Source organism: Polypterus senegalus, chromosome 10 (genome assembly GCF_016835505.1).
Source record: "Polypterus senegalus isolate Bchr_013 chromosome 10, ASM1683550v1, whole genome shotgun sequence".
NCBI classification, from domain to species: domain Eukaryota; kingdom Metazoa; phylum Chordata; class Cladistia; order Polypteriformes; family Polypteridae; genus Polypterus; species Polypterus senegalus.
The window spans coordinates 168622866-168911223 of NC_053163.1; the positions used below are offsets into that span (position 1 = coordinate 168622866).

Sequence of the window (288358 nt, forward strand, 5' to 3'; positions counted from 1 at the left end):
CAGGATTCTCATTGACGCGCTACTACTGTATTATCAGGTGGAAAGGGTGCAACAAAACTCCTTCATACACGACCAACGTGCAACACATCCCCACGTGTTGGCGCCACAAGAAACAAAAATGTAGTTGACAGAACTTTAGTAAAATGAACACAAAGCACAAATCCCCTTACCTGATGTGCTCTTTGTGCTCAGGGTTCCTGTAATAATAAAATTATCAAAGACGGAAGGTGCCCCACTATTTTAGAGGTGAAATGTGTGTGTGCAGACAAACAAACCACTTATAACAGGGGTCACCAGCTCCCGTCCTGGAGGACCACCGTGCCTGCAGGTTTTCATTCTAACCCTTTTCTTAATGAGTGTCCAGTATTTGCTGCTAATTAACTTCTTTTGAACTCATTTTAATTGATTTGCTCTTGAAGACTCAGACCCCTTAATTGTTTCTTTTTCCTTAATTAGCAGCCAAACAATCATGAAATCCAAAATGAGCCAAAACAACTGGTGACCAAGTACAGTATTTGAAAATAGAGAAAGATGAGGGTCTCGGGAATGTCGATCTGCTCAGGTCCCCAAAACATTTTAACATAAAAAAGCAAATCAACAACGTCAGAAATGTCTGCTAAAGCACCACGAGAGCAGCAACAAGCCATGGAATTAAAGAACAGGTTTAATTAACGTCAGGAATCGTCACCTCATTAAGTAGCTGGTTGGAGTGAAATTGGTGTGAGTTTGAGGCCCTCACTGAGTTGGTCTTCTGCTGGCTCCCTCACTTCGCATTTGATTTCTGTTTGGGTGCCATTTAAGGAAAGAAATGAAACAATTCAGAGGAACGATGATGAAATTCAGGAGAACAAATCTTAAAAAAGCAATTCAATTAAAACAAATTCACAAAAAGTTAATTAACAGCTGTGGAGCCGACCCGGACACAGACAGGCGGACATGTTGTTACTCACCACCACATGTTTATTATGTACAATATTTACAATTAAATGGTCACTCAGACCCAGTTCAAATAAGTGCACAAACCCCAAACGCAGTCCTGGCCACACAATGCCTTCTCTTCGGGCCGCCTCCACACTCTCTTCTGCCTCGTCCTGCTTCCACCCGACTCCAGCCCTGAATGAAGGGAGACGGCCCGGACGAGCTCCAGGCGATTCCCGGCATTCCCCTCTTGGCCACGCCCCAGCGTGGCGGAAGTGCCGGCTGTTCTACCGGCAGCTCTCCGGGTGTCCTTATAAATCTTCCCCCCAGCACTTCCTGGTGTGGCGGAAGTGCTGAGGTCACAAGTCCCCAAGGCATTGGGGCGCCTCCTGGCGGAGACCACGGGCCCCTACAGGGTGGGGCTTCCATGCCCTGAACCTGTGGCCCCCAAAGCAACCAGGAAGGCGGCCCCCCACGTGATCCCAGATGGGCGCACGCCCACATCCGGTCCTTCAAGGCGTCCTGGCATCCTCGACACAGCACAAACAGGGCACTCATTTAAAAAAAAAGGGTTAGAATGAAAACCTGCAGCCACGGTGGTCCTCCAGGACCGGACTTGGCGACCCCTGACCTATAAAGACTGGGTGTTTTAGACACTTCGTTTAGGTCACATCACTTCTTCAAGACACAAACGATACGAACCAAAAACATTCATGATGCGAATCTAGAGAGCCAGCTTGGCCACAGAAACTCTTTTTGAGCGCTTTACTGCATGGTTCGCACCGTCGACATTCCCAGTGCCATATCATGTCTTCCTTCCTTCAGATATTCAATAGATAACCTAAACCGAGGGCGTCACTTATCTGTGCTCACAGTCAGGAACGGCGTGAGCTTGCTGGTGGCTGCAGAGCACACTTTCAATCCGAAAAGGAAAGCTCTCGGCTCCCTAATGCGCCACTCGGGCCGCAGACAGATTAATAATATTTGCTTAATCAAAACGTGCTCGTCACTCGGCACGGCGTGGCTCCCCCGATCAAGGCCCGTGCTCGTCGGCTCATTCCCAAGGCAGCCCCTGTCACTTCAGAGACTCCTTTAATGATCACGACGTGCGCAGTCCTGTCAGGCTCACTCTGACATCCCACAGTGAGGAAGCGATTACTGGCAGAAACTCTCCATAGCGAGTCTTGCTGAGTAACAAGAAGCTTAAGGGGTCAGCTGACATTTGTCCCTCCATTCATCAGCATGCCGCCTCCAGTAACGACGCGGCACTCTTTTAACTGCTCTGCTGCGCTCAAGGGAAGCATCCTGACACTAATCCACTGACTGCCTTTCACACACACACACACTCACACAAAAGAGCATCGCGAGGAGAGCGATCGTTACCGTAGTAAACGATCCATGCGTGCAGCAAGAGTAACTGAGCCGTCAAAAATGAACTGGATACGTGACTCGGCGAACTGCTTGTGAGGACAAGGACACCTCCACGCACCTCTCTATTAACGCTCCCAGAAAACCGTGGGAAAGGCTGGCAGCCAGCAGACAGAGGAAGACCCTGGATCCGCGCTCAATGAACGATGGAGCTGCCGCACCAAGGGTGGCGCAGTGGATAGCTCGGCTGCTTCATGCTACTGTACCTTTCTGGAGTTTTCCACACTCTCTTCCTGAAGGCACGTTTTATTCTCCAGGTGGTCTGCCTTTCCTCCCACCAGGCCCGCACCTAGGAAATTCTGGGCCCCAGGCAGCTGACAGAGTTCGGGCCCCTCTTGTGTTTCCAATATGTGCGTATATTTTAAAACGCCACTTATTTTTGAAAAAAGGCGGGCCCCTATCTAGCTCGGGTCCCTGACAAGTGTCATGGTTGTCCCCCCCACTCCCCCCAGGTGCGAGCCTGCTACCGCTTCCCCAAGGACATGCATTGAAGGTCAGCATCACACTACACGTCTTTGAGTCGGAGATCAGGTCAAACTTAACTGCAGTGGCTGGATCTCGTTGCCTTCGTGACTGCCTCACAGTTCTGGATTTCCAAAGTACAGTAGTCCCCCCCAAACCCGTGTCCATGAGGGGAAACATCCCACACCCCACTAGGGACGAGTGAAATCTGCAGGTAATACCAGACCCAATATATAAAGTCAATCCACGGGAGATACGCTCCATCAACCCCTACACATAAGGGAAATCTTCCAATCATACCGAACCCTACATTTACAGTCAATCCAAGGAAGATACGCTCCATGCCCTTCCGCAGAGAACTGAAATCCGTGGATACTACTGAACTGGACATGTACAATCACAATCGATCTACAGGGGGTTATGTTCCTGAAAAACGTCCCAGATACGGAAACCGCATGTGGATACTGAAGAAGCATTTTAGATTCTGGCAGCCCACTGCAAATGAAAGCTATGGCTGAAAATCACCGGAAAAGTTAGGGTCAACTGGCACATGTGGGTATCCAACAGACTGGTGCCCTGCTTAGGACCAAGTGCTGCCCGAAGCGGCTCTGGCGCTCCACAACACAGAACTAGACTAGACTGGAGCAATGTATTACTGTACCTTGTCTAATCTCGGGATGAACATTCCCACAATTTCCCTTCCCAACTCGTCCCGTAGGAAACTTGTACTTCTTAAAGGCTGATCTTTGATGGCTCTCAACACGTAAATGAGACTCTTTTTCAACTTTACCACAGATGCTACTCCTAGAATTCCTTAGAAGAAACATCTTCAGACAAAAAGGAGAAACAACGGAGGTAAAAGGTGATGCTGATTTGAAAAGCATGGAATATTTAGACTTTGTATTTCTGTTTATTATTGAAACTGATGCCTTTGTTAACCCGGGGCTCAACCGATCCGGTGCGGAAATTTGTATTATTGTCCGCATAGAGTGAAAGGGAAGGTCCACAGGATGGTAGTTAGAGCAGCTTTGTTATATGGGCTGGAGACGGTGGCACAGGAGACAGAGCTGGAGGTGGCAGAGTTAAAGGTGCTAAGGAGGATGGACAGGATTAGAAATGAAGACATTAGAGGGTCAGCTCAGGTTGGACGGTAGGGAGACAAAGTCAGAGAGGCGAGATTGCGTTGGTTTGAGGAGAGGAGAGATGAGGGGTATAATGAGAGAAGGGTGATAAGGATAGAGCTGCCAGGGAAGAGGAGAAGAGGAAGACCTAAGAGAAGGTTTATGGGTGTGGTGAGAGAGGACATGCAGGTGACGGGTGTGACAGAACAAGATGACGAGGACAGGAAGATATGGACGAAGATGATCAACTGTGATAACCCCTAACGGGAGCAGCTGAAAGAAGAAGAAGAGGATTGGACAGATGCCTTTATCCAACTGACTTAACGAAATTTGAAACATGATTGGTTACATCTCTTCTGTTCTGCCCATTGGATTACAGGCAGGCAAAGTGACTTTGTTGTGGTCACACAGGTGTCAGCGGTGGGATTTGAATCCACAATCTCAGGATTTGAAATCCACACTCTTCAGCACTGCGCCGCACTGCCTGCCTTATCTTCCAGAATGAGTCTCGCCTAACTGGAGCACAGCAATAGAAATTAGAGACGCCAATCGTATTATTCAGAAGCGGGAACTACAGCTTTGAAATCCTTTTTTTTTTTTTATTACTGCCGCCCATACATTTCACCAGATACTAATGAGCACACAATGCGAATACCGTATTTAAGTTTTCCTGCGGATAAGTCAGGGTTTGATTTTATCGCATCATTTCCGGTATTTTATAATGACGGTCGTATGAATCAAATGCGGCAAACTCACTCTATTGGTCCAAGAGATTACGATATTTTAACACCCACCTGAGAGAGTCACCACGGGGCACACAGCCTACGTGACAACACGGCGATACCCGAACTATTCCAAAGCGATGTTTGCACTGATTTGTGTTTTTTGTATCTAAACCCTTAACACATTTATCGTAAGATGGAGCGTGCGATCAGAAGAAAATACGAAGCTGGTTTTAAAGTAAACGTCATTGAAGTAGCGAAAGAAATCGGTGACTGCGCTGCTGCAACAAAATTCAATGTGTCTGAGAAACTGATGAGCGAGATTCGAGGAGGCAAGAAGATGTAAAAAAAAAAAAAAATGAAGTGTCGTATGTTTGAACGGGCGTACAAGTCGGGGTCTGATTTTATGATCGACTTTTCAGGTTTCAAGACCCGACTTATGCGCCAGTATATATACGGTACTTTCAAAATGTTAAGACACTGCTTGGAAGATCTGAGCCCACCGGGTGAGTTGGCCGAGATTTCTGGTGAAATTGAAGGAGACCCCTTGTGAGAATTCCGGGGTAAAATATTCAGGAGAAAAATGTGAGAAGCAGGAGACCAAAGACAAGGTCTCCATTTTATTTCCTTCTGATCTCATTGTCGCTGAGGAGACACCAAAAAGATATTTTCTAATTATTGTCAATATTTGGGGGAAGCACAACTTGATGCCAACTGACAATTTCAAACTCCTTCTACCCCAGGAACTCACAGCTACATTGATGGCTTTTATATTTCCGACATGAGGGCAATCAAACTAATCCCAGATTATGGAGACTTCCTTTTTACTTCAAGGACATGGGACCCCCCGCCACCCCCCATGAGATGTCACTTGTCATTACGTGAACATCGTCAAATGGAAATAAAAGAGGGAGACGGGAACACCGGCTGTGAGTTCGGATGGCGCGCCTCTTCTCTCTTTTCAACAAGCGCCTAAGCGTGCCAGACTGGCCCTTCCTCTTTTGCACCTCACAAACAGCATCGTCATTTTCTCACCTTCACAGAATAAACGGGGAGGCGACTTCATAACTTTACCCACAGCAGAGTGTAAAATAAAAAAAAAAAAGAAGAGAAGAGAGAGATGAAGAGGACCACAAGAACCAAGAACTGCTGCTCTGGGTCGGCCGTCTTCCTGCAAGACTAGCATGGCTGGCTGGTGAACAATCTCATAACACCTCACTCCTTCTTCACTCAGAGGCATAACAAACAGGGACCAATGGGGATTTCCCCAAATCTGTTGCTGCCTCCATGTGTTCATCTACCAGAGCGGGGGAATAAAACCGATTGTCTCGGATTTCTCAGCGGCACCCCCACCAGGTCAGCAACGGCATAGGCCCACTTTTACAAGAAAGGTAGCAGACAATGGAGCCCCCCCCCCAGGAGGCGTTGAATCTGTTAGGCAATATATGGGGCTGCCTAGGGAGCCGTCATCTGAAGGGTGAGCACTACAAACCCCCCGCCATCATTTGAAAGGTGTGCTACAGTCCCTGCCGACATCATTTGAAGAGACCCCCCGCCATCATTTGAAATTTGAGCACTCCAGACCCCCCTACGTCGTCATCTGAAGGGTGTGCGCTACAGACCCCCCCGCCATCATCAGAAGGGTGTGCTACAGACCATGCCGACATCATTTGAAGAGACCCCCCCCTGCCATCATTAGAAGGGTGCACTACAGACCACCATCATCTACACACCACCATCATCTGAAGGGTGCGCCAGACAGATTACCCCCATCACCTGAAGGGTGCGTGAGCAAGCCCCCCCCCGCCGTCATCTGAAGGGTGTGCTACAGACCCTCCCGCAATCATTTGAAGAGACCCCCACTGTCATCTGGAGGGTGCATGTGCCAGATAAAAAGTCATCAAACTGTGCTGATACTAAGTGGGCACTGTTACACACTGGGCAACATTTATAAAAGTGTGCCAACTCTGCACACAGCAGGACGTGCTCTTAAAAGTCTGTGCCGTACACATTCGAGCTTGTGGTATACACAGCACACAAAGGGGCGCCGTTTGTACTACTGAAGGGGCGCACACTCCTGGGAAGTCGTGGAACTCTGATGATAACCGAGTGGGCCGTTGTTACCCAAGCAATGCACACCAAAGGGCACGCACTCCTGAAAACTTTGTGGTAAACACAAAACCTAAAAAGGGGCGCAGGTTAGATGAACTGGTGATCTTAAATTGGCTACTCGTGTGTGCCCTGCGATGGACTGGTGCCCTGTCCAGTGATTGTTCCTGCCTTGCTCCCCCATGCTAGCAGGGACAGGCTCCAGCAGATCCCCCCCGTGTCCCCATTCAGGACAAAGCCGGTTAGAAAACGACCAACTGTAATACCATCTGAATGCCATTTCACATGTAGAGCCGATATTTTCCCCGACGCTGATACGGATCCGCAAGTTACGCAACAAAAACAAAGCAGATCTGCAGGCAGGAAAGCCTTAGATATTCTGAATCAATTTCAGGAAATGTAGTTAAGTTAAACAATGTGACCCTGCATATCTTATGTTTCCAGGAGCGGGCGAATTTATAAAAACCTAAGGTGGGGGGGGCTATAGAGGGCGATGTTTCTTGTTCCAAGAAGTAGCTCACACACTCGACCTTCGGCCCAGGCCACCTCGAGACTTTTAGCGTCGTTCAGTGTGACTTCCACTTGGCTCCCTCTTAGAGGGACGTCAACTCCTATGTCGTTTTCTTTAGTACTGTTAAGGAACTTCAAGAACGTTCTGAAGGAAAAATAAAAAAATGAATATGCAAAAGCACACACACACACACACACACACATCCCGGGTACAGAAGACAAACGTTTCTCACATTTGTACACACGTGAACTCGCGGATCTATGCCTGGCGATCACAGATTCCTCTCACAATGGATGGTGCTCGTCTTGCAAGGCTGTGCAGCGCCACCTTTTTTTTGCTTTGAACATATTATGGTACGAGAGTCATCCCCTTTCATTCTGAGGACTGCCTGCCTCTTTGTTAAAAGTTTCTGTTTCTTCATTGACTTGCTAATACTGTATTACCAGGTGGAAGGAGTGCAGCGAAACTCCTACATACGCGACCAACCTGCAACACATCCCCACGTGTTGGCGCCACAAGAAACAAGAATGCAGTGGATGGAACTTTAGTAAAATGAACACAAAGCACAAATCTCCTTACCTGATGTGCTCTTCATGCTCGGGGTTCCTGTAATCCTTATATATAATTTAATACTATCCGTATGTATGGTGGTCGTGTCAATACCTCGACTCAATACAAGTCAGAACCATGCAATGGGACTCTGCCTCTGTAGTTAGAACATCACGTGGCACACGCGGGCACAGTATCACATGATTGGCTAAGAATGTACGAATACTTCAGTGACGCCGCTGGACGGCCGAGTATAGTAAGTCGGTGTTGGTTCGAGCAGATAACAGTAAGTTCGGTTGCTTTTTTGGAACGTTGATTTGGTGGGGCGTCCTTTCCAGGACTAACATCATCGACAGCTCTGGAACCGTAACTAATTTAGAACGTATCGCCATTTGCTTGGTACGTCGAAATCTATCTTTGGGCAGTTCGGTTTTGGCATCCGTCCTTCTGACATCTATTGGCAAACTGAGTAATGAGGACTGGGTATTAGTAACGGTCATTGTTTAAATTTTCGCCGATCTCAGATCTAAAATGACTCACGCCAACGTAATTATTACTCCGACTCTGATTAGAGTCGTAAAATACGGTTTGTTTTGAAAATTTGTTTGCCGGACAAAAAATCAAATGAGGTGCGCCGAAGAGTTGAGTTCACGTCTTGCAGCCCCGTTTAAACAGGAAGCTCTCCAGTACATCGACCGAAAAGGTCTATTTGAAGGACAAGTCAGTGCCATGATAACAAAATCATTTTCAAATACTTCAAAAACAAATAATTCTTTGCAAAGAAAGTATGGATTTGACAAACGTAGAATTTGTAGCCCGATCCGATCGGGCTCCCAGTCGCTAGTAGTAAGATGATCAAAGATGGAAGGTGAAATGTGTGTGTGCAGACAAATAAACCCCCTGTAAAGACCGGGTGCTTTTAGACTCCCGAAGACACTTAAAAAGACGCGTTCGTCCAGGTCACATCACTCCTTAAAGACACAAACGATACAAACCAATGTATGCATTTCAGAATATTCACGATGCAAATCTTCACACGGCTTCTAGACAGCCAGCTTGGCCACAGAAATTCGTTTTGAGCGCTTTACTGCATGGTTCGCGCCGTCGACATTCCCAGTGCCATACCATGTCTTCCTTCCTTCAAATGTTAAATAGATAACCTAAACCGAGAGCGTCACTTATCTGTGCTCATAGTCACAAACGGCAAGAGCTTGCTGGTGGCTGCAGAGCTCACACACTCGACTTTCATTCCGCCCCAGTAAAGAAAAATGAAATAAACGTTGGGGGAAAAAGATTAACAAAGTGAACGTTTTAGTTGAAATCTCCTAACAGTAAATGCTGGGAACTGCTGCAAAACAAGACGGAATGGGAAAGACGCGCGGGCACTGGGTGTTAAGAGGGTCCATGTGGTTGGCACGCATAACTCGTCTTTGGGAGAGCAGGCCCGCTTGCCGTACCTTAACTTAAAACTGCCCACTAGTTCAAGGCGTCACCCCCCAACGAGCCTCTCGACCTGCCTGCGGTGGGAGAATGGGCCGACTTGTGCGCCACGTTGACCTGCTATTCGCACTCCCTGACGTACTCCACGGTCCGAGACCCCACGGACACCCTCCAAAAGGTCTAGTTCGGGCGTGTGAATGTCTAGTGGGGGCCGTTGACCAACATTGGGTCGTGCCAAAGGGCTCAGTGTGTCTTGTCAGTGAGTGCCATCCCTGCGGCAAATCTCCCAACAGACTCCAGCTGCGGACCCCCACAGCTCCTCTCCATTGAGACGGCTGTCGTGTCAGTGATAACACCTGGTCACACTGAGGTGAGGGTTATCCAACTCCAGTCAAGTAAACCAAGTGACCTAAACCCTGCAATCCGATTGGCTGTCCAGTGGAGCTCCTGGACTGCTGAGGTTAGGAGGTCTGCAGCAGGACCCATCTCGAAAATGTCCGCTCTGCCCTCAACTGTTAAGTGCTGCTATCGTGAGGTGGTGGCCGATAGAAGCAACGAGAGCTCAGCCACTAAGTGGAAGATCACACAAACTCAAACTTGGACTACTCTGTGTGGCATCCCTGGTAACAGGGGTCCAAACTACCTCTGGAAGCAACATCAGCTGACACACACTTGACATTAGGGGGAGCAACGTCACAGCTCGGCCGATTGTAACCGTTACGACTTTTGGAAAATGGCCGATAACCGATAAAGCACATTTCAAAGCAACAGCGCGTCACCTAAAGTGCCATGCATTGTCACATGTGTGTGAGCTCGGAGTCAGGTGACAGGCAGTGCCCACCAGACCAGGGGCTGGCACCGTCACTTAACACCTCTTCTCTTCCTCCCGTCTGCAGAAAGGAAGGCCGACAGACCAACCACCGATGGCCTTGCTTCCCGTTTCCATTCCTCTTCAGACTCCGCCATCTTGCAGCGCGACAATTGTGACTCCCATCTGAGAAGACGTTCTTGGGATTTTTTTCTTTTTGGATTTTCTTTTGTTTTGAGATCTTTCAAGTAAACGGAGATCACTTTAGCAACCCAAACCTTCCTAACACCTCTGGTTTTTATTCTTGCACAGTGCAAGGACCGTGTGATGGGAGCTTCATGAAATGGGTTTTCCAAGGCCGAACCTGAGATGACTACACGCAGTGCTAAGCCGTGTGAAAGCACATCCGCCATTGGACTCTGGAGCAGTAGAAACATGGAGTGGCAGTCTCATGGACCCATCTGGGTTTGGCAGATGCCAGGAGAGCGCTACTTTCTGGAATGCATAGTGCCTACTAGAGGAGGGAGGGATGGATGGCAGGGATTGGGCTCGGCACCTTGGCTCCAATGACGGGTACTGTTAATGTTAGGGTATACCACGACATTTTAGACAATCGTGTCCTCCCACGGTTCTGATGAAGGACATTTTCTGTTCCAACGTGACTGTGGGCCTGTGCAGAAAGTCAGGTCCACAAAGTCACTGAGGAGCTCAAATGACCTCTGGGATGAACTGCAGCACCGATTGTGAGCCTGGTCTTCTCATCCAACATCAGGACCTGACCTCACAAATGCTCTTTGGGATGAACGGGCACAAAGTCCACACAGACCTGTTGTTGTTGGAATGGCATGTCCAGCAGGCTCATACAGGTGTGATGGTCAGGTCGTCCATCAATGTTTGGCCATCTAGTGAACCATCAGCCCCCTTAGTCGTACGCCAGCCAGTAAAAGATTCAAGTCTCTGCTGGAATGAAGCGCACCTGAACTTGAAACAAACCGGAAAACCCAAGTGTGGTGGGTGACCAACCGTATGCAGCAGCAAAACAATGGCTGGCGAGCTGGTTGCAGGTATGCTATTTTTATTCTTTTTTAAAAAACAAAAAACAAAAAAAAAAAAACTTTGCAGCCAAACGCATTTCTTTTCTTTTTTTTTTCTTTTAAAACGTTCTTTAGCAAAAAGGTCATTCAAGTCAGCAGGCTTGCAAACACCCACACAGCAAATGTAAGAAGAGTAGAGAGCAACAGAGAGCGGCAAAGCCAAAAAAAACTGAGAAATCGGGACCGACAGCCCCTCTGATCTCCCCCCAAACTTTGTATTTGATTTTCTAAAGGATGGCGGCAGGGACCCTCTGTGCTCAGGTCTGAAGGCAACTTGAAGATCAATTCAAACTGAACGTCCATCCTCTCTAACATCTGGGAAGAACACCACCTCAAACCTCCGAGGGCCATCTGTGCTTGGAGCCTCCCACACGGCATCTCCACATAAAAATAAAAATCATTTATATTCTCATGTTGGTTTAATCCCACTCCTCAATTCAAATCCTGTGCCCAGCGCCCAGTTTGGGTGGGCTTTCCTCCCATAAACCCACAAGGTGTTCACATTATGTTAACTGGAGATTCTCAAGTGCATTATGATAGATAGATAGATAGATAGATAGATAGATAGATAGATAGATAGATAGATAGATAGATAGATAGATAGATAGATAGATAGATAGAAGGCACTAAATGATAGATAGCTCTTGTAAAGACGCTATATGATAGATAGATAGATAGATAGATAGATGTGAAAGGCACTATATAATAGATAGATAGATTTGAAAGGCACTATATAATAGATAGATAGATAGATAGATAGATATATTTGAAAGGCACTATATAATAGATAGATAGATAGATAGATAGATAGATAGATAGATAGATAAATTTGAAAGGCACTATATAATAGATAGATAGATAGATAGATAGATAGATAGATAGATAGATAGATAGATAAATTTGAAAGGCACTATATAGATAGATAGATAGATAGATAGATAGATAGATAGATAGATAGATAGATAGATAGATAGATAGATAGATAGATAGATAGATAGATAGATAGATAGATAGATGTGAAAGGCACTATATAATAATTGCGCTAAACGGTAACCAAAGGAGCAATTAAGGTGACGGAGATGGCGCATTGCTTGAGGGGCCTATAAGTAGCCTTGATGTCCCCCTGATGGCTCTACTCCCTTGATCAATGCAGATTAAAGTACGTCACTCTGTCTTCAAGGGGGATCCCTCCTGCCTAAAGGGGCTTAGCTGTGAGTTACCTGCTGCCTGAGGTACATCGGTACGGGATGCTGCACCTCTGATGGGTATAAATGTGTGGTGATTGTGGCACAGAATAGTGAAACATGTGAGGCCTTCATAAAGACCCATAGAAACAGGCCAGAACCTCAAGGCTACCCTATGGAGCTGGGAGGCTTTGGACCTCTCCAGGCCCCCTATTAAAGAACAGGCTTTTCAAGTTTAAAAAATAAAAAGAATATCAGACATCTCAAAAGAGAGAGAGAACCGTAAAACTCTGGCTTGTATTGAGATAAGTCCCAGAGTGATTTTCTCCTCTCGTGTTCTCGAAGTGCTTTTCCTGGTGAGGGTCACGGTGGCAGCAGGCTAGACAGGTCAGCCTCGACTTGCCTGAGCCCAGCTGTTCCTGGGGAATTCTGAGGATTTTAGAGGTTGCCGAGAGATGTAATCACTCCAGTTTTGTCCTTGATTTTCCACGGGGGTCTTTCTCCGCCCAGGATGGATTTGCCTGGAGCAGCACTAGGGGGAGTCACCGAGAGGGGGTACCCTTCCGACATGCCCAAACTGACTCAGCTGCCTCCTCTAGTGACTCTCCTCTGTGGTTTTCCCAAAACACTCCGCTTCTCAGCGTACCATGGAGTGTCAGTCCAGACGCACCACAAACAGACTTTGACTTCTGGCACTTATACTCTCGATCACATTCTGTTGGTCATTGGGAAATACAAGAAAATACTCAAAAGAGTATAAAAAAAAAAATATATGAGTTGCCTGAAAGGCAAACAAGTTCCAGTACACCATCGAGAAAACAAAATCCAAAAATAAACCAAAGAAAACAAACGATAAAAAGTAAAGAAATGGCAAGACTCACAAAACACTCCGACCACTCACTCAATGAACTGCTAAGAGACTCACTTCCCAGCCTGCCTTTACAAGTAGGGGGCGGTCCCTTAGCAGTGATGCAAAGGAGGGTGGCCCCGCCTCCCAGGGATTCACTCACAAAATGCAACCAACGCAGGAGGTCACAGAAAACAAAAACAAAACGATGACAGAGCAGAGCACTGGAAACAAACAATATATGAATAGAATAAATAAGTACAGACGTGAACAGATAAATGAATAAAAACGAAAATTATTTCTCTGTGAAATAATGGAACAATGAAAAGAGACTGAATATATTGTTCAGATTTAAACTTTCAGTCGGAGACTTGTAGATCGTCTAATTCGTGTTGTCAGCGAGAATTAAAAGATTCCAAGTCACTTACAACTATTTTCAAACAAGACCACCGTCATCTAACCTCAGTGGTGTGAATGCTTTTGGCAGACATACTTCCTGCGCTCTCAGCTCTTTATCAGGACAATAATTTTATACGTTCTAGATGACACGTCAACGACAAAGTGAAGAAGAAAGAGCATGGACCAACATCCGAGAAAGTCATTTTATTTATTAGAGAGAAAGAAACGATATTCACTCACAGGCAGTCATACGTCGCGTTGTAAGTTCAAACACGGAATCAGAACAATGCAATCTTGAAGAAAAGTTAATTCCAAATATTGTTTTTACTAAAGTTTTAAAGTTAAACTGAAAATAATGCATATGTAACAATTCCCATGAAAATAACAATCTCTTTAAATTGCATATCCGGTAAACCGAACCTGGGGGTGGGCAAGCGAAGCGAGCAGGGGGCGGAGCTCCCTAGTTTTTATTATAACAGGGAGATTATTATTCCAGACACCATCAGACCCCTTGGGTCCCGGGTCTCTTCAGAACTTTATTATTGTGCCTGAGACATTTTTGCCCGTTTTTTGGGTATAGCTCTTCTGATCTCCCCTTTCAAACCACAGTTGGAGAAGTTTGCTCAGGACGGGTGGGCCAGACAACTGGTGGACGGGTGCAGGAGTCTCATGGAGACCTCCAGGAATCGCTTGTGTGCAGGGAGTGCAAACTCCAAAGGCTGCGCCACCAAATCTGAGAGGTGAAGGGTCCCATCAATTGAAATATTCTGTGGAATCAAAACTCTAAAGCCAAGCTTGAATTTTGTTGAATTCTGAATCGACAATAATGGGTACCCATGACTTGGGTCAATTGTGGGTTCTTCTTTATGAGTGGAAGGGGGACCCACAAAACTGTCCACATGTGGAGCGTGTAATGAACCAAGAAGACATCCATCCATTATCCATCCCGCTACAGGGTCACAGGGGTCTGCTGGAGCCAATCCCAGCCAACACAGGGCACAAGGCAGGAAACAAACCCCGCGGCAGCCAAGAAGACATCTAAAATAAAAATAAATATGAACCTGGGAGCTCGTCCCGTCTATACATCACAACACGTACGTACAAGCCTCTTAATCCAATTCAGATTGGACGGGCGGCCTGTCCAGGGCGTGTTCCTACCTGGCACCCTATGCCTCCCGTGGATTAGAACGGGACATGACTTTCAGGAGGTGCTGGCCAAATTTCCTTTCTACCAAATCCATAACACGCCCTTTTTTCCAACTTCTTGTTTGGTTGATGTGGCCTTCCTAGGGTTGGTAGAAGCTGGCAGGATCAGGGCAAGAAAGTGGGAAGGACTGGACGGTGTTAACGGTCCTCGAGACCTCAGCTCCTTCTTCTCATGTGTGTTAAATGGCAACTCTTCTTTTTTTAAGGCATGTGGCCCAGTGGCTAAGTCGTTGCACTGTAAACCACAATGCTGATACGATCTCCTTTGCTGACTAAACCTGAGCAAGCCACTTCTTCTGTAGAAATAATTCCACCCTAAAGTTGCAATTTAAAAAAAAAAAAATCTAACATCACCACAGAGAGATCAGAAGTGCTATACCTGGTAACGGGCAAAAAAAATCTCTCATACACAATAATAAATTCTGAAGAGACTCGGGACCCTAGGGGTCCGATAGTGTCTGGAATAATAATAACGATGGCAACTTAGCCCCCAATCATGTGTACAGTGACGCCAGCTGTTGGCAGCTCTCAAAGTTGTTAGTACCACTCTTCAAATGGTCAGCCCTCAGGAAGCAGGCGGACAATACGAGAAGGTAACGCAAGCCCCCTTCTTGCACTGTTTTTAAAGAGCGGACACAAAAACTGCAAGCGCCCAGAGTCGGTTGACCGGTCGTAAATTAGAGCTCTAAATATAACAGACTAAATACACCATGCAGTCCCGCCACGGAGTTGTCTAAAAACGGCAGGTCTTAACCACAAGAGACCATTAAAAACTGACACTCTATATAACTAAATTTGGCTTCCGAGTCGCAGAGAATTCAAATGCTCATCACGCACTGCTGGAGACAACTGGAAGTCAGCGGCGTGTCTGTCAGCCTCCTCCTGGCAGATCTAACATCCCTGTTAACTGCACAGGAGCAACGTGCGGGCCTGCACATCAGGAAGACATGAGCCCGAGCTGTGAAAAGGCTCATCGTATGGCAATCCACAAGTGGAGCTCACTCTTGACGCGTATGCATTGCTCAGCAGAAGCAAAGAAGAAAAGCACAGGAATGAACCCCAGCTGACAGAAAATACCTTCCTGCATCAGCCTGAACTGGCATTGGGGCCAAAGGATTATCAAGCCCACTTCATCTACTTCAGGGAATTGCAGTGAGTCGAGATCGGAAGAGATAATCAAAAAAACGGTAAAAATAGACAGCCTCCCGCGAAATGAGACCGACAAGACAAAACACAGTTCATGATCAGCCATCAAGCCTCCAGTATAAAACAATAATTAAGCATTCATCTCCGCAAATAACAATGACATTTACACTGCCAAGTATGAACCGATCCCAGAAAACGGGAGAATAACGGGGAGAAGGAAAACCTGACGACTAAAGACAAACAGGTGCGCTCACTAAATAAATTCCTCAGGGGGACAAAACCCCAACCCAAAACCCACCAATAAGGAGCAACTCTGGATACGAGCGGAAATTCCTCCTAGAGATTCCTCATTCCTGGGCATTCCCTAAATTATGTTCCCCAAGGGGAAGTTTTTCGGACCGGAACAGAGCCTACGATCAAACCGGGTAATCTGTACAAAGTCTGGCAGGGACTGGCACAATGGTGTGGATTCGCATTTTGGGTACAGATGCGCGCGACTAGGGGCCAACTGAGATTTGGGCAATTCCACCTCTGAGCGTGAGAGAGCACTGTTGGCAATACCTTCTCTTCGTCAACCTCCAGGACAGATCCAGCACCGCGTTGACATCACGTCCTCTACTCGAAACCCGGAAGTCCCGCCCTCACCTGCTTTAAATGGACTATGAAGGACGTCTGCACAGAACATCGGCGTTCGAACCCGTGTCTGCATACGAGCAACACACCAGGATCGATCTTCACTCCTGAAGGAAGACACTGGATGTCGATGGATTCTGCGTTTTTTTGTTTGTTTGTTTCATTTTGCTTATTGCACCAGGCTTACCTCCGGTGGTCCTGCCACCCGGACTTTCATCAAGAACACGGCGACACAGTTGGAAACTTGTGAAGGGGAAATTTCGCACAAACATTATGAAGTTTTTCTTCACACAAAGAACGATAGACACTTGGAATAAGTAGTGTGGTAGACAGTAAGACTTTACGACTTTCAAACTCGAAATGTTTCATCGAGTCCCGCGGTTTTCACTTCCGTAAAGAGCCCAACATCCTTCGATGAATTTCAGCAGCTCGGCCCAAAGAAATCTCACGATGGTGCGTTGTTCAGCAACGGTGTGATCCCACAGCGGAGCGTCCATTGCCATATAACCTTGGCTTCAACTAGACTATCGGGAGACCGCCGTGCCGGGCATGTTCGAATTTCCCATAATTCATCACATAACACGTTGTATTGCTCCTATCTGCCGTTGTTAATTTTCAAATTGCCTCGACTTTTCTGACTTACTCTCGTATTAGTGTGCAATATTCCCTCTCCCTTCAAGCCTCCGCTTTTGCTGTTGGGCCGACGGTGAAAAAGAGGAGTCGGAAAATTCCACGTGAACGCTCTACGAACTCGGAGCTACAAGACTGGACGATTCAGCGAAAGCAATGCCGCGCCAAATTCTCCGCGTTTGTGAATGTGTGAATGCGCCCCGGAGTTGGTGAGTTCTGCTGGCCCTGTTTTGATTTTTGATTTGTTTTTTGGTGAGTTTTCTGGATTGTTGACCACGTCGCCCTGCTGTTTTGGACTCAACTCGAAATTTGGGTATCCGTTTGGTTTGGACCACCTTGCTGCTACTGGCAGTTCCACTTTGTATTTTGTTCTCCATAGGGCTTTCACTTGTGAATCTGGGTGGTTTTTGGGAATAAACCTTTTCATTTATATAAAGATTCTGTGAGACCCTTCTTTTTAAAAAGTAATAATAATTAATAATTCTTTATATTTATATAGCACTTTACACAGTGAGCGGGGAGCCACTTCAACCACCACCAATATGCAGCACCCACCTGGATGATGCAACGGCAGCCACTTTTGTGCCCGTGTGCTCAGCACATGTGAGCTGTTAGGTGGTGAAGTGGTGAGCGAGAGAGAGACAATTAAAGGGGGTGCAGAATGACTAGACCATGGTGGGCAGTTTAACCAGGACATTGGGATAAACCCAAGTCTTTACAAAAGATACGGCCACAGAGAGTCAGGGCCTCACTTTCACGTCTTACCTGAAGGACGACGCCATTTCTACACCACAGCGACAGATACTGGGAGACACTGGAAGATTAGGGGGACAGAATGCACGAGGTCATTGTGGGACATTGTTGAAGGATTCCCAGAGATGTTTCAAGATCACAGAGAAAGTCAAGACCTCAGTTTTACATCTCACCTGAAGGACGGCGCTATTTTTATAGCACTGGGATGTTGGGATCCACACACAGACCAACAGCATATGGCCCCCCCAGCTCCACACTGACCTCACCAACACCTCTTCCAGCACAAACCCAAGCTTCTTCCCAGTACTGGCCGGCCCTGAACATGCTTAGTTGCAGGTAGGTGACCTGTTCAGGATTTTTCTGTCTAGCCAGGGTTTTTGACAGGATTTCCCCCTCCAGTTAGGCTCTTTTTTTTTCTGTTGGAACTCATTGGGTGCTTTCAACTCCCAGTTAATGACAGGGATCCTTAAATCTTCAAGGGATGTAGCAAACTACAAAATGATGGCACACCAACCCAACTTTCTCTGACTGCCCATCCACGTTTGGTTAAAGGTGGGACGGCGCGCACAAAAAGCAGCACACGAAGGCCTGCGCGCTCCTTCGCCTCTGCTTGCACAAACAGTGCAGCCTGAACGATGCTTTTGGAAGTCTTATCAGAGTTCCTGTGTGAAGGTTTCATTTCACACTTGTTTGCTTTGTACCTTGCAGTTTGTTGTTTTTTTTAAATATTGGTTGAGGCCCAGGTGAGACACTGATCTTTATTTAAGTCACCACCGTGTGTTAACTCTGCAAGACCCCCAAGTGGGGCTATTATATAAACATTACAAAAGCAATTGAGTCCCCCCACCACCACCCCCTCGTCACACTCGCTGCTTATTTTATAACCAAACCATCAAAGCCCCCCCTGGTCATCTGAGTTTTGTAAAGATCCCCACCCCCACACTCCGGCAGGCAGCGCGCTGATTGGCTGTCACTCAGAGACGGGAGGGAAAAAAAAAAAAAGACGCGGCGGCCGCTGCTGCTGCTGCTGCACAATTAACTCGAGTACACTCGGCGATTGAAGACCACCCACCCCCCCGATCCCCCCACCCTTGATGGTCGACGTCTTCCTCCGCCAGTCCAGTCTTCAGCCGACAAATCTCATCCCCCAAAGCTGCGTTTTCACCCTCTCATGTCTGCGGCGGATAAAAATGCCATTTTTCAGCACTTATTTACATTTGGCTTTTCCACCGTCATGGCCTATTAAAATAAAGCCCCTCCCCTTTTTTGTTCCTGGGTGGGAAGGTGCTGTTATTTTTAACTTAATGAACAATGGTAAAGTTAAAATAAGAATTCTTGGCAGGGAGAAACAAAAAAAAAAAAAAAAAGAAAAGCAAAATGGTTAAATAAATAGAGCGGCCATACAATAACATTTTTTCCCCTCCCCTGAACAATCTGTACATTTAGAACCAGCTGAACGTCTCCCCCCAAACGCCCCCCTTTCTCTCTCCGGTGCCTTTTAGTTTAACTAGTGCCGTAATTACGGCTTACAACACTTTAGAAAGCAAACGGGTGGGTGGAAGAAAAAGCAGGTTTGCAGGCACCGATCTGAACATCCATGGAGCTGCATTACCAGCCCACCCAAGCTCCCCACTCCCCCCCCAGCTATGTGTGTCGCTGCCTAACGTTTACTTCTGCGCGTTTTTTACATCAACAATGAGGCGGTGCGTGCGGCGAGAAGGCAAAACACTCCGATGTTGTGACGATGCCGTTAAAGGCAGGGATGGCGGGTGGGAAATTTAACACGTCGTTCAACGTCGAGCGGGACCCTTACCCGGGTGTGACGTTAACTTGCACCCAGCCCTGCAAAGGGGGGCCTCCAATCCGCAGGGAAAATATAGGGGCTGGTGGCAGGATTGGCACTCCAGCCCCCCTTAAAAAAAAAAAAACATTCCGTCTGAACTGGGGTGGGCGCTGGGGGTCCTAATCTGGGATCCAGAGGTGGTTTGTCAAGTGGTGGGTGTGGCTGCGTGCTGTACCAGCGGGTGCTCCTAACCTCCTCCAGTCTCGTCTCACAGCTCCGGTTATCGGGGGGTCCGGATCCGTGGGGTCTTCATATTCACCTTCAGTCTGGGCTCTCTCTGGTATGGGGGGCTCGGCCCGGCACCAGCACTTGGATGGGACACCCACCAGCAAAAGCTTGGGTTGCCGCTGGAAGAGATGATGGTGAGACCAGGAGGGGGCACTGAGTGTAGTGACGGGGGGCACTCTGCGTCAAATGAGATGTGAAACTGAGGTCTTGACCCTCTCTGTGGTCATAAAACATCCCAGGGCATCCTGTACAGGTGTCCACTCTGCCCCCCCTAATGATCCTGTTAGTCACATGCGAAAGGTTCTATAGAAATAAAATGTATTATTATATTATTATTTATTACTATCTCTCATTGTCCTACAACGGCCTTGTCCATTCTGTCCCCCCAATGACCCTCTGTTAAGCACCTTTTACTTGGGAAAGGCACCATATAAATAAAATGTATTCTTCTTCTTATTATTATCCAACCCGCTATATCTTAACTACAGGGTCAGGTGGTCTGCTGGAGCCAATCCCAGCCAACACAAGGCGCACGGCAGGAAATTAATAATAATATATTATTATTATTATTATTGCCCCACAGTGACCTTGTCCATTCTGCCCCCCACTGAACCACAGTTAAGTGCCTTTAGCATGGGAATGGCACCAGATAAATAAAATGTATTCTTCTTATTATTTACTGCTATCTCTCATTGTCCCCCAATGACCTGGTGCACTCTGCCCCCCTACTCACCCCCTGTCTATCATTGTCCCCCAATGGACCATCACCTACCTGCAGCCCCTACTGCCCCCACAGGTTTTGGGGATTCTCGTGCCTGTCTGCATTTACTGGGGTGACGTGGCATGGCTTCTAAAGTGACACTTCAATGAGCAGAGTAGGCAGAAAAAATACGACGATGGACGATTCAACTTTATACATTTCATCTTTAAGAGATGCTGCTGGGTGCATTCTGGCTGAAAGGCGTACAAAGCACCTTTGTGAAGAGGCACGTCGGAGGGAGCAGCAGCGAAGTCAACTACTACACTCTCTGTGTTCTCCGGTATCCACATCTCCAATCTAATATTTACATTGGGAGTACAAAACCAAACCAACGATCGTCCACACAGGTCAACTGTAACCTCAACAAGGAAATGTTGAACAAGAGCCCTCACTGGCACCAGCGTCACGGCGGACTGCACTGGCAGTGTGGCAGGCTGGGTAAAGCTCTGGACTTCATACTCTGAGGTGGGGGGTTCTGATCCCCCCACTGACACTGTGTGACCCTGAGCAGGTCACTTCACCTGCCTGTGCTCCAACAATAAAAAAAGAAATGCCCCCGAGTGAATTTTAAAATGTTGGACGTCTCCTTGGATAAAGCGTCACTCAAATATTAAGTAACTATCTGTGCTGCCCATCTAAGAAGAGTTCATATCTAAGTAATCAACATGGACCTCAGCGTCAACGCTTCCAGTACATCATATTAGGCATATGTCTCTGTTATATGCCATTTAGTATGGGATGTGTGAAAGCAGTGTTGATGTTTGTGAAGCCCCAACTGCTGGAATGAAAAATGCAATGCATTTTATTAGTAAAAATGTTTGTGATGCGCCGTCTGTTAGAATGAAAACTGCAATGCATATGTCCCTGTTATATGTCATTTTGCATGGGATTGGTAAAAGCAGTGTTAATGTTTGTGGTGCACCATCTGTTGGAATACAAAATGCAAAACATATGTCTCTGTTATATGCCATTTGGAATGAGATTTAAAAAGGCAGTTTTAATGTGTGCGGTGCACCATCTGTTGTAATGACAAATGTAATGCATTTTATTACTAAAAATGTTTGTGATGCGCCATCTGTTGAAATGCCATATGAAATGGACATGCCTCTGTTAAATGCCATTTAGTATGGGATTTTGTAAAAGCAAAAAATGTTTGTGATGCGCCATCTGTTGAAATGGCATATGAAATGGACATGCCTCTGTTAAATGCCATTTAGTATGGGATTTGTAAAAGCAGTATTAATGTCTGTGATGCTTCACCTATTGGAATGACAAATGTAATGCACCTGTCTTTGCTATATGCCAGTTGGGATGGGATGTGTGAAAGCAGTGTTAATGTTTGTGATGCACCATCAGTTGGAATGACAAATGCAATGCATTTTATTACTAAAAATATTTGTGATGCGCCATCTGTTGAAATGACATATGCAATGAACATGCCTCTGTTAAATGCCATTTAGTATGGGATTTGCAAAAACAGTTTTAATGTTTGTGATGCGCTATTTTGTAAAAATGACAAATATAATGCAGTTTATTACTAAAAATGTTTGTGATGCACCATTTGTTGGAAATTACAAATGTAATGCCTATGTCTCTGTTATATGCTATTTGGTATGGGATTTATATTTTTGTGATGTGCCATTTGTTGGAATGACAAATACACTGTACTATACTACTAAAAATGTTTGTGACGCATCACCTGCTGGAATGACGGAGACACAGACCAACCTACAGACACTTGTCTCTTTCTTCAGGAGGATTTCATGCCACTTGATTGTATTGTACTGTAAGGTAATAAACCCTACGCTAAATAAAATAACGGTCAGCATCATTCCAAACGGAGGCGGCTAAAATCAAACAGATATTCATTTGCTCTGAACGCAGCTAAAAAAATCCCCACGTACACAAGTAAAATGTCGATGCGGCCTGACATTCACCTAGTGGAGCGAACCCGTTAGTCCAAATGAGCTGAGCAACCTTCCAAGGCAGACAAATCCAAACCTTTAAGGCCTTGCACATCTCAGTAATCCCCCCAATACCACGGGGCCATTTGCCCACGAGTGCAGCTCCATACAGTTAACCCTAAAGCTCCAGAAAAGAGAGCTGAGCCTTTCGTGGCGTGTCGGGGGGGTGGTGGGATATTTAATTAAATAAACGTGTGTCTGTTACATGACCCTTAACCACGATAATCAAGAAGAATGAACTGGGCCCAGGTACAGGATGTGTGACGTGTCTGTTTATTCTAGCGTGCATATGATAGCAGAGCGTGCAGATCGTATGTCTACTTTAACGTTATTAAAAGCCATTAAAAAAAAAAAAAAGAAAAGAAAGAAAAGAAATTGCAGGTTCAGCGCTCTGCTCTGCTCTGCTCTGCCTGCCTGCCTGCCTCAGATTGCAGCCTTCATTTGCTTTATTTTGTTTTGACAGCAGGATTAGCGAGTGTTTAAGCGAGGACGGCTCCGTCAAACACACAGCACTTAACTCAGATATGCAACATCTGAACCAAAAAAGAAATAAAAAATTACAAAAAAGGGTGGTCTCACGGGCCCGCCTGACACAAGCCATCTGTCGGATCACCTGGCTCTGATTCGTGTACCCCGTGCCCTTACCGTAAGGGCGCAAATGAGGCTGAAGTTGAATTTTTTTTAAAAGAGACCCTGAACCTCTGCCAACAGTTTCGTCAACACTGCGCCCCTCAAAAAGCTTTCGTTCAAACTGCTGATCCTGTCCATTTAAGGAGACTCCATCCTCTCACATCAGCCCCCAGGTCAGGTTTGCTCTGTTCCAGTCCCGCCTTGAGGACCCCCACGGGCGACTCAGTGCACACATCACTGGTCCAGGGGTTGTTCCTGCCTTACACCCGATGCTTGCTGGGATTGGCTCCAGCCACAGCGTCAGCCTGCTCGGGACATAGCAAGTTTGGAAAATGGATGTGAATTTTATCAATACAGCTCATAAAAACAACACCGCGTTACCCAAAGTGACCCTCCGAACCAGGGGTCGGTGCTGTTTGCTGATCTGCCTTCTCTTGTCCTCCCTCTGCAGAACAGAAGATTGACAGCCACTCCCCTGCTGACATCACTTCCGCCCTCCTGGACCCGCCCCCTCTTCTGAATGTTCTGCACACATATTTGTATTATTCCGGAGGTCACAGGCACCACCACCACCGCCCCCCCCAAACCTGTTATCGTGTCTTACGACATATAAAAGATAAAAGGCAAGGAACAACAAAGTTACAAACCTTATAATCATCAGACCTGTTAAGACATAAACCAAAAATGTCCAGAATCATGAAGCTGGACCGGGGGTCTCCAAGTCTGGTCCTAGAAGGCTACTGAGGTTTTCAGCCTAACCCTTTTTCTTAGAGGTTTTCATTCCAACCCGTTTCTTAATCAGCAATCACTATTTGGACTTCTTTTACCTTCATTTTAAATCAACTTGCCATTTAACACTTTGCTTTTCCTTAATCGGCAGCCAAAAAAATAATGACATGGAAACGGGGCCAATGAGACCAGCTAACCTGCGTCCATCACACGATATCCAAAAAAATAAAGAAAGGCAAAGGTCTCAGTTAGGTTGATCCCCTCAGGCCCACCAAACATCTAGAAAAGAGAAAAATCAAACCATTTTGGAAACCAGCAGCAACCAGCCACGGAGTTAGTTAGATTAACGGGGTTTAATTAACAACGGGAATCGACTTCTAATTAAGAAACTGGTTGGAGTTGGAGACCCTGACTTAGCCGGTCACTAACTTCACGTCTCATTTCCAAGAGGGCTGAATCTTAAAAAAAAAAAAAAACAAGCCAATTAAAATGAAGGGAAAAGAAGCCAGTTAGCAGCACGGATTAAGGAAAGGGTCAGTTGGAGACCCCCGATCTGGACGGACATGAACGTTAGTGAGATTAGGTGCGTTTCGAATCTGCTTTTAAGTTCTAACACCGAGTGCGTTTACGGTAGGGTTACACCGTACGCCGGAAGTGGAAGAGTACCGAAAAACCCAAAATTTTGAAAACAGTGCGGTACCAGCATTTTGAGGATTTTCGGTTCATCAGCTTTCCCCTCAACTCCCATCCCACTTCCCTCGAAACTCGCCACTGCAGTTGTGGAAAAACATCTCGCTTTGTAGACTTCACGATACGAAACTACGCGCTTTGACGTGTACAAAACTTTACAGGGGGGGGACCCTCCAACTTATTGCTTCAACGTGACCGGGACTTCAAGACTATCAAGAGGTGAGTGGCGCGGTGCGATGGCACGGGGAGGCAAGCTAACTGTGCATCTCACCTGGGAGGATGGAGTAACATGGGGGGCGGTTTGAAGTTATCCGTTAGTCGCTTTGGAGCCGTTCTGATCACCAGTAAGCTGGTATCGATGCCAAAGTCAAAATCTTCCTACCGTTGCAAGTTGAGTTTTCATGAACACGCACAACGGGCACAAGGTGAGTAACCCGGCTAAGGCAGAAACCCCCGTTTACTCGCACGAGTCCAACCTATGGAGTTCTCCTGTTTGTCAAAACGCTCCAAAGTCATAAAAAGACCAAACATAATTAATCCGAAAACAAGCATGGAGCCTGTGTCTCCCGAAATTGTGCTGCTGAGCTCAGCGCTGCACGTTCAGCTCATTCACAAAAACTTAGAATAATCTGTCTCAGAATTTCAGAACTCCCTTTCTCCTGGTTGAAATAACGTGATCGCCCAAACATTCGCCTCAGGCAATTTCTCTTTGTGGACGTTCCCATCGTTTCCTACCCCTGGCTGCTGGATGTTTATACGAAACAGAAAAAAAAAAAGACATACACAGACTAACAGAGTGCAGCGGACATGTGCAGACTATGAAATTCTTAATTGAAACCCTAGTCAAGGGTTTACATGGCCACATAGCCGGGTTACTCACAGAGTTAAGTTTCAACAGATGGCGCCAAACCAACATTTCTAGTAATAAAATGCAATGAATTTGTCATTCCAACCGATGTCGCATCACAAATATTAATGCTGCTTTTACAAATCCTATACGACACGACATATGATGGAGACACGTGCATGTTATTCCATTCCAACAGATGGTGATACACAAACAGTTTTAATAATAAAATGCATTACATTTGTCATTCCAACCGATGTCGCATCACAAATTTTAATACTGTTTTTACAAATTCTATACTACATGGCATATAACAGAGACACATGCATTGCACTTGTCATTCCAACAGATGGCGCCTCACATACATTTTTAGTAATAAAATGCAATGAATTTGTCATACCAACCGACGTCACATCACAAATATTAATACCGTTTTTACAAATCCTATACTACATGGCATATAACAGAGACACATGCATTGCATTCCATTCCAACAGATGGCGCCACACAAACATTTTTAGTAATCAAATGCATTACATTTGTCATTCCAACTGATGTAGCATCACAAATTTTAATACTGTTTTTACAAATCCTATACTACATGGCATATAACAGAGACATATGCATTGCACTTGTCATTCCAACTGATGGCGCCTCACATACATTTTAGAAATGAAATGCATTGTATTTGTCATTCCAACTGATGTCACATCACAAACATTAACACTGCTTTTACTAAATGGCATATGACAGAGATATATGCATTGCATTTATCATTCCAATAGATGGCACCTAGCAAACCATTTTAGTAATGAAATGCATTGCTTTTCTCATTCCAGCTGATGTCACGTCACAAACATTACCTCTGTTTTTAAAAGTCTCAGACTAAACGGCATAACACAAACATATACATTGCATTTGTCATTCCAACTGATGGCGCATCACAAACATTAACACTGTTTTTAAAACATGCCGTAACAAAATGGTATATAACCGAGATATATACATTGCATTTTTCACTCCAACAAATGGCGCATCACAAACACTTTTAGTAATAAAATGCATCGCCTTTGTCATTCCAACTGACGGCAATTACAATCATTAACCCCATGTTTTCAGAGACCAATGCCCTGGTTTCTCTAATCGGAATAAGCGTATGAGTTGTGCTTCAGCCAGGGTCCCTGGCTGTGTCTCAGATGTCTCATTTGAGTCTATTTTGTACGCTTATTTTTTTGATTTATTGGTTTAGATTGCTTATTTTGTAAGTATCAAATACCTTCTCTTATGTTCAGTGGCACCCCCTTGTGGTCACACCAGGTTATTAAGGCACATTAGACACACTCTTTGAGAAGCAGACTGTTCCACAATCTCGGGGAAGCGACTGCGAAGGCACAATCCACCTCAAGAGGCACATCTAATAATGGCGGACACGTAAACGAGTCTTGGCTGAGTGGGAGTAAAGCAAGTCAAACACAGAAGGTGGGGCGCAGCAATTTAAAGCTTAAAAAATTAAAATGTGAATCCTAACATGAACTGGGAGCCAAAGAAAGGAGGAATGCGACTTCTTTTCTCAGTGTCAGTGAATAATCTCGCAGCGGCAGCACTCAATTACCAACTACAGACATTAAACGACCGACATCCCGACACACAGAATAACAAGAGTTGAAACGGGAAGATGGAAATGCATTCCCGATTCCTAAATCGGGAAACGATAACAGAGACGTTACCTTGGAAATCATTCAAACGACTCATTAAGGTCCGACTCGAAAATCCCCTCCGATCTGTAATCTGTCATTTCACATCTATTGAAGAGGCGGTCACAGTACTTTTAGGTGGGCCGGAGAAGACCCCCTCAGACTTGCTTTCATTCACACAGAGAAAACGTTGTGCCAGCCAGACTTTAAACGCCACCAAGCAGTCCAGAAAGGCCAACTTGTGAGGTTTCACAGATAAATAAAGCTGCATGTCATCAGCCCGAAAATGAAAGGAAATAATAATAACAGATGGACGGTGTGGGATATGGCCGGCCATTCATCCCGGCCAATACCCCCATGCCGCCAGATGGACCCCTCCCGGAAACATGGAGGTACCCCGAATTCCAGCAGGGCATCATGAACATTGGAGTTTTCCTTCACAACACTGCTGGATACCACAGGGGCCACCAGGGGTCGCTGCAGGGAGGCTCAGAGACTGGTCACAGGGACAGAGGAAATGACGTACTTCCGGGAGGAAGAAAAGGAGTTTTAACCCAACCCGGAAGTGTCATAAAGTCACATGGACTGAGGGACAGAAACACTTCCGGGTCAAGAAGTATAAAAGGACGATGGGAAACCCAGGCAGATTGAGCCGAGTTGGGAGGAAGGGAGACTGAGCTGCTGGGAGGTGTGGAGGATTATTGTTTATGATAATTGTGGAGTGGAGGGAGCTTTGTGCACATTTGAAAATATTAAAATCAAATTATTGGACTTTAATCTGGTGTCTGGCATTTGATCTGAGGGTTCAAAGGGGACACAGCGCCCCCTATCTGTCACAACGGATAAATGAATGGATGGATGGATGGATGGATGGATAGGCAGACTAATGGGGGTAGGTGTGTGGGTGTTAAGCGTTCTAACAAAAATCCAATCTGAAGAATAAAGACCCGCACAATTTGGAAGTGAACTGCAGTTGAGCTGCGGCTGGTAGCACAGCCAGCCACCCAGGGCTAATCGCTGGCATCGACGTGACGCCCGCACTCTCTTTGCTTTGTATGCCAGCGCACTTGCTTTATAATTGTGAGGGCAGTGCTGGCAAGTCAACAGTGAAACGAGAGAGCGCCGCCACGATTGCTTTTTATTTTTTGTTTTGTCGTGTTTAGTGCGACCACCCGAAGGCCCCTAACTCACAACACGTCCCTCTTTCTTATCATTTAATGCCATTTTTCACCGTCGTCCTTCCAAGTAGCGCGCTGCATTGAAGACAACTACAGCGGCGGCCCCACAAGCTTCCAGCCGTTTCCATGAGTGGTTTGCTGGCCAAAACCTGAGGCCACATCAGTCAGCATCGAAATCCCAGTTAGATTTACTGGCCAAGTGTGTTTGCGTACAAGGAATCTGACTCCACACAGGACTTAATTGTCAAAAAATATGAACACTAGGGGTCGCTGTTGCCCCTTTAAGCACCAAGAACTTGTTTATAAATATTTCTTCTGCCACGGTGCTCCCAAAGCACCACCACCACCACAATAAACAAATAATAAGAACAACAGCAATAATAATAATAATCACCATTCTCTCCTCCACACCTCCCAGTAAGCTCTGTCCTCTACCCCTTCCCAACTCCGGCTCGCTTGCTGGGTTCCCATCAATCCTTTATATGGTCCTTGACCTGGAACTGCTTCTTTCCTTCCGGCCATGTGACTGGCTGGTACTGACAACTGACATTTTCTTCCGTCCTTGTACTTCCGGGCTATAAGAAAAGAATGAGTCCCCACGTCATCTGACTGCTCACCCTGGCGGCACCCACAATGCACCCAACAGGGCTGAGAAGTCCCAGGATGTCCTGTGGGAATTCGGGGCACTGCTACACTCTAGGATTTTTTTTTGGGGGGAGGGCAGTGGCCAAAAATATCTACCACATTCCTTCCCTCCTTTGGGCGTCCCGGCCAGGTAGATCCGTCTGTCGTGGAGGGCTGGTGCAGCAGCAGGTTTTTGTTCCAACCTGATTGGTTCATTAGAAACCAATGACAGTTCTAGTTTCATTTCAGGGCCTGCCAGGTCAGGTCAGGTGACTCTTCTGGTGCCCATTATTCTCCTCTCCAAGGGCAAGTCATGGGGTGCAACCGGAAAACAAAAACCTAAAAAAACTTACTGAAAACATCCAAATCCTATTATGGGATATCATCTACTGTTGAATTCTACTCTGTACTTGTCATATTTCTATTGCACTATTATATTGTATTGTATTGTATTGTATTGAGGAAGACTTCTGTTCTGTTCTGTGTATTGTGTTGTATTGACCCCCTTTTTTGACACCCACTGCTCACCCAACCTACCTGGAAAGGGGTCTCTCTTTGATTTGCCTTTCCCGAGGTTTCTTCCAATTTGTTATTTTTCTTCTTTGACAGTCATGGCTCTGCTGTCAAGAGGCGGGGCCTGTTAAAGCCCATTGCAGCACTTCTTGTGTGATTCTGGGCTCTACAAAAATAAATTGTATCGTATCGCATATTGTATGTGCCTTGTATTGTATTGTATCGCATTCTATTGTATAAATTGTATCGCATTGTATATTGTATGTGCCTTGTATTGTATTGTATCGCATTCTATTGTATAAATTATATTGTATTGTATATTGTATGTGCCTCATATTGTATCACATTCTATTGTATAAATTCTATTGTATTTTATTGCATATTGTATGTGCCTCGTATTGTATCACATTCTATTGCATAAATTGTATTGTATTTTATTGCATATTGTATGTGCCTCATATTCTATTGTATTGTTTCGTATTGTAAACATTATATTATATCGTATCGTATATTGTATGTGCCTCGCATTGTATTGTATAAATTGTATCGTATCTTCCAAATGATGTGTAGCTTGGAGTGGACGAGTAATTCTCTGCCAATTGCTTTTCCTCTCCTAAGGTTTCCATTAAACCAGTCACTTCATGATGAATACACACAGGTGGAAATGGAGACACGTCACACCGGATGACCTTTCCTGTCACAGCCTTCATTTACATAACCAGTTAGAGGCGGTCTAATGTGGCAAACCCAGCAACTGAGGCCTACTAGCCTGTGATTGGCTGCGATCAAATCAAACGGGTTTGACTTTCTCGTTAGTCATTGGGCGGGGGCACTGTGTGCACGAGAGCTGGCAACCAATGAATGCTCATCTGAAGGTATCGATTCATACAATGCAGTGACGAGGAACAGAAGAGAAGAGAAGCTTGTCTGTCTGATATCTCGTATTTTAGACACCATAAAAGAATGGAGAAAAGAAATAAAGGCAGAGATGCTGCTACCCTTTGGAGTCTGCAGTGGCCATTGTTCAAACATGAGGACAAGGGCTGTGCCAATGAAAGTCAAAGAAGCCATTATGAGGCTGAAAAACAAGAATTAAACCATTAGAGACATCAGTGAAACCTTAGGATGACTGAAATCAGTCAGTCATTATCCAACTTACTATATCCTAACTACAAGGTCACGGGGGTCTGCTGGAGCCAATCCCCTGCCAGCACAGGGTTCAAGGCAGGAAACAAACCCCGAGCAGGGCACCAGCCCACTACAGGGCACACACCAGGGTCAATTTAGAATCGCCAATGCACCTAACCTGCATGTCTTTGGACTGTGGGAGGAAACCCACGCAGACATGGGGAGAACCCAGGTCTCCTTACTGCGAGGCTGCAGCGCTACCCACTATGCCACCGTGCCACCCTGACTGAAATCAACTGTCTGGAATATCATGAAGAAGAAAGAACACACTGGTGGGCTCAGTGATCACAAGGCCAAGGAAGACCACCACTGCTGATGACAGAAGAATCCTGATTATGGTCATGTAAACGCTCCAAATGCCCATCTGACAGATCAGAGACAGTCTTCAGGGGGCCGGCGTGTGTGTGTGTGTGTGTGTGTGTGTCAGAGACGACTATCAGCAGACGACTATCAGCAGAAACACCGAGGAGGCCACACTGCAAGATGGAAACCACAAAAACAGGACGGCCAGATTACAGTTTGTGAAAAAGGACTTCAAAGAGCCAGCAGAATTCTGGGTAAAGGTCATGTGGACAGCCGAGACAAAGATGAACCCGCATTAGAAAAATGGTAAAGTGTGGAGATGACAAGGAACTGCCCGAGAGCCAAAGCAGACCACCTCATCTGTTAAACATGGCGGTGCTGGGGGTGTTATGGCGTGGGCATGTATGGCTGCCACAGGTCCTGGCACACTTCTCTTCATTGATGATGGAACTGCTGACAGCAAAATTAATTCTGAGGTGTGTAGAAACATCTGATCTGCTCGAGTTTCAGTCAATGCCTCCAAACTCAATGCACGGCACTTCACCCTACAACAAGGTAAAGAGCCAAACAAACTGCTGAGGCAACACAGGAGCTACACAGAGCTAAAAAATGGAAAATTCTGGAATGGCCAAGTCAGTCACCTGAGCAGACCTTCTATATGCTGAAGAGAAAACCTGAGGGGACAAACCTCAAGGGGACAAGCCCACCCCAAAACAAGCAGGACCTGAAGATGGCTGAATTAGAGGCTTGGCAGAGCATCACCAGAGAAGACCCATCAGCAACCTGGTAAGGCCTGTGAATCACACACTTCAAGCACTCGTTGCATGCTGGGATATGTGACAAAGTCCTAAATATGCCAAGGGCTTTAGTAGACCTGCCATCACTGTGTCCCAAACATTATGGTGCCCTGAAATGGGGTTGGGGGTCCGTATAGAAAAAGTGCTGTGTGACCCAAATGTCGGCCAATCCCCTTCCACGAAAGTCTGCCACGTGCCCTGTGATCGCGGCGTCTGAATGGGATGATTTGTCGTTTTAAACTGTGGAGCAGAGGGGCGAATCAAAGAACAAATGAGTCTTTGTCCTAAACATTATGGAGGGCACTGGATGTTCAGGTTTGGAAATCTTAATGGCAGCAACAAAAGCAGAAGAAATCAAATTGTAAACTGGAGCGATGGAGTCCCCGCTTAACAAGCAAGTGTTACGGAAATCCGAGTGTATTTGGTCAGAGAGGACTCACCCCCTACCGTACATTCTCGGTTTCCGTTGAATCTTCTCAATAAGCTCATCCACCCATCAAACCCGCTATATCCTAACTACAGGGTTACAGGGGTCTTCTGGAGCCAATCCCAGCCAACACAGGGCACAAGGCAGGAAACAAACCCCAGGCAGGGCGCCAGCCCACCGCAGTCAATAAGCTCCAAACATAAACAGGCTTAAAGGGTACGTTTGGTATTTTTCAAGTCAACGTTATTTCCCCACAGACATGACGCACATGTATTTGTGTTCTAAACTTAAACATTTTCTATAAATTAATTCAAAAACACACAGCCTGTCCTTAAATATTCTATAATGTAAGTCACGGGGTACAACCGGAAAACAATAGCCTAAAAAAAACTTACCAGAAACGTCCAAGAAAGTGATGGAGCGTCAGTCCGTGTCTTCATATCACACACACATTGTAAAGCAGCTTACTGTATGTACGTCATTTTAGAACAAAAAAAATAAAACACACCAATATTATGAGATTCGGCCATTTTGAAAGGATTCACTTCCTCTGCATTAACCTTTCACCTCTCCAAGGGGCGGGGTCTCCTCTCCAAAGACCAAGCCACAGTAAACTCTTGCTGCCGCGTGATCGGTGCCATGTTGATTTATGTGGGAACTCCTCCCACGACGGCCCGATGGCACGATGGTATCCTTACCACGAGAGAAATGGTACCAGGGATATGCGATTAGATGTTTACTCCGTGATACCTTTTGATGTCAAAGCCAAGAATTAGAAGCAATGAAGGCACGTTTCTTGTATCGTAAACTTTGTTGCTTCAACGTGGACATATTCAGTAAGTTTGTAGGCTTTCGTGCTGTGGTCGAAGCTCAGTGCCCCATGACTTCCATTATAAAGCGTAACAAGAGGCTATTACTTTTTTTAAATTGGTAGAAAATGTTTCATTTTAGAACACAATTTCACATAACAAATACACTGAGACTGCGTCTGTGAAGAAGTAACTTTGACTTAACCTCTACGTCAGTGTTTCTTAAACGTTTCCTTCTCGCAACCCAATTTTACCTTTCTTAGTGTCTTTGAGGCCCACTCCTTGACAAATGCCTGGACCGTCATCAGTGAGGGGGGATGTGGGGTCCCCCTTGGAGGATTGCGGCAGATCGTTGGGGGGTTAATCGAGGCAAATCGTCCGAGTGAAGTCAATCGATTAATTAACCCATGATGACCTCTTTTTATTAAATGCAACAGTAATTCGCAACTCAATGGAGGAAACTCAGTTTAAGAAACCCCGCTCTAGATCACAACATCTAGGAACCAAAAGAGTGGAGTCGTAACTAAAACATGTGAGAGAAACCCATAAATCAGGAGGGACGTCACTTATAAAATACGCCGAGAATCATGGACGATCATTTCGGGGTTTAACTGATGAGGATCATCAGAGCAATATCCATGACCCCCGCCATTAAATACAATAGGAACTAGCGACCCATCGGCGGAAACTCACTACCAAGTTCAATAAACACCGCTTTAGATCACAACATCTAGGAACCAAAAGAGTGGAGTCCTAACTAAAACATGTGACAGAAACCCATAAATCAGGAGGGAGGTCGCTTATGGAATACAACGAGAATCGTGGACGATCATCTGGAGGTTTAACTGAGGAGGATTGGCAAAGCAATCTCATTGACCCACTAGCATTAAATACAATAGGAACTAGCAACCCATCGGTGGAAACTCACAACCAAGGTTAATAAACCCTGCTCTAAATTATAACATCTGAACCAAAATGGTGGAATCCTAACTAAAACAAGTGACAAAGACCCATACATCAGGAGGGCGGTCACTTATAAAATACAACGAGAATCGTGGACGATCATCTGGAGGTTTAACTGATGAGGATCATCAGAGCAATATCCATGACCCCCTGCCATTAAATACAACAGGAACTAGCGACCCATCAGCGGAAACTCACAACCAAGTTTAATAAACACCGCTTTAGATCACAACATCTAGGAACCAAAAGAGTTGAGTCATAACTAAATCATGTGACAGAAACCCATAAATCAGGAGGGAGGTCGCTTATAAAAATGGACGATCATCTGGAGGTTTAACTGAGGAGGATTGGCAAAGCAATCTCATTGACCCACTAGCATTAAACACAATAGGAACTAGCAACCCATCGGTGGAAACTCACAACCAAGGTTAATAAACCCTGCTCTAAATCATAACATCGGAACCAAAACGGTGGAATCCAAACTAAAACAAGTGACAAAGACCCATAAATCAGGAGGGCGGTCACTTATAAAATACGACGAGAATCGTGGACGATCATCTGGAGGTTTAACCGATGAGGATCATCAGAGCAATATCTATAACCCCCTGCCATTAAATACAATAGGAACTAGCGACCCATCGGCGGAAACTCACTACCAAGTTCAATAAACACCGCTTTAGATCACAAAATCTAGGAACCAAAAGAGTGGAGTCCTAACTAAAACATGTGACAGAAACCCATAAATCAGGATGGAGGTCGCTTATGGAATGCAAGGAGAATCGTGGATGATCATCTGGGGGTTTAACTGATGAGGATTATCACAGCAATATCCATGACCCACTACCATTAAATACAATAGGAACTAGCAACCTAACAGCGGGAACTCACAACCAAGATTAATAAACCCCGGCTCTAAATCATAACATCGGAACCAAAATGGTGGAATCCAAACTAAAACAAGTGACAAAGACCCATAAATCAGGTGGGAGGTCACTTATGGAATACAACGAGAATCATGGATGATCATCTGGGGGTTTAACTGAGAAGGATTGTCAAAGCAATATCCATGACCCACTACCATTAAATACAATAGTAACTAGCAACCCATCAGCGGAAATTCACAACCAAATTTAATAAACCCCGCTCTAGATCACAACATCTAGGAACTGAAAAGGGTGGAGTCTTAACTAAAACCGTTGATAGAGACCCGTAAATCAGGATGGAGGTCGTTTATGGAATACGATGAGAATCGTGGATGACCATCTGACCTTTTTCTCCCTTGGAGGACTAAGGAGGATCGTCAGAGCAAGTCCACAGAAACCCACTTTATAAACCATCTGTAACCCATCAGCATCAAATACAACAACAATTTGCGACCCAATGCTGGCAACTTGCGACTCGGTTTAATAAACCCTGCTTTAAATTACAACATCAAGGAACCAAAATGGTGGGGTCGTAACTAAAACAAGTGAGAGAAACCCATAAATTGGAAGGGAGGAGCTAATGGAATACGTTGAATATCATGGATGATTGTCTGAGGGTTTAACCAAGGAGGATCACCAGAGCAATATCCATGACTCTCTGCCATTAACTACGTGTCTAACGACCCATCAGCAGAAACTAACAATCAAGTTTATCAAACCCAGCTCTACATCACAACATCTAGGAACCAAAAGAGTGGAGCCATAACTTAAACAAGTGAAAGAACCCCATAAATCAGGAGGGAGGAGCTTATGGAATAGGATGAGAATCTTGGACGATCATCAGAGCTTTTCCCCCTTGGAGAATCATGACCGTTCATCAGACCCGTAATGAAGGAGGATCATCTGAGCAATATCTCCAACCCTAAAACAGGCAACCTGTGACTCCCTGCTTTAAATCACAGCATCTAGGAACCAAAAGGGTGGAGTCGTAACTAAACGCAAGTAACAGAAACCCATAAATCAGGAGGGAGGAGCTTATGGCATAGGATTTTCATGGGGGTAATCGAGGAGGACCAACGGGGCAGTGTCTGTGGTGATCCATTTCTATCAAATGCTAAAGTAATTAAGAACTCAACTTTGCTGACCTGTGACCCATAGTTTAAGATCCTGTGTTTCAAGTCATAGGTTGAGCAGGTAGCACTTGCTTCACACATTAGTTGAATCTAAATGTTGGTTTAGTATTTACGTCCAATAGTTCTGATCCAATGTTTCACAATGTATTTTATGCTTATTGCTATATTTATTTATTTATTTTTTTACTTGATGGCTGTGTTCGTTGTTGGTGCGTCTTTACTTGACACATTAGTTACCCAGGAATGTGGTAGACAGTAGGACTTTGGGGAAACCTTTAAAACTTGACTTGATGTTATCTTGGATAGGGCTGGCGAGCTTTGTTGGGCTGAAAGGCCAGTTCTCCGTCTAAAGCTTTCTAATGTTATGTTGTGGTCTCAGCATAAAACCTGCAGTCAAACCAAATGACCCCCTTGGAACAATAAAACTGAATTGAACAGAATTGTTATTTAGTTGTTGATCCAAACCACACTGTAATGGAAGCAGAACCCTCCCGAACCCCTAAGAGGTATGTATGTGGGTGAGACATCGGGCAGCTTAGCTATTAGCTAAACAAACGGGCCGTGAAATGGACTGAGTGGTCTGCTCTCTTTTGTCAGATTTTGGATGTTCTAGGAGCTCGATGATTGCTCTGCAGCTCTTTGGTTGACTGAACTCGCTCAGCTGTCGCAGGAAGCACATGAAACCCTTTTCGAAGTGATCTGAAGACGACGTATACGGCACCATTCTGAAGTACAGCCGAAACGTTTTCATTTGACAGGCACACGTGTAGCTTTTGCGGCGACACCCAGCCAGGCTCCTTTGGCAGTTAATGTCGACCGAGCACCCGGCTGCGCGCGTGTGCAGCTCCTTGGTCCGTCCGAACAAGCCGCTTAGCGCGCACTCCCGCACACCACTGCGCATGCGTATGTCAACAAGACGCGGGCAAGCGCCACAAGGAGAAAACATCTTTGTGTCCACCCGGGTTGAGGAGGGAGATGTCCGTCTTATGTATCGGTCGGTCGGTCCCACTCGCTAGTTAGTAGTGCTGCCCCCGGCTCCGGGATAGACGTTCACATCTTTATAAAAGCGGAGTCGCAGCAGGCTCTCGATTACTTTTTTTTTTCTTCAATAAACACAAACAAGAGCTGAGCTGAGCTGAGGCGAGTCGGTAGAGAAAGGGCGGACAGAAGCGCGACGTTAAAAAGCTGACGGACTGCTACAGCGCACACGGCAGTTACGGGTCTCGAAGAAAGAAAACAAAAAAAATAAATAAATAAATTAGGGCGAGTGAGCCGTCCAGCCGGGGGCTTCAGCGCTGCGCGGATATTCCTTTCATTTTATGGATTTACTTAATTTGTTCGCGTTTCGTACGCTATTGTGCAATCAGACGCTATTAGCGCTAATGAAGCAGCCTTTGAAGTTTGTGTCGGAGCGCGGGCCACACACGGCACGGGGAGGGGGGGGGTCTTGGTGTAAGTGCAGGTGACGCAGCTTCTGGGTTTAACCCTTGCCCCCCTTCGACTGCCCTGTGTGGCTGTCCCCGGACCGAGACTTTCACCATTGGGGGTGGGGGCGCTTAATTCAAGCTGTCAACTTGAACGGAGTTGCGAAGGGGGCGCATCGTCTCAAAACTTTTAAGCAACCGCCTTTTTCCCGGGACAAGGAGACTGACTGACCGACCGACGAAAGCAGGCAGGCAGACAGACAGGCAGGCGCGCGCGAGTGGACACAGGTGACAAGAGGCGAGGCGAAATAGACAGACTGACGGACCGGCGGGAGGACGGACACCTGCTCTCTTACCTTATTGCAGTGGTAATAGTCCAAGGGGCTTAAGCAAGCAGGATCCGCCGCCAAAGAACCCACGCTCGCCGGGGCTGCGGGATAAAACCTCACGTCCATTTCAGAGTCCGTAAGACTGACGGCATGAAAGCAGCAGGTTCAGTGCGCCTGTGACACCCACCCTCCCGCTCCCCTGTCTCTCTCTCTCTCTCTTTTCTTCTTCTCTCCTCTCGCTCGCTCGCTCTCTCTCTCTCTCTCGCCCCGTGTGTGTGTGTCGCGCGCACCCGCTATTGTTTAACCGAACAAAAAAGAAACCGAGGGAGAGAAAGAGAAAAGGGGGCCGAGTCTGTGACATCCGCTCGCGGTTTTAACTTGAGCAGTTAGCGGATACGCAGTGATGCTGCTTCAGCTCAGCCTATACCATCAGTACATATAGCTGTGGTGTGCACAGGGGCGTCACGTGTCTGCCGGGGAGCGAGCGAGAGAGGGGGAGAGAAAGAGCGATGGAGGGAGAGACCTTCTGTAACGACCCCCCCCTTCCAATTCGAGCTGTGCCGCCGCCGCCACCACACGCTCGCTGCACCGGACAATCCACTTCCACACTCCTTTCGCACACTTGCAATCCCAAGAAGCGCAAAAGTTGCTGCGCGATCCCCACACATGACCCCCGACCCTCGACCCCTCAATCTGCCTCTCCTCCGCCGTGCGCGTGTGTATTTTTTTTTCCCGCTGCTTCGCCTCTGCTTTGTCATCTCCGAGTATTTATCCATGGGTTCAGCGCGGGGACTTCTGGTTTGGTTTTGCTTGTTCCCCTCTCCATGATAAATGGCAGGCGACCTCTTGTGATATTAATAATAACAATAATAAGGAGATGTGGGGGATGGGGGGTTTTGCGCTTACTTGGCAAGCGCTCCTCTCGTTGGAAATGTGCGAGTCAGCTTCCTGTGACGGATCAGATTGGCACTCATTGGCCAGGCTTCGGGAACTTCTTATTGCCATTTGCCCCATCCGAGAATACAACCCACTTGACGTGAAGCCAGATGTGGTGTGCCACGCTCGTCCTGGCATCCTGGTACGTCGTATAAATTACCCGTCGCGACTCTCCGATAATTCACCATGACCCTCTTCCCCCACACCGGATTCCAAACGATTCGTGCCCAGTTGATATGAAGTTGGCATACTGGCTGGGTATTAGCCCACAAATAACACAATATGACAAATCTAAAAATTGCCAGTGGGGAGACTTTGACATGGGTAATTAAAAAAACGGACGGATTGTTTTCTGGTTACGCTATAAATGCTTAAACATAATCAAAAAAAAAAACGATTTGAGGCTTCGTTCGACTGTAATCGTGTAGCGTCTTTCTGTAGCCGCGCAATGACAAAAACTCTTTACAAAGCAGCTATTGAACTAATTGGGAACGCGGAATGTCGCAGCGCCAATGTCACAATGTCACTTTTACAGTATAGTAGAGAACAGGTGCGCATTTAACGAGAAAGGGGGAGGAGCTGAGCGTGGAACAGCGATGGGGGTGCGTGTAAACATGACGAGTGGGCGGGGCTTCAGAAATGATTCGCGTGCGGGGAGTGTCTGAGTTGCTTAATGAGGAGTACAGAACGAGGGCGGGCCCAAAACGTGTGGGCGGGACTCCAAGACAGGTGCTGCCCGGCATCCAGTTTAACCCATACGTGCCATGCGGAGGTCACACTGAACTTGTACGTTATGTAGACTGTAATGCCACGGTGTGGGAGCCCCGTCCACGCTGTGGTTCAATGTGATTTTTTTTTCCCCATGCTGTAAACGTAATGAGTTAATTCTGCTTGCCAATCGTCCATCTTGTTTCTACAGATTACATTTCAAGGTGAAAAGTCATTTCACTGCGCGTCATCAACACAATGAACATACAGGACAGCACTTGCAGCTCAAATGACTTGGTCTGGCTTTCAGTTTCAAACCCTCAGCTCCATCCATTTTCTGAACTCACCCATGTGCAGTGAAGCCACAGCCAATCCCACAGCACTGAGTGCCTGGCAGGAAGCAGCCCTGAATGTGATGCCAGTCACCTTGGTGTTTGTTACAAGCTTCAAGCTGCCAGTCCACCACAGTAAGGTGGTACTGTAGGAAAAAAGGCGCGAAGAGGGGATGTGGACAAACCTAACGTCCTGAAACCATTTTTAAAATAGATTTTCCCTTTCATTGCTACCATCTTCCAATGACCAGTCCCCACCATACCATCCCTACAATGTCCACATCTACTACCACATCCACTGGAATGTCCAGTGATCAGTAATGGGCTGTCCATAACCAAGTGAGGAGACACCTGAGTAGGCTACAAATAGAAAAAGCCACAGGACCTGATGGAGTCAGTCCTGGAGTTCTTAAGGCCCATGCTGACCAACTTTATGGTGTCTTTTATCACCTGTTCAGTTTGTCCCTAAGGCTCGAGAAAGTGTCTCTTTTGTGGAGAACATCCTGCATTGTTCCTGTTCCAAAGAAGGCAGGCACATCTTCACCTAATGATGACAGACCAGTGGCACTAAGGTCTCAAATGATGAAGACCTCTGAGGGGCTAACCCTTTGACTTTATGAGTCCTGTTGTGGTAGACCACCTGGACCCACTGCAGTGTGTCTATCAGATAAAGATTGGAGCGGAGAATGCAATTACCTGTCTTCTCCACAAGGCTGGACAAAGCTGGCTACACTGTGAGGATGAGGTGTTTTGATTTCTCTGGGGTCTTCAGCACCATCCAGCCTTCCCTGTTAAGGGGTCGTCTCAGAGATATGGAGGTGGTGTCCTGGATGGTGGACTATCTGTCAGGCAGAGCACCAGTTGGTGAGGCTCAAGGATTGTGGGGCACCACCAGGAACAGGCCTGTCACCTTTTGTTTTCACTCTTTGCACACCTCAGACTATGAATAATAATATAACAGCAGGTCACATCACTTGCAGAAATTCTCAGCACTTGTGGGGTGTATTGATAAGGGCGGCGGGAGACAAAAGAGAGGAGACCGGTGGAGAACTTTGTGAATTGACCATTTAGGCAGCACTCCATCAATCAGGAGTTAATGGTGGGGTGCGACAGTTTAAAGGAGGAGCAGGAGGAGAAAGAGACAAAAACTGAACTCCTTGGGCAGAACTCCAAGCGATGCTCATCACTTGTCACTTTCTCACCAACCGCCCCCCAGTCTGTCAGGATGGGCAAACACACATCCTCCACCCTTACCCTGAGCACTGGTGTGCCGCAAGGATGTGTCCTAAGTCCCCTTCTCTATGCACTCTTCAACCCATGACTGTCAACCCATCCACCAATCAAACATTATTGTTAAATTTGCGGATACAACTGTCATTGGGCTTGAAACAGACAACAATGAAGCTCCATATACAACAACAACAACAGCATTTATTTCTATAGCACATTTTCATACACATAATGGAGCTCCAAGTCCTTTACATCCATCCATTATCCAACCCGCTCCATCCTAACTACAGGGTCACGGGGGTCTGCTGGAGCCAGTCCCAGCCAACACAGGGCGCAAGGCAGGAAACAAACCCTGGGCAGGGTGCCAACCCACTGCAGGGCACACACACATACATCAAGGACAATGTAGAATTGCCAGTGCACCTAACCTGCATGTCTTTGGACTGTGGGAAGAAATCCACGCAGACACGGGGAGAACATGCAAACTCCACACAGGGAGAACCCAGGAAGCGAACCCGGGTCTCCTAACTGTGAGGCGGCAGTGCTACCACTGCGCCACCGTGCCGCCCTAGTGCTTTACATGATGAAGAAAAAAAAGACAAAGTAAGAATTAAAATAAGACAACACTAATTAACATGGAATAAGAGTAAGGTCCGATGGCCAGGGAGGACAGAAAAAACTAAAAAAAACTCCAGACGGCTGGAGAGAAAAAATAAAATCTGCAGGGGGTCCCGAGGCCATGAGACCACCCAGCCCCCTCTGGGCATTCCACCTAACATCAATGATCTGTCCTCTTTGTGTTTAGGGTTCTCTTGGAAGGACTTGACGATGATGGTCATGTAGACTTCTGGCTTTTAATCCATCAATGCCATCACGGGGCATTTTATTAGGTCGCCACCACAGAAAACTGGGAAAAGAAACAGAAGAGAGAGTAGGGGTCAGTACGGATTTTAGAGCCACCATGAATAGTTATGATAATTAATTGAATATACAGAGCATCAGGATTAAATTAAAAGTTCTGAGAAGGCCGTGTTAAAGTTAGGTGTTTTTAGCAGTTCTTTAAAGTGCTCCACCGTATCAGCCTGGTGAATTCCTATTGGCAGGCTATTCCAGATTTGAGGTGCAGAACAGCAGAAGGCCGCCCGCCTCGCCACTTCTTTTAAGTTTAGCTCTTGGAATTCTAAGCAGACTCTCATTTGAGGATCTAAGGTTACGATTTGGAATATAAGGTGTCAGACACTCCGATATATAAGATGGAGCAGATTATTTAAGGCTTTATAAACCATCAGCAGTATTTTAAAGTCAATTCTGAATGACACAGGGAGGAGGTTCAGAATCTGACAGCATGGTGCAACACCAACAACCTGGTCTTAAATACCAAAAAGACCAAAGAAGTTATTCTGGATTTTAGGACCACTGAAAAGACCAGTCGCAGTCCGATAACAATCAATGCAGATGCTGTGGAGAGAGTTTCCAGCTTTAAGTTTCTAGGAGTCGCCATCTCAGAGGACCTTGTCCTGGGCTGGAATAGGCAAAGCACAACGACGCCTCGATTTGCTCAGGAAGCCAAGGAGAGCTGACCTCCAACAGAAGCTGCACTATAGAGAGACAGCATCTTAACTAACTGCATGATGGCCTGCAGGTACAACAGCTGCACCAAGGCTGCTAAAGAAGCACTGCAGCGGGTCGTAAAAACAGCAGAGGCCATTACTGGGACTCGAACTCTCGTATAAGACCAAAAACATTCTCAAGGACAAAACTCATCCTGGAAATTCTTTGTCTGAGCTCCTCCCGTCAGGCAGACACTTTCGGTCAATCCGTGGACGCGCAAACAGACTGAAAAAGAGCTTTTTCCCATCTGCCATAAACTTTCTGAACTCTGAATCTCCTCAGTCTGAGATCATTTGTAATTGAACAAGTGCAATATGCTTTATTGGTAATGTGCAGTATACTAATGTAATACAATATAGAATATGTAATGCACTATTCATTAACAGCTGCAATAACAATTTATGCTGCTGTGCTTTGAGCAATAATAATTTGCTCTGGTTACTTGATCACCTGATACTGTTGTGACAGATAGGGGGCGCTGTCGTCCCCTTGATCCCTCTGATCAGACACCAGTCCCCAGGTCCAATAATTGAATTTATTTGAACTAAACAGTGCACAAAGCACCCTCCTCTCCACAATACTCATATAAATTCACAATAATTAATGAACAAACAATTCTCCACTCCCAGACGCGTTACTACCCTGCCACCGCGCTCAGCTCAACGACTGGGATATCCCACAGTCCTTTTATATTCCCTGACCCGGAAGTGTTTCCGTACGCTCAGTCCGTGTGACTTCCTATCACTTCCGGGTCAGATCAAAAGTCTTCTTTTCATCCCGGAAGTACGTCATTCCTCCTGTCGCCGTGACTAAGACGTACTTCCGGGTTATAGGGCACGTAAGAGTCTCTGGGCCTCCCTGCAGCGTCCTCTGTTGGCCCCCAAGGTATCCAGCAGGGCTGTAAAGGAAAACTCCATTGTCCACGATTCCCATTTGGGGCACCTCCATGCACCTGGCAGCCTGGGGGTATTGGCCGGGATGACTGGCCGGCCATAGTCCACACTGTATACGACATATTTGGAATTGTTTGACTTTTCTTTAAATGCACCTTGGGGCTGTCACAAAAAGTCATTACGTCGTGTTACACAATGACAATAAAGTGCTTGAACTTGAACTAATGCCGTCCTTACAGAGAAGCATAGTGGTGGTGGCATCGTGTCATGGGGGTACAGGGACAGGGTGACTGGTCAGAATGGAGGGAAGGACGAATGCAGCCAAATATGGAGAGGTCCATGTGGAAAAGCTGGTCCAGAATACATGCAACCTTCGATTCAGAGGTGATCGTTCACCTTTCAGCACCACAATGCTGGAGTGGCTTTGGGGACAAATCCCTCACTGTCACTTGAGTAGCCCAGACTTAAACCCCATAGAAGATGCGAGGAGAGACCTGAAGATGGCAGTTTAGAGGACACTTCACATCCAGTCTCATGGAGATCCTGCCTGGAGGACTGGGACAAACTGCCCAAGTGCAGGTGTGCAGAGCTCGTAGAGACTTACCCAAAAAAGACTCAAAGGGGGAATCGCTGCCAAAGGGGCTTCTAATAAAGTACCAGACAATTCAATCCCTGTGGTCTACAGAGAGCTCCTTGGACTTCATGGCTTGGTTTATGTCCCAACATGCACCCTCGATGTCCCAATCAAGTCGGCTTGCCATAGGTGGACTCCAGTCAAGTTCTGGACACATCTCAAAGAGAATGAAAGCAAATTGCTCTCGGGTCCCTTCTGTTTGGATTGCCACAGCAAAGGGTCCGAATTACTTGTAGGAATGAAAAATTCCAGTTGTTGAGTTTTAATAAATTTGTAAACCTTCTTGAGAACACATTTTCACTTTGCCATTGTTGAATGGAAATGAATCCAATTAAAGTGTGCAGAAAGTGAGGCGGGGTGGTGGTCCCAAAGAGTTTCACCAGAGACATCCATCTCTCCATGTCGGGTCCTGATGACCTGTTAGCCCCTCGTCTCCTCTTGTTATTAAGCTCCTCCCTCTGGATTTCCATGCTCCACTTCCTTGCGTTTATTAAGCTCCCTGGCTTGATCTCCATATTCATGTTGTTTTTATTAAGACTCCTACCTCCTTAATTTCCAGCTCCTTTTGCTACATTCACATGCAGTGACAAATATTAATTTCCCAGTGGGAAGTTTCATCTAAACTGCTTTTCCAGTGCTTGCTCAAAGTGGAGCCGATGACCCTACTAGCTGAATTCCCTGACTTGTGATGTAACGGCAGCATTTCAAATGGTAATACGGACGTTTCTCCTGAGTTCACGTCATCCTCATATGTCCCAAGTGTCCCTGGGCTCATGCCATTTATTTTGCCAGCTCTGTTCCCTCCTGATTTCCATCTTCTCGTCCCTGATGTTTATTAGGCTTCTCCTTCTCCTTGTGTTTGTTAAGTTCTTCCACCCTGATGTCCAGGTTGTTCTCAATTGTTCTCCTTCCTTCTGGTCCCCAGTGTTGTGTTGCAGTGTCTTTAGATGCGGCTCCTTTCACCTGTGCTTTGTGAGTGGAGCCCCAGGAGGCGGGGCCACCCTTATGTCACTCGTGCCAGCTCCTCCCACTGTGTTTATATTCGGTCAGGGAGAAGAAGAAGCCAGCAGTGGACCATTGAGTGTGATTGGGAGGCACTCCAAGGGCTTGTGTGTTGACTGTGATTCCACCCCGAGTCGAGATGGGGGCGCTGCTATTCCCGTATTGTTCTCTGTCACCTGCAGACCAGAAGCTCAGAATGTTGAGGACCCATGATGTCATTTCCATTTCCTATCCAGAAACCTTATGAAGCCCAGCAGTCGGTCAACATACGGATTTGCGACAGAGAAGACATCATCATCATTATCTTGCCAACAATATACTGGGATCACCGGCTGGTGCCCCAAATCTTTTTCTGTCTCCTACATTCTGGTTTATGGTACTCGGTATTGGCGTTTTTTTAAATCTTTTTCTGGATTCTGACTTATCGGATTTCATGTTGGGACTTGGATGCCTCACATTGTCTTTTAGGCACATCCTCTTTCCCTCTTTTTTGGGTTTTGTGCTAATTTTTACGTTTTCATCCATTCATCCATCCTTCCACATATCCTGATCAGGGTTGTGGGGACGCTGGAGCCCAGCCGGTTTCAAGCATCGGTTTCAGGGCAGGAACAGTCCCTGGACGGGGTGCCATCCCATCTCAGGGTGAACACACTGACCCTCATTTAGACTCCTCATTTGTGGACTTAATCTCACCAAGCCAGAGGTTTTATTGGTTCCTCTCTTCCAACACCTCTTTCAGGCCCGTGTAGGCCACAGCTTGCAGACAGCAATTGGGGGCTGGCTGACTGGGGGGTGAGCTTTTTCTGGACTGGCTAGTAAAGCCCCTGGCTTGTTTTGTGGAGCCTCACAGTCTTTCATCACGTCTGCATCGCCAAATCACAACAGCCAGTCCCCCCCTCCCAATCTCTGTTGTCCCAATCTCAGCTGTTTCCTGTCTGTGTTGTTATTAGGCTCCTCCTTCCTATTTCCCAAGTCCTTCCCTCCTGATCTCCAAGTTTATTGATTTATTTGCTCCTGTCACTCATTTTTGTTAAGAGTCCACTTGTTGGGCTCCTGGACCCCTCCCTTCTGATTACCATCATCCCATATCTGTTTTTAGACTCCCCCCCCTATTCCCCAAGCCCCTCCCTTCTGATTACCAGCATCCCATATCTGTTTTTAGACTCCTCCCCCTATTCCCCAAGCCCCTCCCTTCTGATTACCAGCATCCCATATCTGTTTTTAGACTCCTCCCCTATTCCCGGGTGGGCTATAAGAGGAGCCTGCAGCCACCACTCGAGGTCCAGAGTCGGGAGGAGGGAGACGAAGCTGCCAAGAGGAGTGGAGGAAAGGAAGAGTGTTGTTGTTGTTGTTGTGGTGGCGTTTTGTTTGGTGTTCTGTTGTGCCCCACAGGTGAAGAAAATATAAAGTTTATTTATTTTACGTGTGCCTCACGGTGTCAGGTCGGCGCCCATATAGCGCCTTTTAACGCTAGTCAATGCCAGCTGTAAGGAGGTGACAATGAAGGAATCCCCCGAATGGTGAATTTGATGTTAAACTCCACCACTGTGTCAGGCTGGCGTATGTTTTATTTTTTATTTACTGTTGTTTTTGAATTTGTATTTGTGTTATGTGATTTTGTCATTGATACGTATGTTTATGCACACTTTAATATTTATGCATTGTGTGTTTATGTTTTAGCAGTGATCCGTGTCTTCTGTGAGTGGAACCCCCAGAGGCGGGGCCACCGTGACATCACTGCTGAGGGACTGCCCACCACCTTTCTTTTTCGGGCTGGCCAGAAGGTCTCTCAGGGGTTTGGTGTGATCGCCGTGGAGTGTGCAGTGGGAATGACAGCTCAGGGTGCAACATGGAAATTTTTGGAGTGCCAACCGCGGTCGTCCCTTTAATTGCCCAGAGACAGAAAAATAAACAAAAAAACCAAACAAAATAACACTTGTCAGCGTGCATCCTTTCAATAGGGAATTCAAAGTAATTAGAAGATGTAGTCGCTCCAGTGGAGCTCCGTGTGGCCGGTCACTCTGCCCAGTAATGACACCCGGGATTTAATGGCGGCTGGACTTCACACAGAGGCTACTCGGCACTGCGGGTAAAGAAGGAGAGGACAGCGTTAACAGGGTTATTACATACCTCGACTGAGCCTGCGAGGAGGCAGTGCTCCATCTTGGGAGTATTGGTTTCTTTGGAGTTCCCTGGGTTATTGAATGTTTCTGTCATGTTGGACTTCTCAGTTGTAATTTTTCTACGTTTACCTGATTTATTTGGTGTAATCTCACACCCTACTTGGGAATCGTGCATTTTTGTTGAACTTCGAAGCACCCGCCCCACAAAAAAAAAAACCTCAAAAATACACACTAGAGGGAGGGAAACCATCAAACCCAACCTAGTACTGTAGGGTCATCTCAAAAAAAGCGCTGAACAAAAAACCTTCACATGGCCGAAAAGGTATAGCTGGAGTTGTTGCAATTGGGCAATCCTCAGAAAGCAAGTCCAAAAAACACAAATCCAGGGAGAACGGTCAAAAAACAGAAGAAGGGTTCAGAATCCAGTAAAATACAGAAATGCAAAATAATTCACCATGAGTCACAAAAACCACCAATGCCAGTGCATTCAATGAACCACAGGGGACTGTGGGCTTTCCTCAGTCTATATAAGGCTAACTGCAGTCCAATGACAGTGATGGACCATCCACAAAACACATGGCAGATAAAAAAACACCTCAACATAAAGAAATGAAAGGAATAACAATGCAGATTTAATTTTAAACCGACAAATGTGCAATCTACAGTTGGTAACCCATAATGACAAAGCGAAACCTTATTTATAAAAAAGTTTGTGTATTACATATAGTGCCTTTAAATCCAGTAGCATTAGTGCTACTGTCTATCTGTTTGTGTATTATATGGTACCTTTTGCATCCAGTGATATTAGCAATTCTATCTATCTATCTAATGTAAAAGAGAGCCTGACTACAGTCAGACACGACAACGTAGTGTCCAACACACACACATTTATTTACAGAAATATATACAAATATAGAAATATATTATTTGCAGTCCACAGTTCTTGGTTCTCTCGGCCGCCTCCACACTCTGAATGGAGTGAGGCGGCCCCTTTTATCCAGCCCTGGATGTGCTCCAGGTGCCTGATGACGGACTTCTGGTACCACTCACCAGTGTCCCGGAAGTGCTGCCCTTGCACCCGGAATCACTCCGGGCATAAACCATCCCTGGTCTGTCAGCACTTCCTGGGGTCCCGGAAGCACTGTACCCCAGGGATCAAGGACCAGCTGGGTACCCTGGGGAAAGTAGTGCCGCTGTCCCTGTCCCTCCTTCCTCCAGGCATCCCGGTGGAGCAGGGTTCCTGGCCATCTATCTATCTATCTATCTATCTATCTATCTATCTATCTATCTATCTATCTATCTATCTTTCATGCAGTATATAATAGTACTGTATATAACACTATATACTAATATATGAGAAACAATAACGACTTCCGGCCTGTCGCTCTCACGTCACATGTGATGAAGACCATGGAGCGGCTGCTCCTTCATCACCTGAGGCCACAGGTCTGTTCGCATACCAGGAGAAGGTGGGAGCGGAGGATGACATCATCTACATGCTACACTGATCCCTCTCCCACTTGGACAGAGGCAGTGGTGCAGTAAGAATTATGTCTCTGGACTTCTCTAGCGTTGTCAACACCATCCAACCTCTGCTCCTAAGGGACAAGCTGACAGAGATGGGAGTCAATTCATACCTGGTGCCATCAGTGGAGTGTGGACTATCTTACAGACAGACCTCAGTATGTGCGTCTTGGGAACTGCAGGTCTGACATTGTGGTCAGCGGCACAGGAGCGCCGCAGGGGACTGGACTTTCTCTGGTCCTGTTCAGCCAACATACATCGGACTTCCAATACAACTCGGAGTCCTGCCATGTGCAAAAGTTCACCGACGACACTGCTATGGTGGGCTGCATCAGGAGTGGGCAAGAGGAGGAGTATAGGAATCTAATCAAGGACTTTGTTAAATGGTGCGACTCAAACCACCTACAACTGAACACCAGCAAAACTAAGGAGCTAGTGGTGGATTTTAGGAGGACCAGGCCCCTCATGGACCCCATGATCATCAGAGGTGACTGTGCAGAGGGTACAGACCTCTAAATACCTGGGAGTGCAGCTGGATGATAAACTGGACTGGACTGCCAATACTGATGATCTGTGCAAGAGAGGACAGAGCCGACTATACTTCATTAGAAGGCTGGCATCCTTCAACATCCCCAATAAGATGCTGCAGATGTTCTATCAGATGGTTGTGGTGAACACCCTCTTCAACACGGTGGTGTGCTGGGGAGGCAGCATAAAGAAGAGGGACACCTCACGCCTGGACAAACTGGTGAGGAAGGCAGGCTCTATTGTAGGCACTGAGCTGGACAGTCCGACATCTGTATTATCGTAGTATTTCCCTCTACTTACCCTTTACCTGTTTTCTCAAGGCTAAGTGTTCTCGTCAAGTTCGTTATCGGGTTGGTCTACTGTTGCACTTTAAGATGAACACACACACACACACACACACCCTAACCACAACAGTGCCCTATGAATGACACACACACACACACACCTGATTAACCCTTAGCACTTTAAATCACACAACAGCCTGTCACTGAGCACTTCAAGAGACTTACTTATTTTCGGCACAAACAACATACGATGTTTTAGTGATATCTCAGACCTAAATATTACTTTTGGTCTACAAGAATACATTTAAACATACAAAGACTCCGCACTCTTGACTATAGGCCATTTATCAGCCAAGAAGACCTTCTTTATCGTATTGTCCCTGACTACTGAGTGGCGCCCTCACTCTCAGCCTTATAAACCTCGCAGCACAGAAATAATGGCTGTCACCAGGTGCTCAAAGAAATCTAACTTATTACTTCAATCACTCCAGACATTAAGACAAAGCCTACAAAGTTAAAAGCAGCATGGTATTTATTACAAGAATAATAATAATACCACTGGAACAAAGAATACTAGAAAACAGTTACTGATAGGAAAGTCTGAATATATACAGTCTTTAGAAAAAGTTACAGATGACAAGGATGAATGTCCCAAGGAGGCGTTTGATTTGGCAATCGATGTTCATGATGCCTTTCTGACGACCAGTGCCAGTTTCACCCGCTCCTCTTCTTCTCCTTCTTCTCTTTGCTTCTGATGTTGCTTTCAAAATGAGGCATATTTATTATAAAGTTCCATGCCGTGATTTCACAACACATGAATGTCCCATGCACCTGATTGGCTGGCTGTCAATATGATGAATGAATGTTGCTCCCCAGGTAATAAAGATATTGCCTCAGTTTTTCCTTTCCCAGGCTGTAAACCAAATTAGCACTAAGCTATGAACAACTGTTATAAAACTGAGGTACAAGGAAGAGGATAATGCCTCCTACATCTTAATTCATGTTGCTGGGATTGAGCAAAATATGATACAGAATAAGATGTAGATTTTATACAATATAACAACATCTGTGGCAGAGCGACGGGCGCTGAGCAGACTCCTGTCAATCATGGAGAATCCACTGAACAGGATCATCTCCAGACAGAGGAGCAGCTTCAGCGACAGACTGAGGAGACCCCACACTATGCGACTCTTCAGTTCCACCCGGGGGGGGTAAACGCTAACATTATTTAAAGTTATTGTCTGTTTTTACATGCATTTTTATTACTTTTTAATTTAATATTGTTTTTTGTATCAGTATACTGCAGCTGGATTATGTGAATTTCCCCTTGGGATTAATAAAGTATCTATCTATCTATCTATCTATCTATCTATCTATCTATCTATCTATCTATCTATCTATCTATCTATCTATCTATCTATCTATCTATCTATCTATCTATCTATCTATCTATCATACAGTATATAATAGTATATAGCACTATACACTGATATATGAGACATAATCCTTTAATCAATATCAAAGGTGCTATATAAGAGGTACACGTGAAAGGCACTATATAACAGAAAGATAAATAAGAGAGAAGTTCTATAAATTTCAAATGAAACATTGACTTTGCAGTGTACTTTTTGGACTGACCGACTCGTGCCGCTGTCTCTAACTGGGCCTTATCAATAACTCCTAAAGACTTTATGTAAAGCAGCCGTTTAGATACACGTATGTGAAAGGCACTACATAAGTGCACATTCAAGCTGCCATATTGCAGTTATGAGGCTAAGCCCCCTACTAGTAAAAGTGTCTCTGTGTAGGCATCGAGATGGAGAGTAGCCTGGCTTGTTAATTCACGTGCCCACTCAGATTCTGTCATGTACCCTGAGTTAAAGCAGGGCCCGGTCTCTTTTGCTTGCTGTTTATAGTGAGCCTTGTCACAGTAACTTTGCCCTTTCTTGGTTCTGTGCCCACTTTTGCGTGGCTTTGTCTGAAGTAAGTTGACCGTGCAGAGGCCAGCAGCTCCTCCTGTTCTCTCAGCACCTCACTTGATATTTAAGGGTAACTAATTTGAGGCACAGGTGGGCGCTGACCTCACTCCTCAAATCGACAGCTTCATGGACTGAGTGAGCTCATTGGTTGTCCCACAAACAGATCCCACCCCTAATACTTAAGATCAAATCATACCTGGCCTGACCGAGTCACTGGAGATGTCAGACTACATGACCGGAGGCCACAGGGTGGGCTCTGAATGCTCCTGACTAGCTAATGTAAATGATGTCCATGGCTGAAAATCACCAGAAAAGTTGTGTAATTTGAATGGGGCTTGAGAGTAAAAAGACTCCAAGAGTTGGGTTCCAGTCTGAGTAAACCATCCAGATTCTGAATAGCTCATTTGCAATGACCACCTCCACCTCCCCCCACCCCACCCCAATCTGGACCCCCAGCTTTATTGAGATGCTACCGTTGGTATGGAAACGATGGCAGAAAGACACAAGCTTGGCGGTAAGTCTCTGGGATGTACAAGCCTGCCTGAATGTGCCTGCTTTGTGACTCCATCTTGTCATTGTCTGCATGGGAATGGAATGTGTAGTGCTCCTCTCCCAGGATCCTTCAGAAACAGAACTTCTCAGCGGTCGAGGCTACAATTAATTGCTCCTGAAGCCTCAGTGCTCTACAGCTCCTGAGTGGCTTAGCTAATAGTAGTCGTCAACAGCCCACAAGATAAAGAAACAGAAAAAAAGAAAACTGCTGGGACCTTCTGCATGAGTTAAGGAAGGGGGGCCTAAGTGGGTGGGGAGGTTTGGGAAAGTCCACTGATCTGGACTGTCAACAGAAACGAAGAGGAGCAATACGAGGAAGAGTCCACGCCAGAAAATAAGTATAACATTGGCACCGTCGTTTAGCTGAGAACTAACACTAAGGTGCTGACTATCTGAGGTCATAAAAGATCCTTGGGCATATTTTGAAAAGAGTAGGATGTACCCCAATGTCCTGGATAAACTGACCACCATAGTCTGATCATTCTGGCCTCCAATCATTCCCTGTCCCTTACTGGCTAACGATCTCACTCTCTCACCCCTTTACCACCTCATAGCCACTGTGTGCTGGGCGGACTGATGGCTGCCATTATACATTAGTGGTGGCTGAAGGGGCTGTCTAAGGCACTAGAAAGGCGCTGTTAAAATGTCACTATCTATCTATCTATCTATCTATCTATCTATCTATCTATCTATCTATCTATCTATCTATCTATCTATCTATCTATCTATCTATCTATCTATTATATAGTGGCTCTCATCTATCTATCTATCTATCTATCTATCTATCTATCTATCTATCTATCTAATCCTGCCAACTACACTATCTATCTATCTATCTATAATAAAGTGCCTTTCATTTCTATCTGTCTAATCCTGCCAACTACACCAACTACTGGGTGCAGGTCGTAAAGCCTGTTTCTTGACTTCCTTTCTAGGCCTCCCTAGAGTTTTAAGGTGAGTTTCATAAGCCGGGCAAATCCTAATACACCAGAATCCCCCTCCTCCCCCCTTGTTCTTGGTCTAGTTCTCTGTTACCCCCCCACTTGCCCCCCTACATCTCATCTCCTGGCCTGTTTCTCTTTCCTTTTTTCACTCCACTCACTCCGACTTGTCTTGTCGCTCATTACAGCTGAGTGAGTTGATCGTCATGTTGTTTAGCGCCACCATCAGGTGGTCAGTGTAACTGGATGACATCCGTGGGCAGTGTGTTGGTGGGGGTCTCCAGCAGTGACCTTTTTCTGCCTTTTGCAGCACTAGTGGTCTCGACCCGTGGGTGCCTCTCTTAAGGTCGTCACGACAACAAGAAGGCGAGCTGCGAGCTGGAGGCACTCGGGTGCTCCAGGTGAGGCACTGGAACAGGAGCGGAGCGTTCAGAGAGGCAAAAGTCATCTTGCGTTATGTAAAAAGACAAAGCGGCTGAGACGGACAGGAAGCTGCGTGTGTATTTTTAACAGCTTTTGTAACACCATTGCTGAGGTTCATTTGTATTTTTAGAACTCGCTTGCATTTCTTGTAAAACACAAACAACTGATTCTAAAGAAAAGTCTAAATTTATCCGACTGCCCCCTGAGTGCCCGCTGCAGGATCTGAACGCTGAGCCCGAGAGCACCAAACCACCCGAAGGAAAGGAAGGGAGGGTGGCATGAAAATCAGGAAAGTGACGACCCCAACAGTCGTGTTGCTGTTATCTGTAACAGGTTGTACAGATGGTCTTGTCTTACTATTTAGCGCCTTTCATGGTAGGCCACTTAGTGAGGGAAAACCTCAATGGCCTTTCATTTGGCTATAATGTCTTTCATGGTGAACTGCAAGCTGCAATGATGAAGCAGTCAGGCCATGAATGAGAGCGAGTTTCAGTTTATATAGTGCCTTTCATGGCAGACTGCAATTTAAAAGCAATCAGGTAAGGGGCAACAGCAATTTTTAGCTTATATAGTGCCTTTCACACTGGCCAGTATTTTGAAGTAAAGTTAAAACCAACCCTGAAAACAGAAGACAGCAATTTTTAGTTTATGCAGTGCCTTTCCTGGTAGATATATCTTATATAAAACACTGTTAACCATTAGTATCGATATAGTGCCTTTCATGGTGCAGCAAACTGCCATGTTAAAGCAGTCAGGCAGCAAGTAACATCAATGTTTAGTTTATATAGTGCCTTTCAGGGTAAACATTTTCCCAAAATTCCACTGTCAGCCTTAAATACAAATATAGTGCCTTTCATGGTGAGCTTGCAAACTAAAGTGACGAAGCATCAGGCCATGAATGGGAGCGAGTTTCAGTTGATATAGTGCCTTTCATGGCAGACTGCAATTTAAAAGCAGGCAGGCAAGAGGAGACATCAATTTTAGCTTATATAGTGCCTTTCACCATGCCCGGTCCCTTCAGTATATTTAAAGCCCAGTCTGGAAACAGAAGACAGGGGATGCACAAACCAGTGTGTTTCTTCATGCCGGTCCCAAGCCCAGATAAATGGGGAGGGTTACGTCAGTAAGGGCATCCGGTGTAAAACTTTCCCAAATCAATATGCGGACAACAATACAAATTTCCATACCGAATCGGTCGAGCCCCGGGTTAACAACAACCGCCAACAGGGTGCTGGCGGAAATTGGGCTACTGTTGGCCAAAGAAGAAGAAGGAGAAGAAGAGGAGGTTGGAGACGTGTCTGGAGGCAGGAGGAGAGGAGGAAGGAAAAGAGAGTGGAACTGAGAGTAGGAACTTTGAATGTTGGCAGGATGACTGGTAAGGGGAGAGATTTGGCAGATATGATGGAGAGAAGGAGGGTTAATATATTGTGTGTGAAGAGACTAAATGAAAGGGGAGTAAGGCTGGGTGGATCGGAGGTGGATTTAAAATGTTCTATCATGGTGTGGATAGGAGGAGAAATGGAGTACAGGTTATTCTGAAGGAACAGCACGTCAAGAGTGTTTGGAGGTGAAAAGAGTGCCAGGCAGAGTGATGATTATGAAGCTGGAAATTGGAGGTGTGATGATGAATGTTGTTAGTGCATATGCCCTGCCAGTTGGGTGTGCAGTGGGTGAGAGAAGATTTTTAGTGAGTTGGATGAAGTGATGAGCAGTGTACCCAAGGGACAGAAAGTGGTGATTGGAGCGGATTTCAATAGACGTGTTGGTGAAGGGAACAGAGGAGGTGATGGGTAGGTATGGTGTCAAGGAGAGGAATGAAGAAGGTCAGAGGATAGTGGATTTTGCCAAAAGGATGGACATGGCTGTGGGGAATACGTGTTTTAAGAAGAGGGAGGAACACAGGGTGAGGTACAAGAGTGGAGGAAGATGCACACAGGTAGATGACATCCTATGCAGAAGAGCCAATCTGAAGGAGATTGACGACTGCAAAGTGGTGGCAGGGGAAAGTGTAGTTAAACAGCATAGGGTGGTGGTCTGTAGGATGACATTGGAGATCAAGAAGAGGAAGAGAGTGAGGGCAGAGCCCAGGATCAAATGGTGGAAGTTGAAAAAGGAAGACTGCAAGGTTGAGTTTAGGGAGGAGGTGAGACTGGCACTGGGTGGCAGTGAAGAATTACCAGACAGCTGGGCAACTACAGCAGATGTAGTAAGGGTGACAGCAAGAAGGGTACTTGGCGTGACATCTGGAGAGAGGAAGGAGGAAAAGGAAACCTGGTGGTGGAATGAGGAACTACAGGAGAGTATACAGAGGAAGAGGATGGCGAAGAAGAAGTGGGATAGTCAGAGAGATGAAGAAAGTAGATAAGAGTACACGGAGATAAGGCGCAAGGTGAAGAGAGAGGTGGCGAAGGCTAAAGAAAAGGCGTATGATGAGTTGTATGAGAGGTTGGACACTAAGGAGGGAGAAAAGGACCAGTGGGGTACAGAGAGGGACCGAGCTGGGAAAGATGAGCAGCAGGTTAGGGTGATAAAGGATAAAGATGGAAACATACTCACAAGAGAGGAGAGTGTGTTGAGCAGATGGAAAGAGGACTTCCTTGAGAGGCTGATGAATGAAGAGAACGCAAGAGAGAAGAGGTTGGATGATGTGGAGATAGTGAATCAGGAAGTGCAACGGATTAGCAAGGAGGAAGTAAGGACAGCTATGAAGAGGATGAAGAATGGAAAGGCCGTTGGTCCAGATGACATACCTGTGGAAGCATGGAGGTGTTTAGGAGAGATGGCAGTGGAGTTTTTAACCAGATTGTTTAATGGAATCTTGGAAAGTGAGAGGAGGCCTGAGGAGTGGAGAAGAAGTGGACTGGTGGGCCGATATTTAAGAATAAGGGGGATGTGCAGGACTGCAGTAACTACAGGGGATAAAACTGATGAGCCACAGCATGAAGTTATGAGAAAGAGAAGTGGAAGCTCAGTTAAGAAGTGAGGTGATGATTAGTGAGCAGCAGGATGGTTTTCATGCCAAGAAAGAGCACCACGGATGAGATGTTTGCTCTGAGGATGTTGATGAAGAAGGATAGAGAAGGAGTTGCATTGCGTCTTTGTGGACCTGAAGAAAGCATAAGACAGGGTGACTGAGAGGAGCTGTGGTATTGTATGAGGAAGTCGGGAGTGGCAGAGAAGTACTTAAGAGTGGCACAGTATATGAACGAGGGAAGTGTGACCGTGGTGAGGTCTGCGGTAGGAGTGACGGAGGTGGGATTACATCAGGGATTGGCTCTGAGGCCTTTCTTATTTGTAATAGTGATGGACAGGCTGACAGACGAGATTAGACAGGAGTCCCCGTGGACTGTGATGTTTACTGATGACATTGTGATCTGTAGCGATGATAGGGAGCAGGTTGAGGAGACCCTGGAGAGGTGGAGATATGAGAGGAGAGGAATGAAGGTCAGTAGGACCACCAAGACAGAATACATGTGTGTGAATGAGAGGGAGGTCAGTGGAATGGTGAGGATGAGGGAGTAGAGTTGGCGAAGGTGGATGAGTTTAAATACTTGAGATCAACAGTACAGAGTAACGGGGAGTGTGGAAGAGAAGTGAAGAAGAGAGTGCAGGCAGGGTGGAGTGGGTGGAGAAGAGTGTCAGGAGTGATTTATGACAGATGGATATTAGCAAGAGTGAAAGAGAAGGTCTACAGGACGGTAGTGAGACCAGCTATGTTATATAAGCAGGAGATGGTGGCACAGGAGACAGAGCTGGAGGCGGCAGAGTTAAAGATGCTAAGATTTGCATTGGATGTGACGAGGATGGACAGGATTAGAAATGAGGACATTAGAGGGTCAGCTCAGGATGGATGGGTGGGAGAGAAAGTCAGAGAGGTGAGATTGTGTTGGTTTGGACTGTGCAGAGGAGAGATGAGGGGTATATTGGGAGAAGGGTGCTAAGGATAGAACTGCCAGGGCAGAGGAAAAGAGGAAGGCCTAAGAGAAGGTTTATGGATGTGGTGAGAGGGGGCATGCAGGTGACAGTTGTGACAGAGCAAGATGATGAGGACAGTAAGATATGGAAGAAGATGATCCGCTGTGGCGACCCCTAACGAGAGCAGCCGAAAGAAGAAGAAGAAGAAGACAGTGCCTTTCAGAGTACACAGCAACCCACAGTAAACATTAACTTAAAAGCAGTTGGTCAAGGAATGACAGCGATGTTTAGTTTATATAGCGCCTTACATGGTGAGTATTGTCCAAAAGCAGACTGCAGTTTAAAACGTGAATGCTAATAACATTTCATTTTTATATAGTGCCTTCCAAAAGCAGACAGGCATTGGGATGTCAGCAGGCCTCAGTTGTCTTTTTAGTAGCGCCTTTCATTGCGAATTCCAAGCCACAGTACACCACAATTCAAAAGCGGGCAGGAGATGACAGAAACGTCTAATTCCTGAACAATAAAACCCATCAACTGAATCTACCAAACAAGGCATTCCAGCAAGGTATACTTTTTATTGTGCCTTTCACAGTGGCCCACTGTTTTAAAGTAAAGTTTGAAAACAGCGGTTTATTATGTGTGTGTGACAGTGAGTATCGTCCAGTGTCAAAGGGCACTGTCAACCATTAATTTATATATAGCGCCTTTCACGGTGACCACTACTAAAATGACAACGCAGCTTGAAAAGAAAATGCCAGCAGTTTTTACTTTATATAGCACCTTTTGTGGTGAATACTGAAGTAAGCTGCAACATCATCTGAAGTAGTGCCTAATTTATATAGTGCCTTTCATAGTGACCACCGTAAAGTTCAAACAGATGGGAGAAATGTCTAGCTTAAATGGTGCCTTCCATTGTGACGCACACTGAAATACCATCAAATTCCAGTTTATATAGTGCCTTTTATGCTGCAGTAGCCCTAGTGATCTTAGTCACCCAACAGGGGTTTGGCAGTGCCCACATGTCACCTGTACAGCACCTTAAGAGCTGCCCCCATCCTACCCCCTCAAGGTTTTATAGCGCCTTATGGCTCCCTACAGTGTCCGTCATACTCTGTGATGTTCTTCTCCGTCCCACGTGACACACGTGCAGTCTCTGGCCTAAGAAGGAGCAATTCTGGAGCTGCCTTGAGATGACAAAAAAAAAAAAAAAAAAAAAGAAAAACATGGAGACGAGGAAGAGCCGCACTGTGGAATTCCTCACCTCCCACCTTCTTCTGGCCTTGAGGGTCCAGGGGGCCGTGCCAAGACTTCAGCCACTTATCTGCCTGGGAATGTGTGCTGCATTGTTGTGGCTCCTCGCTCTCCAGCGATGCGCCCATCAGCTTCACTGGGTGGTCAACGGGCTCAGTCAGAGAGAGAGTAGAGGAGGAAGAGGGGAAATACGAGGAAAAAAATAGACGGGAGAGAGCGGGACCCCCAGGATGAAGACAACACTTAACTGGCTGTGCATGGCAGCTCATCTTCACTTCCTGCACTTCCAGTCTGACTGTATAACAAGACAGAAGGAGCTATATGGGCATCGGGGGAGACATGAGGGGGAATACGAGGACGAAAGAAAAATAAGAAAGGGAGAAGAGAGACGTGAAAGGGACTGCATAGCAAGAGATAAAAGGCAGTATGTAGTAGATACGTAGACGGGCAGACACGAAAGACACTATATAACATAGAAGACACTACCTAACAGATGAGGAAAAGATGGTTCAACCATGGAAGAATTTTAAGGTGCCAACTAGGCCCCGCCTGTTTACTCTCAAAAACAAATGCCCAATGGCGTGAAAATGAGAAGAGAAACAGTCGGCACGTAAGGTGCGTGGCCGCCGTTAATCAGGCTCTTTTGTTGGGTCGCTAATCGCGGAGCTCCTGAGTTCAGGTTGTCTCCCGATCCAGGCAGATGCCCTTTTAAAGCTCAAGAGACTGGATGGAGCGGAGTCAGCTGACCTCACTGGGCGGTTTCTTGGCACAAGACGGTTAGTGGTAGCGCCCCCTCTGGGCCCAGGATGGTATCTCTGTGTGCCTGCCAGGCCAACGTCTCGTCCAGTTTTCACAAAGGGGGACTGTTAGACAGTGACGTCACTGAATTAGGAGCAGGCAGGCTGACTTAATGCATGGGCACGCTGGGCAGATGGGTCCCACAAGCATAGGGGTCCACATTCTTTCTGATGCTTATGTATGTTTCTGCTTTGCTCTACTTTGCCCGGGGGTCAATGATGCTGTTGAGATGGCCCTGGGGGGGCAAGTGAGGTACTGCTGCCATCCCTCAGCAGATGGTGCTGTTATGCAAAAATGAAATCAGGTGTGCAGATACTCTGAAGAGCTAAAACATTGTGAGCGCTCCGATATGAAGCGCATGACGTCAAATATCTCTTAATTACAGTGCGCCTTTAGCTCGGGGATATATTAGATGGGCAAGAGGTTAACGTAAGTTCTCGTAGTCCGCGTGTTGGGTGGGAGAAAATACTGAGTGACTCTGATAAAAGACAAATTGTTATAGCCAGACGACGGCTAGCATTGTGGGGTGCTCACAGTGGGCTGTGGTGAAGACCTGGTGCCAGTGGTCCAAGGAGTATGTCAACATTTGAGAGAGAGGGAGGGAGGGAGAGAAATCTGCAAAAAAGTTTTAGTTGAGAGTTGTCTGATGTGGGATCAAAATGAATTTACCGTATTTACTCGTGTTTAAGTTCTCCTGCAGATAAGTCGGGACTTGATTTTACAGTATAATGTCCGGCCTTTTATAAAGTCAGTTGTGTAAGTCGAATGCGGAATACTCACGCTATTGGTTCAAGAGATTACGATATGCTAACACCCACCTGAGAGAGTCACCTCGGATCACACGGCCTTTTTTTTCCCCTATGTATTGTGCCTACGTGACCACATGGTGATATTCCGAAGTGACGTTTGCACTGTTTTGTGTTTTTTTGTATCTCAGTCCCTCACACACCTTTATCATAAGAGCATCCCTCATCTACGATGGAGCGTTTGATCAGAAGAAAATATGAAGCTGGTTTTAAATTAAAAGTTGTTGAAGTGGCGAATGAAATCGGTAACCGCACTGCTGCCACAAAATTCAATGTGTCTGAGAAACTGATGAGCGAGATCGGAGGAGGCAAGAAGAACTCCATTTGAAATTCTGACCCCCCTTAAATGTTCAAGAAACATTCGAAGTCTCTTGATGGGTGAACTGTACCGATAACGGCTCTGATAGGTTCTTGTCATTCGCTTGGTCTTCACTTGTGGTGGTCAATTTCGTCACCTTGTCCTGTAAAACTCGTTCCTAGACATTAGTCCCCCAGACTGATGGTTACTTGATTAGGTAAGAATGGAAGAAACCTCAGGTAACATCCCATCAGAGGTCCTAGGCTGCTCCCTTCTCGACTACTCTGGTCTGCTGATGAAGGACCTCTGGTGATGGTGCATCTCAAATCCCAATCCTGTGCAGCTCCTAGATGGTGGAACAAACTGCCTGCCTCCACTTGAAATTCTGACCCCCTTAATGTGTTCAAGAAGCGTTAGAAGACTCTTGATGGGTGACCTGAACCGATAATGGCTCTGATAGGTTCTTGTCATTCGCTTGGTCTTCACTTGTGGTGGTCAGTTTCGTCACCTTCTCCTGTAACACACATTCCCAAAACACTCCCTCAGACTGAAGGTTACTTGATTATGTAAAAATGGAGGACACCAGCTGGGGATGAAACCTCAGGTAACATCCCATCAGTCCCAGCACATAACTTGGCCTGACTGATGGACACCTTCTTGCATCTTTGGTTCCAGTTTCCAGTTTTCATAGTCAGGGGGTCTGCCTCTAAGTAAATAAATAACAAACCAACAACGCAACACTCTTTTCGTCTTGGAAGGACCTACTGGACGACAGAGTAGCAACCTCCAGAACATCACGACAAGCTTACCGGAACGTTTTTATTTGACTTTATGTGGAGAATTCAAATTACGCGTTCTCCTTGGGGGAGGGGAGAGGCGCGCCAGAGGAAACAGACTCAATGCCGTCGCCTTTCGGCTTTACGTATCTTCTCGCTTTTTTATTGGTGTCCAGTGAGGCTACCAAGAGGAGCTCGCAGCCTACCCCCTCTGCCTGGTTCTTACCATTTATGGCTGCGGCTGCCAACGCATCCGTTTTCATTCGGCCTCTTCTCTTCGTGGTTTCCCCTTATCTTCGAGATGCAGTCTAATCGACAGCCATGTTTTCAGACTCTGCGAAGATAAGACTCAACCGAGGAGGCCAGGTTTATGTAACCTCATGTTCACTGTAACCAGAGCTCTGACCCCAGATGAGGCTGATAGGCACCAGACACTTCGGAATCAAGAAGTTGCTCCATCCAGCTGGGGGCTTACTCAGTCATCACATGCAATCTGACCCAGTTTGGTGTGGTTGGCTCAAATCACTTTTTCTCATTTTTGAAACACATCCTGTGCCCTACTTTCCAAACTAGAACAGTTTTCACATGTTGTGTGTCAAGTTGAAAGACATGGCAAGAGAACAAAAAAAAAAAAAGAAAAACAAAAAAAAAACTGGGTGGAGGTGACGTCTTAACCGCGTTCAGCAGGGTGACGACTCGAGAGCCGGAAAAAGATGTTCAGACCGTGCGAGGCGGAGAGCTTTAAATCAACCAACATCTGCACACTTCCCACTCGTACGGCGGGACCTCCCTGCTCAGACTCTCTTCGATAAAACGTTTGAAGTCTGACAAATGAATGAGAGGAGGCCATTCGGTCCATCAGGCTCTTTTGTTTAGCTGAAAACTCATCTGTCCCAATATCTCATCCGGAAACGTCTCAAAGGTTTCTGCTTCAACTTCTTGTTTCATTAGCTTGTTCCAGATCCCCACAACTATTTATGTAAAGAAGTGCTTCCTGATCTCAGTCCTAAATGCACTTCCACTGAATTTCCACTGTTGTCCTCCCACTTCACCATCATGGACGGGAACATCACCGGCAGAAGGGCTGCTGGACTTCAATCCACTTGTTGGTCTCGCGTTCCCTTTTTCCTTCACTTGTGACGAAGATCCGGAGATACTTGAACTCCTCCGCTTCTCCCAAGGCAGCTGTTCCTCCCTTCAGCAGGAGAGAGCAATCCTCTCTTTTTTCCATGAAGAAGATCCTGAGAGATCTGAACTCCTCCACTCCTCCAAAGACAGTCATCCCTCCATCACCTGGAGAGAGCAACCCACTCTTTTCCAAGAGAAAAAGCGAGGAGCATAATGTGTCTAATCCACCAGTGAAGACACAATGTACAGTGAAACGAGGCAGAAGAACAAAATATGTTCACATTCTCACTATGGTCAGCTGAAGTGCTCCCTAATGAAAACCTGCACCTTACAAGTGCAACAGCGAATCAGCCATCAGTGGGACAGTTAGCCCCTCGTCCCTCATCTATCTCCCCTTGGCCTATTGTAGAGTTGGATTCAAATCTCACTCGGGGAAAGAAAGAAAGAAAGAAAGAAAGAAAGAAAGAAAGAAAGAAAGAAAGAAAGAAAGAAAACCTGTCTGGAGTGCCAATCATGTAGTGAAGTCACACACATTTGTATACTTTGTAAATTATTCGTGCATGCATGAAGCAGATCGGGCAGTGATATAAAGCCGTGCTTCTCAATCTTTGATTGCAGGCTACACCTGGTGGGTATTTACAACTAATTGTGGTGATTTGCAAGTGGGTCGTGATTCACCCTGGGGGGGGGGTATACTGACAATCACGCTCAATTTGCTCTCCTCGGTGAGTCGACAAGACACGTATATGAAGAAAAAGTGGCTTGCGACACCAAAAATATTGAGAAACACTGCTGTGAAGTGTGTGGTGGAGTATGCGCTTGTGCCGTGCAAATCGGGTGGGTAGTACAGATCGGGTAGTGACATCACACATGATTGTAGACTCTATAAATTAGTTACGCAATGTGGATTAGTAAGTGTCATAAGGCAGTGTTTCCTCATCCAATTGGTAGTGGGCTGGTGCTGAAGGAGTCACAAGTTGCTGTTTCTTATATTAGTTGTGGGTCTTGGAGGTTCACAAGTGGATCCCAATTCACCAAGAGGGATGCACTGAGGAACACAAAAAAACTCAAAAACCACCTAACACATTCAATGAACCGCAAGGGACTGGGAGTTTTACTCAACCTTTATAGAGCTGAGGGCAACCCTTAACAGTGATGGGCAGGTAGCCTAACCTCTTCTGGGATCTTCCACATAACACATGGATAGCAGTGAACACCAGAAAATACACCAACCACCTAGCACATTCAATGAAACAAAAAGGACTATGGGTTTTCCTCAGTCTTTAGAGAGCTGAGGGCTGACGCATGGATAGCAATAAACACCAGAAAACTCACCAACCACCTAGGATATTAAATGAACCGCAAGGGACTGGGAGTTTTACTCTGCCCTTATAGAGCTGAGGGCAGTCCCTTAACAGTGATGGGCAGGTAGCCCTGCCTCTTCTGGGATCTTCCACATAACACATGGATAGCAGTAAACACCAGAAAACTCACCAACCACCTAGCACATTCAATGAACCGCAAGGGACTGTGGGTTTTCCTCAGTCTTTACAGAGTCCTTGATGGGTCTATTCTGGGACCACCCACAAAACTACATAGACACACAGAATCTAAATGACCAACAACATTAATGTAACCAAAAGAGTCAAAAATCAACAAAGCAGACATAAAATAAAAGTATGAACCCCAGCCGGGATGTGGGGGTTATGAATTTGCAATTCCAAAGCACAAAGAGAGTCCTGCAATTCTCCAAAATGGCCATGGGGGGAGGGATTACCATTAACCCCTGGCTAGACATAAAGGGCAAATACAGGATCTTTATAAAAAATAATAGTTTTGTTTCACAATAATTCTCTGATGCACAAAAGAAAGCTCAGGAATTGTCTACAACAATAAACATAATCAAATATGAACAAAGTCCCAACACGAATTTCAAGACAAAGTCAAAAATAGGGCAACATGGTCAAAAAGCACAAAGCATGGCAGATCTCAAGAAACACCACTCTGTTGTTATGACTGTAAGCCAAAGCATGTAAGCCCAAAATGCACTTCCAAAAATGCCCATCAAAAACCCTGGCGAGATACACAAAGGACAAACTGGAATCTTATTAAATAAAAGATTTACTACTACGACAATCCTCTCCGTGGAGGTCACAAGGCAGAAAGGAGTTGCCAACAAGATAGAATTCAAGGTGAACAAGTCCTACTACACAATCCAAAGGCAACGTCAGAACATCAGAACACAATGGTCAGAAATGCAGACAAAATCACAAAGCACAGTAGAACCTAAGAAGCCTCACCCACTCCCAAGCACATTCGACTTATAGGGTGGTGATTGGCGGGTGGCCCCACCTCTTGGGGTACCACCCATAAAATACATGGAAAATAACAAGGGCAGCTTACATATATATGACATCCTTTGTGATTCCAACCACCTTTATAGGGCTTAGGGCAGACCCTTGTGGTGATGGGCCTCTTGAGGAACCACCCCCAGAACACAAGGAACATAACACAATACACATTGACAAAGAGAAACTAAATAATCAACACTGATAACAAAGATAATGGACAATAAACAAAAAAACAGCATTTGTACCCCAGCCGGGAGGGGGGACACTTGCTGAAATATAACTGTGTTTCCTGACTGAAACATAACGTCAGGAAGATGGGGTAAGCGGTTATTCTTACTAGCTCTTCGGTAGTGAGAGCTCGGTTCACATTACCGACAGAAAGTCAGAGTCGCTCCCGGTGGGTGTGAGACTCTGCCATCGATTCTGCTCATAATTTTTATGGACAGAATTTCAAGAGGTGAAAGGGGGTCCAATGTGGTGACCTCAAGTTTGCATATCTGCTCTTTGCAGATGATGTGATCCCATTTGGCTTCATCAAATGGTGACCTCAGGTGCAGTTTACAGCCGAGTGGGAAATAATCAGGATGAGGATCAGCACCTCCAAGTCCATGGTAATGGTTCTCAGCCTGAAGAAGTTAACGTGTCCCCCCTAGGTTTGGGAAGATGGTGCTACCTCAAGCGTTGGGGCTTAAGTATCTTGAGATGTTGTTCACAAGTGGAGGAAGAAGGGAACAGGAGATCAACAGATGTTGTACCGGTCAGTTGTGGTGAAGAATGAGCTGAGCCAAAAGACAAAGATCTCCATTTACTGGTTGATCTCCATTCCTAACCTATGGCCACAAGCTGAGTCAGTGACCAAAAGAATGTGATCACGGATAGAAGAAGCGGAAAACGAGCTTCCTTCACAGGGTGTCCGGGTTCACCCTTATGGTGAGGAGCACAGACATTCTGGAGGAGCTCAGAGTAGACACGTTGCTCCTCCACATTGAAGTGGTTCTGGCATCTCATTAGGGAGCCTTCTGGTCGCCTTGCTGTAGAGATGTTTTGGGTATGTCCAACTGGGAGGAGACCTTGAACAAGACCAAGGAACACATTGGACAGATTATACTGTATCTCCCAGATTGCCAGGAAGCACCTTGGTATCCCCCTGGTGGAGTTGGAGGGAAAAAGAGTTGGCTGGGCAAACTGGACCTGGAGAACGCAGCAGAAAACTGATGGATGAATGGATGGATGGCGACCACACCTTTATGACTTCCTGATGTCATATACTGCCATTATGCCAGCCTTGATGCCCCTAATCTAAGTATACGCTCGTGTTTCCCAATAAAAAAGTACTAAATTACCTCATTTTTAAAAACTGTACTGCACAAGCATTAAGCTAAATTAGGTAAAGGCACCTCACGCTCTTACCCCCAAGAGGGACATGCAGCCCCCTAGCTCTTTGAATAAATATTTGTACATCAGAGGGAACTCCACCCCTCCATGTTGTAATACGTGTGCATCAATGCGTTCAAAACTCCACAGTCCATCCATCCATCCATTTTCCAACCGAACACAGGGTCACGGGGGTCTGCTGGAGCCAATCCCAGCCAACACAGGGCACAAGGCAGAAACCAACCCACCGCAGGACACACACAAACACACCCACACACCAAGCACACACTAGGGCCAATTTAGAATCGCCAGTCCACCTAACCTGCATGTCTTTGGACTGTGGGAGGAAGCCGGAGCGCCCGGAGGAAACCCACGCAGACACGGGGAGAACAGTCGATCACGAAATTATGAGCCCCTGACAGACCCTGGTGGAACCTGGGAATAGTACGACCATTGGGTTGCATCTGACGCCTGGCAAGTGGAGTGCAGTGCAGCCAGGTGGCACATGTGTGTTAGGGTCAGGGGGGAGGAGGGGTACTGGTACTTTGGCATTAATTTGGTACTGAGGTGTGAAAGCTGGTAGCGGTACCAAAGTCAAAATTTTACTATCAAACCAACACTAATGTACTCCTGAGCCAGTGACACATGGAGTGGGACAAGTCAAGAAGATGGAGGAGTGTCACACACCAGTTTCACTTTTGCCGCACATTTCATTGTGCCACTACATGGTCACACCAACACATAACACAGAGTGTGCCACACTTTGACTGGGTCAGGTTTTGTGGTCTTGGAGGCCCCCAAGGGTTAACCTTTGTGTGAGATGGTGCCCTCCACCGGCCCTTCAAAGCAGGTGCAGACAGCTCGCCTTCAGCTGTGTCAGGGTCTTCATCTGCTACAGAAGCAGAGGGGCAGCGACGGCCCTTTTTGTCTTTTCTCGCTCTCGGTAGGCTGCACAGGTGCAGCTTGCTTAATTCAATTGGAAAACGTTGCCATGGTTTTTACATTCCTGTATGTCGTGTTGCCAGCACAACTGTTGCCATGGCGACAGAGGACAGGCCCCCCACACCACACAAAGGAGGCAGCAGCAGCAGTAGTAGCAGCAGTAGTGTGTACTCATTTAACCCACCGTGGCTGCCAAAGTCATTCTGCTGAAGCAGCAGGCACTAAGGGGCATCGCAGCAAGACAGACACTCACAGGCAGCCACTCAGTCCATGAAGCTGTCCGTTTGGGAAGTGAGGGCAGCGCCCCCCTGTGCCTCAAATTAGTTACCCTTAAATATCAAGTGAGGTGCTGAGAGAACAGGAGGAGCTGCTGGCCTCTGCATGGGCAGCTTACTTCAGACAAAGCCACGTAAAAGTGGGCACAGAACCAAGAAAGGGCAAAGTTACTGTGACAAGGCTCACTATAAACAGCAAGCAAAAGAGACCGGGCCCTGCTTTAACTCAGGGTACATGACAGAATCCGAGTGGGCACGTGAATTAACAAGCCAGGCTACTCTCCATCTCGATGCCTACACAGAGACACTTTTACTAGTAGGGGGCTTAGCAAATACAAGTTAGCCTCATAACTGCAATATGGCAGCTTCAATGTGCATTTATGTAGTGCCTTTCACATACATGTATCTAAACGGCTGCTTTACATAAAGTCTTTAGGAGTTATTGATAAGGCCCAGTTAGAGACAGCGGCACGAGTCGGTCAGTGCAAAAAGCACACTGCAAAGTCAATGTTTCATTTGAAATTTATAGAACTTCTCTCTTATTTATCTTTCTGTTATATAGTGCCTTTCACATGTACCTCTTATATAGCACCTTTGATATTGATTAAAGGATTATGTCTCATATATCAGTGTTATGCTATATACTATTATATACTGCATGATAGATAGATAGATAGATAGATAGATAGATAGATAGATAGATAGATAGATAGATAGATAGATTGGCACTATATAATGGATAGATAGATAGATAGATAGATAGATAGATAGATAGATAGATAGATAGATAGATAGATAGATTTGAAAGGCACTATATGATAGATAGATAGATAGATAGATAGATAGATAGATAGATAGATAGATAGATAGATAGATAGATAGATAGATAGATAGATAGATAGATAGATAGATTTGAAAGGCACTTTATGATAGATAGATAGATAGACAGATCCGGCATGCCTTTTTCCATACAAACACCTGTCAAACTACTTTTGCCCTCCCTTGTATATATAAAGAGCACCTTTCACTTTTATCTTTCTATTTTATCACTTACATTTTTAAGTACTCCAGAGATCATGTCATGTATCACATGGATTTCACAATGTAATATAATAAAAACATAATTACTATTTAGTATAACTATTAGTATAATAAGTATTTATTTATTTTTCTTCTCTCCTCCACACATCCCAGCAAGCTTTGTCCTACTACCTTCCAACTCCGGCTCGCTTGCTGGGTCTTTAGTAGTTCTTTACAAAGTCCTTGAGCCAGAAATGCTTCCGTTCTTCCATCTCCGTGACTTGCAAGCACTTTCAGGTCATATGGAGGACTTGAGGTTTTCTTTAGCCCAGAAGTATTTTTGGGCTTCCGACCCTGTGACGGGAGTACTTCCGGGCTATATGGAAAATAAAAATCCCCAGATCTTCCTGCAGTGTCTCCTGGCAGCACCCATGGTACCCAGCAGGGCTGTGATGCCGAACTACAGATCCCATGAAGCCCTGTGGGAATCCAGGGCACTGCTATGCTGCAGGGAACTCGCCATCTGGCGTCTTGGGGGAGGCAGTGTCCCAAAGTAGCTGCCTTCCCCCGTTCTTCCTAATTCTTTGGGCGTCCTGGCTGGGTTGAGCAGCCGGCTGTCCACTACTATATATATATACACACACACACACACACAGTACAGGCCAAAAGTTTGGACACGCCTTCTCATTCAATGTGTTTTCTTTCTTGATTTTCATGACCATTTACATTGGTAGATTCTCACTGAAGGCATCAAAACTCTGAATGAACACATGTGGAGTTATGTACTTAACAAAAAAAGGTGAAATAACTGAAAACATGTTTTATATTCTAGTTTCTTCACAATGGCCACCCTTTGCTCCGATTGCTGCTTTGCACACTCTTGGCATTCTCTCGATGAGCTTCAACAGGTAGTCACCTGAAATGGTTTTCCAACAGTCTTGAAGGAGTTACCAGAGGGGTTTAGCACTTGTTGGCCCCTTTGCCTTCACTCTAGGGTATTTCACTATTTTGAAGAAACTAGAATATAAAACATGTTTTCAGTTATTTCACCTTTTTTTGTTAAGTACATAACTCCACATGTGTTCATTCATAGTTTTGATGCCTTCAGTGAGAATCTACCAATGTAAATGGTCATGAAAATCAAGAAAACACATTGAATGAGAAGGTGTGTCCAAACTTTCGGCCTGTACTATATATATATATATATATATATAATATATAATAAATAAATAACATATAAATAATATATAATATTTAATATATAATATATAAAATATGGCTGGGACTGAGGTAGACATCTGATTTACAGGTCAGGTCAGGTCAGGTTGGGGGGCAGGCACTGGTACAGCATGTTGCCGCACCCACCACACGACGAAACAGCTCAGGATCCTGGCTGGCACTCCCCAGGTAGACACCCAGACCAGTCCCACCCTCCAGAAATGACCCTCTATCTGTCCTCAATAATGAGCCTGATCATCCTCGGGTAATCGCGCCACATGGCCGTAGTGCTGTAACTGACGCTCCTTCACAATGCAGGTCATGTGCCACATTTAGGACTCCGTGAGCAACACAAAGTCAAACCAGCAGGACCCAAGGATTCTCTGAAGTCCAGTCTTCGTCTCAGGTCACTGGATAGCGTCCATGTCTCACAAACAGGGAGCACCAGGTCTCTAAAGACTTGGACCTTCTTCCTTTTGCAGAGATATCAGGAACGCCACACACCCCTGTCCAGTGACCTCATGAAACCCCATGCTCTCCCAATCCATCTACTGACTTCACAGGAAGAGTCACATGAATGTCACTGCCGAGGTAAGAAAACCTCTCAATGACGAGGCCGACACTCTCTCCGCAGGCAGACACACTGCTGATGGCCGTGCCCAAGACCACCCTGTCTGTCAGCAGTGTGTCTGTTTATGGAGAGAGAGTCAAATCTGATATACAGAGAAAGTAAAACATACAGAAGATGGAGTAACACAAGAGCGTCTCCTGTCTGAAGATGGATGGACAATATGTCCGTGTGCCATGTGTCTACCTCTACAGCGGGCACTGTATGCTGTTAGGTATGTGGGATCTTTCTGGGCCACAGTTGGCTGCAATGGCGTGTTGCTTTGGTCGATACACATCATCTGCCCTTGTCCTTGGCACTGATGTTGGTAATAAATATTGAGCGTGGAAAAAAAGTCCCGTAATAAAAAAGTAAAATAAACTGAGAAGTAAAAATAATGAATGAAATGAACATTTCAGTAGCCAAGGGGAGCCTGCCCATGTCACAGCTCAAATAATGACCAGGTTGACCCTAAGACTCAGCTCCCTAAAATGCAGCACTGTTGCTAAGACCTGAAAGGAGGGGCGGGACTGGGCTCTAAAGCCACACCCACCGTGACATTATAATGTTGACCCCCTATGGTCAGGAGGCGGGGTCTGACTTCACTGTTGGTGCTGGTCTGCTAACATGCATGCCCAGGAGTTGAGTGCCCCACTATTGGGTTCCATGGGACGTGGGTACATTTGAAGATGCTCTTATTGCTGCCCCCCCAACTCAAACACTTTTCTTTTGTTTTTTTTTTACTTGCAAGACACTTTGATTGGGTTCTGTAATTAAGGTGGCATTGGCGCGGACTGTGAAAGGCCCTATATAAATGGAAGTCTGGCTGGTATTTAAGCATGGGAGGCACGGTGGCACAGTGGTCATGCTGCTGGTTTGAAGCAAGAAAACTGGGGTTGTGCCCTGAGCACTCCCTGTGTGGAGTGTGCATGTCCTCCCTGTGCCCGCTTGGATTTCCTTCCACAGTCCAGAGACATGCAAGTTGGGATGCGTTGGCATTGTGTGTGTTGACCCTGTGAAGGACTAGCACCCCATTCTAGGATTGTTTCTGCCTTGTGGCCTGTGCTTCCTGGATTAGGCTCCGCCTCCCCCACAACTCCGCTCAGGGTATAGTGGGTTGGAAAATGCATGGTACCGAAGGTGGCATCCACTGCCCCTTGTGTCACTGGCATATGGACACTCACACCCTACACCCTCTTTCACAAAGCTTGTCGAATTAAAAGAATAAAAACGCTGCGGTACATAACTTTTGACTCTGGCTGAGAGGAGAACACGATACGACAAGATGGAGATAGCTCATTGTGGATGAGGAGAAATGTCACAAATGCTTAGCTGCGCTTGAGCAGAGTTAATTACGGGCCCGCGGGCAGGCCTGACTTCTGCTGCTAATGGCACTGAGCGAGAGATAAAATTCCATTTACAGAAATGATTTGAGCTACAGATCTAATTTAGTGAATATCAAATATTTACGCTCTTGCAATTAAAGTGACAATGTTTACTAGCTAAATATAGGCATGCACTCGTCATCTGGGTGGCGTTCTGTCCATCTCTCTCTCTCGCCATACTTCCAAGAAAATAGATGCCAGACTGGGGTGCCACTGTTTCCCAAAGCCCCTGAATGGCACCCTAAAGCGCTCAACGAGATTTTCGGGGAGGTGATGCGCAATAAAAACAGAACTAGGTGGCGCTATTCTCAGCCCAGGACTGGCAAATACCCGGCCGTAGATTCACTCTTGTCCACCAGAGGGCAGCCTCTTCCTCGGAGGGACGGCGGTGTAGTTCCAGTCTCATCGATGTGCCCGTCTTGAAGGGCCTCACCTTCACTCTGTCTGGATTGCTGCCTAGCCTGACCCCTAGGTGGCACCTCAACTTAGCACTGCAGCACACTGCTGGGGAGGCTTCCGCTATTTCCACTACTTCAGAACCACCGCAGTTTCCTGTGAGCAAAGCCGAAGTGTACTGACAACATCCTTTTCTGTAAATGCGAGCGTATTTATGGTAAAATAAATGTGTTTGTACAGCCACAGCAATTTATCGACGGGTAAACCCCGGCCGCAGAACCCAAGTTCTCAAGCTCCCTTGTTCTCTGAAAGAGCGGGCTCGCCAGAATCCCAATGACCCCACTTGCCCTTGAGGTGGGTAGAAACGCACAACGCAAAACAAAGGTGGCTTCCCTGCTATTAAGCCGGCTGCCGTGGCTGCTGGTGTGGATCTCACTGACCCTGAGCACCAAGACGAATGGTTCCCGTCAACAGCAAATCTACTTGGCTGTTTGCTTCCTGCCTCGCTTGGGCTTCTTTGTGGTGAACCTGGCAAGCAAAGGTTTGAGACGACGTTCCTTGGGTGGATGCGGTTTGCTGTGAAATACCAGATGCTTCCTCCTCCGTGCGCTGCACTCCTAATTGATTTCTGTCTTGTGATGTCATCTGTTGGGCGATACGACACTCGATTGACCCAGATACCCCGAGACTCTCAGGAGCAGGACTAGAAGTAGAAGGTCATGGGTTCAGATCACCTTGGGTGACCACCACATGATGCACAAAACAGCAATTATGGAAAACTTTCACCACCTTAAAGACCTCCTAGCAGTAGCTCAGTCGGTAGAGCGGGTGGTCCAGCAATCGGAGGGTCGCAGGTTCGATCCTGGCTCCCGGCATGAGAATGCAGCTGTTGTGTCCTTGGGCAAGACACTTAACCTACCTTGCCTGCTGGTGGTGGTCGGAAGGATTGGTGGCGCCAGTGTTCGGCAGCCTCACTTCTGTCAGTGTGCCCCAGGGCAGCTGTGGCTACATAGTAGCTTATCATCACCAGTGTATGAATGTGTGTGTGAATGGGTGAATGACTGTTGTGTTGTAAAGCGCCTAGGGGGGTTCTTGAACTCTAGTTAGGCGCTATATCAAATACAGGCCATTTAATTTAATTTAATGATGCTGCGCTGCCCTACAGTGCCATCTGTCTGTACCACAGGGGACTGCATAACATCAGCATTCCCATAGCATCTCGAAATAACAGCAGCCAAGCACTTATGGAATTGGCTAACGGGAATCCCTGTGAGGGATGAACTGGCGTCCCAGCCGGTGTGGACTCCATCCCCGGACCTGATAATGGAAGGTCAGGGAGGGAATGACAATGCCTTCTTTTCGTTGCCGGATCTAGATGTGGAAGAACGTTTCAGCAGGGCTGGCGTCCTAACAGTCACTGAGCGACAGCACAATGGGCGACTGCTGTTATGAGCTAAGTGTCCCCCTGTACTTACATTATGGATGCTTGCAGGGCAGCATGGGAATTGTGGTCTCATGGGCCTACCCTGTCAGGTTCAGTGGAGGCCACTAGGGGGAGCTGTAGGATAGTGATGATACAAGGACCACTGTAGTCCTGCCTGACCCAGAAGTACCTTCTGGAGGCAAATGATTAAGCAGTGGAAGGACTCCCGGGTCCGGAGCTAAAAGAGAGCCCACCACTCTGTATATAGGGAGTCAGAGCTGGCATGAAGAAGACAACACTCGCCTAGAGGAGTAAAAGAAGGTTTACAAAAGGAAGGAAGGAAGGAGGGATGGAAGGAAGGATTGTGATGATTGGAGAAATAAGACCCATGGAAAGGTACTTTGTTTAATAAAAAAACTTTCACTCGAACCCAGACTGCCTGCGTGTAGCTGTGTCCGTAGCAGTGGAGCTCAGTGACGCCCCCTACAGGCCACAGCGCTTAGGTAATGAGTGTTCAGACATTGAGTACTTAGATAGTTAGAATTTGGGAGAGGAACCCTCACGTAATCTGTGTTGGGACAAGGACAATTAACAGAGTTGGTGTTTTTGGATAAAAAGTACTCTGGTATTCCGTGATCAAATTATGTAAATTGGGACAAGTATGACATGATAATTGGCGTGCAGATAATCGCCGTTGGGCCAATCAGTGCTTGGACAAGAAACATCAGCATTCCAATAACTTTAGCTAACTTTGTGGGGCTGAATGGCCTGCTCTCGTCTAGAGGGTTCTAATGTTTTAACTGGTGTTTGATTTCGGAAGAAATGTCTTCAGACAAGGAGTTCCAAGCTAATGTGATAAGGAGAAGAAAAGTCTTGAGTTGGTGTTGTTGGACAAAACGTTCTCCGATATTCCATGTTCAGAAAGTGTAAACCTGGAAAAGGAACAGTCAGATAACTGATTTGATCATCGCTCAGGTAATCAGCATTTCGGATAAGGAATGCTGAGATAATTCACCTGCAGATAATCAGCCTGTGGATAATCGGCGTTAAGTGTTTGGACAATAAGCTATCAGTATTCCAATAATTAGTGTTTGGATAAAATGTTTTCAGACAAGGAGTTCTCGGCTACTCCTGTGTTTGGATAAGAGGAAGAATTTATAGAGTTGGTGTTATTGGATACAGAAACCTCCATTATTCCATGTTTGGATATTGCAAATCTGGAAAAAGGAAGGCTCAGATCATTGATGTTCAGATAACGAGCCCAAAGATAATCGCATATTCACCGTTTGGACAAGGAACATCGGCATTCCGATAATGTGTACTTGGATAATGGATTTGGATGAAATGCCTTCAGTCAAGAAGTTCTCAGCTAATCTGGGTTTGGATAAGGAGAAAAAAATGTATAGAGATGATGTCTTTGGACAAAACGTTCTCTGATATTCCATGTTCAGAAAGTGTAAACCTGGAAAAAGGAACACTCGGATAACTGATGTGAAGATCGAGATCCCTCAGGTAATTAGCATTTCAGATAAGGAATGGCAGGATAATTGATGTGCAGATAATCAGCATTAAGATAATCAGTGTTTGGACAATAAACATCAGCAGTCCAATAATTGGGGTTTGGATAAAATGCTTCAGACAAAGAGTTCTTAGCTGCTCTGTGTTTGGATAAAGAATTTATAGAGGTGAAAGAAATCTCCATTATTCCATATTTGGACATTGCAAATCTGGAAAAGGAAGGCTCATATCCTTGAGGTGCAGATAACGAGCCCAAAGATAATCAGAATTCACATAGTCTTTGGACAAGGAACATCGGCATTCCGATCATCTGTGGTTGGATAGTGGGCTTGGATGAAATGTCTTCAGTCAAGATGTTCTCAGCTAATCTGGGTTTGGATAAGGAGAAGAATTTATAGAGATGGTGATTTAAGACAAAACATTCTCCGATATTCCATGTTCAGACAAATCTGGATAATGAACACTCAAATAATGAGGTGAAGATCATAAACCTTTGGAAAATTAGCAGTTCGGATGCTTGTATAATCGATGTCAAAATATTGAGTCCGTCAGATAATCGACATTTGGACAAGAAGATATCAACATTCTGAGAAGTGGTGTTTGAAAAATAAGTTTGGATGAAACGTCTGCACACAAGGAGACCTCTGGTAATCTGTGTTGGGATAAGGAGGAGAATTAATAGAATTGGTGCTCGGATAAAGAGCCACGTTCAGACAATCTGGATGAAGAATGCTCGGGTAATTGATGTGCAGATGATGAACCCTTAGATAATTACTGTTCAGATGATCAGCGTTTGGACAAGAAATATCGACATTCCGATGCCTGGTGTTTGCATGATGAGTTTGGATATCTTCAGAGAAGGAGTTCTCAGGTGATCCGAGTTTGGATACAGGGAATTTATAGATTTGGCATTTGGATAAAGAGCACTCCATCATTTCGTGATCCAATAAGGAATGCTCAGATAATGAGTCCGTAGATCATCAGAATTCAGATATTCAGTGTTTGGAAAAGTAACATCGGTATTGCAATAATCCGTATATGGATAATGGGATTGGATAAAATGTCTTCAGACAAGAAGTTCTCAGCTAATTTGGGTTTGGATAAGTAGAAGAATTTAGAGAATTGGGTTTTGGATAAGGAGTCCTCGGATATTCTGTGCTCAGGTACTGTACATCTGGATAAGGAATGCTCGGGTAATTGACGTGCAGATATTGAGCTCACCAGATATTCAGTGTTTTACACAATGTGATAGGAAACTAGGCCAAACCCCAACACGAACACAGCAAGAGTCCCGGGTTCAAGTAAAGGATGGTTTTTATTCACCACAATACCTTCAGCGTAACACGAGCACAGACTTTCTGTCTCCATAATTCACCTCTCACCACCGCATGGCTCTCCTCCCATTGAGTGTTGCTATCCATCCTCCCAGCTCCGACTCACCTGGATAAGGAAGTGTGGTCCCTTTAATTAAGGACCCGGGAGACCCTGCCCGATGGAAGTACTTCCGGGTCATACAGAAGTCCCGTATTTTAGGGGGCACATCTTCCTGCAGCGCCCCCTTGCGGCACCCACAGACCCCAGCAGGGCTATGCTGCCGGACTACAACTCCCAGCATTCTCTGGTGGTTCCTGAATGGGAGCCGATACGGAGGGCTACTGCCATCTAGCATCTGGGGGGAATAAACATCTCCCAGGGACAGTCCTTCCCTGTCTTCTTCTCTCGTGGCCAAGGAAGGTATAAAATCCTTGTCCGGTCGGGATGCCTGTCCATTTATTCAGGGCCTACCATGCGGGTAAGGAATCCTTCTGGCTGAGCTGCTCGTCCGTCTTGTGTGCCTCCTACAACAAGAACTATTCCAATGACAAGTGTTTGGAAGATGTCTTCAGAAAAAGAGCCCTAAGGTGATCCATGTTTGAATACAGAGAATTTATAAGTTTGGTGCTCAGGTAAAGCTGCGGTGGGTTGGCGCCCTGCCCGGGGTTTGTTTCCTGCCTTGCGCCCTGTGTTGGCTGGGATTGGCTCCAGCAGATCCCCGTGACCCTGTAGTTAAGGATATAGCGGGGTTGGATAATGGATGGATGGATGCTCAGATAAAGAGCTCTCCGCTATTCCGTGTTGAGACACTGCAGATCTGGATAAGGAATACTCAAATGATTGATGGGCAGATAATAAGCCCGTGTTTGGACGAGTAATATTAGTATTCTGATCATTAATATTTAGACAATGACCCTATGATGCACTGGCACCCTGTCCAGGAATTATTCCTGCTTTGCCCCCTATGCTTGCGTGACCCTGATCAGGATAAAGCAGGGCTAGAAAATGGAAGAATGGATGGTTTCTGGATTATTAGTTTGGATAAAATATCTTCAGACAAGGAGTCCTCATCTAATCTGGGTCTGAATAAGAGAATAATTTATAGTACTGGTATCTGGATATAGATTCCTCTAATATTCCATGTTCAGGCTCTGTACATCTGGATAAAGAATCCTCAAGATAAATGATGTGCAGATATTAAGCCCATCAGATATTCAATGTTTGGAGAACAAATATCAGCGCTTTTGAAAACTGGTGCTTGGGTAATGAGCTCCGATAAAATGTCTACAGGCAAGGAGTTCTCCAATAATCTGTGCTGGGAGAAGGAGAAGAATTTATAAAGCTGGGGTTAAGATAAAGAGCCCTTCGATATCCCACATTCAGATACAGCGGATCTGGATAAGGAACACTGATGTGCAGATAATGAGCTTGTAGATAATTAGCATTCAGATATTCAATGTTTGGACAAGAAATATTGGCATTCCAATAATTGCTGTTAGGATAACGAGGTCGGACAAAATGTCTTCAGACGAGAAGTTCTCTGGTAATCTGTGTTTGGCTGTTAAGACCTCTGATAATCTCAAATTCAATGACAACCAATTAGTAATCGGACAAGTGATGTTTGCGAAAGGATGGAAATGATAACGTACATCTGTCAGTCAGTCAGTCAGTCAGTTCCAACCCACTATATCCTAACTACAGGGTCACAGGGTCTGCTGGAGCCAATCCCAGCCAGCACAGGGCACAAGGCAGGAACAAATCCCCAGGCAGAGCGCCAGCCCACCGCAGAGCACACACACCTCTTCACCACACTGAAGTGCGCACATCAATCCCGGAGGATCACTAGACAGTAAACAGAGACTCTGACGTCACGTTCCGACTTTTAGGACACTGTGCCCCCAGACTTTTTGCTGGTACTGCAACTCGTGCTCACGTCACGTTAATTTTTGAGGACGCGTCATATGAACGTGTGGCAGCCACGATGTGTACGTGTTCTGAGCGTGAAGTATAAATGAGCCCTAAGAAGATGGTTAGAATGAAAACCTGGAGCCACTGTGGCCCACCAGGACCGGAGTTGGACACCCCTGGCTTAACGAGTCTGCGCTGAGCCATCAGAAGACGCTTCGCAAGCCGTACGTGACCCTTTCTCATTGGGTACTATTGTGAATCAGGACTGTGCGCAACCCAAATTCAGACAACGGAGCGCTGGGATAATCTGCATTTGGAAAACCAACAGTTCCTCAGTTAAGTGATGTTTGGAAAGCGTATCTGTAAATGATCAGGATCTAGACGACAAGCTCCACGATCATCTACATTTGGGAAAGACGCAACCAGAAAATTAAGATTTCAACATCAAGAACTTGTTCTTCAGATATCCAACGTCTGGGAAACAATCGGGATCTACAAAATAAATCCCGGAATAAGCAGAGCTCAGGTAATCAGAATTTGAATCACAAATAGTGTGGGGTAAGCTAAGATTAGGGAAGGAAAAGGTAAGAGAATTAGGCCACGTCCGCAGGACTCTGTTTTCATGTAAGGATGGCGTCTCTAAACAAAAACGATCCCCCAACCACACTAGAATTCTGACATAATTTATGAAAGTATCTCGGGTCACAGAAATACAACTTAGACGTTCATGTACTGTATGTTGGGCACGCACACTTTGATAGCATTGTTCCAATGACATCTGCTAAAATTTGGAACCTTTCATTATTTTTTATCTGTTTCTCTAAATCATTTTGAATTATCAAGCACTCGTTAGGGGGCTTTTTTTGGGGGTCCTGCATTTTAACTATTGTTTCATTTCTTTGGCTGCCATTTAGTTTTCTTAGCTGTCGTCGCTTTCTTGGACATCCGTCATTAAGACAGCTGACCATGTTTCTAGGGGCGTGGCCTCTAAGGTTACGACCTGAAGAGTAACCAAGGCGACGGGCTAAAAGGTTGGCTAAAAGTTCATTTCCTTGTTTTTTACTTTCTCGTATACAATGTGTAGCGAAAGTATTGTCATTGACCAAAAATTTGATGTTGAGATGATGTCACAATAATAGTCAAATGACACCAAAGAAGGTTTGGGGCAGCAGCCACCAGTATATCGTGCCCTGGCTGCAAAAGGGTCATTCACAGGTCTGAGTCCAAACCAGAACTGATTGTAAGGTTTGAAAGGCTGAGACAGGAAGTCACGTCATCAGGACCGGAAGTGGCGTCATCAGTGGCCCAGGAACCGGAAGTGATGTCATCAATCAGGCTGAAAAATCAACAGTGATGTCATCGGGAGTGGAACAGGAAGTGATGTCATCAGGACCAGAAGTAAACGTCGTCACTGGGGCCGGAAAGCGAGCGGGATTTCCCGTGGATGGTCTGCAGAGGATTGAGAGCAAAAGTCAGTGCAGCTCGCCACCCTGTGGTCTGATATGCAACTGCAATTATTCAGGCCCTTTAGCTGCCTCCCAATCACACGTGTGTGACAAGATGTTGATGAATCTCAACGTTTTAGACCTCTCGGAGTCCAAAAATAACCATTTTTGGTATTACGTCTGTGTGTCTGTCGGTGTGTCTGTCTGTCTGTGTGTAAACACCATAACTTGAATACACTTTCACTTCGGTCAACCAAATTTTGCATACAAGTATTCGATACAAACCATCAATTTCTATCAACTCTTGGGCTATTTCCGCTAACCAGAAGTGGTACTTTACCTTTTAATTCATGCAGCTGCAGAGTCCTATTTATTCAACTTTACTTGTATAATAATTGTTCAATATATTACTAATTTGGTTCGATTTGTTGGTGATGGTTCTTTAATGTACAGTACATGATATCTTCTTATTTAATACGCTACCGTGGCTGTTCGTTTGTCTGTCCAGGATTTTAAATCACCGGTCGCTCGCAAACCGTTTGAGTTATTGACCTGAAAGTTGGTACGCATACACTACGTGACTACTGTCTACTGTCCACTTTCAGGGTGACGATTGACCTCCAAGGTTATTCCTCTTTTTATTTTTATTTTATTTTATTGTAGAATCAACTCTTGGCAGTGTCCAGCCGAACGGCCGTGTGGCGCATGCGTACGGGCGCCATTCTCATTCCTTGCCACCTTCACCGTCACTTCCCCTGCCTCTTCATATCTTAAATCATTCTTGAGGCAGATTGAAGACTTAAGTGAAAAATTAAGGAAAACGTGCTAAGTAACTGCAACACAAACACGGACTTAATCAGTTTTAACACAAAAAGATGCCGACGAAAGAAAGAGAAGAAGCAGGCGGCTAGGGTGGGGAGAAGAAGAGCTGCTCAGGGAGGAACAAGCGCATCAACCTCGGAGCAAACGAATGGTAAACGTACAGAGAAAGAGGAGGAGAACTAGGAATGATCAAGTCATGTGTATGCACTGCAGGTTATCATGCAATGCGCCATTACTGGTAAAAATACAATCCTTGTCTTGCGGTTTACTCCTCAAATATCCATCCCCATATCTGAATATACGAGAAAGTCGAGGGGCGATCTTCAGCGATTGAAACCTTTCCAGGGATGAAAAGCGAGGAGGTCACAGACCCGCAGGTATTCGGTGAATACAAACATCCAAGAAAAGCAATGGAGATGTAAAAAATGAAAACTACTCAGGTGGGCTAAGCCTTTAACATTATATACAGTCGTATGAAAGAGTTTGGGAAGCCTCTTAATTCTTTGGATTTTTGTTTCTCATTGGCTGAGCTTTCAAAGTAGCAACTTCCTTTGAATATCCGACATGCCTTATGGACACAGTAGGATTTCAGCAGTGACATTAAGTTTATTGGATTAGCAGAAAATATGAAATATGCATCATAACAAAATTAGACACGTGCATAAATATGGGCACCCCAACAGAGATATGACATCAATACTCAGTTGAGCCTCCTTTTGCTCCTTTGAGCCTCTAGACGCTGTCCTCCTGTAGCCTGTGATGAGGGTCTGGACTCTGGATGTTGGTATTTCTGACTGTTCTTCATACAAAATCAGTATCAGTATACTGCTGCTGGATTATGTGAATTTCCCCTTGGGATTAATAAAGTATCTATCTATCTATCTATCTATCTGTTATATAGTGCCTTTCAAATCTATCTATCTATCTATCTATCTATCTATCTAAATCTTTCCAGTTCAGTTCAATTTAATGGGCAGCCTGCTTCAAATCATCCCAGAGATGTCCGATGATATTCAAATCAGGGGACTGTGACGGCCATTCCAGAACGTTGTACTTCTCCCTCTGCATGAATGCCTTTGTGTTTTGGGTCATTTGTCTTGTTGGAATATCCAACCCCTGCGTAACTTCAACTTTGTGACTGATGCTTGGACATTATCTGAAGGATTCTGAGAAATTAATTCATGCATGTATCTCTAGTAGGATTGACGACTGCAATGCGGTGTTCACTGGCGGTTCAAACTGTTCTTTATTCAGCCTCCAGTTAATCCAAAATCCGGCTGCAAGAATTATTACAAAAACAAGAAAATACAAACACATAACTCCAGTCCTCACATCCTTACACTCGCACCGGTTAAGTTTAGGGCAGATTTCAAAATCCTCCTTTTAACATATAAAGCATTAAATGGCTGAGGTTTGGCTTACTTGTCTGAACTTATCGTGACTTACAAACCTGAGTGCACATTAAGTTCACAAGATGCCGGTCTGCTTAGGATTCCAAGGATTAATAAAATAACAGTGGGAGGTCGAGCTTTTATTTACAGGGCCCTTAAACTGTAGAGTGGTCTGCCTGCTACTATAAGAGATGCCCCTCCGGTGTCAGCTTTCAAATCCCAGCTGAAGACTCACTACTTCAGTTTAGTTCACCCTGACTAGAGCTGCTGATTAACTGTACAGACTGCATCTCAGTTGTTAGTCATTAGCACTAAAACATAAGTAACATGATAGTTAGAATTTGTTACTAACCCTCACCTGTTCTGTTTCTCTTCTCGGTACTCAAATGTGGCACTTGGTGCCATGGTCCACCTGCCAAGTTGTTTGCCTGCCTTACGGTAAAGTCATCCCTGATGGAAGATCGCAGGAATCATGGGAAAGAGGGGTCCTTTCATCGGATTGGCTGGCCCAGCACTGTTTCAGCTGTGGAATGGCCAAATGGGGGAGGCAGCTTGATGGATGAGGTCTCCAGGACTCTAAAAATATCCAAATCTTATTATGTGATATCATCTACTGTTAAATTCTGCTCCGTACTTCTAACATTTTTTATTTTTATGCTGCATTGAGGATTTGTTCTGTTCTGTGTATTGTATCATATTGTATTGACCCCCTTTTTCTTTTTGACACCCACTGCACGCCCAACCTACCTGGGAAGGGGTCTCTCTTTGAATTCCCTCTTCAGAGGTTTCTTCCATTTTTCCCTGCAAGGTTTTTTAGGAGTTTTTCCTTGTCTTCTTAGAGAGTCAAGCCTCGGGGGCTGTCAAGGGGCAAGGGTCAAGGCCTGTTAAAGCCCATTGCGGCACTTCCTGTGTGATTTTGGGCTCTACAAAAATAAATTGTATTGTATCGTTTTTTTGGGTTGAATTCATCCGACCCTCGACTCAAGGGCCCCAGTCCCTGAACTGGCCACACAGCCCCACAGCATGATGGGACCTCCACCACATTTGACAGCAGGTAGCAGGTGTTTTTCTTGGACTGCGGTGTTCTTCTTCCACCAAGCAAAGCGCTTTTTGTTCTGACCAAATAATTCGATTCCTTGTCTAATCAGTCAGTTGGCACTTTGTTCCCAAATGACTCTGTCTTGTCTAAATGAGCATTTGATACAACAAGCGACTGTTTGTGTCGTGAGTGCAGAAAGAGCTTCTTTCTCATCACCCTGCCATACAGATACACTGAATTGTAGGATGATGTACAGATACACCATCTGCAGCGAGATGTTCTTGCAGGTCTTTGGAGGTGATCTGTGGTTGTCTGTCACCATTCTCATAATCCTGCCTCTCATATGCCGCTCCTGTATTTTTATTGGCCTGCCAGACCTGCTGGTTTATCAGCAACTGTGCCTGTGGCCTTCCATTTCCTGATTCCATTCCTCACAGTTGAAGCTGACGGTTTAAACCTCTGAGATGGCTTTTTGTAGCCTTACACTAAACCAGGAGACAGAAAAGTCTTTGTTTTCAGATCTTTGGAGAGTTGCTTTGAGGATCCCATGCTGTCTGTCACTCTTCAGAGGAGAGTCAAAGGGAAGGAAGCACGTCTTGCACTTCACCACCTTAAATACCTTTGACCACTCATGACTGGACACTCCTGTCTATGAAGTTCAAGGCTTGACGAGCTCATCATACCAAGTAATCAGCACTGAGCAGTGACAGCCATTCAAACCAGCACAATGACAAGGGGACCCACATTTGTGCACAGCCAGTTTTTCACATTTGATTTAATTTCATAAAACTAAATACTGCGTCACTAAAAGTCTTTGTTCAGAAAACACCGCAGTGCTCAGATGTTCCTAGGAAATCAAAGACAAGCCACTGATATCTTTATTGTTGAAAGGAGAGTCTATTATGAAGGCTGAGAGGGGGTCACAAACTTTTTCATATGACTGTAAACCCGCCAGGATGTTACATGGCGGCCCAGGTGTTGCCCACATGATGTCACCGATATTCCCACAGTCTGAGTGGCAGCCCTGACGAATCTGGAAAGGAAGTGGCATCCCTGGGGGCAGCGGCGGCTCCACGTTTCACTTATGCTAATTCCCTTTTTTTTTTTTTTTGTTTTTGCATGATTAATTGCCCCAATTAGAATTAGCAGAGGAGGAAAATGATTCTTGGCAAGGGCTGAGCATTAATTAGTCACAGAACAAATGAAAACATCATTAATGGGAGCTCTTCATCTGTGCGGGCGCGGCGCAACTCCGACGACGGCTCGGCTTTACTCCCGCTACCTAAAATCAGAAATAAGCGGGGAGGTTTGGCCACACCTAATCAAATCGCTTAGCACAGGTAGCCCCCACCAAATGACGTCCTGAAAATTTGAAGCCCCCCCCAAGAAATGGCCACCTCTAACCTGTTGCAGGTCGACAGGTACAACTCCGGAGTGAGCTTTTATACCAACACGCACAACTACAAACTGCCCAGCAGGGAAGGCCAGCCGGTCACTTAATCAAACTACCACCCATATAGCGCCTTTCATTAATGCCACTCTACAAGACACAAAATCGTTCATTCAGCTCTCCTACCAATGAATTAGCTAGTCAAGGGGCTAATATTCCACCTTTAGCCAAACCACCAAGTAACCCTTATATAGCGCCTTTCACGCCTGCCAGACTAAAAGAACGCAAACAATTTTTTTAAGATTGCCTGGCGTGAAAGACACCGAGACAGCCAAATGTCCAAACACAGGCTATTTATTTTCTTTTATGCAGACGGGCCTCCACAGTAAACTCGGCTCACAGTCCGTTTCCTTTTCTTCTGCCGCCTCCATTCCTCTCTCGCAAGCTCTGGCCACTACCACCCGACTCCGGCTCGCTTGCTGGAGTGTGGCAGCCTCCTTTATACTGCACGCGGTAAGTGCTCCAGGTGCCACCCCGGTGGTGGCCACGGGCCCATGCAGGGTTGAGCCCCGATGTAAACCAGGGGGGCTGCCCTCTCGTGTCCACTCCCCCGGTCCTCTCCTCAAAAGGGCATCCTAGCCGGGCAAAGACCGATGGCAGCCCCCTTGGTTTCCTGTGGGGCCACAGGTCATGAGCATGGCAGTCCGTGGCCACTGCCAGGGGGCACATGGACATTTCCAGGGCCTTATTTGGCCACACTTCTGCCACACCCAGAAATGTGGTGGGAAGAAGCTCGTTGGGCACCTGGAGTCCTTCTGGGTGCCCTATAAAAAGAGGCCAGTCCCCACCATTCTCCAGCCAGAGTTGGGAGGAAGAGGACAAAGACTGAAGAGGAGGAGTGGAGGCGGACGGACTGGTGGCAAGGAAGGGACTGAATTGTGTGTTGGTGCCGGTTTACTGTGTGAGCTGTAAATAAACGTGTGCTGGGTGCAAAAACTCGTCTCTCTGCCTGTCTGTGTCCGGGTTGGCATCACACTCTCTATAGCAGGGGTCTCCAACATGTCGCTCGCGAGCTACCGGTAGCTCGTCAAAGGGTTAATGAATCCTACATAAATCTGAAAACTTGATTAGTCAAATCAGGGGTGGGCGTTCTTTCCAAAAAATCACATCACGATCCTTTAAACATCAAATCACGATCCACAATCTGAATTGCAAACTCTCTTTTCAATGTGGCGTACACTTAAGAGAATATCCGGACTCAAACTCCTCAAGACCTCAGTAACATCCATCCATTATCCAACACGCTATATCCTAACCACAGGGTCACGGGGGTCTGCTGGAGCCAACCCCAGCCAACACAGGGCGCAAGGCAGGAAACAAACCCCGGGCAGGGTGCCAGCCCACCACAGGGCACACACACCGGGGACAATTTAGGATTGCCAATGCATCTAACCTGCATGTCTGGGGACTGTGGTAGGAAACCCACGCAGACACGGGGAGAACATGCAGACTCCACGTAGGGAGGACCTGGGAAGTGAACCCGGGTCTCCTAACTGTGAGGCAGCACCGCCACCCACTGCGCCACCGTGCCACCCCAACCTAAGTAACACTTTATTTTAAATATCAAACAAAGTTGAATTCAATTGTTCTCTGGTTCGCTCACTAAGCGGAGTTAAGGCACGCGCCCCGAAGCTGGCGAGTGATTGACGAACGCCCCTCTCCTCGGCTCGTTGCGTGTTTCTGTTTCTCGGATTCGCTCAAATAAATTGTTACCGCAAGTGAACTATGAAGTCGCAAAATGAACCAGAATGTTCAAGCAAATTATAGAAAAAACAACCCGATCTAAATCCGTTAAGTAGTTCTCTCGTGAAAAGAGGACAGACAGACAGACATTGGATTTTATAAATTCTATATTAGTAAACCTTCAACATAATGTGCAGTAAAAGTCTCAACAGCATTCTCAGCCTTTCTGGAGCTTAGCAGAGCCTGATAACTAGAAGAATCTTCACCAAGCAGCTCTGAAAATGTCTGCTGTGTTTGGGTCTCCATACCTCTGAGAGTCTGACGTGAATGTCATTAAATCAAAGTTCAGAACACGACTGACAGACGAACATTGAAATGACTCCATGAGTGAACCGGAGTGGCTCCACTCCACCACACACCTCAGTGCCAGTCATCTGACCAACTGAACAACACGTCACACATGCGACTGGACCTGTGAATAAAGTGACACAGTGACGTGTGACAAAGTCTACCTGAGCAGGTGTGGCGGACCTCAGGAGGATTTGCTCTCGTGTGTTAAGCTCATCCCTCAATGAACCAAAAGCAATCGGGCTAAAAGCCTGCCAGATAACTCCTGTCACTCCGCTGCAACGACAGACCGGATTTCATCAACTAATTGCCGTGGTGGGGCACTTTGAAGTGCGTGAGCTCCGGTCGTCACATGAATGGTGAATTATTACAAGTCTGACTTTTCTGTCCGAGTTTGTCATTTTGTACAAAACTAACCCAGCAAGGCGTGTTCTGGTCAGGGACATTACGGGACGAGAAAATAAGTGCTGATCTGAAAAATCCCAGGGGCGATATTGAGACTCGTCCTACTGACCTGGCCCTGCTGTGCTTCAGCCTGCAGGGAGGAATTAACACTGCTTTTACGAATCCCATACTAAATGGCATATAACAGACACATTTGCACTGCATTTGTCATTCCAACAGATGGCTCATCCCAAACATTTGTGGTACTGCGTGCCTTTTATTACTGCAAATGCTGCGCCATCTGTTGGAATGACAAATGCAGTGCATTTTATTACTACATGCACTGCAAAATGCATTCCAACAGATGGTTCACTGCACCCGTTAATGTTGAGGTCCACATTGATTATCAACCCAGCCTAGATGTGTAGCACTGCTAGTCCACCATAATAAAAGGATGAGTGTCTGTGGGTCTGCCCAGTTGCTGTATCTCTGTCATTACAACAGGTGGCACAACACAGACATTCATAGTAATAAAATGCATTGTATTTGTCACTCCAACAGATGGTGCACCACAAACATCAACACTGCTTTTATGAATCCCATACCAAATGGCATATAACACAAACATATGCATTGCATTCATCATTCCAACCAATGGCTCATCCCAAACATTTGTAGTAATGCATTTTATTACCACAAATGTTTGTGACTGGCAGAGCGACGGGCACTGAGCAGACTCCTGTCAATCATGGAGAATCCACTGCATCCACTGAACAGGATCATCTCCAGACAGAGGAGCAGCTTCAGTGACAGACTGCTGTCACCATCCTGCTCCACTGACAGACTGAGGAGACCCCACACTATGCGACTCTTCAATTCCACTATGGGGGGTAAACGTTAACATTATACAAAGTTATTGTCTGTTTTATCTGCATTGTTATCACTCTTTAATTTAATATTGTTCTTTATCAGTATGCTGCTGCTGGAGTATGGGAATTTCCCCTTGGGATTAATAAAGTATCTATCTATCTATCTATCTATCTATCTATCTATCTATCTATCTATCTATCTTATAGTGCCTTTCATATCACTCTGTCTATCTATCTATCTATCTATCTATCTATCTATCTATCCTGATTAACCAACATAACAAAATGCCCACAATGTCAATCATGAATCGCCCATCGCATGCCCAGTTACACTGTGGTTAAGATTAGGGTTGTGTGAGGGTTACTTGACTAAAAGGGCATTACGTGACTGACATTGCGGGCATTACATTACAGGTATTGAGGGCCACAGTTAGACCCCATCTCCTCAAGAGTGACCTCGACGTCTGGTCACCGCCCTACTCAGACTGCCCTCCAGGGGGAGCTGTGCTTGTCTCGTGCCCAGAATGTGCCGCAGTGCAACGACAAGTCCCTGCCACACTGAGTGACGTGCACATGAAATAGGAGATGTGAGGCTCTGACTACTCTGGACAGTGACACACGCCGCCCCCTGCTGGACGGTCTATGAAGTCACGCTTTGAGTGGCAAGTCTGCGTGTTTCTTTATTTATCTAGCTACCTAGTGATATATTCATTTATTTAAAGAGCTTCTGTAAAAAGCCAAATTGCATCATGGAGACAAATAAATAAAAGTTCTATCGAATGTCCATAATGCGAAGCAGTCTGGTTCAATGACAAGCTCTTCAACCTCTTTGGCGTTAACCCCAAGCATGTCTCACTCTTGGAATTCCATGCAAAAACAATTAACTGCAAGCTTAACTTGGAGAAATCTGTTGTGATCCGATACACAGCGTGTCATCACAAATGGCATGAAGGTTTGGGGCACCCACAGACAAAACCTGTGTAACTGACAGTAAACACGAGTTAAAGGGCCAAAAGTACTCGGGTGTCGTAGCGTGTTAGCCATTATGGATGCACTGAGAAGTCCAGCAAAACGACACGTTCAACTGGCTAACTAAAAAGATCACAATTCTCAAGCTTTTGAGGCAACTATTGTAATCTGTTTAGCTAGCCGATAAAAGGTGCCATTTTGCTCGACTTCTTAAAGACGTCTTTAAAGACACGAGTGTCTGCTTCAAGATGGCAGCACTTCCAGTTACGTACAGGCCAGGCAGGAAAAGGCAGGTCCGGGTTGGGGGTGTGCACAGGAAGTGACATCAGAGGTGGTAGGGCTGTCAATCACCCGGTCTGTAGCGAGAGGACGAGAAGACTGGTGTTTAGTAAATAACACCATCTTGTGGCTTGGCGAGGAATTACCTCCATCAGAGCCGTTAAGCTGATGCCAAGGCACACGTATGTGACAAGAGCTAGCCCGGAATGACACTCAGGACAGTATTTTGCTGCCATCTAGTGGATAAAATATCAAGTTGCAAAAAAAGCATGAACATTTCTATGCGGTTGTTGCTCCTTCAATGTAACAACTCATCCATATTCATGACTAGGGCGGAGCTTTCAACCCAAAAAAAAAACATAATGGCGTGCGAAAAGCTGCAAAGTTATCGTGAGAGCAAACTGAAACTGAACTTTTGTAATGACAACGTGAATCGGTCATCGGACGTCGCTGCCGACAGTGAAACTAATGCATGTGGTACGGCAGGACCAAACTGCCATGATATGCCTGGTGAAGCTTCACTGTGGTGCAAGGAGCTGCAAGGCAAACAGAGTGCAATCGAGTGCAAGGGCAAGAAAGACCCCTAAGCAAGTGTCAGTGTCCACGTCGCAGGAAATGTGGATGTCACTAAGCGTAGCCTACAATGATGTACGTCGATCGCACCGAAATAATACCTTCTAATGCCCGAGCAACAGAAAAAAGATAAGAAAAGTGTGCAAAGAAACGGGTGTCTACTGTCCCGATCGTGACGTTGGGCTGTGCGTAGGCGACTGTCACACTAGGGCCGTGTATTAAATCTGCATCAGACCTGCCCTGCCGTAACGATGTCGGCTTTTTGGTATTGTTGAAAAAAAAAAAAGAAGTTTTTTCCGGGGGGTAAACATAAGGAGGCTACACGGGCCCATCGACCAGATGCCCTTACTTTTTTAACCCATGCTTCTCTCGTCCTCTACAGGGATAAGACGCTAACGCCCCGAGGTCACAAGCCCACATCAATTCAATGAATACAAGCATAAAAGTGAATGGAGATATAAAACATTAAAATTGCAAAGGTGGGCTAACCCTCGAATAATCAACATTTTAATTGTTGAAAAAAAACCAACCTTTTTTGGCTCATTTTTTTTTTTTCCAGTGGTAAACACAACGCTAAGGAGGCGACGCACAGGATGAGGTTTTTTTCCCCTTTAGCTCAGGGGTCTCCAACCTTTTTTCCCCTGAGATTTACTTTTACAAAACGAAAATGGCCGACAGCACCTCATGTTTTCTGACGTTTATTCTCATCGCTTATTTCAACCTGAAACAACAAACTGAATAAGTTTGTTTTGCCTGAACATTTACATTTTGGTGTCCACAACTCACATTTTGCATTAAAACATCACAAAAAATATTGAGTTCACCTGCAAGTGCCTTTTATTCATTTTCTAGTGGATCTCACACTATTGAATTAAAACATGAAGGCTGTCAAAACAAAACAATGCAATTCCAAATCCACAGATCTGACTTCTTCATTTGTCATTTTGTCACATGTCACTGTGTCACTTTATTCACAGGTCCAGTCGCACGTGTGACGTGTTGTTCAGTTGGTCAGATGACTGGCACTGAGGTGTGTGGTGGTGTGGAGCCACTCCGGTTCACTCTTATGGAGTCATTTCAATGTTCGTCTGTCAGTCGTGTTCTGAAATTTGATTTCATGACATTCATGTCAGACTCACAGAGGAATGGAGACCCAAACAAAGCAGACATTTTCAGAGCTGCTTGGTGAAGATTCTTCTAGTTATCAGGCTCTACTAAGCTCCAGAAATGCCGGGAATGCTGCACATTATTTTGAAGGTCTACTAATATGACCAGTAATGGCGCACTGCTGTAACGATAACGTGCCGTGAATCCACTTGACTTGATCATTCCTAGTTTTCCTCCTCTTTCTCTGTACGTTTACCATTCATTTGCTCAGAGGTTGATGCGCTTGCTGCTTCCTGATCAGCTCTTCTTTTCTCCACCCTATAGCGGCCCGATTCTTCTCTTTCTTTCGCATCTTTTCGCATTAAAACTGATTAAGTCAGAGTTTGTGTTGCAATTACTTAGTACGTTTTCTTTAATTTTTCACTTAAGCTGGCTTTTAAGTGTTCAATCTGCCTCAAGAATGATTTAAGATAAGAAGCGGTAGGGGAAAGGACAGCAAAGGTGATGGGGAATGAGAACGGTTCTCTTACGCATGCGCCGCACAGCCGCCCTGCGGGCCCCTGCTGAGAGTTGATTCTACAATAAAATAAAAATAAAAAGAGGAATAACCTTGGAGTTAAATCATCACCCGAAAGCGGACAGTAGGCGTCATGTATTACACGTGTACCAAATTTCAGGTCAAACGGTTTACGAGCTACAGGTGATTTAAAATCCTGGACAGACAAACAGACAGCCACGGTAGAGCTGACATAAAATCCAATGTCTGTCTGTCTGTCCACTTTCCACGAAAGAACTATATAACGGATTTAGATCGGGTTTTTTTGTTTTTGGTTTTTTTTTTTTTTGTATAATTTACTTAAACATTACGGTTGATTTTGCGACCTCTCTCATTTCGCTGTGTATCAGAGTTCGCTTGCGGTACCGATTTATTTGCGCGAATCCTGCCTTCCTCACTCACTCGCCAGCTTCAGGGTGTGTGCCTTAACTCCGCATAGCTAGCGAACGACAGAACAATTAAATTCAGCTTTGTTTGATATTTAAAATAAAGTGTTACCGAGGTCTTGTGGAGTTCGAGTCCGGATATTCTCTTACGTGTCTGCCACATTGAAAAAGACAGATTGCAATTCAGATTGTGGATCGTGATTTGTTGGTAAAAGGATCGTGATATGACTTTTTGGACAGATCGCCCACCCTTAATTTGACTAATCAAGTTTTCAAATTTATGTCGGACTCATTAACCCTTTGGCGAGCTACTTGGAAAGGGCAGGCGAGCTACAGCGACGTGTTGGAGACCCCTGCCTGAGATGGTTTTCCTCCTTTAGAATAAGGCCGGTCTTACTGAAACTTGCTTTAAATTATGCAAGGAAGGCGCCCCAGAAGTGTGAGGTATAACTGCCACATCACTATGTATATAAAATTCAATGTCTGTCTGCTTTTCACGACTGAACTACATCACGGATTTAGGTCAGATTTTTTTTCTGTAATTTCCTTGAACATTCCAGTGCGGATTTTGTGACTTCTCTCATCGCGCCAAGTATCACAGTTCGGTTGCGGCACCGGTTTATTCGCACGAATCCGACAGGGGAAGGGGAAGCGGGACCTCAGGAGTAGGGAGCCGTGCCGGGCCCTCCTCACTCACTCACTCACTCACTCGCCAGCCTCTGCTCGAGTCGCTTTACCTCTCGCCACGTGTTGGAGCGCACCTCGCCTCCACTTAGCACTTACTGTACCTGTTTGTTCAGCAGACATTATCATCTTGAGATTGTTAAAGAGTAACGTTTGACGTTTTTGAGAGAGAGAGAGATCACAGCTACGTGTGTTTTAGAGGGTAGCTGCTGATTGCTGATATCACGGCCACCTGCTCTTCACCCCACACGGGAGACGCTCTCCCGCCAGAGCTGAACACGATCAGATAAACGATGATGACGTTTGACGCTGGAGCGCACCGACCTTCCACTTGGCCACGGATACCTTGCCTGGTTTTTACACAGCTACATTCTGTCCCCGATAGCAAAACCAAAAATATTGTCTATCAAGAGGCCCTCAATAGCCATCAATATAAATTCTTCTCAATACAAATTATTATTTTGTATTGATTTTTAAAGTTGGTCCTGTTTCACTACTATGTAGGCGGAGCCGTAGGGGACAGCTAGTTAATAAGAAGAATACTTTACATTTATATAGCGTTTTTCTCTTTACGCAAAGTGTCCTGAACGCTGGGATGTCCTGGAATGTGAACCCACAATCTCCTCGAGTGTCCTTCCCATTCCGCGTGATGCCCGCCCGAGGCCCCGCCCCCTACTGTAAAGTTACATACGGGATACAAACCTGCTCTGGGCTGCTGAAATGCAATTAGAAGGAATTCAACAAATCGCACCTATCATTTAGAGCGGCTCCGGAAGGGGTGGCAGCCGGGTGGAATGGGGGTTTATTGGGCAAAGGGTGTACAGAGAGGCCTTCATCTTTTCCAAGCTTGCTGTTCTCTTTCATGCTCAGCAAAGGATTCACCAACAGTGGCTCCTCGGGCATCATGTGCCCTTGTACCATGTGAGGAAGGAGCAGCTGCAAAGAGTGTCTGCCATGGTGAGTTGCCTAATGGGAACGAGATGCTGGTTTATCAGCACTTGCCTTTCATATAAAAAAACAGAAGGAGAGGAGAGCAAAAAAAAAAAAATATACAGTAAGAAAAAAGACGACAAATTGAAAGAAATCAAGCAACACAAGAGGCACCAGTGCCCTCTGCTGGCTAACCTGTTCAATGAAAAAGCAGTCTGACTTTGATCCACTGGAAAAAAAGAGAACAGATAGATAGATGGAAAGGCGCTATATAATAGAGGGAAAGGCCCGATAGATGGATAGATAGATAGATAGATAGATAGATAGATAGATAGATAGATGAATGAAAGGCACTATAGGAAATTTTATATATATTCTAATAGATAGATAGATAGATGGATAGATACTTTATTAATCCCAAGGGGAAATTCACATATCTATTATATAAAAAAAATCCTGTGACGCAACAAGACTTTTTGGAAGATTTGTTCAAGTCCCGCCCTCCTTTCAACCATAGAAAGCCACGCCCACAGTCCTCTTACCTCTCATTCGTGTGAATACTTTTGACAGACACAGTTCCTGCTCTCTCAGCTCTTATAAATTTTTATGTTTTCCTCACTTTAAGTTCCCAATTAAAGAAGACGCATTATGTCCAAATCTTATTGAAGAATTTCATTACGAAGGGTTGTCAACAGAAAAAGTGAGTACACAGGCAATCCTAGCACCGAGAAATGATGAAGTCAAAGGAATTAACACAAAACATGTCCATCAGTTACACGTCATATTGGTTAAATGCGTATCAATAGACTCTTTTGAAGCAGTTGGTGGTGATGGTGCGGAAGATGAAAACATCAACTTAAAATATCACGTAGAATATCTACAACCGTTAACACCGTCTGGTCTTCTACCGCACGAATTACTGTTGAAAGAAGGACGTGTCCAAGAAAGGTAATGCAGTCCATCTGCAGGGATAACTTTAGACACCAAAGGAGATCTTGATATGCCATTCATATTAAAACGTTAACAGTTTCCCATTAGAATAGACAACTGAAAAATCACAGGGACAAACAGACAAATAGAGAGAAAGAAACGATATTCACTCACGGGCAGTTATACGTTGCATTGTCACAATGAATGTCCAAACACAGAATCACAATTCAATGCAATATTTATGAAAATTTTATTCAAAAAATTGTTTTTACTGAAGTTTTACAGTAAAAGTTTAAAAAGTATTTGCGTGTTAATTTCAAAGACAAACAGAACGAAAACGTATAACGCAATGAATGACTAACGCAACATAAATCATGATTTACTTTCAAAAGATTCCATTTTAATCTTTTTTAATATGGTTATTTACTGTAATGTAAAATAGTTAGTAAATTGTACATCCGCATCCCCATATGCGAGCGGAAAAACCGCAAAGAGGCTAGTGGGTAGCACAGGCACAGGGGTTGGTGCGCAAAGCGAGCAGGGGGCAAAGCCCCCTAGTGTGTGTGTTTGTGTGTGTGTATATATACAGTGCATCCGGAAAGTATTCCCAGCGCATCACTTTTTCCACATTTTGTTATGTCACAGCCTTATTCCAAAATAAATTAAATTCATTTTTTTCCTCAGAATTCTCCCCATAATGACAACATGAAAAAAGTTTACTTGAGATTTTTGCAAATTTATTAAAAATAAAAAAAACCCATGTACATAAGTATTCACAGCCTTTGCTCAATACTTTGTTGATGCACCTTTGGCAGCAATTCCAGCCTCAAGTCTTTTTGAATATGATGCCACAAGCTTGGCACACCTATCCTTGGCCAGTTTCGCCCATTCCTCTTTGCAGCACCTCTCAAGCTCCATCAGGTTGGATGGGAAGCGTTGGTGCACAGCCATTTTAAGATCTCTCCAGAGATGTTCAATCGGATTCAAGTCTGGGCCACTCGAGGACATTCACAGAGTTGTCCTGAAGCCACTCCTTTGATATCTTGGCTGTGTGCTTAGGGTCGTTGTCCTGCTGAAAGATGAACCGTCGCCCCAGTCTGAGGTCAAGAGCGCTCTGGAGCAGGTTTTCATCCAGGATGTCTCTGTACATTGCTGCAGTCATCTTTCTCTTTATCCTGACTAGTCTCCCAGTTCCTGATGCTGCCACCACCATGCTTCACTGTAGGGATGGTATTGGCCTGGTGATGAGCGGTGCCTGGTTTCCTCCAAACGTGACGCCTGGCATTCAATCTTTGTCTCATCTGACCAAAGAATTTTGTTTCTCATGGTCTAAGAGTCCTTCAGGTGCCTTTTGACAAACTCCAGGCGGGCTGCCATGTGCCTTTTACTAAGGAGTGGCTTCTGTCTGACCACTCTACCATACAGGCCTGATTGGTGGATTGCTGCAGAGATGGTTGTCCTTCTGGAAGGTTCTCCTCTCTCCACAGAGGACCTCTGGAGCTCTGACAGAGTGACCATCGGGTTCTTGGTCACCTCCCTGACTAAGGCCCTTCTCCCCCGATTGCTCAGTTTAGATGGCCGGTCAGCTCTAGGAAGAGTCCTGGTGGTTTTGAACTTCTTCCACTTACGGATGATGGAGGCCACTGTGCTCATTGGGACCTTCAAAGCACCAGAAATTTTTCTGTATCCTTCTCCAGATTTGTGCCTCAAGACAATCCTGTCTTGGAGGTCTACAGACAATTCTTTTGACTTCATGTTTGGTTTGTGCTCTGACATGAACTGTCAACTGTGGGACCTTCTATAGACAGGTGTGTGCCTTTCCAAATCATGTCCAGTCAACTGAATTGACCACAGGTGGACTCCAATGAAGCTGCAGAAACATCTCAAGGATGATCAGGGGAAACAGGATGCACCAGAGCTCAATTTGGAGCTTCATGGCAAAGGCTGTGAATACTTATGTACATGTGCTTTCTCAGTTTTTTAAATTTTAATAAATTTGCAAAAACTTCAAGTAAACTTTTTTCACGTTGTCATTATGGGGTGTTGTGTGTAGAATTCTGAGGAGAAAAATGAATTTAATCCATTTTGGAATAAGGCTGTGACATAACAAAATGTGGAAAAAGTGATGCGCTGTGAATACTTTCAGGATGCACTGTATATATATATATATACATACACAAACACTGTTCAATATAATTAAGTAAACATTCAAATCAGACATCGATCTCGATGAACAATATACTCAAGTGTTAAATCTTTACTGAGTAATCTTGTGTAATTCATTGAGAAGAAAATGATACAAGAACAGTCAATGGAAATCAAAATCACTAAGCCACTGAAGGCTGAATTTCATGACGACAGTGTGACTCAGTCGTGTGTGTGGCCCCCACATGCCTGTATGGACCCCTGACAACACCTGCTCCTGATGAGTTGGCAGATGGTCTCCTGGGGGTTTCTTCTCAGACCTGATCAGAGCATCAGTGAGCCCCTGGACAGTCTGTGGTGCTACTTGGTGGCGTCAGATACACCGATACACAACGGTCTAGGGGTTCTCAGGTGGATTCAGGTGAACAGCCAAGTTCTTTAGGAACGTGCCGGCCAGTCAATATCATCAATGCCTTTGTCATCCAGGAATTGGCTACACACTCTGGGCACGAGGCTGGTCCTACACTAGGAGGTACCCAGAGCCCACCGCACCAGCGTAAGGTCTGACAGCAGCTCTGAGGATTTCATCCCAGTACCTAACAGCAATCAGGATTCCATAACCTAGCATGTAGAGGTCTGTGCCACCCTCCAAGGATATGCCTCCCCAGACCATCACTGACCCTCTGCCAAACCAGTCATGCTGGTTGATGTTGCAGGCTGCCTAACATTCATCATGGTGTCTCCAGACTCTGTCATGTCTGTCACATGTGCTCAGTGTGAACCTGCTGTTATCTGTGAAGAGGATGGGGCACCAATGGTGGACCTGCCAGTTATGTATTCTCTGGCGAATGCCACTCAAGCTGTCAGCTCAGGTCCCACTAGAGGCCCTCATGTCATCCTCATGGAGTCTGTTAATGACACTTTGGTCAGAAACATGTATGCTCTCAGTATTGACAAGGACATTATTAAAATGCAAAACTAGAGAAGAATCAGTCAAGGAGGATCAGAAGAGAGCAACTGTCTGTGACCACCGTTCCCTTTTTTGGGGGGTTTGTGTTGCTGCTGCCTCTCCAGTGCCCCTGTTGTCCGTCATGTTATTCTGAGTGAGCTTGTTTTCCAGTTTAGCTCTGTAAGCTTTCTTTCCTTCACTCAGCCAGCAGGTGGTGAGATTCCTACAGACCCCAGGCAGCATGGTGGGCATCCACGTCATCATGTCTCCAACTGAATCATTTATGAAGGCCCTCAGAGAACTGGCAGGCCTCATTGTGCTCATGGAACAAAAGGGGATGACGAAGTTGTGCCCTGATCGACGTAGCACTTGGGATGCTATTGTATTTGGCAGATTCTCTCGTTTGTTCCTTATCCTGACAATCTTATACTCCTGACATATTCTGTGCCTTTGGGTGAAGATGTGTCTGAATAAAGACAACCCCTCCAAAGTAGCCCCCGAAGGGGGGCTCTAGTTAATAATTCTATACTTTGACTTGCCTAGAGGGGAACATGGGTAAGAGCGTGGGGTCCGTCGGGTGAGAAGCAGCAGAGCGTGCCCCAAGTATGCCAGGAATATGTCCATACCCTCTTACTGTGCAAGTGTTTGCAGCCAGGCATGTAGTGGTGTGATAGGTGGAGCCCTCGCTTGATGGCACCCTCTAACATCAGCGACCTCGTGGCTCACAACTCTTTTCAGGTGCAGAATTCCATTCCAACCAATGTATCGGGCCAGAAGGAAATGGAGAAGCCAAGAATGACCAACAAGGGGTCGACGAAGAGGGGCACCCATCTAGCATCTGTGCCTGATGTCCTCTGATTCTGTCCATCTTATTGTGCTCCACACTAACATGCAGTCTACGGGTGACAGCAGGGCCTTCAGCTGTAAAGTATCTATCTATCTATCTATCTATCTATCTATAGTGCTTTGGAATGACCTCCGGAAATGAATGAGATCAGCGGACTCAATTTATTCTTTTAAAAATAACAAAAAACGTAAAACTCATCAGTTCAGGAAGGCAAATACGAGGTGTGATCAAAAAGTCCGGTGGATGTTGATGCCGAGCACCATCTAAGAGCAACGCAGAACAATTCAATGACATGTCCATCCTAGAGCCGAGTTTGTGATGACGTACAACTCGTTTGGTACGGTCAGTCGTTTGTGAGCCACTGTTGATCGTTAATAACGGATATCGAGCAACACATTAACATGAAATTTCATTTCAAATTGCAAAAAAGCTCAGGAAACCCATCAGATTTTAAAATCGGTTTATGGTGACCATAGACATATATAGAGAGACGCCGCATTCACTGTGTTGCGCAGTCGACACGATACGTCAGTGCGTCTACCATATTGCAAGTGGCAAAAGTGCCATTTAAACTAATACAGGTAGACGTGGAAACCGGGTTTTGTGATGAAAAAACAATATCATTTAAAATAGTATCGTTTACATACAACAGATTTGGGTGAATCGTTTACATGCAGTTATTTATATCCATTTATACACTAATAATGGCAATTATTTAATAATAATTATTATTATTAAATAATTCCTCTCATATAAGTAACATTTCTCGGACTGCCTTCTTCCATCTCTGAAACATTTCTAGACTTCGTCCTGTTCTTACCAACACAGCACTGAAGTATCAGTTAATACCCGAGTCACCTCACCTATAGATTACTGTAATGCTATTCTATTTGGAGTCCCACAAAAACGTATCCATCGCTTACAACTTCTTCAAAATTCTCCTGCCAGTATAATAACCTGCTGTTCTAAATCCACTGAACATATCACACCGATTCTCTCTTGACGTCACTGGCTCCCTGTTAATTACAGAATACGATACACAATCCCGCTCTGAACGTTTAAAGCTCTCCACACCTCGCTGATCTCCTCCAGACTGACACTCCTCTCGCTCACTCAGATCCTCCTCTGCAGCTCGACTTTCTGTACCACACGTCAGACTCAGTGCTCTGGGAGCTCGAGTGTCTCTCCTGGTGCTCCTCAACTCGGGAATTCTCTTCCCTCTCTTATACGTCAGCTCGATTCTATAGCACATTTTAAAACTGCCATACCGATTGTGAATTTCGCACTGTTACTGCCAGTTATCTTTGTTTGTTTGCTAATTATTGCTTTTTGATTTATCATTCTCTTGTTTTAATTTTACTAATGTTGTTTCATTTTATTATAGTACTAGGGTGTTGTACTGTGTTAGCCATTATGAATGTAGAGAAAACCCAAGCAAAATGACACCTTTTATTGGCTAACTGAAAAGATTACTAGCTAGCCAATAAAAGGTGTCATTTTGCTTGGCTTTAATTTTATTGTAAGGTGACCTTGAGTGCTAAGATTATAAAACAGGATTTTCTAATGGCCAAATATAACAAAAACAATTGTTCAGCCTTACCTATGAAATGTAATCCCCCGGGATCTGGTTTGGAGCGTACAGCGGTTTGTACAATCCCAAGCAGCACATTATCCATTACTGTATTTCACCCCACAGCAGTGCCACTCGCAATATGGCGGTGACGTTGATGTACAAAGCTGCTGGTCACGCGGCATTTAGTAATTCTATGTCTATGATGGTGACACTGCAGTGACAATTAAGACTGCTTACAAGTGGTTTGATCGATTTCCTCATGGATCTGACTCGGCTGAAGACGAGAAAAGATCAGGATGTCCTTCAACATTAGCAACAAAGGAAAATGTTGAAGCGGTTTCATTCTTCATCGTGACAACGCTCCCTTCTTGTACGACAATTTCTGTCGAATAAAAACATTACGCCATGTCCGGATCTGGCACCGTGCGAATTCTGGCTGCTCCCAAAATTGAAAATGGCCGTGAAAGGCAAACGATTTCAATCCATTGAGATCACCCAAGCAACCAAATAAAGACCCTCTTGAAAGAAAACTTCCAGAACGGCTTCGCAAGGTAGGAGGAGCATTGGGAGAAGTGCATTCAAAGTGGAGGAGAGTATTTTGAGGGGGACTAGTGGTTGTAAATCCTTCACTGCAATAAACGTTTCTTTTTTACAACATTCACCGTATTTTTTGATCGCACCTCGTACATACACGTTATTATTTTCACAAACTGTGCGCTTCATGATTATTAAACCTTCGATTGGGGAAGTTTATTTAGAAGAAGTACGGCTTGTCGGGTCTAACGTTCCTCAGCTTGCCAGGCCACGGGTCTCGGTGGTCCCGGGTGAGTGGGTCACTTCACCAGCCTGTGCTCCAATTGGAAAAATCAAAAGAAATGGAACCAATCACATCTCAAATGTTGTAAGTCACCACCTGCTTGAAGACTTCAATCCAATAAGAAATATCAAGTCTCGAAAGAGAATAAAACAAGACTGGAGGTCTCATCGAGTATACTGTGCTTTTCAAACCAAATTCTCCATTTTGTCCCCTTTGACCGCAGTTGTATCTTATGTCTCATTTTTGTCTAAAGCTGTTTCTTCGGGAGGAGTTCTAGGAGAGACATCTGTGATAAAATCGATTCTTCAATGAAACATAAATGAGAAGGGAAAGGAAAGCAACCTTTACGATTTTGTAATAATTGTTTCTGTGCAGGGCAGCGCGGTTGCGCAGTGGGTAGCGCTGCTGCCTCGCAGTTAGGAGACCCGGGTTTGCTTCCTGGGTCCTCCCTGCGTGGAGTTTGCATGTTCTCCCCGTGTCTGCGTGGGTTTCCTCCCACAGTCCAAACACATGCAGGTTAGGCGCATTGGCAATTCGAAATTGTCCCTAGTGTGTGCGTGTGCCCTGTGGTGGGCTGGCGCCCTGCCCGGGGTTTGTTTCCTGCCTTATGCCCTGTGATGGCTGGGATTGGCTCCAGCAGACCCCCCGTGACCCTGTAGTTAGGATATTGCGGGTTGGATAATGGATGGATGTTTCTGTGCAGAATTAGGATCAGCTGTGGACTCGTTTTGGTTTTGTCAGAGCCGCAGAATTCAATTCTGGTGTTTGATTTTTTTTTTTTGATTCTCCTAATATTTTCAGAGTCGTATCATTTTGTTTTATGAATTTTGTCTGCCATTTTGAATTTGATACGATCGGTGCTACTTTTCTAAACCTTTGTCAGGTCTTTTTGAAACACTCACTGAATTTTTTGATCACGCCTCGTAACTTAACCTGACATTCTGCTCCTTCTTTAAGTTTACCCCTCTGTCCAGATGCTTTGGATAAGTCGTGTGTGTGTGTGTGTGTGTATTATATCACAAAGGATGCTATTTGTTCAGGCTTTTCTTTTAGTATTAAATTTAGTATTTTAGTTTAGTTTATTTTATTCTATTTAATGCTTCATATATCCTGTATTTATCTGTTGTGGTATTCGATGGAGAAAATATTTCTGCCCAGTGTTACATATACACTGCTGTTTCTCTCTCTGAGACTCTGTGAAGCACCTTGAGCATAGGAAAGGTGCTATATAAATAAAATGTACTGCTATTATTATTATTAATACACAGCAAAAGATCTACACAGCTCTGCCTCAGCTCCCATGCCCAAGATGGCCAGCCTGGTATCATCTTCTATTCTCAGTTGCCAGGCGATCACAGCAGCACCTTTACAGAGCTGACAGAGGCAGAGGGAACTCCAGTCCTGTTTCCTGATTGTGGAGTGGAGTGGCTGCCTTACCAGCTGTTTCTAAGGACATAGTGCCATCTAGTGACATCTTGTGGCTCGACAGCGCTTCGAGCTTGTCATTTCCTAGGTTTTTTACGGCCCACCTGCTGCCCTCATCTCTGGGCCACACAACAAGGGAATAAAAAATACTATGAGCCCTAATGACACTCACTCTTCTGCAGAGTTACTGCCGCTGACAGGCCAGAAAGTTAACAGCAGCATGGAGACGGTAATGGGTCTATGAAAGTGCGCACAGGAAACTGAGTGAGCAACCGCATGTCCACCTGGGACATTTCTAGCCTTTAAAGAGGCTTTTAAAGAGACCGTTTAATTGTCACTGGGCCCTAAGCAGATGCTTTGTTTGGTCAGGATGTACAGTGAATGGTGCTATAATCAAGGCTGGATGAAAGGTACTGGCACTTGTGATGGTTTTTATCCACAAAAGGTCCAATTCTGCCCAATGTCCTCTTATATAGCACACTTCTCTGTACAAGCCCAGAGTACTAAAAACCAGTGCTAAAACAAAAGAAACATTCAATATCACAAAACAGCATGTAATTGAAAAACACCAATACCAACAGACACACGTTTATTATACAGGATGATTACAGTAAATCCTTAAAGTGCCTAAAATAGACAAACAGACAGGTAAGGCACTATGTGATAGATAGATAGATAGATAGATAGATAGATAGATAGATAGATAGATAGATAGATAGATAGATAGATAGATTTGAAAGACACTATATAATAGATAGATAGATAGATAGATAGATAGATAAAGAAAGGCACTATATAATAGACAGACAGATAGATGAACGGACGGACAGCTAGATAGATAGACAGACAGACAAACTGATAGATAGATAGATAAAGGACATATTCTTCTTCTTCTTTCGGCTGCTCCCATTAATGGTCGCCACAGCAGATCATCATCTTCCATATCTTTCTGTCGTCGTCATCTTGTTCTGTCACACCCTTCACCTGCATGTCCTCTCTCACCACATCCATAAACCTCCTATTCGGGCTTCCTCTTCTCCTCTTCCCTGGCAGCTCTATCCTTAGCATCCTTCTCCCAATATACCCAGCACCTCTCCGCTGCACATGTCCAAACCAATGCACTCTCGCCTCTCTGACTTTGTCTACCAACCGTCCAATCTGAGCTGACCCTCTAATGTCCTCATTTGTAATCCTGTTCATCCTCGTCACACTAAATGCAAATCTTAGCATCTTTAACTCTGCCACCTCCAGCTCAGACTCCTGTGCCATCATCGCCAACCCATATAACATAGCTGGTCTCACTACCGTCCTGTAGATCTTCCCTTTCACTCTTGCTGATATCTGTCTGTCACAAATCACTCCTGACACTCTTCTCTACCCACTCCACCCTGCCTGCACTCTCTTCTTCACTTCTCTTCCACAATCCCCATTACTCTGTACTGTTGATCTCAAGTATTTAAACTCATTCACTTTCATCAACTCTACTCCCTCATCCTCACCACTGCACTGACCTCCCTCTCATTCACACACATGGATTCTGTCTCGGTGGTCCTACTGGCCTTCATTCCTCTCCTCTCATATCTCCACCTCTCCAAGGTCTCCTCAACCTGCTCCCTACTTTACTTACAGATCACAATGTCATCAGCAAACATCACAGTCCACGGGGACTCCTATCTAATCTTGTCTGTCAGCCTGTCCATCACCATTACAAATAAGAAAGGGCTCAGAGCCGACCCCTGATGTAATCCCACCTCCAACCTGAATGCGTCCGTCGCTCCTACTGCAGACTTCCCCACAGTCACACTTTCCTCGTACATATCCTGTACAACTCTTTCAGTTTTGCACAGACGACTTTGGTTCTCAAGTCACAATTCTAGGCAGTGTGTCGGCCTCTGTGTGGTCTGACCTTCATTCATGAATTATATTTTTTGGCTAATTAATGATCATTACAATGAAGGTGTTCAGTAAAGGTAAGATAACTGTACTGACCTGTTACCTGTAAGAGACTGAAGATGGTATTCCTCACAGAATGGCACTGAATGCAATTTGAAGGTTGCCAAGGTTGCTTCACTCCCCTGCACGGAGGCCTTGGGTGATTCTCAGTAAGTCACTGCATCAGCCACATTGCATTTCACCTTAATAAATAAAAGAGGCAGAAAACAATGGCCAAATATTAAAGTCTTGAATGGAGCAAAGGGTCAAATGCCAGCAAATCTGTCATACCAAATTATCAAAATGTTAATCAAAATGCGAAGTTGATACAACAGGCAAAAACAATGGCACTTAAACAACCTGAATCACTAACTCCTATACCAAGTTACCATGTGTACGATGGAATTCCTACTTGGATGATCCCCTCGGTACCGTTGTCATAAATACAATAATATCAACAATGACACACACAAATGTATATGCAGCCTGCAATATTTAGAGTGTGTATGTACATGTGAATATACTGTATATATATATATATATATAGTAATAAAAATGAGTCGGAGACATCATAAAGATTTGGGGCAGACATCCGTATAATTGAATCAGCTGCAAAAAGTAGTTTTAAATAGCACGAGGTGCTTAGTTCAGAGTCCAGAACAGAACTGCCTGTACTGAGGCAAGATGGCAGTTTTAAAGGGTTGGAAGGGAAATGATGTCATCTATGCCGGAACTGGGAGTGGTGTCCTTGTGCCCGAAAGTGACATCATCCTTGGGGCCGGCAACAGGCAGGATTTCCCGGAAAAGGTCTGCAAAGGACTGAGAGAGAAAGTCAGTACACTCCGCCACCCCCTGGCCTGGCGTAGAACTACTAGTGTTTAGGCCCTTCAGCTGATTCCCATGCAAACGTGTGTGACAATATATATATATATATATATATATATATATATATATATATATGTGTGTGTGTGTATATATTGTATATAACTAGCCATCCTCTGAGGCTTCGCCCGCGTAGAAGTGAAACAGGACAGTGAGGAGGGCCCTGCCCGGCTTCCCACTCCTGATGTCACACTTCCCCCTTCATAGCAAACTATGATTCTTCAGCGCGATGAGAGAAGTCACAAAATCAACCGGAATGTTCAAGCAAATTCTCGAAAAAAAGCCTGATCTAAATCTGTTAAGTAGTTCTCTCATTTGCTAGCTAAACGGATGTAAGATACACCCCGAGGCTGGCACGTGAGTAAGGGCCCCACCCCTCTTAGTCTCTCTCAGATTTGTGCAAATAAATCGGTACTGCAAGCAAACTATGATACTTAGCGTGATGAAAGAAGTCGCAAAATCAACCGGAATGTTCAAGCAAATTCTCAAAATAAATCCGATCTAAATCCATAGTTCTCTTGTGAAAAGTGAATGAGAGCGAGATGAGAGAAGTAGCAGTAGTAGTAGAAGTCGCAAAATCAACCGGAATGTTTAAGCAAATTATAGACAAAAACAAATCTAAAGTAAGTAGTTTGTTCATTCGCTAGCTAAGTGGATGTAAGACATGCCTGAGGCTGGCGCGTGAGTGAGTAGGGCCCCGCCCACTTCCTCTTACTCTTGGCCTCTCTCGGATTCACGCAAATAAATAGGTACCGCAAGCGAGCTATGATACTTAGCGTGATGAAAGAAGTTGCAAAATCAACCAGAATGTTCAAGCAAATTAGAAAAAAACAAATCTAAAGTAAGTAGTTCGCTCATTCGCTAGCTAAGTGGATGTAAGACACGCCCCTAGGCTGGCGTGTGAGTGAGTAGGGCCCCGCCCACATCCTCCTCCCCTGGGACTGCTGCGTCTCTCAGATTCACGAAAATAAATAGGTACCGCAAGCGAACTATGATAGCATGATGAAAGAAGTTGCAAAATCAGCCGGAATGTTTTCAAGCAAATTCTCGAAAAAAACCTGAACTGAATCCATAGTTCTCTCGTGAAAACTGGACAGAAAGACAAACAGAGAGACACTGGATTTTTTATATTTTGAGATATACACAGTAAAACCTCAATTATCCATCAGGGGTTGGGGCCGAGGCCATAAAGGAGAAGTGAAAAGACAGACAACAGAACAAGTACTTTAAAAATGATATACAGTAGATTAGTGAATAGTCATATCTATTTACAAAGCAAAATATAACATAGTACTGTATTCACAAAATTAAACTAATTCATAGAATATTGTAATGACCAGCGTAATAAGGAAACACAAGTCAGAGGTGCTGGAGTTTTGCACGTTTTACTTGGAGTCTTTGCTCCGTAACAAACGGTGCCCCGTCTTACACTCCATTATCTGGGTTACGGCGCACAACTGCAAATCAATGAAAGAACGTTTTCCCTACCAATCAGTTTATCTCCTGCCACTCACTCCTGATTACTGTCTCCTGACTCCCTACTTCCTTCTGCTGCACCTTCCTTTTTCTCCTAACTTTTCCTGTCACTCGCCTCCTAACAGAAACCCTTCAGCCAGTTCCATCACTTACAGCATTCATTACACACTTTCTGCTCACCCAACAGCACATGTCACCATATATTAACAAAACATAATGTAACAGAATTTAAAAAGGAAATTACAAAGGCAGATCAGCAGAATATTTAATGGGCTTGAATGAGATTAGTACTCCCACTATTACTCTTTTGTTTTCTATATGTGTTTCTATTTATATTTCTGCTCATTGCATTCAGTCAATTGCCTCAATTATGTGACATGTGGTATGGGATTCAGTGGTGGTAAATCGATTGCAATGGTTTCTCTTATTAACATTTCAAAAGTGAGCCATGGGAGCTGACCATTAGGATACTGAAGGAGTGGCTGCTGAAAATGGGCCTTTGCAATCACATGTGAATAACAAATCTGAAAAAACAAAATCAGTCATTTCAAGCAAAAGTCATTAGCAACACCAGTAAAGAATTTGCTATAAAGTATCTTGATAAAAACGTATGAATTTCTGTCAAAAACATTCACATTTCTGGCTGATTCCAAACTGTAATGCACTTATACCGTTAGTGACAATAAAGAACATTTTAACAGTGTAAAAGCTATTAATACTTCATATTAAGGCAGTAAAAGTCCGCTCATCTTCACGACTGCTTTCCAGCAGCGCGTAACCCGCCTCGGGGCACACGCATCTTGACGCTGCTCGATTTGCGCCGCGCATGCGCAACCATTGCTGTTTGCATTGTGACTGTTGGTTTGTGTTGCGACACTTCCGATCGCTTGACGGCACTGGACGCTTGCGTTCGGCTACTCTCGGCAATCTGCGACGGTTTCCGATTCCCGCGGCATTGGTGCCGGACTCCGCCGGACGGAGACTGGGCGGGAGAGCAGCGTCGGTGTTCTGGCAACTATGGTGCTGGCCAGCAGTCCGGGACTGTAAAGAAGAAAAGCCTAAGCCGCGGGAGGGCGGTCTGCTATGACAGGCGGTCCTGTTTCTGCAGGTAAAGCGTGCGAGCGTGTCGCAGGTCGCTGTCTCCTGCATTGCGGCCTTGCTCGTCTACGGCCACGGGGCTCGAGTCAGTGGGTTGTCAGAAGAGAGTGCAGGCAACTTGGCGATATCTTGTACACATTGTAGCTCCAGGCGGTGCTTGAAAGCGAGAAATGCGACAGAGCCTACAGCATCTTCTCACATTTCATCGTGTCGACTGAGGCGCCTGTCTTTCGGAGGGTTGTTTGTGTTGCTGCGTGTGTTTCGTCGTGCCGGATATCGCAGTTGGATGTTTTTTTTCCCCATTTGCGGGGTCAGTGCATTAACCGCGTACGTGTCGCGGAGTTTTCACACAACCCCGCGGCTTTCCTGTTTAGATGCGGGACTGGGAAGCCGAGCGGAGTCCAGCCCAGCCCTTCCGCTCTCTTGGCTCGTGAGCAGAAGCGGAGCTGCTTGACTTGTCTCTCCCATCGAGGCTGGCCCCACGCTTGCAGTTCCCGAGCCGATGTCCGCCTGACAAGCTCCCGGGAGGAGACGGACGTCATTACGGTGAGCTGTACCACCTTTATTTTTAAAATCGGATTGGGCCCGGCCGATCGGAACGACTCGCAGGTCGGGCTCTCCTACTTTTGTCTCGAGTCTCAACGCCAGGCTCTGTAGCACCACGCCTCCCTTTCTGTTTGGGTTCACTGAAGTGCCGTTCGGGGCTGACTCGAGACGTAGCCTCGTACTTCTGTCCAGCGCTTTGGCCTGGGTGGCCTCTTGTGACGTACACATTGTGATCCATAAGCAGCGTTTAAAGTGGACAAGATGTCCGGAGCTGCGATGCACCTGCGTCCACGACGTTGTTTGTCTAAACCCCCCCCCATACCCCCGTTGTAAATTGCAAATGATCTGAAATGAATGACCTTGAATGTCTTGTCATCCGATTAAACTGCATGCGTGTTTGTGATTTTTGTGAGCAATGAGTTGAGGTGCACTTGCTGATTAGTTTGAAACAAGGCCAAGTGGTTCAAGCAAGTGAGTTTATTTGCAGGCCCATACTGCTGCAGTACCTCTGAGCTGAAGTGTTTGCACCCATCCTTTCAGAATTAGATGTGTATTATTTTGAGAGGACTTCTGCTTCCAGAACAATGCACTCTTTTGTCCCACGTGCACTTCTTCTTTTATAATTCCTCTTCTTTTGTAGTCTAGTCTAATTTTATTCACTCATAGATAAATGTATTTTATAGAACAACAAAGCAATTCTGCCGGTTGGTTGGCAAAGATGAGGAAGGCAGAGATATAAAAGTAAACTCTCACCGCAAAAACCTGTTTACGTCTGTTTCTTTTTGGCACCACAGCCTATCAATCTATGAAATGAAAAGTTGGCCGACTCACTCGTCAACAAAATCGGGGGACATTTCCCGGATAGTCAATATGCAGAAATTTGACAGGATTGTACATCTAGGGCAGTAAGTACCCACTTAGAAAAGGCAGTTGTGTATTTAGGGGTATCCCCACCCATTCTAGAAAAACTAAATGCCCCAAAGTCTGAAAAATCACTTCGACTGAGTTGATTTAAAATTGTTGACGTTATAGAAAAAAAAAGAAAATTAGCTGAACATTTTTTTTTAAATTTGTAGGTAACATTTTGTTGTCTATTTATTAATATTATGCCAATGTGCATGCAGTGTGTTGCGATAAGAGTGGGCTTTATGCAAACAAAGGATGGAGCACAAGTGATTGATAGGCTGAATAGCAGCACTAACCAATAAGGTGGATCGATGACTAAAGAGGGAGAGGTGTCCTGGACAGGGAAAAGAGACATGATCACGTTTGGCGTCTGCAGTCAGGTATGAAGTGATAGGTGAAAGTTCTGTGAACCTCATAGCAGGAGAGCAAGAAGTTGAGGTTGTGTCCTTTAATCAAATGCAAGCCTGGACCAGGGTAGGGGCTACAAAAGGCCTATTGCTTCTAGCCCTTGATCTTTTTCTCTATTGTATATACGTGTTTCATAGCAGAAGCTCCTCATCTTTTTGTTTATCATGTACAATATTGCCATACAATGTTGCACCATTACATGAACTTGCGCGAAAAATCCAAAGGGATCCCTGGTTTTATATTCATGTAAGTCCACCCGCAGCAATCACAAAGGAGACTAAAATCCCCACCCCGATACCTGCGAATCCTAGAAACGCCTCTGGACCGACTGTGTCAGTTTAAGTTTAACTTGTCCACCACAGGCTACTCCATTGTAATATACATTGACATCTGTGGACTTTGAAAAGGAACCTCCACCCCTGCCCTCCGAATTTACATGTGCGTCTGCCCCACCCCTCCGCTTCCCAAAATTCTTTACATATACATTTGCATCTGCGGGTTTTAAAGGGGCACCACATACAACTGACGAGAAACACGAAATGCTTGAATGAATGACTGTAGTACTAGGGTGCTGCAGTGTGTTAGCCATAACGGATGTTGTGACAAGTCAAGCAAAGAAATGAATGAATGACATAAACAAAAGCAAATCATGAGAGATGCTAAATATATGCTCAAATTTAATTTGAAGAAATTGCATTTTCCTATAAGGTTATGTTTCATAGTGACCACCAACAAACGGAAAATCACTAGGAAAAGCAGGAATTGTCCTATGGTAGGAATGTTTTACTCATGGACAGTTGTGTAGAGCACATTCAAGAGTAAGCAGCTCCAGGGATCTAATGCAGTAAAACCTTGGATTGCGAGTAACTTGGTCTGCAAGTGTTTTGCAAGACGAGCTAAAATTTTCAGTAAATTTTAACTTGATAAACAAGCGAGGTCTTGCAATTCGAGTAGTATGTATACGCTTTGTCTGCCGAGTGTCATGTGATCACAACTGAGCCAATGGTGGTTTTCTCTCCGCGGGATTGTGGGTAATCGTCTCCCATGCTCGGTCTCAGTCGCTGTGCCGCACTCCTATAGTCAACATCCGTATGAACGTGTACTGTTTACTATAGCATTGTGACCATGTGTGTGTGTTGTAAGGTGCGAGTCCCTGTCTTACACCCCAAAACACGAAGCTGAGTCTCAATTCTTTAGCAAAACCAGCTTTTATTCAGCTTGAAACAGGAACAGCATAGTTATTTATTGTAGCGGGATCTGTCACTCAGACACAGCAATCAGGCAGGGTTGGGGCCAGGTTAATGGACAAGTAATAGTGTGCCCTTACATTTAAAGTGTTCCTTGCATCTCCCATCGACGGCCGGCACTTATAGCTAACCGCAATCTTTTTCAGATTCGGGTTTATGGCGAACTGCTACAGTGCTGGGAGCTTGTGGTTGCTTCGGGATGCTCTTCCGCGTGTCATCCCACTGGGGGGGAATCCCAAAAGAGCATTTTTTTAATTTTGTGTCCAAGTGTAGTGACTCTTTGGGCAAAAGCAACTGTCAATGGATATGTTTATTGTTTAAGTCGCAGACAGATACCGGTGATTCCGTTAGTTATATATATATATATATATATATATAAAACCCTCCTCCTCCTCTTCCTCTCTCTCATCTCCCTCACACCAGCCACGATTCTTTTTAGAGGTAAAGTGCAGGTTAATTTGTTTTTATTTTGTATTAATCATTTTTATATGAATAGTTTCCATTATTTCTAATGGGGAAATTCGCTTTGATATGCACAGCAGATTGTGGGCTGTTTTAATAAAAACAGTTAAAGACCTTTCTATTGTGGAAAAAATATTAACAAAATTGCCTCTAATTATAGTTTTATCTTTGTTTTTATCTTGTAGTGTCTTTAAAAATTTTTATGTAGCACTTTGAGGTTTACTACAAATGTAAAGCACCTTATAAATAAAGTGTATTATTATTATTATTATATACAAGTACTTTGGATTACAAGAACGTTTCCAGGACAAATTATGCTCGCAAACCATGGCACCACTGTGATGTTATTATTATTATTTAACCGATGCCTTTAATCAAGACGGCTTACATCATCTTAAATATGATTAGTTACATTTCTTTTTTTCCAGTTATAGTACAGGCAGGTGAAGTGACTTGCTCATGGTCGCAGTGTCAGCACCAGGATTTGAATCCACAACCTTAGGGTTTGAAGTCCGAGGTCCAAATCCTTAACCACTGCAGTATACCACATTGCCTGCAAATAATTGTAGTCTTTGGTTAAAAAAATAAATGTAAACCTACAAATATGTCATACAGAAAAATATTTGGTTACATAGTATTTCTGATACACCCGATTAACTGATGCCCATTGTCTCATGAAATATCCTGGGTGAAGCCAGGTAACACAGCCAGCCTTGTATGTTTCTCAAATGAGTTTTTGCACGGCCTGAATGTTAACTAAATCTTCTAATGCCTAAACCAAGTGCTGTTAGTTGTTGTTGGATTTTTGTGACGGGAATGAGCTCGGGTGCAGTGAAGCAAGTCAAAAAATGCGACCAGTGTTTCTTATCCACTTAATGGGGCTGTTTACTGTCCAGTTAATTTGGTAATGGAGACAGGCATGCTTAAAACAAGAGCTTTGTTTATCACTACTCGGAAAACGTCAAGGAGGCCCTCGCTTCACACGTAATGTATTGAGAACCATCAGATTTACTCGGCAGCAGCATTATCTGGGATTAAATTGCAACACTTCTGCAAGCATAGACAAAGCTTAAGGCTATTTCTTGCAATTTTAATCTTCTTTATATTTAAGTAGTGCTTTTAGGCTGCTTGCTCCACATGGACTTGTGCCACAGTTTTTATTTTATGTGGTGCCTATCTGTATCTCCACAACTGGAACACTGAGGGGTGAAACAAGTCACTTAGGGCAGTGCAGAGAGTCAGTGCAAGGATGGGCGCAACAACCATCAGGATTTGCCAGTACTACAGGGTGAGGCAGAAAGGACGGACGTCTTTGAAATGGCTAGAACTCACCACTCGGTGGAGTGACAGATGTGCGGTAGGTGGCGTTAGGTTCGTGAAGTCTTAGCATTTTTTTATTTTCTTTTTAGTTGAAGTGTTTTTGTGTACAACTGTTTTGTCAAGAACAACCAATCTACTACCGCAGTTCAGTGTGAGTTTCATTGCCATTTCAATATCCACGGAAATAAAGCTGTTCCTGCTCGTAACACTATCCTACGTTGGGTTAAAACACTTCGCACACGAGGTACACTAATGAACAAAAGACAGCCGGGGGCTACACGGACGGCACATACCCCTAAAAATGTGGAAAGTGTACGACTAGCCCTGCTGTGCAGTCCAAGTCGATCTGCTTCGAAGCATTCTTCTGAACTTGGCCTCTGTAATCGTTCGGTAAGGCGTATTTTGCATCTAGACCTGCATTTCCATCCCTACAAATTGTCAAAAGCTATTTCAATATGATCTCAAATCTTTCAATAAATTTCTTTGTAAGAAAAAATTTACAATTTTGTGATTTTGTAAAAAACGTCCGTCCTTTCTGCCGCACCGTGTACTTACTGGTATATCGCCACCCATTTCCTTTTTCAGTGATTGAAGCAGAGGTGGGTGAAGCAAACTACTCATGGTCGCAGAAGCAGTCTGCACCAGGCATAGACTGGTCATTACCTAGCCAGAGAACTTTAGCAGGTTTCACTCCCTATGCCAAAAGAAATCACATGATGGTGGGTTGTTCAACAATGGTGGAATCCCACAGCAGTGTGTCCATGTTCATTTGACCTTGACTACAACTAGGCTACCAACAGAGCGCTGCGCTATGCGTGTTCAAACTACCCATAATACACTGTGAATCTGTTGTATTGCTTCACCTTCTCTCTGTTGTGGTTATCATGTAATTTTCAAATTGACTTTACTGTTTTGAATTACTCTCGTATTTAACTTGAATCACATTTGTCCTACGTGGATAAATGGAGAGGTTTGGCATCAGGAAAGGCATCTGGCTGTAAAAGTAATGCCTCGAAAAGCATCGACCCCCACATAGAAGTAGGAAAAGAAGAAGAGGAAGAAGAAGTTTACTTATTTTCTTTAGTGCTTTTTAGGGGAAATATTTTAAAGTCTCTGGAATCAAACATTGAGCACACTAGTGTGACTGAAAATGTGGTCAAAAATCCATATAAATTAGATATCAACAATTTATTGGTGTTTTGGTTTAATACCATGACTCCCGTCCCCCACTCACCAAATACAGTTTCAGAAATGTTTTATGAAGGTTTTATTATGGAAAATAATAACCCTCAAATATGCCTATCTTAAAAGTGAAGCAAGGTCTCCTGAGGCCCACGTTGCTTTTGCCTCAGTAATGTCGCACAGTGTGAAGGGTCACTTCTGGACTCCGTAGTGATTTCTAAGTTTGATTTTGCATTCCCCATGCTTTTCATATGTGAAAATATTTGGAGTTTTCTGTCATCAAACTCAGTAGTCCCATGTGACTGATGCATACCGCCGTGGTCAATTTTTTCCAACAGCATACTTGTTATGCATTGTTGAAATATCTAGAGAAGTTTAAAAAGTATTCCTTATGGGAAATGACATTCCAAGATCAAGCTCACCTGGAGCTGAACTCAACACAACAACGGAAACCACAAACCATTGGCAGGCTGAGCCTCAGTGTGCCCTGCTGCTCTCAGTGTTTCCTACAGAAAATGAATTTGATATAACTGGTGTTTGGGTTGGGTGGTAAGCAGGGAAGTGTTTCTGTCTTGGCCAAATTACCATTTCCATTATATTTGAGATATTTTGGTGGTTAATTCATACATATTTTTTAATTGATTGCTTAATAACTATGATGATTATTACTATTTTGCATCGTGCTGATCTGGGTAACCAAAAAAAAACCTAAGAAAACTGAACTTTACCAAGCCACAGTTGGCTGAGAAGGACTCATAGCTCATACATGGGTAAGGTTGCCCACCCTTCCAGTTCTTGAGTTGTGTTATGCATATTATGTCATCGGCTCTGTATTAAGACCAAGATTGATGTTCAAGGCCCAATGGTTCATGAGTTTTTACGTGACAGATGGATAACCTTTATCATTATATGTATAGGGCAGCACGGTGGTGCAGTGGTAGCGCTGCTGCCTCGCAGTTCGCTTCCCGGGTCCTCCCTGCGTGGAGTTTGCATGTTCTTCCTGTGTCTGCGTGGGTTTCCTCTCACAGTCCAAAGACATGCAAAAAGTGTGCTTGATGTGTGTGTGTGTGTGTGTGTGTGTGTGTGCGCCCTGCGGTGGGCTGGCACCCTGCCCGGGGTTTGTTTCCTGCCTTGCACCTTGTGTTGGCTGGGATTGGCTCCAGCAGACCCCCGTGACCCTGTGTTAGGGTATGATGGGTTGGAGAATGACTGACTGACTGATTATATGTATGTATACATAGTAGTAGTAGTAGTGCAACAGGACAGATTTTAAAAATCCGTAAACAAACAGGTAACGCTAGCTAAGCAGAGGAAAGGTACACTCCAAAACATGGCCAGAAGCTGGTGTGTGAGTGAGGAGGACCCCTCCCAGCTACCCACTCCTGACGTCACACTTCTCCTCCCCTTGGCCTGCAGCCTCTGTCTCTGATTAGCGCAGTAATATGCTACTCGATTAGCACAAATAAATCACTTATACAAGCGAGCTATGATTCTTGGCGCAATGACAAGTCGCAAAATCAACCGGAATGTTCAAGCAAATTATAGAAAAAAAACCAATCTGAATTCATTAAGTAGTTCTCTTGTGAAAAGCAGACAGACGTACAGTACAGACAGATGTTTAATTGTACACACATATATATAGAGAGAGATATATAACATGTATGACTTGCTACAGTACCTGTTGAACACAAGAAATAACCAATATTTTTTAAAATTATTCTCTCTCTAACCTTGTGTGTACCTTCAGTTCCTTTAGTTTATATTTTCGCTCGTGTGTCTCTTCACTGGTGCACCCATTCTTGACTACATTTTCTTAAACCTGCTTTTCAGACTCTTTGATTAGTTTTGAGGCGCCTTTCTCCCCTCCTGTCTGGTTTTATTTTTTTATTTTATTTTTCGGTTTTATTCTTTGACTGTGACTCTTTAGTCCTCCTTGTGCGTCTCACACTTGCACATCCTCTTATGTTGCATCACCAAAGTCAGACTGTCCAATCGGATTGCTCTGATGGACTGGACACAAGAGACCTTGGTGTTTTATTATGTAGTAGAGTAGGAAACAGAGGATTATTGTTGGGCTACTCTCTTACTGCTTGCCCAGCCACACTCCTATAATAGACAAGGCAGGTTTGGAAAACACAGCAAGGTGCGTTGGTTATGAGGGGTTGTGTGTGGAGACTTCATTAGTCCCTCGTTTTTCCAAAGACATTGATGATATTTAGCTGAGCAAATCACATGGTTTGAGGATCTGCTCAATAGTGAGACAGATAATAAGTAAAAAGTGAAAATGTGTTTGTGTATATTTACATACAAGTACTGTGACTGTGGGAACAAAATGATCAACTTTCAGTTTTCAATGGATTTACACATTTTAGGTATTTTAGAGCAATGGCGGTCTGTGTGTTAGAATGTGAGTCAGTAGACCTGATAACTTCACAATGAATCACTTTGTGCAAATTAACGTTGGCATACTTATTAGCGTTGTAAAATGCTTGGAGCCTATTGATTCTGAACTACATCTCTCCAGTGGGGTTTTCTCTATAGCAGTAATGATTTTCTGTTTATAGCTGCTGCACCTATCGTAAAGGGGAAATACAGTATATGTTTTTAAACATAATTCTTATGTTTTGTCCTGCATTACTAAATTACCAAATTTCAATGTGAGTGCTAGAAAATCTGGACAGTCATGAAAAGTTAACAAGCCAAAATCCAGTATTGAAAAGTATTTAAAATTAAATGGGACTTAAAAGTCATGAAAATCCAAATAGTGGCATATCTTGAGATAAAGCATCAAATCATCCACAACTCACATTAATAACACCTTGCGTTGTGCTCTGAGCGCGAGCATATTCACGAATGGTATAAATATAATCATTGACCAAGGGAACACACCAGTTCAACAACAAATTGTTGGGGTGCCAACCGGGTCGCCTCTCTTTAATATCCGTGGTATGAAATCCAAATAGACAGGTGCATGATGGGACCCACGAGAACTAAAGAACAATAAGCACTTCATAGAGCCTCAGAAGCAGGGTAGAGTTGCCCTGTGGAGTGGTCATGTTAGTTGGGGTCCTCGTACAAGGGGGTCTGCTCTTTTTCAAATGTGATCTTCCAGGATCGTCTCAGCCTTGTAGTCCTTTTACTAGACAGGGCAGAGTCAGTTGCTCTTATTATGTGTCTTCCCTGAGCTGTGGGTGGAAAAAGAGATAATGTCGTCACCCCTCGTACCCCAGAGTGGTAGTGCTTAACTTAAACGAGCCCAGAAGGTGACCCTGTGACGCTCATGCATGACTGTATGTGCGTGTACAGAGTAGTCAAAATGCCACAAAAATATGTATTTAACTTGACTGCAAAGGTTGGCTTCGACATAACAAGTCAAATAAGTATATGGTTGGGTACCATTACTGCCTGAAGAAGTTTGACATTGGGAGTATGGGGGAGTCCACTTTAAATTGCCGTATAGAAGGAAGAAACATTGTGAACTGACGAAAAGCAAGGAAGCCAGTAATTCTGTTAAGAATATTTTGGACTTTTTGTGTGACTGTCGTCTCATCTGAGCGCCACACCAGCGAGCTGAAGAAGCACAAGTGGATTAGCCAGCAGTAGCACTAGCGAGAGCTTTAGTTGGGTATTGATATCCCTACTGTGTCGCCATCTTTGTCTTCATATGGGACTAAAAGTGTATGGACAAACTCGGTTTATTTATACAAGTCATGGTAACCTTCATACGGTGCATGTGGATGCCCTTCCCAAAGTATACCCCGTATTTTTCATCTGCAACAATTTACTACCTAAAATATAGCAGCATAACTTTTTTATGATCATCGATGTACCTAATAGGAATCGGGTTGGACCCCAATACAATAAAGTCTCCGCATTTTAATGTGCGTCGTTTGTGAACAGTGCTCAGACAAAACATGAATCTCTTTTTTTTTTTTTCTCTCCATGATTTCTTTGTATTTTTTGCTTGCACGCACCAAAATATTGTCACATTTGTTTGTTCAGAAAACTTGTTAGCTGTTTTTAAAATGCAACGGCCCTGCGTAGAATAGCATGGATCGTTTGTAGCTGAATTATTATTCCAAGTAAGTAATGTCAGTTTTAGTAATATGGGTCACGTGTTTCTGTCCATATGTGTTCTTATTAGGTTCATGTAATTCGGAACCGACGTGTCACTTACTCTCGGATTGTCATGCTGGTTGGTACTGGTAAAGTATAAAAGGAAAAAAAAAGAAACCCTGGAATTTCAAATGTAGTGAAGTGTACAAAACACGCAGAGCTTTCTGTAGGGAATGTTTTTACAAGTGACGTGAACGACTTGCGCAGGGTCACACACGTTACTGTGCACGAGGAGCTGAACCAGCAGCTTTCTTCTGTGATGTCCATTGGCCTGTCTCTTTTACTACAAGATCAGAGATTTTATACTGTGCAAAAAAAAAAAAAGCTATGTAGGTTAAAATCTAAGGTCTTGAGGACAGCATGTGTATGAAGTCTTTAATTAAAAATGTTGCTCTTGAGCTGTGACCATTTGAATTTTTTTCAGTTAATTGTTACACCGAGCACTTGTAGGCTTTGAAAAACACTCTTGTCATTTGTAGAGAGAATTAAAGCTGGATCCAAAATTTTGTAGGACCTCTTCTTTCCTTTAGGAACTTTAATTAACAGATTGTTCCCTTGAAAGGTTCACGGCTTCCTCTTTTTCAGCATAGCACGCTTGCTGTTCTGGGAGCCATGCTTGTTTCTCTGACTTGTCCTGTGTTTCCTACAGTTGATATTAAAGTCTGCTCTGAGGAACAGCAATCGTCAGACAAGTGCGGGGCTCACACACAGTGGATAATTCACATGAATGCTCTTCCAAGTTGTAGCTCCCAGTGGGACAATTTGGAGATAACTATAGTATCCAGATTGACAAAGTAGTAATAGAACACCAACCACTTGCCTCGTTTCATTTTATAAAATACAGAAATAAACGGGTCAGCCAGAAATTGCATTTTTGTTGCCACAGTGTATTTGGAGCAACAGGATTCCTGCATGATATCCTTTAATGTGCTTTTCATGTTCAGAGGTATTCGGGAATTGTTATTGTGTGGAATGGTTGGAAAATGAAGAGCGACCTAGCATTTCCAACATAATGCTGATTGGAAATAGAATGAAAGTTTGAAGGTGTGTCATCACAAGCTGGCATGCACAGTAAATCACGTTGTCCGTGTCTAAGGTGGGTTTTTTTTCTCATTTCCACGAGAGTTTCATTTTAGGCAGTGTTTTTTTATATATACAGTATATATAAACCAAAGCCTAATTCCATGTGGCATTTAGCTAGACGTCTTGTTTCTACGTTTGTCTGTAAAGGTCATAGTTTTGTGTGCAGCATTCTTTCCAGTCTCTGCATGTTTTTTTTGTTTGTTTGTTTACTTTTTTCGCTTGTGTCTCCAGATTCTAATTATGGTGTTTTCATTTTTCCGTGAATTCCAACTGAAAAATGAACGTGCAGATAACAAAGTGGTCAGCAGTCAAGCCCCCTGGCTTTGAATTAAGGAGTGGTTTGGAATGAAAACCTTTCAGCCATTATTGCACTTAGGCAAAGGACAAAGGAGTCTGTAGTCTAATGCTGCGCTCACATGCCATCAGAGTCTTTGGAGTGCCGACTTTGGACATTTCACCTGCCAACTTCAGGACATTCACATTTTTAAGAGTAACACTAGGTTACCCCTGATATGGTAAAGGTTGTTGTTATTTTTTCATAAAAATAAATAGGAAACAAAAAAAATGTTTAAAGGTGTATTGTGTTGCTGCAAATGCCTTTTGTCTCCCAAAAATGCCATTTTAATCGACTGAGGTGAAAGTTCAGCATTACGTCACAACTTGGGGAATTCATGGGGTGTTCCTGCCTGTCTGATATCACGTGATGCAGAATTAATTTTGGCAAATTACTCTGATTAGCATCTATATATATATAATTCACTAAGGCAAGACACCCATGGAAAGCACGCCGGAAGGGGCATGGATTCACTAAGCCGTCGACAAGTAAGACACCTATGGCGGACGCAGGGAGGAGCCACGCCGGAGGTGAATTGCCATATGCAGCGTGGAAAAAGGTTTGCGAGGGGTATCCCATGGGATCCTTAAAACAATCCTTCACAACTGAGGTTAGAACACAATGAAGTGAGCAGTCTTTAAAAAACGGGTTTTTGGTTACGACGCACGACCGCGTGCACCATAGCAAACTGTTTTACACGCTACATACAGCAATTCGCATCTGCGACAAACATGCGTCTTCTTAGATGATCCTGCAGGAACACGAAAAGTCTACGTGAGTCACAGGTGCATCTGGACTGTGCAAAGACGACAACGACTCGAGTGACAAGTTAGAGGTGGGCACATGAGCAGACACTACGTGATGGCGGTCTGCCAGTTTTCAGTCACGGACGATTGTGTGTTGGTTTGTTCCGTGCAGTGTTACAATGTTGCTTTTCTTGCTGATTTATTACATTACCGATTTTTCAAATGTTAATTTTTCTCCCTGTGCTTAAAATTCATTAAAAAACGGCCTGATTATGCGGCGTATGGTACGCCGTGGGTTGGCTAGTTTTGAGTAATTTGTGTTTCTAAGGTTAAAGCAATAATTAAAAAAAAAAAAACTTTTTTGGGGAAGTTTAGAGAAAAGCCAAGCAAAATGACACCTTTTATTGGTTAACTAAAAAGATTACAATATGCAAGCTTTCGAGGCAACTCAGGCCCCTTCTTCAGGCAAGATGTAATGGGGAAGTTTGAAATTTTACTGAAATTGTTGTAGGCTTCTTTTTTGGTGGGTGGAGACAAATGACGGATGGGCTGTTTCTCAACGGGATGCTCTCTAGCACAGAGTCTCCGCATTAAAGATTTATTTACGTTTTGCTTTGCTCGCACAAACATGCTGTAGTCTTATTGTTTTCAGTGAGAAAGAAAAATCAATGGAGATGTGTGTCAAATGTCATTTTGTACTATTATTCCAAAAGAAAAAGCCTTCTTTACTGCCCCATTGACCTAATGAAAACTGTGAGCCTCTCGAATCCGAGTGCCATCAGGAGGTCCTGTAGACGTAAGTTGTCGCAATACACAACGTTTTGCTGTAGGGTATGCAGAGCACAGATGCAGATCTTGTCAACTTCACCATGTCAGATTACATGACTGAAAACTGCAGTGTCGATCTTCCACCACATTCATGCTTTACCCTTTTTTCTGCCAGCCAATAGCGCACTGCCTGATGGAGCCAGAACTGTACGAAGGGTTAAGAGCTCCAGCCAGTTCAGTAGTAATCTCTGACCTTTGTTTGTTTTTTTCATTCTCTTATGTAATAAACTGCTCAAAAAAATTAAAGGAACACTTTGAAAACACATCAGATCTCAATGGGAAAAAGAAATCCTCCTGGATATCTATACTGATATAGACTGGGTAATGTGTTAGGAACGAAAGGATGCCACATCGTTTGATGGAAATGAAAATGATCAACCTACAGATCCCTGAATTCAAAGACGCCCCAAAAATCAGAGTGAAAAAATGATGTGGCAGGCTAGTCCATTGTGCCCAAATTGAATTGCAGCAACTCAAATTGTACGCAGCACTTTGTATGGCCCCTGTGTTCTTGTATACATGCCTGACAACATCGGTGCATGCTTCTAATGAGATGACAGATGGTGTTGTGGGGGATCTCCTCCCAGATCTGGACCAGGGCATCACTGAGCTCCTGGACAGTCTGAGGTGCAACCTGGTGGCATTGGATGGACCAAAACATAATGTCCCAGAGGTGTTCTATTGGATTTAGGTCAGGAAAGTGTGGTGGCCAGTCAATGGTATCAATTCCTTCATCCTCCAGGAACTGCCTGCATACTCTCACCACATGAGGCCAGGAATTGTCGTGCACCAGGAGCCACTGTACCAGCATAGGGTCTGACAATGGGTCCAAGGATTTCATCCTGATACCTAATGGCAGCCAAGGTGCCTTTGTCAAGCCTGTAGCGGTCTGTGTGACCCTCCATGGATATGCCTCCCCAGACAATCATTAACCCACCACCAAAGTGCTCATGCTGAATGATGTTACAGGCAGCATAATGTTCTCCATGGCTTCTCCAGACCCTTTCACTTCTGTCACATATACTCAGGGTGAACCTGCTCTCATCTGTAAAAATCACAGGGCACCAGTGGTGCATCTGCCAATTCTGGTATTCTATGGCGAATGCCAATCGAGCTGCATGCTGCTGGGCAGTGAGCTCAGGGCCCATTAGAGGACATGGGGCCCTTGGGTCACCCTCATGAAGTCTTTCTGGTTGTTTGGTCAGAGACATTCACACCAGTGGCCTGCTGGAGGTCATTTTGTAGGGCTCTGGCAGTGCTCATCCTGTTCCTCCTTGCCCAAAGGAGCAGATGCTGGTCCTGCTGATGGGTTATGGACCTTCTATGGCCCTCTCCAGCTCTCCTAGAGTAACTGCTTGTCTCCTAGAATCTCCTCCATGCCCTTGAGACTGTGCAGGGAGACACAGCAAACCTTCTGGCAATGACACGTATTGATGTGCCATCCTGGAGAAGTTGGACTACCTGTGCAACCTCTGTAGGGTCCAGGTATCGCCTCATGCTACCAGTAGTGACACTAACTGTAGCCAAATGCAAAACTAGTGAAGAAACAGTCAGAAAAGATGAGGAGGGAAAAATGTCAGTGGCCTCCACCTGTTAAACCATTCCTGTTTTGGGGGTCATCTCATTGTTGCCCCTCTAGTGCATCTGTTGTTAATTTCATTAACACCACAGCAGCTGAAACTGATTAACAACCCCCTCTGCTACTTAACTGACCAGATTAATATCCCATAAGTTTCATTGACTTTATGCTATACTCTGATTAAAAAGTGTTCCTTTAATTCTTTTCAGCAGTATATTTGAGACATCAGACAGATTAGAGTCCCCTATTTATGAGGTCCGCAGTCCCTGTGCTGCCTGATGGAGCCGATCCTGTGTGAAGGGTGAATAGCTGAGGTGTGTTCAGCTGCTTTCTCTGCCCTTTTCTTTTCCATTCTGTTTTGGTAGCCTAAAATGTGAGCTGGCAAACGGCTGAGCTTCTCTTCTATTTGTGACATTCAAAAACTTGTGTTTCTTATTCTTCGTCACTACATTCTATGCTGAAAACTCATTGGTTCTCAACTCTCGAACGTAAAGAGCCCACCCCTCAAATTAGTTTGATTTTAACCTAACCCAGGGGTGGTGAACTCCAGGCCTCGAGTGCCGCAGTGGCTGCAGGTTTTCATTCTTACCGTCTTCTTAACTAGTGGCCAGTTTTTGCTGCTGATTACTTCTTTTAATTAACTTGACTCAGGCCCCATAGTTGTTTATTTTTCTTTAATTAGCAGCTAAACAATAATGAGACCCAAAACAAGCCACCACATGACCAGCTCCCCTGTGCCCATCACACAATATCTGAAATTAAAGAGAGGTGATGGTCTTGGTAAGGTTAATCTCTCAGATCAGATCACATTTTGACATTGGTGCTCTTAGAAAGAACAGAAAAACAACAGTTTTTGAATTGTGTGCTGTGGCAGAATAAGAGCAGCAACAAGCCATGGAATTAAATAATGGATTTAATTAACAGCGAGAATTGGCTTCTCATTAAGAAAGTGATTGGAGTGAAATTTGGTTGGAGTTTGAAGCCCCAATTTAGCTGGTCATCTGTTGGCTCGTTTCACATCTCATTTCTGCTTGGCTGTCATTTAATGAAGGAAGGAATCAATTCAGAGGGCTGAACTCTTCTAACAGGGCTATTAAAGTAAATGGAAAAAAGTTAATTAGCAGTGAAAAACTGGTCACTGATTAGGAAAAGGGTGAGAATGAAAACCTGTAGCCACTGCGGCCCTCCAGGCCTGGAGTTCGCCACCCCTGACCTCACCACTCGCAGACTAGTTGTTCTCGGTTGTTGGGTATGTCACTTCAGGTAATCAGCTTCACAGGAGCCTGCTGCCAACCGCCTCCAACTATGTAAATGAAGGCTACTACTGAAAAATCGCAGGAAAAGTCGTCTGATGTGGCATAGCCTTTACATACTGAAGTTGCAAGTTCTGTATTGCGTCTGCCTGATGGAATGGATAGGAAACTTTTAGAAATGAAAGACACTTCAAGAATTCACAGCAGACCTTGTTTGAAGAGCGTGTAGTGCTTGGCTGGCGTTTCCAGCATGAGGCCCACGTAAGGTCACTGCCAGTGTTTGTAAGATTAGCAAGGATTGGGCAGAAAGCCCTGGTAGCAAAAGATGCTCTTGATTGTTATATGGCTGATTTATTTTTCCAAGGCAACTTACAACATTTGAGAGATACCATTGGTTACATTTTTTTGTTTTTGTTTTTTTCCCAAATAGAATACAGGGAGCTAAAGTCACACAGTGTCAGTAGTGGGATTTACCCCAACCTCGGGGTTTGAAATCCAAAGGCCAAACCACAATGCCACACTGCCTGTGAATATGAAGGGCAGTTTTATTCTAAACTGTGTTGATTAGTTTTCAAAATAAAAAGACTGCGCCTGTCATAAAGGTTCAAAGTTCATATTTTAGTGTTCTTTTTACCTGCAGTTCAGAAGTAATGTGTTTACATGTTAATTCTTTTTGCACTGGCATAACTCGAGTCACAGGTTCTGTAGCAGTAACACTTTGGTATTGTCGCTCTCCGATTCTCTCGTGCCTTGAGGGTTTGTAAAGAGTGACCCTCTTGTTGTTAGTGTAATATGTTGAACCTTGGGATTGGCATTTCTTCTACAAGGTTCCATCTGCTGTAGTTTTGCCAGATCAAATGTCACTATTCGAATATACTGTACAGTAATTCAAACTTATTTGAAAAAGGGCTTATTTAAAGGCAGAAGCTAACATCCGATTGTACAATAATGGTTATCTGCCTTGCACTAATTTTGCATAGTGTTTCTCCAGACACTCTTTGTAATGCTGCCATATTTTGCATATCTGTTTTTGCGCCTCACTTTCACTCCCAGCCTTTTTGTCATTTTGCATGGCTAGTGTGTTGTTATAATTAGTGAAACAGTCTGCCTTCACAATGTAGTTTGGGACAGTTTTTCTGTCCCTTCTTATCGCTTTTTTTGATCTACAGGTGTACTCTGAGCATTTTTAAATGCTTTTCTAGTACAATAAACATATTGTATTACATCTGATTCTGCTCCAATTCACAAACCCAATATCCTTGACTGTTATTTGATGCTAAGACATTTTCACAAATTCAAACCTACTGTATAATAAAACACTAAGGTATGTGTGTGGTAGATAGTGAAAAAGAAAGAGAGGACAACAATAAAGAGTTGGGATGTCAAGAGGGCCGCCCATTGTAATTGGAAGCAGCAAAAGAAAAAAGAAGAAAGAAAAAAACGCAAAATTATTGTGGAGTCGTCTAAACAGACACAGATTCAAACAGAATTGCCAAAGATGGCAGAGCTTCTGGCTTTCAGTCCTCATGGCAGGAAGAGGCACATCCAGGTTGGACAGACACCGGAAATGACACCGGAGGTATTCTAGCTGTCAATTGTCTGGTTTGCAGATCAAGAAAGAGAGAAAGATGTTATGACGCAACACCAGCCCCTGTGGAATTACAGTCACTGCTGTGAGCCCTTCAGCTGTCCCCTTTGTGATGCGTGTGATGATAGATAGAACTTCATTTGCCTCCAGGGAGTAATTGGTCTTTTGTATGTGTCCTGTTCTTCAGGGTAATCTGATTGCTCAGTTTGGCCATGGTGATGCAATTAAATGAGGAATTATAAGTGTTGAGACACACAAAGAAGAGAAAAGAAATAGATGGCACACTGAGAGAGTTGCCTTCAAATATGGGAAGGATAAAAGTGCACAGGAGGTGATAAAGGTGCCTTGAAAATAATGACAGAAACTGAGAAGCAGGCTTGACAGAACGAGCTAGAGAGAGGGAGGGAGAATGAGCTTAAGGACCAAAAGGCCTTCTGGCTGGGGAAAATAAAATAATGACTGCATTTAACATTTAAGAACTCCTGGGCAATTTTGTCAGGGTTTCGTATCTCCATTGCAGCCCTGCAAAGCGTGTCTGGTTCTACTCTTTTGACGATCATATCGCTATGTACACACTGACAAAACCCATCTTTTTTTATGAAGGGTTGTGGTTTCAAGCGTCACTTTGTCTGAAGGTCGTCAGTATTCTCTCCCCAGTGCTTGAGTAAAATAAGCTTCATGTTTGAGAAGCATCTTAAAAATAGGATTGGGGTGTCGTCTGTGTCTGCCAGTCATTGAACATGTCTCTCTCGCTCTCTCTGAATGACAATTATATGCAAGAAAAGACAAAGCCCCTAATTCATTAACCGTGCTAATCACTGATCATAATACATGAACTTTTTTATATTATAATGTTGAATCGGTACTAAAATTTTGTCTTCGGTATTAATATAAGCTTTAAGACCTCACTATTGGTATCGAAACAGTTCTGAAGCAAATAACGGGTAACTCCCATCAAACCTTCATCTCACAGCTGTTTCATTCCCCCAGCCCACAAACAGGGACCCTGCCCCATTCCTCTGCACAAATTCACGCCTCCCTGCTTTGCTGCACCCCGCAAATGATCAACTGGAAAACTGGGGTTGGATGCTGGGTCACTCCTCTCCTTTGAATGTCCCGTGGGTTTATATTAATATACTAGGGGGCTTTGCCCATCCCCTACACCCCATGCCTGCACTACGCGCCAGCCACTTCATGTCTCTGCCGCTCGCGTTGTGAAGAGGGGGGCTGAACTTGGGGGGTCGCTCCTCCAAAACCCCTTCTTAAACGGTGATACAATGGGAGGTTTTTTTTTTTTAACCTCCTCTTTGCTCGATCAGCTGCTGGCCTGCTGCCGTGCCCCGTGATCTACATCTCGCCGGCACACTTATGTCATATCGCCTATGTCCATATATTCGATCTCTTTTCGCTTTTACCTTTTTATCAATATCACATTGAATTTTGATTCTGTGTTTGGAATTACATCGTGACAACGTAACGTATAACTGCCTGTGAGTAAATATCGTTTTTCCCTCTACAAGGAATGTGTCTGACAATAGCATTCACACAAATGAGAAATGATTGAACCGTATGCATGTTTGAAATTTTCTCTCGCGGGATTACACTTGCACCAAACAACAAATCTTTTATTTCTCGCGGATACGCCACTTCATTGGGAAGAAACGCTAAATTTTTTCCCTGATGGCAACACGAATTATACGATCTACAAGTCTCCCAACTTAAAGTTTAAATCCGAACAATATATTCAATCTCGTTTTGCATTTCTGTTATTTCACCAAGTAATAATTTCCGTTTGTTTGCGCTAATGCGATCTTATTACTATCCTTGTTTTGAGACTTTTGAATTTTCGTACTTCCATTATCTCTAACCTGCTCTGCATGTGTATGGCTCCAACATTTTTGAATTCTTTACGATGTTCTACTTTGTCATCTATTCTTTGTCTTTTATTTCCGGCCCCAGGCGTAAATCTCTTGGCACAAAGACTTGTCGCGCAGGACGTGAAAGTGTCCCTCTGAGAAAATCACGTCTTGTCTCTTTCCAACCTTCCGAGATTTTTTTTTTATAATAGAGATAACATTCAAAGAATGGTGAGAGCTGTCCTCACTGGTGATTAGAGCAAGACATGATACGTGTTTTCAACGTATCCATTAAAAAGCAGGGATCCCTAATGAAATTCTGATTGCGCTTATAAACAACTGAGCCCAGAGTGCTTGAAAACTACTGTTTTCTTCTAGCATTGAAATTGAAGAAATGCTGCTACTGTACCAGTTTAAAAATTTAGCTTTTTGGTACCTTTTCAGTACCGGCATACCACATGACCACAGTATATTATACATAAATTGTTTTTTGATTTATGTCATTTGTAATGGTTCAAAATCATGTATCTGCATATATGTGCTTCCTCTTGTCTGTAACAGTTTGATGTGTGCGGGTATTTTATTTCATAACGCAAGTCCTGTATTTGCGGCCAGGCAAATTGTATTTTGTGTCCGATGTTCTTAAAGCTTCTTGAATCCTTCTTTCTCTGCGGTATACATAGGTTCTTCACATAGAGGTACCAAAAAAGAATCTGTGAGGGGCACTTGAAATTCTTGGTGGGGCGGTGATATTTTGTTGGACGAGGAGCTGTTTCAGCTATGGCAAAATGTGGCTTTCCTTTCACTTTCAGTCTGAATAAGCCATAAAGTATCACCTCCCTATTCTGGCATTATAATATGACACAGATTTTTGTTTTCCTGTTGGGGACTGGGTGGTCTTGTGGCCTCGGAACCCCTGCAGATTTTGTTTTTTTTTTCTCCACCCGCCTGGAGTTTTTTTTTTTTTTGTTTCCTGTCCTCCTTATTCTTTGTTTCTTAGTATTACCTAATCTTATTTTTATATTTTTTCTTTCTTCATCTTGTAAAGCACTTTGAGCTACATCATTTGTATGAAAATGTGCTCTAGAAATAAATGTTGTTGTTACTACTAACTTCTGCTCCCAAAGTAATATTGTTGTATATTTGACTTCAATAATCTTAACAGATTCAAAGGTCTCTAGGACAACATATTTTATTAATGTTCATTCAAAATGAATGCCCTAATCACTGAACATCCATTATTGTATTGAGGAACCTCAATTCACCTGGTTAACAAATGAAAATTAAATGTCCGGTAAAGCAGTTGACTCCATCCAAGAATACTGAATAAATCGCACAAAAGGAATGTCTGAAGGCTGCTGTTTTTATTTCTGCTTGTAGCGTTTCAGTATAAGAGGCTCTTAGCAGAGGATGGATGAGGGCCTACATTGTGTGGACATTTCACTTCTGCTATGATGAGAATTAGCAGTTAGTGTAGTTGACAATTTTTAGGGTACGGGTTTTGAGGTCGCTCCTGATATCTATGCAAAAGGACGAAGGTCCAAGTCTTTAGTGTCCTGGTGCTTCCTGTCTTGCTATAGGGTTGCCAGATATGGACGCTATCCAGTGACCTGAGACGAAGACTGGACTCCTTTGGTACTGTGTCTCTCCGGAAAATCCTTGGGTGCCGTTGGCTTGACTTTGTGTCGAATGAGCGGTTGCTCACGGAGTCCCAAATGTGGCACATTACCTGCATTGTGAGGGAGCGTCAGTTACGGCACCACGGCCTTGTGGTGCTTTTCCCCAAGAGTGATCCAGCTCGTAAGATCCTCATTCTTGGGGACCTGAGTGGCTGGATCAGGGCAAGGGGTCGCCCATGTAACACCTGGCTGCGGCAGATAGAGGGTCACTTCCGGAGGGTGGGACTGGACCGTGTGTCTGCATGGGCAGATGCCAACAGGGATCCCGAGTTCTTTTATCGTGTAGTGGGTGCAGCAACAAACTTTACCAGTCCATGCTCCCCAACTTGACTTAACTTGGATTAAGTAGGTGAAAGACGGTAGATCACTGCACCAGTACCTTCGTCCCAGTACGGTTTGTCCATTCTTACTGTATACATGCGGAGCAGAAAACATTTTATGAACCATAACTTTGCTTAGAAGGATCAGTTTTGCTGGGGAGGCTGGAGGGCACTTTGCAGGTTTCTCAGGTGTCTGCGTGGCCTCTTCATATATATTAAATGTGTTTTATTTGTAGATGTTGTACTGCTTGAACTGTCATCCCCAGTAAAACCAACTCATTTGCAGGCAGCAGAGAAAGCTTGACCTGTTCTAAAGTCTTCGTTTTCTGATCCTCGCTCAGAAAGGGAATGTGGACAGAGCTGACGTAAACACGCTTAGCAAGAGTGTTTTGTGGATTTTATTTAATGTTCAGAGGACATTGTGGAAAATCAAATAAAACTGCTCAACATTGCAATGTTGGCTTTTGCATATTGATTTTTTATTTATTTATTTATTTATTTATTTTTAATATCGAGTCCAATATGTGATGGCACAGTGGCTAGTGCTGGGCCCACTTGTTGTCTGGCAGTGGAGTTTTCATGCTTTCCCCACATCTCTCTGGGTTTTCCTCCCACATCTCCAACAATGTGCAGGGTAGGTTAACCGGCAATTCACTACTCTCCCAATGTAAGTATCATTAGTGGGATGGGCCGTTGTGCCATCTCTGTCTCTTGCCCAGTGCTACCAAGATAAGGCTTAGCCTCCTGCTGCTTTCAGTTGATTTGAGAATGTAATGTTCTAAAGGCCTGGTGTGCTTGAACATGAAATAGCAGCTCCGCCTTGTTCCTGTGATGCTTGTGTCTTTTGTTCTCAGTTCTGCTACTTCCCATAAACCTCCTTTGTGTTAACATGACTCCTGTTTTTTTTTTTTTTGTCACAGGTGCCATTTGGATTGTGTAGCACCGGTGCACCATGTATTCAGAGTGGCGGTCTCTGCACCTGGTGATTCAGAATGATCAGGGCCATATGAGCGTTCTGCACAGCTATCCTGAGAATGTTGGTCGGGATGTGGCAAATGCTGTGGTGCGACCACTCGGGCAGATCTTAAATACACCCTCTGCTGTGGGAACTGAGAGCATCCTTAAAACGGATAAAGAGGTACGTACTGTCAGCAAACGCGGGCATTAGCGGGGCTCAATCAATCGGGCAAACTTCAATGTCAAGCTAACAAGTATTGTTTTTCAGGTTTTGTGTAGATGATAAAATAATGAAATATGTTTGTTTTAAAAAGCTGCTGCTTACATTTCTTTATTGACTACCTCCTGAGTCTATTGTGTTGACAGTTTAAAATACCCGACTTGTGTAAGCCATGTTTAAAGATTTAAAGCCTTAGTAAAGCATAAGGCTCGTGGTTTTCACTCCCTTATTACATAAGGTAATCAGATACAGAAGAGAGGATTAAAAATATGAGTGTCATGTACATTCAAATTATTTAAATGTGATATGTAACACAAATATTTTAATAGTTCATTTTACATGTTAATGTTGTTTTTCTATGAAATAAAGTAATCGAAGGCTATTTGGATGATATGTTTGTTTTGCTGTTTCTGTGCTTCGAATTAGATAGGATCACCATTTTCTAAAATTGGAGGTCCTCAATAAGTTGCTACTATTTAATCTGTTTTTTATGTTAGATATATACTTAATGTGCACAAGAATGTTTTAATTGCAGGTCATGTTAGCTTCCTGTAGTCTGGTTAACCATAATATTTTCATTTATATATTCACTTCAGAGTATCAGGCTAACTGGTTGTGTGTAAAATCCATTCATCCATCCGTCCATTATCTAATCCCATTTATAATATAATCTCTCAAAATACAGTTATCCCTTGTGTCCTGTGCCCCTCACCCATGATATTGGAAATATCTACAAATTCATTTTGGGAACCCCACCTCGCCTCCTAATACTGTACTGTTGATTATTTAACATACTATATAAATATATATGGAACGCCAGAAAAAGTAAAATATGCAATTACTGTACTGCAACAGTAATCTGGAGTCTTTGCACCTTCTGGTGTAGCTGCAGCAATGGCTTCATGGATGGGAAACAGGGATCGTTATTGGAGTTCACGGGCATCACTGCAGATCTCGGTAGTATTAAAGGAGACCAGGTCACTGGTGATATTCAATAATGTTATAGAGCTGATTTAAAAATTGTTACAAATCACGAAGCTGTATTTGCGTCAAAAATTAAATTATAGCTGTTTCATGATAAAAATTAAACTAGACTAAATATTTACTCTAAAGAAACATTAAGAGGTAATTAATGCTATCCTTAGTCGTTCTTTTTCTGCCATTTTCTGAACATATTTGTAACACGTTCCTAAAAATTACATTTCATTTTGTTTTTTGTCATGGCTTATCTCATTCACACGTAGTAACAATATACAAGTGTATAACGGCTTTGACTTTTTCAAAAATATAAGTTTTACTTTGATAAACAAATGTAGCGTCATCAGTTCATTTCAGAGTTATTGTCACACGTACACAGTAAGGTGAAATTCCAACGTGACCAACATGGAGCAGGCCACCAGTGTCTTTGTCCAACGGCCTGAATCTTGCTCCATTGGTTTTGTAATATATCCCTTCATCCGTTTTCAAAATCCACTTTTAAAATCACAAAATCATAGGCAGTGCGAAACAGCAGAGTTTACTTTCACATACCGGTTCATAAAATTGACGCTAACCTGTTTTACATGTGATTTTGCAACTCATTTTTTAAGGGGTTGAAAGAGAGGTACATTGCTAGTTAAGAGTTTAGTAGCACCAAAAGCCCCTTTTGGACCGGAATATTTCTCAGAAAAGGGCTTAACAGAAAATACCTGGGCAAAAATGGTCTTTTTGGAAAGCCACAATGAAACAAAATGAGATACTCTTAGACAAAAGCTGTAATCCAGCAAGACAATAACATTTGTAATCAAATTATTTGAGGTAACATCTCTGTGACTACAGTCCTGGATGAGGTCAGGCTTTGGCTGATGCAAAAATGTATTTGTGCTAATAATGGTGTCTTCTCCAGTACACTCCTGCTGCCTGATGGGAATTGTAGTCCCCACATTTGCACTGGTGTTTTGTGTTGTCCCACTCCATAATAACCCCCCTCCCTGATACATCATAGACTGTATTTTAAGTTGGTTCCATGGCAACACATGTCAAATCTTGAGAAAATAAGTTCAGCCATTTTTATATTATTGACGAACAGATAGATTATCATTTTATTTATATAAGCTGCAAGAATTGTGTTTTTAGTGTAATAAAAATGAAAAATCCAGTTTTATTGTAGTCTGTTCATTGTGTGTTAAAATATTAACAAAGAAAAATGATAAATGTGTAATATTAGATAAGAGTACAGACAATAGATTTATTTTTAATGTATTCCACTATAAAAACGCCAGTAGGATTACGAAAAGTCTACCAAGAAGTCTATTGTGTACTGCAGGGATTACATGCATTTTAAACTCGAACGGTTTACATCTGTTTTACCATGTAATTGCTCTCCCGTGGTTAGCTGCAGTTAGGTTTATACTGAAATGGCTTCTGGCTGGCTTGTACTTTGATAAATATTAACATTGGCACAGAATCATCTGGCATTTGTTCATCTTGGAGTCTGTTGTTAGTCTACCACTTAGACTCCTACCAAGAATAGGTGGTACGCGCTACAGTGAATGGATAGATTAAATGGCTTTGCAGGCTTTGTTTAAGTATATTTACTCAAAACTGTGTCCTTTTTTTCTTTTTGTATAGGTTAAGTGGACAATGGAGGTTTTGTGTTATGGCTTGACCTTGCCGCTCGATGGGGACACAGTAAAGCTTTGTGTGGACGTGTATACTGACTGGATCATGGCACTGGTGGCTCCCCGAGAGTCAATTCCTCCTCCGGTTATCAAGGAACCAAACATTTATGTGCAGACTATTCTGAAAAATCTCCAAAACCTCTTTGTGCCCAGGTATGTTACAATAAATAGAACAGCTTGAAAATATTTGAGGAGACCTTGGAGGGCTTCTGTGTTAAATCTTATATTAGTTTACACTGTCAAAAAATCTTGTAATTCTTGTCTCCCCTATGATAATTTAGGATATGGCTGCACTGTTGTTGTTCATTGTTGGACAAGAGTCTGTAGTCCCTTCTTCACTACATTATTTTGGGGATAAATATTTTGTATCTTTAAGTAGTTGAAGTGATACAAGGCTACTTTTTGTTTAGCGCTCTGAGTGCAGGCACAGAGCGCGTGACAAATTCACAGGTAAAATATAAATTACAGTGGAACCTCGGTTTGCGAGTAACTTGGTTTACGAATGTTTTGCAAGACGAGCTAAAATTTGTAATAAATTTTGACTTGATAAACGAGCGACGTCTTGCTATACGAGTAGTATTTATACACTTTGTCTGCTGAGCGTCAGGTAATCACAACTGAGCTTATGGTTCTTCTCTCAATCTCTCTCTCTCTCTCTCTCACACAGCAGGATTGTGGGCAATCGTCTCCTATTCTCTGTCTGAGTTGGCGTGCCTCACTCATATAGTCAACATCTGTACGAGCGTATACTGTTTACTACAGCATTGTGAGTGTGCTGTGACGTGCAAGTCCCCGTCTTGCACCACCAGCTTTATTCAGCTTGAAACAGCCACAGCACGGTTATTTATTATAGCAGGATCTGCCACTCTCCTATACACAGATACAGCAGTCAGGCAGGGTCGTAGCCAAGTAGTACTGTGCCCTGCGCATTTATAATGTTCCTTGTTCCTTGTATCACCCACTGACGGCAGGCACTTATAGCATGTCCGCGATCTTTCTGGATTCGCTTTTTACACTGAACTGCTAAAGCGCTGGGAGACTGCGATTGCTTTGGGACGTTTTTCTGCATGTCATCCGGTTGGGTGGAATCTCACAAGAATTTAGAAACTCGCTCACACCAGCCATGATTCTTTTCAACGGTAAAGTGCAGGTTAATTTGATTTATCTATTTTTACTTTACATTTTGTATTAATCATTTTTATATGAATAGTTTTGGGTTGTGGAACGAATCATCTGAGTTTCCATTATTTCTTATGGGGAAATTCACTTTGATATACGAGTACTTTGAACTGCGAGCACGTTTCGGTAATGAATTATGCTCACAAACCGAGGTTCCACTGTATACAAATTACTAAATATAGGGGGCCCCCTGCTCGCTTCACTCAACCAGGGGCGCATTATGCACCAGCCACTTTGTGTCTCTGCTGCTCGTGTTGCGAAGGGGGGTGCTGAACGCCCGCTAAGGAGATGCGGTCGGATCAGCTGCTCTCTTGCTGCTGCTGCCGAGCTGCGTGTTCTGCTTGTTGCGCTGCACGTCGATCATTTAATAGCCTGTACAGCAGCTGTCCTTTTGTCTTACTGCCTTGTCTTGCGGGGCATTAGTGTCTCCAAGAAAATCCCATATCGTCTCTTTCCAAGCCTTCCAATATTTTTTTTTTTGTAATAGACAGAATTACTACATATAAAAATACAGACCAGTTAAAACACTCAGAAAACATGGGAGAAACTGATGAACAAAAATGGGCCTGGCATTAAAGTTGTTATATCTGCACAGTACAGTATTGTACAAGGTACAAAAGCAAATATTTATGTGTTTTTTAAAGTCGAGAATATGTTCTTTTGGTGTATGATGGATCCCATAGTTGGTGTGACTCCTTGCAGGGTTGAAACCATGAACGATACTGTTTGTATTCGTTTACTGTGTTTTTACAAAGAGCTGATTAATCCCACTGTAATCAAATGGATAACTTGTTGAATAAATTAAGACACTGACATGTAAGCTTTGAAAAACTATTTGTTTTTTGTGTTTTGTTTTTCGCTCTGTTGAACTCCTCCCTATTCATGGTGAGACTATTGAAGCTCTCTACATTCTGTATGTTAAGTTGGGTTAATTGTAATATACGTACAAATTTCATGAACATCCACAGTAATGTGTAGTTTTTGTGGTTTTTATCCTCTCTCAGTATGACTCCCCAGTGAAACTCCATGAAGCCTGTATTTTAAATTACATAAAGAGTAATTTAAATATAAAATTTTGTGAAATTTGACATAGCAGTTTATTAGTGATTCACAAGTTTTGTGTTGATCACCGCATCCACCACCATCATTTCCATTGAATCTTTGATGTAAACTGTAGCCTTCACTGTAAGTAAAGCCACACTTCAACAATATGCCCCATTCATCACCATGAGTTCAAGTGTTTTGGTGTGATAACATAGTTTTCTCGATTTCTCCATAGAGCCTTTGAAAGGTCTTAAAGTCTAAATTTTAAGTTGTATCAGCAATAATGTGCATGTAAAATTTAATGAACGTTGACTCTGCTGTTTTGGAGAGATTCATTTTTTTTTTTTGCCCTCAGTCTCACCTCCCCCTTACAACCACTCTGCCCAATGAAATTTTTGAAACTGCCTGTTTTCTGGATTTTTAGAACACTCCAGACGAGAAACAGGCCATTCAGCCCAACAAAGCTCGCCAGTCCTATCAGTTTTATTTCTTCCAAAAAAACATCAAGTTGAGTTTTGAAAGTCCCTAACGTCTTACTGTCTACCACACTACCTGGTCGCTTATTCCAAGTGTCTATCATTCTTTGTGTAAAGAAAAACCTCCTAATGTTTCTGTGAAATTCAACCTTAACAAGTTTCCAACTGTGTCCCCGTGTTCTTGATGAACTCATTTTAAAATAACAGTCTCGATCCACTGGACTAATTCACTTCATAATTTTAAACACTTCAATCAGGTCTCCTCTTAATCTTCTTTTCCTTAAACTGTAAAGGCTCAGCTCTTTTAATCTTTCCTCATAATTCAACCCCTGTAGCCCTGGAATCCGCCAAGTTGCTCTTCTCTGGACCTTTTCTAGCACTGCTTTGTCCTTTTTGTAGCCTGGAGACCCAAACTCCACACAGTACTCCAGATGAGGCCTCACCAGTGTGTTATAAAGCTTGAGCAGAACCTCTTTGGACTTGTACTCCACACATATATAACCTGATATTCTGTTAGTCATCTTAATGGCTTCTAAACACTATCTGGAAGTCGATAGCTTAGAGTCCACTGTGACTCCTAAATCCTTCTCATAAGGTGTACTCTCGATTTTCTGACTGCCCATTGCGTATTCATACCTAATATTTTTACTTCCTGTGTGTAATTCTTTACATTCACTGACTTTAAATTTCATCTGCCACCAATCTGCCTGTGTGCTATCCAAGTCTTTCTGTGATGATATAACGGATTCCAAATTATCTGCTAGTCCACCTATCTTGGTATAATCTTCAAACTTAACCAGCTTGTTACTGATATTCCTATCTAAATCATTTATATATATTAAAAAAATAGCAGCGGTCCCAGCACTGACCCCTGCTGGTCACCACTCTTAACATTGGCGAGTTCTGATGAGGTTCCTCGCACCATCATCACCCTCTGCTTCCTGTGTCTGAACCAATTCCGCATCCATCTAAAGTCATCACCCTGAACAGCCACTTCTTTTAGTTTGATGCCCAACTTCTCTCCTTATCAAAGGCTCAATCTTATCCTTAATAATTCCTTCCATTAATTTTCCTGTGATGCATGTTAAGCTTATTGGCCTACGAGGTGTGGCAGAAAAGTAATGAGACTGATTTTTTATTTACCAAAGTTTTTATTTTTTTCAAACATCAATGTTATCCTCTTCAAAGTAGTTCCCTTGGGCAGCTACACACAGATGGAGACGTTGTTCCCACTGTTGGTAGCAGCGCTGGAAGTCTTCAACCGGTATGGTCTTCAGCATGTCTGTTACACTCTTTTGGATGTTTTCTAAAGTCCCGAAATGACGTCCTTTGAGGACATTTTTCAGTTTAGGAAAAAGTCACACGGACTGAGGTCAGGTGAATAAGGGGGCTGGGGAACCACAGGAATGCCTTTTGAGGTCAAAAATTCTGCTCAATTGTGAGGTTTTTCGGCACCATTTTGGCACAGACCTTTCGCATGTGCAAATGTTCAGTCAAAATTTGATGAACTGTAAATCTGTTCAAATTTAATTGTTCACTCAACTTTCTTAATGTTAAACGACGGTCTGATCTCACAAGAGTGTTCACACATTCGATGTTTTCATTGGTTTTCGAAGTTGAAGGCCTCCCTGAACGGTGTTCATCTTCAACGTGTTTTCTGCCTTCCAAAAATGATTTGTGCCAGCGAAAAACTTGAGCTCGGGATAAAGAATGTTCCCCATAGGAACACTTGCCGATTCTCCAAGCTTAACACAACATTTAATGGCACAACGTTGCTCCAAATTCCGCTGTTCCATTTTGCGTGACGTACAACCAAAAACACAACTTCGCTAATAGCAGTCACAAAAATCACGTAGTTAACGGAAGGAGTTGAAACTCGCACTGAGCTATGGGAGGGTACTGATACACGTGCTCTATCAAGGACAACAGCGCAGCGTTGCTAGATCGCTTGCAGTGTTGCCAGTCTCATTACTTTTCTGCCACACCTCGTATATTTGCTTGCATCTACTCTGTCACCCTTTTTATATAATGGGATGATATTTGCCATTTTCCAGTCCTTGGGAATCTCTCCACTGTGCAGTGACTAACTAAAAGTATGCGTCAAGAGTTTATATCTGTACTGTCTAGCCTCCTGAAGAACTCGAGGGTAAATATTATCTGGTCCTGGTGATTTGTTTTGTTTGATTTCAGTCGGTTTCTCTTTATTATACCTGCAAAATTTCATTAAAATTGATTCAGCTGTTTGAAATAATGCAGTTTTTTGGTTGCCCCCCTCTCCCAAATGCAATTTTTGAAATGTCATGTAGCCTGTACTTTAACCTAGAATAACAGCAACTTAATATTTGTGAAAATCAGTTCAGCCATGTTTGCGTAATTGTCAGACTAGCAGACGATGCAATCTAAGGGTTGAAATGAGGTCCTTAGTGAGCAAAAAGGGTAAATAACATCAAACGATGCCAAAAAATTCACAAGACAGGCAGCAAAACTAGTAAAACGTAACTGTAGTTCATATAGAGCAAGATGAACTTTTCCATTTTGGCCTCACATTTTGTGTTCACCATGAAAACATACTGCTTCGTAGTGATCACATTGGTCATCTAAATTTCCAAAGTAGTGCTCATTGCAAACCTCATTAAAATCAATGCTTTTATATAGTTGGAATTTTCATGTAATTGACAATCTCCTCATTTACCAGCATGCATTTCTCTCTTGTTCTTGCATTTTGAATCCTGAACATTTTCTTACCTGTTTATAAGCCATTGTGTTTGCCTGCTGCTCAGTTGCTCTACATTTAGGATTACTTCTTACTTGGCCAAGTGCTTTAGTGTATCTTCTTCTTGGTTCTCATTCTCCACATCTTAACCATCTTCAGTGATGTGCTTGACAGTCAGTAGATGTCACTACTCTTCTTCTTCCTGCCATTTCGGTGGGTAGCAGTTTATTCTGTGACCACTTTGCATTAAAAAAAAACACACAAGCACAGGTCACATTGCCATCCTTGCTGGACATTTCACAAAGTTCGATGAACGCTGATCAACAAGTACAAAAGATTTTTGTTTTTAAAAAGGTAAAGGGAGGAGCCCTTCAAGTTAGGGTCAGCATTGCATGTCACAACCAAAGGGCAGTTATAAAGCGGTTGCTTACACAAGTAAGAACTGACACTTGATTGTGAATCCTGAACCCGTGTTTGATGATGTTCTTGATTGTCGCCACCCACATCTTCTATGTTCTGTGTTCTGCACTAGTACTCAGCAGATACCAACTGTTGTTCTTTTTCTTCCTATTACAGTGGTGTTTGCTTGATGCTCATTCTATTTTTTCCTCACCATGTCACTTGGTTTAGCTCACTTTGCTCTAGTAAACACACAAACACAGGTCACTTTGCTTTACCTCCAACTTTTCGAATTTCCAAAACATATCCTGAGATACGTTTAAAATTAAGACCGAGATCAAGATTCTAGCCCTAGTAGTTGGTGAGTAATCGCGTGACTGGCAGTCAGACTGACCTTATGATTTTATTATATATGATTATAAAAGTTTACACAGTCAATCAGTGAGTCATGACCTCTGTAGTATTTTGAAGGAGACTTGTCACAAGGCTACTTACAAAGCAACACAATACACGATTTTCAAATACTGAGGAATAATCTCGCTGGAAAAAGTTTGAAGGCTGCCGATGTTATTAAAGTTAAGTGGTTAGATGAACATGCTGTAAGTCACTAACCCAAATCGCATGAAATTAAACTTGTAGGCATGAAATATATTAATCAAGTTCAGTTTCATAAAATTCGAATTGCAACATTTTGGATTCCAGTGAATGGGTTTTATATTCAAGCTTTCCTCAGTGCAGTGGTGTGTAACCTTCATTTTAGGCAGAATAAACGGTCTGAGCTTCTCCTTTTAAGCTAAAGATTTCCCAGTGCTTTCAAAACATTGCATACCACACAGCAATTTTAGAAACCGGGCTGCTTCCTAGGGATTCCAATAGTGTGATTCAAATTTAAATAGCTATTTTATTTAATATTTTGTTTACAATTTTATATGCACCATTAATGCGCTTGTGTTTTTCATTTTTTTAAGGCAAGATCATGCCCCCAATCAATTCAGGCTATGTCAACAGGTGCTGACAGCAGTGCAGAAGCTGGCCAGGGAGTCTGTCACAATGATAAGAGAGACCTGGGAGGTGCTGTTGCTTTTTCTGTTGCAGATCTGCGATACGCTTTTGGCGCCTCCTACCATGCCAGGTGAGTCTGCCTGTTGTAATAATACACTCAAATAAACAAAGCTATTTCTGGCTTCCTTCTGCTGCCAGCTATACATATACAGTAGCAGCAACTGTTCTGATCACTGTTATCTGGAACGTTATTGTCACTCAAACAGCTCCCAGGCTCCCTTTTGCTCTCTTGATCCAGCAATTAAGAAATTAAGCATATTCTCCTATCACCACAACTCAACTTCCTTTAGTATCATCTTTTGTAACTCTTCTGTTTCCTCCCCTGCATTTTCTTTATAGTACAACCCCTGCCCTGCCATTTTCCACCTTTTCCTCAGCCTTCCTACACAACTTCAGCCTCGTTCTCCTTACTAAATGCTTTCATGTCTCCACATCACTGCTTTATTTATACTCCAGTTTCTTTTACAGAAACAACAAACGTCTTCCTGATTTATTCCCATCTGATTCCTTTCCTTGATATTCTGCCATGTTTTGCTCATCATGTAAATTTATAAACCTTACACTTCAGTGCCCAAGAAGTTACTTTAGAAGTCGAAGTGTCGAGAGAGCTCAGGAGCTTATTTATTGCTTCCACCACAGAATCTCCCTCCATTTGTGTTCATCATGTTACCTAACTCTTATCTGTTAAGTATGTTTCCTCTACATTTGATGAAAAATAGTTAAATGCTTCCCTTAAAGCATGACTTTGAAAGCTTGATCAGTTTTTAAGTACTACGTAGGTGATTAATCAAGTCTGCAGATATTTATGGATGAGAATATGCTGGAGCTCAGAAGAAAGGCATGTGCATTACAGATGGAAACTTAGGAACAGCGCCTTTTCAGTGTTTATTAGATTCCCGGGGTGATTTTAAGCAGTTAAGTCAGAACCAACACCAGCAAGAGAGCGAGAGAGAGGTTAGGAGCACACACTGAATACAGCGCATTGCCGCACCCACCACACGACAGACCACCTCAGGATCCCAGATTAGGACCCGAGTGCAGCCATGCAATGGATGACACCTCAGCACCACACCAGTTCAGATGGAATGGAACAGTGGAAGGTTTTTTATGGTGACTGGAGTGCCAGTTCTGCCACCAACCCCCAAGTTTTTCCCTGCAGGTTGGAGGGCCGACATGCAGGGATGGATGCAGATTAACATCATACCCAGGAAGGAGCGATTGCAGGTTAAGGGCCTTGCTCAAGGGCCCAACAGAGTAGCAAGAAGCATCATAAATTGTAGAAAGATGTGTCAAATTCTGACCTTTTTCTGATGGTATAACTCACTGAACATGTTATACGGTTTTAGTTGAGCTGTGATCACCACAATTAGCACTACACAAAGCACAATTATTTTCCAGTCTACAAAAGAACGGCACTCATTTCAAAGTGACTGATGTAAAGGGGACAAGCGTGGTTATTTATTCAGGAAAATTTGTGACATGGTAAAAATGGAATGGTGAAACTAAAAAATAAAAAAATAAAATGCTGTGTAGGGCTGCTTGCCCTGAAAAATGTTTTGAGTTGTGTCAAGCCAGACCCGGACACACACAGGCGGGACACAGGTTCAAACACAACACAAATCACCAACACCATAACGCACAGTTCAGTCCCTTCCTTGCCGCCAGTCCATTTGCCTCCACTCCTCCTCAGGCTTTGTCTTCTTCCTCCCGACTCTGGCCCTCTGAATGGAGTGATGCGGCCCCTTTTATATTGGCCCCAGGTGCTCCTCGATGACCTTCCAGCAGCACTTCCTGGTGTGGCGGAAGTGCTCCAGTCCATGCCTCTGGAATCGCCCAAGCGCCCTCTCGTGTCCCGGGGGAGGTATTGCCCCTCTCCCAGTCTTCTCATCTTCCAGGCATCCCGGCTGGGCAAGAGCCCTGGCCGTCCGCCACATTTGTGTGACTTTTCTTTGAAGACCAGGTTTGCTGCATTTGTTTTGACACATTTTACTGCCTGAACAGATCCTGTGCTACACGAATGTCTTCAGTTAATCACTCAGTACTGTAAGTACTTCTTTAGGAAAACACGTGAGCTTCACAAGCCTCCCCCCAAAAACACTTAGCAGTCTTCTTACAAAATCTGTGTAGTATAAAGATGCTGTATTTTTTTATTTATTTATTTTTTTGATTTTATTGAAATCGCACAACATTCCATACAAATAAATCAATTTTTACAAAAATAGGATCGAAAACAAATCAACCCCCTCCCCTAAAGATGCTGTATTTTTTGATCTTATGAAATTACATTGTCCTGTTTAGCCATTTAATTTGCCACATACAGTGTCTCTGTCCTGACTTCCTGTATTGTTTTGCTTATTCATAACTTCTAATTGTTTATGATCTCCAAACAAATTTAGTATAATGCAAAACAAAACCTGAATAAACACAGTGCACAGTTTTTTTTTTTTTTTTTTTAATGAACATTTGATTTATTGATGGGCAAAAAAAGCACCCTTATCACCCATGTCATGTGTTCTGTGCCTGGCTTGTTCCTGTGGTTTCATTGGTTTGGAAGTCGTTGTCCGAGGGCTGAGTAAGAGACGTCAACTCGTCAACTGCCTCTGGTGAATTCAGCCCCAGTGACTACTTCTCTACTCCCCCCGCTCCAAAGAAACCATACGATTGAACACATTTCTGTTTTCAGTTTATATCTGTAATAATTCTTGTCTGCCGTATACTCTGTAATTTAAAGTGTGATCAAACCATTTTCCTGCAATTGTAGCTCAGCTTTAAAAGAGGACAGGTAGTTTAGAAATATTTTTTGGCACATCTAGAGAAAGCAGAAGAGAAATGGCCTTTGATAGCCTATAAAAAACCTAAACCCGCCTCCTTTATAATTTGCTCATCATAAGCTAGCAGTTTTTCCATAATTCTTATTCTGGCGGCAAGAGGAACAATTCTTCCATCTCTGTGCGACTTACACAGCTTTGTCCTGCTTGCTGTCCTGCTGCAATCTTTGCTGTAAATAACACCGGTTGTGATTTTTTTTTTTTTTTCCTGTATGTTTAAAGAACTTCAGCTCCCAGATGTTTTCTTTGCAGGTGGAATTGCTGAGAGTTTGGCAGAAAAGCTGATAAGTGTGCTATTTGAAGTGTGGTTTTTGGCTTGCACAAGATGTTTTCCCACACCTCCTTACTGGAAGACTGCCAGAGAGATGCTAGCCAACTGGAGACATCATCCAGCTGTGGTGGAGCAGTGGAGCAAAGTCATCTGTGCTTTGACCTCCAGGTTAGTGAGCTTAAATTTAACAGAGACCTGTAATGCTTAGATTCAGTGCTGTTAATGTTTTAAGACTGTACTCTGTCAGTTGTATAAAAATTATGAGGCTCCACACCCCCAATATAAAAAGATGTACAGATACTTTTATTGTTAACTATATATGAGCCACTTCTTTAGCCAGACTTGCACAGTTAATGCTTGAGCAGCCAAACACCCATTTTTATGTTTTATAATTGTAAGTCATATGCTCTGTGGCATTATACAGTATTAGCTATTTAAGTTAAACTGGGTAAGGGTGAGGCTTTGCTCCTTCTCCTTAAAACACAACTGTTTGCCTCTAACCCACCAAGTACAATGTAAGTGGAAAAATCGTCACTACGTCTGAACTGTTAGTACACGCCTTGAAAGCAACTGAAAGTAAAGGGAATTACAGTTAGGATTCAGTTGTGTTACTTAACATGCTAATGCCTTGGATTCTTCTTTGTAATACATTGTTGCAACAAATACATGTGCCTGCTATACGGTCATCTGGACCAGCTAAGCACCCTCTGGCATGTTAGAACAATGTAGGAAAGGCGAGTCAATGAGACATATCCATAACTTGAGGATATGGATTAGCTCTGAGACTTACGGGACTTCTCCACCCACAAATTATATTTTTTTAATATGTTATTTAACGCATGTAGTTCATAGTGATGGGCAAGCAAAATATTTAATCTCAACGGAAAACAAAGTTTCTGATAGAATAGGAGTTTATGGTGAGCAACACTAAAACAGGAAATAATATCCAAAACATCCAGCAAAAAAAACTATCATTATTCATGTTGCCTAATCCACAGTGCCCAACGCCCCTTTTTACTAAAATATTGTTTAATAATAATTAAATAAATGTTCTGGAGTGCAGTTCCAGAAAGTGTACTCGTGAGCAAAAATAAAAAATGCTCAAAATGCAGCTGCGCATTCTTGCTGTTTCACAGACTGACGTTAAGTAATCCCAAGGTACTCCACTTGTGGATGTGTCTGGACATGTAACGATGCAAATGAGTGTACAGTTCAAATGCTTGTTTGCGTTTGGTCACATTCAGTTTGTATGTATTTATGTACATACATATACATACATACATAAATACATACAGTGGACCCTTGACTTACAAACTCAATTCGTTCGCAAGGGCTGGTTGTAACTCAAGTTGGTTGTAAGTCAAGACTATTTTTCCCACTTACTTAACCTTTTCATAATAAAAAAGGGTTGTATAATGCGCATAATTTACCAAAACACCAATAATTTTTCTAAAGTACTAACCTAAAAGTTATAAAAAATGCCTAGCCTACCAGAAACAACAATTTCATACTGTACTGACCATTTAATTTGACATTTTTGGGCTGCAGGAAGGGAGGAGGAGGAGAATGAAACGTGGTTATTGTTTAGAAGGAGCCTCCTTATGCAGATCTTTTCTTTGTAAAATTGTCGAGATGCTGGATTTCGACATGCTGTACATATTAGCTAGAGCGGTCACGAACACCACTCTCATATTTCCGCACAATTTCCTTCTTCGTTTTGATTGTGATCGCTGTTTCTCAAGTTAATAATGACAGTAGTCGAGCACTCAGTTCAAAGCTGGCCGTGTTGTAAACTGCTGTAATAATACACTCCAAAGCAAGCCGGTGCTGACTCAGCCTGATGACATCATCATGTGCCGCACCAGCCCGCTAGCTAACATCCCTTAACAATCGTTTTCTTTACCTTCGTTACCTTCTCTTCCTTCCTTAGCAATTATGCGTCTTGCTTGCCATGGTCTTGGTGAATTATATATATATATAAATCACTGCACTGACCGAAATTGCGTCCACAAATACATGTATCTGGGCTCCGACTGACGCTTACAAACGCTCTTGGCTGTTTGTTTACAATTGCACAAGCGGATACATGTGACCGCATTTGGGTCGTAACACAAGACGTCGGTCGTAAATCAAAAACAAAAATTTTGGTCGTAAATCAAGTTGTTCGCATGTTAGGCCGGTCGTATGTCAAGGGTCGACTGTGTATATATATATATATATATATATATATATATATACACATATATACACACACACACACACAGTGGGTACGTAAAGTATTCAGACCCCCTTCAATTTTTCACTTTGTTATATTGCAGCCATTTGCTAAAATCATTTAAATTATTTTTTTCCCTCATTAATGTACACAGAGCACCCCATATCGACAGACAAAAAAAAAAGAATTTTTGAAATTGTTGCAGATTTATTAAAAAAGAAAAACTGAAATATCACATGGTCCTAAGTATTCAGACCATTTGCTCAATATTTAGTAGAAGCCCCCTTTTGAGGTAATACAGCCATGAGTCTTCTTGGGAAAGATGCAACAAATTTTTCACACCAGGATTTGGGGATCCTCTGCCATTCCTCTTTGCAGATCCTCTCCAGTTCTGTCAGGTTGGATGGTAAACGTTGGTGGACAGCCATTTTAGGTCTCTCCAGAGATGCTCAATTGGGTTTAATTAAGTCAGGGCTCTGGCTGGGCCATTCAAGAACAGTCACAGAGTTTTTGTGAAGCCACTCCTCCGTTATTTTAGCTGTGTGCTTAGGGTCATTGTCTTGTTGGAAGGTAAACCTTCGGCCCAGTCTGAGGTCCTTAGCACTCTGGAGAAGGTTTTGTCCAGGATATCCCTGTACTTGGCCACATTCATCTTTCCCTCGATTGCAACCAGTCGTCCTGTCCCTGCAGCTGAAAAACACCCCGACAGCATGATGCTGCCACCGCCATGCTTCACTGTGGGGACTGTATTGGACAAGTGATGAGCAGTGCCTGGTTGTCTCCACACACTGAGGAGAGGCAAGACACATGACAGCCCGCATGGAGTTTGCTAAAAGACACCTGAAGGACTCTGAGATGGTGAGAAATAAGATTCTGTGGTCTGATGAGACCAAGGTAGAACTTTTTGGCCTTAATTCTAAGCAGAATGTGTGGAGACAACCAGGCACTGCTCATCACTTGTCCAATACAGTCCCCACAGTGAAGCATGGACAAAAACCTTCTCCAGAGTGCTAAGGACCTCAGACTGGGCCGAAGGTTTACCTTCCAACAAGACAATGACCCTACGCACACAGCTAAAATAACGAAGGAGTGGCTTCACAACAACTCTGTGACTGTTCTTGAATGGCCGGCCCAGCCAGAGCCCTGACTTAATTAAACCCAATTGAGCATCTCTGGAGAGACCTAAAATGGCTGTCCACACCGTTTACCATCCAACCTGACAGAACTAGAGAGGATCTGCAAGGAGGAATGGCAGAGGATCCCCAAATCCAGGTGTGAAAAACTTGTTGCATCTTTCCCAAGAAGACTCATGGCTGTATTAGCTCAAAAGGGGGCTTCTACTAAATACTGAGCAAAGGGTCTGAATACTTAGGGCCATGTGATATTTCAGTTTTTCTTTTTTAATAAATCTGCAACAATTTCAAAAATTCTTTTTTTTGTCTGTCGATATGGGGTGCTCTGTGTACATTAATGAGGGAAAAAAATAATTTAAATGATTTTAGCAAATGGCTGCAATATAACAAAGTGAAAAATTGAAGGGGGTCTGAATACTTTCCGTACCCACTGTATATATATTTATATTTTATATATATATAAAATATGTGTATGTATATATGTGTATATGTACATGCATACAGGTTGGCACACAAACATCGTTTTTATTTTCCTTTACAATACATTCCATATTAGCACCAGTTTTCGCTCTCATCAGTGGCAAAGACCAGCCAAATCATTATCAACAAACATCCTGCCATGACAGAGCTCTGCAGTCCATCTGATGACTGTGGCACATGAAGGAGACTTGTCCTAGTACACATTGGTTAGATGTGAACAAATCTCGCGTGGCTTATTTTTTTCTCACAAGCATAAACTAATTAAAGTTACCAGTTTTTATTTCTTTTCAGAATATCTTCTTTCTTCTGCAATATTTTTCTCACTTGTAGTATTTTTTGAGTTTTACCTCCCATTGAACGAACCAGTGAATAAACATAGATAAGTGCTGCCAGTAAAAACCCTATTCTTGTTATCAGAGCAAGTGTGAAAGTTACACCCAGCAAGTTATTTGGATTTCTGATAAGTCTCAAAGGAAACCATTCTTTTCCCAATCTGCGGTGGTCCAGAGAGGAACGAGTGGCCAGTGTGTAAAGACTGCTTAACCCGTAGTTAGACATCGGTGTCAACTCAGACACGTTTGTCTCAGTTAGTTAGCTTTGTGGGATTGGTCAACATTCAGTGTGCTTAAGCAAATAAGAAACCGGATATTTTGACCTTTTAAAATTTTATTCAGTCAACTTGTAAGTGTGGTTTTGAATTCAAATTGTGTTGTGTTTTACCTTCTACTGATTTTTCTTTTCAGATTATTGAGATTTACATATGGTCCCTCATTTCCTCCCTTCAAAGTTCCAGATGAAGATGCAAATCTAATTCCTGCAGAAATGGACAACGACTGCATTGCCCAGACCTGGTTTCGCTTTTTGCACATGCTCAGGTAGGATGAAATGTCAGCCTCTGCTGTTTATTATCACTTTTGTGTTGATGGGGAGGAATCGGTGTTCTGAGGTGCACAAGGGGCAAGGCAGGGCCTCCCGTTTAAAGGTATGCCAACGTGTGATGCCTGTGCTGTAAAAAGGCTTCGGTCTCATTTTTACAAGTTATGGTGTTCGGATATTGCCTTCCTGACACTTTGTGATCATAAGTAAGCAGGAAAATTAATATGAATGCACATAAAAAGCTATTTGTGTGTCATACCACTTCTGCACATGCAAACCATCAGTGTTTTCTTCTGACCATCTTTGGCTGCTTTTTGAATCAGATTTCTGCTTTTTCCCCTGATAACTTGTAGTTTTTCTGAGTTTCTTGTGCATTGCAACACTGACATATCTCTGCAGAGCTTACTTTCTTTCATTTAAATTCAGGATTCAGAGCTTAACTGTTTTTGTAAAAGTTATCAAAGGAGAGGAGTTAAAAGGTTGTTGTTTAGATTAAGGCTACAAGAAAATTGAGTCAGGTCTGTGCTGCCACAGGCACTTTGTTTCATATTGTGTATTTTATAATGGAAGCCACTGGTTTCTATCCCTCTAGCTAGATATGTAAAACTTCAGAATTATTGGTGCAACTCTCAGAAATGGGTAAAAACAAGCATATGAAAGAGCAGTTCAAATATTCCTTATAATCTTTGGTGAAATTGCTTGATGGTTATCTAAAGAAAACCTTTCCTACAAGAACATTGTTTTATTTAGAGAGCAGTGTATTATTTCAAGAACATATAGATCACCATTATTGTCCTCTTTTATTGCACTGGGAGTTTATCAAGCACAAATAAAGAAAAGTGGAAGACTAACATGTTTACGTTGTTATTCTTCTTTTCCAGTAACCCTGTGGATCTCAGTAATCCGGCCATCATCAGCTCAACACCCAAGTTTCAAGAGCAGCTGTTGAATGTCAGTGGTGTTCCTCATGAAGTCATTCAGCATCCCTGCCTCAAACAGTTGCCTCAGATATTCTTCCGTGCAATGCGTGGGATCAGCTGCCTAGTGGATGCTTTCCTAGGTAAACTTTGAGAAGTGTGGAGCCTTACTCTGGTTTGCTGCAGGCCTGGTTTAAAACACAAGTAGGAAAGAAAGCACCATACTGTTCATTCAAGTCAAAACCATGAAAAATAAAAGTGCTTAATAGGGCTTTTTATCTTCCCATGATACTTCTGCCGGTTGTAGTGATGGGTTTGGGTACAAAATGGCCATGTTGAATGGCTAGTGCTTATGTCCGTGGAGTGGAGCAAAAGTCTCCTCCTCAAAGTGAAGCATTTGACATCGGTTTTGTGTGGTTTTAAAACACACTTAAACAGGGCACCAGTGAATCCTTTTATGCCGAAGAGGAAGAGTTAGAAATTGATGTTTGACCCCCATTTGAATGTAGAAGGTGGACCCCATTCACAAGAATGTAAGGTGTGGATAATTTGTGCATCTTTGCAAGTCCAGCCATTTTAATCACACTAATTGCGGTTGGACGGCAGCACACACACAACTGTCTATTTACTGTCACAGTGAGCGGCGTCCGGCTGGGTCTCTGTGTTTAGGGCCTCAGTTAAATTCAGTGCACCGTAGCCTGTGACCAAAACATTATTGGGTCTTGGACATTTTGCCAAATGGCATTGTAGCACGCTGCATCAGCTTGTGATGTGTTTGGTGACTGTCCTAGGCATATTAACTGATGCCACCCCAATCACTGAATTAGTATTGTAGATAGATAGATAGATAGATAAATAGATACTTTATTAATCCCAAGGGGAAATTCACATAATCCAGCAGCAGTATACTGATACAAAGAAACAATATTAAATTAAATAGTAATAAAAATGAAAAGAATTAAAATAAAATTAATGTTCGCATTTACTCCCCCGGGTGGAATTGAAGAGTCGCATAGTGTGGGGGAGGAACGATCTCCTCAGTCTGTCAGTGGAGCAGGACGGTGACAAAAGTCTGTCACTGAAGCTACTCCTCTGTCTGGAGATGACACTGTTAAGTGGATGCAGTGGATTCTTCATGATTGACAGGAGTTTGCTTAGTGCCCGTCGCTCTGCCACAGATGTTAAACTGTCCAACTTTAATCCTACAATGGAGCCTGCCTTCTTAACAAGTTTGTCCAGGCGTGAGGCGTCTTTCATCTTTATGCTGCCACCCCAGCACACCACCGCGTAGAAGAGGGCACTCGCCACAACCGTCTGGTAGAACATCTGCAGCATCTTACTGCAGATGTTGAAGGATGCCAACCTTCTCAGAAAGTATAGTCTGCTCTGACCTTTCTTACATAGAGTATCAGTATTGGCAGTCCAGTCCAATTTGTCATCCAGCTGCACTCCCAGATATTTATAGGTATGCACCCTCTGCACACAGTCACCTCTGATGATCACAGGGTCCATGAGGGGCCTGGGCCTCCTAAAATCCACCACCAGCTCCTTGGTCTTGCTGGTGTTAAGGTGTAAGTGGTTTGAGTCGCACCATTTAACAAAGTCTTTGATTAACTTTCTGTACTCCTCCTCCTGCCCACTCCTGATGCAGCCCACAATAACAGTGTCATCAGCGAACTTTTGCACATGGCAGGACTCCGAGTCATATTGGAAGTCTGATGTATATAGATTGAACAGGACCGGAGAAAGTCCAGTCCCCTGCGGCGCCCCTGTATTGCTGCACACAATGTCAGACCTGCAGTTTATTGTATTAAACATGCATTGTCTGGTATGATTTGTTTCACATAAAAATCAACACATTTTATTAACCTTGCATTTGGTGGATTCTTTTGTACGATTACTTCACTCAATTTTATATCCTTAACAAAAAATATTAGTGGAAGATAAATCTGCCGAATATGGCATATGGAGGAGAGCCAAGTGCTCAGCAAAATTTTCTGAAACTGGAAAGCATAGTGGGTATCAGGGAATTGTCACAATGCAAATATTAATACAAGAATCAACACCTTCTGTGCCTGCTGTTTAGTTTTGTGGAATTTTATCTGATGAGCATCACATCTGTTTGGCGCAGGCTTTGGCCTAGACAGAAGAAGAGCAGATTCACATTGTTTATAGTGCCCACTGTGAAATACCCTTGTGGTAATGCTCATTGTCACTCTTTGGCACAATTTATATATGCAGTAAATGCTAGTTTGGCCTTTTTGCTGTATTGACCAGATAATTCCCAATTATAGTGGCCCACCACTACTCACATTGATAATAAATCTTAGGTTATAATTTAACCAGTCATCCCCCAGCATGCTGGCGTAAATCAGGTGATGAGAAACCCCTCAGTGTAGCCAGGCTTAGTGCAGAATCAGGGTTTATGGAATGGCTCCTGTGTACCTTAAGCCAGAATACTTGTGTTGACTTGACTTTCATGTGTACAGTAAGTTAGAGTAACATGGCCAGTGATAATGGCTGCCTGAGGTGTTGGTCCTTGAAATGCGTCCCTGAGACATTGTGTGTCATTTGAATTGCATAAAGGGTCATGGGAATCTGAACCAAACTGTTGAGCAATGTGCTTGAAGCATAAACCTTGACAACATTTACGAAGTATCTGCATGAAATATTATGACAGCTTAGCTATTCACTAAGCAAAAGAGCTTGATGGGCCGAGTGGTCCCCTCTCGTTTGTCAAATGTCTTATGTTCTAGTACAGTTAGTATACACTGGGGAGAATGGGCCTGACCTCGCTGTCATTGATGGGCAAGAGCTCCTAGAGGTTATGAGAACTTGGCACAGTTATGATGTTTTTTGTTTGTTCATTTACAGTGGGTATAAAAAAGAATCCCCCCCTTCGAAATATTCCCTTTTTTTTTTTTTTTTGCTTTATAGCCTTAAATGAAAACACACAAACCAACCTTTTTTTTCCAACTTTACTTACTCAAGGCTACCAATTGCCACTTTGAAGGAGTTACAGGATTTTATGGCAAAGAGTGGTCATGTAATTCATTTATTAATCTCAGTATGTCTTGCTTTTGATTTGTTATAATTTTTCTGAACTATAGCTGTGATATCTTTTACTTGGATGTTAAACATTGCATTGTGTAAGTAAATTTAGGAAGAAATATTTTTTTGTGTGTTTTCATTTAAGGCTGTAAAGCAAAAAAAAATGGGACTATTTCAAAGGAGGGGATTCTTTTCTATACCCACTGTATCTCTTAATCCGAGTTTGAGAACATTTTTACTCATATTCGATTTTTTAACATTAGCTTTCCTGTATACTTTTATATAGTATTTATGATCGTTTGTATTCAGTTGTTTTTATGGAGGTGTTTGATGTCTTGTGCCTACTACCCTTAGCAGTTCCACCTGCCTCTAGTTATTTGTGTGTCTAAAATGCCTGTGAACTTGTTCTCTCCATAGGCGTTACCGTCGCTCGGAGCAGTATACGCGAAAGGCTGCCGTCTTATGGTATACAAAGCTAATTTCAGCCCCAGATGTAATCAGACGGGAGCGACTCAAAATGATTTGGGCAGAAGGGCTTATAAACCAATGCATTGATTCCACGTGGAAAAAGGCAACTGAGAGTCGGCAAGAACAGCATTCTGTTTGCGACCCTATATAATTTAATTTCAGACAAAATGCCTTAGGTTATTATTTTTTTATTTTTCAAGGAGATATTCGTTTCTGAACATTCTGGAAAGAAACAAAAATGTGAATTTTTAAATTTGTGGAGCAGTATAAGGGGGAATTCAGGTGCTCATATAGAATGCTGTGAATTTCAAATAGAATGCTGTGAACTGCTCATACTTCTCTAGTTGTGTATACCGACACTTTGGGCTCTTCATTCTTTTTCACAAATAAAACGAGTAATTGCATGCTGACTGTTTGAAAAAAACATTTATAATTGGGAGCATGGAGTTAAAACCCACTGAAAGAACTTGTATACGTTTTTTCCCTATTGAATCATCTTCATCACACATGCATGGAAAATTGTTGTTTTTAAGAAAATTAATAATCATATCACTGTTTTCACACTTATGGGCACATCATCTAAAAATTAATTGTTGGGGTTAGATAATCTGGAGAGGAAAAAAGCTTTTCAGCTCTAATGTTATTTACAGAGGTAGCTATTATAATACAATCAGTCATGTGCATCGCGTGGGCTGTGGTTTTGTATTTTTGTTTTTATTTTTTTGCTTTTTTCATTCTTGCATAGTTTTTTTGTGTCTTTTTTCTTTCCCCTCCTTCCTTCCTCTCTTTATAGGAATTTCTCGGCCCAGGTCAGACAGCGCTCCACCGACACCAGTAAACAGACTCACCATGCCTCAAACCACTTCTACAGCCAACACTACCCCACCGCACAGCCGGAGACATCGGGCTGTCACTGGAAACAAGACGACCATGAAAACCACTTCAGTAAGTTTCACTTTAAAGGTAATCTGACCCCTAGCGTGGGTAGCATCGTCTTTAAAAGTTGATTTTTATAAGTTTTTGCTTCTGAATTGGAAACCAAGATTGGACCCACACATTACAGAAAGGTCTTTCAAGGTCTGACTTAGTTTGACCATTTATAATGTCTGGAATATATATATATATATATATATATATATCATTTGAAGAAATTAACATTGCATTCAATGAAGTTACACTTAGCAACAAGGGACTTCATAAAACTAGGAAAACAATAATGAAAAGATAAAAAAAATTCAGAAAGTAAAAAAAATGGAAAGCAACGGAACAGAATTCAACATCCACCCAAGAGAAAGTGAGGAGAGCCGACAGCAATGACAAATATAGTTAGAAAAAGACAAAAAAAATGAAGAAGGGAAAACGTCCTTTTCACCCCCGAAATATATAAATGTTTATTCTAAAATCGAATTAGTTTAGTCTGGCAATGTGTCAAAAAAAGTTTTGAACAGAACATCTGGAATATTTTGAAACTGGAGTCTGCTCAGGTGGTGTCTTAAAATCTGTCAACGTGCTAATCAGTAAGCAGAGTGATCCATCTAAATAAACAGCATATAAGCACGTAGACAGTAAATTAAAAAGGGCCCCCATTTTTGTAATTGGTGTTGGCATGTAGTCAGGTGGCAGTGAGACACATAATGTGCAGTGCAGAGGTCAGATTTAAATATAAGTGATAGCAAAGGAATGTGTTTAGATTTCACATTTTTTGTTTTTGGTCATTATGTGTTGTTTTATGTTTTAAGGAGATTAATAACAGTACAGTAAGTAGGGTTTGCTATGTGGTTCTGTAATGTACTAATTAAACTGGGCTTATCCACCTATGGTAGTCTGCGGCAGTGTTTCTCAACCAGTGGGTCGTGTTTGGTCATTGCAGGGTCTCAAGCACATGAGGAAAATAAAAAGGACCAAAAAAGACTGTGAAACCAAGTTAAAGGAATCGACAGTACTGTGCGTTATTTATTTAATTTTCTAATCACGCATATTTCGTGTGGCACTCTTCTATTTTGTTTCCCTTTTGTAACGACGATCATCTCTCGAAGGCAGAGCCCAGCCTGCTCTTCTGATTGCACATGTTTCACCAAAGGGAGAAATACCCTATTACACCCACTCTTCAGATCACACTCCTTTCCACCAAGGGGAACCCTCCCTACTTCTTTGATTTTAGCCTGTGGGTTGTCAGGAAATTACATTTAAAACTGGATCCTGAAGATGTAAAAGATTGAGAAACACTGATCTAAGGGGACTGAGATGAAACAAGAAGACTGTGTTGGGGTCTTGACACCCAAACCAGGTTTTCGCTAATCCAGCAAGTCTTAATCTTAATATACTTGGTTAACTTGCCACTGATGCTGACCAAATAGGTTCTCTTCACACAAAAGGTGGTAGCGTTCTGTATTAAACTGCCAAGCTGAGCTTGAGGCCTGATGACTATTAAGAACCATCTCGAAGCGCAGCAGGTCAGCAACTAGTTACCTCAGTGAATGTGTAACCTGAGTTTCCTTGTAAAATTTGTATCTTTTTGATTGAAGTTATGTAATGAAATTGTTATAATTGTGCAATTTTTGATTACAAGCATAGTTTAGTTAATACGCCTTTTTTTTCTATTGTATTAGATGTTCTGGCTCCATGGATGACGGCTCTTGCAGTTAATGAGTCTTTCACACCTGGCAAATTTCTCTGTGAATCAATATATTTTTCTCCCCTTCTGCAGGGCAACACCACCCACATTCCAAAAGTTCAGCATCAGACATCAACCAGTTCACCACTGTCTAGTCCAAATCAGACTTGCTCAGAGCCACGTCCACTGCCAGCACCAACAAGGCCAAAGGTCAACAGCATCCTCAACCTCTTTGGGCAGTGGTTGTTTGATGCAGCGTTGGTTCACTGTAAGCTGCATAATGGAATGAACAGGGACAGCAGCATGACTGGTAAGAAAAGGTGCCAAAGTATGTTGTATTGTGTCTGTTTATCTTCTTTCAAATTTCCTACCTGCAAGATTAAATAAAATAGTTACATTTACTCAGACGCTTCACAGTGACTTTCCTGCTTTTGCAAATGCTTTTTAGCTTAACCCCGTTCAGCTCAGTTACAATCAACTTTTAATTGGAGAACCAGCATGCCCAAAGCCTTTCTCAAGTCAAAGCACTCCTGGCAGTCAGAACTGTTAATCAAACACTAAATTGTAGTGAGAGGGGGCTCAGAGTATGGGAGGTAAGAGTGTTCAGCCAACCTTGGTGTGTCTATCGTGGTCCTGGTTACTGATTAAAGGCCCCCATTGTTCTGTTGTCAGTATTATTTGTGCATTTCTGTAAAAAAAGTACCTTGCTTTTAAGTGTGTGTCTTTCTAATTACCTGTTTACTAACTTTGAAAATGCACAGTTAAATAGCCTTAAACATGATATAAAACTGTTCTGGAACCCCAATCAGATTAGATGGACAATTCTATCAAAACAGTAAAGGTACTTCCATCATATAGCGATCAGCCACAACATTAAAACCACTTGCTGGTGAGGTGAATAACATTGATTATCTCAATACACTGGCATCTCTGAAGGCGTGGGATATATTAGGCAGCAAGTGAATGGTGAGTTCTTAATGGTGATACATTGAAAGCAGGAAAAATAAACAAGCAAAAGCATCTGAGAGACTCTGACAAGGGTCAAATTGTAATGACTAGGCGACTGGGTTAGAGCAGCACCAAGACGGCAGGTCCTCTGGGGTGTTCCTGGCATGCAGTGATTAATATCTACCAAAAATTGTCTAAGGAAAGACAACTGGAGAAGCTGTGAGTTGTGAGTGCTCAAGGCTCATTAATGTGCAATGGGAGCGAGGGAGGACTAACCCGTATGGCCCAATCCCACACAGTATTGCAGCTTACTACCTATAGGGCTGCAGACTTGCCAGTGCCTATGCTGACACCTGTCCACTGCCCAGAGTGCTTACTGTGGGCACATGAGCATCAGAACTTGAGCTTGTAGCAATGGAAGGAGGTGGCCAGGCCTGATGACTCACGTTTTCATACAGATTATGTGGACCGCCAGGCTCGTGTGCGTTGTTTACCTGTGGAAGAGATAAGAGCAGGATGCACTATGGGATAAAGGCAAGCCAACTGAGGCAGTGTGATGCTGGGAAAGCTTGAGTCCTGGCATTCATGTGGATGTTACTTTGACACGTACCTCCTGCCTAACGATTGTTGCAGGCCGTGCACACCCCTTCATGACAACACTATACCAAAGGACACCTTCAGAGGTCTTGTGGAGTCCATGCCTTGAAGGGTCAGAGTTGTTTTGGTGGCACGAGGGGGGACCAGCACTGCATTAGGCAGTTGGCTTTAATGTTGTGGCTGATCAGTGTGGTATGTCATACAAATACAGATAAAATCCAGTAGCACTAAATGTCTGAACATGAGCAGTGTTCCTTATTTATTAAAAAAGAAGGTAAATGTTAAGTTTCTTTTCTTTGTAACAGTGTTAAAGATTTCAGTTCTGCCTTCATTTTGCTCTGTAGCTTGACATCCAGACAACTTTGGCACACCAGTACACTGAACTCTTCACTACAGCGCTTGATAAAATGATTCTAAAATCAAAGCATTAAAATTGCTTTTTAGCCTGCTGTTTTATTAATGTTAAGGTTCTGAAAGGATTGCCATTTTACAAACTCAACATAAATTGTAAAATTAGCTTAAAAATAAATTGTGTAGTTTTTAAGCATTCAAAGACCCTTGCCATCTTAACTAAAAACTCGGCTGCCATGCAATTTCTTATTTAATATTCATATTATAATTAGCATGAACAATTTTGTCTCAAAAATAAAGCATGCTGGATTAAAAGTATGGCATGTAAGTACACCTGTACATGTGATTTGTTAGTGTCACAACACCGGTACCGCCATCAGGAATTGTGTCTAATTTGTGTATTGAACAAAGCAATTAATCCGGAAAGTGTCATTGCAACAATGCGACATGTAAGTCAAGGTAGAAGGAAGGCCCAAGAGACACCCTGCGTCACTAAGCCCCCTCACCATCTCAATCACATAAATGTAGGAGCACATTTTTATGTTTTCCAGGCAAGGCTCCATCCAGGAATAGAAGCATCTCGACTGCTCTTATAGTCCTGAATTATTCCTTTCTGTCAGCCCAGGGGATTTTTCTCAGTTTTTCAAGGCGTAGCGTCAAGGCGTACAGAACGTTTCACACCTTATGTGATTGGTGATAATGGACACTGTGAGGCCTGTGACACTGCTCTGCACAGGACATCACATGTCTAGAACTGATATAAAAAGTTTGTAATATAATAGTTCTGGTTAAGCTCAGTTTGGTGTTTCTGTTAGTTGAGGATAATACCATATTCTAATTTAAGTTAAGAATCATTAAAAAAAAAATGAGATTTCAAAATCTTGTATCACTTTAGTTTAGTCGTATTTTTAGAGAAAATGGTCAAAAACACATTTAGTATTGATTTGGAAGCTATTTGTTGCTTTACACCATTTCTGTCTTGAAAAGTGTAACATGCCTGTGATTTTTGCAGCAGCAACCGTGACTTCCTTTCTTCTAAGTCAGGAGTGTCGAACTCCGGGCCTGGAGGGCCGCAGTAGCTGCAGGTTTTCATTCTCACCCTTTTCCTAATCAGTGACCAGTTTTCACTGCTAATTAACTCCTTTTCCCTTCATTTTAATAGCCCTGTTTTTAAGGATTCAGTCCTCTGAATTGATTCCTTTCTTCAATAAATGACAGCCAAACAGAAATGAAACATGAAAGGAGCCAACAGTTGAGCAGCTAAACTGGGATTTCAAAGTCCAACCAGTCTCTTAATGAGAAGCCAATTTTCTGTGTTAATTAAACTTATTTAATTCCACAGCTTGTTGCTGCTCTTATTCTGCCACAGCAGGCATTTCCAAAACTGTTGGAAGTTTTGGTGACCTGAGACATCAACCTTAATGAGACCTTCACCTTTCTTTATTTTCAGATATTGTGAGATGGGCATAGGTGGGCTAGTCACATGGCGGCTCGTTTTGTGTCTCATTTTTATTTGGCTGCTCATTAAGGAAAAAGAGACAGCTAAGAGGCCTGAGTCAAGTTAATTCAAATTAAGGCAAAAAGAAGTTCATTAGCATCTAAAATGGGTCACTAATGAAGAAGATGGTTAGAATGAAAACCTGCAGCTACTGTGGCCCTCCAGGACTGGAGTTCGACACCCGTGTTCTAAGTGGTCAGTATTGCAGATAATTCCAACAGATAATGTTATTCATATACTTGCCCCATGACAAAAGTCTGGCAATGCTGCACTCTTCTTAGAGACTGACACGTAGTGTAAGGATTTGCCTCTTCCAGCACACCACTCTCACAACATGATGTGATGCTATTTATCTACCTGGGATAGGGAAGTGTTCTCATCGTCATTCTCACTAACACCAGTGTTACTCGGTACAGACACTACTGCTAATAAATGAGAGGTTAAATTAGGAGAATTTTTGTACATTTTAACATAAACAATGAGAGGATGTGTGAACAATCCAGATCTGACCGATTCTTGGAACTTGATCCTAGAATTTCCTCAGCCAAGAGTTTTTTTGATGATTGAAAATTTAATTCCTGTCCTTGTGTAAGCCATTGTTTCATTGTGGAATCACACCATGACCATTCCTAGTTTGGACATTTGCAATGTGATCTCTGCTGGTGGCCAGCCTCCTACCGCTCAGCATAAAAGGAGTTGCTTCTGATGTCCTTTGTATTCCAGACATTGCAAGTTCACAGCTGGGCACTGAGAAGGATTCTGGTGTGATTCCCTGACGAGCCAGCAATGCTGCTAAACGTCAAAGTGAAGCAAATAAAACTTGTTTACTGAGTAAACCAATCATAGCAGATTTCCGTTCACAACTAGTTGGTTGCTTTTACATGCAATCCCACATGTCGATTATTTTTTACCAGGCCCAACTGAGTGCTATCCACTTTCATTGCTAATAAAGTGAAGTTTTCTTTTAAAGCAATTAAAGGAGAGTTGGCTGTAAAACACTTGATGTGCTTGACTGCTGTCATTCAGTGGCCTTTTGTTGTAGACATTTGTGATTCTGAGAACTGCAGAACTGGTGCAGATTTCAGGATCTTTATTACTTAGTCTAGGACTGTTGTTAAATATATTTAGAAGGGGGATCGATGTATTTGTAAAGCAGCTATTGAAAGAAGTTGGAATAAGCAGAAATAAATAGCTTAAAACAGGAGCACAATGACTCTGTCGTGAATGAGAATTCCACAGTCATCCTAATACTTGTCAAGGGCAACTACACACCCCAAAGGGTGGAAGCAAGCCAATATCTTATGAAGCAATGAACCCCACCTGAGAAATCACAATTACCTGGGACGCCAATTGCCCTGAAAGGGGGATCAAAAGAAACAGTTTTTGTGACCGAAATGTCTGCACATCCCCTTAAATGGAAGTCTGCAATGTGCACTTTAATCACGATGTCTGAGTTGTTTGATTTGCCATTTTAAATTGTGAAGCAGAGAGGGAATCAAGGAAAAACATGTCTTTGTCCCAAACATTTTGGAGGGCACTGCATTTCCACCTTAGTGTAATTTATTTGCCAGACCCTTCTTTCTTCAAAGCTACTTACAAAAAAATTAAATCTATAAAATGAGTTTTAGTGATTATAAAAAAAAAAATCTATCAAGTGAGCGATACAGAACAAAACCTTAATGTAAAGCTCACAATCAGACTCGACAGTAAGTTCCATTATATAACAAAAGAAAAAAAAAAATGGCGCTGGTGGGTGATGAACCAGATCAGTGCCATTGGCAAGAGGAAGCGGTCACGGAGTAACGTACAGGACTAAACTAAATGCAGCCTCTCTTTTTTTATTTACAATTGAAGCAAAAATATAGTACACATGACCGTTACATATTTTTTTTTCTTTAAGCCTTATTATTATTATAAGGATTGTGTTTTAAGTCAGCTAAGAAACAAACTGCATCCGAAGTAACTAAAATTAGCACTGTCGACACTCAAAATGTTCATTAAGACCCTCCAAAGTGGGGATTTCTTAAGATAAGACAATCAGTAAAATGGCAGTTTTCTATTGTCTTGTTTGCCGTCATGGATACTTGACAGTCCTAGCATAAAACGGCAGTAATTCATGAATTTCCAATGATGAGTGACTTTCTAGATGCTGGAGAATTATTACTGGAGCTGTATATCAGTGGAGTAGAAACATCTGTCCTCCAAGTGTGCTGTGCAGGGCTGTGTTTTAGAAGCCGAAGCTTGTCCATTTTAGTCAATAAATACATGCTCACCATTTAGAAACACAAATAGGCTGATCTTTGAGGTGATGTGCAAAAACACTGCAGTAGTGTATAGTGTGTCCGTATCAAAACAAATCTGAAAGTGGCCTGAGGTAAAACGAACAACCATTCGTCTACATTCAAGTGTCAGTTTTTGCCTTTTTGTTTTATACACAAATTCAAATTCTACTCAAATAGTGTCACTCGATCTGACAGCCCTAATGCATATACGTCTTCTTCTGTACAAATGTACAAATAACATAACACGTGTACTTTGTTTTGTGGTTTCAAATGATCCCAAAGTCTGCCCACTCCATGTTTTTTTTTTTTAAACCATTTTACTTAAAATTCCTATCTACCAAGCTTGATCTGGAGATTGGGGAGAAGGCAAAATGTGACATGAGAAAGAGGCATAGGGAAGCCTGACTTAAAAACGTAGATGTCTGAGCTGAAGGGGTTAATAAGGTAACTCTGTCCAAGCAAGGCGCAAATGCCAATAGCAGCCTACTGTGTGTTTCTCTTCTTCACTGTTCACATTTCTGCATGGAAATGGTGTCCTTGTCCCAGCTGTTCTAACCTGACTGCCAACCTTGTGTGTGGTTAGACATCCTGCTTTCCCCCCCGACACGGATCTAATTAGTCTAAAAGCTGAAAGACAGCTGCTTTTTTCTTTTGCATAGTGAAACAAAATCTTATTTCATCATCTTTTAAAGATATTTATAACTACTGCTCTCCTTTGATTTGTTTCCATTTTTATTTCTGTTATCTTGCAGCATCTTTTATCCAAATTCTTCTTTCTTATAAATCTTGTAAGTAGGAACAGTAGCTTCTCTTTCAACGCAGTCAGTTTCTTATCATTTGTCATCACCCCCTCCCCTTCATTTTTCCTCCTTTAATTTTTATCATTGCTGTCATCTAGTCTTTGTTACTGTTGCACTGTTTCTGAGGAAAGAGACTCCACTTCCTTCCTCTGTTTTTGAATGGGAAAGATTGCTTCTAGTATGTGATCAAACCATAAATCCCAAGACTGCACTAATCATGTTTTATTTTTCTTTGTAATTATTTAATTTAAAGTTGTCTTTCCCCCAGTTTGTTTAATTTTTGTGTGTTTTCCTAATGCATGAAGTGGATGTCTGTCTAGCAAAATGTTCATGAAAAGGCTCATGGGAAGTGACAGAGAGACTTTGCTGTAATCCTTCAGGCATTAAGTGTTTGCACGTTAGAAAGAGCTGAGGTATTACTTTATTACTCTACGCCATCTGAATGCAGGAAGCACAAAGAAACGGTGCAGAAAATTTTTGAAGGCGGGAGGGAAATTGGGGCTATTCATTATGTTGATTTGCTTCCCTGCCAGCTCAGTGAGTCTATGGACATTGTAGATGTTGTGCCAGTCCTGTTACCACTATAGGATTATGATACATTTAAAACAGCCAGTTTGATATTTTTGTGCTGACCCATTAGGCCTAATGCTGTTGGCTTCTCATTTACTGCTTGCACAGCCAGCATGAAAAAAGAAAAGTAATGCTGTGTTTAATGGCCAGTAGCCCTCCTAGTGAAGGTTACTGCTTGAAACCAATATCCACTTTCTGGTTGAGTGACTCGAACAAACTGACAGGTTACCTTCAAGTTTATTGTCTTGTGTACAAAGTGCAATGCAGTTCTTGCATGACTTGTCAGAATAGTAACAGTAACATAGCAAAAATACATTGTTGATAGCATAAAGGTGTGGGGCACCCAAAGGCAAATCCTGTACAACTAAAATGAAAACAAACTCGTGAAACAAATGGCATTGAGAAAAAAGTCTGTGTTTTCACTGCTCTAAGATGGCGGATCTTCCAGCTTTGAGGATTTCCAGCAGGAAGAGGTGGGTCCAGCCGGACAGATACCAGAGGTGACGTCGGTTAGTCTTTGGTCAGCAGAGAGAGGACAAGAAGAGACGATAGTACATAGCATCAACCCCTGAAACGGCACGATGTTACCATTACTAGAGCCCTTAAGCTGCCCCCTATGCACACACATGACAACACACAAACACACACACACACACTAAACATGCATAGAAAGAAACAAATTTGGCATATTAAAGTAAATACAATTTATACATTTAATTATTTTATCTTAAATTCTATTTACACAGTGGGTTCAGAAAGTATTCAGACACCTTCACTCTTTTCACATTTTGCTGTGTTGTAGCCTTGTGTTAAAATCATTTACATTTTTCACCAAATTTCACCAGGATAACAAAGCGAAAACAGGATTTTAGAATTTTTTGCAAATGTATTAAAAAAAAAAATGAAATATCAAATTAAGAGAAGTATTCAGACCCTTTACTCAATACTTGGTTGAAGCCCCTTTTTCAGTGATTCCAGCCTGCAGTCGTCTTGGGTCTGACACAACAAGCTTCACGCACCTGCACTTGGGGATTTTCTGCCATTTCTTCTCTGCAGATCCCCCGAAGCTCTGTCAGTCTCTATGGAGATCACCAGAGGACAGCTATTTTCAAGTCTCTCCAGAGATGTTTGGGTTCAAGTCCAAGCTCTGCCTCACAACTCAAGGGCCCTGAGGTCCAGAACACTCTTAAGAACAAATTTTCATTAAGGGTATCTCTATACTTTGCTCCATTCAAACCTGAGTAGTCTCTCAGGCCCTGCTGCTGAAAAACAACCCCACTGAATGCTGCTACCTCCATACTTCACTGTTGGAATGGTATTGAGCAGGTGACGAGCAGTGCCTGGTTTCCAGAGGATGTTTTTTTTTCTTCTTTTAAGTGCTTTTTTGCAAAATCCAAGTGGGCTTATATATAATTTTATTTTTTATTTTTTTACTGAAGAGAGGCTTCAGTGTCACCACTCTGTCATAAAAGTCCAGATCAAAGGAGTGTTGCAGTGGCGATTGTCCTTCTGGAAGCATAGTCCACCTCCACACAGGTTCTCCGCAGCCCAGACAGAGTGACCATAAGGGTCTTGGCCACTTCTCTTACCATGCACCCTCTGCTCAGTTTGGCCTGGTGGCCAGGTAATAGAGGAGTTGTGGCTGTTCCAAAGTTCACCTGTTTAAGAGTTATTGAGGTGACTGTGTTCTTCTGTAGCAGGATTTTTTTTTGTACCCTGAAATCTGTGCTTTGACAAAATCCTCTCTCTAAGTTTTGCAGGTAATTCCTTTGACCTCATGCCTTGGTTTTGCTCAACTGCGGGGCCTTCTGTAGACAGGTGTGTACCTTTTCTGATCAATCCAGACAAGACGTAGAAACATATCAATGATGGTCAATAGAAATGGGATGCACTGTAGTCAGATTTCAAGTGCCATAGCAAAGGGTCTGAATACTTGTGTCGATTAGTTTTTTATTTGTAATGGTCAGAGGTGGGTAGTAACGAGTTACATTTACTTGAGTAACTTTTAAAAGAAATTGTACTTCTAAAAGTAGTTTTACTGCACCATATGTTTTACTTTTACTTGAGTACATTTGTGAAGAAGAAACGCTACTCTTACTCCGCTACATTGGGCAACACTCGACTCGTTACTTTTTTTCATTTACACATTACACTATATTTTTGCCAAAGAGAAGCCACCAGTGGATCTACTGCATGACTGTTTCACCAACCAGACGTAGCAACAATAATCACAAGACTCTGTTTCACCAATCAGACATAGCCGTGCAGTCACATGACCACACACAAACTGTGGTGGCATACACACTGCCTGACTGCTTTGTCTGTGTATAGGAGATTGGCAGATCCCGCTACAATAAATAACCTCACTGTTCCTGTTTCAAGCTGAATAAAGATGGTGTCTTTAAAGTATTGAGACTCAACTTCGTGTTTTGGGGTGCAAGACGGGGACTCGCACGTCATAGCACACACACGTTGTCACAATGCTGCAGTAAACAGTATACGCTTGCATGCAGTGACCATATGAATGAGGCACACTGACTGACGATTGCCCCAGTGAGAGAGAGAAGAACCATCCGCTCAGTTGTGATCACGTGACGCTCGGCAGACATCGCGTATATGGACTATTTGTATTGCAAGATCTCGCTCGTTTATCATGTCAAAATTTATTTAAAATTTTAGCTCGTCTAACAAAACACTTGCAAAACAAGTTACTCGCAATCCAAGGTCCCACTATACATGAAAAATGAGAGCCATCTCCTGCTGAAGCTTAACCACTGGGGCACTGAGTGAAGAACAAGCACCTTTTAACCAAACATGCACAGACACAGACAGTCAAGGTAAAGTGAGACTTCTTGTACGCGCACAAGCTGCCTTGTTCTAATGTTATTTTCTATCAGCTGTGCTATTTGGAGAACAAGTGAATATGCAGTATTAGACTGTGAGTGTACAGGAGATCTCGGCACTGTAAGTAGTTTGCACTTTTCAAACATACATGTCACCTACTGTAGGTATCGGCTTCAAAAGCTTTGTTGTGAAAAACTGAGATTTGGAGCTTTGTGTTATTTGTGCATCTTTATTTTGTAAAGATGTGATTTATTTTTACTCATTTTTTGTTTTATTTGGAAATAGCAGAATTTGCACATTATTTTATTTTTTTGTCTGTCTTATTACAACATTTCTAAAAAAATTATTTATTATGTTCAAACAGTTACTCAGTACTTGAGTAGTCGTTTCACCAATTACTTTTTTACTCTTGACCAATTTTTTGGATGACTACTTTTTACTTCTAGTTGAGTAATATTATTTTGATGTAACGCTACTCTTACTTGAGTACAATTTTTGGCTACTCTACCCACCTTTGCAAACATTTCTAAAACCTTATTCCATCCAACCCGCTATATCCTAACTACAGGGTCACGGGGGTCAGCTGCAGCCAATCCCAGCCAACACAGGATGCAAGGCAAGCAACAAACCCCGGGCAGGGCGTCAGCACACCGCAGTAAAACCTTATTTTGTTTTCTCATTCTGGTGTATTGAGTGTTGCCTGCTGAGGAGAAAAAATAATTTAAATGATTTTAGCTTAAGGCTGCAATGCAGAAAGTGTGAAAAAGGTGAAGGAATCTGAATATGTTCTGAGCCCACTAAATGTGCACAAATACACGAACACATTCATTACAAGAACACCAACAGTATGTGGGAGTATGACTGGCTGCCCCGTGTGTGAAATATAGAAACACACTGACCTGCCACTTTTGCAGAGGTTTTCTTCCCTTGGTCTCTGGTGTCCATAACCTACACAGCCATTAAATAACAACTAGCCCGGACCTTCCTGTCTTCAGTTTAGTACAAGCTATCTTAGTGTTCACTAATAGGTGCTATGCTCGAGGAAACACAAGATGAAGGTGGTTTCTCTGTCTTGCTAAGAAGTGCAGTAATAATTCATCCCAATAGAGAGAGAGAGAGAATCCTCAATTAATGGTGAGAAACCTATCACTTTAATACTGAAGTTGGTTTCCAAATATTTTTTTTAACACACAGCTATTACATGCTGGATCAACATCATTAAGGTTATGTGTTCACAAGTGCAAATAAATGCAGTGACAGTAATGACGGGGGTTTGGAGTGGAGTGGTACAGGAGCTGCTTAAATTATGTTTCTGAATGTAATTGAACCCTGTCTTGTGCAAGGATATATTCCTGTATAACCCCTTACGATACGTCTACAGATTTGGGTGTATCCATTCTCACAGTCTGAGAGTCCTTTATGTGCCTTTTTGCAAAGTTCAGGTATTCTTCTATGTATCTGTCTTGCACCATATACAATATACAATATACATCAGTAGTTTAAAACACAGTGCACCTGTGTACACTAATGTTGTTTAGTGGGCAACTCAGTCTCCTCACTTAAGTAGAGGCAGACATAGCGCCTTGTGCAAGTCCAATACAGTCAGAGTTAGGACAGTGCACAGTTTCACAAAAATCAGTCACCCTGACAAGAGCTACACAATTGAAAATTGGAGGCATACGTCCCATTCCCTCTAAGACTGCAGTGTGTCAGATGGAGTGATTATGTCGAAGGAGAGCATGTCATTCTTTCTAGTCCCACAGTGCACAATGGTGGGTCTGAAAGAGCAAGAGTACTGGAGACATGCTAGTGCACGTGAGACTGAACTTGGAGTGCGGAGAGGAGCACATCTTGCCCTTTCTCATGCGTTTTGTTTCTAACAGTGAGCGAGAAAGAGTTGAGAGTATGAAGGCCCTTCATTCACAATACAAGGAGAAGGTGCCCTTCATGTCATGTGCATCTTTTGATTTTTACAGTTTAAAGTAATTTGTATAAAGTTGAACGCCTGACCTGTTTAATGCAGTGCAGGTTCCCAGGGAAAAGTTGAATTTATTTAACTATTTTGTGTAAGTTGAGGTTCTGCTGTACCTTTTATTTTCCATTTAAGCATTACCCTGTTTACACAGCACTTTAGGAAGATGGATGGATTTCTACTTAAAAGTTATATACAGTATATGTGTCTAAGTGTGTGTGTGTGTATATATAGAGATATATATATATATATCTATATATATATATATATATATATATATATATCTATCTATATCTATCTATCTATGTATAATATAAAATATTTGAAAGTTCAGTCACATATTAGTGCATAGAGAGAGATGAAATGATGTTAACTCTAGAACCATAACACAAGACACGCATGGCCATGGAAACAGACAAAGTTTATAGAGTGCTTTCAGTTTCAATTTACATTCGTTCATAGCACATTATATGAGAGGGTGATGTGACTCAGTGGTGAGTGGAGCACACCACACTATGCCACCTCTGTAATGTTTTGTCTGAGCTGACCTGGTCACCCATCATAGTTTCAGCCTGGTCTATGATGGGGAGCTCCACTTGCTCACTCTGTGCTCTCAGAGCAGTCGTCTTCACCATTTCTACTCGACACACTCTGTTCTTACTGATACTGAACTGTGCTGCTGTAGCTTTGGCTGAGGGAAAGGAATTGGGGTGGACCTTGAAGGCGTTCACTTATACTGATTTCGCAATCCCCCTAGATTTAAATCTGGTGGTTGTTTAGATATTTTGACCTTGATAGTACATATTCAATCCTACAGTAAGCGCAAGTGTGTGGATTTGGTACACATCGCGTCACAGTATTCATCTGAGAAAAGGTAATCCATACAATCCTCATCGTCCATGAAGTGTGAAAGGGAGCATGGTATATATTTGGGACGTTTGGTCATACTGTCACACTCCAGAATTGTCCATATCCATCCCCAAGTCCACCAGGCCTAACTTTGTGCTATTTTTGAGGCACACTGTCAGCAAGAGAATGCTGGCATCCTAAGGATGAACAAAGGGCAGTTTGTGGTTATTTTTGCAGCAGCCTGGCACTAATTGAAAGAGGAAGGTAGGATGGCTTTTCTTAGGGAGAGAGACACACAGTCCTTAAGCAGCTGCTACTAGATCTAAAGTATTAAAGATTAACAGAGTCTGGTGATAGTGCATACATTTTTAAAATTAAAGACTCCATGTGATACCATAGCACTCAGCACTCCCACTGCGTACAACTAAACCTGCTCACAACATGTAAAACTAGAAACAATGTTCATTTTTAGACAGTCTGGTCATGTGGCCAAGGCAATGGATATTTAACCACAAGTTTGTGGTCCAGTTATCACTATTATGTGCTTTGTCACCATTCTCAAGTCACTTAACCTGACAGAGATGATAAAATAAATAAAATCCATACAAGCAAACACATGTGTTTTAGCTGTGTGCTTGTAAACTGTCATGAAAAGGTGGTGTTCAATAAGTAGATTTGCTATATAAAGTACAAGTTAGTACCGGTAGGCCTTGTGGAGGTTTGATGGTCTCCTCACAAAGACATGGCCCTTTTTTCTGTCTAACCTGACTTGCCAAGTTGTTTTTTTGGAGGACAGGCAACTGGAATATTTCAGCATTGAGAATGCTGTATTGGTAGAAGGAAATGTGGCTGTAGCAGTTAAAATATTAATTTTAAAAATGAGCAGGGATATAAAAAAAATAACACTACAGCAACAAATCAGTGTCACCAAAGCCACCTGGATGGATCAATCAGGAAGAGCAAATTTGAACCCACATACTCTTCAAACTTTTCAGAGTTTTAAGGATCAATTGGATATCACTCTTCCTAGAAATGATTGGACAGTTTCTGCCCTAGTCAGTTTTCATTCTTTCTATTGGAACAGCAGCCTCGGGGGAAAAAGATGCTGCCCTGTTAGTGAATTTTAGGTTAACAATAATCAAAAGGACCAGTGTTGAAGATTGACCGTATTCTGTGGCTGGACGTAACTTCTGCGGTTTGGACTCATTTTGTTTTCAGAATAAGTGATGAAGGAAAAACAGAAAAGCTAAAAGATGTTATTAGCCAGCATTTCTTCAAAAGATAACTGTTAAATTCTCAAATAGGAGCAATCTGCTGACACACTTCAAACACAGTTGCCCGGTGCCTTTGCCCAGTTGATTCCCTCTGCTGTTGCTTTGTCAGCTTCATCTTCCACTTCTGGGGCACAATATTTATAAGTAACTAGCTGAAATACCCAGCGTTGCCCGGGAGGAAATTTTTTATTTAAAAAACACACAACTTTACAAACAAAAATAAATGAACAAACAATGAAGAGTCACCATGTGCTTGTCTTGCAGTCATGTATGTATGTTATCATCCAGCTGACGCTCTGAACCAGTCAACTCTATTTCATTTCAAAAGCAACAGGGGCTCGATGTGGTGGGGCTCAAACATAAAGAATGCTGGCAGTCACCTCATGTTCGCCCTCTGGTGGTCGTTCCGAGTGTCAACTGGATGATAACCTGCATACAAGATCGCAAGATCACCCCCACCCTACCCAGAAAGTGGGTGGGTTAAGATTGATTTCACCCTATAGTATTTTTAGTCGACCAATGAGAAACGTGTACCAAGTTTCATGAAAATCGCTCCAGGCGTTCAGAAGTGCTGCTGGAACATAAATACATATACACACACACACACACACACACACACACACACACGGGGGCCCCCTGCATGCTTCGCTCACCCTTATAAAGATATATAGATATTGATATATATATTTTATAAGCAGTTACAATTTATAGTCTTCACTTTTTTTTTTTTTAACAGGCTAACATTTGAAGTAAAGTGTTCATTTGAATATAGTTTTTCACAATCTAAATAAAAGCGCTATTTCTTTAAATAGAAAATAGTACCTTTTGCTTTTTTCATATTCTGTCTGCTGCTATTGGTAATAAAGTAATTTATGCAATTTTTAATTTTTTCAAATGCATTTAAACTCTTTTTTAAATTAAATAAAAATTGATAGTAACAAGACCTCATCCAAGCACGCACCCACCCCAACCATGAACAACATTTGTATTATTTGTTTATTTTTTGGTTGGATAATTAAATAAGAGAAACAGACTGCTGACACACCCCAAGTTGATTGCTAGTCTGATCACTGCCAAATCACATTGAAAATTTTAACTTCTAGTTTCCTCTGATTAAAAAGAAGTTTGAAAGCAAGACCAGAACATTTGGTTAATTAGTGATTAGAAGAAGCTTCAAAAGAGTAGGAGTAAACTAACATGTGGTGCAACGTCTGCATAAACCTCCCAGCACATAGAAAGCTGTCTCCCTGTTCTGTTTTAGTAGTTATCTGTACATTTGGAGGACTATGCTGAGTTAGCTGATGAAGTGCCTGCATTTATCAGTGTTCAGTGACTCTGTGTAAATGGAAGTTGATAGAAGCACATTCACTGTCATTATTTCTGAAGGTTTCTACCAGTTGCTCCTGGGAAGTTTGGTTGTTTGCACTCAACATCTTATGGTCTGTAAATCTTTGTAAGCGTCAGTTTTTCTATTTGCCAATTCTCAGTGATGTAGAATTAAAATAAAGTTACTTTTTCTTTCTCAGTTGTGCAACATGCCTAATCAGGGACGTTCTTTAACAACAGGTCCCTTTAGCCTGTATTCCTAATGGTGATATTTAGGATTTGGTTCAATTAAACAGTGTAGAAATTTTGCAAAATCTTTGTGTCAAAGGTCCCATGAGCCATTTTTGGATACTGGCATATCTGATTTAGAGATGCTTTTCTCCCCCTTTTTTTCCAGCTTTAGCAGCCCAGGCTACTGCAGAATTCCGTCGAAAAGGATCACAGATGTCCACTGACACCATGGTCTCAAATCCCATGTTTGATGCCAATGAATTCCCAGACAATTATGAAGCTGGAAGGGCAGAAGCCTGTGGTACACTGTGTAGAATATTCTGCAGTAAGAAGACTGGAGAGGAAATACTGCCTGTATATCTCTCAAGGTAAGTTAGGGGGTGCTTCTCGTTAGCATTAGCTCACCTGGCTGTTTTACTTTTCAAGTCAAGTAAAAGATGAATATGAACCTACATCCACGTTTTTGGAGGTTCTATGATCAGCTAAAATGAAATCAAGCTGTTTGCAATGCATTATCTGCATCGCATTTTCCATCATTGGAAGGCATAGTGTGTAGATAATAGACTGTGGCGGACGACTGGGGATCCTGCCCAGCCGGGATGCCTAGAAGGACCAGGAGAGGGACAATGCCTCTCCTGGACCACGAGAAGGCAGCCGCCCCGGTCTGCATCGGGGCCACAGGATCAGAGCTTAGAAGCTCAGCCCTGTTGGGGGCCATGGCCAACGCCAGGGGCGCCCAGAGGATTATGGAACCCTGGACCACAACCGGAAGTGCTGCCAGAAGAAATTCCAGGCATCCCCAGAGTGCTTCCAGGTGCGCTCATGGCACTTCTACCACACCAGGAAGTGCCATTGGAAGATCATTACTAAGCACATGGAACACATATGGGGTGTTACAAAAAGGTCTCCCTCACTCACGAGCCGGAGTTGGGAATCAGAGGAGAGAGCTTGCAAGGGAGGAGTGGAGGCAGCAGTAAGGGAAAAAAGAGGAAGAAAAAGGGACTGAATATAATTGTGCTGACCGGGCCATTGTGGGTGTTGTAGAGGAAAAGCACCAATAAACTTTTTTTCTTTTGGGACACTCGCTGAGTACGTGTCTGTCTGTGTTCCCAGCATCTTTCTCCAAGACACTGATGTAGTTTGTCTTTAATATTATAAAGGTATTGTTTTTTGGGAGATGATCGAGGCATGTTTAAGGTCAATGATACCAAACTCTACAAGCTGTTAGATTTCCTTTGTTAATAAATCTTATTACATTCAGGAAGAAGCTGAAACTTGGCTGCAAATCTAAGTTTTAATGAGGCATTGAGAAATAATAGTACCAAGTCTGGATCTCAAACAGATTATTTTGTCATAACAGTCTGAGATTAAAGGGTATAAAATTTGGAATGGTTTGTGTTCAGTAATGGGTAACATCTCTCCTAGTCTGTTTAATACAGGCTCTTTTGTTCCTGTTTATTAAAACTATGAACAAATTTGGTTTTTTTTCTTAGTGAGTTCATTTTCTTGTGCATTTCTGTCTTTTTGCAACCCTTCATACAATGAAAGTCCTCATTTTTAAAAGAGAGGGCGAACTCTTGTTTAATTAAACTAGCCGTGCCACCTGTCTAAGACTGGCTGAAATCTAAGTAATCAACGTAGACCTCCCCACAGTCAGCATTAATATTTGCAGTACATTATCTCTTGAAATGCATTTTGTAATGTATTACAAATGTTTGAGTTGTGCCATCTGTTGGAATGAGAAATGTGAGTCATTTTATTACTGCAGATGTTTGTAATGCTAGAGACATTTTTTTGTTACGGTGGATTAAACGGTATATAACTGAGTACAGTTCGTCACAGTGTAGACCTACTTTGACCAAAGCCGTCCTTAAAGCGTCTAAATATAAACAATCGTGTTTCACTAGAGTTGTTAGAAAAGATAGCAGTGCCACTTTAGTGTAATTACTAACAAAAGGAATCTAGTAATCATATACTGTTATGTAATAATACCTTAACAGGGGCTTCTTTTGGTCTTAATATCACTTACAAAGCCTCAGTAAAGTAGTTATTCATCTCTGTGCAGGGTGGTGTAATGAGAGCCTTTGATATGCTAGTAAGATTACTTGTGAATATAAAGAATTCATGGGCGTTATGCTGAGGTATACAATATCAAGAGAAATATGTCTCATTTAAGCCACCCCTGACCATGCCAAAGTGAAATTATTTTAGTAGGCCACATTGCAGTGACGAATAACCACTTTATTGCTTCTTTGCAAATGTTAATTAAAACCGAAAGAAGCTTGTGTTCAGGTGTTTTTACGTCACCGTCTTACATCAATAGGACTTTATTTTTGTGTAGCCTCCTCAGTTGTGTCTGTACTTGGTCATCAGTTATGGATGGCCCACACTGGTGGTCGGGTGGATTTGTCACAGGCCATACTTTATAAATGGTAGGAGTTGGTGATGTAGTAGGGATGGTGGTAGGAGAAAGAATGGAAAATCTATTCAATTGGTTTAGGGTGTTGGCCTTGGTCTTTCTGCCACCTGAGAACTGGATTGCTTGAGTCCAGTAATTCTGCCCAGTCCATTCCAAACATCCTTCATGTTGTTCTATGTGAGTTTGTTTTCTATTACAGTAATCCCTCGCTATATCGCACTTCGACTTTCGCGGCTTCACTCCATCGCAGATTTTAAATGTAAGCACATCTAAATATATATCACAGATTTTTCGCTGGTTCGCGGATTTCTGCAGACAATGGGTATTTCAATTTATGGTACATGCTTCCTCAGTTTGTTTGCCCAGTTGATTTCATACAAGGGACGATACTGGCAGATTGCTTAGAAGCTTCCCAATCAGAGCATGTATTACATATTAACTAAAACTCCTCAATGATATAAGATATGCTTCCCGCGCAGTGCTTGATTGTTTGCTTTTCTCTCTCACCCTCACCCTCTCTGACGTTCGTGTGCCTGACGGAGGGGGTGTGAGCAGAAGGGCTGTTTGCTTAGAAGATACGGATGCTCCTCTAAAAAATGCTGCTTTATTGTGGTGCTTCAGCATACTTAGAAGGGCAAAAAGCACGTATTGATTTTTTGATTGTTTGCTTTTCTTATCTCACTCTCTCTTTGACATTCTCTGCTCCTGACGGCGCTCCTTTGAAGAGAAGATATGTTTGCATTCTTTTAATTGTGAGAAAGAACTGCTATCTCTGTCTTGTCATGGAGCACAGTTTAAACTTTTGACTAAAGGGTGTTATTTCATGTCTAGAGGGCTGTGTGGGAGAGTTTATAAGGGCTTAAAATATATAAAAATAATCATACAAACATGGTTTCTACTTCGCGGATTTTCATCTATCGCGGGGGGTTCTGGAACGAGGAGGGATTACTGTATAGCTCTGTATGTTTCCTTCCTTTCACTTATCTTTTTTCAGCATTCTCTGTTTGCCCTTTAGAGACTTTTTATCACCTGATTTTGTATGATCTGTTGTTCTCATTCAGATTCGTTTTTGTAGCTCCTTAGTAATCCAGGGTGTTTGTTTGGAAATCTGCATGTTGTAGCCATTTGACCAACACATCATTTCCAGGTCTGTCATTTGGAAGCCATTTAGAGTCATTTCAGCCTCCTTCCTCACAGTCCTGGTGGTAACAGGTTTGCCATCTAGTAACAAGCTAGTAGATGAGAGTGCGTTGGATCAGATTGTGGTCAGATCTGCCCAAAGGTGCCACAGGTTTACGTTTAAAAGTGTTTATTATTTGAATAGAGAGGGTCCACCTTAGTTTTCTGTAAGCGAAACATGAAAACTAGTGATGGAAGTTGTCATAGTTCCTTCCTAGGTCACTTCATTTTATAGCTACAAGATAACACAATAGAGTGTTATTTTAACAAAGGAAAAAACAGAAAACATGTTTTGAAAATAGTAAAAGTTTGATGTACAAAAAATATGGTAGTTGGTGAAGGACCAGAAGTAGTGTAGTTTGTCAGTTCAGTCTAAACAAAGATTCTTGGGCAGTCTAAAAATCAGCCTTTCCTTATGTGAGACACTCACTGTGCAGGAAGCAGTCCTGCACATGATCTTCATCTCTGCGTTTCCCAGAAGTAGCTGGTAATATTATTTTTGAAAAAAAAAAAAAAATGCACTCAGTTCGGACGTTTCTACCATACAAATAGATAACGGACATGTGGATTAAGTGACAGGAGTTATGTGAGTTTTTTTTTTCTTTTATCCTTTGATTTTTTTCACATCGTTCAAAATTGGTCCCCGCTGCGCCCATTGAATTTGATTCTTTGTTATATACTTTCTCCACTAAAACATTAATTTCAATTTTTTTCTCAGCTACCAATACAAATTACATATGGTTTAGTATTCTTAGTAGTATTAATAATAATAATGATAATTCTCATGAACAATCTTATATGTTAAGATTGTTAATTGCCTTTATCTTTGCTTAATGACAAGAAAAATATTCACAGCAGTCATTACGTTTCCAACTGATTCTCACATTCACATTCAGCGTGAGCCAAGTTTTGCTTATAGTTCTATGTTAGTTACAGTGGAATACAAAAATTATATTTAAGACATTAGTTGTGTTTGTTTCAAAGACATAAAGTGTTACATTTTAAACATGTTGCCTGTCTGGTACTGTTCAAAAATACATTTTTCCCCTACATTTTTTAAAAATACCCAGTTAAAATAATTCTCAGTAAAATAGTTTTAATTCTTGAATTTTTCAGCCTGCAAGTATAACTTTATTTATAGTGCTTTTATTCCAGTAATTACTGTTTAGAATTCACATTTGTATTCTTATTTTTCAAAAGAAAGGCATTTTCTGATGACAGATGTTGCCAGTGTCAAGCTGGTATTCATACTGACCTTGAAAATGAGCCAATGAAAGGCAAAACACAATTTGCGGCAGGAGATGTAATATTTTATGCTGCCTCTCATTGTTTTGTTCCTGTAAATAGAAAATATTTAAACTGATCCCAACTGCTGCCCACAATCCAAAGCCTGCATTTCATCCACTTAGAACTGTTAATTTAGAAAACATGACGTCTCCTTCAGACACCGATTTGACAGACTGGCAGGCAGTTATCTATTCTAAACTCTTCAGTAGAGAAATAGGTTTGTGGTAAGAGAAAAAAAACAGCCAAAGGCATGAAGTAAAGATGTCTGTGCTCAGTCATTAGTTAATAGATTTTGTGCACAGTATTGGTTTATAACAAGCTGCTTGTCTGTAAGGATTCAGCAGCTCACAGTTCAGTAGCCCAATGAGTGTTTCTTCTACACTACTGGACACACTTACACCATCCATAAGTAATGAGACTGTGAAGTTCAGTTTCATTCTTATGCAGATAATCTGAGTATAAAATGTCCCATTATTTTTTTTTGAGTATTACTGCATGTATATGCAGTTTTAGAATTCCGGCTTCTTATGAACTGGAGTCTGCACAAAGGCAGAGTGGTCTGTGAGGCTTCCAAAAGGCTTCAGTGACCAAGCCAGGCCTCCTTTGACTGTCTGCTAAAGACTTCACCCCAGTGTACATAAATCCACTTCCACTGGAAATAAAGCCTTAAAAATAAACCCAATTGTCTTAAAAAGAAGAAAAACTCCACAAGAAGATGAATAATCATAAACCCTTGGCTTGTATAAGTAGATCAAACAAACAAAACTTTATAAATGTAGTATTTATTAGCAAAAACAGCAAATAAGGCCAACATGTTAAATAGAGCAAGAAGAAGACGCAAAGGACTTGCCCAGAAGGCCATTCACTGTAAACAAGCCCCAATACATGATATCATCTGTAGCTCCTGTCTTTTAAATGTCCCTGGCACTTGTCTCCATATGTTTTGAGGCTGCCCTCCAGTTTCTACATTTTGGAACAATTGTCTGTCCAATATTTTATCTTGTTAATATTCCCCTTTTGTCTCATAAAATTCTTCTCCTGGATCTCTTATCTCTTACCCTTACTTGTATCCAGCAGAGGTTATTCTTTTTGGGAACCATCTGTGCTAAATTCATCATAGCCTCTTGCAGGGAGTCTCCTCACTTGCTCTTTGTAAAACTCTGGAAGTCCTTTTTCTTAATCTAACCTTATTGGAACTTTTGGCTGCATGGATCAATGGATCATGTGACTCCTAGGCAAAGAAGTCGCAACCTGCTGTGCACTTGACATGGAGGTGGCTGATGAGGGGTCCATGCCATGCCATGCCATGTCACTAATCTTAATCCTTAATGTTCCCCTTTTCTTATTCCTTTTTCCTCTCAGGCTCCTGGTGTCTGTCTGGCTTCTCTTGCCGGTCAGTTAGGGCATCAGTGGTTTTAATCCTTTGTGGAATTCTTTTTACAGGGGAATTTCAAGAGGATTGGGGTGTTTTATTGTTGCTTAGTTAATTGTTTACCAGCAATTCTTAAATGTGTTTTAGTGCTTATTAAACTTGAAATAAAAAAAATGTAATCACATAAAAATTACCAATCAATACACATTCCAGAAAATTAGTATCCTAAAAACAGAGCAAGAAAGTAACATAAAGCAGTAAAGCCAACAAAAGCAGTAATACTCCGGGGGAAAAAAACACAACTTCACCAAAACCCTAAAGAGTCATGACGTCATGACGTTGGGCTCCACTCACGAGGAATGTTGTGCAAGAGAAACTCTGGCTTCTGCTCATACAGTGGCACCTCAGTGTGTCCGTGATGGCACATATGCATCATTTTAGGTCAGTTGGGATTTTACGTCAGAATGAAATGCATTCATCAGCGTTGTGATGTCGCCCAGGGTTTTTGTGCACAGATTTCCGGTTTTCATGCTAATACCTTGACTTGATATGGTGGTTATAATCATTTATTTCTTGCAAAGTTTTGCTCATGAAGTAATATCTCTTGCAATATGTGGCGTGACTAGTCTTTCTGTTTTCTCTTTTCCAGGTTTTACATGGTGTTAATTCAAGGTCTGCAGATAAGTGACTTCATTTGTCGTCCTGTACTTGCCAGTATCATTATGAACTCCTCTGCTCTCTTTTGCACTGACTTGAAAGGAATTGATGTGGTTGTTCCGTACTTCATTTCATCTTTGGAAATAATTCTGCCTGACAGGTGAGTGAACACTGTGTGTGTGTGTGTGTGTGTATAAAATACGAAAAAGTATGTGGATCTAATTATACCAAGTTGCTGCAGTGAGGTAGTGAGTGAGACATTAAACATTTTACATGGTGCGGCACTTTACTGAGTCTTTGCTATTTTCTAAGACAGCTGTTGGATTCACTACCAGACTATTACAAAGTCTGACTGGCTTCTCTCCACTTCTGTCCTGGATGCTGTGTTTAAACTTAAAAAACAAGACAGCAACAACACAATAATACCTGGGCAAGACTTGTCTGATGTAGCTGAATGCAATGCAAATTTCGTTTGTAATATTCAGAACTTAGCAATCTTTCCTAGTATCCTTAAATTCATCCATCCATCCATTATCCACTGCTTATCTGAGGTCAGGTCGCAGGGGCAGCAGCCTAAGCAGGGAAGCCCAGCCCTCCCTCTCCCCGGCCACCTCCTTCAGCTCCTCTGGGAGGACCCCGAGGAGTTCCCAGGCCAGCCAGGAGATCTAATCCCTCCAGTGTGTCCACGGTCTGCCCCCGTGGCCTTCTCCCAGTGGGACATGCCTGGGACATCCCAGTGAGGTGTCCAGGGGACATCCTGACCAAATGCCGGAACCACCTCAACTGACTCCTCTCAATGCGGAGGAGCAGTGACTCTACTCCAAGTCTCTCCCGGATAACTGAACTCCTCACCCTCCTCTCAAAGAGAAGGTCCAGCCACCCTGCGGCGAAAACTCATTTCGGCCACTTGTATCCGCGATCTTGCTCTTTCAGTCACTACCCAGAGCTCGTGGCCATAGATCGACTGGTAAATCGACAGCCTCGCCTTTCAGCTCAGCTCTCTCTTCACCATGATGGACCGTTGCAGAGCCTGCATTACTGTGGATGCCGCACCGATCCGTCTATTGACCTCCCGCTCCATTCTTCCCTCACTTGTGAACAAGACCCCGAGATACTTGAACTCCTCCACTTGAGGCAGTAATAGGTTCCCAACCTGGAGAGAGCATTCCACCCTTTTCTGGCAGAGAACCATGGCCTCGGGTTTAGAGATGCTGACTCTCATCCCTGCCGCTTCACACTCGGCTGCGAACTCGGCGGTTTATTTACTTTTAACGCATCCTGCTGAAACATTTGGCTGGATCTGGGACTCTGAACAATTGGAACCCTTCGCTTCAATGACTTTGAAGTCACTCATATTTCTTCTAGGAGCAAAGAGAAGGTTACTAAAGGTTCCTTTTATTTCATTTGCATTGTGACTGCGCCAACATGAGCTTTTGCTTTGTGGTTGATTGTTCATAACATGCTGTACTATAATGTGTTGCAACTGTTGTTCATCTTGGAGATTTTCCACGGCTTACTGTATGGGTTGTGCAGTTAGGCTCCTCATAATATATGCGAAGCCACTTTAAGTTTGTTTTTTTTTCTGTATTACAGGGAGCTTTCTAAATTTAAGGCTTACGTGAATCCCACAGAGCTAAGAAGATCCTCCATCCTTCTTCTTTTGTCAATGCTTCCACTTCCACATCACTTTGGGAATGTTAAATCGGAGGTAACTGCAAATTCATGCAGCTACTTTTGCAATTGAAGGTCATAATAAAACAAATTTAGTGTTTGATACACTTGCTTTTTTTGTTGGGCTTTTGCTTTAACAGTTTTTTTTTTTTTTTTAAAGATGTTAATCGATTTTTTACAGACAGCACACATTGTTACATGATGTTAGGTCAAATCCAACATTCTCTTCCTTACCCCATCAATAGAGCAAAGAAATCTAAAAATTTATTATGAAGTAATCAATCAATGACATTTAATTCTAAATTTTAGCAGAGGTTAAGCGTACATAATTTAGGGCAACACTAATCAATATCAGCCAAATTCTACAAAATGTTTGAAATTTTCTGTGTTATGCTATTTTTAGATTTTCTTTCCAATCCACCTTAAAAAAAGGATAAGTGTCTATCTGTGTGCCCATCTGATTGCTATGTCTCTGTAATTCCTAAAGATGGCACATCATAAACATTTGTATTAATAAAATGCATTGCATTTGGCATTCCAGCAGATGACACATCACAAACTTTAACACTGTATTTATGAATCCCATACCAAATGGCATATAACAGAGAACTACGCACTGCAAACATTAACACTGAGATCTGTGTTGATACTTAGATTGGTTGCATACAGTAGCTAGTTTTTCATCTTAAAAAGACATTTTTCTCCATTGTGTTATGGTGGATGTGTTAAGATTAGAGAAGTCTCCAGAGTAAGATAAGGAGACATGTTAGCAATGTAATGTACAATACCACAAGAGATTGTTCATAAAGTAGTAGTGCCCCATTGATTGTTAATAACAAATAGTGTAGTTTCGAGGTTAGGGATTATTGTGAACTTGACATTGTGTCTGATAAGTAAGCAAAAACGTTTATACCGAAGCGGTCTAAGCACAAAATATTCCCAAAGCCTGCTACCCACTGATGGAGGTACCTGATAGCATCGATCATAATTAGAATTTTGACTTGGGTACATTTTACATCATCAGAGTCAGGATGCATGATGTTCAATTCTGATTTACCTTTCAACCTGTTTTACACAAATGTATGAGGGGTGTATCAATAGCTCATGCCCCATCTCTATCTGTGATTCTTATATCTTTTGTTCCTATAGGTGCTTTTGGAAGGAAAGTTCAGCAACGATGAAAGCTCCTCACATGAGAAGCCCGTCACCTTTCTGTCACTAAAGCTTAGGCTGGTCAATATTTTAATTGGGGCATTGCAAACTGAAACGGACCCCAGTAATACCCAGATGATTTTAGGTTTGTCCTTTACTTTTTGCTTGGCCCAGCAAGTTCCCAAAACAGTTATATATGTTATACTTAGACTTGTATAGAATTAAGTAGTTAAAATTTCACCTCCTAATACGCTTGGGGGCACATAATATAACAAGTAACTGTAAAATTGGAAAATACAAACTTTTGTTGTATTATTAATTTAGTTTATTGCTTTTAACTGCTGTGCTTAACTTTGCAAATTTAATTTCAGGTGCGATGTTAAACATTGTTCAAGATTCGGCACTCTTAGAGGCGATAGGAGCCCAGGCAGAAATGGTAAGACATCCTGCTTTTCTACATTGTGTGTTAATTTTATTAAAATGTAAATGGTGTGCTTCAGAAAGGTCAGAACAATTTGCTGAAAGAGAAGAAAAACAAGAGAAAAGGCAAATGATATGGCATTGGGAGGAAATGGGACAGTGGAAGGTTGCTGCTTGCGGCCACTCCTGGGATTGGGTGTATATGATATTGTTATGGAGAAGTTAGGTAGGTACAATTGGTGAGCTTTTGTGCGCAGAATCTTTTCTAGTATTCTAATATGATAATGACACCAGCAGTAGGACAAAGTCAAGTAAGGCCGTTTGCTGTGACTGGTTGAAACTAAAATTCAGCCTTTGAAGACTAAAATTTAAATTAAATAGTCACTAAAGATGAGGCCGGTTTGGGGTTTGTTTCCTTTCTCTTTTGTTTGTGAAGTAAATGGCAGTGGTAACATACAAATGTGTGCAAACCCTGAGCACTCTTGGTGATCACAATATGTAGGTCTGAATGAATCTCTTAAGTGATCAGTGGTTGACCCAGCCTGCTCATGGTACAAAATTAAACATGACTAATGGCTGAAGATTATAATGCATGTTGACCATTTAAATTTTTTACAAACACAAAATAGTTAAAAAGAATCTACAGAAATTTAGACACTTTAGTGATTCCTACTAGCAAGTCCTGACACCTTTTATGGTTCCTATATTAACATTTTGGATTCCATTCAAGATTTCGCTCCACATCTCCTTACATGTCTTTATTATCTCATGTGCTTGGTCTTTGTTTCTCTTGTATGTACAAGAATAATTTTTACTAGCTGAAATACCCAGCGTTGCCCGGGAGGGAAATAAGGTGTTATTTTTCTCAAACAATTAATAAAAAAAAAATCTCTCTATTATAAAAAAAAAAATCTTGGGGAGGGAGACAGGGAGACGAGACATGATCTTCTTGGAAGACTATCTGAAGTCCTGCAAGAGACGCTTTAACTTGCTCTCGGTTCTTAAAACGACGACAAGCAAAATACGTAGCTCTCCAGCAGTAGAAAGCCAGCAGATGATCCGACTGCTCCTCCTTGCGTGCGTTCAGCCACAATAAATCCCACCCCACTAAGCGAGCGGCAGAGACTCGAAATGGCAAAAGGACAGCTGCTGTACATGCTTTGAAATGATCAGGCAGCACGACAAGCAGAACAGGCAGCTCGTCGGCAGCAATAAGTCAGCAGATGATCTGACTGCTTCTCCTTAGCATTCATTCAGCCGCGCTAACCACAAACAACCCCCAAATGCGAGCAGCAATATATGTCCTGCGAGAAAAAGATTTAACCACGCCCGGGGCCAGAAATAAAGGACAAGTATTGTTTTTACAAACGTTTTAAAGTAAAAGTGAAAATAATGCATATGTAACAATCTCTTTAAATTGTATATCCAGTAAACTAAACCTGGGGGTGGGCGAGCGAAGCGGGGGCAGAGACCCTAGTAATTAAAAAGAAAAAAAAAACACAACTTTAAAAATAAATTGACAAACAATTATGACTCGCTAATGTGCTTGTCTTGCTATCTTGTATGTATGTTATCACCCAGTTGATGCTCAGAACCAGTCAACTCTTTATTTAATTTCAAAAGTAACAGGGACATGGTGGGGCTCAAACATAAAGAATGCTGGCAGTCCCCTCCAGTTCACCCTCTGGTGGTCATACTGAGTGTCAAATGGATGATGACGTGCCTACAATAGCTCAAGATCACCCCCCACCCTACCCAGAAGGGGGTGGGTTAGGGTTGATTTCACCCTACAGTATTTTTAGTCAACCAATGAGAAACATGTACCAAGTTTCATGAAAATCGCTCCAGCCGTTTGGAACTGATGCTGGAACACACACACACACACACACACACACACACACACACACACACACATTGACTTATGTACAGTATTATATATATATATAGATTAATATTCTGAGGACCCTCTTGGCTTGACCTAACTCTTTATACAGGGTGACACAGAAAATCGGGAACTTTTGAAATGCGTAGTGGCAGCCATGTACAGCTGGCAGCACTGCGGAACGGGGACCTTGAGCTGTAAACAATCTCGCCATTTAGTAATCAATTGCAGGGCAATCAATGGCAGCTGTGCGAGAATTGTTCGGTAACCGTGTCATCTCAAGATTCGGTGACATTCCCTGGCCCTCAAGATCACCGGATTTGTCCGTTTGTGATTTTTTTCTTGTGGGGCTACGTTAAGAGTCGGGTCTACACAACTCGCCCAAGGACACTGAATGAATTGAAACAAAGAATTCAAGACGAAATTTGTGGTATCCCAGCTGAGATGTTGCAGCGATCAATGGGGGGGGGGACCTCAACAGCAGATTGGAAGAATGCATACGTACAGGAGGACGCCATCTACAGGACGTAATTTTCAGACATTGATAATTTGGATTACTGTCTCTTAAAAGACAAGTTGTAGTGGTTCAATTGCTGTCAATAACATTGTTTTGTTGGATTTCTTCTATTTTTATTGGGTTTTTCAAAAGTTCCCGTTTTTCTGTGTCACCCTGTACTTCTGTATTGTATCTCGGTGTTGGTGCACATCTATATTTCGTTTTATCAAACCTTACCTACTTCAGTAGCTCATTATATTCATATCTACAGTTGATATCCATCTGCAGAGTTTTACCTGTGGCTTTGCTGTCCGAATAACCGCCAAAGTGTTCAAGGCTGTCACTCTCCATGGACTCTCCAGACTTTGTCCATACAAAGGCCTTCTCTTTGGGCTGCAGCTGCCTATCTGGTGTTGTACAACTACACTGACACATTTCCAGTTTCTCTTGATGTGTATGTTTTGTGTTTAAATATATTACCAGGTTTTCTGCTAATTTTTAGCCCACTACTGGGGAGAGCATTACATACGCCTGGAGGGTTAGGGCTGTCCCATTCAGTATTGGCTGCTACAGCTTTATGATGGCATGCTGTTCTTGCAAAGCATCATGAGGCTAGGGGTGGAGTATTTAAGGGTTTATTGGTTTGAAAGATTGTCTGAGCTGCCTGCATGGCAAATCTCCAAGGAAAATTATTTGGCCAATAAGGTCACTGGCTATCGAAGCATATTCACTTGGAAAAACGCTTTATTGAATTTCACTAATCAACACTCACTTTGACTGTGGCTGCACTAATACTTGTTATCAGCTGTATCACTGCATTAGCAAAGATAAGGAAACGAGTCATGAAATTGTCAGATTTATTTACTGGCTAGATAATATCACATTACTCTTCATGTCTTACCTGTTGAGATGGCTGACATCTTACTATGTTACCTACTGAATATCAACATATTTTCATTGGAGGATAGAGCTAGTTAGCAAGAAAAAGCTCTTTCAGATGTTTATGTCTGTTCAGTTTGAGCTTACTGTATGTATTTAGTATGCTGTGTGGCTTCTCAGCTCGTCCTGAGGATTTGATTATTTTTTTTATGTGTTGGAGCTGAATAAGCCGCACTCCTTGAGAAAGCTGCAGTTGTGTCCAGAAAGGAATTTGGGTATCCAAGCAGAAAGGCACCTAATGGTCCAAGTGCTTCACCAGCATTTTTTAAACTGAAAGTTTATGAAATGATGACATGTTGACTCTCTTTGTGGTCATTTTAGGGCAGTAGTGATGGAAGCCACGGGACCTCAAAGAGTCACAGCCGCAACAACAGTGGGATCAGTACAGCCAGCGGAAGCAGCTTGGAGGCCATGACTCCAGACAGTGAGAGACCTGCCCAGGCGCTGCTCAGAGATTATGGTAAGTCATTGTAGTCTGCAATACTGCACTTTTATCTGGCACGTTGTGGTGGCCGAAGGCAATGAAATGCTAGACTGCTCTGGGCTGTAATAGAACCTGTCATCTTGTGAATGCCATCAGCAGATTTGGTATTCTGCTGAATTTTTTATGTGTTTTGACCTAGTAAGATGTGTTGGTGAAAGAAGGAATCAAACTTCAGCTGGGAAGCAAAGGACAGTGTTTGTGAGCACGTAATGTCCTGCTCTGTTCTCATTGTTAACAGCAACATTTGTGCATATGTGTATATGTCTGTCTTATATAACTAAGCTCTCCTTCCGAGAAAGAAATCATTTCAGAATTAAATGTGGTCCGAGACTGCACCTGAAACGCACAGTATTCTGGAAGCATTTGAGTCCTCCTACCTTCCTAAAGTCCTGACTTGAATGCTCTAGCTCTGGTAGGTGTGTAGGGCATTTGCGCAGTATCTGGTTTGTCACCTTGCAGCTTCCCACTGAGATTTAAGTATTTTTCTTTTGCTTTTTTATGCATGTTGAGTGCAGTGGGAGTATTGAGTTGTTTTTGAGGTCAGAAACGTGGGCTGCAGGGAACACATCTGATTCAATTGTTCTTTACATCCCGCAGTATTAGAAGAACATTTATGACTAATACATTCTAAAGTGGTACACAAGGAGGCCGGCTAATGGCTGATCAAAGTTCTGGGGGATAAGCTTTTATAAAAGAGAGAGAAGTTAGCCGAGATCTGTCCTTTGTGATAGCCCTTTATGTGCTGGTATTGCAGTGCTTGAGCTTTGCCCCTAAATGACATCACTGGAAATCTCCATGGGTTGTAACATTTCTTGCTCACCCTTTGCCCAGGTGGGTGCTTCACCCAAATTGTTGGCCCAGAGGTCTGAAACACTGTTAGAGATGGTCAGCACTTCATTATTGCATGTTGTTTTCAAACCCCAGAATTTTATTTGATCTTTTTTTAAGCCAAAATCAGTCGTCACTAGGGCTGAGCCGATGGTTGTTGATATTCCTCCATTGTCAATGTGCACCATTCCCCACCACCCGTAGTAGATGCTTTCCATGGTGCATTGGCAGAGCAGCTAATTATTCATAATCCAAAAGTGAGTGGTCAATGTTTTGAAATAATGATGCGAAATTGTGAGACATCACACAGACCCCCTGGAATTTTAGAATTATACTGTCTACTTTGAAAGCAGTGAGATTTTCAGGTGCCTCAAGATCAACATGCAGGGTTGAGCCACTGTGTGATAATTTCTCACGTGTGATTTCCCCCCTATCTTGTATTTGGATGGCGCCTCATGGCTGCATCCTTGATTCATGCACTGGATTCCCTGAGATCAAGAGGTTGCAGTTTATCAGTAGATCTAAAGCAGAGATGAAGAGTGTGACTCTTGAGCCACCTTGTGCAGATTTCCTGCCCTGGGATCCATGGCAGAGAGAAGCCTCAGCTTCAAATGTCGTTTATAAAACGAGGCTGGAATTTCCTGCATGGATATTTCTTAAGTGTGAATAGTTGTCAATGATAGTGTTATTTAGCCTAGTTTGCTTAGTTTCTTTTTAAAATAAAAAGTCAAAAGGAATTTAGGAACTTTTGTGTTGGTACTGTGTGGTTCAGTTGTGCGGTTCACTGATTCAATGGGTTTTACCCTCAAATCTTTTCACAGAGAGCCATGTTGTTTTCAGTGTTTGCTAATATATTTGCATGAGTGTTAACATTGTGAACCATGGGCCAGTTGAAAACCTGTCCAGACAGCAATCCCCTTCTTCCTTGCTTGCATTTTGTAGTGCATTCTTAAAAAAAAACAAAAGGCTTGTGACATTGGATAAAAGCTTTTACACAGTAAAAGTATATTACTACAGAGAACCATGGCTGCATATGACCCTCTCCTGTAGGCTGCATGCATGAAGGGATTGCTGCTGGCAGGGAAGCCTCTGTGTTTGCTGCCTGTCTGTCTTCCTGTTGGACTGCTTTGCTTGTAGTTACTAATGCCTAGTTGTTTTCCCCTCTCTGTGGTGCGTGGTATTGGGGTTATATCCTAGCTCTTCATACAGATACGGCCGCGGGACTGCTGATCCGCAGCATCCATCTGGTAACGCAGCGACTCAACGTGCAATGGAGGTCGGACATGAGCATCTCACTGGCTGCGCTGGAGCTTCTGGCGGGCTTAGCCAAGGTAAGGCTTTAGTTGCACTGCTACTCTTGAATAAACATGTGGATGCCGGCATGGCTCTGCTTCATTCAGTCTGCTTTATTCCATCCACATACTTCCCTGCTGTCTTGCTGTGGGGGAGTCCAGAGACTTCAGTCTTCGTACATTGACTTGATTGTATTTATTAACACACAGACTGCCAGTTGTGTTGAAGCACTAAATGCTGCTCATTTTTCTGCGCTGTTTAGTGTTGTATTGTTTATCTGTATCGTATGGTTGAAATTCTCCATTTCATTTATTTTTGCTTATTTTTGTTAATGCGTGATACAGTGTAACTTTGGAATTTCAATGGACTTAGTCACACTTGTCTGTTGAAATTTAAAGCTGGTCTGTAGCAATCTTCTAAAGGTGAAATGATAGTAATGAGAAGAACGATGGGCAGTGAGTGCAGGGTGTAAGAGGATGAAGCCCATGATCATTTTCTTGTATTTTATAGAAATGTTTAGTCCTCCTTGTGCTCTGAAGTTAATAACATCCATCCCGAAAACTGAGCCAGCAGTGAATCGCAGTATGAACACTGGCCTCTACATTACCCAATTACACTGTTTCAACATATCTATAGAAAATGATTGGATGAAAACAAAACTGACACTTTATTAATATGTTTGCTTTACTGGATTGCATGTAGTACATTCTTTTCTGCTTGGCTGTAAAACCTAACTGGTATTGAAAGTACTGGAGAAAATAAAAATAAAAATCCTCACAATGCTGCCAGCTTTGTCCAGGTGAGAATAACTTTTGCGGAGAAAACAGATAATTGCATCATAAATGCCTTGCATATAAAATAAGAAGATAAAAACACAGCTGTAATGAACATATCTCTCTATTACGTAAAAAAAATCTTGGGACGAGACTTTTTTCCGGCTATGAGACGTGATCTTTTGAAGAGAGACACGTTCACATCCCACAAGACAGGCATATCACGTTACAACCTTTACAAGGAAGTCCCGTGATACACATGCAGAGCAGGTTAGAGATAATGGAATTAGGAAAATTCGAAAGTCTGAAAAAAATGAGTGAAAAGATCACGTCAACACAAGCAAACAGAAAATATTAATCGGTGAAATAATGGAAAAGCGAAAAGAGATTGCATAGTGTTTGAGGACAGAAGCACAGGTGCTGTACAGACCTTTAAATGTTTGAAGCGCCGCCTGAAATGCTGATCACACGGAGTGTAAGCAGCAGGAAGCTAGTAGCTGATCAAGCAAAGAGGAGGTAAAAAAACCCACCTGTTTCCCAATCTTCTCACCGTTTAAAAGGGGTTTCAGAAGAGTGTCCACGTCACCTTGGTGTGCATTCAGCCACACTCTTCACAATGGCGCATGGGGGGGATGGTATGCGAGCATAGCAGTGCGAAGCGCTGGCGGTTTGGGGGGTTAGAGGGAAGAGTTCGGCGAGCGAAGTGCAGATCACGCAGCAAAACAGCAGCAGCAAGCCAACAGCTGATGGAGCAAAGAAGAGTTAAAAAAAAAAAAAATTATTTTTATCCCATTCTATCACCATTTAAGTGTGGTTTTAGAGGAGCGGACGCATCTCCTTGGGGTGCGTCGTTCACCCCCCCCCCAAACAATGGTGCGAACCAAAGGAGGGGTGGTAAGGGCGAGAGAAGCCCCCTAGTATAGCTACAAAGAAATCCTGAAAAAAACTTTGAGTGCTGTTTAAAAACACAGGACTTAAAATGCGCATGTAAAAATACTAAATCTTTTCCGCATTCCGGGTCTCTAATGACCCTATACATTTTAGGCAAGTAAACAATAATAATGAAATAAAATATTTTGGTGTATTTTTGGTAGTATTTTGCTGCAGACTAAATGTGGAACTGCATCCCCACTGTCTCATAGCAGTAAGTTTGACATCACAGGTCACTAGCGACACGAGATATGTATTCACGGGTTAAAAAAATCGCAATCCATTCTTCCTATCTTTATCAATCCTGATAGCCATCCTGGTTTTACTTGGGTGCAAGGCAAGGTTGTTTCTACACTTTATATTATTATTTTTTACACTACAGATTTTTCTTTTTTTTTTTTTTGCTTGTAATGCCCTTATAAAGCGTGAAGCACTCAGGAGATGCTCCATATGTGAAAAGTGCAGCTTTTGTGAATAGCGTTGCCTCTTTTCTGTCTGCAAAGGGAAAATCACTTGCATTTGCTTGAACACAATAAATGCTTTTGCTCCAAGAAGGCATTAAGTGCCTGTCCTCGCTTTTTTTATGAGGCAGTGCGAGTCATTGTGTTTCACAAACGAAACAACTAAATGTACCAAATGTTGCAATGATCAGCAAGTATTGTTTATTATGTCGTCATAGTGGCTTAAACAATCACTACATGTTAATCACGTTTAAATGTTTTTCTGAAAAGTAATATGCTAACTAAAATGTATGAAATTTTAAAACAAAGCACAAAAAGCATTTGCTATAGTTAGTTCAAAACTATTCGTCAAAACAAAATCCATTGAAATTAGAAGCTTTTGGAGAGCTAGCTGTGAGTGGCAGTAGGCAGTCAAGAATTAATATGCAGGTCTAAACTGAACCAAGTTGGTCAAAATTCCCTCCCTTCATCCCTCCCTCCACTCAACAGTCCTTATATTTGCCTAACCTACTGTGTCCAGCAAGGGGGCACATGTTCCCTGGAAATGTATTCTTTTCAGAAATTTCAGCACATAGTTTGAATGTGTACTCCTTCAATAGCTATGATGGAAATATTATCAAAATATTAATATTATTATTATCAAAAGAAAGGCTATATTTAACTTGCTGTACATTGTAGTGTAATTATTTATTCATACAAATATAGCTGAAGAAAAAATATTGAAACATGCAGTTGTTATTCATTTCTTCCATGGAGGTATTTGATGACTGCTGTCCATTTGGTAGGAGCGGAGACATTGTCCTTGGCACAGAGTTGATGTTACATCTGTGCTGAGAGGCTTCTGGTTTGAGGCATCTTGAAAGGCCACACTTTTAGCGCATTCACTGAGCTATTTATGATTGATAACCAGCTATTGATAACTACCAGCTGAGCTTTCTGCATATGCTGTGTATAGATTAGGGCCTCTAAGACCCCAGTATAACACATTGCTTCATTATTTGTGAACAGTACATCTGCTGTTATCACTTAAGGTCGCTGCCTGACAGATCTGTTCCTGCTTCAGCTAAAAATGAATGTATGCTAACATAATTTGGCTCACAAATCATAATATCAATTAGTTAGAGTGCCCCCCATAATGTTTGGGACAAAGACACATTTTTTCCTTGATTTCCCTTCGGCTTCACAGTTTAAAATTAAAAATCAAATAATTCACACATGATTGAAGTACACATTGCCAACTCTACTTTAGCGGGAATTGTATATGTTGCAATCCTACAACACAAAAGATGTGCCAATGAAAGTCAAAGCAAGCCATTATGAGGCTGAAAAAGAAGAATAAAACCAGTAGAGACATCAGTGACACCTTAGGAAGACCTAAAACAACAGTTTGGAATATCATCATGAAGAAGAACACTCTGGTGAGCTCAGTAATCAGAAAGGGACTGGTAGGCAAAGGAAGACCTCCATAGTTGATGACTAAAGAATCCTCACTGTGGTCAAGAAAAAAATCCAAATGCCTGTCTGATAGATTAGAAACAGTCTTCAGGATATGTTAGAAATGACTGTCAGCAGAAGACCTCATTAACAGAAATTCAGAGGCCACACTGCAAGACGCAAATCACAGAAACACGATGGCCAGATTACAATTTGAAAAAAAAAAAGACGTAAAGAGCCTGCAGAATTCTGGGTAAAGGTTACATGGATAGAGGAGATAAAGACGAACCTGCATCAGAGTGATGGTGAGAGCAAAGTGTGGAGACGACAAGAAACTGCCCAAGATCCAAAGCAGACCTCCTCATCTGTTAAACATGGTACGGGGGGTGTTAATGACTTGGGCATGTATGGCTGCCACAGGTCCTGACACGCTTCTCTTCATTGATGATGGAACTTCTGACGGCAGTGGCACATTGAATTCTGAGATGTGTAGAAACATCTGATCTGCTCAAGTTCCAGTAAAGGTATCCAAACTCATTTGACGACACTCTATCCTACAAGAAGATAATGATCCAAACACACTGCTGAGGCAACACGGGAGTTTACCAAGGCTAAAAAATGGAAAATTCTGGAATGGCCAAGCCAATTCCTGATTTAAATCCAACTGTGCAGGCCTTCCATATGCTGAAAGAGAAAACTTAAGGGGTCAAGTCCCTCGAAACAAGTAGGAGCTTAAGATGGCTGCATTAGAGGCTTGGCAGAGCATCAGCAGAGAAGACTCTCAGCACCTGGTGATGTCTATGAATTGCAGACTTCACTTCAAGCAGTCATTGCATGCAAGGGATATGTGACAAAGTCCTAAAGGTGACAGCTTTAATAGACCTGCCAATGGTGTGTCCCAAATATTATGGTGCCCTGAAATGGGGGTTGCCATGTAGAACAAGTGTTGTGTGATCGCAGTGTATGCAAGTCTCCTTCAAAGAATGTGTGAAATGTGCCCTTGTATCAAGTCTGGATTGTTTGATTTCTTATTTTAAACTGTAGAGCAGAGGGGGAAATCAAGGAAACAATGTGTCATTGTCCAAATTCTAGTTACACCCGCGTGCTCAGGGATGGGTTGCTGGGAAGCTGAACCCTATCCCATGAAGCAGCAGGCACAAAGATGAGACAGTCCCTGGACAGGGTGCTAGTGCATGTGACCTAAATAATTGCTTTTAGTTCATTTTTTAAGTTTTTAGGCAAATTTGAAGATAACTAATGCAGACTGTGCATGAAACTGTGCACTAGCTGGGGCAGTCAAAATGAGGCTCTTTAAATGGCAATTTTAAAGCAATTAAAATAACAACAGGAAAAAACAGAAATGTAGAAGTGATTTTCTGTTGCATTTATTGAAAAAGGAAACCAGCTACCATTTGCCTGCTGTAGTGAATATTTAAAATTCTAGTGTAATAGTGTGATAAGTCAGGAACCTCATGCTGAATTGAGATAAGGAACAGGATAACACGTTTAGGGTACAGCAGAGGTATTTAAAAATCACTGTAGACCTGAAAAGAGAGCCATGCGGCAGATAACTTTAGGCCATGATGGCTTGTGTTTTGATGAACTTAGAAAGTTGCATTTTTGCTAATGGTGATGGAAACTAACCATTCAAATACAGGCTGATCTTTCTGTAAAATACTGCAGCAATGCTTGGTGTGTCTGGGCTAACATTGTGCCAAATTACCTAAAGAAACATTTTTACATTCAATTTCAGTTTTTTTTTTTCTTTGCATCACCTTTAATACATCTGATGGCTTTAGTGCTCAAGAGTGTAAGAAGATTTGAGGACACTGTAGCGTACCATAAAAGAAGAAACATACTGTAAATAGCAATACCTAAATTAGATAGTTAAGTGGGAAAAAGATTAATGTTAGTTAAATCAGTGTTTCTAAATCACTGCTGCTGCAGGTAGGTCATAGGTTGCCATCATTGGGTGCAACAGAACCCACCAATGGGTCACCAGTAGCCTTGAAAAGGTATAACTGGGTCAGGAGGGCATAAAGATTGTGAAACGTTTAGTTAAATGGTAGTCAGGCAAGCTGAGATGGACAGTGTCCAAATCTTGTTTAGCATCAACTTGGCTGAATGTCTGCTTGGCAAAAATCTGCAGTGCTATCTCAGTTGTGTGCCTGAAAATAGTCACCAGTGCCCCACCAGTAGAATCTGTTAAGAAAATGAGCAGGAGGTAAATGACAGATTAAAAAAAAAATGTAGACACCTCATGTAGATTTTTGTTAGGCCGACTCATATTATTGAAGATAAGCACTACTGGAGCGCCCTCTGGGGGTGCCACACTCAGACTCATGACACAGGTAGTTCTAGTGGTCGAATGACACTGTGGTTTTATTTAATCTTCCTGTAGTGGGCGGAGATAGAATCAAAGTGCAAGTGACGCCAGGCATCTTCCTGTTGGTGCTCCTCCATTCTCTAGTTCAGGGGTGTCCAACTCCGATTTCGGAGGGAAACAGTGGCACCGGTTTTCATTCTAAGCCTTTCCTTAATTAGTGACCCTTTTATGCTTCTAATTGACTTCATTTTAATTGTTTCTTTTTTCCTTAATTAACAGCCAAGCAATAATTAGATGCAAAATGAGCCAACACATGAGCAGCTAGCTGGTATCCATCATACAGTATATGAAAGTAAAGAAAGGTAAAGGTCTCAGGAATGTCGATCTACTCAGGTCCACAAAACATCAGTTTTTCTTTCCTTGTTAGCATCTGATTACAGATTTGCATTGTTGTCACTATCACCCAATTGAAGCAAAGGTTCATGTTCAGTTTGTTCTAAAACTGCCTTTGCGGCTTTTTGTTTGCCATTGTGTATTTAGTTGGAGGCTCCGCCCCACTCATGAATATTGATGCTCATTTAGAATTTTCAGAATGAATTCCCTGTGTCAGTTTTGTGTTGTCATTTGTTCAAGTATATCATCTTTATGTGCCGGCACTGTTTGCATGAAGATGTAATGTTTGCCTGTCTAAGAATGCTGAAAAAGTGAACAATTCCACATGTACAAAACATAACACGTCTCCCTGTTCTTTACAGCCGTCTATTCCTGATGGATTAGATTGCGGACCCACTAGCCTGTCCCCATTTCCCCCGACCACTCACTAATTAATTCGAAAGTCGCTCCATCAAACACTTGCTTCAAATACTGCTTAGGCCTCTTCTCTATGCACAGTGCTGCTTGTCTCTTTGTAGTGCTCCTTAGGAGTATTCATAAGTGCACTCCATTTTGCAGCATAGGTTGATTAATTTGGTTAATTACGAAGTTCAAAGGGATTTGTTTGGTTATCTTGAAAATATTTTCTTTAAGTTCTGAGGTTTCATTATCACTGAGTGGTTGAAATGTCGTGTATATCCATCTGTCCTGTCTGTGTCACTGCTCACCAGAATTACAAAACCCAGCTCAGCTCAACATGCACACGCAGAAAGCTGTGTTTCAGTGGCTTCCTCTCTGCCCCTCTGCTCAGCTTGGCACCCCTGGCACTTTTGTGTTTTTATTTCTCGCTGTTCGTCTTTGGTTGCCTGCATTTCTTTCATAGCCAGTAAAAAAAACAGAGCTGCAAACTTACAGACGCCTGTCTTTGTTTCCTCTCCTAGGTGAAGGTCATCGTTGAGTCTGCTGACCGCAAGCGAGCTGTCAGTTCAATCTGCAGTTATATTGTGTATCAGTGCAGCCGTCCAGCTCCTCTACACTCCAGGGATCTTCACTCCATGATTGTGGGAGCATTCCAGTGCCTGTGCATCTGGCTGACCGAGCATCCTGATCTGCTGAATGAGAAGGCAACTCTTTATTTTCACTTCATTGACTATGCTGGGTGACATTTAAAGAAATGGTTGCCTTTCATGTGCTTAGCATGCCCATCAACATGTCTGACACATTTATTTCCTCCTGGCGCTCTTAAGATCCCACTGTCCCATTTCACATGTAACCCTCATTACATTCTCTAGTAGTCCTGAGTTTTAGACCCTGCGGGTCAGTTAAGGCATTTCTTTGTGTTTACCATAAACTCATCCTGACACAAATGTCCTACTAGTATTGACCCACGTGCTGCTTGGACAGCAAGACACAACTGCTTTCTAGCCCCCTTCTATTTGCAGTGTAATTGAAAAGATGTAATATAATATTTTTAGTTGTTAGAATACTAAATTGTTATCATTTAGATCCACAGATTTGCTAAACTCCTAGCTTTGGTTTAACTGAGCTTTTGGCTTTAGGTTATTTAGAATTCACTATGAGTGGATTGGGGCTGAAATCAGTCAATCTCTTGTTAGTTTTGTTCCAGTCTTTCTTATCCTGTTACATCAAACTTTGGAACTTTGTGTTTCTGATGGGCACTTTATCTTTATTGCTGTAGTCCCCCCTCTTGTATACCATTTGCTGTTCTGTGCTGCATTAACAAATATCTTTGAAGTCTTGCGTTCCTGTTGTTTATACTAACTAACATTTTACTCTTTTTCAGGATTGCCTTATTGAAGTGCTGGAAATTGTAGAGCTAGGAATTTCAGGCAGCAAATCCAAGGTTGGCGACCAAGAGGTGCGCTACAAAAGCGATAAAGAGCCCAATCCCGCCTCAATGAGAGTGAAGGATGCAGCAGAGGCTACCCTGACCTGGTAAAGACAGTTAACTGTGTACTCGGCTTAGAACATGTTCATGAGCCAGGGCTGCAGACTCGCATTCCTACTCAGAAGAGTGGTGCTCACTGCATTCTCCTCTGGAGTGTCAAGATGTACTGTAGCATTGGGCTCAGGTGCAGGGTAGCCAATCTGTTTCTCTCTTCCATACTTGAGTAGGTTGCAAGGCAAAGTGCTGGAAGCAGACACCCACTAGGTTATTAATATATCATAAGATAATGTCAGTGCTACTTGCCTTATGTGTGGCTGACTTAGAAAGATCCAGTATAGAATGAGAATTGACACACTACTTGTCCTTCAGTGATCCTGAAATTTCCTTGCATGCCCTTTGTCAGGAATAGGGAACTTCAAACTAAAGCAAATGAGGTTCTAGGTGCTCTCTTGTCAGAGACTGGTCAGAAACAATTGCAGAATAAACCTCAACTCTTAAATGCCCTGCAGGCCATCAAGTGCATTTTTGTGTCTTGCATCAGATTGGTTGGTGGGTGGGAATCAATAATTCTCTGTGCCCTAGTATGTAAAGTTTACCATTGCTGACAAGAAACAGACAGGACCTTCCCATATGAAGCCTGTCAGGTCTCACTGGAGGAGAATTGACACTTCTGATCAATCCATTGCTTGCTCATTCATGGGTTATCTTGATTTTCTTACCAGTATTATGCAGCAGCTGGGAGCCTTTCCTTCACCCAGTGGGCCAGCTTCACCGTGTAGCCTGTTAAATGAGGACACTTTAATCAAGTACTCCAGGCTGGGCTCAACGAGCCGCAGCAACTTCCGCTATTTTGTGCTGGACAGCTCTGTCATCTTAGCCATGCTGGAGCAACCACTGGGCAATGAACAGAGTGAGTACATTAGAGTCATTGTAGTCCATGCCTGGAGTTTTCTGCCTTCTTACCATCTTCTGTACTTGACACCCTGTTTTATACAGACCCCTGTCCTTCCCTAACTGTGCTAATACGAGGAATGTCAGGGAGACACGCCTGGACTATGCAGCTGTACCACCAGCCCAGAGGAGCTCGAGCCAACCAGAAGGTAGGAGCCACAGGACTTGGCCCTCGTCTGTCTTCCTAGTCTGAAATTGCCTGTCTTCTAACCAGTGCTGTCCACAAACCTGAAAAGTGAAGTTAATGCTCACTGTATAAAGAAACTTTAAACCATATGGATATTTGGTACCTCATCTCCTGCTGTGTTTACTTTTGCAGCAGGTCTTCGTTCCAGAGGGTCGACCGACTCCAAACAACAGTGTTGGCACAAAGTTTAATGTGAAACACAGGCCATTCCCAGAAGAGGTTGATAAAATTCCATTTGTAAAAGCAGATCTGAGCATCCCTGATTTGCATGAGATTGTCAGCCCTGAGGTAAGTGTTGCTGCGTTGTCCTCATTAGGGCCCAGTGAAAGGTCCGCTACAAAGCAGTGACTTGTTTATACCACAGGTACCATGATGCCTGCTGCCTGTCAGCTTTTGTACTACTTCTGCAAAGTTGTAATAACAGCTGTGTCTGTCCTAAGGTTTAAATGCGTGATCTGATACCTCCACTCACGCAGTGCACAGTGTGGTCAACAAAGACCCCATGTAGTGTGTGTGTGTGTATCACAGTGTGAAAACAGTGAAGTGAGGACTGTTGAGCACAAAACCTTCAGAGCACAAGGCTGGTTCAGCTGATCTGCTAAAGTGACAAAGCAGCACAATGTTTGCACATTCTACTAGAAGTGACTTGCGCCTTTTAATATAGTGTACGATCTTTAAAGAACCTTCTTTTTCTGCATAGTAAAGACCATTTAGACAACCAGAAAGCCAGAACATTGAGTACGGTGCTCTTTGCTAGAGTTACTTTTGCATCAGCACATGCCTGTTGGCATCGGTCATTTAGTTTTAGCATACATTTCTGAGAAGGCCTTTTTTTAATTAGTCATTTGTATTTTGCAGCTGGAAGCACAGCATGAGAAACTGAGGAATGTAATGGTGAAGCAGATAGATTACGAGGTAGCTCTGGAGCAACACACCGATGAACTTTGGAAAGCCAAAACTTTCCCTGACCCACTGACAGACTGCAAACCGCCTGCTCCAGCACAGGAATTCCAGACAGCTCGGCTATTTCTCTCTCACTTCGGCTTTCTGTCCCTCGAAGCACTCAAGGTAAATCCTGTGAAGCCTCTTTGGGTCAGGTGGCACAGTGGGTAGTGCTGCTGCCTCACAGATCCAGGTTTATGGGTTTGAACCCCAAGACCAAATGTTGCCCGTACGGAGCTTGCACATTCTCTGTCTGCATGGGGTTTACTGTCTGGGGGGGATGTGTTTGTGTGTGAGAGTGGGCCCTTCAATGCACTGGTGCCCTGGCTCTCTCCCAGTGTCATCATGAATTGGATTAAGTGGATTTGAAAATGAGATGACATAAGGTAATGTCTTTGGGGCAGTGTGGTACATAGGGGGCGCTGAAGGACTGCTTTATTGATGCCACTACAGTCTGGAAGACACTCCGTGGTTGAGATCCTGTCATCAGAGTAAGCCAGCTGTCGATCAAAGGGCTTGCTTGCAAATACTAAGCTGCAGGTATCAAGTTATTAATTTATCTGAACACATGATCAGTGGCTGAACCCTTTAAGTACAGGGTGTCAAACTGAGGGCCACGGTGGTTGCAGGTTTACTTAATTCGTAATCAATTACTGTTGCTAATGGAACTTACTTCTTGTGCCTTGCTTTAGCATTAGATGAATCAAGCACAATCAACAATGCTTTTCCTTCTTGCTGATTCAAACACGATTGTCAGAGCGGGAGTTTGGGGGCAGGGTTAGGTTTGGGGGTGTGGAGGATGGGTTGAGGTAGATGATGGGTATTTGCCAAGGATCATCTGTGGTCCACCTGTGTTCCTGCCACTGCAAATCGAGTATGATCATCAGAGGAGGGGGTCACATTTGAGTCGAGAAATGATAATTTAAGCCGTCCAAATCTATCAAAAGCAGGTCAGTAAATGGTGATGCTGCCTCATGGTTTCAGATGAACTGCTTCATACAGAATCAGCAGATTATCTGCCTGCTGACAGCTTTGGTGTGGCTCCATATCATTCTCACAGACTTCTGTTCTCTTTAGGACCCTGGAAACAGCCGCTTACCACCTCATTTAATTGCCCTGGACTCTTCCATCCTTGGCTTCAATGATGATATTGACTACCTGGATATGCTGCCTTGCCGTCCATTTGATACTGTCTTCATATTCTACATGCGAGCGGGACAGAAGAGCAGTCAAGAGGTAAGGGAATGATGGCATCGCTTCGCCTTTGTGAGGCAGTTGGTCGGGTCCATGGGGTAAGAGCCTGAAGCTCTAGTGGCCTGTCAGTGGGTCTTGCCAGAATAGAACATCATTTGTTCACTTTCAGGTCACATGTATCGGTGCCTCTGTGCCTAATAAATAGGAGAATCCTGGTTTATTTGGTACAAGGCATTTTATTGGTGATGGCTACTCAGTGATTTTACAAAATTTAACAAAGTCATTACTACAAAATGTAATCCCCAGAATTTCCTAAACTCAACATCCTCCTACCCTACCTGGGATTATAACTCTGAATTCTTCAATTCAGGCATCACAGCTATGCCATCCACTCTAGTTTCATAACCGCACCTGCCTTTTTCAGACTCTTCGTTTTATTCTTTACTGCACCTTGTTGTCACTGATCTTGGTACTTGTTGTGATGTAAGATTTTGCATATAACTTGATAAATGTTTTGTATGTCTTTATTTATAATTTAGGAAAAGCAATGTAATTTAGTGTTACTTTGGCATTCGTGTTTGCCCCCCCTTTACGGCTAAGTCTGTTTGTAATTTTACGACAGGATTTGGGAGATGTGTCTTAAACCAGTTTGGCGAGTGTTTCTTTGCTAAAGTCTTTCTCTCATCCCCCACACAAAGCCAGGTTAGTCTAACATACGGTCTTGGGGGTTGCAGGTGTTAAAATGTACTATTCCCCCCACCCCATTGGTCTGAGATATGGCTGTTTGGAACTGGCTTGTCTCAGAGGCCTTCAATTACCATGATGTCCTATTGGCTGTAGGGGTTGGAAAGAAAACCTATAAATTTGCTTGCTCAACCACATTCTCTCTCTCTCTTACTAACATTTGAAAAGAAGCATTTCTTGCTAACCTGTGATGATGTAGAAGTATCTTTCTCTTGCTAACAATTGAAGAAGACCATCATACCATAAACTGAAGACAACAAAATGAAAAGCACAGCTTCAGCTATTTTGAACAGCCATGTGGCTAAAAGCTGAGCACCAACAATGCCTTAACTAAAGACATTAAGTAACAACAAGTCTGTGTGCCACCTGAATTACACATCACCATTTTATCCGGTTGTATGGTTGCCAATATTCAAATGTACTTTGCATTTTGTTATTATTTATGAATATTATCAGTAATACATTATTTTATGTGTAACTTAACTCCTGTTTGTCTTTTTACTACATATAATTGCCTGAGGTTATAGATATAGAAGGGAAGGTGGGGTTAAGTTATATACAACAATACTTTATAAACAGTGGTAAATCTGTGAGATTAGGCATTCTAAGGCTACATATTAATAATACAACAGGGGACAGTAGAGCATATATATATATATATATATATATATATATATATATATATATATATATATTACTCTCTCAAAATAAAACAGTACTCAACTGGGGTAAGTTACGAGAGGAAATAATTAATTGTCATTGAATCGTCAGTTGCAGGGAATCTCATTTGGAGAAACTTGGTATATATTTTGCAGTGGCATGTGCTCTGTAAACATTTGCTCTTTTTATGTTACAGCCCGAATGCTGAACCACACATGCACTTGAACATTAGAGGAAAAATTCCTTTCTAGTCAGAGGGGATATCAAACCTGACCACTGCAATTGCTGATCTGTTGCCTGGCGATTTCAATTTAAACAGATAGAAATAACAGAGGTGACACATTAGATGACTCCGAGATGACTTTCTAGCAAAATTTTAACATTTCCAGAGTATCCAAAGCTTGGCCATTTTCCTGATAGTGAATAACTTGCTGTGTGACATGTCTACAGTTGTGGTTAGTTCAACTGGAATTCCTATTTCAGGAAAATAACAGTATACAATCAAGCAGATAGAATTTGCAGAACTTATTCAACAAATATCTTCAAACTCAGTCTAGAAAAAAACATAAGAGAATTAGAAAAAGCAAAGAAAGCAGGAAAAAAATAACAACCCAACAAAGCAAAAATGAAGCCCCTACCTGAGAGAGGATAGCCAAGAGCACACGAGAAAAATGTAAAACATCCTTTTCCCCCAACGTGAATGCTTATTGTAATTTTTTTTTTATTAAGTCTTGCCCTATTTTAAAAAGTGAGAATTAGAGCTTTTTACCAATTTCAGATAATCTAATTTGGCTATAATGACGCCTCTATTTTCTCAGGAAGCTAAGGAGAGCTGACCTCCCCCAGAAGCTGCACTATAGAGAGACCGCATCTTAACTAACTGCATGATGGCCTGCAGGTACAACAGCTGCACTAAGACTGCTAAAGAAGCCCTGCAGCGGGTTGTAAAAACAGCAGAGGCCATTATTATTTATTTATTTTGTTTGTTTTTTATTTCGCCTTATTAGGAATTTGTTAGTTGTCGCATACCTCTTGGGGTCAGAGTGCAGGGTCAGCCATTGTACAGCGCCCCTGGAGCAATTGAAGAGTAGGATCTCTTTTGGCAGTGCCAGGGATTCGAACCGGCAACCTTCGGGATACCAGCGTAGATCCTTAGCCTCAGAGCCACCACTGAACTGCCATCACTTGAACTGTATGAGAAGGGCCAAAAACATTCTCCAGGACAAGACTCATCCTGGAAATTCTTTGTTTGAACTCCTCCCGTCAGGAAGACGCTTTAAGTCAATCCGTGGACGCACAAGCAGACTAAAAAATTGCTTTTTTCCATCTGCCATAAAACTTTCTGAACTCTGAATCTCCTCAGTGTGAGATCATTTTAAATTAAACATATGCAATATACTAATGTAATACAATATATAATATGTAATGCACTATTCATTAACAGGTGCAGTAACAATTTATGCTGCTGTACTTTGAGCAATAATAATTTTCTCTGGTTACTTGATGACTTAATGCTGTACACGACATATTTGGAATTATTTGACTTTTCTCTAAATGCACCTCGTGGCCGTCACAAAAACTTATTTCGTTGTATTACACAATGACAATAAAGTACTTGAACTTGATCTAGTTACTCACTGAGTTACAAGAGGTGGGTTGGGATTCTTCTTGGTGAGCAAGATAAGTCCATGAGCTAGCAGTGTGGTATACGAGGTGAGCCACAAAAATAACTGGACTGGACTTGGGGCTTTCCTGGAAACCCATCTGGAGGTCGTCCGGACGTGAATCATAGAACTATATCCCCTCCTACGGCTTGGTTTATCGTGCGAATAGCCCAGTCAGTATTTGCACAACAATCACTACACGAATTGCCGCGATAATGTCGCGTAAAAAAATTGAACAGCGAATCAACATTTTTATTTTTTTCCATTTTTACTGAAAAAAAAACATTCCTGTCCTTGATCATCCTCCCTATTCTCCGGATTTAGCTCCCTGTGATTTTTACTTGTTCCCGTAAATCAAAAGTGTCCTGAAGGGGGAACGCATTTGTGGATGAAGTGAAGACAGAAACAGCAAGCCTGTTGAAGACTTCCAGCACTGTTTTAGTCAACGGAAGATACGTATGGAGCGGTGTAGAGATTGGGAGGGGGCGTATATAGAAGGTGACAATGTTTAAAATGCTGATCAATAAATTTTTTTTTTTTTTACCATTCCGGTTATTTTTGTGTTTCACCTCGTACATACTCTTAATACAATAAATTTGTCTCTCATCCATTTTAAGTCCACCAAAATATTGTTGTTAATCGGTTAGAATGATCGTGAGACCAAGGCTGTTTGACTAGTATTCAAAGATTTTTGTCTTAAATTAATGTTACTTCCTGACAGCAGATAACAAGCCGTATGAAGGGTTTCCAGTTGTGGTTACCTCAGTTGGAGACTCTGCCCTTCCTTTTTGTCCATTCTGTCATGGTACATAAAATCGGACAGATGAGCCTGTGTTCCATTTGTGAGGTCCAAAACACCCCCGTTTCTTATTCCTCATATAGCTGCATTCTATCCATTGTATTTCCAGCTGAGCATTCTTTGGTTGTCAGCTCTTGCACATGCAAGCCCACCCCTATGACATAAGACAAAGTCAAACCTGTTTGACAAATCACGGAGTAGTTGAGAGAGCCACTCGGTATGCCACACTACATGACTGCTGGTCACAGAAGCACCCTGTGACTGTACCCAATGTAAATGAAGTCTGCAACTGAAATCATTAGAAAAGTCACGTAATGTGACAGGGATATTTGGCCACATTTAGTTCCACCCCTGATTGCTTTAATTATGTTTAATTCCATATTATTAAGGCAACATCCTTTACCTGATAATTTAAGAAAAGACCCATAATGTTGGTGTTATTAGTAAACAGTGGCCATTCTTAGAGAATCTGTATGTGAATTACAGTCATTTATGTTTACTAAATAAAGGAATGGTGTAATTCTATAGGACACCAGACTTGGGCCGAGGGCCTTAAAGATGCTGTCCTCAGTGTCACTATCTGCTTCCTGTCACCAAAAAAAAATCCAACAGCCAATAACACAACAACTGACTGACATTCTTATGTGTCAAGGAGTTTAAGAGATAACAGTGCGATAAGCGCAGGACTGTAGGCAGTAAAGAGGATCTGCATGCACATGCTCCGCAATTTTAGATCTTCGATACAGAGGGGGAAATAATGAAATAATTAAAATCCCTCCTGAGATGTGTGCAAACCTGGTGACCAACTACAAGGCACCTCTTACCGCCGTGCTTGCCAACAAGGGCTTGTCCACCATGTTTAGCTTGGGTATCAAATCCTTATTTCACTCAATGACATGCAAATCGATTTATAACTTTTATGTAATGTGCTTTTTCTGGATTTTTAGTTGCTATTCTGTCTCTCTCCATTAAAATGAAACTACAATAAAAATGAGAGACTGTTCATTTCTTTGTAAGTGAGCAAACTTACAAATTCAGCAGGGGATCAGATAATTATTTCCCCCCCTCTGTAAAACACAATAAAGAGAAACTCTCGTTTAGTCACAAATGCCATAAAAAGTATTTGCACTGAATTTTATGAATGAACAAATAGCAGATTTTGAAGTGATTGTTGTCAGTTACTTTTTTGATGCATTTTCTCTGAATGTGTTGCCTTTGATTGTTTTTGACTCATTATAAAATAAGTAACCATTTGTGACTTTGCCTGCCTTATGTAGTAAGATGGCTACAGTTTGGCTCCTAGTTCCAGTCTTGGATGGCACTTCAAATTGTGCAAAGCTGAAGTGCATAAAGGCCATGTCACATTACACAACCTTTGCAGTGATTTTTCAGTCATGGGTTTTATTTACATAATGTTACAAAGTCGAGGCTGTTGGCGGTGTGCTCCTGTAATTTTTTGTCATCGAGTTTGACGTACCCATTGACTCGGCGTAACCGGTCTGCGTGTAACCCTATCAAAATCTTTACTCATATGGCTGGGCTCTGTGCAATGGAAAGCGGGCAATCAATGCGCACTCACCTAGAAATACAACGCATGCTGTGCCGCTGTGAGGAATTAGGAGCACGGATGGTTTGGATATCACAGACGGAAAAGAGACTTGTCTGTCTGTTGCATGTTTAACATGCCACCACAGAATGGAAGAAAGAAGAAAATGGGCAGAGAATGCAGCTGAACTCTCCGTACCTAAAAACCCTTTACACGACCTGCGGCACTGTCAGACAGCACGTTATTAGCTTTCAGAATAAGGGAGGAATTCACAGTACTTTGAAAATGTAAAAGTGCTGGCAGTTCATTAAGCAGTTGTTTAATTTGACATATTAAATCGGGCGACAAGATCAGCAACTGCAGTTGTCAAGTTTGACATCCCCTTTGATTAGACGTTGTGTAATGTGACACCTCCTTAACTAAGCAACACTGCCACCTGGTGTCGGAGTCTTGGGCAGATAGGAGCAGGCAACATTGACATCTCATGCCAGTGGGAAGGCTCTGTAATCCTGTGGTGCTCATAAACATTTTGAAATGCCTGTTCTGATTTTGTGTCTTTCATTCCTTTGTAGATTATGAGGAACGTGGAAAGGTCATCAAACGTCCAGAATCATTTCTTGGAATTCTTGATGTCCCTTGGATGGCCTGTTGATGTGGGGAGACATCCTGGCTGGACTGGCCATGTTGATACTAGCTGGTCAATAAACTCCTGTAATAATGGCAGCGAATCTCAGGTGGCAGGTGAGAAGACACCAAGTACAGGTAGTGTTTTTTTTTTTTTTTTTTAAGTAAGCACCAGTTGTATCTACTTGATGTGTTTTTACCCCTTGGCTGAACAAGTGGAAACAAAGTGTAGCCATAATTGTGACAGCAGATAAGTTACACCAGGGGTGCCCACATGTTTTTGGTTTGCGAGCTACTTTTAAAATGACCAGGTCGAAATGATCTACCCACATTAAAAATGCTATATACATATATACACACACACATATATACAGTGGTGTGAAAAACTATTTGCCACCTTCCTGATTTCTTATTCTTTTGCATCATAAAAACTGCATTTTGTGTTTACTTGTGTTATATTTGACTAATGGTTAAATGTGTTTGATGATCAGAAACATTTTGTGTGACAAACATGCAAAAGAATAAGAAATCAGGAAGGGGGCAAATAGTTTTTCACACCACTATACATACATACATATATATATATATATATATATATATATATATATATATATATACATAGCATTTAAAGTCTGAATCATAATCTGATTGTATGGGTGGTTACCTACCAGGTAATGCACGTGGTTGGTCTGCAAGTCGACAAACATCCGCCACGGTGCCCTCTTCAGTTGTGAGAAGCAGATCATAGAATGTTACATAGTTTCACTGTCAAATAATGCAAAGAGTATGCGACACGTGTTTCGCCCTATTTAGGGCTCATCAGGCATACACACTCCACTGCACCCCTAATCGGGGATCGACCCTCGGACGTCAGACAAACGCACTTTGATTGTGACATTGTGAGAAAAAAAATCCTCTTCCAATTCTACATCCAGCCCATACCCTTCCCAAACAAATTTTTTTTTAAATCCGTGCTTTAGTCAATATAAATTGGAAGGCTAACTAGATCACTCAGATAGCCGGAGTTTTGCAGTAGCTCGCGCGTTTGATCGCGGGTGCGGGATGACCAGTGTGTTAGAAGAAAAGAGATCTCAGACTGGCCATCTTGTATGTCAATCAAGGGGCAAATGCCATAGGGAGGATATATGATAGACTAACGTTTAAAAAAATGTTTTTTGAATGAAATGTGATCGACCTGCACTACCTTTGCGATTTACCGGTCTATCACGATCGACGCATTGGGCACCCCTGAGTTACACAGCCAGAGAATCATTAAAGCCCGTTGGTGCAGGATAATGTGCCCTGTTGTTTATGGGCTTCTCTATCAATTTTGGGATTCTCTACAGCCTGTTTACTTATAACAGCTTCTCCATTCTCTCACAAGCTCTGACAAACTCCATGGTCATGTCTAGGAGCAACAAGCTTGTTGTTCTCCCTCTCTCCCAGTCCAGCCTGTCATGACGTTCACTACATATAAACCACATCAGCTTTCAGTCTTTGGGCAACGGAGTGTTTATCCCTTTACTCCTCCTGACCGTCCGCCATACTGTTTGTGGCTGCATAAGAATTGTTTGCTTAGTTCTCTCTTGTAATGATTAGAGGGAAGCTGAACGGTTCCCATTTTGCTTTGGAAATCTGTTCTGGCTGGGCTGTGGTTGCATTTGTGGGCCTTGTATTGTGTATAGGCTCAGAGCCCCATGGATTGAGAACAATTTTGACAACTTATTGTGCTTTTGCCAGCAGATGAGTCTGTCACCTTTGATGACACAGGGGGTGGCATCTTCAATGGAGAACGGAAAGTACTCTACTATGCTGATGCCCTGACAGAGATCGCTTTTGTTGTCCCAACAATATTGGAGACCTTTCGTAAGTGTTTCAACATAGCAGTTGCTGTTCATTTGGGGGATACTTTTAAGCTTAGTTGACATTTCTATTATTTTCTTTCTGCAGCTTATGAAACCATATCTGATGGAGCTCACCTGCTGCTGTGTAAGTGTCACACTTTTACACTTGACGTGTCTCTCCTCTGATCTCATTTTCTTAACTGCTTTTTCTAGTGAGGGTCATTGTGGCAGGAGACCAAGCAGGTCATTCCAGACTCGCTGGGTAATTCCTCTGTGTTCCCAGCCAGCTGAGAGATCTAATACCTCCAGTATATCCTAGGTCTGCCACAGTATCGCCACCCAGTAGGATGTGCCAGGAGCAGCTCTCGGGAGGAGCCACCTTCGGGGCACTCTTAAGAAATAACCAAACTTCTTCAACTGACTCCTCTGTTGACTTTATTCTGTGTCTCTCTTGAATTACCGAGCTTCACCTCCTATCACAGAGTGTCAGCCCAGTCACCCTGTGAAGAAGCGTAATTTCCAACACTTGTATTTGCAATCTAAACCTAAGGCCTTGCTCCTGTCGCAGTAGGGGGCAGTAGTGCTCCCTTGAACCCTCAGGTACCACGCCAAACACCTGGTAAAAGTGCTACAATTATTCTTTTTATTATAACAATGTGCACTAAGCACCCTCCACTCCACACTATTCATAAACCACAATAACAATAATAAATCAATAATAATCACAATCCTCCACTCCCAGACGCGTTGCCCTCCTACCACCCAGCTCAGCTCGCTGTCTGGGAGCTCCCTCAGTCCTTTTATATTCCCTGACCCGGAAGTATTCCCAGTCCCCAGTCCATGTGATCTTATATCACCTCCGGGTCAGGTAAAAAGTACTTTTCTTCATCCCGGAAGTCCGTCGCTCTTCCTATGACGAACTTCCGGGTCATAGTGTACAAATAAGTCTTTGGTCCTCCCTGCAGCTCCCTCTTGCGGCCCCTGTGGTATCCAGCAGGGCTGAGGATAAAAACTACATAGTCCATGACTCCCTGCTGGTCTTAGGGGCACCTCCATACTGCAGGGAGGGCTCCATCTGGTGGCTTGGGGGACTTGGCCGGGATAAACTGCCGGGCACAGTCCACACTCCATAAGTGGGCCCCATTAACCCTGGCCCGGACACCATACACTGTTTTTTTAGTAGTATCTTCATGTGGGTCATTTTGAACCATTCCTTGTCTGACCTTTAAGCCAATAACATGTTTGTCAAGGGATGACCCTACCAGAGGAGTAAATGGCTCCAGATGACCTAGCTGCGAGCCTCACGAATGTGCACAAGCTGCAGGTCAGCAGAGTCCCGTCTCTGGGTCTAATGTCATTTTCATTGCGCTGACTTTGGATATAACGTGCTGTGCCTGCATTCTGCATGCAGTACGCTCGGGCATGCCTTTGTGTCATTTTTTGCCACAATGACACGTCAAGTAAATAATAATAATCATAAAAAATAATAACAATAAATGAAATTGAATATTAATGTGTCTTTGTGGAGGCTGCACCGTTAATGCATGACATTGTTAGCTTGGACGTTGTTAACCCAAGTCATGACTGTAAATATAATATCCCAGGCAGATGAATGCAGGGATGAGCACATGGACACAAGTTTAAATGTTTGCAGTAAAAAAAGGCACATCAGCAAACAAAAATATACACAGATAAATCAGAGCGTAAATCGGGCCTTAGTGTTTCACAAGACTGCTGATGGGAGGACTAGAACTTCACTGATCCGCTCCGACCAAGGGGGACACTTCAGTGTTTTTTGCATTTGGTAGATGGATATTTTAATGGTTTTTCTCTCCTGATGTTTAACATGTAAAATTGGTCAACGATGGTTGAGGTGGACTGGGAATATAGAAACCCCCTTGGACTCATCATTGCTACACATATAGCTGTTACTGGCTTCTGCACCACCCTGTTAGGTTTCCTCAGTTTCTTTTCTTTGAGCAGTGAAACACCTGACAATAGAAAGAACGTCTCTGGGATTACCCAGTGTTCCACCCCCTCAACTTGATTATTTTTGCTTCATACTGTGTGTTACTGCTTTTTCACAACAAAAAAACATCAAGCATCTGTGCGTGCGCACTTGCTGGAGCATACAAAAATGTCTAGACGATCATCAAAAGATGCATAACTCCAAAACACATACAGACTCCTTTTTTTAAAAAAAAAAAAAAGATTTAAAATCTCTGGCTTCTGCTGGCATCTACCTTTGCCCATTTTAGAGGGTACAGCTGATAAAGAAGCTGAGCTTACTGGTAAGGCGAATGTGTTGAGACTGTTGAACTCGTCACACAGGTAGAAGGCTAGGAAATGCCAATATAAGCAGAACGTGCTCCTCGTTCGTGTGATTCATTTGTGAACTCTTCTACTTCTCTATCTTGTTCCTGATTACAGCTGCTTGTCACACTCGAGTTGTCTGCCTATCCATCTACCCATGAAGTCTCAGCGCTTCACTACAACATTTTAGTCTGCAGCCTTCCAAACACCCCCTCCCCACCCCCCATATTCCTTCCTAATACGTTGAAACTGTGTGTCCTTGTCTGGTTCACATTGTCACCTTTCTTCCTGCTTATGGTTTTTAATTCTTCAGAAAAGAGAAGTTGCTGAAGTTTGATTTTTTTTTTTCTTTTTGTTCTTATCTACAGCCGATTCTTCAGAAAGTAATTTCTCCACTCATGAAAGTGACTCTCAGATGGACCTGTGCTCTTGTGTACTTAAACAGTCCAATCTGACGCTGGAGCTTTTTCCAAACCACTCTGATAGCCTGAGCTCTTCGCAGAGGGTAAGAGGGTTGAGCTATATAAGGACAACCAGCTGTGCTTGTCATGTTCAGATGTTAAGATTCCTCCCGAGAATGAAGCGGTTCTTTTTTAAGCAATGGTTCTACAAGGAACCACACCACCTGGTAAAATGGCAATAAAGAATCATACCTTATAAGAGTGTGCAGTAGTTCCTAGGAATTTCACTCAGAGTTACATCCATACATATAACAAGGTAAACACAATTAAATAACCTCAGACAGGTAGCAAGTGAGAGGAGAACATTTGGTCTATCAGTCTTGTTTGTTTAGCTAACGCTAAGCTGTCCTAACATCTCATCCAGATTCTTCTTAAAGGTTGTCAAGGTTTCTGCTTGAACTCCATGTCACTGTCGCTTGTTCCAGATTCCCATAACTCTTTGAAGAAAGAAGAGCTTCCTGGCTTCAGTCCTAAATGCGCTCCCCCTTAAGATCCTCTGATGTCCTTGAGTATGTGTTGAAAGAATTCTGCTGGATCTACCTTATTAATTCCTTTACACTTTTGTTTCATCTCGTGTGTTTGAAACCCCTTAGCATTTCTTACTTGACATTTTACATGTGAAGGAGTGGATAAACTCCCAGCAGTTACTGGAAACTTTAAGAAAATACTCATTAATTTTGAGTTGAGGCCACCATTGAATAATATGTACTGAGGAGTACACAAGGTGAAACGTGATGGCATATACAACACCTTCAGAAAGTATTCAGACCCCTTCACTCTTTTCACACTTTGTAATGTTGCAGCTTTATGCTAACATTTTTTTTTTCATTCATTTTTTTTCCCCCTCATCAAGCAACACTCAGTACCCCAGAGTGAGTGAAAACAAGATTTTAGAAGTTTTTACAAATTAATTCATAAAACTCGCAGATTGTTTCAGCTTAGGGAGGTACGGTGGGTAGCGCTGCTGCCTCGCAGTTAGGAGACCTGGGTTCGCTTCCCGGGTCCTCCCTGCGTGGAGTTTGCATGTTCTCCGAGTGTCAGCATGGGTTCCCTCCCACATCAGGTTAGGTATGGGGTCCTCAATCACGGTCCTGGAGAGCCGCAGTGGCTGCAGGTTTTTGCTCCAACCCAGTTGCTTAATAAAAAGCACTTACTGCTAAAGTAACACTTCTGCTTCACTTTAGTGATTTTGAGCCCTTATTGCTTAATTTTGTCTTAAACAGCTATTTTAATTGCTCCTTATTATCAATAACATGCAAATGACAAGAGAGAGCAGCATTTCTCCATTTAGCTTATTTACATTTACACCTGTGTGTATTTATCTGCACTATTGGGTTTAATTAAATACTTGGAAGAAAAATGAAGAGAAAAAAGTGAAGGGCTGAGAATTACTCGTCCATTTTAGCCATCAAATCATTTGCATGATAGAAAGGGAAAGAAAATCTAGGATATGAGAATGACCTGACGTAGCAGAGTTAATTTAATTTCATAGCTTGTTAGTGCTTTATTGGCAAGAATTGCTTTCTAATTAAGCAACCAGGTCAGAACAAAAACCTGCAGCCACTGCGGCTCTCCAGGACTGGGATTGAGGACCCCTGGGTTAGGTGCATTGGCGATTCTAAATTGTCCCTAGAGTGTGTGTGCTGGCACCCTGCCCGGGGTTTGTTTCCTGCCTTGCGCCCTGTGTTGGCTGGGATTGGCTCCAGCAGACTCCCTGTGACCCTGTAGTTAGGATATAGCGGGTTTGGATAATGGATGGATGGATGTTTCAGCTTCAGGGTTGAATCACATACTCAAGAAGTTAATGGGAAGTGTATTTACCACAGGAAAACTCTTCTTTGCACAAAGAGTTGGGGGGAATCTGGAGCTGCTGAGCCATGTAGCAGAAACCTTAACGTTAAAGGAATACTCCACCTAAATCTTTTTTGTTTTATTTAAGTCTTACTTATTCTGTGTGCTTTATAGTGATGGTTGAGAAAAAATGTTAGTTGAATATTTTCATGCAGCATGAAAGAAAATAGATTCCTTTACATAATACACTAACGGTCACCAGTGCTGGACAACCACAAACAACATTTTGAAAATCCACAAAAAAAAAAAGAAAAAACTCATGTCGCATAATCCATATGTTTGTTATTCAGTCAAATGCTTAAAATATGCACAAAATACTCATTTTTTGCTAAAATATTATTATTTACCTCCTGAAAAAACAGCATGTTTTGTAAACAGTACAACGTTGTGCTTTTGAATGGAAGACAGGAGTTTTGACCAATGAATGAGCTAGAGTGGCGGGTCTCATTCTCATGTGCGCACACGCATTCCTTCCTAATTCATGAGAGCATTTTCCAGAAGTGGTATATTAAAAAATATTTAAGTAAAAATACATGTTTTGAACATTGTGAGCAAATGGATGACTTTGCATGTGGATTATGGGACACGTAATGTTAATATGAGATTTTTTTTTTTATTAATGGTTTGATATTGTTAGCTGTTGTCTTGCAGTGACTGCTGAATTATAAACTTTCTTACCTCTCTGAATGAAAATACGAGATTGAAATTTTTTCACAGAGTAGTATGTAATGTATAAAGAAAATATTGTTTTTGGGTGGAGTATTCTTTTAAGATGCGTCAGAATGAGATATTGTCACAGCTTAACTATTGGCTAAAGAAAAGAGCTTGGTGGACTGAATGGTCTCCTCTCGTTTTGCAAATTTCGTATATTTTATAAACTTTGAAAATTGTTCATCTTAGATTTACAGTGTTAAGTATTCTGGTCAATGACTTGTAGCTTCTTGATTGGCTTTATAATCTTAGCATTTTGGTTTGTGTGATATTTTCGTAGCTTTGGCAACAACTCCTAGTAGTTCTAGTTTTGATTTTGCTTACTGTTTAGCCATCTCCATTTTGTATTTGATAGCAATGCTTCAAGATTCTAGGAAACTTTATTCATCCAAAGATTGACAAATTACATTGGGCTGAATGGCTGGTTCTGGTCAAAGTTGCCCATCATTTCCAGTCTGAGCATACCTTGGCTTTTTCTATGGGAACCTTCCTGAGGTGTCTTCAGAATTAGTGGTCTTTGTGTGGTGTGAAACTAGGCACCCTTACTAATAAATCACTTTATGCCTCTGTCTCTTTCAGTTGAGCCCCACAACTAAAGCAAGGAAGGTTCCAGCAGGACGAGCTATGCCTCCACTGGGACCCGAGACGAAGGTTCTAGTTGTGTGGGTAGAGCGCTATGATGACATTGGTAAGGAACCAGCTGTCTTTGTGACGGAGTACAGCTGCAGTAAAAAACATTTGGACTGTTTTTCCAGTTTTATGACCAGTAATATTGATAAACTGGTATATTTTTAGTTCTCTAAATCAGTGTTTGTCAACCTTTCTGGTATTGGGACCCACTTCCCCCACCATCTAATTTTTGTTGTGACCCATCCTTACCCCTTGGTAAGTCGAACGTTATCACTGGAGCATTGCGTCACCCTTTTGTGAATTGAGCGTGATCATCAAGGCAGGATAGGGGTTGAGCACAATCATCTGAGCATTCTGACAGTGGAAGCCCACAAGCAAAAAGTGGGTCACGACACAGTGGTTGAGAAACACTGCGCTAAATAACCTCCTTGAGCTCCTGGTTGTTGGTTTGAAATGATCAAAAAACATAATCCGTTCTAAAAGAACAATTTTCTCTGGTGTCTAAATTAAAATAGTGCAGTTTCAGTGTAGAGGTAAAGTTAAGTTTTTGTTGAAGGACAATGAAAAAATACTACCAGTAGTGAGCTGAATTTTAGGAATGGTATAATGAAAGGTACTCTGTGATCAAATTTATGATCATGTATACGTATGTGGCCAATAGGGGGCATCTTGGTATCCCAAACCCTCAACATAACTGCAAAAAATAACCATTGCTAGTTTCAATAACTTTTTACTCTGAAGATTGCTCCTTCAATACACACAGACTTGTCTTAATACACCCACCCTCCTTCTTCTCTTTTCTTTCTCCCAAATCACCTCCAGTATGTGTTCTAGTTGTCGTCCGACTTCTTGAGTGAGATGAGTAGGCCTCTTTTATTCCTGACCTAGGAGTACTACTGGTGCCAGGACATTGCTCAAAGGAAGCTCTTCCTTCCAGGTCGGGTGTAAGTTCCTCAAAGTAAGGACATGGGTTGTGTGGTATATCCCAAAATCTATGGTACTGCATCAGCCTTTGGGATTTTTGATACCAGGAATAAGTGTTAGCTTTGCTGATCATACTATCCTCCTGGACCATCCACCCCCACATCACTTGGTGGAATAGACAAGGAAAAAATGTGCTTAAATGTACTGGTGACATCATGAACCGACATGCTTTGATGAGATAAAGACTTCACAGAGGACCCCCACCTCCCTTTATTGCTTTGACTCACACTTTATGCTATCAAGAGAAAATCGTTGCCTAGTCCGGTATGGTAGAGCCATGCACCAAGGATGTGGATATAAAATATGGTGGTTTTGGAGTTACCTATTTGCTTTGGAACTCTTTTGGTACTGAGATATGAAAGCTGGTATCAAAACCAAAGTCAAATTGTTTGCACCAGTCCAGCAGTGGTGGGGGGTGGTGATTCCCTGCAACTCCCCTGGTAGCACCCACGGGAGCATCAGGGCTGCCCAACAGGAGTACAGTCCCCAGTATGCCCTGTGGGTGTGCATATGGGTGCAACAGCCCTCGAACTCTGCCACCTAGTAAAACCAGGGAAGCACATATTCCTGGGAGGCTATCTTCCCCCGTCCATCCATAATGCCATTCATCCCGGTCAGGACATTAGCCCAGTGTCACCACCTCCCATTACGCATAGTACAGTAAATTTCAATATTAAGTATCAACAACAGGACAAAGAAAAATAACAAATGCATCACCAGATGACCAATAAAAGCCTTCATCATGCAGTTGTCTGAGAGAGTGGTGCAAGTGCTGATGGTCTAGAATTGAAAGGGGAGAAAAATGACTGTGCAGGACTGATTATAAATGTTCTAAACAATTTGGTTAATTTCATATAGCGCACTTCACTGACGGCAGGTGCAGGGAGTCGTGATAAATTCACAGGTACATTTTTACAAATGGCTAATTCCATAGACACAGATTTGTTTAAACAGACAGGAAACCAAATGGTTTGAAAATGATTAGCGTAAATGGAGCAGAGGAGAGGAAAATAAAACCTCTAGCCAGCAGCCTGGAGGAAGAGCCGTGTGCTGGAAATATTGACTTCATCATTCTCTGTAGTGTCCTGCAGCCCTGGGCTGAGCAGGTGTCTTACCAGGATATTATATGGCCAGTGAGGATGAAATTCACTGTGTACTTCAGACTTTGGTGAGCTGTTTGACCCATAGCCGAGGTTTACTGTGCCCACTTTGTGTCATCTTTGGTGGTGACATCAAGAAATTTTAAAGCTGCCACCTCTCTGTAAAGCACCCTCTCTGAAACAGAGGCTTGTGTAGTCTGGCCCCCTGCTTCCCAAAGACTGTGATCAGTAGCTTGGTTTGCTGGCCTTTAACCCTTAACTACTCACGCTGGTGTATTTTGTGCACCAATCTGTTATTTTTATCTAACGTCCTTTTACTTGAGCCTACCAACAGCATTAGCCATCTGTTCTCATCTTGATTCACTACAAGTCCAGTGTTGTAGCGATTTCCCTCCAGTGTGCCCCTAGCCAGTTTTATGAGTGGATGCACAGTCCATGCATATAGTTCCATATGATGCATTTGGTACATCGCGTGGGTACTTGCGTTTGTATGGCAACGGTGATATGGTCGTCTTGCAGTAACTTTGTCTGCAAAGAACATTCAACAACTGAAGTGAAATGTGATACATGTGCAAATCCTGCAGTGGATGAAAGTGTGACCGGTAATGAATGAGCACTGGAGAAGTGGATCAGGTTTATTTTCAGATAGTCCTAGACTGTGTCATAATATTCAGTAATATGGTATTAAATTACATTAAAAATATGTGCAGTTTTAAATTATTGCATATAAATAGCCATTTTAACACTGGTACAATAAAGTACACCGTGCAAGGACTTCTGAGATGAGAAATGGTGCGACAATTGTGAAGGGGAGATTGATATCCTGTGCATCCAAAGGCAAATCCCTTCTCAGTATCGCATCTCATCTTCATTGTTGATCAGATGTACCATGGAGGCGATGTCAGAAATTTTAACAATGGAGTCAGAGCTGTGTTTGGCCACACAGTTCAAGGGGAACAAGGCGTACAGCCAGGAGCCTTTCTACACCTGTCGGCTCCAGTGTACCACAAAGGAGCACATACTTTGAGGGACTGCCTTGTATCTACAGATACTGATTTTTCAATGCCTGCCAATTATTACTGGCTGGCTGTGTGAATTTCACAGCACTGACCGTCCATTTGGCAGTAGCATATCAGGCTCCTTTGCCACACAAACCTCACCACCAGCGTAGCCTATCGTGTGCATTGGCTAATGTCTGCTTGTGACTTTTTTTTTCCTTTTGTTCTTTATTACAGAAAACTTCCCCCTGACAGAGCTACTAGCAGAAACGAGTACTGGAGTGGAGACGACGTCTGTCAGGTACAGCGTCTCAGGGATGTCGCTTTGGGAAAAACGCATTCAGTGTAACTTTAAAAAAAAGTGAAGCGAAAGAGACAGCCATGTCATTAGTTTGTCTTCATAAATTTCTCTATGACTTGTCATAATAATAAATATGCAGGCAACAGTGTAAGGTGGCGCACCATGGGCTCACTTGTTTGTGTGTGTATGTGTGTGAGAGAGAGTGAGTGAGATGCACACTTTACTCCATCAAAAGGTAAGCAATGCTTTTAGAAAGTATTTATAACACTTCACGTTTATCATTTTATTTTGTTGCAGCTTTGTGCCAAAATCATCTAAATTATTTTTTTTTCCTCAATCACCAGATTTCAATCTGACAAAATGACAAAGTGAGAACAGTAATTTAAGCAGTTTTGCAAATTTATTAAAAGTAAAAAACTGAAATCTCACATTGACACAAGTATTCAGACCCTTTACTCAGCACATTTCAGCCTGGAGACTTGACACCATAAGCTTCACACACACCTGGATTTGTGGATTTTTCTGCCATTTTTCTCTTTTCAGGTCTTGTTGGGTGGAGACCATCAGTGGACGGCCGTTTGATTGTGTTCAAGTCTGAGCTCTGGCTGGGCAACTCAAGGACTTTCACAGAGTTGTCCCTAAGCCACTCCTGTGTTCTCTTAGCTTTGTGAACTGTTGACTCACTCTGAGGTCCTGATTGATCTGGTGCAGGTTTAATTAAGGATACGTCTTTACTCTGCTCCATTTAACTTTCTAGTCTCCCAGTCCCTGATGCTGCCACCTCCATGCTTCACTGTTGGAATGGAGTTGCATAGGTGTTGAGCCATGCCAGACATCCTCCAGGCATAACATTTAGAATTAAGGCCAAACAGCTCAGTCGTGGTTTCATCAGACCAGTGAATCTTGTTTCTCATAATCTGAAGGTCGTTTAGGTGCCAGTCTGTAAACTCCAACTGGGCTTCCAATGTGTCTTTTACTTAGGAGAGGCTTGTGTCTGGCCACTCTGCCAAGCCCAGACCAGTGGAGTGGTGGTTGTGATGGTTATCTTGGTTTTTCCAATTTCCTACACAGGTTTTGTGGCGCACAGCCAGAGTGATCAATGACTTCTTGGTCCCTTCTCTTTCCAAAGCCTGTCTCCCCCGATTGCTCAGTTTGGTGGGCAGTCTTGGTTGTTCCAAATGTCTTCCACTTAAAAATTATGAAGGCCACTGTGCTCTAGGGGACCTTCAAAGCTGCAGCCTTCCTCAGGTGTGTGCCTTGACACAATCCTGTCTCTTCAGCTCTGCGGTCAGTTTCTTGAACCTCATGGCTTGGTTTTTGCTCCGCGAATGGGGCCTTGCTGGTCTGCCCTCATCAGTCCAGTCAACTGACTACACGGGAACATATCAAAGAGGATTAACAGAAATAGATGCACCTGAACCAAACCAAAGAGTCCCAATGCATGTGTCAATGTGAGATTTCATTTTTTATCTTGTATTTTTTTTTTTAAATTGCAAAAAAATTTTAATGTCATGTTTTTACTTTGTCATTCTCGGGCATCGGGTATTGCTTGATCTGAGAAAAATACATTTATAAAAGGTTTTAGCACATGACTGCAGCAAAGGAAAAAATGAAAAACTGAATCGTGGGGTCTGAATCGTTTCTGACTGTCATATTTATATACAGGATGCCATTTTAATCTCTGGTTGCTGCTATTGCATCTTTCTTCACAATCCCACTTTTCTTTTCCAGGCCGTCATCTCCAGAAAAGGACGTTCCCATCATCTTTATCCATCCGCTGAAAACGGGCTTGTTTCGTATCAAACTGCAAGGAGTCACGGGGAAGTTCAGCTTGGCCATCCCGCTGGTTGACGGAATGGTGGTCAGCCGAAGAGCATTAGGTAGGTGTGAATGGTCTGCTGGAGGGGTTCCTGTTGAGTTTTCTTGTCCAACCTTGTCTCCCCATGCTGGACGTTCGAGTGATGAGACTCACCCGAGTGATTAGAGGAACTCGGTGGTATGTGGCAATCGGCTCCCACTACAGTCCGATTTACATTCCGTGTGTGAACTGATCATGTGGGGTCCCGGTATTTGTGTTGGTGCTTTGATCCTACAAGTAGAATCATATAAGCTTTCAATTTGATCGCTGTAGTAACCACTTTTTTTTTTTTTTTCTTCAGGATTCTTAGTCCGTCAGACTGTTATCAACGTTTGCCGACGAAAAAGGCTGGAAAGTGATTCCTACAACCCACCTCACGTTAGAAGGAAACAGAAGATTGTTGACATTGTCAACAAATACCGGAATAAGCAGCTGGAGCCTGAATTTTATACCTCACTTTTCCAGGAGGTGGGACACGTGAAGATGAACCCGTGAGGAGGACTAGAAGGAACTCTTTAAGATTCTCTATATTTATAAACCATTTTCTTATTTATATGAGCACTTGGAGGCCACATTCTGTGAATGAGGAAGACTGAGAGTTGAGTGGCGGTCACGTGTCACACTCGCCTCGAATCCCCTCGTTGCAGGGATGCTTTTACAAACCTTCCTTTATGGACATTGATATATTTTTTTTTTGTTTGCGTGTGTTTATTTAAATCTCTATTTTTTAATTTTGAGGTGAGAGTATGTGTGTGTGTCTGCGTGTGTGTATGTGTGTGCGTGCAAGAGTTAACTTTCCATGTTTCATGTTTCTTTCCATTTTTTATCACCACTTTTTTTTTTTTTTTTTTTTCCTCTTCCTAGTGGCCCTTAGACAAAGGGATTTGGTATGGAAGTCCGGAAAACTGGAGTCCCTGCGTCGTTAACAATTCTACAGTCACATATGCACCTTCAGGTTGTTGTCTTAAGAGGATAAAAGAAATGCGATATTTAGGCTGGAAGTGATACAAAACTAATTTAAAGATGGAATGTAATTCGGTGAGCTACCTTGTTGGGACACTCGGCGTCGTGCTGGTCACGTGAATTGCAACCAGGGTTGACAATTCCTGCCACCTCCCGCTACATGTTTGGAAGAGCCAGCCCCCACTGCGGTCTTCTGCACGGGTCTGCTAGAAGATGAGGGCGTGCTGTTAGTATGCTTCGTGGTGGAGCCCTCTGGTGGTCAATGTTACACACAATTCTGTGCTGCCTCATTGTGAAATGACACCGATCCATCGTTTTTTCGATGTAATAAGTGGCCCCCCAAAGTAGAAAAATCCATCTTGAACCCAGGGGCTTCATGGGACAGAGTGATGATCGATTGAAAGATAAAATGTAACATTTGCCACTTGCTGTTTGTTTTTGACTTATTTGCCGACTTGGTTACACACAGATTCCTCCGCATGCCCCTCTTTTCGGGTCGTGTTTCCACTCCTTGTCCTTTTTTAGATTTACAAACAAATGTTTCTTGTTTCTTTTTTATATGCCTAATTCATGCCACCGTTCAAACCCCTTTGACATTTAGATTTTTGAAAATGAAAGAAAAGGCGAGACATGTCGTTCTCATGAAGTACCTAAGGGCTTGACTCAGCACCATTGTACGGCGCTTTCTACTCGACTGCTCTTGATGCTTGAAGTGTGTTCCTGCTAGTTGGCACCACGGTTGTCACAGCCACACGACCCATGGAGGAACTTGTGGGTCACCGGGTGACTTATCCTCTTGCCTGAAGTGCTTATTTTTAAAAGGCATAAAATCAAAAAAAGGCCTTGGAAGGAGTGGGAGCCTCACACTGATTGCATTTGCCTTTATTTATGAAGCGGACCATCCGGTGTGTCACTGGTGTCCGCCACTTTGTTCCTTCCTTCAAAAAAGTTGAGTGGGAGGGTCGATCACGAAACGAAAGGGTAAAATGGAGACATTTGACTGTGGGTCCACTCGCTCTGTCCTGCTCAAATCCTTGCAGACAACGCGTGTCTCCCAGCGTGTCCCCAACCAATTGAGACAACAAGTGTACAATCGGACTTTTAGCACGTTCGTTGTTTTCTGTTTGATTCAAATGTTTTTATATTTTCTGTAAATATTTGCAGCCTTTCAAGTGAAATGTATAGAAGAGGAAGACTATCTGTAAATATGAAGATGTTTCATTCCACCGCCACCAAATTCCCACAACCAGTCTGTTGATTAGGAAAGGCACAAAGGCTTGTATGAATTTATGCTGAACACACAGTATGTGTCCAAAAGAAACACGTTGGATATTGAATGTAATACATAGCGATATACTGAATAAAGTTTTAAACTCCTTCTTACTCCACGCAGCTTGCAGCGACTTGGGATTCGCCTCCTTTAATGTCGTCGCCCGTTGGCTTACTGGGTTTGGTCGAGATGTCTGACGGATGACTTCGGAATCTTCTGATCGTTGGGGTGACCTGCCTTCTTGCGCCGTTTGCTCCGTTTTCTTATTTGCGTGTTCATTTCTTTATGTTGTTCTTAACCTGTAGGGACTGTAAGGTCAGTGTGATGGTGGTAGGGTGGCACTTGAAATCCATACATACAGATGAAGCAATAGATTGAGGAGTCTTGTGAGAACAAAGCTGCTTAGTGACCAAGCCGTCAGAAACAACTGTTTAGAGGAAATAAAACTGTTTAAGGGACAGTCGTACCAAAAGGGGAAGGGAGCAGTAGATGGCAAAAGTGAACCCACCTACAAGACACAAAGGGTTCATCGTGCGTCATCAGGGTCTCTTTCTAAGCAGTCAGGTGTTTCCAGACATTCTGTCAAAGGTCTTCTGGTTGAGGATTGGAAACGCAGTGGTCTGACATGGCAGAAGAGAAATGCGTCAAGGTCACCTCCTTTTAAAATTGTCGAATGTTCAGCACTATCTCCTCAAAACTGGCAGAAGCCTCCGTAACTCTTGGTACTTCCATCGATCTTTCCATAGAAGTCCTATCAGAAACCAAAAAGCAGTTTGTCAAAGTTGAAAATAAAGTCAAACAACTCATCTACACATGAAAGCACAAAGAGTGGGGTTCAGGAAAATGGCAGCAGATGAAGTATGGAACAACCAAGACCCTTCCTAGAGCTGGAAGGTCGGCCAAACTAAGCAATCGGAAGTGCCTTAGTAAATGAAGTGACCAAGAACCCAATGGTCACTCTCACTGATCTTGAGAGAACCTTTGTGGAGATGGGAGAAACTTCCAGAAGCTAAAGAACTACTGCACCACTCCACTAATCTGGGCTTTATGGCAAAGTGGCCAGAAGACGCGTGAAAAGCACAATCATAGTTGGCAAAAACGCACTTGATGGACTGTCAAGACCGTGAGAAATAAGAATCCGTGCTTTGAGTAACGAACAATTGAACTGATTGGCCACAACTCTACTGTTCTGGACTGCGGAGTCAAAATCTAATATTTCTTGTCTGTAGCAGGAGGTAGTCTGTCTGCTGTGGGACTAGAGAACGGTACAAGGATGAATGTCTCCAAGCCACCGTGATGCCTGGTGAAAGTTCCTTGCAAGTCTGAAAGTCATTGGACCTTAACATGCAGCCAACATCCACAAGAGTGGAACAGGGGATCTTATAAAAGATGGTGTGGTGTGATCTCGACATCGTTGAGGCAGCGTGGGACCACAAGTCTGCAGCGGAATTGGGACAAGAGAAGAGCCGTCTATGTGAGGACCTTCAGAGACTGCAGGACAGTGGAGCCTAGAGAAGGTAAAGGGTGAGCCCACCAAATTTTGAGATGATTGATTTTTCTGTTTTCTGCACCTTCTAGGAGGTTTGTTAAAGGTTAGTCATGGCATTGTTTTTTGAAGGTGTTCCTGTTTTACAGTGCCTTACGGTTTTTGAGCAGTACTGCAATGTGTATAAATAAAGGTAACTCACATTTTAAGTTGGTTACTCGAATGTGGAATCCTTCCATTTTCTAACCATTTGGCCCAGTGCAGGGGGGTGGCAGGTGAAGTCATTGGGTGCAGTGCTTGAGCCAAATCTGTCTGTCTGTCTGTCTGTCTGTGTGTGCATTCACTAATATTAGGCACATTTAGACATAACCAGTTAACATGAGGTAGATATTTGGGAGGAAAGCTAGAGAGCCCCCAAAAAAAGAAGACATGTATGTAGATATTCCTACTTGGATGTTCTCACTGTACATGTAACAATAAGGACTCGAGTCATGACCACATTTGGCATATGATTTGCTACTGCTAAGTTATAACAAATGCACCCTGAGAGTTTTCAGGTAAGGAAGACCGGAGTTTTGGATTCGGGTAGCTCTACTCGCTGATCATGGCGCTGGAGTGTTGATTAGGGAAGGTAAGTAAGAAGTTTGTAATCAACAGGGAGCTTGTAAACTCTTAACAGACTTCAGATACTAGGGGACAATGTAGTCAGGGATTGCACAAATGGTGACATTGAATGTTGATGAGCATTCACTACACCGTGCACACCATAAGAATCCTGTAAATCTATCTGCCCCACCAAGGCATGTAAGTCTTAAAGATCTCATCCCACTGAGAGCTGCTGCCAGCCTCAGGCACCAAAGGCCACCCAGCCAGGTGCCACTTAAACATCTCGTCCCATCCTAGGCTTGAGATCCCATTGCAGGCCTGAGCCTGTACACTAAAGCACTGGCATCTTCACATGTTCAACAAAAGCAAAAAGAATAGAAGATACAAAACAATCTCCGTATTGCCCAGCCAGATTATGTATACTCGTGGCTCCCTGCTTCCATGTGCTCTTTTTCTCTTTGGAAATCCTTGGGGAAGTCTGTCTGTCCAGATGAACTTCGGTAAACATCGCATCCCACCCAGGGATGCTGTCACCCAGCCATCTAAGCCAGCCCAGCTGAGTGTCACTTAAACCTTTCATCCTGCACAGCCGAATGCCATTCAAACATCAAACTCCTCCCAGCATTCTGCATTACTAGTAGCCCTTCTCATCTTCTCCATTGTAATTAACCTGTAATGTTTTATAGGTTTACTAGCTGTACCCCGTGGCTGCGCCCACATAGTAATGAAACGGGGCAAACTTTAAAAATCAATAGATGTTGGCACCGTATCTGATCGTGTTCAGCTCTGACAGGAGAGCGTTCCCCGCGCGGCGTGAATAGCACATGGCTGTGATATCTCTGCCAATCAGCAGCTACCCTCTAAAACTCATGGAGCTCTGAACTTTCTCTCACTCTCAAAACCATCAAACGTTACTCCTTAACAATCTGTAGATTATAATGTCTGCTGAACAAACAGGTATTGCTAACTAAACGGAGGCGAGGTGCGCTCCAACACATGGCGAGACATAGACCCACACGAACAGAGGGTGGCGAGTGAATGAGGAAGGTCTCGGCCCACAGCCACTCTCTTGGATTTGCATAAATACATCGGTACCGCAGGCGAGCTCTGGTACTTAGCATGATAAGAGAAGTCGCAAAATCAACCGGAAAATTCCAGCAAATTCTAGAAAACAACCAGATCTAAATCCGTGAAGTAATTCTCTTGTGAAAAACGGACAGACATACAGACAGAACGCACTTGGACCACGAAATATATATATAAATAAATACTTTTTAAAAGCTACACTTATATTAAGTTAAAAAAGTGTACTAAAAAGTAAAAAATAAGTCTCTCATACATCACTCGTAAAATAAGTGGGGACGCTAAGATTTTAAGAAGTGTTTTTTGAATGTTGATTGATGAAAAGTGTCGACCTTTTATTTTACGAGTGATGTATGAGAGATTTATTTTTTACTTTTAGTACACTTTTTTGGTTCTTTATTTCGCCTTATACAATTTCTTGTATTAGGAATTTGTTCGTTTTCGCATACCCCTTTGGGGTCAGAGCGCCCCTGGAGCAATTGAAGGTTAAGGGTCTTGCTCAAGGGCCCAGCAGAGTAGGATATCTTTTGGCAGTGACGTGGATTCGAACCGGCAAACCTTCAGGATACCGGTGCAGATCCTTAGCCTCAGAGCCACCACTCCGCCCTTAATAGAAGTGTGGTTTTGAAAAGGTATTTTTTATATATATATATTATTTTTAACTTTTTAGTCTTGGGTTTGTTTTAGTATAATTTTGTAATCAATATTTTAACACTTCCGTTGACGTTTATATGCACACATCTTCATACAAGATGCAAAAAGGATATTTCTATCTGTTACTAGCTCCATCTATTGGTGAAATCTTGAACTATTCTTCATATGAAAATTTCATTTCTTAATTAAGATGGATTGGTTGATCAATTAGTGAAACTGATTATTGATTTGTGTATTGTCATCGGAACTGAGTAAGTGTGCAACATTTCAAGTCATTCGGACAATAGGAAGTGGGTTAAATATCGATTACAAGATTTGAACCAGACAACAAACCGATGAAGTTAATATAAGCGTGGTAATAAAAAATACAAAACAAGCCCCGATTGCCCAGGCAGATTATGTGCTCATGGCTCCCTGCTTCCATGCACTCTTTTTCTCTTTGGAAATCCTTGGTGAAGTCCGTGGGTCCGTCCATCCATCCTCATGAGCTTCATTAATACTGCACTGTGACAGCTTTTAGGTCCTGTTAACTTGGCCCTCGGCATTAGCTTTCTGATCCAGATGTTAATTAGTGTGGTGGAGAGCAGGACTTTAGAGACCTCCACACCCCAGTTTGATGTCATTTTGGACCATCCAGGTGAATTTGTTGGACTAGTGTGGTGGGCAGAATGGCCTGCTCTCGTCACAGGTTTCTATTGTTCTTATAAATCCAATTGTGAATTCTGGCCTTTCCAGTGGTGACCTGCCAGTTTATTAGGTACAGCCCCCACCTTCTCATAAACTCTTCATTTAGACAAGTCATTTGTCATCTGATAGCGGCGTGTGGCACATGGCTGGCCATCGCTTGTAACGTGATAGTTGGCAGTAGGTGTGTCGATCCTAGAATTTCCCAAATGTTTTCATGAACACTTATGTCAAGAGTGGTATAAAAACTAAAATAGGAGCAGTGACAGGCAACCCTGTGGAAGAACACTGCTTGTGAATCAAAGGAGGATGACGAACAAACACCCGGGCCACAACCCGGCAAATCGCATCCAAATTCAACGTTGTTTACAGCGTGATGGGAAGTGTTTGAAATTACCGTGAAGTTAACAACCAGAAGATGAGATGAATGTGTGGATGAGGCAGTGCCAAGGTCAAAACCAGACAGGCAGAACAATTAAAAACGACAAAACCAAATGCTAAGAGAGAGCTGGAATTGAAAGAAGAATAAAATTGGGTTGAAAACGAGAGAGTTAATCTCCCGAGGGACATCGACTGTGTTGCACATCCCACCATATTTATGCTGGATGGCGGGACATGAGACGTGATCGGGAGTGATAAACAAAATGGCATCACATCAGAAAATGAACAAAGACATTAAAAAATTCTACACTTAAAAAACCCCTGCACGGTAACAGGAAGAGTATACAAAGGACCTTCCAAAGTAACAATAATTAGACAAAACTATACAATCATGACAAACGGAGTAAGGGATGTCACCTTTGAACACGCCTCTTACTGGAGCTTTTTTGGGTGCTGCTGTTGTCAACAAGGAACAAGAAAGTGTGTCTCCAGTGGGGACAGAGGCATCAAAATGGGCCCAGAAGGTGTGGAAAATCTTGGAGGATGGCAGGAAAAGAATTTGTGGGAAACAACCAGAGCCTATGGAGCCATCCTTTTGAGTGTGAACAGTTGGTGGCGGTGGTGTGATGGCATAGCACACATTAAAGTCCCCGATGCCCACTGAGGAGCATCTGAACAGCAAAGCGTATCCTGACCAGGGCCCACATCTTCATGGCTGCAGTTTATGAACGCCTGACTAGACACCTCCATCGTGATCACAAGGCACGTCTCCACACCAAATAGTTCCAATTGTTTCAATGGCCTGCACAGTCTCCGAATTTTAACCGTATGGATCATCGCTGAAATATCCTCCGTAACAGTAGTATATAATCGTTCATTTCCTGAGTAGATTTTAGGGGGTGGTATGAGATTCACGGCCTACACGTCAAGTAGAGGAGTTTAAAATGATGTCTAAAATTACCTGGAAGCCAGTGTAACAAACTGAGACTTGGGCTCGGATTTATCAGACGTCTCACAATGACTCCTAGGAATCACACAAAATGTTGGACAGATTTAAGAGTTTCTCCCGCCTTGGTGTAGGCCGCGTGAAGTAGTTATGAAGCGTCCTACACGCACACCTAACTAGGAGAAAGAGATCTTGACGTCACAATTCACAACGACGTTTTGCAGTGCCCTTGGAAATCATAAGGACGCTTAACTTGTTTTCTGATAACTAAGGCTGCGGCTTCACCAAAAACATCATAATAATATTCGAAGAACATCATAACATAAGATGCTGTGCAAATAATGCAGTAACAAACTCCGAGATGGCAACACTGTGACACACATGGAATGGGAGTAAAGCCCAATAGCAGACACGTTTATTTAGCAATGAATGATCCTTCAAGAAGAATCGCCTTCCCGCTGTTATGGCCACGGGAAACGCCTCGTAAAGTAACCGCAGTGTTACGTTGCATTCACTCTTCCTGGGTGCTGTTGTGTGCCGTGTTTCTGTCTGCAACGCCTTTATGACGCCCCGGGAGTCTGCACCTGCTTTCTAGAACCTTCCCGGGCTAGTAAAATGTAACGGGAATGTTCCAAGGGTTCATGGAATGCAGAGCCCAGTATACCTGTGTGACATCTGGCTGTCAATCACCCGTCCAGCCCCGCCTCTCTTCATGGTGAAATGCCGGCTGCTGTAAAATCGTTTGCATCCCTGAGCACCTGATCCTGTGATGTCACTTGTGATTTGCATACCACGTGTGTTCGTGCCATCGATCTCGCCAACAATTCCAGGACCAGCAGCGATTTGTATAAATGCAGCTTGCTTTAACGTTGCCTCGCGTGGAGAAGCGTTTACGTCTGCGTGTTACCTCGTTCGAAGTCTGGGGCAAAATTCGTGAAATGGCTGGTTGAGGCACACCCGAATCAAAAAGCTGCATTTTACACGTACACCACGTTACACCAACACTTTCATTTCATCCACCACCCCATGGCTTCTCCGCACAGATGAAGCAGTCGGGTATCATATAAGATTTGTTCCCGAATAATATTCCGTCTCTGTCAGGTTGGTATCTTTTTTTTTTTTTAACGAGTTCATTCTCGTCCATAATTTGTAAAACATTTGGCCTTCCCGGGATGTGCGTTTCAATCTCTGTCTGAGCCCCCAGCAAGTGTGGACGGCTCCTGCGCTCTCCTAAATCCTGATGACGGTATTAGTTGTTTCCTAAATTAATAAAATTGCTAAAACGCTTGTTGTCGTACTCCTAAGTGTCGGACCGAGTAGGCGTTACACGGAGACGCTGCGGCTGTCCGGACCACTTTCTTATTCCGAGATGCTTGATAAACGTGAGTTCCACGTCACACTTGTTAGTTCTAGTTATAATACTGTTTTGAATTAATCGTCAATTCGCTATAACAGCTTCTTTATGCAGCACTTAAATGTTAACCAAATGGATACTTTATTAATCCCAAGGGGAAATTCCCATACTCCAGCAGCAGCATACTGATAAAGAACAATATTAATTAAAGAGTGAGAACAATGCAGGTATAACAGACAATAACTTTGTATAATGTTAACGTGTACCCCGGGTGGAATGCTTTACAAACTAAAACACGAAGGCCCACAGAGTCACTAATGAAAGGCAGCACAGAACAGACCGGCACTTTTTAAAACCTCCAACCTTAACTGCAGACTTAGCGACAGAGTTGAGGACCCCCGGTTACTAAAGGCCGACTCGCCATGCCCAAGTCCACCAGTTGAATGACGTGACCCACCTGGCCATAAAGTGACAGGAGAGTCCACTATGCTTGAAGCCAACATAAGGGCCGACTTACTTCTGTTTCCTGCTTATTGTGAAAGTCCCTTCATTTTGCAACAATCTGAAGGAGCAGAAAGGAGATTTCAGAACGCGTGGAAATGTGGCAACCACATTTAAAATCTGTGTCAAAGTTGAGTCGCCTCAGTCACGGATGGATGGAGTCCAGCTCTGAGAGAGCCCCTCCGTTGTGGAACTGGAGTCGCATTACATGGGCTGACTCAGGGTTCAAGTCCCACAGGCCATCACTGCTTGCATCCTGGTGCTTTTGTTTTATAATCGCGGGCTCCACCATTGTGTGTATTTTTCAATGGCTGCGGCCACACGGATGGATTGAGAAAGTGTTGAGACCCCCTTCGCTTTCCGCACACTTTATTTTGTTGCAGATTTCATTTTAAATGGCTCCATTTGACATTTTTTTTCTCTCCCATCAGTGTACACTCGATAACCCAGAATGGCAAAGTGACAACCTGTAACCAGAAAGGTCTGCAAAAAATAATTAAAAATCCAAAACTGAAATCTGTCAGGCGTACCTTCAGACCCTTCATTCAGTGTAGGAGCCCCTTTGGCAGCTTTGAGTCTTCTTGGGTAAGTCTCTACAACAACACCACCACCACCACCATTTATTTCTAGAGCGTGTTTTCATACAAATGATGAAGCTCAAAGTGCTTTACAAGATGAAGAAAGAAAAAATATAAAAATTAGCATTCTTTCTGACAGATCCCCCTCAAGCTCCCTCAGATTGGATGGGAAGTATCTGTAAACTGGGTGGTCTCTCCACACATGTTCTGTGGGGCTTCTCCAGCATTGGCATAGCTTATGCTTTGGGTCATTGAACCGTCGCCCCATTCTGAGATGACATCAACAACACCATTTATTTCTAGAGCGTGTTTTCATACAAATGATGAAGCTCAAAGTGCTCTACAGGTTGAAGAATGTCGGTTTATTATTATAGCACATTTAAAACAACTTAGGAATGCTGCGGCCAAAGTGCTTTACAATAATACTGTAGAACAAAAGAAAACATACAAATAACATAAATAGAAATAAAATATAAGAACATAAATAAAATACATAATAAATAGAAGTAATGTTACATAATCATAATGAGGAAACGGAATGCAAGTGAATAGAAATGAGTCTTTAATCTCGTTTTGAATTGTCGACGACTCCTTTACGTGACGAGTTCCACAGATGAGGTGCCACAGCCCTGTCTGTCCCCCTTAGGGGACAACAAGAGACAAATGACCAGAAGATCTAAGCACTCTGGATGGCTGGTGTAAAACACACAATTCAGATAAACAGGCAGGAGCGAGTCCACGTAAAGATTTAAAAACTAGCAACAAGATTTGAAAATCAATTCGAAAACGGACAGGCAGCCCGTGTAAAGAAGTTAATATTGGAGAAACACAATCAGAGTTTCTTGGCCCATCCAGAAAGCGAGCGGCAGCATTCTGGACCAACTGTCACCTGCGGATCAGAGATTTGCTAATCCCAGAATACAGCGAGTTGCAGTAATCAAGGCGAGAGAAGATAAAAGCAGGAGTAGCTTTCTCAAGATCCCTAAAAGATAAAAAAGGCTCGATCTCACCTAAAAGACAAAGCTGGAAAAAGCAACGCTTGACTACAGAATTAATCTGTTTCTTCAAAGAGAGGTTACTGTCAAAGATAACACCAAGATTACGGACTTGAGGTTTGCAAAAGACAGAGAAAGAGCCGAGAAGTCCAAGACCAATGTGGGCTTTAGCTGATGGACCCGCTATAATGAAAAAATACAAAAATTAGAATTCGAAGTAACAAAGAATAAAGTACGGTCAGATGGCCAGGGAGGACAGAAAAAACAAACAAAAAAAAACTGTAGTTGCCTGGAGGAAAAAAAAAAAACCTGCAGGGGTTCCGAGATAACATAAATGATTTCAATCAGTCCTGATGGTTTTCAGGCTTCACGTGGAAGAAATAGATGACGATGGTCATGTGGACCTCTGGCCTTCCATCCATCAATGTAGGGGACAGCATGGCGCCCTGATCGGGTGGTGGGGGCGCAGATTGCCACAGAACAGCAGAGAAAGTAGGGGTGCGTACGAATTGCGGAGCCACGATAATTCACTACAGTGACGCTATGACAAAGCCGTGTTAACATAATGAGTTTTCATCATTTTTTTTTTTAAGGTGCTCCACCGTATCAGCCTGGCGAATTTCTATCGGTAAACTCGTATTCCAGATTTTCAAAGTGAACTTTATTGTCATCTCAAACATCTACAAGTATACAGATAGTCGAAGTTATCCAACCCACTGTATCTAACTACAGGGTCACGGGGGTCTGCTGGAGCCAATCCCAGCCAACACAGGGCGCAAGGCAGGAATCAAACCCCGGGCAGGGCGCCAACTCACCGCAGGGCACACACACCAAGCACACACTAGGGACAATTTAGGATCGCCAATGCACCTCTCCTGCATGTCTTTGGACTGTGGGAGGAAACTGGAGCACATCAGACACGGGGAGAACATGCAAACTCCACGCAGGGAGGACCGTCAATAGATATACGTAGATAATACAGAAATGATCAGTGTATGATAATAGTTAAGACGTGTAAAAAATGACAGGTCAGAATGCTTCACAGCAGAAGGATATCAAGAGTGTCCAAATACTTAAAGGAGATTTTCAGTTCTTCTCTACCTGCCCACTCGTCTTTGCAGGAAAGTGTCCTGCATGTATAAAAGTTCTGTTTTTAGAGGTGGTGGTTGAGGCCGTGTGGAAGATCCCAGGGGGCAGCCTGGTGTTAAGGAGTCTGATAGCTTGGGGGTAAAAACTCACCTGCAGCCTGGCAGAAATGGCTCTGATGCTGGGGTGTAAGGGGGTCCTGCTCAATGCTGCAGGCCTTGCGGACACTGTGTTTGTAAAATATCTCCTGCAGTCAAGGGAGAAGCACCCCAATAATGTTCTCTGCTGTCTTCACTATCCTTTGCAGGCATTTGCGGTCGGATATGTTGAAGTTGCCGTACCAGACAGTGATGCAGCTGGTCAGAACACTCTCAATGGTGCCTCTGTAGAACATGGTGAGGATGGAAGTGGGAAGATGTGCTCGCTTCAGCCGCCTCAGGAAGTGTAGTCTCTGCTGGGCTTTCTTGATTAGTGATGAGGTGTTATGTATCCACGTAAGTTCCTCAGTTATGTGCACACCGAGGAACCTGGTACTTCTAACAGTCTTCACATCAGATTTTAGGTGCATATCCACTTGTTTTAAGTGTAGCTGTTGGAATTATAAGCAGACACTCATTTGAAGATCTAAGGGTACGATTTGGTGACCAGCATTCTGAGATACAGGATGGAGCGAGATGATTGAAGGCTTTGCACACCATAAGCAGGATTTTAATGTCTCTGGAGCAGGTTTTCCTTCAAGGATCTCTCAGCATTTGGCTGAATTTATCCTTCCCTCTGTTCTGACCAGTCTCCCAGTCCCTGCAGCTCCATAGCTTGATGCTGAGACCACCAGGCTTCACTGTAGGGATCTCGTTAGGAAGGTGACGAGCAGTGCCAGGTCTTTGCCGCACATAGTGCTTGGAGTTCCACCCAGAGAGTTCACTTTTTGTCTCATCACACCCGGGAAGCCTTTAAACTGTTGGCTTCTGCACAAGCGAAGCTTCAGTTGAGCAGCTCTACCATAGACATCTTAACTGGTGGAGCACTGCTGAGCTGATTGTCCTTCTGACAGGTTCTGCCATCTTAGCAGAGGACTTGTTCGAGTGACCACTGGCTTCTTGGGTCATCACCCTGTCCAAGGCTCTTCTCGCTCGGTTACTCAGTTTGCCCAGATGGCCGACTCTTTGACCAGTCCCAGTGGTTCTGTACTTACTCTGTTTCACAATTCTTCAGGTCACTGCACTCCTGGGTCTGGGACCGCTCAGGGCTTTAAAAATGGTTTGATCCTCTTGCCCCTGATCTGTGCCTCACCGCAATTTGGACATGGAGGTCGACAGAGAGTTCCATGGCTTGTGTCACACAAGTGTGATTAGGGTCCAGTTCAGGGTGTGACAACACTGGGAAAAGGGTTAGTAAAGGGTACTAAGGCCTCTCTCCTTCTTCCCACAGCACCACGGATGGCTAAGTTACTTTCCTTCCTTCCTGATGACCTCACTTCCGTCCCGCCCTGATGACCTCACTTCCGTCCCGCCCCGATGACCTCACTTCCGTCCCACCCCGATGACCTCACTTCCGTCCCGCCCCGATGACCTCACTTCCGTCCCGCCCCGATGACCTCACTTCTGTCCCGCCCTGATGACCTCGCTTCCGTCCCGCCACCATAATATAAATGCTCTATCTTTGTTTACAGCACTCAAGACCGTTTTCAGTCCTTAGTGATTTCTCTGCCTGACGATATATGGGGGGCCAAACCCCAAATCTTTATCTTTTGTTTTTTTGCCGTTATTCTACACTTGTTTTTTTTTTGTCCTGACATGCAGTGTGAATTGTGGGACCTTCTATACATGGGGTCACACGTGTGTTCATTTCTAACCGATGTCCCGTCAATTCAGTTTGTCACCGATGTGATCCAATCAAGTTCTAGAAACCTCTCCAGGAGAATCCAAGCAAACCGGAGGCACATGAGCACAACATGGTGGGCAATTACTTCAAGGAAGGAGAGATTTCAGTTTTCGAGTTTTTGGCCAACCTTCCTTCAAACGTGTGCTCACTTTGTCTTTTTGGGTAACTGAGTGTCGATAGGCGGGGTCATAACCTCCAAGGACACACCCATAACAACAATGGGGGGGCATAACAACGGGTGCCTAACAGCTCAATTACCTGTTAAAGGATCATTCTGAAGATGACCGCTTATGACCCCCTGCCCACCCGCGCCTGACTGGCTTGCAAAGATTTCTTCCGACTTCTCTCTGCTTGTGGGTTTTTTAAGCCTTGAAGTTCCCGTTTTTTCGTTTTCCTTCTTCCTCTTCTGTGATGAGTCCTTGGGGCTGTCAGCACGGTCACCCGAGAGAGCTGAATGGGCCGCGTCTACAAGTGTGTCCCTTCAGAAAAACAACAAAAAGCCCACGTTCATTTCGCAGACCCCGAGATTTGCCCCCATTTTTTGGAGCCCTTGGCACGGGTGACGCATTATCGATGGTGCCCAGCTGCTACCCTGTGCCTTCTCTCTTCTCCTGATGCGTTTCTTCACAGCTGCCAGACGTGGTGACGCAAGAGACCCTCGGGGGACGTTCTGTTGTCCATTTTATTGCTTGTTTTGTTTTTAAGAGGGAAAAAGTGTGTCAGGAGTGCAGCAATCTCAGAAAGCAAAGCACTAAGGGGACGGCGTGCTGGAGACGAGCCCCTTTTATGTAATCAATTACTCAGCAGAAAGAATGGAAGGACTTGACTTTAGAGAGCCCTCACTCTCCCGAGCCGGACTTACAAGAAGTGCTTATGAATTCTTAATGGTCTTTGATCACTCAGACGCAGCCGAGATGGCTGACTTTAGAGTTCTGTCGAGCGCTCAGTGCTGCGTAATGAGACAGAAACAAAAGACAACAAAAAAAAAAAAAAAGGAAGAGGGCGGTTAACAGGAAGAAAAAGAAAAGTTGGTGCCAAAGTAACTTAAGAGAGGACAGCATCTGCAAGGCACTTCTTGTTTTTCTTTCGGTTGTTTAAAAACGGGGAAATTCCTAAAATCTGAAAGTCTGGAAATGCTGCGATCAGGTTTAAAAAAGAAAAAGAAAGAAGGCAGGAAATCGCATCTCTTCGCTCAACTTGTGTGCGGTTTTCAAAAAGTGACGTCGAGAAGCAGTGAGTGGGCAGCTGTGGACTTGGTAGCCGTGCTGCAGAGATTCCACTTTTTTTCCATTCCTGACACTGACAAGTACATCTGTCAGTGCTTGGCTTCAGAGACCACCATGGTGACCATCGAGACCAGAAGCCAACCCCTGAGAATTCGTACATGGCTGCAGCCTCCTCCTTAACATCTCGTGGAGACCACTGCAGAGTACGTCTTACTCCGATCACTAGGACGGCATTTTGTTCACTTAAGAGGTATAGCAAAAGTTAGACCCCTTATAACTTTTGCCAGATGGTGAAAAGTGAGTTCATGTTTTTGTTTTTAGCCGACAAGATTACTGCAACGCACTCCTCTCAGGACCACCCAAAAAAAAAAAAACAACATCAAACGAATCTTAACAAGGAAAAGAAAATCCGAGCCCATCACACCAGTATTGATGTCACTACACTGGTTACCCGTGTCATTTAGAATTGACTTTAACTCTTTGAGGGCTGAATATTTTTTCCAAAAGCACACAAAGCAATGGTTTCACACACAAATCAACATAAGCGTCTGCTGCTTAGTGCCGTGACTGCTGTTGGTGCACATTTGGCACCTCAATGGTCAGCAGGAATGCACGGTGGGCCGGCTGCCTGGCTGTCTTCACACAGCAGGTGGGTGGTGGTGGTGGCGGTCGCAGTGTCTCGCAATATGGTTTGTACCTCCTGTCATCATAAGTGGTAATCCTCCCAGGCGACCAATCAGATGATGCTGGTACCTCACTTTCATTTTTGATCTCCATCTCCAGATCACTGACAAGTCAGAGTCCTATTCAATGCAATGCTTTGCACATATGCTTTGGTCTCTTGCCAGATGTCGATGCCGTTTTAGAGGTTGTTTGCTCTTCGCTACTCATGCACACGCTTGGAATCGAGGTCAAATCAACAAAGCTATGTAACTTTCCTTCAAACTAAATCATAAAGACGAATTCTGTTACAGTTTACAGCTGATTACCATCCTCTACCCCTAAATTTTGACAAAAGTCGACATCAGCCCTGAAAGAGTTAAAATCCTGCGTATGGTTTACAAAGCCTTCAATAATCTTCTCCATCCTATATTTCAGAGTGACTCTCGCCTTACACTCCAAGTCGTATCCTCAGATCTTCAAATGAGGGTCTGCTTAGAATTCCAAGACCTAAACTTAAAAGAGTTTCCTCCCACAGTCCAAAGACATGCAGGTTCGGTGCATTGCCGATCCTAAATTGTCCCTAGTGTGTGCTTGATGTGTGTGTGTGTGTTTGTGCCCTGCAGTGCGCTGGTGCCCTGCCCAGGGTTTGTTTCCTGCCTTGCGCCCTGTGTTGGCTGGGATTGGCTCCAGCAGACCCCCGTGACCCTGTAGTTAGGATAGAGCGGGTTGGATAATGGATGGATGGAAGCTTAAAAGAAGACTTCATTGTGTTGTAGATTTCATTTTGCCGTTTTTGTTCATCAGTCTACACTCAGTAACCCATAATGACAAAGAAAGGTTTGCAAATTTCTTACAAATCAGAAACTGAAATCTCCCATTCGTATACGTATTGAGACCCTTAACTCAGCTGAAGCCCCTTTGGCAGTCTCCTTGGGTAAATCTCTGCCAGCTTTACACAACTGCATTCGGGCCGCGTGTCCCATTCATCCTGGTAGATCGTCATATCTCAGAATGCCTTTCAGCTTACACTCCAGATCGTACCCTTAGATCTTCATGAGGGTCTGCTTATCATTCCAAGAGCTAAACTTAAAAGAAGTGGTGAGGCGACCTTCTGCTGTTAGGCACCTAAAATCTGGAATAGCTGACCGATAGGAAATTGTCAGGCTGATACGGTGGAGCACTTTAAAAATCTTTAAAAACGTATTACTTTAACATGGCCTTCTCATAGCGTCATTTTAGTGTAAATCTGATATTCTGTTTATGCATTGAATTGTCGTTTTAATCATATCTCCGCAATCTGTACTAACCCTTACTTTCTCTGCTGTTCCTTTTCTGTTTTTTTGTGGTGGCGACCTGCGCCACCTGTGAATCGAAGACTTGAAGCAGTCACTGAATGCTGGGATATGCGACAAAGAACTGAATATGGCAATGGCTTTAATAGACCTGCTATTGCTGTGTCCTAAACGTTATGGTGCCCTGAAGTAGGAGGGGGCCGTGTAGACAAAGTGTCGTGTGAGCAAAATGTCTGCAAATCCCCTTCAATCAAAGTCTGTAATGTGTGCTGTGATCGTGATGACTCAATGGTTTGATTTGTCACTTTAAACTTTGGAGCAGAGGAGGGAAATCAAGGAACAAATGGGGCTTTGTCCCAAATTTTAATGGTGGGCTTTGAACATTACACTGGTGCTTCTTCTTTTTTCGGCTGCTCCCGTTTGGGGTCGCCACAGCAGATCATCTTCTTCCATCTCTTCCTGTCCTTGTCATCTTGCTCTGTCACACCCATCACTTGCATGTCCCCTCTCACCACATCCATAAACCTCCTCTTAGGCCTTCCTCTTCTCCTCTTACCTGGCAGCTCTATCCTTAGCATCCTTCTCCCAATATACCCACCATCTCTCCTCTGCACAGTCTAAACCAACGTAATCTCACCTCTCTGACTTTGTCTCCCAACCATCCAACCTGAGCTGACCCTTTAACGTCCTCATTTCTAATCCTGTCCATCCTCGTCACACCCAATGCAGATCTTAGCATCTTTAACTCTGCCACCTCCAGCTCAGTCTCCTGTGCCACCATCTCCAGTCCATATAACATAGCTGGTCTCACTACTGTCCTGTAGACCTTCCCTTTCACTCTTGTTGATACCCGTCTGTCACAAATCACTCCTGACACTCTTCTCTACCCATTCCAGCCTGCCTGCACTCTCTTCTTCACTTCTTTTCCACATTCCCCATTACTCTGTACTGTTGATCTCAAGTATTTAAACTCATCCACCTTCACCCGCGCTACTCCCTTCATCACTGACCTCCCTCTCATTCACACACATGTATTCTGTCTTGGTGGTCCTACTGACCTTCATTCCTCTCCTCTCTAGAGCAGATCTCCATCTCTCCAGGGTCTCCTCAACCTGCTCCCTACTATCTCTACAGATCACGATGTCATCAGTAAACATCACAGTCCACGGGGACTCCTGTCTAATCTCGTCTGTCAGCCTGTCCATCACCATTACAAATAAGAAAGGCCTCAGAGCCGATCCCTGATGTAATCCCACCTCCGTCACTCCTACCGCAGACCTCACCACGGTCACACTCCCCTCGTTCATATCCTGTGCCACTCTTACGTACTTCTCTGCCACTCCCGACTTCCTCATACAATACCACAGCTCCTCTCAGTCACCCTGTCATTTGCTTTCTCAGGTCCACAAAGACGCAATGCAACTCCTTCTGTTCTTCTCTATCCTTCTCCATCAACACCCTCAGAGCAAACATCACATCTGAACATTACGCTGCAATGTACCGTATATACCCATGAATAAGTCAGGGCTTGATTTTACCGTATAATTTCTGGTATTTTATAACGTCGGTTGTATAAGTTGAATGCAGAAAACTCACGCTATTGGTCCAAGAGCTAATGATATGCTGATGCCCACCTGAGAGAGTAACCATGGAGCCTTTGTTTTCTATGTATTGTGCCCATGTGACCACATGGTGATACCCGAACTATTCCAAAGAGACATTTGCACTGATTTGTGTTTTTTGTGTCTCACACCCTCATACACCTTTATTGTAAGAGCATCCCTTATCTATGATGGAGCGTTCGACCAGAAGAAAATATGAAGCTGGTTTTAAATTAAAAGTCGTTGAAGTGGCGAACGAAATTGATAACTGTGCTGCTGCAACAAAATTCAATGCATTTTAGAAACTGGTGCGAGATTGGAGGAGGCAAGAAGATGTAAAAAAAAAAAAAAAAATTTGAAGTGTCACATTTTTGAACCGGCGTATAAGTCGGGGTCTGATTTTATGATTGCTTTTTTGGGTTTCAAGACGCGACTTCTACGCGAGCATATACGCCAGTTAACACGCTGGATTGTGGTTCCTTTTCGCACAAATGGTCTTCAATAGGAAACTCATCAGAGCGCCATACCTGCCGACTTCTAGTCATCCTGGGGCAACGGGATCAGCTCTGACTGAGTGTGGCTGTGTGTGTCCTGCAATCGACTGGTGGTCTACACTTGTATTGAATGAAGGGGGTTCACAAACTGAATGTGTGGGCAGATGCTTAACACATCATGGTACAGATCGACTTACAGTTGTGCTTGAAGGTTTGTGAACCCTTTAGAATTTTCTACATTTCTGCATAAATATGACCTCAAACCATCAGATTTTCACTCAAGTCCTAAAAGTAGATAAAGAGAAACCAGTTAAACAAATGAGACAAAAATATTATACTTGGTCATTTATTTATTGAGGAAAATGATTGAATATTACATATTTGTGAGTGGCAAAAGTATGTGAACCTCACGGATGATCAGTTAGTTTGAAGGTGGAATTCGAGTCAATGGGATGCCAATCAGCTGTGAGTGGGCACCCTGTGTTATTAAAGAACAGGATCTATCAAAGTCTGCTCTTCACAACACATGTTTGTGGAAGTGTATCATGGACGAACAAAGGAGATTTCTGAGGACCTCACAAAAAGAGTTGTTGATGCTCATCAGGCTGTTAAAGGTTACAAAACCATCTCTAAAGAGTTTGGACTCCACCAATCCACAGTCAGACAGATTGTGTACAAATGGAGGACATTCAAGACCATTGTTAGCCTCCCCAGGAGTGGTCGACCAACAAAGATCACTCCAAGAGCAAGGCACACGTGTAATAGTCGGCGAGGTCACAAAGGACCCCAGGGTAACTTCTAAGCAACTGAAGGCCTCTCTCACATTGGCTAATGTTCACGTTCATGAGTCCACCATCAGGAGAACACTGAACAACAATGGTGTGCATGGCAGGGTTGCAAGGAGAAAGCCACTGCTCTCCAAAAAAAACATTGCTGCTCGTCTGCAGTTTGCTAAAGATCACGTGGACAAACCAGAAGACTATTGGAAGAACGTTTTGTGGACGGATGAGACCAAAATAGACCTTTTTGGTTTAAATGAAAAGCGTTATGTTTGGAGAAAGGAGAACACTGCATTCCAGCATAAGGACCTCATCCCATCTGTGAAACATGGTGGTGGTAGTATCAGGGTTTGGGCCTGTTGTGCTGCGTCTGGGCCAGGATGGCTTGTCTTCATTGATGGAACAATGAATTCTGAATTATATCAGAGAATTCCAAAGGACAATGTCAGGACATCTGACCATGAACTGAATCTCAAGAGAAGGTGGGTCATGCAGCAAGACAACGACCCTAAGCACACAAGTCGTTCTACCAAAGAATGGTTAAAGAAGAATAAAGTGAATGTTCTGGAATGGCCAAGTCAAAGTCCTGACCTTAATCCAATCGAGATGTTGTGGAAGGACCTGAAGAGAGAAGTTCATGTGAGGAAACCCACCAACATCCCAGAGTTGAAGCTGTTCTGTACGGAGGAATGGTGGTGTGCAGGAATGAGCAAAAGTTACCGGAAATGTTTAGTAAGGGGGGGTCACAGCAGATACTGAAAGCAAAGGGTCACATACTTTAGCCACTCACAAATATGTAATAGTCGATCATTTTCCTCAATAAATAAATGACCAAGTATAATATTTCTGTCTCATTTGTTTAACTGGTTTCTCTTTTTCTACTTTTAGGACTTGAGTGAAAATCTGATGATGTTTTAGGTCACATTTATGCAGAAATATAGAAAATTCTAAAGGGTTCACAAACTTTCAAGCACAACTGTACCTGCGGACCTAACTGCCAACCTGGTGGATTCATGGCGTATGTGTCAGCGTCGTGTTTCTGACAACTTGAAGGCAGGCCGTGTGGCCGAGTGGCGATGTGGACTGCCCTGAATTCTTCCCACCCTTTTGTTCTTCTTGGGTCTTGGAGTCAACCGGACGGAAGTATGGTGAGCCCCCTCTCCTCATTGTACTTCCAGACTAATCTGAAAAGAGAAAAGGAAACGTGTGTGTATCACTCAGGTGGTCTTTACAGCTGAGTTACAGGGGGTTTTCAACCTGCTCTATAGAACGGAGACTGACAGAGTGCAACAGACGAATCATGGAATAGGACAGAAACTGCCGGCCGTTCTGGGCGATGATCTGCCGCTGGATGTGTCGAAGTAATTGGTGCCCTTGCAGGAGCCTGCGGCGAGGCCCACGCCTTCTTGTCTGCCTGTAAACAGATGTTTGCCATTTTCCGTCCATCTGCTTAAAATCTGCAGCTTGTCTTGACGTAAGAGCAAAGTGAGGAAAGCAGGAAAGGTTAATCGCATTAGAGTGGAGCAGCAGTTATCTGTGGGCAGCGCACTGGAACCACAGGGTGTGCGCTACGCTAAGTGATTTCCAGGAGTTTGGGGCTTCTGTGGCTTTGAGTCACCAACGTGTCCTGCGCCATCTTGTCTTTCAGGTGCTGACAGAGGACACGTACTGGTGGACCGCACTTGTATGGTGTCATAAAACCATACGGCAAAATCGGGTGGGAGTTTTCATGCTGGTCTGCTGCTCTCATCTCTATATCTATATATAAAATCCAACGTCTGTGTATCTGTCTGCTTTTCATGAGAGAACTACTTAACAGATTTAGATCGGGTTTTTTTTCTATAATTTGCATGAACATTCCAGTTGATTTTGCGACTTCTCTCATCGTACTAGGAATCAGAGTTCGGTTGCAGCAACGATTTATTTGAATGGAGGGGGAGGTAGAACCTCAGGAGTAGGGGAGCTGGGTGGGGCCCTCCTCAGTCACACGCCAGCCTCCGTTCGAGTCGCTCTACCTCTCGCCACGTGTTGGAGCGCACCTCGCCTCCGCTTAGCTAGCGCTACCTGCTTGTTCAACAGACATTATCATCTAGAGATTGTTAAGGAGTAACGTTTGACGTTTTTGAGAGGGAGATCAGAGCTACGTGTGTTTTAGAGGTTAGCTGCTGATTGCCAGAGATATCATGGCCAAGTGCTCTTCTCCCCACGCGGGGGACGCTCTCCCATCAGAGGTGAACACGATCAGATACAATGCCAACGTTTGAGGATGGAGAGTACCGACCTTCCGCTTGCCCAGAGATATCTTGCCAACTTTTTACATATATACTAGGGGGTTCACCCCCTGCTTGCTTCACTTGCCAGGGGCTGGCGCTATGCACTAACCACTTTGCGTCTCTGCCACTCACGTCGTGAAGAGGGGGGCTGAATGCACCCCAAGAAGACGCGGTAGCTCCTCCGAAACCCCCTGTAAAAACGGTGATACGGTTTATTTTTTTACCTCCTCTTTGCTTGATTTGCTGCTGCTGCTGCCGTGTCGTGTGATCTGAATCTCGCGCGGTGCTTTGAACATTTAAAATCCTGTACAGCAGCTGTCCTACTCTTTGTCTTTTATTTCTGGCCCCAGGCCCGGTTAAATCTCTTGGCACAAAGTCTCGTCTCGCGGGATGTGAGTTCTGGATATTTTTTAGTTTAGAATTTAAAAGCGGATTAAGAATCTGAAAATCTAACAACATCACATTAAAGTTTGATAAATTCTGAAAAGAATGATACCAAACATATATGTGTAGGTTTTAACATAAGCCTGATTTAAAGCATGACAATAAACAACGTGATATAAAATCGTTGCACTTTTAGGCTTAGGATTTTTATATATAGAGAGAGTAGACGTCTGTCTGACTGTCTGCTTTTCACGAGAGAGCTACGTGACGGATTTAGATGTAGATTCTGGCTGAATTTTGCGACCTCTCTCATCACACTAGTATCACATTTCGCTTGCAGTACCAATTTATTTGCGAGAATCTGAGAGACACGCAGCAGGCCGAAGGGAAGGGGCTCACTCACATGCCAGCCTCGGGGTGTATCTTACATGCGCTTAGCTAGCGAACGACAGAACGACTTAACGGATTTAGATCGGGTTTTTTTTTTCTAGAATTTGCTTGAACATGCTGGTTGATTTTGCGACTTCTCTCATCACTCTAAGTATCATAGTTCGCTTGCGGTACCAATTTATTAGCGCAAATCTGCGAGAGACTCATTTGGGCTTACGCGTCTGCCTCGGGGTGTATCTTACATCCGCTTAGCTAGCGAATGAGAGAACGACTTAACGGATTTAGAGCGTTTTTTTTTTTTTCAATAATTTGCTTGAACATTTCGGTTGATTTTGCGACTTCTGTCAGAGTGCTAAGAATCATACTTTGCATGCAGGAGCAATTTAATCGCGCTAATCCAAGAGACAGAGGCTGCGGGCCGAGGGGAGGGCGAAGCGTGACGTCAGGAGTGGGGAGCCGGGTAGGGCTCTCCTCACTCATGTGCCACCCTTGGACTATACCTTGTCTCTGCTTAGCTAGTGAATGAGAGAACGACTTCTGCCTCGGGGGTGTAACCTTAACTCCGCTTAGCGAATGACAGAACTAATTAACGGATTTTGATCGGGTTTTTTTCTAGAATTTGCTTGAACATTCCGTTGATTTGACGTCTTCTCTCATCGTCCTAAGTATCATAGTTCGCTTGCGGTACAGATTTATTAGTGCATATCCGCGAGAGACTCATTGGGATGCGCACTCGTCTGCCTCGGGGGCTTAACCTTAACTCCGCTTAGTTAGCGAATGACAGAACTACTTAACGGATTTTGATCGGGTTTTTTTCTAGAATTTACTTGAACATTCCAGTTGATTTTACGTCTTCTCTCATCACTCTAAGTATCATAGTTCGCTTACAGTACCGATTTATTAGCGCAAATCCACAAGAGAGTCATCGGGCTAGGGTTTGGGGCGGTGCCCTCCTCACTCATGCGTCTGCCTCAGGGGCGTAACCTTAACTCTGCTTAGTTAGCGAATGACAGAACTACTTAACGGATTTAGTTTTTTCTAGAATTTGCTTGAACATTCCGTTGATTTGACGTCTTCTCTCATCGCCCTAAGTATCATAGTTCGCTTGCAGGAGTGATATATCTGCGCTAATCCGAGGCAGAGGCTGTGGGCCAAGCGTTCCCTCCTCGCTCGCTCACTCACGCACGCACCGGCCTCTGTTTACGTCGCTGTTCCTCTCGCCATGTGTTGGAGTGTTCCTTGCCTGTGTTTAGCTCGCGGTACCCGATTGTTGATTGATGTTTAAAGTTTGTCCGGTTTCACTGCTACGCGGAGTGGAGTCGCGGGGGACGGCTAGTACAGTTTACACGTCACATTCTGTTTTAACAAAATTAATTTTTTTTTTTTGTTGTTGGTCCCGGTCAATTTCCTACCGTGTTTAAAAAAAAAAAAGGTAAAAAAAAGCAGCAAAATGTGAGTATTTCATCTGTATCTCCAGCGATTCAGGAGCTTGTGGAACTGCCAGACAGATTTCACGTTTATGTCACTTATGGTTTAGTCGTCATTGTGACCCCCAAACGACTCCAGTCTGAACCACAGTGTAAGCGGGCCCACCGCGTGACATCAGCGACTGACGCGTCATAAAAAGCGATCACCTCCTGAACCAAGCGGAGCTCCGGAGGTCCACAGATATCCAAGGCAATTACGCTGTAGTTCGTCTCTGGGGGTCCTCTAAGCCCACTCGGCACAACGAGCAGATACCGGGGATTCATGTTTTTGGCTCACCCTTCTTCAAAAGTGCTGACTGCTGAGTTTCCTTCATTCCAGCGAACTTTGTAAATGAACCCTGTTGTCCTTACTGTGAGGCAGCAGTGCCACCACCGTGCCACCCCTGATGGCTAAAAGAATACATTTTAGAAGCACTCGCTTTTCCTTGCCTTATGAAAACAGGTAGCAGAATCAGTTTTAAAGGTGTGCTGTTATTTCTTGCCTGACTTGTACCTTCGACGCCTTTGCTTGGTGTCCTCGTGCGTCTGACGCTGTTTTGCCCGACGTTCCCCTCAGACCTGTCATTTCTTGCTCAGCTCCGGTCCTTTTTTACATTCCCGTCTTTGAAGTGTGGCACCTTTGCTTTGGCACTCGCAATTCCTCTTCTGATTGTGTCACCAAAGCCAAACTGACCAATCGGATTGCTCAGACACACACACACACACACACACACACACACACCGACCTTAGCCTTTTATTATATTCGCTATATTCTCTAGAGTTTGTAATCCGTGTATTTCATCAAAAACTGAGCTTTGGGATCAGCAGTTGTGATAAAGGAATGAGCAGGAGGTGCCAGAAAACAGAAATTAACAAGGGGCCGGTGGTGTCAAGTCAAGTCGGGGAGCCTGCACTGGTACAGCACGTTGCCGCACCCGCTACACGACCAAACAACTCGGGATCCCGGTTGGCAACCCCCTAGGCAGACACGCGGTCCAGTCCCACCCTCTGGAAATGACCCTCTATTTGCCATAGCCATGTGTTACGTGGGCGACCCCTTGGACTGGTCCAGCCACTCGGGTCCCCAACAATGAGGATCTTACGAGCTGATCACCGTCTGGGAGACGTGCCGTAACTGACGCTCCCTCACAATGCCAGTCATGTGCCTCATTTGGGACTCCGTGAGCAACACAAAGTCAGACCAGCGGGACCCAAGGATTCACCAAAGAGACACACATGAAGGAGTCCAGTCTTCGTCTAAGGTCACGGGATAGCGTCCATGTCTCACAAACAGGAAGCACTAGGACTCTAAAGACTTGGACCTTCGTCCTTTTGCATAGACATCAGGAGCGCCACACACCCCTTCCAGCGACCTCACAACCCCTCCATGCTCTACCAATCCATCTACTGACTTCATAGGAAGAGTCACCAGAGACGTGAATGTCACTGCTGAGGTCAGTAAACCTCTCGACAATGTAGTGTACGATTTTAAAATTTGGGTTTTCTGGTACTCCACGCAGCCCTACGCCAAACGCATCACAACTGACTGCCCTCCAGAAAATGAAGGCCTCGCCCAATTTGCACCTCCAGGCCGTTCAGAGAGCCACAGCACGGACGTTGTTGGGCAAATGCTGATTTAATTTGCCACATGCTCACCATTTAATGGCTGGCATGCTGTTCACTTACACCAGGGGTGCTCGATCACAGTCCTGGAGGGCCGCAGTGGCTGCAGGTTTTCATTCTAACCCTTTTCTTAATAAGTGACCTGTTAACTTCTTTTGAATTCATTTTAATTGACTTGTTTTTTGAGATTTGTTCCTCTGAATTGCTTCATTTCTTTCCTTAAACAGAAATGAAATGTGACGTGAGTGAGCCAACAGAAGACCACCTAAATCAGGGGTCCTCAGTCACAGTCGTGGTGGGCCGCAGTGGCTGCAGGTTTTTGTTCTAACCCGGTGGCTTAATTAGAATTCTTGCCAATAGTTTAATTTCATGGCTTGTTAGTCTCTTTAACTCTGCCATGTCAGGTCGTTCTCATATCCTCGATTTTCTTCCCCTTTTTAAGGATATCATCCTAACGATTTGAAGGCTAAAATGGAGGCGTAATTCTCAGTCCTTCACTTTTTTCTCTTCCCTATTTTTCCAAGTATTTAATTAAACCCAATAGTGCACGATAAATACACAGAGGTGTCAATGGTAACAAACTACATGGAGGGACGCTGGTCTCTTTTGTCATCTTATTGCTAATAAGGAGCGATTAAAAACCAAGACTAAAATAAGCAATCAGGGTTCAAAATCTTAAAGAGGGAGACCACTAAAGTGAAGCAGACATGTCACTGGAGCAGTAAAGGCTTCTAATTAAGGAATTGGGTTAAAGCAAAAACCTGCAGCCACTGCGGCCCTCCAGGACCAGGACTGAGGACCCCTGACGTACAGATGGGGCCACGTCAAATAGCCGCGGCCATGTGAATGGCGTACGGCTCCCCTATGCACGCCGTGATCCCCCCCCTCCCTCTACTAACAGAAGGCGTGTCAAGAGTTCACAGTAAACACGCCCATTCATGCCCTATTTATTCATTTACCTGGCTCCACCACTAGATGGCGCTTTATTCTCAAGAACACGTTAACACACGCCAGCAATTTAGCTGCGCTGAGTTGCAATCACGTGATTTTAACAACCCACCCCCTCCCCCGCCGAACTGACGCTAACCAAACTGCGCTACAGAGATTAAGATGGCGGCTTACCACTAGAATTACCAGAGCCTACGAAAAAACTCGTAAATCCGTCCCACCTTAAATCGCTTCTTAAAACCGTTCTCACCTCTCCGCCAGCGTCTTTTGTTAATAAACTAAATGTGCTGATAAAAGAAAAGCTGCAAGTAGCCGGCTATTCCATCTCCCGCTGACTTTAAACGTGCACAAACTTCTCCCAGCTCATTGCCTTGATTGATTTTCTGGGACACTGACTTGCTTTTAAATCTGTTATGTCGGTTGGCTTTGAGGGGCAATTCTTTATTTCTTTATTTATTTTTTTATGACTGAGGTCTCTCTGTGGCAAACCAGGAAACGTCACTTATCTCGTGTCACTTATCTCATGGTGTCTTATCAACTGTCAGTTCAACTCAGCCTGACAGAAGCAGTCTTGAGGCCAGTGAGAGTCCGAGGAAAAGTACGCAGAGGGAGCCGAGCGTTAAAAAAAAAAACCTGATTGGTCCCCTCATTGCAAAAAAAAAAAAAAACCCTCCAAATGAGGTCGTTTTTCAGATTTAGGAAACTCAAAGCTATTTTGTTGAAGGTCCTTCAAAACAAGCCCCCTCTTGAATGACACCCTTGTCCTTCTTCTACACAAACTCCTTTCACTCAGCGAAACCAAAATTAAACTCGGGTTGTTTTATGACGGATGAACAGAATTAACTACACTGCTCCAAAAAAAAAAAAAAATGAAGGGGACGCTTAAGTCACACGTCAGATCTCGATGAATGAAATATTCAAGTGGAAAACCTTTACTCAGTAATGTTGTGTAATTCATTGAGAACAAAATGATGCCACAACAGTCCGTGGAAGCCGAAATCACCGACCCAGTGAGAGCTGACACCAAAAATCAGAGTCAAGAATTGAGATCCCAGGCTGATGCAACTCCTACTGGGACTCGGTCGTGAACTTTTTTACTTGGATAAGTCAAAATGTGTTTTGTGTTTTACTCGTAATGCTGCTGTATTGTGCTAAATGTGGTTCAAGATCAGAAATGATTAAGGGTTGTGGATCACTGAGATGGCACAGGTGGTCAACCAGCTGAGGGTAGGGAAGGCTGTGGGGATCGGTGGTATCCCTGGTGAACTCCTCCATCTGGGGCAAAGGCAAGATGCCCAGGGTCCCTGCTCATCTGCGTGAACGTGCATTAGGCATGCTGCAGGGAGGCATGAAACCTGCTGATGTGGCTAGGGCAAAAAATTGCCATGTCCGCACTGTGAGACGCCTAAGACCGCGCTACAGGGAGACAGGAAGGACAGCTGATCATCCTCGCAGTGGAAGAGCCCGGATCTCAATCCCATTGAGTATGTCTGGGACCTGATGGATCGCAGGGTGAGGGCTAGGGCCATTCCCCCCAGAAATGTCCAGGAACTTGCAGGTGCCTTGGTGGAAGAGTGGGGTAACATCTCACAGCAAGAACTGACAAATCTGGTCCAGTCCATGAGGAGGAGATGCACTGCAGTACTTCAAGCAGCTGGTGGCCACACCACATACTGACTGGTACTTTTGATTTTGAGCCTCCCTTCATTCAGGGACACATTGTGAAACATTTTTAGTTTATCTCTTATGGTGTTGACTCTTTTAGTGTTCATACAAATATTTACACATTAAGTTTACTGAAAGTAAAAACAGTTGAAAGTCAGAGGACGTTTCTTTTTTTGCTGAGCATATATGTTTATATATATATATATGTGTGTGTAGATGTGTGTATACATATATAGTCTATCCGGAAAGTATTCACATCACGTTTTCCACATTTTGTTATCTTACAGCCTTATTCCAAAATGGATTAAATTCATTTTTTTCCTCAGAATTCTACACACAACACCCCATAATGACAACGTGAAAAAAGTTTACTTGAGGTTGTTGCAAATTTATTAAAAATATAAAAACTGAGAAAGCACATGTACATAAGTATTCACAGCCTCTGCCATGAAGCTCCAAATTGAGCTCCGGTGCCTCCTGTGTCCCCTGATCATCCTTGAGATGTTTCTGCAGCTTCATTGGAGTCCACCTGTGGTCAATTCAGTTGATGTGACATGACTTGGAAAGGCACACACCTGTCTATAGAAGGTCCCACAGTTGACAGTTCATGTCAGAGCACAAACCAAGCATGAACTCAAAGGAATTGTCTGTAGACCTCCAAGACAGGATTGTCTCGAGGCACAAATCTGGGGAAGGTTACACAAAAATTTCTGCTGCTTTGAAGGTCCTAATGAGCACAGTGGCCTCCATCATCTGTAAGTGGAAGAAGTTTGAAACCACCAGGACTCTTCCTAGAGCTGGCCGGCCATCTAAACTGAGCGATTGGGGGAGAAGGGCCTTAGTCAGGGAGGTGACCAAGAACCTGATGGTCACTCTGTCAGAGCTCCAGAGGTCTTCTGTGGAGAGAGGAGAACCTTCCAGAAGGACAACCATCACTGCAGCAATCCACCAATCAGGCCTGTATGGCAGATTGGCCAGACAGAAGCCACTCCTTAGTAAAAGGCACATGGCAGCCCGCCTGGAGTTTTGCAAAAGGCACCTGAAGGACCCTCAGACCATGAGAAACAAAATCCTCTGGTCTGATGAGACAAAGATTGAACTCTTTGGTGTGAATGCCAGGCGTCACGTTTGGAGGAAACCAGGCACCGCTCATCACCAGGCCAATACCATACAGTAAAGCATGGTGGTGGCAGCATCAGGAACTGGGAGACTAGTCAGGATAAAGAGAAAGATGACTGCAGCAATGTACAGAGACATCCTGGATGAAAACCTGCTCCAGAGCGCTCTTGACCTCAGACTGGGGCGACGGTTCATCTTTCAGCAGACCAATGACCCTAAGCACACAGCCAAGATATCAAAGGAGTGGCTTCAGGACAACTCTGTGAATGTCCTTGAGTGGCCCAGACTTGAATCCGATTGAACATCTCTGGAGAGATCTTAAAATGGCTGTCCATCCAACCTGATGGAGCTTGAGAGGTGCTGCAAAGAGGAATGGGCGAGACTGGCCAAGGATAGGTGTGCCAAGCTTGTGGCATCATATTCAAAAAGACTTGAGGCTGGAATTGCTGCCAAAGGTGCATCGACAAAGTATTGATATTGATAGTATATATGTGTATATGTATGTATACAAATATATATGTGTGTGTATATATATATATATATATATATATATATATATATATATATATATATATATATATATATATATATATCGCCTCAGTGGAGAGTGCTTTGAGTTGTGAAGTAAATGTTATATAAATGTAAAGAATTATTATTATAACCTGAGCACACCTTGGAGTGTTAAAGTTTCTTCAAAAGAGAGATTTCAGATTTTGATTCAATTTGCAAAGCTTTCTGAAAGCACCTTTCCTCTGTCATTTTGGGTTATGGAGTGCAGCTTGCCTAGTGCTGGTGTCCCCAGTCTGGGGTGTGACAAAGAGGAGAAGGCCGTGCTGAGAGTCTCCAGACCTTAGTGAGTCGTGCTGTCCGACTGTATCGTGCTGCAAGGTCACTTATCAGTTAGCGATATGAATAGAATCCAGCAGCGGGCGCACACAACTGTCACCTGTGCTGTGAACGAGCCGCAGTGATGTGTCCTCTTGGGGGTCCTTGCACATAAAGGTGGATGATTTATTTATTTATTTTTTTTAACAGAATGGAATTTGGACCTTGCATTGATCTGTCGTGAAGGGCGAGGTCTAGTATTCCCCACCCCAATCGGGAATCGTCACCGATTTTCAGGTTGCCTTGACATTTTTACCCAAAGGGGGGCTGCATTGGGTGCGACACCTGCTGCTTTACACTCGGCCCGTCTATCCTGCTGGCAGTCCGGACAGTTGTGTGGCGCATCTGTTTTTTTGAGGTGCAGGGCCGATGTTAGCGGGAGACAAAGCTCATGGACTGCGTTTCATTGCTGCTATGGGGGTCTCCAATCCCCCAAACCCCTTGGTCATTGATGATGTGCCATTTCCTCACAGTCTTTGATGCTTCACTGGATATTCCAACCCCTGGTTCATTAATCGAGTGTCTAAACTTCACGGCGGACACATTTCCAAGGTGACTGAGATTTATAAATTTAAATTGCTCAATTTATATTTAAATTTTATGCACCGGGTTAAAAGCTCATTTTTTTAGTGCAATTTGTTCACCCGCAGTGCTGTATGTGCTTCAGTTCGTTGTTCAAAATCAAGAAGTTGACTTCTTCATCTTCAGATGTGATATTACTTTTGTAGTTGGTGCAAAAATAACTCAAAACATTTTCTAGGGGTGTGGGGGGCATAAAAAAGATTGGGAGCCACTGACCCCCAGGTGGGTGTGCGGTGTGTTAGTGTGTTCACCCTGCGATGGACTGGTGCCCAGTTTTGGGGATTTTTTTTTTTCCTACATTGCCCACTATGATGGCTGGGATAGGCTCCACCCCCCCTTGACCCCACTCAGGATTAAGCAGGCTAAGAAAATGTCCATGTAGCTCTGCGCTGAGGATTACTTGTGTTCTGGTTTGTGTGTTGTTATTTACCCCGTTTTTTCGACACCCATTGTATGGCCAGCCTGCCTGGAAAAGGCATAAATTGATTTTTTTATGGGGGAGTCTTTTCTTCTTAGGTAGGCAGTCATTGGGGGGGTGTCGGTTAAAGCCCATTAAGGCACCCCTTGTGTAATTTTGGGCAACACAAGAAAAAAATTGTTTTATGCTATGGAATGTGTTGATGCAAAAAAATGGTTAATTTCTCCATTTTAAAAGTAATTCGACAACACACTAAAGTTTGCAGAAAGTGTAGGGTTCAGGGTACTTTATGAATCCACTGTATGTTTGAAAGAGCAGCAAGATTGCGTTTCACAAATGATTAACAAGTTTGCTCATCTTCCAATGGCCACCCATTGGTAGGCCTGTATTTGGAGTTGAAGCACAGGGTAACCTGCCTTTAACGCGGCCGTATTAAATAATGTGCGGTTTTAAAGCACATTTAATTTGGTTACCAGGCCTGGGCCTAGGGGCACTCGAGGTATTGATGCCCTCGGGCACCGTAGTCATAATCCGACCCCGCCCACTCACTCGCCACGCCCCCAAACCGAATTGTGAATCAACACGCACTACTGAGAAATGGCATCCCGGCCGTGCTTGGTTGCTGCTTTGCTTTCCACGCCTGTGTATCCCAGTCCCGCACACAAAAGGCGCAACAATCATATGTTAATTTAATTATCGATTTCAATTCGACACGCACTCTGGTGGCGCAATGAACGGCTTGTTTTTTTTTCTTTTCTTTCCCCCGTCAGCCGCGCGTGCGTTCGGCGTGGGGGGCTTGTGTATTGCGTTTATGCGGCGTCAGGTCCTCGCTTGCTTGTAGACACCGGTTCTAGGGCTCCTCGTGAGAGGCGCGTGCAAATCCCTTAATGCGCGCAGCATTCGAGGTGTTAATTAGAATTGAATTAGCGGCTCGCCTGCAGACTCCGACCGGCCCGCCATTCACGAAAAGCTCGGCTTGGCGGCTCAGCGGTCAGGGAGCGTCCGTAAATACCTCACCGCAGGCATCAGCGTACAAAGGCGAACGGTGCGCTCCCCAAAATAACAAAAGGATGTCGTTTACGTGGGTAACGTGCTGTCAGCACAGCCGGCGGATGGAAACAACGGGGGGCCCTGATAACAAGCAACGGATCCCTTCAACTACAACTCGCCGTGTCATTTCCTCGACAGCCTCTTCTTTGTTGTGAATGGAGCGAGGACGCGCCAGTTTGGCTTTTTGTACATTTTCCTAATGTAAATATCACTTCAGATTTCTGCAGGCTTATGTCACCATACCGGCGACATCTCACTAGACCGAGTGCGACAAAAGGAGTCGGCTGTCTCTCTCTCTCTAGGTGACGCTTGCAGGCATTTTGTCGACGCCCCCTGTCTTCCGGGGCCGCGCAGCGCGAAGGGAGGGCTGGCGCGCGCACGCGCGTGCAGGCAGGCTCACGAGCTCCAGTCAGTGTGAAGCCGCCTTCTGTCTGCGCCTTTGACACTTGAAAGTTTGTCCGCCGCTCGCGTCCTCCTCACACAGCCATTCGAGGCGAGCCGTCGGGCTGGGAACGTGGTTCGGTGCACCGAGAGCAGCACGGGAGGGATGAGCACATCGCGAACCTTCGGGTAACGGCGACCCCCCCACGGCATTAAAGTTCCCGCTGGAGCTAGCGGGATGGAGTAGGCTGGAGCGCTTGGTTAGCGCGTGCTCAACTCAACCGTAGGACAGGAGCGAAGCGGAGAAAAGATGACCGAAGACGCCGTGCCGGACGCTTCTCTGCAGGCGCCTAAAGATTTGGAGCGGCAGCTTCGTCTGCGACTCTGTGTCTTGAACGAGATTCTCAAAACGGAGAGAGACTACGTGGAGAACCTGCTCTTCCTACAGTCGGTAAGTGTCCCGGCCGCGAGCGAGCGGGTTGGTTCGTTGGTTGGGTGGGTGAGTGGATGCAGACCCTGCCTCCGTTAGGGCTCCGGCAATCCCCGGGGTTGCCCTTGTGGTTGGGGACATTGGAGAGTATGAGGCCAGCTCCGGAGGGCGAGCCGTCTGCCCCCATTGTCCCGTGCGCAGCGACCGGCTACAACTCGGACGACAACCGAGAGCAGATGAAGTCGGGTTTGGAGGGGGTCCGCCGCGGTGGGCGCCCGCCGTTTTCTTTCCAACACACCTGCCTGTCCTTTGAATTCAGGCTGCTGCGGCGGCGGCGGCTCTTGTCACGGGGGTGTCGTGGGCAGACCGGGGCAGCTTTGTCAAGTAGACGGGGTGGCAAGAAGATCATCCTGTGCCCTTGCGCACACAGGCGGTGAAGGATGATGAGGTTCTCCCACCTGGTGATGTGGGCAATGCCACCCACATGGTGAGCTTGTGGAGAGCAGCTCGACACTCTTGTTGATTCCTAACTGCTGTCTGTGTGTTTTGAAGGTAAATCACTGCCTGGAATCGTGAAACCGCCACCAGTTGACTTTCGCTGAACAGGAGAGCAAACTCCTCACTGCCGTGCTTTGTTTATTTATTGAAATAATAAGTTTATACACCTCAGCTTTTGGTGCTCAAGTGGACATCGGTTCCATTTTTTTTTATATACCTTCTCACTTAAAAAGTTAAAAAAGTGCCCGAGTGGTCCTTCAGAGTGATGCCATAGGGGAACCATTTTTGGTTTGCAAAAGACCCATCCACAAGAAGCTTCCAGAAGGAACCTTTTATTTAAGTAGTCATGAATAGATAACAGATTTGTCAAACGCTAGCAGGTTCCTGCTTTTAAAATGACTCTTGCTTTTTTTTTTTTCTTTTGCTTAACACACATTCAGCTCAGGCTTTCATGATCTGTTGTGCCCTGCCTACCATACATTTAAAGATTTCTGTTTTGCCCAGATAGTGGGCACCCCTGAGAACTCTCTTTCCATATTGCAATAGTTCTATGAGGATAACCCTAACCGTTATTTATTTATTTTTTTAAAATGTACTAAACGCAAGTGTAAACTCCTTACTGACTGTGAGGCAGAGGGACTAATTGCTGCCCGGGTGTAAGTTTAGCATCCACTCCTTAAAGTGCCAAAGCGGGTTTATTCAGAACGGTGCCATGAGAGGAAACCATTTTTGGTTGCCAAAAGATCCGTCCATGTGAAGGTTCCGGAACTTGCCTTTGTTTATTTAGATCTGTAACCGGTTCCATGAAAAGATGAAAACCGATTCTGCGAAATAGCAGGGACTTCCTGATTTTTATTAAAAGGCTGCATGCAGTAACACGAGGTTTACTTTGGGCTTGCCCGTTCTGTCCGTATACGTTAAAGGTTTATGCTTTTGTGCAGATTTTTAGAATCTTTTGAGAATCCTTCTTTGTCACACAGTAGTGGGTTCAACACACTCAAGTGCCACTAAAGAACTGTTATTTCTATGAGGGAAAGGTAATTTGCACCCTTTCTGTTCTGCTCACTTATCTCTTATTATATAGTGTCTTTCAAGGCTTGCACCAGCCTAAATCAGATTACGCAAACCAGCAGGGGTGAATGTCTCCTCACTTGAAGCATCTGCAGTTTAGGAGAGCTGTTGTGAATCGCACAGCGTGCCAGGGGTGAGATTTCCAGCTGCCTGTCACAGCTTATCAATATAATCCCCTTAGCTACTCAGCCACCTAGCATGCTGACCAGTCTACAACTGGCAGAAGGAATATCACACACACACACAAAAAAAAAAAAAGCAACCACACCTCTGTTTCCTCCATTTGCATTTCTCAGTAACACCTTATCCGACACCGTGTCTCTCCTAGCAAGAGTCTGTCACCACTGCATCATGGGGGGCCACTCTTGTTTTAATTAAGCTAATTGAGAATTGCCAAAAAAAAACCAAAAACAACCACAGCATTCACATCTTTGGAAGATGGCGAGGGGAGCTGGATCACCGCTCCTTGGAAAACCTACTGGAACAGTTAATTCCGAACGAACGTTAAGGGTGGAAACCGTTGTTCATCTGAGGTGTTAAATTGGGCTGAAGTTCTTCATTAGTTTCTCATGTAGGGAAAGTATTGGAATCGACCAAAGTTTCGATTTCGAGATTTTGATGAGTCTCAACATTTAAGACCTCCCAGTGTCCGATTTATTTTCTCGTAGGGAAAGTATTGTCATCGTCCAGAAATTCGATTTTGAGATTTTGATGAATGTCGACAGCCTAAGAGAAGGTTTATGGATGTGGTTAGAGAGGACGTGTAGGTGATGGGTGTGAGAGAACAAGATACAGAGGACAGAAAGATATGGAAGAAGATGATCCGCTGTGGTGACCCCTAATGGGAGCAGCCAAGAGAAGAAGAAAGAAGACGAATGTCGACATTTTAGACCTCCGAGTCTGATTTACTTTCTCGTAGGGAAAATATTGTAGTTGTCCAGAAATTCGATTTCGAGGTTTTGATGAATCTCAACGTTTTAGACGTCCCTGAGGCCGAAAATGCCATTTTTGGAATTGTGTGTGTAAACGCGATAACTTGAGTAAGCTTTCACTTCGTAAATAAATTCTGCATACAAGTATTAGATTCAAAACGTCGATTTCTATCAACTTTTGGGCTATTTCCGCTAACCAGAAGTGCTACTTTACCTTTTATTCCTGCAGCTGCAGAGTACAATTTATTCAGCTTTTATAATAATTGTTCAATATATTAATTTGATGTTGATGGTTCTTTAATGTGCATAATATAAAAATATAATAGTTATTGTCTTACGGGTTACCCCTCAGATATCCATCCCCATATCTGAATATATGAGAAAATCGAGGGGAGACCACTCCTGATTATTATGTTGATGTCATTTTTTTACTTTGAACGGAGGGAATGGAGAAGAAAAGTAAATTAAAGACCCACCATTTCCGTAGCAGAAAAAGAATAAACGAGCAAGTCAAACTAATGACTGACCAGCGGTTCAGGTCTAGCAGATGGATCCCCAAATGCAAACCCAATAACAATTAGAGGATGAACTCCTCCTTAGGAGAGCCCCCGTCGCATTAGGTGCTTGTGGATTTTCAGGGTTTTGAGTTGCTGTGCCCTCCCTGTGGGTGTCTTAAGTTCAGCCTGTATAGGCCTTGTAAGATTTCGGGTCCATATCCCTAACCCTTAGCACGTGTGTCACTCACTTAGGTGAACTCTGAATGCTTTTCTTTGCCTCACATTTGTGTGACACCACCATACCACCATAGCATCTCCACCTGTGTTTTTTTTTTTCCAAGCCCCAGTCTCTCAGATCAAATGTAAGCCACATGAGCTGAGGGCAAGTCGCCATCAATTAGCACTTCTTTAAGCCACTCTCTGGGGGTTTATAGCTATTTTCAGAATTTGTTGGTTTTTTTTTTGCCTATTATTGATGCCCGTTTTCTTCCTCTCCCTGTTCTATCGCATTCCATTCAGTTCTTTTCTTTTGCCATTAGCGGGTCAAATATTTTGTGTCATTTCCATGAATTCTAGCACGGCCTCTTTGTGCATGGTAGACTGTATTTTTGTGTGTGTGTGTGTGTTTCTTCTGCTTCCCCTTTACTTGCTTGCATGTAAGAAGCCCCCGCTTCGCCTCAACGCTGTCTCGGTGACTGACAGGAAGCCTGCTGGCCTCTTCTGTGACCCGACTGGACACACATGAGGAGTCAAGTGCTTGTGTGGGCCAATTTATTTTGTGCTACCTGAATGCCATCAGCTCGTCTGACGTCTCTCGTCTGGGCTGGAAGTGAAGTGCGTCAGATTACATTGTGCTGTAAGCGGGCGTCTCTTTGTTATTGTGTAGCAAAAGGAGCAGGAAGTGCAAAGACATTGTTGGGCGCTGAGAGGGAACTGAAGAAAATGTGCTGTACTGATGTGCCTGTAACGGTGGGCTGATGAAACAGCACAGCAGCGAGTGATGAATAATACGCGCATGTGGTAACCTGAATGTTTGCAGTCGCATGTGGATTTACCAAACCCGGCTAATGTGTATATATATATATTTTTTTTCTTTTTCACCATTGTCGTACAAAATGTCTTATAAAAATTGCTGTTTTCAGATAAAGTGAAGGAATTGACACCTGTGTGCCCCTTTGCATCCTTTTTTTTTTTTTTTTTACTGGCTTATTACTGTTTCTAATGAAGGTAGCTCGGGGTTAATTGCTGTCTGAGTCACAGGATAGATTAGGGCAGCAGTAGCGTGTGTCGCTTGAGCAGAACAACATTCTTGAAATGCTTAATAGCCTGTGGGTTCTGAATTCTGTCTATTCATGTGCAGCCTGCTCCCGCAGAAGGGTTTTTCGTTTTCTGTTTGTTGCCGTTTTTAAGGATGGTTGCCTTTTAAAAGCCTATTATCTACACCTCTGCTTTCTGTCTCTCTATTTTATTTCCTTTGCTTTTTATGTATCACTAACCCCACCCCCCTCCATTTACACTATGTGAAATCCTTTTATTCATTTTCCTTCCCCCCAGAGATTCAGGGAGGGGTGTTGGTGGCAGCGGCAGAGGGCACAGCTGTATTAGGCATTATTAACACTTTAGTGCTCTGCTTTGAGGCTGGGGAAGCCGTGTCTGTCCGATTATTTACACTGAGATTTAGTTCCATCCCTTAGGACAGATATTATTCTACTGACCCCATCGATCAATTGATCAAATCGCGATTTGGATGTTTCCACGTTCTTAAAATTGAATTAAAAATGTATTGAAATATTTGACCAATTAAACAGATACGCATTTTAGAAGTTAGACTAGTTTGTTGCCAAAGTTTTAAAAATTGAATTCTAATATAGAGAAATATTTGACCAATTAAACAGATAAATGTCTTAGAAGCTAGACTAGTTTGTTGCCAAACTCTTAAAGTTGAATTAAAAATGTTTTGAAATATATGACCAATCCTTCTATATAAAAGCGGTCGGGATTGTCCTTCCGTCCCGTGAGTGCTACGCAGGCGCGGAGTTTCACACACGCCCCGTCTATTTTGCAATGCACGATGGGATTTGTAGTTTCGTTTTTCCAGGTAAAAGATGATTTTCTACTCCAGACTGTGCGATATCTTCTTCTTTCTTACTATATAAAAGCGGCCGGGATTGTCCTTCCGTCCTGTGAGTGGAAAGCGTAGCGGACTGTTTGACTTATGTTAGGTAGATTGCCCAGAGGGGACTGGGCGGTCTCGTGGTCTGGAACCCCTACAGATTTTATTATTTTTTTTCTCCAGCTTTTGGAGTTTTTTTTTGTTTTTTCTGTCCACCCTGGCCATTGGACCTTACTTATTCTATTTTAATTAATGTTGACTTATGTTTATTTTTTTATTGTGTCTTCTATTTTTCTATTCATTTTGTAAAGCACTTTGAGCTACATTTTTTTTGTATGAATATGTGCTATATAAATAAATGTTGATTGATTGATTATCACAGACTTACTACTTGCAGCTTGAGGTACGAAGCGACATGATGTGAGCAGAGTTCTGGTGCTCCCTTCGTCCCCCCGCTTTGTGCGCGATGCGCTGGAAAAACAGACAAAATTATGTCTCTGGAAATAATTAACGTTGATGGAGTACAAATGCCTCACCGCGTAGTAAATATCAGGGGGGTTCAAAAGGGCGACCTCAATATAGAAAAAAAGTTTAAATTTCATCACAAAAATAACAGAAACTACGAGTATTAAAGTAATACCGCTCAGATGCAATATAACCAAATTAATGAGTCTGTATAAAATATCAAATTGATCTACATATTGAATTGCCTTAAGAAGTGGTCAACTTAAAAGTTGGTCGCCTTAAAAGGCGGGTTAGCCTAGTTAAGTAGATAAGCGTCTTAGAAGTTAGACTAGGTTGTTGGCAAGTTTTTAAAATTAAATTAAAATATATTGAAATATGTGACCAACTAAACAGATGAGCATTTTAGAAGCTAGACTAGTTTGTTTCCAAATTCTTAAAATTGAATCTTTCTATTATATAAAAAAAATCTTGGGATGAGACGATACTTTTTCAGAGAGAGAATTTCAAGTCCCGCGAGACGAGACTTTGTGTTCGAGAGGAAGTGTGAACCTAACGCGTCCAAGCGGGGCAGAATTAAAAGACAAATAGTACAAGAAGAGAAGACAAAGTAGAACGTTGTTAATGAAAGTACTAAAATTTGAAAGTCTCAAAAAAATGATAGTAAAGATCGCATTAGCGTTAACAAAATATTACTTGGTCAAATAATGGAACAGCGAAAACGGATCAAATATATGGACATGGGTGGTATGACAGAAGTATGTAGATATTGTTCAGCTTTAAAGTTTAAGTCAGAGACTTGTAGGTCGTGTAATTCATGTTTTCATCAGAGAAAAGTAGTGTTTCTTTCCAATGAAGAGGCGTATCCACGAGAATTAAGTTTTGGTGTTTGGTGGAAGTGAAATCCGCATACGCGAGTGGCAGAGACGCAAAGTTGCTGGCACGGCCACGGTCCACTCACTTCTCACCTGTGTTAGTGCTATTGTCGGACACACGGTTCCTTCGCTTTCTGCTCCAAATGGGGTTGAAAATAAAAGACAAAAAGTAGAAGACAAAGTAGAATGCTGTAAAGAGGTTCAACAACATTGGAGCGATACACATGCAGTGCAGGTTACAGATTATGAAAGTGCTAAAAATTCTAAAGTCTCAAAAAACTGATAGTAAAGATCGCGAAAGTGAAATCCACATATGCAAGTGGCAGAGACACAAAGTGGCTGGTGTGTAGCGCAGGCTGGGGGGGTTGGCGAGCAAAGTGAGCAGGGTGTGAAGCCCTAGTGTTAATAAATTGAAAAATTTGACCAATTAAACAGATAAATGTCTTAGAAGTTAGACTAGTTTGATGTTTTAAATTGTAGTAAAGTATATTGAGATATTTGACCAGTCAAACAGATAAGTGTCTCATAGGTATGTTTATGCATTTCAAAGAAAAAAACAGAACAAAAGACCAATTTCATGTCATTTTTAAGTCTACGCATTTTCCTCCATCTCTTTTCCCCGTGAGTCAGCCTGTATTGACTGGGCTCTTTTGTTATTTTGGGCGACAGAACTTGTCGTGTGAAGGCCCAGAGTCCAGTCCAGCGCTCGTTCCTGCTTTGCACCTGTTAACCTCCAATCGCCTCTTACTGCGTAACAAACAAAACGTGTTCAAAATACAAATGGCTACCTTGGGGCCCATCTGCACCACTTCAATTTTATTTAAGAAAAGCAGACACTAGTCTCTCTTTTTCGCTGTTTCCTCCACACCATGCTGGTGTTTTTCAGACTCTCAAAATTGAGACTTTTGGAAATGTGTTATATAGATATATAGATATAGATAGATATAGATAGATATATATATATATATAGGTGTGTGTGTGTGTGTATATACTTTTGGAAACGTTATGTATGTATGTATGCATGCATGTATGCATGCATGCATTCATTTTCTAACCCGCTTAATCCGAACACAGGGGTCTGCTGGTGCCAATCCAGCCAGCACAGGGTGCAAGGCAGGAAGCAATCATGGGCAGGACACCAACCCACCGCAGACTATATATATATATATATATATATATATATATATATATATATATATATATATATATATATATATATATATATATATATATATATATATATATATATATATATATATATATATATATATATATATATATATATATATATATATATATATATATCTGCTCAAACAAATTAAAGGAACTCTTTGAAAACACATCAGATCTTAATGGGGAAAAAGAAATCCTCCTGGATATCTATACTGATATAGACTGGGTAATGTGTTAGGAACGAAAGGATGCCACATCGTTTGATGGAAATGAAAATGATCAACCTACAGAGCCCTGAATTCAAAGACGCCCCAAAAATCAGAGTGAAAAATGATGTGGCAGGCTAGTCCATTTGGCCCAAATTGAATTGCAGCAACTCCAAATTGTACGCAGCACTTTGTATGGCCCCTGTGTTCTTGTATACATGCCTGACAACATCGGTGCATGCTTCTAATGAGATGACAGATGGTGTTGTGGGGGATCTCCTCCCAGATCTGGACCAGGGCATCACTGAGCTCCTGGACAGTCTGAGGTGCAACCTGGTGGCATTGGATGGACCAAAACATAATGTCCCAGAGGTGTTCTATTGGATTTAGGTCAGGAAAGTGTGGTGGCCAGTCAATGGTATCAATTCCTTCATCCTCCAGGAACTGCCTGCATACTCTCACCACATGAGGCCAGGAATTGTCGTGCACCAGGAGCCACTGTACCAGCATAGGGTCTGACAATGGGTCCAAGGATTTTATCCTGATACCTAATGGCAGCCAAGGTGCCTTTGTTAAGTCTGTAGCGGTCTGTGTGACCCTCCATGGATAAATTCCTTAAAGTTCAAGTTCACGTGGTTGTCCACATATATTGGCCCGTTTGCTTTTTTTAAGGCGTTGTAACAGAACTTAATAATAATTCTTTACACTTACTGTATTTAGCGCTCTTCTCCATACTGAAGGCACTTTTTCATAGTGAGTGGGGAGCCACTTGAACCACCACTATTGTGTGGCAGCCATCTTTGTGCCAGTACGCTCGCCACACTGGCACTAGAAGGTGGTGAGTTGGTGAGAGAGACAGTGCCAGTTAGAGACATGGGGTGATTGAGGGGCCAGAGCGACTAGGCCATGGTGGGTAATTTATCCAGGACCTCTTTATGAAGGATGGCCATTGATCTTTTATGACCACAAAGAGTCAGGAGTTCAGTTTTTATGACTCCTCCGAAGGAAGGAGCCATTTTTACTGCACTGGGGCACTGGGATCCCCGTTCAGACCAGAGTGTAAGTGCCCCCTGCTGGTCTCACCAACGCCTCTTGCAGCAGCAACCCTAGCTTTTCCTTGGTGGTTTCCCATCCAAGTACTGGCCGGACTTGAACATGCTTGGCTTCGGGTGTCTGACGTCTTGTAAAGTGCTTGTCTTGTGATTGCCTGGTGCTCACTCCAGCACTGGTTCCTGTGTTTCACTTGATATTCCAGATAAAGACTCCATCCACACTACTATGATCTCATTTTAAAAGCATCTTTAAACAAAAACGATTCACACTAGCATGTTCATCATTTATTCTGTGCCCACACTAAAATGACCGAAAACGCATGTGGCGTAGATATTCGCCAACACTGAGCATGTTCGCCTTGGTGGAAAAATCTTTAAAGGGATGTTCTAATGCCACCGACCACTGGATCTGCTTTAATCTGAAATCTGTAAATTATTTGCCTTTTGTGCATGTGCGCGCCATTCATACGGTACAAAACACAATGGGGATGCCTACAGGGGAAACATTTCAACAAGCGCCATGGAACGCAACACCTCGGTGTACACAGTAGATGTAGCAGCGCCAGAAAAAGACGAGGACCAGAGGCGTATCAAGCTGGTGAGGAATTCGGACTGCGCATCAGCGGGGACAAAAACAAAAGTGTCGGTGCTGGGTAACGACAGTGCAGCCCATGTAGACCTAAACAACAGATAACTGAACTGTGTAGAGCAGGTGATATACTTGGGGCATTTGATAACCAGCAGCAGTGACTGCAGTAAAGAAATACAGTGGAGAATTGGGATCACAATATCCGTAACGAGCAAAGTGCCAATACTGGATGCATGTGTGTTTTCCACGTTGCTATATGCATGTGAATCCTGGACTTTAAAAGTGGAGATATAAGGAGGTTAAATGCATTTGTAATGGGGTTTTATAGGTGAAGAATGAGAATATGCTGGAAGGATATGGTGAGCGGCCAAAAGACTTGTGAAGCTTTGAACAGAGGAGTAACGGCGGTTGACATCATTAAAGCAAGGAAACTGCTGCTGTTTGGGCAAATGTGCAGATTGGGAGACAACAGATTGATAAGAGACAGCAGTGCTTGGTTGCCTGAAAAGAGGAAGATGGTGAAGATGATGGCTGGATGATATCAACAAGCAGTTCATATGGCTCTGGAAAGTTGACCTCAACCATCCATAGACCCTGCGGGGTGCAAATGAAGGAAATACACGTGAGGAGAAAGTCCAGAGGAGAGCAACTTGGCTGATTCCAGGGCCTCAGGGGATGAGTTATGAGGAAGATTAAAGGGGTTCAGTCGTTACAGAGATGAAGAGGAGACCTGACTGAAGGGTTTGAAATGATGAAGGGAATTGGAACAGTGGATTGAGACGGTGACTTTCAAATGAGGTCATCTCGGTCACTTCGGTCTACTGATCAGTTGTTTCTGGTGGTCCCTAAATCTGTCTGTCTGTTTGTCTTATAGTGCCTTTCAAATCTATCTATCTAGAATGAGTGAAATTAGAAACAGATTATATCACAATTTATATTTAGTCAGAGTCGTTACCCAATAATTGCCTTTGACTCCGTCTCCATGGCCCTGTTCAAAACTTGACTTGATGCCGTTTTGGAGGAATTGGGTGGGCAGGACTGGTGAGCTTCATTGGGGCTGAATGGCCTGAGCTCATCCAGAATGTTCTAGTGTGTCTCCCAACCTGTGTAACAGTTTGATTGAGAAAGCACAAATGACTTTATTAGTACTCTTCATAGTCTTAGGGTGTTGCACCGCGTTCACCATTATGGATGAAGTGATCAGTCAAGCAAAACGCCACCTTACATTGTCTAACTAAAAAAGAATATTACAATATGCAGGCTTATGAGGCTCCTTTGGGGGGGCTAGGCCTAATGAAGGGGCCTGAGGTGCCTCATAAGCTTGCATATTGTAATATTCTTTTTGTTAGCTAATAAAAGGTGTCATTTTTTGCGTGGCTTCTCACTTAGTGCACTACTATGTAGTAGAGTTCCCAGAGGTCCACTTCAGTGTCTTCATGGAAGTGACCTCTTCAGTAAGCCTGTGTGACGTTTGGTACCCTCCTGTAATTGGGAGGTTTTCAGTGTTGAAAGCTGGTGATCTTTGTCCTTTGTCCCCACCAGGACAGATTCTTTGTCTTACATTGCACTTTCTTTTTGTCCCATTTTTGTTTTTTCCTTTCACCTGAAAGCCTTCCTTCGTCTAATTTTATCCCTGCATTCACTAGCGTGTTGGAGAGATACGACCAAGTCGTCGGCAGCAGGCCTAAATGAGTGGGTGCCGGTTTGGGTAATTATATGCCTTTTTGAGCACTAAGGGTCTCCACCCTGACAGCTGGGCACATGCCGCTGTGAGTGCTGCTGCAGTGGCACTTCGCTTTGAGCTCGGATGTTCAACACAAATCCCCAAAGGTAACTTTTGCGGTTTCCCGCTATTGCACGCTTTGAAGGCTCATTTGGTCTCGTCTGGCTGCAGGCTAGTGCTGTGCCGTGCCATATGCTTGGGGGCTAACCTCATGGTGGAGATGCAGAGGGCGGCACTTTGGGAGTGGGGGGAGGAGGAGGAGTAGGAGGAGGTGGAGTCGCAGTCTGGATCTGTCTGTCTTGGCTCTGACACCTTCCTCCTCCTCCTCCTCCTCAGACTGAATGCTTAAAGCACAAGATCGCCTTCCTTATCTTTTATCTCTTTGGATGCAAAATGATTTCTTTTCTCTGCAGTGGTAATGAAAGTTTGGGGGTTGGTTAAAAAAATGAGATAAGCTTTGATTTCACATAGCTTTTTTTTTTAATTTAAAGGTTTTATCTTTCGTTTCTTTCACAAGCTGTAGATAATTGTTTTCTTTCCCCTACTGCTGTCAGATTTGAGATTAGAGGGTGTGCACTTGTGAACTTTGTTTTATCCTGGGGCTGCTTTAGCTGACTGAGGGGTGGTGGCTGCTTGTTTTTGTTTTTTTTTTTTTTTTTCTCGTGTTTTTAGAAGGTGGGGCAGCAGGGGTTGCAGGATCCTTCACCACATTCCTCCGCGGAGAAACCAAACGAGTCTTAAAATAGGACAAGTACTGAAACCAGCTCTGCCTAATATTTAGCATATATTTTTTTTTCTTTTTACACCGAGTTATGATGCTCATGTTTTATTCATCAAAGGCACGAGGAACACATGAGTGGTGTGTTGGTAGGCTGCCATTGGAATATTACAGGCTCACCTCACTGTAATATCTCCAGGCCTCTGGGATGTGCTCAGATGATCATTTTACATGCGCTACCCGTCAAAAGTTTCACAACGTGCTTGCAGTTCAATGCCTTCATGCTTTATGAATGGCAGCACGTTGCCGCAGTGTGTGGCACTGCTGCCTCGCAGTTAGGAGACCCGGGTGTTCGCTTCCCGGTTCCTCCCTGGGTGGAATTTGCTTGTTCTCCCGGTGTCTGCGTGGGTTTCCTCCCACAGTCCGAAGACATGCAGGTTCGGTGTATTGGTGATCCTGAATTGTCCCTGGTGTGTGTGCACGCCCTGCCTGGGTTTTGTTTCCTGCCTTGCGCCCTGTGTTGGCTGGGATTGGCTCCAGCAGACCCCCGTGACCCTGTAGTTAGGATATACTGGATTGGATGATGGATGGATGTTTCATGAAATCAAGACATAGAAAAGAGTCTAGTGTTCAAAATATCATTCAAATTGTTGATTCGTCAAAGTAGCCTGCACCTTTTTGCCGATCCAACAGATGAGCTGTGGTAGCCCTTTGGATTCAGAATGCCAGCCACTCTGTGCACGTCTCCAACAGACGAAGCAGCCCAGACCATCGCACTTCCTCCTCCACGTTTGTCATTTGGTGTCACACACTGTGGAACCATCCTGTCCCCAACCCGACGGCGTACAAACCCCCTGCTTGATGAACCAAACGCGTCAGCTTTTGATTCATCAGTCCATAAGACTTTTTTTTTTTCTTTTTTTCTGCAGACTGGCAGTAACACCACAGCCTGGCATTTCAAGGCCCCTATCTTGTCCTTTAAGGGTTGGCCTTCTTCCTGCCACTCGCCCTGTCAAACCTGCAACACAAAGTCTCCTCTTCACAAAACAAACTGACACTCGCTTCTGTCGCCCTGCACTGTTGATCATGCAATAAACCTGTCTTCTGATTGGCTGGTGACTTTGGCTCTGCCAGATCTCACCCTATCAGAGTTTCTTTTACTTTCCATTTGCCTGTGGATTGTGCAGGACACCATTGGACTCTTCAGTTTCTCTAAATGAAAGGCCTTCACTCCTAAGGGCACTGATGCTCAGTCTCATTCCATTTGATAATTGTCGTTTTCTCGCCATTTTCGCTGGAATATTGTCCAAGTAGGACTTCAAAGGGTGTACTAACACAGTGTGTTCCAACTCTGCTTTAAGACAGATGGAGAATTTTTAAGTAATCAACACAAGTTGGGACACCCATGCAAATTGTTCGCTTCAACTTGCAAGACTTAATTTACTTTAATGGATTACAGCCTACAGATGTTCTGCCGCAATTCGTTTTTCCCTGCTCACCTTTTCACCATTTAATGCCATTCATTGGATTTCATCGGATTAAATGTGAAGAAAAACTGGAATTTTTTTTTTTTTTTGCAGTTTGGAAGGCAGCCTGAAGTTTTCAACAAGACCCCTTGAAGGAATCTCTGAGCTGGAGAAACTTGATTCCCTGGTCTGATGTCACCAAGATTAGCTGAGGTCATGTCTGGAGGAGTCCAGGCACTGCTCATCACGTTCTTACCCTTAGCTATGGTGCAGTGGCATGCAGAGGGGGCAACGGCCCCAGGCATCCATATTGATCATCCAGTGCAATCCGTGTCCCATTTTTGAACAGGCACATAAATCGGGGTCTGATTTTATGATTGATTATTTTGGGTTTCCAGACCCGACTTATACACAAGTACAGTATATAAGGTAAGTTCTTCTTGCCTCCTCCAATCTCACATCAGTTTCTCAGACACATCGAATTGTGTTGCAGCAGCGCAGCCACTTTGACACTTTTAATTTAAAACCAACTTCATATTTCCTTCTGATCGAACGCTCGTTGTAGATAAGGGATGCTCTTACGATAAAGGTATATGAGGGTGTGAGATACAAAAAAAAAAACACAAATCGGTGCAAATGTCGCTTTTCATAATAGTTTGGGTATTACCGTGTGGTCACATGGGCACAATACATAGGAGAAAAAAAGGCCGTGTGCTCCGTGGTGACTCTCTCAGGTGGGCGTTAGCATAACGTAATCTCTTGGACCAATAGTGTGAGTGTTCTGCATTTGACTTATAATGACTGACATTATACGGTAAAATCAAGCCCCGACTTATGTGGTATTTAATTTGAATGAAGTTTTTATTTCTTATTTAATATTCATATGCCTTCTTTACCGTTCACTTTGACAGTACCTCGCCTTAGGGGGCGTATAATCAAGGAGTTTGCCCCCGGGTATCTTCTAGCCTCTGCACGCCACTGCTCTGGTGACGAGCTGTGGGTTGTGACGGACCGAACTGAAGTGCAGAAACGAGACGGATCTTAAATTCAGATTCTCGGTGGCGTTCAGGCGTGTTCCATTTTTTGTTTTCCAGAGTGTTTTCTGAAAGTGGCTTATTTAACGATATTTTTGTAAAAATGCACGTGTCTGTGACAGATGACTTGACACGTGGGTTGAGCGCTACAAGTAATGGGAGATTTTTGTTCATGGAAGCGCTGGTCACCGTAGACCTCCAGTTCTGCCAGACACTTTTATCTCCTTTCTATATGAAAACCGTGAGATTGAAAATTCTTCTCAGCCATCACTACCAACGTACACGGGGTAAGCAAGTTGAGATTTTCGAGTGTGGATTGTTGCTTTAAATTGTACTTTTAGGCCTTTGGCAGGATCCCGACTTTGGCTTCGTGCTTATCATGACACATTGTTTTCATTATATATTTTGCTTTGTTGAATCGAAGAAGCGCCTGGTATTGTTCCTGATGGCCTGTGCGAAAGAATTCATAAATAAATGTATGCTTCGTGTAGTTTCGGCACCTCCAGTTACAGCTATAGTCTGTGCTTTCTGTCCATTTCTCATTTTCACCTGCCCAGACATTCATAAAATGCACGATTTGAGATCGAGAGGTGGGATTTCACTCTGTCAGGAGGTTTCCATCAGCACATCGCATACAGAAAAAAAATAAAGGCCTCGGGAGCGGAGTGGGCCAGGCAGCATCAGACGAGAGCAGAGTGTGTGTGTGTGTGTAAAGGAGCTCAAGGTGGAGAAGTTCTTTGGGCTGGGGGGAAAAAAAAATTGTCAATCTTGCCATTTCATTATTGTCATGCAACAGAGATGTTGTCATGAATTCCGTTTTCTTGTTACTCGGATCTTTTCGATGAGATCTCCTCACTTGGGGTTTAGCTTGCTAAAGAGCGCACAGCACTTCCCAGCTCCCATATGCCTCAGGATCTTCTGCCTGTTTGCAGTTCAAATCTATCTCCACAATTTGTCACCTCCATCCATTTTCACACAATGAACAGCTACCTGGTAGCTCGAGTCTTCACAGCGGAGTCTCGTTCAGGGTAGGAGGACGCAGGGCAAGCGTGGCAACGCCAGATAACGCTGACTCTGTATATCCCGTCCTTTAAGAACTGAATTCAGTTTCTGTTCTTTTCTGTGTCACTGTAGGACGACAAAAAAAAATGTACCAGTAGACGGTGTGCCTTCCCTGTGTAGCACCTGGTCACATTAATGAAGATCGCCTCCCTCCTCAACAACAACAACAACAACATTTATTTATATAGCACATTTTCATACAAAACAGTAGCTCAAAGTGCTTTACATATTAAAGAATAGAAAAATGAAAGACATAATTATAAAAAATAAATCAACATTAACATCGAATAAGAGTAAGGTTCAATGGCCAGGGGGGACAGAAAAAACAAAAAAAACTCCAGACGGCTGGAGAAAAAATAAAATCTGTAGGGATTCCAGACCATGATACCGCCCAGTCCCCTCTGGGCATTCTACCTAACATAAATGAAACAGTCCTCTTTGGATTTAGGGTTCTCACGGAAGGGCTTGATGATGATGATGGTCACGTAGACTTCTTCCTTTTAATCCGTCCATCATTGTTGGAGCATCATGAAGCTTTGAGTAGGTGGAGGTGGCGCAGGCCACCACCACAAAGAAACCGTCTTTAATGAATCTCCAATTGTTTGAAAAGGAGCCGTCTGCTTAGCACGTTCAGCCAATTTAACAGCGGAGTCCACCTTCCTAACCGCGGTGATGAACAGACCCAACTTGGTCCTCGCACAACCGTTTGGCCTTATTGTCCTCTAATCCTCTGGCACACACTGTGAACTCTTAGCCGAGGCTCGTTCTTCTTTGTATCTCCTTCCTTTCTTGCTCTTGGTTTCAAGACCACACCGACAAGCGGCCTCTCTTCTCTCGCTTCACTTTGAATTATTTTTAATCCTTTTCTTTATGAGGTTTAACAGTCTCTGCTGTTCACCAAGCCTGGACTTCCACTGCCATGCCTTTACTGTTCTATCGTCTTAGTGTGCTAGCCGTCCATGCACGACCCAAATGTATTTATTTTTTTCCCCAGCTCTGGCACGTTCTCTGTCACCCTTTAGTTAGGGTAGCAGGGTGACGCAGTGCGTAGCACCGTTTTCTCGCATTTCCTCCATGATTGGCTGTTGCCTCTGTCCAGGTCTGGATGGGTACCATTGTTTTTCCTCCAATTCCTGTGCTATTGAGTGACAGTGGTAATTTTTGGGTTCCCGGCCCTTATGTGCGAATCTGACCACCGGTGATCCAGCAAACTCGCTAGACCGGCACCCCACAGGTCCCAATGATGCCAACCTTGAACGATAACTTGAGGAGCCAGAGTTGAAGGATTTGCATACCGACTCTACAGTCCTGAGTTTTAAGCTGAGCGGGTCGAGGGCCACTTCATGTCTTGAACCAGATTAAACCAGTTTGCACAATGTTATGTTATCTGCACATTGCATCCTGGGCTGACTTAAAACATTTGAGACACAGTTGGTTCCATTTCTTTTGTTTCTCCAATTGGAGTGCAGGCAAGATAACCTGATTGGCTCAGAGTCACACACTGGTGTCAGCAGTGGGATTTGAACCCACAACCTCGGGGCTTTTAGTTCATAGCGCTTGCCTTCATTACTACATCACCTTTGGATACCCCTGTCTTAAAGGTTTGTACACACTCCCAGACTCCTCCTTGTGTCTTCCAGTCTGGCCCTCTCATTGGCTGAGACGTTTTACTGATTAGTTCCTCTGTTTGAATCGTGTTTGCTCAGTGAAGTACCTTGACAGTGGCGGATGCTGCTAATGGTGACATGTTAAAATAAACACACATTGATGTGGCCTTGCTGCTCGCTTGCTGTCTCGTGACCTGATTTCCTATCCATTCTGAGGCTGCCTCAGTGCTCTTCTTCACACTCGGGCGCTTTGTGGTTTTTACCAGCAGAAGTAACTGTGAGTTCTGAAGAGTTTTATGGTCTTTGAGACAGGCTGGTCAGTCCTAACATTTTCCAGATCTCTTGTTTCAAGAGTTTTCTATTTGACTTCTTCGGTTAACTTGCATTGGTGTCTCCTGCAGCAGCACAATGGCTTCAGCCAGACCCTCTCATTGGCTTTGATGTTCTAACTACGTGGGTGAGATGAGGTGATTATTCTGTTTTGGTGTCTTTTAAGGATTCTTAGGGTTTTGCATGGTTTGTAGCCCTCTCTTCCTGGTAGCCGTGGTGGAGCTGGTTATCTTAAGGCCGCATTGCATTAGACGACTTTTCCAGTGTTTTTCGGTCATAGCCTTCATTTATGTAATCTTAGCAAGGCTTCTGTGAAGACGAGTCCCTCGATGTGACATACATGGCGACCCACTCCAGCTAGAATGCCAATCGCCTGGTCATACAACCAATGAATGCTCATCCGGAATTACAACGCATAGAATGCAGTGACGTGGAATAAGGAAAGGCCGTGTGTAGGACCTCAAACGGAAGAGAACTCGAATCTGTCTGATGTCTTGTGTTTGACAGAATGGGAAAAAGAAATAAAATTACAAGTGAACTTGCCAGTGTACACCGCACCATAACCGACAGACAGCACACTATTGGCTGTCAGTAAAGGGGGGTCGAGCATGACTGTACCGCAAAAGTCATCACAGGGTCGCCAAATGTGACGTGCCCAGCGATTTTTCAGTTTGTAGGAACTGATTTCAGTTGGCAAGTCTGTCATACCGTCCGAGTCCCTCGAAGTCCTGTAGTGTTCTGCTGAAGCTTTATAGCACACTGGTGAGGCCTCATCAGGAGTCCTGGGTGCAGTTTGGGTCTCCAGGCTACAGCACAAGAAAAGGTCCAGAGAAGAGCAACTAGGCCGATAAGTTATGAGGGAAGATTAAAAGTGCTGAGCCTTATCGGAGACTAAGAGGAGACCCGACCTGAAGTGTTCAAAATTATGAAGGGAATTAGTCCAGTGGATGAATACGGTGACTTCAAATGAGTTCAGCAAGAAGATGGGGCCACAGTTGGTAACTTAAGGGTAGATTTCAGCAAACATTAGGAAGTTTGTGTAAGGAGGAGAACCAAAGACACATGGAGTAAGTGACCAAGTAGTGTGGTGGACAGCAGGACCTTAAGGACCTTCAAAACTCATCTGTGAAGTTATTTTAGAAGAATGGAGTGGATAGGACTGATGAGCTTCGTTGGGCTGAATGGCCCATCCTCACCTAGATTGTTCTAACTTGAGTACACAGTGGGAGGTCTGAAACTTCAAAGTATCCCTCATGAGGAGGACTTAGGAGTCATAGTGGTCTCATCACTATCTACTGCCATTAAGAAGGCTAACAGAATGTCCGGTTATATAGCGCCTTGATGTGTGCAGTACAAGTCACAGGAGGTTCTGCTCAAGCTTTACAACACACTGGTGAGGCCTCATCTGGAGTTCTGGGTGCAGTTTTGGTCTCCAGGCTACAAAAAGGACAAAGCAGCAGAAGAAAAGGTCCAGAGAAGAACGACTAGGCTGATTCCAGGACTACAGAGGAGGAATTATGAGGAAAGATTATAAGTGCTGAGCCTTTACAGGAAATGAAGAGGAGACCTGACTGAAGTGTTTAAAATGATGAAGGGAATTAGTTTAGTGGATCGAGACGGTGTCTTTAAAATGAGTTCATCAAGAACATGGCGACACAGTTGGAAACTTGTTAAGGAGAAGTTTTACAGAAACATTAGGAAGTTTTTCTTCACACAGAGAACCAGAGACGTGGAATAAGTGACCAATTAGTGTGATGGACAGCAGGACTTTAGGGACCTTTAAAACTCAATTTGATGTAATTTAGAAGAATTAAGTCGACAGGACAGGCGAACTTTGTTGAGTTAGATGGCCTGTTCTCATGTTGACTGTTCTAATCTTCTAATTTGAATACACAATGGGAAGTCTGAAACTTCAAGTATCCCTCATAAGAAGGACTTAGGAGTTGTAGTGGACTCGACACTATCAACTGCCAGAAGCCATTAAGAAGGCTCACAGAATGTCAGGTTATATAGCGCCTTGATGTGTGGAGTACAAGTTTAAGGAGGTGATGCTGAACCTTTATAACACACTGGTGAGGCCTCAACTGGAGTCCTGTGTGCAGTTTGGGTCTCCAGGTTACAAAAAGGGCAAAACAGCACAAGAAAAGGTCCAGAGAAGAGCGACTGGGCTGATTGAGGGGCTACAGGGGATGAGTTAGGAGGAAAGATGAAAAGAGCTGAGTCTTTACAGGAGATGAAGAGGAGACCTGACTGAAGTGTTTAAAATTATGAAGGGAATTAGTCCAGTGGATCGAGACGGTGACTTTAAAATGAGTTCATCAAAAACACGGGGACACAGTTGGAAACTTGTGAAGGGGAAATTCCACACAAACATTAGGAAGTTTTTCTTCACACAGAGAACCACAGACACATGGAGTAAGTGACCCAGTGGTGTGGTGGACTGTAGGACTGTAGGGACCTTCAAAACTCGACTTGATGTTATTTTAGATGAATTAAGTGGACAGGACTGTTGGGCTTTATTGCACTGAATGACCTGTTCTCATCCAGATTGTTCTAATGTGTCATTGACTTTAAGTACGCTGATACCGTTGAATGTTTAAATTATTATGAGTAGCTTTATCGGTGTCCAGCACTGGGTTTTCTCCTTAAGATTTATAGAAGTGACCCATTTGTGTCATTTAGGTTTCAGCAAGTGGTGTTGTACCCTGTGGCACGGTGCACTGCTGCTTTAGGGGTCTTTGCCCTCCATTTACACTGCAGTCGACTGCTGCCTCCACGTGCAAGATGACAAATGGTTAATCCAAACTTTCCTGACCTTTCAACTCTGTCAATTGTGTAAAGTAAAAAAAAATCGGGTGTTTGGAGCAGCGTGGCGCACCTTTAATGTGTTTTTAGTTCACTCTTTTTATTTTCATAAAGAAATAAAAATGCAGTTCATCTTGAATTGTTTTTATTTTTATCTGCAGAGTAACTAACCAATCCACAGCGGCCTCTTGTGTAACTGTAACAGGGAAGTCACGTGAACACACCACAGTGGGAAGGTTGGAACGTCACAAGACGACGCTCTGAAAACTGCGATGGCACATGAAGGCCGTGCACCTGCCTGCCTGCAGTATTTGAGGGGCACTGTCCAGGGTACCTACAAATAAAGCAAGTTTAGGTAGGACTAGGAGGACTGGCACGTCTCACATTGTCCAGGGTATAATGAAACGCTTCTCACCCTGACCTCAATCAAAACCGGAAAGAAGAAGAAGAAATGAACTGAAGCCAATTGAAAGCGCTTGCTTTTGCTCCGGCTCAGGATTCCAGCCCTGTTGTTTGTGTCCATACAAGTGAATAAAAAAGCGTAAATGACTGCCGCTTTAAAACCTTGGCAACTTGCTGATTCGATGCCCAAACTGTATGTATGTTGCCTGAGAATTTTACCAATCTTTAAAACTCCACCACCCCCCATTTGAAGCAAACAAGCAGGAGGACAAAGTATTTCCCTGTCACCACTCCAAGTCTTCTTAATCTGAGGCCCACTGTAAATGGTGCCAGGCTGACCACTTTTGTCTCTCCTGTAATTGTTTGTTTGTTTGTGTTTTTTTTTTTTTTTTTTTTTTGCAAGTGCCCACTTCCTTGGAGCAAATCCCTGCTTTCCTCTTCCTCCCCATCACTCATTCAGTAATTTGTGTGTGTGTGTTTGTGTGCGCCCGTGTAGAACACACTTTATCGTGGTAAACCCCCCTGAAGTTCTCCTCCAGGCGTCATGTGACACCTTCCTAAGGAATGTGCCAGTGGTTACACTTTGCGGCCCTGGCGGCTCTCGCATCGCAGTCTCGCTTTTCATTCCTGGCAGGGTAAGAGCCATACCTGGATGGCATAATACCAGGGCTCTTCACTCCTTCGTTAACTGCTGCAGTGCATGTGGCTTGCAATCTGAATCTCTAAATGTGAACGAAAACATACGTAGCTGTAGATTTCATGTGCTTTGCCTCTGTTGTCCTCCGTTTGACTGGTTGTCACACGCCACCGGTTCTTTCTGCAGTCAATTTATAAATTCTTGCCATCCTGCTCCTTCCTTATTTACACTCACTGAGCGAATTGTTAGAAACACCTGCTTTTCCATGCAATTATCTAATCGGCCAGTCAGGTGGCAGCAGCGTGTACTGGTCCGGTGCCACTCGGATTCACCCCGTCGAAGGGAGGGTGATTTGTTTGTTTGTTTGTTTTTTGGGTGGGGATTCCAGGAACACACCCAGCCATGGCACGACCCACACTCGCTCACAGACAGAGACACGAAATCCAATAAATCAAATAAATAAATGAATGAATAATAATAATTATACTAGGGGGCTTCACCCCCTGCTCACTTCGCTCGCCAACACCCCTGCCTGCGCTACATGGCAGCCACTTCACGTCTCTGCCGCTCGCGTATGTGGATTTCACTTTCACCAAACAACAAAACTTTTAATTCTCGAGGATACGCCTCTTCATTGGGTAGAAACAGGACTTTTCCCCGATGGCAACACAAATTAGACGATCTCCAAGTCTCTGATTTAAAGTTTAAAGACGAACAATATCTACATACTTCTGTCATATCACCCCTGTCCATATATTCGATCTTTCTGCTTTTACCGTTTCTTCAAGATCGCATTGAATTTTGATTCCGTGTTTGGAATTGCATCGTGACAACACAACGTATAACTGCCTGTGAGTGAATATCGTTTCTTTCTCTCTTTACATGAACGGTGTCTGACAAGAGCATTCACACAAATGAGAAATGACTGAACCGTCTGCGTGGCTGTAAATGTTTCAAAGGTGGGCACAACTTTTCTGAATCTCTTTGCATAAAGTCTTGCCTCGCGAGGCTTGAAATTTTCACTTGTGGGATTTCACTTTCACCAAACAGCAAATCTTTCAGTTCTCACGGATACGCCTCTTCATTGGGAACAAACACTATTTTTCCCTGATGGAGACTTGTAGATCTAATTCGTGTTGCCAGCTTCAAGTTTAAATCCGAACAATATATTCAAACTCTTTCCACTGTTCTGTTATTTCACCGAGAAATAATTTCCGTTTGTTTGCGCTAACTCGATCTTTACTCATTTTTGTGAGACTTTCAAATTTTTGTACTTTCGTTATCTCTAACCTGCTCTGCATGTGTACCGCACTGACATTTTGAATTCTTTACGACGTTCTACTTTGTCATCTACTCTGTCTTTTATTTCCAGTCCCTGGCGTGGTCAAATCTCTTGGCACAAAGTCTCGTCTCGTGGGACATGAAAATGTCTCTCTTCAAACGATCACGTCTTGTTGCAGGATAAAATGTCTCGTCTCCCAAGATTTTTTTTGTTATAATAGAGAGATATGAAATAGAAAGTAAATATAAACTACAAATGATCAGCTAACCCTCCCCTTCCCCTATGGCGATAACAAATACAACACACAACAATAAACACCTACGACAATATCCATGAATCAGTTCAGTGTGACAGATCCTGTGAACTGTAGAGGTGAATGTAAAGTTTGTCCTACCGTGTCTGAAGCGTTTCGCGTTGAGATGAAGACGATGCAGTGGGGCACGAGACAGAACTCGAGTTCAGTCTTTATATAGAATACGCTACCGTGGCTGTCCGTTTGTCTGTCCAGGATTTTAAATCACCTGCAGCTCGCAAACCGTTTGGCCTATTGACCTGAAATTTGGTACACATATACTACGTGACGTCTACTATCCGTTTTCGGGGTGATGATTAACTTCCAAGGTTATTCCTCTTTTGGTTTTATTGTAGAACCAACTCACGGCAGTGGGCAGCAGGTTGGCCGTACAGTGCATGTTTGCGGGCGACGTTCTCATTCCCTACCACCTTCGCCGTCACTTCCCCACCTCTTCATATCTTAAATCATTCTTGAGGCAGATCGAAGACTTAAGTGCCAACTTAAGTGAGAAATTAAAGAAAATGTACTTAGTAATTGCAACACAAACACTGACTTAATCAGTTTTAACGTAGAAAGATGATGCCAACAAAAGAAGAGAAGAAGCGGGCCGATAGGGTGGAGAAACGAAGAGCGGCTTAGGAAGCAGCAAGCGCATCAACCTCTGAGCAAGCGAACGGTAAACCTACAGAGAAAGAGGATGAAAACTAGGAATGCTCAAGTCAAGTGTACTCGCGGCACGTTATCATGGTACAGGTACAACAGTAATGCAGGACAAGCACAGGCTAACGGCGACAGTGCTGACAAACGAACAAACGCCGGGGCTCCTTTCTCAGTTTAACTGGCTCTCTTTTAAAGTTCCTACTGGCCCTTTCTGTCCCCTGCAGCCCCTGCCCCTGTACGCTCACCACATCTCAGCTATTAGGTGTTAAAGGAGTGAGAGAGACCCCCAATTAGAGACAGGGGGCGATAAGGGGGCCAGAAATGACTAGGCCGTGAGGGGCAGATTAGTCAGGACATTGAGATACAAAGGGGCCTTTAATGAGAGTCAGGACTTCGATTTTTTTTTTCCCCCCATGTCCTCTGCAGGATGGCACACATTTTCACAGCACAGAGTCCCCATTGAGATCTACTTTCACACCAAAGGGTAAGCACCCCCTGCTGGCCTCATGCCACACCTCTTCCAGCAGCGTCCCAAACATTTCCAGATTGGTCTCCCATCCATGTACTTGCCGGGCACCGAACATGCTTAGCTTCCGGTGGTGCAGGTGGTACGGCTGCTGGACACCCACTGCATGCCCAACCTGCCTGAGTGGAGGGGGTCTCTCTGCCCTCCCTTGAATTGCCTTTCCCATGACTCTATTCTTTTTGTTATTTTTGTTTTTCTTGTCACAACACTGGGGCCTGTTAAAGCCCGTTGAGATATATCTGGTGTGATTTTGGGCCCTATAAGAAACATTATTGTTGTTCCCGTTACTAGTATGGTGGCCTTCTGCTCAGTGAGTGTACCTCTTTATTGTTCTTTTTTATATGAAGTTTCGGACCTGCCTGGCACAAGTGCTTGAGAAAGACCAGCCACACATCTTCTGGCTCCAGAAAGCTGCATAGGCCCCAAGACCTCCCTGATCCCATCTTCCTTGTTTGTTTGGTGCCGTTTCGGATTGCCGTACCTGCAAGCGGCGCTCGTTTTGTGCTCCACTTCCACCTCGTATTCCAAAGTACTTGGTAGGAGTTGGCAGGAAGCTGAAGGTGGCTGCTTAACTGACACCCCAGCTGATTTGATCTTTTTGGCTACGGGCAAAATAACTTGCAGGTCGTCGCTCCGTGTTTTTTTTTTGCTTTCCAGTGCTATAAATAACTTGAGCCCGCTAAGTGCGTCATGCACTGAAAGCCCGATTTATTCCTCATTCCCTCTTTCCCATGATTAACCAACAAGGCCGGTCATAGATAATTAAATTAGCGATCCGCAGAGGTTCCAATTTCATATCCTGTCAGAGAGGCACCAGTAGCAGATGCGTGTTTATCCACCGCTAATTACCCGAGTGCTCGCTCTCCAGCGTGTCTTTCTGCCGATGGAGTTAAGCTTGGTTTGGATTTATTGCCGCCTGCTTTGGTGTGAAAGCAGATGCTGATGAAAAGAAACATTAATAAAAGAAGTTAACCCCGAGTGATGGGTGCCTACAGTTGGAACTGCAGAAATTTACAAAACATTTGCGTGTTTTTCCTCCCTCTCGTCCCAAATGTCCGGAATTGGATGGAGGCCACACCACTTTGATCTCACTAGTTCCTATTAAGCTGCCTTGACCAGAATACGTTTATTTATGTATTTATTTATTTTTTTGCCCTCGCTGGATTACTGGCCTTGTATCACGGCTGCTCCATTATGCCGTTGGGATTTGAGCTTTTAAACAAGCCAAGCCGCTCAGAAGGTTTTAGATGGGCCACCATGTACTGCTGCTGCTGCTCCTCCTGCTGCTTTGTGAATTTTTTGATTCCTGCCCCGAAAAACTCTCAAAATATTCTGGCCGGCTTTTACACTTGGCAGGTCTCCGTTTCTGGAGTGTGAATCTGATTTCATTGTGGAGCTGCGACTGACCCACACGAGAGGTGGTGGTCTTGCTTACCTGTGAGGCATGGGTGTCCAGCTCACCTTTGTTCAGGTCCCTTTCCTTCTCCCAGGGCTGTGGAGATTTCTCTACTGACTCCAACTCTGATTCCTTGGTTTCTGGTACTTCGACTCTGACTACTCCGTATTTAATATGCTAATATATTTTCCATGTTGTTTGAAGGACGGCAACATCCACGTCGTCATTTAACCACAGAACTACTGGCTAGGAAGCGGCCTCTCCACCGTATCGGCCAGTTTAAACAAAAGACAAGAACCCCTGAACACACCTCAGGCCATAGCGCACACCTCCACCTACATTATTACACTAGTTAAACACATTATATCTGAAATAAAATGAAAACACTTTTTGTTATGTACCATAAACCAGATTACGATATGTGAGCGTCAGGATGTATAATCGCTCAGCTGAACTTCACACTAGTAGCAACACAGCTATGCACTCGGCTTTATTCTTACATCAGACAAATACTTAATTATGACTGTTGTTTGTGAAATGGGACATTTGAACTTGCTGTATTTTTTTTTTTTTTCCATTACAATTTAAATTTATTAGGAGTCGGTACATTTTTGCCGACTCCAACTATTGGTGATTCCACTGCCCTGCCTTCTCCGTATCCATTTTGTGCTGCTGATGGTACAGACGACATTCGCCTTCATTGTGACTGACTTGATTTTTAAATTTCGGACTCTTGAATTGTTTCTCTCTTTTTGTTTTCTTTTTCTCTTAACTGGCAACCAAAATGAATGAGATGTAGTGCGAGGAAACCAGAATGACAGGTGGATGCAAATCGCAAATTTTCGGGCCGGGGGGTTTGGGGCCCAACCTGGCGGTCCACTGTTTACTGGAGAAGGATAACAAAAAAGAAAAACAGTATATCGTGACATACAAAAATGCTACCCCGCCCCGTAACAATCGGGCAAACCGTTATGAGCGGGCTGTGGTGCTCCTCTCCTTAGGTGACTTTGAACCAGAAGTTGCACCTCCTCCTGGGTGGTCTCGCTTTTATGGCCCAGGGGTGGAGCGGGTTTCCCTCACTGAGCAGTTTCTCTTCACTGTGGAGGAAAAATAAACAGAAGAGAAGGTAGTTGGCAGCAGTGCCCACCTCTGGGCTCAGGGATGACCCTGTGACACACATGCGTGACACCAGCTAACTTGCCAGTCGCAGACTCCGTTCCTCGTGGGCCACCTCCTTTATTTATTTATTTATTTATTTATTTTTAAACTGACCAATTTTTCTTGCCAACAAGCCCGTTCTTGATGTTAATGAATGTTTAATTTGGTGGCCTGTTAGTACTCTCAAACTACCACCCTGGACATTTCTAAAACTATTAACTTCTTTTCTTCAGATCCCCCTCCAAAGGTTCTGTGCACCTGAGCTGATCAGTGGGCTTCTTGGATCTTCACATTTTATTTCTGTTCAGATATTTTCCTGAAGCGGATTTTGTAATGATGGGCACCCAGGTGCAAGTGGGATTGAGTGAGCTGGACATCTGTGCGTTCGCATTATTGTTTGGATGCCGGTTACGGAAAATTAAGAAACAATTGAGGATTGTGAATCTTATAAAAAGGAAGTCCTTTCAAAATAAGACAAAAGAATGAAATCCCAGTGCATTCTTTAAAAAAAATATATATTTATAAAGGTGCCATAGGGGAACCATTTTTGTTTCCTTAAAGACCCCGTCCACTTGAAGGGTTCAGAGAGGACTTTTTCTGTTTTTTTATTTCGCTCTGTCAGAGGCTTTATAAAATAAATAACCACAAACAGACGGTAACAGACCTGTTAAATACCAGTGGCCCGTTAGTTTAAAAGGTCCCCCACTGCATACAGTAACGCAAGTTGTGTTCGGGTTTTCTGCCATATACAGTCATATGAAAAAGTTTGGGAACTCTTTGGATTTTTGTTTCTCATTGGCTGAGCTTTCAAAGTAGCAACTTCCTTATCTGACATGCCTTATGGACACAGTAGGATGTCAGCAGTGACATTAAGTTTATTGGATCAACAGAAAATATGCATCATAACAAAATTAGACAGGTGCATAAATGTGGGCACCCCAACAGAGATATGACATCAATACTTAGTTGAGCCGCCTTTTGCTCCTTTGAGTCTCCAGACGCTGTCCTCCTGTAGCCTGTGATGAGTGTCTGGACTCTGGATGTTGGTATTTCTGACCATTCTTCATACAAAATCTCTCCAGTTCAGTTTGATGGGCAGCCTGCTTCAAATCATCCCATAGGTTTTCGATGATATTCACGTCAGGGCACTGTGACGGCCATTCCAGAACATTTTACTTCTCCCTCTGCATGAATGCCTTTATAGATTTCTGTAGAACTGTGTTTTGGGTCATTGTCTTGTTGGAATATCCAACCCCTGCGTAACTTCAACTTTGTGACTGATGCTTGAACATTATCCTGAAGAATTTGTTGATATTGGGTTGAATTCATCCGACCCTCGACTTTAGCAAGGGCCCCAGTCCCTGAACTAGCCACACAGCCCCACAGCATGATGGAGCCTCCACCAAACCTGACAGTAGGTAGCAGGTGTTTTTCTTCTGCCATGGAAAGCGCTTTTTGTTCTGACCAAGTAACTCCATTTTAGTCTCATCAGTCCAAAGCACTTTGTTCCAAAATGAATCTGGTTTGTCTAAATGAGCATTTGATACAACAAGCGACTCTGTTTGTGGCGTGAGTGCAGAAAGAGCTTCTTTCTCATCCCCCTGCCATACAGATGTGCTGAATTGTAGGATGATGTACAGATACACCATCTGCAGCGAGATGTTCTTGCAGGTCTTTGGAGGTGATCTGTGGTTGTCTGTAGCCATTCTCACAATCCTGCTCATATGCCGCTCCTGTATTTTTATTGGCCTGCCAGACCTGCTGGGTTTAACAGCAACTGTGCCTGTGGCCTTCCATTTCCTGATTCCATTCCTTACAGTTGAAGCTGACAGTTTAAACCTCTGAGATGGCTTTTTGTAGCCTTCCCCTAAACCAGGAGACTCAACAATCTTTGTTTTCAGATCTTTTGAGAGTTGCTCTGAGGATCCCATGCTGTCTGTCACTCTTCAGAGGAGAGTCAAAGGGAAGGAAGCACGTCTTGCACTTCACCACCTTAAATACCTTTTCTTCTGATTGGACACTCCTGTCTATGAAGTTCAAGGCTTGACGAGCTCATCCAACCAAGTAATCCGCATTGAGCAGTGACAGGCATTCAAATCAGCACGATGACAAGGGGACCCACATTTTTGTACCGCCAGTTTTTCACATTTGATTTAATTTCATACAACTAAATACTGCTTCACTAAAAATCTTTGCTCGGAAAACACCCCAGTGTTCGTAGGAAATGAAAGACATACCACTGTTATCTTTTTTTGTTGAAAGGAGAGTCAATTATCAGGCTGAGAGGGGTTCCCAAACTTTTTCTATGACTGTAGTGAAAATGTCAGGTCTTTGCTACATGTTAGAGAGTTTTTCAAAACACAATGAATCAACTTGATCGGCAAAGCACTCGCTCCAGAATGAAGTGGGGCTCAGTCAAGCAATGGAACCACGCAACCCAGTAAAGAACCATAAAGTGCCATTAAAGGAAGCAGGAGTCTGAAGAGAGGAGTAGCAGGAGTGGCCTGGAGTAAAACTTGCAAGGCCCTCGAGGATCTGAGTTTGACGCCCCTGAGATTAGACAGGTCAGCTGATAAAAGAAGCCATTGGGTGTTTTGTCCAAGTATCAATGCCCTCCCTAATGTTTGGGACAAAGACACCTTTGCTCCCTGACTTCCTCCTCTGCTCCGCAGTTTAAAAATGACAAATAAAATAATTCACACATCAGATCCTTTTAGGGGATTTGCATACATTTTGTTCACACATCACTTTATCTACACGGTCCTCCACCATTTCAGGGCACCATAATGTTTGGACACCGTACTGACAGGTCTATTAAAGCCGTTGTCATTTTTAGTTCTTTGTCGCATATCCCAGCATGCAATGACTGCTTGAAGTCTGCGATTCACAGACATCAGAGGGCCTTCTCTGGTGATCAGCCTCTAATGCAGCCATCTTCAGCTCCTGCTTGTTTCAGGGGGCTTGTCCCCTTACGTCATATGGATGGCCTGCTCAATTGGATTGAAATCGGGTGACTGGCTTGGCTCTTCAATTATGTTCCATTTTTTAGCTTTGATAAACTCCTGTGTTACCTCAACAGTATGTTTGGATCATTTATCTTCTTGTAGGATGGTGGCCTTTACTGAAACACGAGCAGATCAGGTGTTTCTACACCCCTCAGAATTTTTTCTGTGGTTTCGACGTAGTGATATTATGGTATGCGTCCATGCTGCCGTTGACAGTCGGTAAGAACGCCCTCTTTAACATAAGTAAGAAGCAACCTGCCTGCCTCCCACTCGCATTAGGAGGCCCGACTTTATGAATCGTCTCACTTGGAAAGTAATGCTGGGCCTGCTGCCAGCTGCTGTGTTCAGGGCGCCGCTGTAGGACAGTCGGCCATTACCTCGCCGTCTGTGTGACTCGCAAGCAAGACCAGCTTGACTCAGAAAGCTCTCTCCGATTAGAATGCCGCTCGTGTTCCAGTGATTTCCCCGGCCTCGCCTTCATGGCAAACTGAAGGGAGCTCTGGCACACACTTGCTGCATGTAAAATGACTTTGATGGGCTTCTGCTGCATCGGTGCCTCCCCTGGCCCGTGTGATTAGACTTTGTCCGCGTCCCCTGATCATCATTCTGCCGGAACACCGGTGATAGTGGCTGTGTATTTTTCCAAGTTCATGTTCTGTTCTTGCCGACATTTTTTCTTTTACTGCTGGACTCTTTCAAGATGTCGTTTGGTAGCCATGGGTGTAACAATCAAGACGGAGACTTGTATGCTCTGTCCTACTTTCGCCAAGTTTATCTGTGATGTCTGGTGTCTTTACACAGTGGCAGCTATGCCACAATCCAAAATGTGCATCTCTTAAGCCTGTCGTTGGGCTCTTCATTTAGGCCTTTTTGAAGCGTTACAACCCAGCATGCATTTCCTTGGTTCAGGAAATGTCATCTAGTGGAAGCAGGAAGTACATTCTCAAGTATATTTACATTCAGTGACAACCAAATCAACTTCTGTTGTTGTGCATGGCACTGTGTAGAAGATGATGAGGTTCTCATGTCAGTTAGGCTCACGTCCACCATGTTTGCACGATACGTGAGGTGTGCATAGGACTGGACTGGATTGGATTGTTGTAGCCTTAGAGGTATACGAGGGCGAATCAAAAAGTAATGCCAACTCACCCTGTGGGCTGATGAACATACAAGTTCTATCACTTCCCCAGTATGGTCTCCCCACACCTCTTGTGCTGTTCCACTAACTTCATTTCCTGGCTCCTGAAGGCAGGTCCGCACCGCCTCCTTAATCTCCGGTGACCATGCGCTCCAAAACGCTTGGCTGTTCTTGATAACATTTCAGGAATTGGGTCACAGCCTCTATGTGCTGTTGCCATGGCAAGTCAGTACACTGTTTGGGTGCCCATCTTGCGCTAACTTCATGGTACCCCAAGTCGTCCTGAGCAGATCCATAGCCAGCATCCAAATGTGAAGCATCTTCTCCGATGAAGGCCTTCTCCATGTCGATGTGGGCTTGTGTGCGCGATGTCGGTGGTCGAGCAGATCGAGCTTTTTCAGCTCTTCCTGCATTAAACCTTTCTACCCATTCCTAAACGTTTTGTTGTCTCCTGCTGTTTTCACTTGCGAAGTGAGCCAACATCCTTTGGTAAATTTCTGCAGCTCTGCCCAAAGTAATGTCACTGTGCCGCAGCGTTCAACATCGGCGTAATCCCAGAGAGGAGCGCTCGTGTTCAGCTGGACTAATGGCAGAGTGCTGCGCTGTGTGTGTGTTTGATTTTCCCATTAACCATTGCGAACATGTTGTATCGTGTCTGCTTCCATCCGTTGCAGATGGTGTGATTTTTTCAGATTTCCTTTGCTTTTTGATTTATCCTCTGTAAGAAGGAAAAGACAAACTGAAATGTATTGTGAAGCCGAATTTTCAATATGGAATCACACCAAAGTCCCAAGCAGAACTAAAGGAAAGGTGAGGTGGTTGCACTTTTATAATAGGTGGGCCGGAAGAGGCGGGTCTGTGAGGGAACGGGCAGACGTGAGGTCAGTAGGAGGGTCAGTGGAAGTTGATCGTGGTCCCTTCTGATGATCTGTAGGAGAACGAAGAGGAGACATTGGTGCACCTCGTCACCCCTCAGTTAAGCCCTTTGACTTCCTCCTATGCACACGTGTGTGTCATCTCATACTTGCAGAAGTTACCCAGTTGGCATTGCACAAAAATGAATGAATAAATGGGAGAGACCTCATCTTTTGGAACTTCAATATGACATGTACCTGCTGTCTTCGGCGAGATCCTTTTTTGGTTGCTACAAAAGTTTGTGCAGGCTGATGACGATCAACTCCCATGAGCCCCGGTGCACTCCTGCTGCCTGATGGAAATCGTAGTCCCGTGGCGGTTTTGATTTTTGGGTTCGTCCCTTCCTGTTATGACCCTCTCCTTTATTAGTGCGTATGTTGTAAGTTGGATCGATGGCATATACGTGCAAAAGGTACGTCAAAATTGGGTTGCCTGTTTTTGCTTAATTGTCAGACCAGCAAATGGTTTAATTTATAGCCAGTGCCCCCCATGATGTTTGGGACAAAGACACTTTGTTCCTTGATTTATTCCTTTGCTCCACAGATTAAAATGACAAATCAATTCAGACATTGCGATTAAAACGCACATTGCAGACTTTCAATGAAGGGGATTTGCATACTTTTCGGTCACACAACACTTTTTCTACACAGTCCCCCCAATTTCAGGGCACCATAATGTTTGAGACAGATGACGTCACAGGTGTTTGTGATTCCTCAGGTGGGTTTTATTGCTTCATCAGGTACCTCGGGCTTCTTCTACCCTTTGGGGTCTGTAGCTGGTATTGTTCAACAGGAGGACAAAAGCTGTGTCAGTGAAAGTCAAAGAAGCCATTATGAGGCTGAAGAACAAGAATAAAGCCATCTGAGACATTGGGAGAACCTTAGGCTGACCGAAATCAACTCTCTGGAATATCATAAAGAAGAAAGAACACACTGGTGGGCTGAGTAATCACAAAGGGGCTGCTAGGCTAATCTGATCTTTCAGACAGGTGTTTGGTGGGCTTCTTCTTTATCGTAGTGAGTATTCCCCATGTCATCAGTAGCGGAGGTCTTCCTTGGCTTACCAGTCCCTGTGATTCCAGGCATGCCCCCCCAAGGCGGAGACCCCGCAGAGGAGGGGCGGATCTGCGTCCAAGGTGTTTTGAGTTGGGTGCCCATGATGTCAAGGGGCCTTTTCACCAACCTCTCTCCAAACCCGATGACACAACTGAGTATCCATAAGTCAAGATGATGAAGTCTTGCGGCCAAATCAAACGTGCTGCATTAAACAACCCAGTATCCGTGCCCTTCATTGTTAAACATTTGTTCATCTCCCTGTCGAGGAGTTAATTGACGCAGGGGCCTATGAGGGGCTTAATCTGACCTCGAGACCCAGGACACACTGGAAGGATTAGATCTCTGATGATTTTGGGAACGGCTGGGAATTTTCTTGGTAGATCTGGAATCTGTGGCTGCGGACAGGGAAATCGGGGCCTGCTGCCACCACAACCCTCACTGGGAAAAGTTACTGCACATGAGATGACTGAAGCAGTGCCCTAACTGGAATACGGCTCTGCTTATCTGCTGGTTCCTGCCTTGCACACAAGACTGACACTGCCTCAGGCTGTGCTAGCCGCTCTTGTGGTAGGTAGGCCCACCATCCTCCATGATTCCAACACGGTCCCGTAGGAGTTTGAAGCAGATGGCTGCGAAATCATTAGGCTGTGATGGCCGACTGCTGGACACTTCTGAGGCTCCCATTCCCTTCCAGTGACTTAACAGGTTGCCTGGTGAGACCCGATACAGGCGCTGCCACTCAATAATTTAAGGCGGCAGGCATTGTTAGAAAGAGCCATTGGCTTGTGTCTCTCCTCGTGGGCATGTCTCTGGAAGGAGTCTGTGAGCTGAACCCGTTGGTAGCCTGAATCTTTATGGTGGATTGCTAGCCGATGAACTAAGCACCAGCTTTATTATGTCATCGACTTTGTTCTTTTATTTTTTTGGCAGTATGATGGGAAGCAAGGGGCTGTGCGTCCACAGATAGAGGGGTTATAGTGGCACAGAGCAGCACATGAGCACGTCCTGACTAGAAGGTTTGCTCTTTACGTCTGGGACCGCGTTCCAGACTAGCCTGTGGTGTGTGTGAGAGTGAGTGTGTGTTTTATTTTCCTTCACATCTCCATTAAAAAGAGCTAATTCATATGCTTCTGAGGCTCAAAGCGTGTCTCTGTTTCAGGCTGCGGAGCTGATGTGCAAGTCAGGTGCTCCATTTGGCCCGAGAAGAGAATGGGCCGTGTGTGTGAGAGTGCGCGCCGGCCTCTAGGCGTGGAGGAATAACGATGGCTTTCTGGAGTCCCGTGCCTCGTTTGATAATCTCGAAAAACACAGAGGTCTCTGGGGAACCTTTAAAGGAAGAACACCACTTGCATTCAATCTTGAGCTCTGGAAGGGATCCCGTGCTCCATTGTTTGTTTGCTTCACCTCGGTGGATGGATGTTTCTGTTTTATGTCATGGGCCGCCATAAAGAGTGAGACGAGGAGCTGAAAATGGCTGGGATGCCGGTGGAGGGAGATGGGTCCAGCTGCAGACCCTCTGCATTTTGTCACTCGAGTCCGATGACCCTCACCTCACCCACAGTGTGACGACGTGTTCTCACAGACACACATAACATAAAGCTCTGGAGGGTCCTCTGCTAGAGTTGGAGGGGTTATGTGCTGCATTGTTTTGGTGAGCTGAGTGACAAAGTTTTAATTGGTGTTGGGGGATTCAGGGTGATAACCCCCCAAGTGTTCCATCAGGGCGGCCCTAATTCTATTTTTTTTTTTTTTTTGGTTTGAAGGTTATCCGAGTCGAAGACCCTGCTGATGTGTGAGACTTTGCATGTTTCCTTGAGGGGCTTTAGCGATGGTGGGTGTGGGGGGAAGGGCACCACAGCCTATAAGCTTTCACAAGTGTTGGCCTGTGAAGAGACCCAGATGGCCCGTGCTGATCTGTCACCTCCTGAGCCTCTCAACTTGATCCTTGGGCGAGCCACTAGGGAATAGAGAGCTTCAAGGATTTCGTTTCAGCTTCAGCTCCTGCTGACAAGACCGCCTGAACACGCCGGTCGAGCTCTAAAGGGAGCTGACGTTGACGGTGACGATGATGACAGGATCCCTATGTGCTAGCTTGTTCATGGGGAGGGTCGCCTGCTATCTATTTCAGGTTCGCTAACACCTGGGAGGCAACTCTTCTGCTTGAGCAAGACCCCCTGGTGTTGGGCGCTTGCTGGAGAGCGGCAGGGCAGCTGGCGGCGGCTGCTGTAGACGTGGGAAACACTTTGGGTTGCTTGCCTTTTTGGCTTAACGATTTGAAGCGCAGGATGGATGCCCAATTTGGAGGGTCTGTTTTTTTTTTTAAATGTTGTGGTAGGCAGTAGAATCCCGCCTGTGGTTGGCCGTTTTCGGACAAATGGCACTATAGGCAGGCCTTAATGTCTCGATTGCTCTGCGCTCCTCCTGCTTACAGTAAACATTTACAAAGCCCACGCTGTTCCTTTCCAGCAGAACTTGACCCTGCACCTTATCGATTTCATACTTGCTTACACGATGACTTCAGCGCGCTGCTTCTGCTGCCATGCTAGGATAAATTGAACGGTGCGTCTGTAAGGATTAGAGACGGAGGAATAATTGGATGTGTCTGGCGTTAAGCTCTCCTTGACTTTGCTAGATGTGTGACCACAAACGGGTGCCACCAAGCCCCAAACCTCGGGTGCAACAGTATCCAACATGGTCCCGGGTTCAATTTTTACTTGCACAAATAAAACAACCCAACCTCAGTACAATCCCGTGTGTCTTCATTTCTCTCCTTCCGCTCCTCTCGTTGATCACCTCCAGCTGCCTTCTGACTCGGACTCCTCCCAGGTGAGGCAGGCGGGCTCCTTTTCAAGCTGGACCCGTACAATGCATCTGGTGCCGCAGTGTGTTGTCTTGGAAACACTTCCTGCCAGGTCATGTGTAAACCAGACACGGCTGCACTACCAGACTCCAACTCCCATGTGGCCCAGCGAGTGTCCTGACTGCACCACTGCTGCTCCTGGACCTCCTGGCTTCTGCTGGTCTAGCCTTTGATATGCCTCCAGCTGGGCAGGATGTCCATTTCCTGTCCAGCCAGCATACCCGTCTGTCCTTTGTGGCACTTACAGGTAGCGAATTGGAGAAAGGGCTGCTGTTTCTTAAGGGACACTCTGAACCTGCGCCCGTATTTATCAGGTGTCACAGAATTACTCCTGGGAGTTGCACTAAACATCAGGAAAACCTGCAATGTGCATAGTGCAGCTTGCTTTAATGCTCCCTTATGTGGAGTTTTGGGGAAATGTATAAATCTGTGCATTACCTCGCACGTTGAAACGACGTTCAAAGTTTGGTGCAAAATTTGAGAAATGGTTGGTTGTGTTATTCCCGAATGTTCACTACTGCAAAGCTGCACTTTCCCTGTGGCCAAAAAAAGTCACATGGCATTCCAGGTGACAACACCTGACTTCTCTGTGTAGATGTAGCCATTGAGTGTTATTCTAGCTCCCTCTATCGTCCATCGTTTCTAAACCATTCCGAAATCACGGTCCGAATGCCAACCTCCGGCAGCTTTTAGCATGCTGGGACACCTCACATGCTCTCCTAAATTCTGGTGAAGTTAAGACTAGTTTCCTAAATTAGGATAATCAATAAAATGCTCTTCCTACTACACCTAAGGGTAGAACTATATTTGTGTCACTCTTAAGGTTTTTCAGCCAGTTAGGACCCTTTTTCTAATCTGAGAAGACACTTGATAAATATGAGCAGTGGTCATTGTAGGGGGTCTGCTTGTGTCTGTGTAGATTACATGCTGGATACTATGGTGTTCCTCCAGTGTCCCCAAAGACATTCAGGTTACATTAATCGGTGACTCTAAATGGGTCGCTGTTTGTGTGTCCTTGAATGGGCCCTTTGATTCAACATGGCCCTGTGTGTTCCCTGGCTTACAGTTTATTTTCCTTTTTCATGCCGCCTTTATTTTGAATTCTTATTTTTCATTTGTTTGTTGTAATTATGTAGTTACTGTCATTGTTTGTTCGTTATTTAGTATCTCTGTATTGTTATGTTCTCTTCTATTCCTTATCGTCTACAAGTGGATGGGGACACCCTGACATCAATATGGCCGTGATGTCACCGTTGCTCTGCATTGAGCCAGAGGAGAGGATCTCGGCAGTGCCTTGTGGAGTTTGTGGACCAACATTTAATTTAGTTTCATTTATTATGGAGTCTGTGGTGTTATTTCAATTGGCACATTTACACAGTTATAATCACGCATCGCTGGAGTAATTGAAGCGCTACGGCAGTTCCCTTACCCCTCTGTGTGATGTTTGTCTCAAATTTTTCGAAGAAATACTCCGAGTCACAGTGCTAGAGAATGGCATCCATTATTTGTGTTCCTCTGCTAGCTGTTCAAGATTAAGTGGGTTAGAAAATGACGTGTTTTCATGGAGAGCGGAGATAAACTTGGTGGTAGAACGGCGTCTATGGAGGCCAACGCTAGAAGACGGCAAACATCATTAAGAAAAAAAATCATGTGACATGAGCAACAGGATCTACTTGTCACGTCATCCCGTCGTATGCTCACAACTGGCAAAACACATGCAGTTTGTGCTAAAATGTTAAATAAAGAGTTCCGGAAAAATGTACAGGAGACGTGTTCCAGTGGGATCGAGCGTTTGCATTAAAATCAGGACTCTTGACCGGTGAATAAGTGGGAGAGTGGCGGGTCTTCAGTTTGGAAACCTCGATCCCATGTGAATGCATTTTTTCCACTCTGGTGTTTCCAGAAGTGTTCAACATGCGATAATTGGGCAAAGACTGCAAATGTTTTACCAGTTTTGAACGTACGACTGAATGACTTGACGTGTGGATTATGCGATACGAGTGACCTGAGATTTCTTCTTTTCCTTTTATTTTGTTTGCTGTGGTCCAACCTATGAGATGCCCATTCTGTTTATCTCAGTTAGGCCCTTAACCTGAGAATTGCTCCAGGCGACCCTGTACAAT

The 288358-nt window shown here is 43.5% G+C and overlaps 4 protein-coding genes and 1 long non-coding RNA gene across 15 annotated transcripts in view; 3 read left to right on the top strand and 2 right to left on the bottom strand.

The window, feature by feature from the left end:
• tox2 (TOX high mobility group box family member 2) overlaps positions 1-38417 on the bottom strand; it is a 120116-nt gene extending 81699 nt beyond the window's left edge. The window contains 1 exon segment of the mRNA XM_039767374.1: positions 37984-38417. Within this exon segment, the coding sequence (XP_039623308.1) occupies positions 37984-38082 (99 nt within the window). The 5' untranslated portion in view covers positions 38083-38417.
• A 40813-nt stretch (positions 38418-79230) lies between these two features.
• LOC120538021 lies at positions 79231-108206 on the bottom strand. Its single transcript, XR_005635427.1, has 3 exons — positions 107976-108206; positions 103953-104098; positions 79231-79811 (listed from the first exon to the last, which is right to left on the bottom strand). It is a non-coding gene; the product is annotated as an uncharacterized LOC120538021 (long non-coding RNA).
• Positions 107138-218332, top strand: ralgapb (Ral GTPase activating protein non-catalytic subunit beta). Of its 11 annotated transcripts, none has more exons than XM_039767377.1 (32): positions 107138-107361; positions 129725-129942; positions 132592-132794; positions 139421-139584; positions 142595-142781; positions 147185-147316; positions 148199-148377; positions 152547-152698; positions 154461-154677; positions 160796-160831; positions 170076-170277; positions 176816-176983; positions 178417-178531; positions 179644-179791; positions 180018-180082; positions 183705-183843; positions 185893-186026; positions 193226-193408; positions 194089-194240; positions 194916-195103; positions 195190-195293; positions 195467-195619; positions 196190-196399; positions 197351-197509; positions 203453-203642; positions 205245-205370; positions 205455-205493; positions 208030-208166; positions 211264-211372; positions 214634-214697; positions 216429-216577; positions 216857-218332. In XM_039767377.1, exons 2-32 carry the CDS (start codon positions 129757-129759, stop codon positions 217048-217050), a joined length of 4584 nt encoding a protein of 1527 aa, XP_039623311.1. In that variant the 5' UTR covers positions 107138-107361; positions 129725-129756; the 3' UTR covers positions 217051-218332. The 11 variants fall into 11 exon arrangements, with proteins under 11 accessions (XP_039623311.1, XP_039623315.1, XP_039623318.1 ...); XM_039767381.1 differs by having other exon boundaries at positions 203453-203621; positions 205248-205370; XM_039767375.1 differs by having other exon boundaries at positions 107139-107361; positions 195464-195619.
• A 31256-nt stretch (positions 218333-249588) lies between these two features.
• Positions 249589-263658, top strand: LOC120538022 (phosphatidylinositol 3,4,5-trisphosphate-dependent Rac exchanger 2 protein-like). The gene is made up of 2 exons (XM_039767387.1): positions 249589-250714; positions 263532-263658. The coding sequence occupies exons 1-2, from the start codon at positions 250574-250576 to the stop codon at positions 263655-263657; spliced, it is 267 nt and encodes an 88-aa protein (XP_039623321.1). The 5' UTR covers positions 249589-250573; the 3' UTR covers position 263658.
• A 19054-nt stretch (positions 263659-282712) lies between these two features.
• Positions 282713-288358, top strand: part of LOC120538298 (phosphatidylinositol 3,4,5-trisphosphate-dependent Rac exchanger 1 protein-like) — a 38793-nt gene continuing 33147 nt past the window's right edge. Inside the window, exons 1-2 of the mRNA XM_039767761.1 lie at positions 282713-282732; positions 285139-285324. Of these exons, the coding sequence (XP_039623695.1) occupies positions 282713-282732; positions 285139-285324 (206 nt within the window). The remainder of the gene's footprint in view (positions 282733-285138; positions 285325-288358) is intronic.

Excerpts from the sequence above, each read along its gene's own strand:
- LOC120538022 (XM_039767387.1), top strand. The coding sequence starts at position 250,574 with ATGACCGAAGACGCCGTGCCGGACGCTTCTCTGCAGGCGCCTAAAGAT. Across the intron at positions 250,715-263,531 it reads ACCTGCTCTTCCTACAGTCG|ACTGGCAGTAACACCACAGC; the intron begins GTAAGTGTCCCG and ends TTTTTTCTGCAG.
- ralgapb (XM_039767375.1), top strand. The coding sequence starts at position 129,757 with ATGTATTCAGAGTGGCGGTCTCTGCACCTGGTGATTCAGAATGATCAG. Across the intron at positions 196,400-197,350 it reads TGTCCCTCGAAGCACTCAAG|GACCCTGGAAACAGCCGCTT; the intron begins GTAAATCCTGTG and ends TGTTCTCTTTAG. Across the intron at positions 211,373-214,633 it reads AGAGCGCTATGATGACATTG|AAAACTTCCCCCTGACAGAG; the intron begins GTAAGGAACCAG and ends TCTTTATTACAG.